Source organism: Arvicanthis niloticus, chromosome X (assembly GCF_011762505.2).
Source record: "Arvicanthis niloticus isolate mArvNil1 chromosome X, mArvNil1.pat.X, whole genome shotgun sequence".
NCBI lineage: Eukaryota > Metazoa > Chordata > Mammalia > Rodentia > Muridae > Arvicanthis > Arvicanthis niloticus.
Window position 1 is genome coordinate 15,714,282 of NC_047679.1, and position 212,310 is coordinate 15,926,591.

At 39.3% G+C, this 212,310-nt stretch overlaps 1 protein-coding gene and 1 pseudogene across 4 annotated transcripts; both read left to right on the forward strand.

Annotated features, from left to right (window-relative positions):
- Positions 1-43,950: 43,950 nt before the first annotated feature.
- LOC117695264 (small ribosomal subunit protein eS12-like) lies at positions 43,951-44,446 on the forward strand (annotated as a pseudogene).
- A 2,736-nt stretch (positions 44,447-47,182) lies between these two features.
- Positions 47,183-188,928, forward strand: Wnk3 (WNK lysine deficient protein kinase 3). 4 transcript variants are annotated; one of them, XM_034486339.2, is made up of 23 exons: positions 47,183-47,404; positions 77,828-78,479; positions 87,431-87,603; positions 89,733-89,953; positions 91,373-91,530; positions 100,137-100,225; positions 110,363-110,582; positions 112,627-112,921; positions 115,565-115,665; positions 115,899-116,048; positions 132,169-132,233; positions 136,316-136,463; positions 138,008-138,124; positions 140,672-140,827; positions 140,909-140,960; positions 142,184-142,321; positions 142,656-143,602; positions 165,047-165,278; positions 165,664-165,794; positions 167,103-167,719; positions 173,429-173,637; positions 179,048-179,253; positions 183,604-188,928. In XM_034486339.2, exons 2-23 carry the CDS (start codon positions 77,946-77,948, stop codon positions 183,931-183,933), a joined length of 5,289 nt encoding a protein of 1,762 aa, XP_034342230.1. In that variant the 5' UTR covers positions 47,183-47,404; positions 77,828-77,945; the 3' UTR covers positions 183,934-188,928. The 4 variants fall into 4 exon arrangements, with proteins under 4 accessions (XP_034342230.1, XP_034342231.1, XP_076775169.1 ...); XM_034486340.2 differs by having other exon boundaries at positions 165,047-165,137; XM_076919054.1 differs by having other exon boundaries at positions 47,183-47,322.
- The last annotated feature ends 23,382 nt before the right edge of the window (positions 188,929-212,310 follow it).

Consider the following 212,310-nt stretch of genomic DNA (forward strand, 5'->3'; position numbering starts at 1 on the left):
TCAATTTAATTTTGTGTGTGTTATAAGTGTTTTGCCTGCATGAATCCCAGATTGGCCTGGAACCGGTGGCAATCTTCCTGCTGAGATTATAGGCACGAGCCACCACCAATTCAAACAAATGTGTGTGAAATAAATGTGATAGGAACTTCAATATTCAAAAAAGAAGTAAGCTTTGGCAATCTAACAAATCCAAAAGTAGTCTTTACTGCAGTAGCAGTTCTTTTCCACCGGGGGCTTCCCTGAGCTGTCACCAACAGTGGCCAGGGCTGTCCAATACTGTTTTCTTTTTTCTGTAATACCATTTTCCTAACCCCTTCACTTCCTATCATTATCATCGTCATTCCTAATGATTCCTTATCAGATCCAGCGATCCTTAAATCCTTTCTGCAAAGGGAAGTTCCTCCCAAAGTGACCTCTATTTTCCTTTTAATTCCTTTCAATCTTTATTATACTGTGCAAGAGTCTATTTAAGGTTTTCCCTTCATTTTAGAAAGGCAGAATCACATAGCTCAGGCTACCCTAGAATTCTCCATGTAGCCCAGGCTGGCCTCAAACTCCTGCTACTCTGGCCTCTGACTCCCCAGTGCTGGGGTTAAAGGTGTGTGCCACTACCATACCTGGCAAGGATTTATTTTTTGCAGAGTACTGCTGGATCCCCCATACCTACAGGTATAACAACCAAAAATTTAATCAACCACCTATCAAGAAAATACTTACTTTGATGAGAGTGGAGAGATGAGAAAGGGGAGGGTGTGGAGGCATAGAGGAATGGGAGGATATGTTCAAAGGGGAGTTTGTCTCAAAAAAAAAGTCAGAACCAAACAAAAGAAAAGAAAAATCTGTCGGGCAGTGGTGGTGCACGCCTTTAATCCCAGCACTTGGGAGGCAGAGGCAGGCAGATTTCTGAGTTCGAGGCCAGCCTGGTCTACAGAGTGAGTTCTAGGACAGCCAGGGCTACACAGAGAAACCCTGTCTCAAAAAAAAAAAAAAAAAACAAAAGAAAAAAAAAAAGAAAGAAAGAAAGAAAACAAAAATCACCGGTTGCAGATACATACGATGTAGTAAGAGCTTGGGTAGCTGCATTTATACCGAGCTCACAATTTTTCCTGAAAGAATACAACTTTACTCCAGTGTGGAAAGCAGATAGGCTAACTTCAGGTGTCCATCTCTCCCTCTGCTCTTCCAAATTCAACCCCTCAGTCTCATCTCCAGCTCTGCAACACAACACCCACTGCAGCCTAATCCTCATCTTCATTAGCTCACATAATCTTCCCTTTGAAGCCTCCCTCCTGCAACTCATTGCTTTGTCCAAGCCTCCAACTCCAGTGGGTACTTCCTGGGAACCCACAGGCCCCTCTGATTTGGAAAGCAAGTTGGCTAACTGCAGATTTTTACCTCTCCCTCCATTCCTCCAAGACAAATCACAGCTCATCTCCAACTCTGAAGCAGACTTTCATTTACAATAGATGCAAATAGTCAAAGAACAACCAAGGCAATAAACAAAGTCCCATGACCATTCCAGTCAACTCTGTTTCTAAGGGCTTATCAGGATGATCGATATCTGAGCCTACTTCCCGGTCCTAGCCCAAAATCTTTTTCATGCCTGAAGCCTATTTCTTTGTTCTAGCCTAAGATTTAGATTCTTGCCTCAAATTCCTTCTTTGTTCTAGTCTAATGTCAGATTCCTGCCTGAAGCCCACTTCCTTGTCCTTGGCCAATGTCAGATTCCTGCTAAGTAGCCCATTTCCTTGTCCTTGGCCAGTGTCAAATTCCTGCCAAGCAGCTCCAAAAGCTCTTCACAGATCTTGAAATGATAATCCCAAGCTTCACTTGGAAATGTTCATGCACACTCTCAGACACACACACACCCCAATACAAAACAAAAACAAACAAACAAACAAAAACAGGGTAGTGAAAACAATCTTGAACAATAAAAAAAAAAAAAAAAAACTGCTGGAGGTTCCACTCTCCCCAATTTCAAGTTTAACTACAAAGCTATAGAAATAAAAACAGCACGGTATTCAGAAATAAATCCACACACCTAAGGACACATGATTTTTGATAAAGGAGCCAGAAACACACATTGGAAAACATACAGCATCTCCAGTAAATGTTGCTAGTCACACTGGATGTCTGCATGTAGAAGAATGTAAATACATCCCCACTTAATGCCCTGCACAAAACTCAACTCCAAATGATCAAAGACCTCAAAGTAGAGCAGATACACGAACCTAACAGAAGAGAAAGTGCTTGAGTAGCCTTGAACTCATTGGCACAGGGGGCTTTCTGTAGAGAACACCATCGGCACAGACATTAACATCAACCATCAGTAAATGGAACCCCATGGAACAAAAAAAAAAGCTTCTTCCAGGCAAAAAGATCACTGTCATTTAGACAAAGCAGCAACCAACAGAATTGGAAAAGAATTTTATGAACTACACACCCAATAGAAGGCTAATACTCGAAATAAATAAAGAACTCAAGAAACTAGATATCACCAAAACAAATAACCCAATTAAAAAATGAAATACACACCTAAACAGAAAATTCTCAGTAGAAATAAAGAAACATTCAATTTTCTTAGCCATCAGGAAAATTGTTATGGTTTGTATATGCTTGGCCCAGGGAATGGCACTATAAGAAGGTGTGGCCTTGTTGGAGTAGGTGTGGGCTTTAATACCCCACTCCTTGCGGCCTAGAAGTCAGTATTCTGCTAGCAGCCTTCAGATGAAGATGTAGAACTCTCAGCTCCTCCTGCACCATGCCTGCCTGGATACTGCCATGTTCCTGCCTGGATGATAATGGACTGAACCTCTGAACCTGTAAGCCAGCCCCAATTAAATGTTGTCCTTTATAAGAGTTGCCTTGGTCATGGTGTCTGTTCACAGCAGTAAAACCCTGACTAAGACAGAAGTTGGTACCAGGGACTGGGGGTATTACTGTGCTAGGCCTGACCATGCTTTTGTTTTGAAGAATGTGGATTTGGGGATTTTAAATTTGGAAAGCGGTGGAATGCTTTAAGTTGGGGCTTAATGGGCCATCCTAGTAGGAATATGGAAGGAAGACTTTGTTGCTGAGAGTAGACCTGGCTCAAGAGGTTTCAGAGGAAAAGAATTTCAGTATGTGGCCTAGAGACTGTTTTTGTGATATTTTGGTGAAGAATGTGGCTGCTTTTTGCCCTTGTCTGAAGAGTCTGCCTGAGGGTAAGGTGAAGAGACTCAGATTAATTGCAATGACAAAGGAAGTCTCAAAGAACCCCAGCAGAAACTTTATTCTCTGGTCAAGTCTCTTGTAGAGCATTTTGAACAAGTGTAGCAAGTTTTGAAAGGAAAAATATAAAATATATGGTTTGCATATTAGAGGGGCACCAGGAAGTGAAATAGAGCCGAATCCTGTGTTCTAGGAGATAACAGATTAAGGGAGTCGGACTTTGGGGCAAGATTCTACATTTAGATCCAGGAATGGTGGTGCACATCTTTAATCCAGCATTCAGGAGATGAGCCATGCAGATCTCTGAGTTCAGGTCAATCTACAGAACAAGTTACAGAAAAGCCAAGTTTAGGCAGAGAGGGAGTCAGAAAACAGAAAGCTGGTACTAGAATAAGGGGTGGGGGTGTTCCAGCCCCAGCAAGCTGCAGAACACTGCAGTTTTGACCATGTGGCTCTGGCTTTAGAGTGAAAAATAGAAGGGACTACTGGGACATTGATGCTGGTTAGCTGGAACTAAGAAGTTAGTGGTGATTAAGAGGAGACCAGCATCACTGAGGTGAAATCTTCTGGGAAGTTTTTTGTGATAGCACAAAGAAGCTGTGTTCCAGAGACAGTCAAGGTTGTACCTCATGCTGCAGCTATACTTAGTAGTGTGTAAGAGTCACCCAGGTGGTACTGGTTTTGAAGGAATGAAGGCATCATGAATAGCATCTGAGGCTTGGCACTGTGAGAAGCTATGAAAGACTATTGGTGAAGGTGCAGCCTCAGTTGCAGTTGATGGCCCAGGACTGAAGGGGTCATGCAAAGGAGTTGAGGCTTGGGACCATGAAGAGAGCCTGTGAGCAGCTATTGGTGAAGCCTAGTTGCAGTGAAAGACCCCAGAGTATTGGAGATGCCAGTGCCATGGGATGATCACCAAGAACAGCAGCAGCAGTGGAGTGGATCAATCAGAGCTTAGAGTGCTACAGAGGGTAGAGCTGAAGAAGTGACGTCAGCCCTTTGGAGGAGCCCAAAAGATCATGTGTGGATCCCAGACACTGAAACAAGAAGATGTAACATTGAAGCTGCCTTGGAGACCCCAAGATTTTCCAGATGCCAGAGCTCTGAGGAAAGCTGCCAACAGGGAGTAGAACCAGTCCAGGAGAAAGAAGTTTGTTGCACTCAACAAAGATGAAAAAGTAGTTGGGAGATCTGAAGACTGCTTTGACATCAGACATGGACATGGAGAGTTTGGAATTTCCCCAGCTGGTTTCCTTGTCTTGCTTTGGGGACTACACTTAAGTGATTGGATAAATGTCAGAAGAGACTGAACTTTGGACTTTGAACATCGTTGAGACTACTATAAACTATTGGCACCTTTGAAGTTGGACTAAATGTAGTTTGCATTATGCTATGTTTAGGTAAGGCCCCTGTAAGACCCCCGCAAGGGGACCCTCACCCAAGTCCGGAACTACACGAACCCAAGGACACACGAGAGACCTTGATGCAATTGCAGAGGCGGTTTAATGACGAGGGCCCTCGGGCCAGACCATATCTCACGCAGGAGATAGAGGTTCCGACTCAGAACCCAGGAAATTTGGGATATTTATGGGTAGGGGTTGGGGAGAGCGGGAAAATTTGGCGTGCTTACATATGATTGGATATTTCAAACATCAGCAACTTGCAGAAGTGGCTACGTGCGAGCTGGCAGATGACTAGTTACTTTTGACCATGAAACCTTGGACTTCTCAGAAAGGGGGAGAGAAAAGTAAACACCAGATGGCCCATTACTCACTTGGGCTTATCTGGGCACATCTTAGCATACCTTTTCATTTGGGTCACCCTGCCCCTGTCGGGGCTTAATATTTTTATTATGACTATATTTAACAAATTGTTGGTGGTTTTGCTGACCATGAATTTTTGTTATTGTTACAATGCTGCTTTCAAATTTTGTTCTCACAGCCCCATAGACGCATATATTTGAGCAAGCCTATGGGGGCCAGAGAGTGGAATGTTATGGTTTGAGTATGTTCAGCCCAGGGAGTGGCACTATTAGAAGGTGTGGTCCTGTTGGAGTAGGTGTGGCCTTGTTGGAGTAGGTGTGTCATTGTGGGTGTGGGCTTTAAGGCCCTTGTTCTAGCTGCTTGGAAGCCAGTATTCTGCTAGCAGCCTTCAAATGGAGATGTAGAACTCTCAGCTCCTCCTGTACTATGCTGCCTGGACACTACCATGTTTCCACCCTGGTAATAATGGACTGAACCTCTGAAGCTGTAAACCAGCCCCAATTAAATGGTATCCTTATAAGAGTTGCCTTGGTTGTGGTGCCTGTTCACAGCAGTAAAACCCTAAGACAGAAGTGCAAATCAAATTGACTCTGAGATTCCATCTTACACCAAACAGAATGACTAAAATCAAAAGCAAAAGTGACAGTTTATGCTGGTGAGGATGTGGAGAAAGAACACTCCTCCATTGCTGGTGGGAGGAGTGCAAACTGGTACAGTCACTAGGAAGTCAGTGTGATGGTTCCTCAGGAGGATGGGAATTGATCTACTTTAAGACCCAGCTATCCCATTCTTGGACTATACCCAAGGATCACTTTATATTACCACAAGGACACTTGCTCAACCATGTTCATTGGTGTTTTCTCCATAATAACCAGACATTGGAGAAAACCTAAATGTCCTTCAACAGAAGAATGGATAAAGAAAATGTGGGCCGGGCAGTGGTGGTGCACGCCTTTAATCCCAGCACTTGGGAGGCAGAGGCAGGCAGATTTCTGAGTTTGAGGCCAGCCTGGTCTACAGAGTGAGTTCCAGGACAGCCAGGGCTACACAGAGAAACCCTGTCTTAAAAAAACAAACAAACAAAAAAGAAAATGTGGTACATTCACACAATGAAGTATTACTCAGCTTTTAAAAAATGGCATTATGACATTCACAGGTATGTGGATGTAACTAGAAAAAAAATTATACTGAGTAAGGTATCTCAGACCCAGAAAGATGAATATAGGTAGTTATGGATAGGTAGGGGAGCAGGAATGGGAAGGACCAAGTGGGGAGGGGAAGGGAAGGGAGGGAAGAAGGGGACAAAGGAGGGAATACAGGGAGAGACAGCTAAAATTAAGCATCATTTGAGGGGTAGTATGGAAACAATACAGTAAAAGCATCCTAAAATATATACATATATGAGGGTGATCTAAATTAAATCACTAAAAATGGGGAGACAAAGTCCCAGCTGCTCATCTCTTGTCACCAAATGAAGCTTCCAGTACCAAGATTGAGTTATATCTATTTTGTTGGCCAAAGTGGCTCCATGAGAATCGCTAAACAACCCAGGCTGCTGAAAAGACACAAACTGATAGCAAGGCCCTTATTGCTCAAGGCAACACCTACACACCCCATTGAACATGGAGAAGATGCACTGGTGCCTGTGTAGAGCCATCATCTCTACATTCTAGAATTTTGGGTATAGGAAGCTACTCAGCATGCAACCAAAAGAGAAATGTAAACACCAAGCCAGCCATAGCCCCTTTAATCATCTTCAATAGTGGTATGCCTGCAAGATACACTAGACCAATGGTGGCACAAAGCTTGTGAGAGTAACCAACCAATATCTTACTCACAAGATGGAACCCATACTTTACACTGCTTGGGTGACCAAGAACTAAAGACTAGATATTCCAAGGACCTAGAGTAAAACCAAATAACTTTTTTTTTCTGGAAAAAAATTAATACTAAAATGACATTTAATGATATCCTACTATATTCATAGATCAGTGCCTTATTCAGCCATCATTAGAGAAGCTTCCTCCTGCAGCAGATGGAAACAAACACAGAAACCCACAGCCAGATATTACACAGGAGTGAACGACCTTGGAACACTCAGTCCAAATGAGATGTCTCTGTCAGATCCCTTTCCTTAGGGCTCAGGAGAACCTGTGGAAAAGAACATGGCAAGAGTATAAGAGCCAGAGGGGATGGAGAATGCCAAGAAGACAAGACCCTCTAAATCAACTGAGTAAAGCTCATATGAACAAAGCTCACAGAGACTGAAGCAGCACACACAAGGCACCTCTGAAAGTATATATTAAGCTTTTCAGCCTCAGAGTAGCCCATGTATGCTCTAGAAGCCCCCAGTTTAGTATTTTAATAAGATTCCTAAGTTTGATTCTTTTGTTTTGTTTGGTTTGGTTTTTTGAGACAGGGTTTCTCTATGTAGTGCCTGGTGGATGACTTGATTCTTGTGTCTTCACTTGGCTTCTTTTCCCTCTGTTAGTTTTTCTTGTCCAATTCTGATGTGATAAGTGTGTTTTATCTATCTATCTATCTATCTATCTATCCATTTTCTATGTGATAATTACATATATATATATATAAATTATGTGTAATCATAACTTACACATACATAATGCATACATAATTATGTATACAATCATATATAAATTATATTTTATGTATGTAATGTTCAATTACATAATACATAAAATATTTATTAAAATATACTTATTCATTTATTTATATACAACACAAATGCTGCTTCTCCCAGGCCCCCTCAATTCCTGTCCCCTTAGCCTCTGAGAGGGTGTCCTCCAACCCTGGTAGCCCCAAAACCTGGTGCATCAAGTCTCTGCAGGATTAGATGCATCCTCTGCCACTGAGGCCAGACAAGGCAGTCCTCTGCTACATATGTGTCAGGGCCTCTGATTAGCCTTTGTATGATCTTTGGTTATTGGCTTAGCCTCTGGGAGCTTCCATGGATCCAGGTTAGTTGACACCATTGGTCTTCCTAAGGGTTACCATCCCATTCAGCTCCTTTAATCCTTCCCCTAACTCTTCCATAGGGGTCCCCAACCTCAGTCCAATGTTTGGCTGTATCTGCATCTGTCTCAGTCAGCTGCTGGTAGAGCCTCTCAGAGGACAGCCATGCTAGGCTCTTGTCTGCAAGCATAACATGGCATCAGTAATACTGTCAGGGATTGGTGCCCACCCATGGAATGGATTCCAAGTTGGGCCTGTCACTGATTGGCCATTCCTTCAGTCTCTTCACCATCTTTGTTCCTGCATTTCTGTTAGACAGAACCAATTTGGGGTTGAAAGTTTTGTGGGTGGGTTGTTTTTCTTATCCCTCCACTAGGGGTTCTGTGGTTCCACATCTCCACTCTTGGGCATTTCAACTAGGGTCATCTCTCTCCATTGACTCCTGGGAGCCTCCTTCATCACAGGTCTCTGGGACTTCCTAGAGAATCCCCTCACCCCACACCCCGGCAGCTGTAAATTTCCATTCATTTTCCTGGCACTCTGGGCCTCTCCCCATGCTTGATTCCCTATTCCTTTTGACCTCCCCTCTCCCACCCAGGTCCTTCCCTCCCTCTGCCTCCAATGATTATTTTGTTCCCCCTTCTAAATGGAATTCAAACATCCTCACTTGGGCCTTCTTTCTTGTTCACCTTCCGTTGTCTGTGAGTTATATCATGGGTATTCTGAACATTCTGGTTACAAGCAGTGGTAGTGTATGCCTTTAATCCCAGCACTTGGGAGGCAGAGGCAGGCAGATTTCTGAGTTCGAGGCCAGCCTGGTCTACAGAGACAGCCAGTGCTACACGGAGAAACCCTGTCTCAAAACATTCTGGCTAATATCCATTTATCAGTGAGTACATACCATACATATCCTTTTGGGCCCGGGTTACCTCACTCAAGACGATATTTTCTAGTGCTTTCCATTTCCCTGAGAGATTCATGATGTCCTTGTTTTTAATAGATGAATAGTATTTCATTGTGTAAATATACCATATTTTCTATTTCCCCCTTTCGGTTGTTTCCAGTTTCTGGCTATTATAAATAAGGCTGCTATGAACATGTCCTTGTGGTAGAGCATCTTCTGGGTATATGTTCAGGTGCAATATAGCTGGGTCTTCAGATAGAATTATTTCCGATTTTCTTTTCTTTCTTTCTTTTTTCTTTTTTTCTTTTTGTTTTTTGTTTGTTTGTTTGTTTTGTTTTTCAAGACAGGGTTTCTCTGTGTAGCCCTGGCTGTCCTGGAACTCTCTCTGTAGACCAGGCTGGCCTCAAACTCAGAAATCTGCCTGCCTTTACCTCCCAAGTGCTGGGATTAAAGGCGTGTGCCATCACTGCCCGGCTCTTGTCGAGGTTTTTTTTTGTGTTTGTTTTTTTGTTTTTTTGTTTTTTTTTTTTTGGTGTATGTGTGCTTTGCTTTTATTTTTACTTTTTTGATTTTCCTTGGTTTTAATTTTTTTAAGATTTATTTTTGGTAAATGAGTGCTCCATCTGCATATATACTTGTACGCCAGAAGAGGGCATCAGATCCCAGTATAGATGGTTGTTAGCCACCACATAGTTATTGGGAATTGATCTCAGGACCTCTGGAAAAACAGACAGTGCTTTTAACTGCTGAGCCACCTCTCTAACCCAATTTTATGTTTTAAAGAAAGAGAATAAAAAAGAGAGAATGAATATGAAGTGGATGGGTACAGGAGGATCTGTGAGAAGTTGGAGGGGGGAAATTCGACCAAAATTTATTGCATGAAAATGTTTTTAATTGGAAAATAAGATAAAAAATTGACACATACGATTTTTAAAAATAAAATTAATTGCCAGGCAGTGGTGGCACACGCCTTTAATCCCAGCACTTGGGAGGCAGAGGCAGGCGGATTTCTGAGTTCGAGGCCAGCCTGGTCTACAGAGTGAGTTCCAGGACAGCCAGGGCTACACAGAGAAACCCTGTCTCAAAAAACCGAAAAAAAAAAAAAGAAAGAAAGAAAAAAGAAAAAGAAGGAAAAGAAAAGAAGAGTGTCTGTCTATATGTAGAAAGTAGACTGGAAAGCTAGACACCAAAATTGTACCTGGGTTGGTTTGTAGTAGTGCTTCATACTCCTTTTCCTCTCTTGTATGTCTGTCAAATCTTCTATAATAAAAACATACTTATTTTTTAAATATAAAGTAAAAATAGCTTAACAACACAGCATTTGCATTGTATTAGCACTCTAGAATTGACTGATTGCGAGTTTTTAAACAAGGTTTCACACTGGTCTGGAGCTCACTATGTAGCCAGTATGATCTCAAACTCTGGCAGTTCGTCTGCCTCAGTTTCCTGAATGCCGGGATGTCAACCATGATCTAATACACTTGGTTCATCTGGATTCTTTAAAGTGCAGGATATGAGCTCAGCGGTAAAGCTTTAAGTCAGCAGACTTAAGGTCCTGGGTTTAATCCCCAGTCCTACAAACCAGGCAAATTTTATGTTATGTGTATCTTGTCACATTGAAAAATGTGTTTAAAAGCAGGGCTGGTCTACAGAGCTGCTTAATGGTCTCTGCCATATGGGACCTCATTTGCTCCTCTCTCCCTTTTTTTTCTGTTAGCATATCACCCCCGGAGCTTGATAAGATAGTGTTTTTTTTTTCCTGCCTGGAATGTTCTTCCCACCATTTCTCTAATGTTCAATGTACCTTTCACAGGGCCAACCTTCCTGACACTAAAGAGCCGTTTGGAAGCAACTGTCCATTCTCAAGCTTACCTTGCACTTTTTCTTTCCAATGTTTGTCCCAGTTAAATACTTGTGGAATCGATTACTGCTCCTATCTCTTAGAACGTCAGCTGTACAAAGACAGAACTCCTGTGCTCTGTTTACTACTGCAGCCTTATCCTAAAGCAGTTAGATAATAAATATTTGTTCATTGTCTGAATGGGTGATCTGCTTTGCTGACTCAAGAGTTTCAGATTCCGGGGCTGAATCTGTAGCTCAGTTAATGGAGTGTTTATCTAGTATGAGCAAAGCTTTGGGTTCCATCTCTAGCTCTGGAGTGAAAAGGGTTCTCACAGCTAAGACCTATTAGTCTCAGCCTGGAAACCTGACGTTGACAGCATGGTGGTACATGCTTGTAATCCCAGCACTCCTGGGGCTGGGGTAGGATTGCAAATTGAAAGTCAGACTGAGATACATGCTGAGATTGTCTCATATTTAAACAAAATAATAACGCACAGCTGATCTACCTCAGAGCTAGGTGATAAGCAAACTGTAAACTCAAGTATGCCACCAAACCAAGAAGTGCCGTTGAATTAATTTAGAGTGGCTATGTGGTTGATTAGAGCAACAGCCAAGATTGATGGAACATTTCAAGTGATGTTTGCTGATAAAATAAACCATGGAACTTTTCTCCTTCCCTCCTTTTCTCTCTCCTTTCCCCTCCTCTCTTATTTCTTTTCTTTTTTTTCCAGAAAGACTAACTGCAGAGTGCAAGCTGCTGTTAGACTCATGTTCCTCCTCCCTCAGCCTTCTGAGTGCTCAGATTAGTCCTGTGTGATTTCTCCAGGCCACGGAGAACACTGCTTAGTAATCTGAATATTCCTGACTCTGCCCCTGCATCTGTTAATGTTCTTAGTTCCAAACAGCAGAAACCTACTCTGGCTACATAGTCACTGAAGTGCTAGCAAGCGCTTGTAGCAGCCGTGTGTGAGATCCTGCAGAGGAAATAAGAGAAGGGTGGGAACAGAGTGGTCAACTTAAAACTCTCTCCTCTGGCCTTGTAGTCTCTTTGTTGGTTTGTTTGCTTTGAAGACAGGGTCTCACTATGTAGCCCTGCCTGGCCTGGTGCTAGATATGTAGACCAGGCTGGTCTCAATCTCACAGAGATCTGCTATCTCTGCTCCCAGAGTGTTGGGATTAAAGGTGTTGGCCATCATGTCTGGCCCGGTTCTTATATTCTTCGCTCCTGATTCAAAGATACCTTCAGATCATAAAGTGGTTTCTCTTAGCACACCGGAGAGAAAACAGGTAGTATCTTGTCTCACACCTATGATTTCATTACTTGGGAGGCTGAGGAATGGACTAAAAGACAAGATTCTTTCTCGATAAGTAAGTTAATAAATAAATAAATAAATGAAGTAGAAATCCATACAGGTATGGTGATGTACACTTTTAATCCATGGGCTACATTTAGAGGAAAACAACAACAAAATAACCCGCCCCCCCCCCCCCAAAAAAAGGGGTGGTGGCCCAGGATTTTAATCCTAGCATTCTGGAGGTGAAAGCAGGCAGATCTGTGAGTTCAAGAACAGCTTGGAGCCGGCGGTGGTGGCGCACGCCTTTAATCCCAGCACTTGGGAGGCAGAGGCAGGTGGATTTCTGAGTTCGAGGCCAGCCTGGTCTACAGAGTGAGTTCCAGGACAGCCAGGGCTATACAGAGAAACCCTGTCTCAACCCCCCCCCCCAAAAAAAAAAAAGAACAGCTTGGTGTCAACAAAGTGAATTCTAGGACAGATACCCAGGGTTACACAGAGAAACCTTCCTCAAAAACCCAAAAACCAACCACCCAAACAGACAAAAAAGGAAAAGAAAGTGAAGCTGGAGAGATGGCTACAGTTAAGAGCATTTTTTTTTAAATTTTGTTTGTTTGTTTTGTTTTTCAGAGGACTTGGGTTCAGTTTGCAGCACCAGAGTGTGGCTCACAATCATCTGACTCCAGTTGTAGAGAATTGGATGTCTTCTTCTGACCTCTGCAGGCCTAGGAGTAGACAGGGTGGACATATTCATGTGCAGGCAAAACATTCATACAAATAAAATAGCTGTCCCCTGAGAGGCTCTGCCAGAGCCTTACATATACAGAGGCGGATGCTCACAGTCAACCATTGGACTAAGCATCCCCCAATGGAGGAGTTAGGGGAAGGACTGAAGGAGCTGAAGGGGTTTGCAACCCCACAGGAAGAACAACAATATCAACCAAGCAGACCCCCCAGAGCTCCCAGGGACTAAACCACCAACCAAAGAGTAAACATGGAGGGACCCATGGCTCCAGCTACATATGTAGCAGAGGATGGCCTTATCTGGCATCAGTGGGAGAAGAGGCCCTTGGTCCTGTGGAGACTCGGTGTCCCAGTGTAGGGGAATGCCAGGGTGGTGAGGTGGGAGTGGGTGGGTGGGGAAGCACCCTCTTAGAGGCAAAGAGGAGGGGGGTTTGTGGAGGGGAAACCAGGAAGCAGGATAACGTTTGAAATGTAAATAAATAAAACAACCAATAAAATAAAATTAAAAAAAGAAAAGGGAGAAAGAAAGAACAGAAAGGGGGAAAGGCATGTTTTGCAATACAGGAGGTTTTTTTTTTAACATTTCAAAAATGAAAAAAAGATTTCAACATCATTAGCCATCAAAGAAATGCAGGTTAAGACTACGTTGAGATTCCATTTTACCCTAGTCAGGATAGCTACCATCAACAAAACAATGAATGCTGGTGAGGCTGTAGAGAAACCGAAACCCCTATGGACTGTTGGTAGAAATGTAAACTGATACAGCTACCACAGATCTCAGTTTGGGGGTTCCTCAAAAAGTTGCAACTAGAGCTATCTTATGACGTAGCTACACAATTACTGAGAATACCCGTGAAAAAGCTGAGTCATTAGCCCATGAAGAGACTCACACTCCCATGCTTTCACAACAGCCAGTATACGGAAACAGATGCCTCTCAGCAGATAAAGGAAATGAGGGCCGGGAGCTGTCCCGGCAGGTAGAAGCCCTGTCATCAAGATTAATGACCCGAGATAGCATAGCGCACCTGGAGCCACAGGGTACAAAAAGAGGAGTAACTCCCACAAGGTGTCCTCTGACCTATACATCTGTGCTGTGGGCACGTGTGTGAGTGCACACACAAGGTCACAAGAGAAACAATTTAAAAATGAGCTCTCTCTATTTATCTAGCTGTGAGTTTTAGTTATCTATAGAGAAGAATGAAAGTATAATATTAGCAAGAAATGGGTGGTATTGGAAGTCATTACATAAGCTAAATAAGACAGGGTCAGAAAGATAAGTACTACATATTTCTCTCCTATGCAGAGTCTGGATTCATATGCATATACATGCATACATACATGATGTGAAAATAGAAAAGGAACAATGAGAGGGTGAAAGAGCTCTAAACAGAAAGGTAAGAACATAATGGAAGGAAGAAAGAAAAGCATTCTATTTCCTTACAGACGAAGAATCTAGATTTAAATGTACATACACATGTGTTCATGTATATGACATAAAGGCAGCAGCAGGACTATTTGGGGGAAGATGGGGAGCAGTGAGAGGCAGGGAGGGGTATATAAGAGGCTAATGGGAGTGGGTGTGAGCAACATGTGCTGATACATATGTGTGAGGATGCCATAACGAAACCCATTATTGTATGACCCCCTGTCTTAGTTAGAGCTTTACTGCTGTGAACAGACACCATGACCAAGGCAACTCTTATAAGGACAACATTTAACTGGGGCTGGCTTACAGGTTCAGAGGTTCAGTCCATTATCATCAAGGCAGGAGAATGGTAGCATCTAGGCAGAGCTGAGAGAAGGCTGCTACTGGAAGACTCACTTCCAGGCAGCTAGGGTAAGGGTCTTAAGACCACTCTCATAGTGACACACCTACTCCAACAAGGCCACATCTTTTTTTGCTTCTTTTTTTTATTTTGTTTTTTTATTGGATATTTTATTTACATTTCAGATGCCATCCTCTTTCCCCATTTCCCCTCCTTAGAAAACCCCTATCCCATACCCCCTTCTCCTTTTTGCTTTTATACAATTTTTAAATTAAATTTAACCAAAGGCTTATAATGTTAACCAAAGGCTTTATAAATTTAACCAAATGTTAACCAAAGGCTTTATAAATTTGGTAATGCTCAATATCAATCAGAAGTGTAACCTAATACCCAACCTAGATATATCAACTATCTTTGACTGGCGGAGACATGTGAACATCTGCCTCCATGTCTGACCCCCCTCTCTCTCTCTCATCACCTAGCTCCTCCTCTCCTTCTCCTCCTCCTCTCCTTATTCCTCCTCTCCTTACTCCTCCCACCTTAGCTCCTCCTACATATCACCCTTCCTGTTAAAATAAAACTTTTCTCTCAAAATACAGTTAGAGCATAACTATACCAATTTGTGTCAGTAAGGTACAAGATAGTCCTAATACCCAGTCCATCATTTTGTTGACTAACAAGAACCTCTGTCATCTCTCCTAAGTAAAACACTTAGTTCTGAACCTGGCTTTTTTCTTGGCTTTAGAATGAATGTCAGCTGAAAACCATCCACTCAAATCTTTTCTCTCAAGGTAAATAGCCAGGATTGGCTATGAGACTATAAGTTTTCAACCCCATCAGAAATCCAGAATGACTGGGTTAACTATAATTGTGGACAGCACAAAGCATAGCTTCTAAAACTTAGCCAATTTATAGAGACCGTTGAACACCTGGACAGTCCCTATACTACAGAACGTTGGAGCATCAAATCTTCAGCCTTCTGGCCCAGGATCATCTGACAGACCTAGTGATGCAGAATTATTAAGGGCTGATTTACTCTGTCTTGAAGGCCACCTCTTCTAATAGTGCCACTTCCTGGGCAGAGCATATACAAACCATCACACCAACTAAAAACTTAATTTGAACAAAGGAGAGAAAAGTCTTTGGAAAAATGAGATAAAATTGTGTGTGTGCATGTATGTGTTGCATGTGTGGGAGTGCATGTAGAGGCCCAAGATCAATGTTAGGAATCATCCTTCAATGTCCTTCCACCTTAACCATTTACTGAGTCTTCCAGTCCAACCCAGAGCTCACCAATATGGCTAGTCTCTAGGAAACTTACTTTGGGAAGTCGCTGTCTCCATCTTCCAAGGTTGGCATCACAGGTGGCCCACATGGTATTTATGTGGGTTTCTGGAGATCTGAAATTTCAGTCTTCTTGTTTATTTAGCAAGCAGTTTAACTACCAAGTCATCTCTGTAGCCCATCTACATATATTTAAATTTTTAAAATTTATTTTATTATATCATGTGTGTAAGTGTTTGCCTGCCTGTGTTTATGTGTACCATGTGTATACCTGGAACTCAGAGGCCAGAAGAGAGCATCAGATCTCCTGGAGATGAAGTTACAGAGGGCTCTGAGCTGCCATGTAGGTGCTCAGAATCAAATTTAGTTCTTTTGGAAGAGCATCTAGTGCTCCTAACTGCTGATCCATCCCTTGGGCCCCTCCATATACTTCTAAAAGGATGAGAGAGTGAAGACAAATAACAGGTTAAACAGACTTTAGATTTTATGGGTCCAAAGTGTTTGGGGGTGTCCCTAGGATTTCTAGACTACATACAGAGACCTAACTGGCTATAACCAATTAAGGCTTAGTTCTAAGACACATAGTCAGCCCTGAGAACCAAAAGTCCAACAGTGTCAGAAAAAAGGGAGGGGAACTGATAAGGGCTGCTACTACAGTGTGGCTAGAGAAAATTTCCCAGAAGCAGCCAGGAGGATATGGTTACGGGGAGAAATGAGTCTGGAGAAGCAAAAACCAACAGGCAACAGTCTCACTCCCCAGGTTCTGTCCTGCCTTTCAGGGCTGAACACGCTAGTCCCTTGGCACTGTTCTTCCTTCAGAGTTGTTCTAGCCGTGATGAATCTGCAGGCATTTGGCCCCTCCCCATTATATATTGGTCTTATTCCATCAGTGTTTTCTTTATAGCAGCCACCAGAGAAACATCACTGATTATTTGTGAAGATCAAGTGCCACTTTGGGCTTTTATTTACTTTCATCTTTAAATCAGTTTGATTTATTTCTGAAAGAATTTTTTTAGTCTACCCATTCCACTGATTGAAAGTCTTTTTAGGCTTCTCCAAGGAGTCATAGGGGAAATGATCCACTAGTATATTGATTATTCATTAGAAGTAGATTTGTATTTGGGGTAGATTGGTTTTAAAAGCCTTTTCGGTTTTCATTTTCTTATCAGATGCTCAGATCAAGGAAACCAAGTGCTTAAATTATGTGGTTTCTTAGAACAGTTTTATTTCCTAGAGAGGCAAACCAAGCTCTCAGATGACCACTAATTGCTTGTGGAGCAAGGGAAAAGAGCAAGTCTGGAGCCAATGACATGGCTCAGTGGTTAAATGTGCTTGTTGTCAAGCCTGGTGATCTGAGTTTCATTCCAGGAACAATCTTGGTAGAAGGAGAGAACCAATCCCACAAGGTACCCTCTGACTTCCACTCACTTTCCATGACTTATTCATGCCCCTCCTCATCCCACCCCTGCTTTATCCTCCTTTCCCTTTATCCTTCCCTGCCCCCATATAATAAAAAACAGGACTTAAAATCTGATTGTGGTTGTTTGACTATAATCCTACTATTTGAGAGGAAGAGGCATGAAGATTGTTATAAGTTTAAGGATAGCCTGGGCTACAGAGTGAGACTCTGTCTTAAAAATATAATAATAAATAATACTTCAAAGCAGAAAGGGAAGCACTTGGGAGGAAGAAGGAGGCTAGTAGAAAGAGCAGCAGAGACAGAAGAAAATAAAGAGGAGGGTAGATAAGCTTAAGGTACACCTACATGTTTATGAGACTGTCAGAATGAAAGCCAATATGTTTTACAAAGACTATTCACTAACAACAAAAAGTGTAGTGTTACCTCTTAGCCCTGCCTGAGAGCCAAGGTGGCCTTCTGTCAGGTCTAGAGGTGTGAGGTCTCAGCATCCACTACATATCTGTGTGGAAGGATACAACACTAGAGAGTTTGGGGTAGAGAGGTAGTACGGTGGTTTGAATGAGAATGTTCCCCATAGGCTCATAGATTTGAATACATGGTCACCAGGGAGAGGCACTATTTAAAGGGGTTTAGGAGGTTTGGCTTTGTTGGAAGAAGCTGTCATTTGGTTTGGCTTTTGAGGTTTCAAAAAGTCCATTCCAAGCCCAGAGTCTGTCTCTTCCTGCTGGCATTGCATCCAGATGTGGAACCCTCAGCTACTTCTTCAGCACCATGTCTCCCTGAGTGTAGCCATGCTTCCTGCCATGCTTCCTGTTACGATGATAATGGACTAAATCTCATAGTGTTTCTTCACTGCAATAGAGCACTGGCTAAGACAGGTAGATACACTCACAGACCCAAGACTGAAGCAAAGAAAAGTAGAGAAAACCTGGAAATCAGAAATCCGAATTACCAAAAACTACAAAGGAAGCAACACAGGAAGGCCAAAAAGGAGAAAAAGAAGAAGATATAGAGGAAACCTCTAGAAAAATAGGAAAGAACAAAGAAAAGTAGAAAGGTCGGAAAATTGGAGGAACCATCTCCTTTAAACTTCTAGAGGAAAATTATCTAAGTACCACTCAACCAAATTCTTTGAGACAATGTTTCCCAACCTAGCCTATGCTGACTTGCCATCCTCTTGTCTCCACTTCCTGAATTCTGGAATTACAAGTGTGTTGTGCTATCCCCGGCAGCTAGCAAAAAAAAAAAAAAAAAAAAAAAAAAAAAAAAAAAAAACCTAATATACTGTCATGTTCCTTTTATATGAGATGGGGTTTCAATTTGCAGCTTAGGCTAGCCTGGAGCCTACCATGTAGCCTAGGCCAGCCTTGAACTATGACTCTCCTCTCAGCCTGAGTGCTACCATGCCTGGGTTTTATTATTTAAGGATTTGTTTATTTTGTTTTATGTGTCTGAGTGTTCTGCCTGTATGTATGTCTGTGTACCATGTGTGTGCCTGGTGCCTGGTGCCATATCCCCATAGAACTGGAATTACAAATGATTGTGAGCCACCATATGGGTGCTGGGAATCAAACCAGGGTCCTCTGGAAGGACAACAAGTGCTTTTAATCTCTGAACCATATTTCTAGTCCCCATATCTTTGGTTTTTTTATTAGTGTATATATTTTGTGTGGGTTTCTTTGTATATGTGTTTTTGTGTGTGTGCATGTTTAGGTGTGCACTTAATGTATGCGTGTGCATGTGGAGTCCAGAAGACAGTTTTGGGTGTCATTACTCAGTCACTGTCCAGTTGTTTTTGAGACAATGTCCCTCAGTGTCCCCCAGTAAGCCTTAAGTTTATCAAGTAGGGCTGGACTGGCTGGCCAAGGAGCTTCAGAGATCTGCCTTGTTTGCCTTCCCAGTATTGAGATTAACGCACATGCTACCACACTCAGCTTTAAACAAATGAAATTTTAGAAATCCGATTCAGTTTCTCATGCTTGCAAGATAAGCATTTTGCTGAGTCATTTTTCCCAGGGGTTCCTTTACACCCAAGGCTATGAAGGGAAGTGCCTCCCACTCTCTCTTCAGGGTCTCACTCTGTGGTCCACACTAACCTATAAACTCACACAGACTTCAAATGTATGGCAAATGTCCTGCTTAGGCATCCCAAGAGCTAGGATTACAGGCATGAGTCACCACAGACAGACAGACAGACAGACATGCAGACAGGCAGAGAGGTAGATGATGGATGGATGGATGATGTTTCTTTCTTTTTGTTTTTCAGTGCTGGAGATTGAACAGAGGACTTGCCCACACTAGGCAAATGTTCTACTCCTGAGGGACTCCTTCACCTCTATTTACAGAAAAATTTACTCTGGATACATGAACAATCTCACAAAGGGCAAGTGACCCATCTAAGATCCTTCAGTGAACACACGGAAGAACTATGGTTAGAGTTGGAGGGCTGCTGAGGGCCCACTGAGTGCTAGGCCCACTCTAGAGATTAGTATCTTCACATTTCGCAATTCACACAGAGCCACAGCTGCTCCTGTAATCCCTCTGGAGGACAGCTCATTAGCTGTCATCCTTCTTGGGAGTCAAGGGTCCTAGCTTCTCTCTGTGAGGAGAGGGGCCTCATCCTTTGAATTCCAGAGTAATGTGCCCAACCCCTCTCTTTGGTAGTTGTTTAGGGTTGGAATGAATTGGAGTCCATGTATTTGGTGGGCATTGGAGCTGATATTCAACAAGCCTTAATACTTCAGCCTTCCTGCTTCCCAGTGCAAAAGATCTCAACTTTCCCCTTCCGGCATAACCTTTACTCTAGTCTGCTGGCACCCTGCTGCTGCAAGGGACACCTGCGTTTGATCAAAACTGTAGATAGTTCTGTAATTTGCACAGTAGTTAAGTACCTCTGGCTAGAGGGCTAGTAGGTGTTGGAGCCAGTAAGGCTTCAATCCATCTTGCTCTCTGCTCCCATGCTAGGAGCCTTGGTGTGGGCCTGGAGAAAGAGGACATCTTACACTTCAGGGAATGGAACTTTTCCCATGATACCTGTGTGAGGCATGATACCTGTGTTCACATGGGAGAGGTTTCATGGTTTTTACTTCTATTTATTTTATTATTTTTGTTGAGTCAGGGTCTCACTACACAGTCCTGGCTGCTTAGAACTCACTAGGTAGATCACACTGGTCCTGAACTCACAGAGATCTGCCTGCTTCCAGGAAGTTCTGGGATTAAAGGTGTACACCACCAGGCCTGGCCTCCTTTTCAAGGCTGCACAGTAGCAGGGAAAGAACAAGGAAGCAGCAATCTTCTTTCTGTTCATGTTTCAACCCTTGCCATTTGTCTATTTTTGAAGTCACCAAAAGAATCCACCAAACTAATTTCAATCACATCCCACCTTTTAAGATGGGCATGGTGGTACACACCTATCATCCCAACATTCTGAAGGCTATGACAAGAGAACAGTAAATTGGAAGCTAGGACAAAGTCAGCCAAGGCTACATCATGAGATCCTGACTCAAAAACAGTCCTGTTCCAGGTGTGGTGGCACATGCCTGTAACTTCAGAACTTGAAGTATAGGGAAGGCTTTGGAGTGTTTAAGGGCAACGTGGGATGCCAGAGAGCATGAGCCCAAAAAAGAACCCTACTGTCAGTTAGGCTGGTATTGGTCTTACTTAGGGTTTTACTGCTGTGAACAGACACCATGACCAAGGCAAGTTCTATACAAGACAATATTTAATTGGGGTTGGCTTACAAGTTCAGAGGTTCAGTCCTGTATCATCAAGGCAGGAACATGGAAACATCCAGGCAGGCATGGTGCAGGAGGAGCTGCTTCATCTGAAGGCTGCTAGTGGAAGATTAACTTTCAGACAGCTAGGATGAGGGTCTTAGAGCCCACACATGCAGTGACACAGCTACTCCAACAAGGCCACACCTAATAGTGCCACTTCCTGGACTGAACGTATACAAACCATGACATTCCAATCTATGGCCCCTATAGACTTGTTCAAACACAATATATGAGTCTATGGGGGTCCACACCTACACATAGCATAATGCAAAATATGTTTAGTCCAACTTCCAGAGTCCCCATAGTCTATAGAAGTCTCAACAATGTTACAAGTCCAAAGTTCAGGTCTCTTCTGAGATCCATCTGATCACTTTACTGTAATCCCCAGAGCAAGACAGAAACTCCAAACTCTCCATCTCCATGTCTGATATCATAGCAGTCTTCAGATCTCCAACTCCCTTTTCATCTTTCTTGAGTGCAACATATTTTTTTCTTCTGGGCTGGTTGGAACCTCCACTTACTGTTAGCAGCTTTCCTCAAAAGATCCTTCAAAGCTCTGGCATCTGGAAAATCTTGGGGTCTCCAAGGCAACTTCAATGTTACAGCTTCTTGTTCCAATGTCTGGGATCCACACATGATCTTCTGGGTTCCTCCAAGGGCTGGCATCACTTCTCCAGCTCTGCCCTCTGTAGCACTGTAAGCTTAGGTTGATACACTCCACTGCTGCTGCTGTCTTTGGTGATCATCCCATGGTACAGGCATCTCCAATACACAGGGGTCTTCTGCTGCAACTAGGCTTCACCAATAGCCTCTCATAGGTTCTCTTCATAGTGTTCAGTCCTGGGCCATCAACTGCAACTGAGGCTGCACCTTCACCAATGGCCTTCCATGGCCTCTCACAGTGCCAAGGCTCAGCTGCTCTCCATGATCCTTTCATGCCTTCAAAACCAGTACCACCTGGGTGACTCTTACCCATTACTAAGTATAGCTGCAGCATGAGGTACAACCTTGGCTATCTCTGGAACACAGCTTCTTTGTGCTGCCACAAAACACTTCCCAGAAGATTTCACCTCAGTGATGCTGGTCTCCTCTTAATCACCACTAATTTCTTAGTTCCAGCTAACCAGCATCAATGTCCCAGTAGTCCCTTCTATTTTTCACTCTAAAGCCAGAGCCACATGGCCAAAACTGCAGTGTTCTGCTGCTTGCTGGGGCTGGAACATACACACACACAGACACACACACACACACACACACACACACACACACACACACACACACACACACACCTTTATTCTAGTACCAGCTTTCTGTTTTCTGACTCCCTCTCTGCCTAAGCTTGACTTTCCTGGAACTTGTTCTGTAGATTGACCTTGAACTCAGAGATCTGCATGCCTGTCTCCTAAGCACTGATATTAAAGGTATGGTCCACCAAGCCTGGATTTAAGTTTTTATTCAACCAGAACTTGTTCTGTTCTAGTTGAACTCAGAGATCTGTTTGGCTTTGTCGCATGGGACTAAAGGTGTGTTCCACCTTGCCTGGATCTAAACTTAGCAGGGTAGGATTTTACCCCCAAATCCCTTAATCTGTTATCTCCTAGAACACAGGACACAGATCCATTTGACTTCCTGGTGCCCTTTTAATACTTGAACCAAATATTTTATGTTTTTCCTTTCTAAGTTTGCTATGCTTGGTCAACACTCTTCACAAGACTTAACCAGAGAACAAAGTCTCTGTTGGGTGTTTCTGAGACTTGCTTTGTCAATGCAATTAATATAAATCTCTTTCTCTTTTTTTTGGTTTTTTGAGACAGGGTTTCTCTGTGTAGCCCTGGCTGTCCTGGAACTCACTCTGTAGACCAGGCTGGCCTCGAACTCAGAAATCCGCCTGTCTCTGTCTCCCAAGTGCTGGGATTAAAGGTGAGTGCCACCACTGCCCGGCCTAATATAAATCTCTTTACCTTAGCTTTAGGTAGACAAGGGCAAAAAGTAGCCGCATTCTTTACCAAAATACCACAAAAACAATCTCTAGGTCACATTCTAAAATTCTTCTCCACTGAAACCTTGAAACCTCTTGGGCCAGGTCTGCACAGTTCAAATCACTCTCAGCAACCAAGTCTTTCATATTCCTACTAGGATGGCCCATTAAGCCCAACCTTAATCACTCCACTGCTTTTCAAAGTCCCCAAATCTGTATTCCTCCAAACCAAAGCATGGTCAGGCCTATCAAAGCAAAACCCCAATCTCTGGTACCAACTTCTGTTTTAGTTAGGGTTTTACTTCTGTGAATGGACAACATGACCAAGACAACTCTTTTTTTGGCTTTTGTTTGTTTGTTTGTTTTTGTTTTTCGAGACAGGGTTTCTCTATGTAGCCCTGGCTGTCCTGGAACTCACTCTGTAGATCAGGCTGGCCTCGAACTCAGAAATCCACCTGCCTCTGCCTCCCAAGTGCTGGGATTAAAGGCGTGTGCCACCACCGCCCGGCATAAGGACAACTTTTAATTGGGGCTGGCTTACAGGTTGACAGGTTCAGTCCATTATCATCAAGGTGGAAACATGGCAGCATGTAGGCAGGCATGGTGCAGACAGAGCTGAGAGTTCTACATCTTCATCTGAAGGCTGCTAGCAGAATACTGACTTCCAGGGTGAGGGTCTTAGAGCCCACACCCACAGTGACACACCTACTCCAACATGGCCACACCTCCTATTAGTGCTGCTCCTTGAACCGAGCATATAGAAACCATAACAGTAGCCTAGTGGCAGTGTGTTTGGATGGATCAGTTAGATACACCAAAACACACAAAATAGTCCCATGTCTCCGCATTCACTTAAGAGTCAAAACCAAAGCACTGGCTGTGGCTGTAGATGGGTGTACAAGTGTACAGTTAACATGGGTGAGGACCTGAGCTTAATCCCTACCCCAAGAAAAGGTCCTTTTTCGGCTTACCAGGCCTTCCCTGGTTGTGGTCTCCTAATAGCTAGTATATCTCATCTTCTACTTTTCATCTGTTCTACCTTAGCCACTCCGGCCTTTCTGGTTTTGTGTTTGCTTGTTTGGTTGGTTGGTTTTGGTTTAGTTGTGACACTGGGGATAGAATTGCTTTAGCTGCCTCCTCAGCTCCAGATTGTTTCTTTCTGACTCAAATACACCAAAGCCCATTTCACCTCTAACTAGTTGTACTTGTCTTTCCTTCTGCCTCGACTTGCTTTCCTCCAAATATCCACATATCTTTCAGATCTGAGCTTAATTACCACATCTTTAAAGTTTTGCCCAACTACTGTATTTAATGTTGTGCTCCACATTCCATCCCAAGTCCTGCTCCGCTGCGTTCTCAGGTTTGATTTTCTTCATATAACTTTTTGCTATCTGAACTTGCTTATAGTATCTGTCTTGCCAAATGGAATGGAAACTAACGAAAGCCAAAACAATATGTATCATTACAACATTGTAACATCAGCACTTAAAATACTGCCTGCTCCAAAGATGAATAAACTTTTGTGAATTAATATTTCAGAAGGATTGGTTCTATGACGTTCCCCTGGAAACTACAAGTGCAGTACCAGTTAGAAGATACCAAACAATGGAATCACATCCCTTATAAAACAAAGTTGGTTTTAGGAATATTCCCCCCCCTGCCCCCCTCCCGCCGGGCGATGGTGGCGCATGCCTTTAATCCCAGCACTTGGGAGGCAGAGACAGGCGGATTTCTGAGTTCGAGTCCAGCCTGGTCTACAGAGTGATTTCCAGGACAGCCAGGGCTACACAGAGAAACCCTGTCTCAACCCCGCCCCCAAAAAAGGAATATCCCCCCAATAACACACTTCTATGACACTCACATAAGAGTCCAGAGAACAAGCTTCTTTTAGTAACTTTTAAAAATGATTTTTTTTTCTTTATGTGCATGCATGTTTTGCCCTCGTGTATATATGTGCACCATTGTGCTTGTACCTGCTGGATCCCTTGGAAATGGAGTTATGAATGGCCATGAGCCACCATGTGAATGCTGGGAATTGAACCAGGGCCCTTTGCAAGAGCAAAAAGTACTCTTAAGCCAGGCAGTGGTGGCGGACGCCTTTAATCTCAGCACTTGGGAGGCAGAGGCAGGCGGATTTCTGAGTTCGAGGCCAGCCTGGTCTACAGAGTGAGTTCCAGGACAGCCAGGGCTATACAGAGAAACCCTGTCTCGAAAAAAAAAAAAAGTACTCTTAACTGCTCAGCCATCTCCCCAGCCCTGATTTTTGAATGTGAAGGATTAGAAAAGGAAAACAAAAATATGTGATGCCATGGTAATTGCAGAAATGAGTGCAGTCTTGCTCTTAAAGCGTCCTCCACCGTTGCATCACTCAGTTGGGATTCAAGGTCCTAAATTGAGTCAAATACCACACAATGTTTGTAAAGGCAGGTGAAGAAAAGTCCAGCTCTTTCAGCTTTTGCAATGGGATTCAGTAGTAGAAAACTGGTATTAGGAATTCTCTCTCGCCAAGACTGCACACAGTGCAAAGTGTGACTGCAAAGCATAGAAAACGACTGTAGTGTTTTTGGGTTATGGGGAGAGAGCTTTAGCCTGAAGCACTCCGTCTTAGTCATGGTTTCTATTCCTGCACAAACATCATGACCAAGAGGCAAGTTAGGGAGGAAAGGGTTTATTCAGGTTACACTTCCACATTGCATTCATCACCAAAGGAAGTCAGGACTGGAACTCAAGCAGGTCAGGAAGCAGGAGCTGATGCAGAGGCCATGAAGGGATGTTACTTACTGGCTTGCTTCCCCTGGCTTGCTCAGCTTGCTTTCTTATAGAATTCAAGACTACCAGCCCAGGGATAGCACCACTCACAATGGGCCCTTTCACCCTTGATCACTAATTGAGACTATGCCTTACAGCTGGATCTCATGGAGGCATTTCCCAAGGAAAGCTCCTTTCTCTGATAACTCCAGCTTGTGTCAAGTTGACACACGAAACCAGCCAGTACAATTGACCCTTGTCAACTTGACAAACACATAACTATTAAGCCTTAGCCCTCCTTTCTTATTCATCCCCAAGATCTAAAGAACTTTAAAAGTCCGACAGTCTTTATGTATTAAAAGTTCAATCCCTTTAAAATATCCAATATCTTTTACATTTTAAAGTCTTTTTACAATTCAAAGTCTTTTAACTTTGAAATCCTTCAAACCTGATGCCACCACCTAATCAAACACCATCCCCAGATGAGCCAGTTACATTGTCTGCCTCAAGAGAGGAGTCATCAATTCCGAGAGCTGACTCTGAGAAAACGTGGGTTTACCCTTCTGAACAGATGTTCTGGAATGCCATGTTACAGAAAGGGTGGAAGTGGGCTCCACTAAAATACTTTCTTACTTCAAGAGAAAAAAATATCAGGCCACAGTCAGAAGCAAAAGCAAAAGCAAACTCTAACTGTCCAATATCTGGGATCCACTCATAATCTTCTGGGCTCCTCCAAGGGAGGTTCCTTTCTCTGTGATAACTCCAGCTTGTGTCAAGTTGACGCATAAAACCAGCTAGTATACAGTCACTGAAATTTTTCATGAGGAACTGAAATGAGAATGTGATGCTTAAAGCTAGTAGTTAGTATAATCATGTTCCCAGAAAATTCAAAGCCACAGCCAGATCAAGTGTTAAAAGCCAGTTAAGAAATGTTTATGGTGAGCAGAGAGTGGTACCTCATGCTTTTAATTGGAACCCTTGGAAGACAGAGGCCAGTGGGTCTCTGTAAGTTCAAGGCTAGCTTATTCCACATAGTGAGTTTCAAGCCAGCCAGGGTTACCTGAGACACCTTACCTCAAAAACAAAGAAAAGGAAAGGAAAGGAAAGGAAAGGAAAGGAAAGGAAAGGAAAGAAAAGAAAAAAAAGAAAAGAAGCATGTCCTTTCATGGGAAGCAAGAAGTATACAATGCATGCAAAGGCCACTTGTTAGCAGGTTGAAAAAGAGTCACTTTCGTAGATTTTTTTTATTGGATATTCTATTTATTTACATTTCAGATGTTATCCCCTTTCCCCATTCCTCCCACATGTAGATGTTTTAAAAATTATTATTTTTTTTCATTTTATGCCAGGTGTGGTGGGAGGATTATTTGAGTTCACCAATTCTAAACAAGCCCAGGGAAAAATAATAAGACCCTTATCTCACTTTTTTAATTTAAAAACTTATTTACAATTCTGCATCTTAGCCCTGCAGTGGTGTTGCTTGCCTTTCATTTCAGCACTTGGGAGGCAGAGGCAGGTGGATCTCTGAGTTTGAGGCCAGCCTGGTCTACAGAGCGAGTTTCAGGACAGCCAGGGACAGAGAAAACCTGTCTCAAAAAATTGGTTTTTAAGCTCCAAAGAGAAACCCTGACTTTTAAAAAACGATGATGATGATGATGATGATACTGTCTCTCAGGGTGAAGCTTACTGGTAGACCATTTGTGTGGCATACATACAGCCCTAGCTTCCAGTCCCAATACCAAACTGAAAAAGGGAATAATAAGTATATTACATATTATACCAACCAAAATAGAGAACTGTCCTTGTTACACTCCTTGGTAACCAAACTCCTTCCCTTAAATTTCATAAAAGGCAGCCCAGAGCAGTAATTTGGACCCTTGACTACTAACGCTCACGCGGCCCACTGTCAGTCTTGACACACTGTATCTACCCTTCTCCAATCTGTAGTACCACTTGCTTGGAATAGAAAGTGACCTTGCTTCTTTTGCAAATCTGTGTGAGTACTTATTTCTAACTCTTGGGATAAGAGACCAAGAACCTGGAAATACCAAGCCCAGACCACTAGTAACACCAAGTAGACTGATGTTCTTCCTCTCTTCCTCCTTCCGTCTTCTCTCTCTCCTTCCCCTCTACCTCCTTCTGATTTTGTCTTCTCTGATGGGGATGGGATTCAGTACTAAGCCAGTACCATAGGGCTGTAATTCCAGATTTTTCCTAAGTAAAATAATTATTCAGTGTGTATGTGCATGTGTGTGTGTGTGTGTGTGAGAGAGAGAGAGAGAGAGAGAGAGAGAGAGAGAGAGACAGAGACAGAGAGAGAGAGAGAAGCAAACTGTGCTTGGTATGCACGTGGAGGTCAAAGGGCAACCCTGTGTCTCTGTTTCTCCAGTTCATTTTTGTTTGCATTCTGGGGATTGAACTCAGGCTGCTAGGCTTTTTGTGAGAAGTGTCTTTACCCACTGAGGTATCTTGTTGCCCCTTCCCCAAGATTTCTCAGTGTAGTAGGTAGTGAGAATGGTCTATTTTGCTGAGAGAACTAATGGGTTGAGAAGATTTGGTGACAGATTTGATGTACAATGTAAAGAAAAGAGAGATGCTCTCATGGTTTAAATATGATACATACCCTTTTAGGCTTGTAGATTAAGAGTTTGTTTGCTGGTTAATGGTTTTGGGGGAATTGATTTGTTACTTGGGGTTAATAAAATAGTTAATTGATGGTGTTATGGGGGATGAGGAGAAGTAGGAGGTAGAGCCTTGTTGGAGGAAGTAGGTCATTGGGGTTGTACCCTGTTCTCTTCTCCTTCATCTGCCATGTTCCTGTCACCATAAAGTTCTGTCTCATGATGGGTCCAGAAGCATCTTGGTCAAGGACTGTGAACTTGAAAATTTGAATTTTAAAGCACATGTTTCTTACCTGGACATGATAGCTTACATCTGTAATCTCATTATGTAGGAGCCTGAGACAAGAGGATGCTCAAGAATTCAAAGGTAGCCTGAGCTACATAATGAGTTCCAGGCCAGCCTGGGCTATAGAGTGAGGCCCTACCTCAAAGATAAATAATGAATATTAATTAAATAATAAATTGATCAGTTTTCCTCTTAAATTGTTCATATCAGATATTTTGTCACAGAAATACAAAGTCTATATAATGTAGGTATTAAGGATAAAACTTAGGCTTTAAGTCTGAATAACTGGAAGGATAGAGTAGCCAATAGTTTATATTGGTAAATCTGCAGGTATATTATGGCCATGGGAAGACCCAGCATTCTGTTTAGACATGATAGACTAGGGAAACTTTTTTGATGCCCAATTATAAAGTTCATGTCGACAGTTGAATAGTCAATCATGGCATTTGTCAAATGTGTCTATTTAGGAATAATAATGATATGGATGTTATTTACAGTTCTAAAACTGGATGGTATTATCAGGATAAATGTCTGAAGATTGCTCCCAACAACTCCAGTATAAAGAGGATGAGTAAAGGAACTGAAGTCAGTATAAAACAGGGTGAAGAGCCGGGCGGTGGTGGCGCACGCCTTTAATCCCAGCACTTGGGAGGCAGAGGCAGGCAGATTTCTGAGTTCGAGGCCAGCTTGGTCTACAGAGTGAGTTCCAGGACAGCCAGGGCCCTGTCTCGAAAAAACAAAACAACAACAACAACAACAAAAAACCCCAAACAAACAAAAAAAACAGGGTGAAGAAGCAGGCTATGAGATAAGATCAACACTATGAACTTTTTTGTTTGTTTATTTGTTTTGGTTTTTTCAAGACAGAGTTTCTCTGTGTAGCCCTGGCTGTCCTGGAACTCACTCTGTAGACCAGGCTGGCCTCAAACTCAGAAATCCACCTGCCTCTGCCTCCCAAGTGCTGGGATTAAAGGCATGCGCCACCACCGCCCGGCAACACTATGAACTTTCAATGTCATCTACACTAAAAAATGAAAAAAACAACTTTGTTAAATGCTGCTAAGTAACCTAGTAAAATTAAGATAGAGAAATATGGAAGAGGCCAGGCAAGGAGTGACGAATACCTTTAATTTCAGCTATTGGACTAGAGAATGGAATTTTGCAAATTTGAGGCCAGACTGGGTGATTTAGTGAGATCAAAAACCAAAACAATCAGGAGTGGCGATATCCCCCAGTGGTAGAACAACACTTTCTTAGCAAGCTTGAGACTTTAGGTTCAACTCCCTGTACTACAAGGAATAAATGAATGATTAAGCAAACAAGAAAAACGGTAAAGCTGGGCATGCAGTGAATACCTGTAATTCCAGGCAGAGGCAGGAAGCTGTAAAGTTCCAGGTCAGCTTGAGCTACAGAGTGAGTTTGAGAGGCAAGCCTAGACTAGGAAGTGAGACTTGGACTCCAAACAAAACCTGCGGGGGAGGGGACTGGCATGTAACTTCAGAGCACTTTTTTAGCATGTTCATTTACCAGCACTAAAGAAAAGAAAGAGAGGAATAAATATACGAATAAACAGAGAGAGAGAGAGAGAGAGAGAGAGAGAGAGAGAGAGAGAGAGAGAGAGAGAGTTAAATAGAGGGTAGAAACAAACTTTGGAGATAAAACTATAGGGTTATGGCATAGACTGTGATGACCTTTTGATGGATAGATACCTATCTCCTAACTCAGCAAGTTGCACACCTTTTGGTGTGTCCATATTTACATGACTTAGTTTAGGCCAGCCCTGAAAATATACATCTGAACAACACTATACAGACTGACCATGTTATATTTAGGCATGTGTATACACACACACACATACACACACACACACTAGCAATTAGTGAAAACAGAGGCCATGAATTTGAAAGAGAGAAAGGAGGAGCATATGGACAGAGTTGGGAGAGAGGAAAGGAAAGGGAGAAGTCATATTATAGTGAATGATATTATATTTCAATTATATTATATATAATAATATATTTATAATATAATATATATATTATATATATAATATAATTGTAACAATATTATATTATTTCAAAAATAAAACACTCCTAAAAAATGAGGCTTGGTGGCACAAACTTTGTAATTCCTGCACTAGAGAGGTGGAGGCAGGAGAATCAGGAGTTTGTGGTCAGGTTTGGCTACATAGAAAGTTGAGGGCTGGCTCGGGACACAGGAGACCTTGTCTTAAAAAAGAAAGAAAGAAAGAAAGAAAAGCAAAAACCCCAAAGGATCACATTCCCAGAAATTCAAGGACTGAAACTAAATTTTAACCTATCTGAATGTTAGTCAGCAAATTCTGAATGGGTAAACCCATGAAATGTTATGTATCCACAGAGCAGAGACCACTGTAATTTAAAGGGCCAGACACAAGGCAACATTAGCTGCTAATATGTTTCCCCTTTGCTTTTCAGGTTGTTTGTGTTTCCAGCTGGTTACCTTGAACGTGATACCATGTAGGCGGCAGCGGTTCACTGAAAGACGAATTTATTTGGGATACAGAAGAAGAAACAATTAGAAACATTCTGATTCAAGAGGGGCCCAGAAGGTCATGTAAGTTTTGTTGTTGTTTTGAGACAGAGTCTCCTGCAGTTTAGACTGACCTTGAACTTTCCCAGTAGCCCAGCATCGATGACGTTAAATTCCTGATTTTCCTGCCTCTACCTTCCAGGTGTCAGGATTAGATATGTACCACCACACGGGGTTCAGCCATGCATTTTCATAGCAAAGCTTCAAGATCCTTTCAGAGACAAGTGTTGAACTGATGTCAAATAATTGACTTAAGCAGCATAACTAGTAAACAGGAGGACCAGAATTTGAATTCTATTCTGATTCAACACCTCTGTACTTTTCTCCCATTGAGAAAGCCACAGAGCTCTGTAATTAAGGGGTTTGCAGGGAGGGTGCCTAGATTCTACACCTTGGACCAACTTGCTAACAGACTTTGGACAAAGTTCTCCATCTCTCTGAACCTTTCTTCTTGAGTAGATTAATGTTAACAACAGAGTATCTAATTTCCATAGGACTGCTATAGAAATCAAATACAGTAGTATAAGGAAAATACTTTGTACCTGGTGATCCAACATAGCAGCTCATAATAACCTAATATCATAATATGGTCTGGGTTTAGCAACATCAACAACTGTGCCAAGGACAAGTTACCATATCTATTCCCTAGACTCTACTTTTCACATCTTTAAGGTCTATCTCAAGTTTTTACTTACACCCACTAGCCTTTGTTTAGCTTTAAACTTTACTCAGTTTTTAAACATTTCGGGTGAACACTGATTTCCTATAGGCTGATTGAGGTCACAAAGAGTTTCCTTTGAATTGACCCACATCTGTCTAAAGCTACTCTTTTCTTATGTTCCTGAGCTTTAGTCTCAGCTTTTGTTTTTGCATTTTATTTTGATACAGATCATGCTAAACTGTTCAAGTTGTCCTGAATTCACTCTGTAGCCTAGGCAGGCCTTGAACTCGTCATCTTCTTGCCTCCACATTCTAAATAGTGGCATCAGGCTGGGCTTAGCAGCTGTCTGTCTGTCTGTCTGTCTGTCTGTCTGCCTTCTTGCTTGCCTATCTATCTATCTATCTATCTATCTATCTATCTATCTATCTATCTGTAATGGCTATTCCTGGTTGTCAACTTGACTATATCTGGGATGAACTACAATCCAGAATTGGAGGGCACACCAGATCCAAATCTTGAGACTGGAAAACACAGGTTTCTGACCTGGATTTTGGCATGGAGATCTTAAGGCATAGTGGCTATGAAAAGCTTAGGCCCAGGCAAGGTAGAGCACATCTTTAATCCCAGGAGACTAAGGCAAGGAGATCTCTGAGTCCCAGAGATCCCCAAACAAGTCCCCAGATCCAGGCATGGTGGTACATACCTTTAATCTGGGCCACACCTTCTGCTGGAGACCTATATAAGGACATTGGAAGAAGGAAAATTTGCTCTTCTTTGCCGTTTGCATTTACTTGCTAGCATGTCTGTTAGAATCCACTTCTACAGAAGACCAGCTGAAACAACTAGCCTTGTGGAACTGAGCAACTACTAGATTCTTGGACTTACAATTCACAACTGACCATTGTTGAGGAATTGGACTACAGACTGTAAGTCATCATGATACATTCCCTCATTATAGAAGGACATTCCATACATACTGTAACTCTAGAGAACCCTAATACACTATCTATCCATCGTTTCTTGATACATTGTTTCATTCTGTAGTCGACATTGGCCTAGAATTGGCTGTGTAGGCCAGACTAGCTTTTAAAATATCACATAACCAGGTGTGGTGAGCCACAGTTGTAATCCTCACTCAGGAGCCTGAAGCAGAATGATCACAGTTGTTACAATGAATTTTTTTTAAAAAAAAAAAAAACCCCACTAACTTCTTTAGTCATAGATGTTTCAGGTAGTCTTTGGCTAGAAGGTCTTGGCAACCTGAAAACCTTCAAGAACATACAGGGGCTAGTTGTGATAGTAAATGTAGAGGCAGAGGGGCAGAGGGGCAGAGGGGCAGAGGGGCAGAGGGGCAGAGGGGCAGAGGGGCAGAGGGGCAGAGGGGCAGAGGGGCAGAGGCAGGCTGATTTCTGAGTTTGAGGCCAGCCTGGTCTATAGAGTGAGTTCTAGGGTTTGTAATTTCACCCTGGGAATCTTTTTGTTGTGGAAATTAGGAGTATTTTTTGCATGTGATTTGTTGTGGAAATTAGGAGTATTTTTTGTATGTGAAAAAAGCAATACAATTCGTTTTCTTTTAATAGGAAGGAAAAATACAGGAAGAAGAAAAGTTTGATGTGCTCCTAAGAGGATCAAGACAAGGACTATGATTCAAGGAAAAAGGGGAGGGGACCCTCCATCTCAAACTATGTTTTTATTTTAATCCTGGATCACTCAGGAAGCCTTGCTGGTTAAAACTGGAATTGATTAAGAAGATTATATTGCATCTGCAGTTCACATCAAGTAATTTCCATCTTTTTGTGTCTATATACTTAATTAGTTTCTAATGTTCTCTTTTCTAATTCAGTCTGAAATCTCACGAACTTCTGCACAAAATAAATACAGTGGTAGTGGTGGGAGGGGTTGGTGGTGAGTCTGCGTGGTTCCAGCACTCAGGAGGCAGACAGAGAAAGGAGGATTGCTGGGAGTTGAGTCCAGCTTAGGCTATATTGCAAGGTCTTGTCGAAAGAACTATTTAATTAATTTACATGTACTTCTGCAGGGTCCAAAGTGAGGGCCAAACTCAGTTCTTATTCTTGGGAGTCTTCGTTTGTTCTGGGATCTTATGCCATGCCAAACCTTGGAAGATGTTGAAGACAATCTGCCTCCATGTTATTACTGAGGACTATTGTTCATCTGGCGTTTTTAGAATTGGCTTGCCGTGGCTTCCGTGGTGCCCTTTGTACACAGAAATCTTTCTCAATATCTGCAGCCTCAGGCCTTGCATTCTGGTCTGGCAGATGGATTAAGCAATGGTTCCTCTCTAGGGCCTCACCTGGAGGCTAAGGGAAGCAGGACTCAGGTCCCAGCTGCCGTCTCACCCACTTCTTCAACCCAAAGGACAGTTATTTTTTAATCTTAGGGATTAAAAAATTCCATCAATTCCATAATTCCTTCAAGCCCAGTTCTCCACAATGTGTTTGGAAAGGAGATTAAAACATTTATAGGCTAATTTGTTTTTGTCTTGGCCACCTATTTCCTAGAAGGCTATGAAGCTAAATTGCTGCAAAGAAAAAAAACTCTAATATTTTATCATTATTCCATTTATTATTGCTATTTAAAATAATATCTTGAGGTAGGTAAAGATTTTCAAAAGAGGGCATAAAAATGCCAAGAAGGAAAAATGAATAAACTGGACTTTATTTAAATAAGAAACTTTTTAAAATAAAAAAAAACATGATTAAGAGATTGAGAAGGCCTGTGAGATGGTTCAGTGGATGAAGGTATCTGCCACCAAGCCTAACCTACTGAGTCTGATTCTAATGACTCATATGGCAAAAGGAAGGAACTGACTCTCATAAGTTGCCCTGTGGCCTCCACTTGAATCGACTCATACACATGCACACAAATTTTAGTCAGTAAAAATGTCCTTTTAAAAACAGAATATAGGGCCGGGCGGTGGTGGAGCACACCTTTAATCCCAGCACTTGGGAGGCAGAGGCAGGCGGATTTCTGAGTTCGAGGCCAGCCTGGTCTACAGAGTGAGTTCCAGGACAGCCAGGGCTACACAGAGAAACCCTGTCTCAAAAAAAAAAACAACAACAACAACAAAAAAACAGAATATGGGGGGCTAGAGAGATGGCTCAATGGTTAAGAGCACTGACTGTTTTTCCGGAGGATCCAAGTTCGATTCCTGCCACCCACATGGCAGCTCAGGCTGTCTGTAACTCCAAGATCTGACAAACTTACACAGCATGCAGGCAAAACACCAATGCACATAAAAATAATTATTTAAAAAAGAGAGAATAGCCGGGCAGTGGTGGCGCACGCCTTTAATCCCAGCACTTGGGAGGCAGAGGCAGGCAGATTTCTGAGTTCGAGGCCAGCCTGGTCTACAGACTGAGTTCCAGGACAGCCAGGACTACCCAGAGAAACCCTGTCTCGAAAAACCAAAAAAAATAAAATAAAATAAAATAAAATAAAAAATAAAAAAGAGAGAATAAAAAAGCCAGACACAACACTTCATACTTGGAGTCGCTGCACCCACAAGGCAGACACATGAGGATCTCAAGTCCAGGTCAGCTTGGGTTATGTCACGAGTTTGAGGGACATCTGCCTGGGTTATATAGCAAGAAGTTATCTCAAAAGAAAAAAAAATCTGTTTTATTCTCTTTATGTATGCAATGCTTCAATAAAAAATACTCCTAGGAGTTGGACTCAGTGGATATAATGCTTGCTTTGTAAGCAAGGGGGCAGGATTTCACACCCCTAGCACTGACGTCATGTGCTGGATGGGCACGTCAATCTACTTGTGATTCCAGCAGAGAGAGGCAGGGGACCTCCAGAGCAAGCTGGCTAGCTAGGTTAGCCCATGGCTTTGGGTTCAACTGAGAGACCTTGGCTCAGTATATAAAATGGAGAGAATTTAAAGAGTCTAGCCAATGTCAACTTCAGCTTCTGAATGTGGGCACATGAGCATTGGTGCCAGCATACACTTGGACACCTAGAAATATATAAACAAACAAAACATTTTCTTTTCTGAAAAGGGGTCTGGGGAGATAGCTCAATCTGACCTGAGTTCAATCTGTAGAATCCACATTTAAAAAGCTAGTCATGGAGGCACACACTTATAATCACAGTGTGAAAGTGGATAGATGGATCCCTGGGGTCCGCTGGCTAGCCTTCTTGACCAGTTCAAGCCGATGAGAGAGCTTGTTTCAAATAGAAAATAAACAGTGCCTAAGGAATGTTACCCAATGTTTCCTTTGGCCTCCTTATATACACTACACACACACACACACACACACACACACACACACACACTTTTCTAAGTCAGGCAGGGTAGTGGCACAAACCTGTATTCCTAGTACTTGAGAGATAGAAGCAGGAGGATCAGGAGTTCAACATCATTCTTGGTTATATAGCAAATTTGAGGGCATCCTGGGAAGCATGGATCCCTGCATCAGAAACACCCAAATCGCCAGGCGGTGGTGGCGCACGCCTTTCTTCCCAGCACTTGGGAGGTAGAGACAGGCGGATTTCTGAGTTCAAGGCCAGCCTGGTCTACAGAGTGAGTTCCAGGACTACACAGAGAAACCCTGTCTCGAAAAACCAAAAAAAAAAAAACAAAAAAAAAAACAAAAAAAAAAAAACAAACAAACAAAAAAAACAAAACAAACAAAAAACAACAACAACAACAAAAAAACACCCAAATTATTTTCATAGCAGCTGGAAGTGTAGTTCAGTGGTAGAGTATTTGTCTACTATATAGCTCAGAGTTTGATCCCTAGAAACTCAACAAAACAAAACTCATCTGTAACTTAAAATATCAAATATTTATTACAGTCAATATTTGGATGATCCAAACATGTTTTTGTTGTTGTTAGTTTTTTTGTTTGCTTGTTTGGTTAGTTGGGTTTTTTTAGTTTTTCAAGACAGAGTTTCTCTGTGCAACAGAGCCCTGACTGTCCTGGACTCCTTTTGTAGACCAGGGTACCCTTGAACTCACAGACATCTCCCTACCTCTGCCTCCTGAGTGCTGGGATTAGTTTGCACCACCACGGTTTGGCTGAATGTTTCTGTGTCAGGATACATCACGGGACTACAATCAAGGCATCAGTGGGAGGGTATGGACTTATCTGAAATCTCTATGGAAGAGAGCACAATGCATACTGGGAGACAGTGATGCCTTGGGAACATTTTAGAAGTTGGGCCAGAGACAGTGATGCCTTGGGAACATTTTAGAAGTTGGGCCACCATAGCAAGGTTACTTCATAACAACTCCAAATGGGAAACAGCTTAGATGTCTTTCAATGGTGGGATAAACAAACTGAAGTATGTTCACACAGTGAAATACTATGTAAGAAACGGGTTGAGTAAAGGAAATTTGATGCCAAGGACCCTGTATGCTTCAATTTCATTAAGCTCTGGAACAGACAAAAAACTGTTACTCTATGATGAAAAATTCAGAACAGTGGTCACTTGTAATAGCAGTAAAAGACAATTGACTTGAAAGAAGTTTGAAGGAACTTTCTGTAATTTTCTTATGTTTTGTCCACGTGTATGTTTATGTAGCACGTGCATCCCTGCTCCTTTTAGAGGTCCGAAGAGGACATCTGATCCCCTGGAATCAGAGACATCCTCGGTTATCAGTCATCATGTGGTTGCTCGGAACAGAACTCAGGATCTCAAGAGAACCCAGTGTTCTTAGCCATAGAGCTGTATCTGTGGACTTGGGATTAGTTTCGAGACAGTGTGTCTATCTATGTAGCTCAGACTGACCTTGAATTGCTAGAGTGATAACTACTTCAGAGGAAGAATGCAGGGAAAACAGACATGGGAATAGGGTTGTGAAGCTGTATTTTTTTTACTACCCCCTTGCTTTTTCTTCTTTCTTTTGTCTTGTTTGTTTTTTTATTATTTTTAGAGACGTCTTGCTATGTAGTTCTGGTCAGCCTGACCCTCACTGTATAGTCCAAGCTGGCCTCAAAATCAAGACAATTTTCTCACTGTGACCTCTCTATTCTTCTTTTCTTTCCTCCCTTTTTCTTCTTCTTTTCAGTGCTAGAGATTGAACCCACCAGGGCTTTGAGCATGCCAGACATTACCTGTAGCCTTGAGTTATACTCTCAACTCCATATTTTCATTAAAACACACACACACACACACACGTTAACAAAGAAAAAATAAACAAGAACAAAATAAATTTAAAAGCAATTATTTGGGCTGGGAATTTTAGCTCAGTGGTAGAATGCTTACATACCTTATGTGAGTCCCTAGATTTGATCCACAAGACTAAAATAAATAAATAAAAATAATAAGTAAAACAGTAAAAGCACATAGCAATTACAGAAATATAGTAACATGCTATATTTACTATATAGTAAATATAGTAACCCATCTCAGTGATGGGTTAGTAGTCTTTTAAAAAGGTTTTTATTGCTTATATTTATTATGCATAATAATGGGATTAATAACATTTCCATACATGTGTATAATGTATTTTCATCATACTCAGTCTCTCCTGTCCCTGATGATTCCCTTCTGCTTCCCAACTTTCATGTCTTTCTTTTCTTTTTTTTGTTGTTGTTTTGCTTTGTTGTTGTTTTTGTGTTTGGTGACCCACTGGGTTTCTTACATGAGCACGAGTAAGAAATGATTTACAGGACTATGGCTACCTTTACAACAGGCTACACTACTGAAAGAAAATGTCTTCCCCAAACCAGTAACCATCAACTGTCTATATAGATTCTTACAGAAGGGTTGGACATCAAGGCCCTGCCCACCTCCAACAACTATTAATTGCCTACATGGCCCATTGAATGGTAAGAATGTAGCTAAATGTTCTAGAAATTATAGAAATATGGTAACATGCTTAATCTCAGAGGTGGACTCATGATCTTTTTAAAAAGTTTTTATTGCATATGTTAATAAATAGGTTTCATGAGGATACATACAGATATATATTCACTCTCCACTCCTCTCTCCCACTCCTGCTAATAAATGTTCTATATGCTTTTTTTTTTTTTTTTTTTTTTTTTTTTGGTTTTTTCGAGACAGGGTTTCTCTGTGTAGCCCTGGCTATCCTGGAACTCAGTCTGTAGACCAGGCTGGCCTCGAACTCAGAAATCTGCCTGCCTCTGCCTCCCAAGTCCTGGGATTAAAGGCATGAGCCACCACCGCCCGGCTTTATATCTCATTTAATTTTCAAATTAAACGGATGTGATTTATGGTCCTTTTCTTCTTCCATTTATTTTATTTATAGTTGTTCCTGGAGATAATTCAGAACATTGAACATGCTGTTAATCAAGTCAATCATGTTAACATGCTGCTAATCTACCACTGACCCATGTTTCCAGCATAACGCTTTGTGGGGCTAAGCCTTAAAATGTTAAATAATTTAGCCATCACCCATGGTAGTTGATAAACCTAACAGCAGAGACCATATTTTTATTGTTGTTATTTTGTTCTTTTGAGACACAGTTTCTCTGTGTAGTCCTGGCTATCCTGGAACTCAAACTGTAGACCAGGCTGGTCTTGAACTCAGAGATCCACTTGCCTCTGCTTCCTGAGTGCTGGGACTAAAGGCTGGGGCTAAAGGTCTCAAAGACCACATTCTTGATTGCTATCTCTATTGTCTATTTCTTGAAAAAAAATATTTATTTATATTTTATGTGTACAAGTGTTTTGCCTGCATATATGTGTGTAGACTATATGTGTTTCTGGTTCCTGTGGAGGCTATAAGAGGCTATAAAATCCCCCTTGGAATAGGTTGTGAGCTACCATGTGGGTGCTGGAACTCCAACCCAGTGCTCTTCACCTCCGAGCCATCTTTCCAGTCCCTGAATTGTCTGTTTTTGATGAGCTCCATGAACTAGTGCCTAAACCTTGTAAAGTAAGTTGTTTTCAGGCAGATACGAAGAGCTAAACTTTATAAGGTATCCTAAAAGACAGAGGAACCAAAGATTAACTCTCTAGGGTATAGGAGAGAGAGTGTATATCTATCTATGGATATAGAGAGGGCATAGTATAACTTTAGCATCTTAAAGATTGAAAGAAGAGGGCTGGAGTGATGGCACAGTTGTTAAAGACGAGGCTCACAATGAAAAAGACTAGAAAAAGAGATTTTAGCCCTAACACACATGTTGATTATTGACCTCTGTTCTCAGTTAAATTGTATTCCCATAAGGAAAGATTATTCTGGAACCATTTTGAGTAACTGAAGGCCCAGGAACACAGATTTAGGTTATCCAAAATTCTGTGTTCCAATGTGGAAGCATTTTTATGGAGTTCTATAGTTTTAAAGTCCAAAGACAGTCATAAATCAAGGCAAGCTTAAAATCCATTGACTGGTACATCTGAGAAGCAGTTACAGCAACATAGGGGAAGCTTCTCTATGGCCCGAGATTCTGTCTGATATTTTTTTTTAGCGTTTGGGTTTGTGGGAGCTGGTGGTCTACTAAGGAAATAGGTTCCAAAAGATTTTTTGTCATTTAGTCACAGGATGTTAGTTCCAACACAGAACTGAGGCAAGCAATGGCTGTTCTGGGGCCTAAAGCTAGCCCCCGAGATAAGGTAATTAACCTCTGGAGCTGCAGCTTTCCCATTCTAATCTCTCCACAGTCCTCTGCAGTTCTAATCAGTCAATCAATCAGGCTCTGCAGTTACAGCTGCTTCTTTCACGAGTTTCTGCTCACATTACCATATTTAGGTATAAGGTCTGGGCAGATGGACTCACGTTAAGATAGTCCTCACAATATGTTATTAAAGCAATTTAGGGACAGTCAGTATCCCGATGACCCAAATACTTTTGTTTGTTTGTTTGTTTGTTCTTTGACATCTTACGTCATGCCTAGTAGAGTGGAATTTTAAAAGTCTTAATGACTTTGAAGTCTAGAAATGAAGATTGTGACTCACTGTAGACTTTTGATTCAGAAAAATAATGTAGCCAGTTCCCTTAGTTATGTAGAGGACAGAAAGACTGTCTTGGCCAAAAATTGCAGGATCTCTCTTCTCCTCTCCCCTCTTGTGTTTATATTTTTATTTATGGTACTGTTGGGAAAGTAGTAGATGAATTTGCCTGAGATGGCAAGGGACTGTTTCGAATTAAGTGGCAAAGAACACCACCTCTTCTATAGATGTAATGTTTTGGAAATCTGTTGGAATAAAGGAAAGGACACTGGTATCCCCCTCCCCCCAAAGAGAAACTACCCCAGAGACAGCAAGAATCTGGAATACTTTTATAATAGGCTCAACCCTGGAGCCTAAAAGATGGCTCTAAGGCTTAACAACCAAAGACTGAGCTTACCAGGCACAGTGTTGTTTTGAGAATCTACAGCAGATGATAACTCTTCATTTAAGTAATCCAAGCTATTTTATTATGCAGGACCAGTGGCAGAAGGCAAAAGAAGCAGCTGTGTTACTAGACTCAGTAGATTTTCTCACCAGTTTTTAAAATAAACACTGCCTAGAGTTTATAGCTTATAAATAAGACTCACTAACTTGGAATGAATAAGTACCTAGAGTTTACCTTATGTAGAAAAGAAACCTCCAAAGAGAAACTGACCTCCCATTACTAAAATCTGATTCAAGGCTGGGATGTACTTTAGTTAATTGGCTGTGATTATTTGTTTAAATCCTTGTTTTAAAAAGCAGCTGAGGCATGGGAGTGTAGCTCAGTGCTACAGTTATCTGTCCTCCACATTCTTTCCCATATGAATTCTTAGGAATAAGAAACTAATTAACACAGCTATCTACTCTGGTCCAATTGGTGATGGCTTGAGAATACAGCCCGTTTCCCAATGAGTGGGAATTATTGAGAAGCCTGTGCGAGAGGTGAACATAGGGGAAGGAGATTGGAAACAATGGATTGTCTATCCAATGCGGCTTTACATATTGGATTTCACAATGTAATATACCACAATATAATAAATATTTAATGAAATTTACAATATCAAGTTTTTACTATTAATAAATGAGTCTTTTCCCCCCATGGGAAAATTAAGGCCCTGAATATATCCAAGCATCATCTATCTTTCTCAATTATCATCCAGAGGGCCTAGTGGATAGTCTGCATTTCCAAATCTGTTGCTGTTGGAAAGATGTCTTCCATCACTGACATTTTGGTTTTTCCTTGGGAAGCAATTCTCAGGAAGCAGAGAGACTTAGCTTCTTCCCCCATACTCCTGGGGATAGGATCTGAGTTTAGGGCCTCAAACATGCTAGGCTCGTTCTCTACCACAGAGATGAAGTAGAAGGTTACCCCAATAGTTACATCTCCACCCCAAGATGTGTCAAATGGCAAGATCTACAAACTGGTAGATAATTCACTAACTAGAAGAGATCTAATTGGGTCCCTTTTCATCATCTTTGCCCACTTCCAGACCTTCATGGAGTTTCAAGAGGCATCCACTACTGGCCCCAGATAGTAAATGGAGGTACTGGTTTCCATCATATTGTGTGTGCGTGGACTTATGACAGGCCACCGGATGACATTAAGTGACGGTTGTAATCTCTGAGAAAAATACAGCAATGGAGGAACAGTAAAATCTCCAGATCTTATCCCAGTACAAGGAGTTAGAGTATATTTGAGCCACAATGAGTCTAAAATGAATGGTTCTATCCAGTTTAAAGTCTAAACTGGCAAGTAGAAAGATGTGTTTCTTGATTCTTTTTTGTTTTTCGAGACAGGGTTTCTCTGTGTAGTCCTGTCTGTCCTAGGACTCACTCTGTAGACCAGGCTGGCCTTGAACTCAGAAATCCACCTACCTCTGCCTCCCAAGTGCTGGGATTAAAGGCATGCGCCACCAGTGCTTCTTGATTCTTACCTTTGGCCTCATAGCTTGTGTTCTGTCTCCTTAAACACATCTTACTATACAGTTTATGAGTGGTATGAAGCATAGAAAACCAACCTAAAGAAAAATGGTGATCAGCTGGAACAAAGAGCTCGTTCATTGATGGCGTATTTGTCTGTGGGGCCCTGGGTTTGCCCCCAGAATCACAACAGCAAAACAACAATCAAAGTCCCAGTGATTTCTCAACCATGACATATTTTCTCACCACCAGCCCATGCCTCGGAGATATTTAGAAATACCTGCATTTTTTGATTGTCATGTGTGTGCACGTGTGCAAGAGTATGTGAGTGCTGCTAGCATCTTCTTGCAAAGATTGGAGATGTTATTGAACAAACTATTACATAGGAGTCTCCCACAGCAAAAAGACAACGATGTGAACAATGTGACTGAGGTGGATTAGAGGGTTTAGAGCAGAATCAATCTTTCTCTCTCTCTCTCTCTCTCTCTCTCTCTCTCTCTCTCTCTGTCTCTCTCTGTCTCTCTCTGTCTCTCTCTCTCTGTGTCTCTCTCTCTCTCTGTCACTGTCTCTCTGTCTCTCGATGTCTGTCTGTCTCTTATTCTATACATCTAGAATGAAGTATAGAAGTGTGCATTTCTATTCTATCTGCAGGTGAGAAAAGGTTAAGTAGAGAAAAATATTCCAAACAACGGGCTGAAGATTGCCCACAGAGCCAGGTGTGGAGGCATATGCCTGGTAATCTCAGCACTTGGAGGTGGTGGCAGGAGAATCAGAGTTCAAGACCACATTTGGCTATATAGAGAGTTCAGGGCCAGCCTGAGAATCTGCCTCAAAAAAAAAAAAAAAACAAACAAAAAAAAACAAAACAAAACAAAAAAAACCCCCAGCAAACCAAATAACAACCCTCAAAGCAAATAGAGATATACCAGAAGCGTTCTCCCACTGAAATAGAAGGTCCAGGTTCCGTGCTCAGTATAAAAACATATGCATTGTAGAGGGGCTAAATGATACCATGTAACATGCAGATCACCTCATACAAAGTTTCACAGAGTGCCTTCTAGACCAGCCTGGACTACATGAGACTGTTTCACCTATCACTCCCCTCAAAAGGAACAAAATATCTAAAAGCACAGGTTCAAATTCTAGCCCTGCTACTTACTTGATGAGTTTTCTTGGGCAAGGTATTTAACATCTGTGTGCTGTGGTTTACAAATGTGAAAAATGATATTAAGAATGATACTTATACTTTTCCCCTGCTACTGCCGAGTTGTGCAAAGGCGAGGCTCAGGTTTATTCAAGATTCATCATGACTCATAATCCACTGCCATGGCTGAGGAAGGCATAGTTGTTGGAGGTGTAATGACTGTCAACACTGCTCTATCCCATCTCTGTGTGCTTGCGTCCAACTGTGATAAGCCTGTGTATGCCATGCTGATGAAGACACTTTGTGAAGAGCACCAAATCAACCTGATTAAGATAGATGACAACAGCCGGGCGGTGGTGATGCATGCCTTTAATCCAGCACTTGGGAGGCAGAGACAGGCGGATTTCTGAGTTCGAGGCCAGCCTGTTCTACAGAGTGAGTTCTAGGACAGCCAGGGCTATACAGAGAAACCCTGTCTCGAAAAACCAAAAAAAAAAAAAAAAAAAAAAAAGATTGATGACAACAAGAAATTAGGGGCAAGGGGTAGGCCTTTGTAGAATTGATTGAGAGGGCAGGCCACGGAAAGTGGTTGGTTGCAGTTGTGTAGTAGTTAAGGACTGTGGCAAAGAATCTCAGGCCAAGGATGCCATTGGAGAGTACTTCAAATTCGAGAGATGAATACATAAAATTTTGGTTCAAAAAAGAAAGACTGATGCTTATGATTCAGTGGATTCAAATAAAGCACACAGGAAACACTATTTAATTGCTAGTTGTTATTATTATACACCTGAGTGGGTAGACTGTGATTTATATCTGCTACATGAGAGATTTTCCCTAAGAATGAGTTGCTTATGTGGTGATGTGGATGAAAATAGACCCCAGAGCCTGATTTATTGAAGAGAATGGGCAGTTGTTTCAGCAACCACCGTTCTGGCTTTGGGGTTCTGCTCCTTGTATACTTTCTAGAGGAGTTTAGCTTTGTGACACTTCACAGTTACAGAGAAGCAAGGTGGGCTTATTTACATTTATACTGTCCAGGAGTCAGATGCCAAAACAATTTGCCCCCTGACATTTGCCTTGGGCACATGTGGAAACACTGTATCTTTGAAGAAAAGAACAGATATATATAGCAAGAGTAGGGGCACTGCACGGTTACATGTTTCTAAGTAAGTCACTAAGCCAAAGGGAGCTGCCATTTTGCACTGGGAGGAAGGTGGGCATTAATATAGTCCCTAGACGATCTTGGTGAGAGTCTTCCCAATTTTAAGGCTTGTTTAGAGAAAATGTCATCCAGAAATTCATGCCCTTAGATTTGCTGCCTTGAGTAGTGGGTGACTGGATAAGAAATACATTTCATACTCTTTATCAGGATAGTAACATTAAATAGAAAGCATATGTGGCTCAATATTATTTTGAGATATATTCCATATATTTTTCTCTACCTCTCCCATAGTCTATTTTGTGATATCTCAAGAGAGAATGTGGCCAAGCAGGAGAACTAATAATAATAGGAATTGCTTTGGGATGTTGGCATCTAAAACTGATTCAGGTAGGTGTGGTGGTACATTTTGTAATCTCAGCCTTGGGATCAGGAACTTGATGAAGGTTATTCATGGATACATAGTGAGCGCAAGGTCAGCCTGCGCTACACAAGACTTTTGTTTCAAACACTCTCTCTCCCCGCCCCCGGTGTGTGTGGGGGAACACCAAAAAGGATTCCAGTGAAAACTTTGTGGTTTCTCGGCAGTAGTGCTTCCAAACATAACTAGGTTAGTGGATATTTTTATGGGATATTATAAAGTTAAATTAGAAGTGGCTAGTAATGACTCAGATTTTCTGGTGGATGAAGTGGTTAATAATGATTCAAATTTTCTGGTGGATGAAGTGGTTAATAATGACTCAAATTTTCTGGTGGATGAAGTGGTTAATAATGACTCAAATTTTCTGGTGGACGAAGTAGTTAATAATGACTCAAATTTTCTGGTAGATAAAAGGGAATATCACAATTGGCACTTGACAGTGGAAACCAGTGGCTAGGAAGGGAATGCTTTAACATATAGTGGTGATAGCTATAATTGCTTACTCTCATTTCTGCCTATGATGGCATTTGTGCTTACTTCTGGATAGCACATATCAATCCTAAGTCTACTTAGGAAGAGATGGCTCAGCAGTGAAGAGCCCTTGTGCTCTTGCGGAGGACCTGGGTTTGGGTTCCAGTACGCACACAGCAGCTTACAACTATTTGTAACTCCAGTTTCAGGTAACTCAGTACCCTCTTCTGACCTCTGTGAGCACCAGACATACACGCGGTACACATACATACATTCAAGTAAAACACTCACACACATAAAAAAAAAATCTTCGAAATAACTTGTAAAAAGGAACTGAATAAAAATTTTTTTACAAAACTTTAAAAATATTTTTCTACTGAGAAAGATCTATACTTGGATGAGAACAGATTCATCTGATTTTCAGATTTCTAAAGCTGTATGCGTTTGTGTGATGCACTGCTTAATAATTACCGAACAAGTATTTGGTAGTCGAAGGGAGCCTACCTAGAATTGTTTGCATCAGAGTGGGTTGAAGGGCTAACGTTCCTAAGTATTGTTCTGTGTTGATTGTATCCTCGGGCTCAGAGAAGGTGCAGAGGCAGAGCCCCAAGTGAGCCAGGTCTTTGAAGACAGGTGTGTGGTAGTAGTAGAAACAGTCAACATGGAGAACTTCAAGAGGTGGCCACAGTTTCTACTTATCATCTCATAGGAGTAATGGACAGAATAAGGCTTGAAATAACTTGCTAATCTTTGAAACTATTGACTGGTGTTTGGCCATCCTTCAGCAAGTCATGTCTGTTTTCTCCTCCTTGAGCCTCAGTTTCCTCCTTTGTTACATACTAAAAAAAAAAAAAAAACAGTTCCTCACCATGCCTCATACAGCATATGAAGCAGTTCTTAAAGCCACTGAGCTGAGGCTCGTATGTAGTGAAAGCTTGAAGAAGGCAGCATTTATTAATTTGAGGAACTAGGAGTTTTCAGAGAGTTGGGTAATGGGTGATTGGGCTAGCCTCCGGGAGAAAGTGGCATTTTTCCCTTGCTAGCAGTCCAGAAGCCCGGCAGAGTAGCAAGGGGGCGGGGCCAGGCTTCTGAAGGGGTTGCTATGATACCGAGGGGCCAGTGGAGGTTAACTGAACCCTTAAACCATTACGCCCTCCCCCACCCATTCTCACTGGGGCCATTGGCCATTGTTCCCCACAAAATGGCGTCGATAATCCCCCCTTTCTGTGTCTGAGGCCTATGTATAGTTGGGGGGGGGTGGTGAGTGGAAGAGAGGTGGGAACAAAAACTACAATTCCCAGGGTACACTGCACCCGCTTGCGAGGCACAGGCCACGTGCCTAGGCCTAGCGGTTACAGGCCGTCAAAAATCGGTTAGCTCCCTCTCCCATCCCTTCTTTGGTTGTTGCCCCCCCCTCCCCCGCGCGCATTGAGGTCCTGGGGGCGGGGGGGCGGCGGTGGTATATGCCATGGCCATCGCCCTCTCAACATAACCCGGAGACAGGTATTTGTAAATCTGTGCTTCGACTTCTAATCCCAAAGCCGGCAGGTATGGGTCTCGCGAGATAAACCGGGACCTAGCAAAAGTGAGTAAGGGGTGGTGGGCGAAGGGTACCGCTGGGTACCACATAGCCACAGAGCTGGGTCATTTAACGGTTTACGATGAGGTGAAAGTGGCAAGGAAGTGGCGTGTGTGCTTGGACCTCTTTTTATTTATTTACTTCTTTGTTTTTGAGGGGGGAAAAAGGTAAAGCAGCCGCGAGGAGGACGAGTGCTTCAGAACACACAAGCAGTGTCTTGCGGGGCTCCTCGCTGAGATTGGTTCTTTTTTTTTTTTTTTTTTTTTCTTTCTCTGTGCTAGGGAGAGAAGTCTCTCCTCGACGCGCATCCACCTCACTGCGCTGAGTTCGGGGAAGGTGTGCGCAGGCGCAAGCTGGCCAGTCTCTGGGCACCTCGCTCTGCTAGGGGGCTGTTCCGAGTTTGGGCTGCTCAGTTGGCTTTCTCCGCCCCTCCCCCTCTCGCCCTCCCTTCCCCTCCCTTCCCCGCCCCTCTCCAGTCCATCAGAATCCTCTGGCTTCAGTACGCGTGCGCTCAGTCAGCTGCGGGGCGAGCGCGAGCTTGAGCTCGCACCCTGCTCCCCCTAACCCCGCCCGCTCTTCCCCGAACCGCGGTTGCTGGCTCGGTGGGCTCGCGGGGAGACGCGCGCACGCGCACAGGACTCGGAGACGAGCTCCAGACACTGAGGAGGGGAGTAAGAAGCATCGGAGGAGGCGTTAGAGGAGGAGGTATATGTGTATGTGTCTAGTCTACGCTGTAGCCGATCGGGGGGCTGGAGAAGGCTTGCGAGACAGCGAGGGAGAACTGAATAGAGTCGTTCCCTAGCGGTCAGAGTCTCAAGTGAGGTGAGGGTCCCGGCCAGCCCGGGACCCTGCGAGAGGGAGGAGGCCGGGGGGCGTGTCCAGGATCGGGCTGAGCGATGAATGGGCCCAGGATGAATGGAAAGAGGCAGCGGCGGCCAACAGTCTGTTCAGAGTAAGCGCCCCAGTGTGTGTGTGTGTGTGTGTGTGTGTGTGTGTGTGTGTTTTGAGGGGGAGCTGCTTGACCAAGGCATGGTGCGTGCGGGCACCCAAAGGTACTGGACGAGGCCGGACTCAGGTCTTGGGGTTGTAAGAGCTGGAGTCGAAGTGACGGAATACGGAGAGAGATATTAAGGGGGGGGAGGGAAGTGGGGAAGGACAGATCGGAGGTTAAGGTGCGTTTCTCCTTTTTTGTTTCTGTTGGGGAGGGTGGCAACTTTGGCAGTTGATGGAAGACCAAGAGACAGGGAAGGTGAGGATACAGGAGATGGTTGACAAAGGGACCTGGAGATCATTTAAGTGAGATTGGTGCTACTAAAAGAATCGCTTTGGGTGTGGGATGTTCAACAAGGTTTGGATGTGTTATATTGATGGGAATGGAGTGGGGGAAAAGAATAGGCTTAATTTAGAGGTTCATTTGATGTAGGAGGGTCGATAGGACTGAAATCTGGGTGAGGGATATAGCAGACTGATTGTGTAAATTGTGTTAGGTGCAAAGGAATTGAGAGGTGTGGTGTGTGCTCTGTGACTGACTTGCTGGGAATGGGGAGGGGAGGGGATGATAGGGGTAGGAGAAAAGTCACGAGGTGGTTTCGCTATATTCAAAGAGATTTTGTTTAGTTAAGAGCCGTGTATATATATATAGGGATGTGTATGGGAAACCCCCAGTGTGTCTTTCTATATCTTGCCAATCGATATACTGTAAAAATGAGGTTCGAGTTTGCTCTTCTGTCTGTTTTCCTTTTCTTTCTCTTTTTGAGACAGGGTTTCGTCCTGTAACCAAGGGTGGCCTGAAATTCACTATGTAGCCAAGGTTGGTCTTGATTTTCCTTCCATCCTTCTGCCTCAGCCTTCAGGTGTGATTCCTTAAGGGTTACTGCTGAGACAGTTGCATGGATCAATCAATAGTCTTGAGTTGTGAAAATCTGTGCAGTAGTTATTGCACCCAGTATTTGGAGGCTTTGTATCCATTTTTCATGGGTACTGTTTTGTTTTGGCTTTTTTTTTTTTTTTTTTTTTTTTTTTGAGGCATGGTATCACTATGCAGCCCTGGCTGACTTGAAACTTGCTATGTAGACCAGGGTGGCCTGTAACTCAGAGAAATCTGCGTGCCTCTGCCTCTAAATTTTAATATAAAGAGAACTTTTTAAACAGACCTTAGTGTATGGCTGGAGGTGTTTTAGACAGTCTGTAACTCTTTGGGTTGTTGAATTTAAAATTTATTTAAACTGAACAGCCCAAGGGAAAGATACTTTGTATTAAATGTTAGCTAAAATGTACAAAATCAGATTTTGAGTGTTTAATAGTGATAACCTGGTGTTTTTAGTTATTTTGGAGTTTATTTTCTGTGAAAAGTGGCACTTGCTTTTAATGTATTTGTTTCTTTGTTTGATAAGGGCTCAACTCAGGGCCTTGAACATGCTAGGCAAGCTATCCCTTTACCTTTGAGCTGCATCTGAAGCTGGTGGAACTTTAAATTACAATAGATTACTTGGACATTTTGTTCTCTGAATATGTTACTTAGCTTCTGGTAAAGAGGTCTTGTGATGTTTTCATTCTGTTCTGGGTCAAGATTAATGATTATGGATTTTTAACTTTTCATGATTATTTTTACAGGTTTCGCTGACATACATCTGAGTTCGTGGAAATGTAAATTTAAGAACATTTCATTCTGCTTTGAAATTGAAAAGAGTATAATCTTTTATCTTGTTGTTGTCTTCTCCACTGTGCCCCTCATTAGATTGTCTACATACTTTACACATACTTTTACACCGTCCTCATGTGTCTTCATATTTTAAAGGGATTATAAAGGTCAAAGATAAGTCTGATGTGGTGGTATAATAACTTTCATCTCAGCACTTGGGAGTCAGAGGCAGGCAGATGTTTGTGAGTTCAAGGCCAGTCTGGTCTACATCTAGGGGTTATTTAGTGAGACCCATGTCTCAAAAGTAACAAAGCAAACTAACAAGAACAACAAAACAAAATGCTTGATCTAGTCAATGCTTATATCACAAGTCTACATTCACTACTGTAATTATTTCTTAGTGTTTTGGGCATTAGATATTTGTAAAATTGGTTTAAGATGTTCTTCATAAAGCAGAAGTTTCTGTTTTCACTAAGTTGTCCATTGCTTAGACAGTAATTAAAAAGACCAAAGTCTGCCAAGAAACAATAGGTAGGGATACAGCAAACAAAAAATAATCTAGTAGTAATAAATTTCTAGTTCTTATGTAACTGAACTAAAAGTAGTTAGGGTTGGGCATGGTGGCCTTTAATCCCAGCACTCAGAAGGTGGAGACAGATGAAGCTCTGTGAGTTCAAGGCCCGCCTGGTCTACATAGTGAGTTCCAGGACAGTCAGGGATTCATAATGAGGCCCTTTCTCAAAAGGAAAACCTAAGGGCTGGAGAGATGGCTCAGCAATTAAGAACACTGTCTCTTTCAGAGGTCCTGAGTTCAATTTCCAGCAACCACATGGTGGCTCACAGCCATCTATGAGATCTGGAGCCCTCTTCTGGCCAGCAAGCATATATGCAGGCAGAATGCTATATACACAATAAATAAATCTTAGAAAAAAACCCTTAAACTTTTTGTGTACATGTTTTTGTGTGAGGATGAATTGCGTGCTAGAAAAAAAATTCTGTTTTTATTTAGTATTAAGTGCCCAGCTCTATTTGTAGAGATCCTTAGGTCCCCTGGCTGAACGGGAGGGTTCTTTCACAAGGGAGTGTCTTGCCCATTTTTAGTCAAGATATAAAATTTGTGATATTGTTAGGCAACAACTAACTTTGATAGCTGTAAAGGACACATATAAAGGCATTTGATTTGAAATTAGAATTGATGTTAATTTTAATTTAATTTTTATTTTTGGGTTTCATATATGAGTACTATATTCATAGTTGTTCTGTAACTATCATGAGATATTACTTTTGTAAACTGTTGAAGCTGTTGAGAGAGACTTATTGTAGAAATGAGCCTTTAATGCTCTTCCTTTCAGGGATATATATTCCTTCTGAAACATTTTTTCCTCTTCCCTTCCTTCCATATAAACTGTTCTCTTCTGGTTGCCTTTCTCATTTTTTTTTTGTTGTTTTTTTGTTTTTGTTTGTTTTTTGAGACAGGGTTTCTCTGTGTAGCTCTGGCTGTCCTGGAACTCACTCTGTAGACCAGGCTGGCCTCGAACTCAGAAATCCGCCTGTCTCTGCCTCCCAGGTGCTGGGGTTAAAGGCATGCGCCACCACTGCCCAGCACCTTTCTCATTTTTAAAAAGAAGCTCTGTGAGTTCAAGGCCAGCCTGGTCTACATAGTGAGTTTTATTTATTATATATGTATATGAGTACACTGCAGCTGTCTTCAGACACACCAGAAGAGGACATCAGATCCCATTACAGATGGTTGTGAGCCACCATGTGGTTGCTGGGAATTGAATTCAGGACCTGTGGGAAAGCAGTCAGTGCTCTTAACCACTGAGCCATCTCTTCAGCCCCTCCTTTTCACCTTCTCCTGCCAGCTACTTAAACATTCGGTGTAGGGAAACCTATATATCCTCACTCCATCTCCTTTAAAAAGTCTTAGAAGAAATGAAATACATCTTTGTCATGTTTTAGCATGGGTTTTTTGTGATAAAACCCAGTAACAAATTTACGATTTTAATAATTTTATTTTGTGTGGTACTTGGGATTGAACTATTGGTTCTACAGATGACCTGAAAGCAGTCTGCCACTGACCAATATCCTCAGCTCTCTTTTCTTTTTGAGAGAGGTCTCAATAAGTTGCCTAGGCTGTCCTTGAACTAACTTTGTAGCCAAGGAAGACCTTGAATTTGTGATCCTCCTACTGCAGTCTTCTGAATTGCTGGGACTATAGGTATGAGCCACTAAGCCTGGTTTTAAACCATTTTTAAAGTATATGCCTTTGGCATTAAGGAACTTTCCTATATGTGGGGTGAGGATCTAATTCCAAAATGTTTTCATCATCTTGAAAGGAAACTCTGTACTTACTCATTAAGTGTTTGCTTCCTATTCTCCTACCTCTAACACCCAGTGACTCTTATTTGCCAGTGTCAATGGCTTTGCTCAGTCTCTAATCACAAGACAAACCCTAAACCTCTTACGTTAGACATTTTTCTGGTAAATATTTCCATGATACCCCCCCCCCCCGTGTGTGTGTGTGTGTGTGTGTGTGTGCATGCATATATTTTTTGCGAGTGTTGGTGCCATACATACAAAAGTTAGAAGACAACCTAAGGTAACTAAACTAGTCTTTGCCTTTGATCTTGTTTGAGACAGGGTATTTCATTTGGGATTTCTCCTGTCTTCACTTCCCAACTTGATGTAGGGATATTGGAATTACATCATCTGGCTTTACCTGGGTTTTGGGGATCCACATTCAGGCCCTCACAAGCCATATCCTCAGCCTTAATGCCTAGCTTCTTTTACTTAATGTGTTTTTGAGATTCACCCTCTATGCATCTCTCATTTTGTTCTATGGTTGAGTAATATACTATTGTATGGGTATATCCATTCACAAATTCATGAATATCTGGAATGTTCCCACCTTTAAACTTTTGAGGGTAGTGCTGCTGTAAATATTCATGAGTAAGATTTTGTTTAAACACCCATTTTAACTTATTTTGGGTATGTAAGTAGAAAAGAAATTACTAGATCAGATACCAACTGTTTTCTACAGAAGCACCACTATTATACATTATCATTATACATTATCGTACCCAATATATATGAATTCCAATTTCTGTACCTCCTCCCAAAACTTGTTGCTTTTTTTTTTTTTATAATGGCCTCATGGTGGCTGTGAAGTGGTATCATTGTTGTTTTGATTTGCATTTTCCTAATGACTAATGATGTGGGGCATCTTCTCTTCTGCTTTGTCTATTTATATTTCTTCTTTGAAGAAATATTTTGAACTGTCTGTTTAAATTTGCTTGTCTTTTAAAATGAATTATTGGAGGTTTTTTGATGATTTTAGAACTTTATTTTAATTTATGGTAAAACATCAGTCTTGTATGGTGTGGTGGCACATGCCTTTAATCTGAGCAGAGCTATTGAGACAGGCGATGAGAAGGTAGAGGAAGATAGTTTACTGCAAGTTTAAGACCAGCTTAGTCTACATAGAATTCTAGATCTTAAAAGACCTTCACTCATTTTAAAATTTGGCTCTTTTTTTTATTGAGTTATAAGATTTTTAAGAACTGCATTCTAGATACTATATCCTGATAGTTGATATCCTTTGCAAATGCATTCTTCCATTCTGTGAGTGATTTTCTTTTTCATGGTGCAAGATTTCCTATATGCTAGATAACTAGTTTACTGAGTTACATTACAGCCCAGTCTTTGGACTTTGGTTGATTAAGGGTTTTTGATTTTTTATTTTATTTTATTTTATTTTATTTATTTATTTATTTATTTATTTATTTATTTATTTTTTGGTTTTTCAAGACAGGGTTTCTCTGTGTAGTCACTCTGTAGACCAGGCTGTCCTCGAACTCAGAAATCCGCCTGCCTCTGCCTCCCAACTGCTGGGATTAAAGGCGTGTGCCACCACTGCCCGGCTAGGGTTTTTTATTTTTATTTTATTTTATTTTATTTTTTTGACACTCTTGCTGTGTAGCCCAGGGCAGGTTTTGAATTTCTGATCCCCTTGGCTCAGCCTGCCTGCTCTTTTAATGGTGTGGTTTTTTGGCACTAATGTCTTGAAGCATCATGAAGTCTAGCTATATAGCTTTTCTTTTATGCTGATGCCATTTGCTCTTTCATTCATTCGTCGTCCCCCCCCCAGGCTGCCCTCAAAGTTATGTAACCAAGGATGACCTTTAATAGTTTTTTAAAAATTTATTTATTTTTATGTACATTAGTGTTTTGCCTGCAAAAATGTCTGTGTGAGGGCGTCAGCTCCTCTGGAACTGAAGTTATAGACAGTTGTAAGCTGTCATGTGGTTGCTTGGAATTGAACTCCGTGCCTCTGGACGAGCAGCCGGTACTCTTTTAACTCCTGAGCCATCTATCCAGCCCTCCTTGAACATTTTTTTAAAAAACTTATAAATTTTATCTGTATGAATATTTTTCTTGCATAAATATATGTGTACTCTCTGCATGCCTGGTGCCTGTGGAGGCCAGAAGAGGGTGTTTGTTACTCTAGAATTGTGAGCTGCCATATGGATGCTGGGAACCAAATCTTGGCCCTCTACAAGAACAGTTAGTGCTCTTAACTCTTAAAAAGCTCTGAACCTTTTAAAAATGATAATTTAAAAAATTCTTACATGGAATTCTCTGATGTCTTTCTACCCCCTCCCCACTCCTCACATCCACTTTCACCCCTCTCCCCATCCAGAGTTTTCTTTCTTTTCCCCATGGAGTTCATTCTGTGTTGCCCTACTTCTGTTGGGAGTGTGGCTTGCCCTGGAGTGTGGTCAGCTTACCAGATGTCACACCATTAAAAAAAAAAAAAAGCTGACACTTCCTATCCTAGCAGCTATCAAATGTCAAGAGATTCTCAACTTGTGGTAAAATTTTATGTCCACCTCCTCCCTTCTTTTACATGTGAATTGCTTGAAAGTTTTTAAACTTTACATCTGTGAAGATTGTGCATTAGACTTTGTGTCTGTGTATGCCAAAGCTCTGTACGAGTCATAGAGACTTTTATATTTATATTTATTAGTCTCTCTCTCTCTCCCCCTCCCCCCCTCTCTCTGTGTGTGTGTGTGTGTGTCTGTGTGTGTGTGTGCCTGTGTGTCTGTGTGTCTCTCTGTGTGTGTTTAAGTCAGAGGACAAGTTTAAGAAGTTTGTTCCCTGCTTCTTTACGTCAGTTTTCTAGGATTGAACTCAGGTCATTATTAGGCTTGTATAGCAAATACCTTTACTCATTGAGCTATCACATCTATCCCATAAAGACTTTTATATGATTAAACCTCATATGATGTGCCAAAAAATTCTTATGTTGAAACTATAGGGATGCTTTTTTGCCTACTTATTTATTTATATATCTCTGTGGGCTATTCATGTATGTGCAGATGAGTTCATGCATGCCACTGTGTCTGGAGGTTAGATGTTAGCAGCAGGTGGCTTCCTCTGTAGTGCTCCATCTTAGTTTTTGAAACAGGATCTCTTGCTAAACATGAAACCCACCAAATTGCTGAGCAGTGAGCACTTGGGATCTACCTGTCTCTGACTCCTGACTCCTGTTGCTGGGAATACAGGTAAGCACCATGCCCAGCTTTTACATGGATGCTGGCTAATCTGAATTCAGTCCTGACACTTGTAAAATAATTATTTTACTATTGAGCCATTTCTCCAGTGTTATTTTGAACTAATATTATGTGTCACACTCAGTGGTACATTCCTGTAATCCTAGCACTCAGAAGTGAGGCAGGAGTACTTTAATGTCAAGTTCAGCCTGGTCTACATTGTGTAAGGTGAAATATTTTTTAAAACTAGAGAAAAACAGTTGGGCACAGTGGAGCATACCTATAACTCTAGCACTGTGGAAACAGAGATTTGGAGATCTAGTTTGTGTCCCAGGGCAGCCTCAGTCACATGGGTCATTCTAGGCTAGTCTGGGCTTAAATAGCAAGATGTTGTCTAAAACCAATCAACCAACCAACCAGCCAACCTCACAAACACCTAAAACAACCACTGCCACCACCACCAACAACAAAAAGAATCAAAGAAGTTGGCTCAAATTATTTGGATAGATAGATTTCTAATATTAACAATTATAAAGCCAGGTGGTGGTGGTCCATGCCTTTAATCCCAGCACTTGGGAGGCAGAGGCAGGCGGATTTCTGAGTTCAAGGCCAGCCTGGTCTACAGAGTGAGTTCCAGGACAGCCAGGGCTACACAGAGTAACCCTGTCTCGAAAAACCAAAAAAAAAAAAAAAAAAAAAAAAAAAAAAAAAAAAAAAAATATATATATATATATATATATATATATATATATATATATATATAAACTATATAGCAGATATAATTGCTTTTTTAGACGTATGCAATTCCAATTTTGGGGTAAATGATAGATGACTATGGATTAAGTCTATTTTCACTGAGTTTGTTTTTTCCTTTTTTAAAAATTTTAACATAGCCCCTGTAGCCTAAAAGTTATAATCCTCAGCTTCCTATTGTGCTGGGATTGTAGGGGTGATGTCAATATGCTTGGCTTTCAGTTGACTTCTTTACTAATGTATATGCAAGCAATCCCTGGCATGACTTTATTTCCAAAGAATGTGATGTAGTTTTGTAGCATATATATGCAATATAGAGTTATATGAGTGTGTATAACAAGGGGCCCCTTATTAGGAGTAACTCTGGCTTTTTTGTGGGGCTAGAGATAGAATTCAGGATCTGGCATATTCTGAGCATGTTCTCTGGTACTGATCTGTCCCTTTCTCCTACCTCCTGGCTTTTCCCCCTAGCTGTGCAATTTTAGTTTCAATTTACTTGATATCTGTTTACTTTTAAATCTTTTGGCCTTTTGAAATAATCTTGTGTAGCCCAGGCTGATCTCAGATTTGCTATGTAGCTAACTATAATTTTGAATTTCTGATCCTCTGGTCTTCCATCTCCTGAGTTCTGAGATTATGGGTGTGCATCACCACATTGGGCTTTATGAGGTGCTGATGATCCAACCCAGGGCTCAACAAGCATTCTGAATTACATTCCTTGTGATTTTTTTTAAGAAAGATTTTTTAAGCGTCTCTCTCTCCCTCCCTCCCTCCCCTCCCCCCCCCCCTCTCTCTCTCTCTGTGTGTGTGTGTGTGTGTGTGTGTGTGTGTGTGTGTGTGTTAGTATGTGAACACAGGTACAACAAGAGGTCAGTGGCATCAGATTCCCCCTACCTGGAGATACAGGCAATTGTGAACTGCTGAGTGTGGGTTTTGGGAACCAAAGTTAGATCCTTTATAAGAGCAGTATTCATACACTCTTATTTTAGCTACTGGGCCATCTCACAAGCCCAACCTTCCCCTTCAGCCATCTTTTAATAAAAGAGACTAGGAGCCTAGGCCAGCCCCGAGTCTGGTACTCAAAGGATCCTCTTGTATCAGCTGTCAGAGTAGCTTGAGCACCCACATTTTTTTCTGACAGGATCTCATTATAGTCAGCCCAGGCAGGCAAGTGCTGAGATTGCAAGCATGGGCCATGTTCACCACATGTCACTTAATTTTTTTGAGCCTCTTTTTTCTTTTAAATTTGTAAGAGAATAATAACAGTTTTACTTATCTCAGGATTCTTGTGATGATTGAATGGAAACATGTGTAAGAGGATTTAGAAACACATGGTGAGTTTCTAAAACACTCTCAATAAGTTGTAACTGATAAAATTTATTTGCATATGTACCTTATTGTTATGTATTTCTTCAGCCGTTTTTCTTGTTTCTTGCTTACTTACTTACTTTTTTTTTGAGACAGGGTTTCAATGTGTAACCCTGGCTGGCCTAGAACTCTGTAGACTGACCTGACCTCAAATTTAGAGCTTCATCTTCCTCTGCCTCATACCTTTAATCCCAGAACTCTGGATGAGGAGAAGCCAGAACTATATTATAGAGAGACCTTGTTACAAACAAACAAACAAACAAAAAAACAAAAAGGAAGCCTTTCTTTAGTTTTTAAAGAAATCCTTTCTTCCCATTGTGCCAGAGTTTCTTTTAGTTTCTTTTAGTAATTGATGTAGCTTTGCTTTTATATTTAGCTCTATAATCCACATTAAATTTACTTTGGGTAAATCTTTAACTCTCCTCCCACAGTAGATAGCCATTTATCCTGACACAATATATTATACTGTCTGTTCTCCATAAATTTGAAATTCTTACAGTGGAGTATATTCCCAAGTGTGCTGGTTTCTTAGTTTTCTTTTAAAAATGTATGTCTGTTTCTGTGCTGAAACCATATTGTTTAGGTAATTATAGCTATTTTGTATGTTGATATTTGATAAAAAAAATTTTCATTGTCTTATTTCAAAATTTTAAGGGTGAGGGAATTTGGTGCTGCCTTATTGTAGCCCAAGGTGGCCAGGAACACATGGCAGTTTGTTTGCCTTAGCCTCCTAGAAATGAGCTAACATGTCCTCTGCTTCAAGATATTTTTCATTTTCCTTGTGTGCCCTGTGAGAATCAACCTGTTTGTTTGGGATTTTGATTGGTTTCACTCTGACTTTTTGATAAACTGGTGGTAGGGAAGGTGGTTGTGAAAGTGTGGTCGTGCATTCCTGTAATCCTGGCACTTGGGGAGACTGAGACAGGAAGGTTGCTGTGCGTTCAAGAACAGACTGGGTTGAATAACAAGACCCTGTATCACAAAATAGAAAAAACAATAATGAAAACATTGAGTTGGGTGTGGTGTTACATACCTATAATCCGAGCGCTTGGAGAAGGAGCTGGAAGGTTCAGGAATTCAAGGTTATCCTTGGTTCTATAATGAACCTGGGTTGCATGAGATTCTGTCTCAAAAACCCAAAACAAAACAAGATATCAGTAGTGGGTCTTTCCTCTGAGCAATGTTGATGTTATTTATGTGTTTCAGTAGAATTTCAGTTTTCTTTACATAGGTGCTGCATATTTCTTCTTAAGCTTGTTTTTCATAAAGCATTGGTTTTTTTTTTTTGTTTGTTTGTTTTTTTTGTTTTTTCGAGACAGGGTTTCTCTGTGTAGCCCTGGCTGTTCTGGAACTCACTCTGTAGACCAGGCTGGCCTTGAACTCAGAAATCCGCCTGCCTCTGCCTCCCAAGTGCTGGGATTAAAGGCATGCGCCACCACCATCCGGCGGCCCTGGTATATTCTTAAATGAGTATTTTATAGCTTTGTTGCTCTTATGAATGTGATGGGTGTTTTCTGTTTCTTTGTGGGGAAGCAGGATTGAGATTCTATCTCACGATGTAGCTGAAGCCGAGCTTGAACTCATTATCATCTTGTCTCACTCAGCCTTCTGAATGTTGAGATTACAGGTATGCACCACCATACCAGCTCCAGCTAGTTGTTTTAAAATTATGTTTTCTTTTTAAAGTTATTTTTATTTGTGTGAGTATTTCATCTGCATGTACATCTGTGCACCATGTGTATGCTTGGTAGCAGCAGAGGACAGAAGAGGTCATTAGATTTACTGCAACTGGGTTTACAGATAGTTGTAAACCACTATGTGGGTGAGCCATCTCTCCAGCCCCTTAAATTATAATTTTTAATGATTATTACTGATGTATATGTCAGAATATTAATTTTGACCTTGGCATTTCTATTGAGTTCCTTGTTTCCTCTTATTTTTTTTAGTAATTCTGCTGGCTCTTCTAAATAATCATGTAGTCTAGTTTGTAATTTTTGCTTTTATCTCCTTGAGATTTTTTCTGCCTGTACCTTTTGAGTACTGAGATTACAGCTGTAGGTCCTGTGCCTGGTTTGTGAGATGCTATGGATCAAACCTAGGGCTTTCTGTCTGCTAGGCAAGCACTCCATCAGTTGAGCTACAGCCCTAGACCTGGCTTATTCTTGGCTTGTTAATCATTATTTATATGGAAGATGGCTTAACCTCACTTGTAAGTTAAATGTTAACTGAAAACATACTGAGGGCTGAAGCTGTAGCTTTGTGAGTATTTGCTAATGTGCAAGGCTCTGGGTTTGATCCTCTGTACTTTATAAAAAGAAAACAAACTAAGACCCTTTAAAATCCCATTGGAGTATTAAAAATTGGAATATTTGATAAGACTTTTTGTTGTCAGGAGTGTAAGTCAAAAGATACATATTGTATGGGGAAGTTTAAATTGGTATAATGGTCATAAGAAGCAATTTGGCAACATTGTATAAAAATTATATTTATTCATTTTATATATTAGAATACTTCAATGAAAGTTTAAAATGTATATACATATATGTATGCCTGCTACAAATGTATGTATATATATGTATATATACACATGTAATGAAATATTTACAGCAAAAATATTTGAATGCTACAGAGTAAGAGTCTATGAGCTGACAAGCTGCCAGGCAGTGGTGGTGCACGCCTTTAATCCCAGGACTTGGGAGGCAGAGGCAGGTGGATTTCTGAGTTCGAGGCCAGCCTGGTCTACAGAGTGAGTTCCAGGACAGCCAGGGCTATACAGAGAAACTCTGTCTTGGAAAACAAAACAAAACAAAAACAAAAACAAAACAAAACAACCAAAAGCTAATAGAATAAAAAATGTGGCAAATAATACTACTAATTATATTGCAAGTTTGAGAACAAGGACTGAGTTTTGTACTTTTATTCTTAGATGTTGACTTAGTGACTGTGCATTGGTACTTGATGGTTATTGTTATGAAAACATATTAGAAAGACATAAAATTGTAGGTCAATTAGCAGTTTCATTAATCAGATATTTTTAAAAAGAAAAAAATGTGTTAACCATATTTGCTGAGTGAAGCAAATAGCTATTATCTTTGTCATTCAAGGGCTCCAGCTCCCATGTAAAGGTTTAGACCAGTGGGTCTCAACCAGTGCTTTGCAACCTTTCCGGGTCTTCTACGATCCAGAAAACATAGATATAATATTGTTAATGGACAATTTTTACTGTTTAAATATGACTTCTTCCAGTTATTATAAAGGTTAAAGAAATCCTTTGATCCATTGATTGATAAAGTACTACTTTTTATCTTGTTTTGAGGTGAGAGTCATATTAAATTTCTTTCTTTTTTTTAAAAGATTTTATTTATTTATTTTACATATATGAGTACACTGTAGTTGTCTTCAGGCAAACCAGAAGAGGGCATCAGATCTAATTGCAGATGGTTGTGAGCCACCATGTGGTTGTTGGGAATTGAACTCAGAACCTCTGGAAGAGCAGTCAGTGCTCTTAACCACTGAGCCATCTCTCCAGCCCTAAATTTATTTCTTAACTCCAGGGCTTAAATTATCTTTCTCTGGAGTATTTGGGATTACTGATGTGCAACAATGTACCAGATTCAGGTTGGACTTTTTCCCCCATGGATAGAACTAAGTAAGGTAAACTACCTAGGAAAGTTTTTTTGAAATTTTAAATCAAGCCCTTCAAGCTTATATAATATATGTGATGAGGGAATAGAGGTGGGATACAAATTCATGAATCCCTGTCTATAATTTGGGTCTTCATAGAAGTGTTTTGTAGTTGCCTTTATATATATCCCTAGGCTTAGATTACTATGTTAACATTTTTTTTTGTTTTTTTTTGAGACAGGGTTTCTCTGTATAGTTATGGATGTCCTGGAACTCACTATGTAGACCAGGCTGGCCTGGAACTCAGAAATCCGCCTGTCTCTGCCTCCCAAGTGCTGGGATTAAAGGCGTGCGCCACCACCGCCGGCCTATGTTAACATTTTATGAAAGAAAATTTCTTTTATGAAAGAAAATTGTTACATTTAGGCTATACAATATAGCTGTGAATTTATAGGCCTGAGGAAACTCCAGATTTGAAGGCTGATTTGTGTGTGTGTGCATGTATGTATGTGTGTGTCTGTGTGTGTAAATGTTTTTGCTGTGCCACATTTCTATATTGCTAAATATAGAAGAGATAGCTTGTTCACTGCAGCATATCTTTTCAGCAATGCCAACATGGCATTTATTTATTGCTGGAAAGTACTACTTTTTATCTTGTTTTGAGCTAGAGTCATATTGACTTTATTATACTTAATATTTATTTATTGCTGGAAAATCTTTTAAAAATACACTATACACTATATTTCTGCCTTCCTGAATTGAATCTCCTTGAGAAACCATTTAATGTTTCATCAGTATTGTTGAATAGTGCTTTTAAAAATTGTTATTTTCATTAATGATTTTTACATTTATTTGCTTATCTATTTGTATATGGAGATAGGTATGCATTTATCATGAGGTCAGAGGACAGTTTACATCAGTCAGTTCTTTTCTTACCTAGGTTCTGGGGATTGAACTCAGGTTGTCAGACTTGGCAGCAGGCACTTTTACTGAAAAGCCGCCTCAATGGCTTTGAATAGTACTTTAATGAAATGCTGCCCTAAGGGATATTAAGAAGTGGAAAATAAAAGCTTTTATCTATTGATTGTTGTATTGTGCCAGGCACTGTGGGAAGTACTTTATATGCATTTTCATATTAGTCCTGTGAGATTCACAAATGAAATTATAAAAATGAGTGTGGTTAAGTTATTGGCTGAAAGGGACTCGATTCCAGATTTCTCTGACTCCAAACTCTGCCTCTGTTTTGTTTTATGGTCAAGAAGGTATTAGAAAGCTAGGCCTAGTTGTATAGGTGTTATGGTTTGTATATGCTCTGCCCAGGGAGTGGCACTATTATAAGGTATGGCCCTGTAGGGGTAGGTGTGGCCTTGTTGGAATAGGTGTGTCACTGTGGGTGTGGGCTTTAAGACCCTCATCCTAGCTGTCTGGAAGTGAGTATTCTGCTGGAAGCCTTCAGATGAAGATGTAGAACTCTGAGCTCCTCCTGTCCTATGCCTGCCTGGATGCTGTCATGTTCCAGACTTGACAATAATGGACTGAGCCTCTGAACCTGTAAGCTAGCCCAAATTAAGTATTGTCCTTATAAGAGTTGCCTTGGTCATGGTGCCTGTTCACAGCAGTAAAACCCTAAGACAACAGACCTATAACTTCAGCTCCTTGGGAAGTTGAGGGCCTCTCTGTGTACTACACAGTGGATTAGAGGCAAGCCTGGGCAACTGACTTGAGATCCTTTCTTGAAAATAAAAAGAAAGCACAGCCATTTAGTGTTGGGGTCCACACTAGCCCCATGTTGGGGCGGCCAAAAACGTCGCAGCCCAGGCAAAATGTTGAGGCCCGGGCTGACCCACATTTGGGCGGCCACTGTATCCCGGCCCAAGATGCCGCTCTGGTCCACGGGTCGGGGTTCAGCAAGAGCGAGGGTGAGGGCAGACTCGAAGAATGGAGACCAGACAGGGTGTGATTCAATCCCGTTTATTCTTCAGTCTCTCTTCCTCTAAGTGTCTCCTTCTCTGTCTCCTCTGTCTGCTGTTTCTGATTCTGTCTGGAGCCAAGTGTCTTCTACCTAATGTCTGATATGTCTGATTCTCTCTCTATAGTCTGAATTCTGATCTGTTCTGTCTCTGCCTTTTATATGTCTCACTTCTAAGCCACGCCTCTAAGTTACACCTTTAATCATGCCCTTAGGTCTTGTCTCTAACTCTGATCTCTATACTAAGTCATACTCTTAAGTCACACACCTTTAATCTCATGTACCTTTAATCTCAAGGTATCTAAACCAAGATTATCGGAGTGTGCTCAGCTGTTGTAGGCTACTGTAATCCAAGTCTCATGTCAGGGTATATGGCTCAAGATGGCTGCAAAGCTGATAGCCGCTTTCTGCTAAAAGTCGGCCCCCAACAATTTAGGTCTTCACTAAAGTTCTTATGTAGCACACATAGGATCCTAAGTTCAGTCCCCAGTAATGAATGTGTGAGGAGGAAGTGAGGAGCAGCAGCAGCAGCAGCTGCTGCTATTGGATCCATGAAGAAGAGATCAGAAAATGGATGCTTAGTGATGTTCTTTGCCTGCTTTAAAGAGATTTATTATTATCAGGAGGAGGGGGAGTATTTTGTGCCATTGGGAACCAAATCTAGAGTCTTCTGTATGTTAAGAATGTGATCCCAACACTTGTCCTAGAACTCATTTTTCTTATTCATTATTTGTCCTTAAGTTATAGTTATTACTCTTGTTATTGTTGGGCCTTTTTCCTCTCAGTGGTTCTCAACCTTCCTAATGCTGTGACCCTTTTTTACAGTTTCTCATGTTTCGGCAACCGTCAAGTATAGAACTGTTTTGTTGTTACTTTGCAACTGTAATTTTGCTACTCTTATCTTAATGTATATGATATGTAGGTTATCTGATACGTGACCCCTGTGAAAGGGTTGTTGGACCCCCTCAAATGGGTCTTGACCCATAGGCTGGGAACCACTGTTATAAAACAAGAATTTTTAAAGTAAAGGAATATTTTGTTATAGACAGACATAGAAAGATTGGAGTGAGAGGGTAGTATAGTTTTTAAAAACATATTTGATATTATAATGGCTTTAAGTTTAGTAAAAAAAATGTAAAGACTTCTTGTTTGCTTTGAGACATGAAGCCTAGGCTGGCCTTGAAAGTCTGATCTCCCTGCTTCTACCTACCAAGTGTTGGGATTACAGGTGTGTATCATTGCACTAAGCTCTAAATGTATGAGCCAACCTTCCCCTCCCTCCCTCTCTTCCTCTCCCCTTCCCTCCTTCTTTCAGTCTCCTTTCTCTTCCTTTTCTTTCTTTCTTTTGAGAAAAGGTTTTACTATGAGGCCCTAGCTATCCTTGAACTTACTATGTATATTAGACTGCTCTCAAACTCAAGACTCTCCTGCCTCTGTGTCCCAAGTGCTAGGATCACAGGTGTGTCCCCAGTATACTCAGTTTAAGATAAAATTTGCACAAAAGATTCACCATTGGAAAGTCAGGCTTGGAGAAACCAGAGTGCAACGTTTTTCAGGTATTTGAGCCCAGGCCCAGCAAGATAGTGAGATTCCATCTCAAAGAGGGAAAAGATTCCCATTGTAAATGTTCATAGTTCATTATTTTAGTGAATTTATAAGGTTCTATAGGCTTAATTATAATCCATTTTTACTATGATTGCTTTTTTTTTTTTGTCATACTGGGGGTTGAATCACATCCTATTACTGAGCCATTTCTCTATTTTTTTTTGTTTTTTTTTCTGTTTGTTTTTTTTTTTGTTTGTTTTTTTTTGTTTGTTTTTTCGAGACAGGGTTTCTCTGTGTAGTCCTGGCTGTCCTGGAACTCACTCTGTAGACCAGGCTGGCCTCGAAGTCAGAAATCCACCTGCCTCTGCCTCCTGAGTGCTGGGATTAAAGGCGTGCGCCACCACCGCCCGGCTTCTATTTTGTTTTGAGATAGGATTTTTAAGTTCCCCAGGTGGACTTGAAGTCACTCTGGTAGACTTTGTTTGGATTTGTGCTCTTCATTCTTGAGCCTACCAAGTGACTGCTATTATAGGCCTGTATCTTGGGGCCCAGACCTGCTTTTGTCTTTTGAGAGTAGGTGTTTTATGTATCCCAGGTTGGCCTTCAATTTGAGATCTTCCTGCCTTAGTCTCAGTGCTAGGATTACAACAAGCATTTCTACAACGCTGGGCTCATTTTTATTTAAACATTAAAAACTGATTTTTCATGATACTGAACACCAAGCTTTTGCTAATGGTAAACATATATTCTACCTCTGAGCTTTTCCTTTAGCTCTACAATCTAGTTTTAAATAGTTACTAGGTGAGAGATAATCTGATCGTCAACCTGATTGGATTGAAAAGCACATCCAAGATCAGTGAAGCACATTGAGGGCATTCATTTCCAGAGAGGATTAACTAAGTGGACAATCTCATCACATATGCTGGGAGCCTACATGGAATAAAAGGGGGGAATCTTAGAGCACAACCATTCTCTGTAGAGGTTTTTTTCTTTTTGATACAGATTCTCACTATATATCCTTCCATATTCTGAAACTAACTTTGTAGACCAGGCTGGTGTCAGACTCACAGAGATCCTCTTGCCTCAGCCCCCTGAGTGCTGGAATTAAAGCATATGTCACCATACCCAGCTCTTAGAAGGTTTTAGCTGCTGTACTGTGAACTGTACCATGGCCTTCTGCCATGACAGATTGAGCCACAGTAAAGCTTTTCCCCTTAAGTTGTAAGTATTTTATCACAGCAAGTTGAAGCCTGACTAAAGTATACCATTGCCTCCAAAGATCATACATCGTCATTTACCTTATTGCTCTAGCCCTAGTTAACCACTAATTATTTTCTGTTCCTAAAGATTTTCAGTTCTGAACAATTCACATAAACAAAATTTTGAAGTATGTGGCATTTTCTTCTGGCTGATTCCACTTAGTGTAATATTGTCAAGTCTTTCGTAAGCATGCATGACATTCCTTTGTATTGTGAAGAGGTCAGAGGACAACTTTGTAGAATCTGGAGTCTGTTCTATCTTTATGTGGTTTCCAGGAATTGAACTCAGGTTTCCAAGCTTGAGTATTAAGTGCCTTTACGCATTGAATCATTCCCTTCTTTCTTTTGAGACAGAGTTGTATGTAACCTATATTGGCTTCAACTTGATATATGGTAGAGTATGACTTTAGACTCTGTTCTTGCTTCCCAAATACTGAGATTACAATTGTATACTACTATATCTTTTTACATATGTGCATATACACATACATATACTGTAATAAAAAACTTAAAGCTATTTTATGTATATGGGTGTTTTTTACCAGCATGTATATTTGTACAACACTTGTGTGTCTGGTGCCAATGGAGGCCAGAAGGGAGCATTGGTCCTCTGGAAAAGCAGCCAGTTCTCTTAATCACTGAGCCATCTCTCCAGCTCTGTCTTTTAAAATTAGTAAACATTTATTTGTTTATGTATTTATTTATTTATTGTGTGTGTGCATGTGTGTACTTGGGCCACAGCACTCATGCAGAGGTCAGAAGATAACTTGCAGGAGTTGATTCTCCACTTCCTCTATGTAAGTCCCAGAGATTTAATTCAGGTTTGTCAAACGAGCCATTTTGTTGGTCTACCATGTCTGGTTTTATATGCACTTATATCAAACCCAGGGCTTCCTCAGTTTTACAGACAAGTTTTGGTGGTATGGGATAGCTCTGTTTAACTTTTTGGAGAACAACCACACAATGTTACATATTTAGCTGAACCATTTTACATTTCTACCAACAATGAATGAGGGAATATGTTTTCTCTCCATCTTTGTTAATGCCAGTTACAGTTTTTTTTTTTTTTTTTTTTTTTGGTTTTTCGAGACAGGGTTTCTCTGTATAGCCCTGGCTGTCCTGGAACTCACTCTGTAGACCAGGCTGGCCTCGAACTCAGAAATCCACCTGCCTCTGCCTCCCAAGTGCTGGGATTAAAGGTGTGTGCCACCACCGCCCGGCTTCTTTTTTTTTTTTTTTTTTTTTTTTATTGTAGGTGTCCTCTTGGATATGAAGTAGTATTTCATTTTAGCTTGATTTGCATTCCCAAATGAGTAATTTTGTGTTTATTGTGCAGTAATCTCTTATCTGTACAGGACCTAAGTTCCTAGTACATGGCTAAAACCATATTACTGAATCTTATAAAAGTGCAAGTTTTCCTATGTACATAGGATAAAGTTTAAGTTGTAAGGTAGACCAATAATAAGATTATAATTACAAGTATAACAAAATGGTTTAATTCAACTGTACCATTATATCTAAAGCTGATTGCCGCTGGAAAGATAGATCAATGGAGAAAGGTACTTGCTATCCAAGTCTGGTGGCCTGAGTTTGATCCCCCGAATCTATGTAAAATTGGAAGTAAAGAACTCTACAAAACCCACTAAACTTTTAATTGTGAGGGAAGATACCTGAATTATTGAAGATCTAAGTTTTGATTTGAATTCTGTGACAGTTTTATGAGGGTGAAATATTACCACTACTTTTTTTTTTTTGTTTGTTTGTTCTTATGTTTGTTTTGAGATAGGGTCTATGTAGCCCAGAGTACCCAAAACTTCAGTCCTTCTATCTCAGCTTCTCAGACACTGAGATTATAGTTTAATACCTTTATATCTGAGTTATTACTATTACTATAAAAATATGCTTATGGTGGTTCAAATGAGACATTCCCTTATAAGTCTTAGACATTTGAATACTTGGACCAGTTGGTGACTATTTGGGGACAATTAGGAGGCCTTGCTGGAGGAAGTATGCCATTGGGGGTGGGCTTGGAGGCTTCAGGAGCTTTGCACTATTTCGAGTTTGTTCTCTGTGCTTCCTGTTTGAGATGTAAGCCCTCAGCTGCTGCTCTAGCCAACATGCCTGCTACTTGCTGCCATGCTGCCTCGCCTTGATGGAATCTTAGGCTTCTGGAACAGTAAGCCCAAAATAAATGCTTTCTTTTTTAAAGTTGCCTTGGTCATGATCTCTTATCATAGCGATAGAAAAGAAACTAAGACAGAAGTTGGTGTCAGGGACTGTATTATTGCTGTGATAGACCTGACCATGTAATTTGTTTGTTTGTTTGTTTGTTTTTGAAGAATGTGGAAGACTTTGGACCTTTGGACTATAAAATTGGTTGAATGCTATAAGCAGAGCTTAATGCTCAATCCTAGTAGGACCTTCGAAGCCAGTAGTGCTGAGAGCTGTCCTGACCTCAAAGGCCCAGCTCAAAAAGTTTCAAAGGGGGAACAATAATAGGAACTGGATAGAGATCATTCTTGTAGTATCTCTTGCAGAGAGAGATCTGGGTTCAGTTCCCAGCATCCACATGGCAGTTTATAGCTTTCTATAACTCCCGTTAAAGGGGATCCAGAACCCTCTTCTGGTCTTTGTAGTCTCTAGGCACACATGTAATATGCATACATAGATGCAGACAAAACATTCATACACATAAAATAAAAATCAACAAATATTAAAAAACATAATAGACTAATTTCTTTGATGGAAGACATTTCAAGATAACCTGTTGTGGTTCTTAGTAATAATTCTTATGGAAGCCTATAGTGAAAGAGAGCAAGTGGGGCAGAAATAAACACAAAATGTACAGTTTGAAGAGAGCACCACAGCCAAGGCTTGTGCTGGAAGAGCTATGGTGATTAAGGCAAGGCCTGATCTACATTGGGGAAAAGGCAGTGTAGTGTCCTCAGAGTAAGACCTCATGCAGCTAAGCTTTCACCTTGTAAGAAGAAAAGACCTAAGGAATTTTCTGCTCCTGAAAAGAACAAGTCAAAGCAGCTAGGAATGTGATTGAAGGGCACCAGAGTTCACCCCTAGTGACTATATGGTTCTGGCTTCAGGTTCATGAAGGACGTGGGAGTAAAGGTGTTACGGAATCTTCTGTAGTCTTTCTGTGTCCTAAGGGTCTGCATGAGGCTAAAATAAAAAAGATGGAGAGATGGCTCAGCAGTTAAGAGTACTTGCTGCTCTTGCAGAGAACAGGGTTTGGAAAGCCACTGAGACCAGGAATGTGGCAGGGGTGTCCCTGAACAGAGAGGGCATTATGTGAAGCTGTCAGGGTGAAGTCTGGATTGTCTTGGAGACCCTAGGATGTTGGAGATGCCAGAGTCCCAAGATATCCTCTAAGAAGAGCTGCATGTTGCATGCAGGGAATCTAAGAAATCTGAGAGAGGTGGGAAGAGGTGTGCTGCAGTTAGTAAAGCTAGAAGGTAAAAAAAAAGTTAAAAAAAAAAAAAGTAAAGCTAGGTAGGGTCATCTAAGCCCTTTGACAGCATACATAGAGCTGTAGGACTTGGAATTTGCCCTGCTGCGTTTGGGTTTGCTTTGGTCCAATATTTTCTTAATATACTTTCTTTCCTCCGTTTTGGAATGGTAATGTATATTCTGTAGCATTGTATGTTGGAAGTATGTAATTTGCTTTTTGATTTTACAGGGATTACAATTAAGAGATTGCCTTGAGTGGCAGAAGAAACTTTGGACTTTTAAACTGTGTTGAGACTGTGAAAGACCATGGGGACTTTTGAAATAGGACTAAATACATTTTTCTCCACAAAAGTCCAGGGAGTGAGATATGGTGACCTGAATGAACTGTCCCCCTAAGTCTTGAACATTTGAATATTTGATCCCCAGATGGTGGCTATTTGGTGGAGGAAGTATGCCACTGGAGTGGACTTTGAGGGTTCAAAAGACTCCTCCATATCTAGTTTGTTTTCTCTGCTTCCTGTTTGAGATGTGATCTCAAGGTCTGCTGTCTCCTGCTGCACTGCCTCACCATAATAGATTCTTGTCTTTGGAAAGATAAGCCCAAAGAAACCCTTTTCCACATAAGTTGTCTTGGTCATGGCACTTTATCACAGCAGTAGAAAAGTAAAACAATGCTATAATAAATGTATACAAATGTAGTATTTTTGCTTCTTCCTCCAATTTTTCTTTTAACTTTTATTACATCATTTACATGTGTGTGCACTAGCACATGCTATGGAGGCCAGAGGACAACTTTGGAAGTCAGTTTTCTCCTTCTACCAGGTGGGTCCTGGAGATTAAACTTAGATTGTAAGGATTGGTGGCAAGTATCTTTACCACTCACCCATCTCACCCAGGCCCCACCCCCTTTTGTTTGTTTGTGGATTTTTTTCTGAGGTATCCTGTAGCCCAGGCTAGACTTGCAGTCCTCCTGCCTTAGCTTTCCAATTACTGGGATGTAAGTGTGTGCTACTATGTCTGGCTTTACTCCCAGCTCTTTCTATTACTTTTGGACTATAGGTTCCTGAATGTGACTGAACCTGTGAAAGTGAAACTACAGAGAAGAAAGAATTTGCTGCATGTTTTTTTAGAAAATAGTCAAACCTTTAACCATTTTGAGGGTGTAGAGTGCTGATGACTGACCCCAGGGTCTTGAACATGCTAAGCTGTATATTTTAAACATCGGTTTGCCTTTTCATGTATTATTTGTCTGCTTGTTTTATCTTAAAACAGGGTCTCACTAAGTAGCTCTGGCTGGCCTAGAGCTCACTATGTATGTATACCAGGCTGGTCTTAAACTTACGGAGATCTGTTGCATCTTTTTTTTTTTAATTTAAATTTTAATGTTTTTGATCTGTTGCATCTTATTTGCATATATTTTCTTCTACTTTATGGGTTGTCCTTCTTACTTCTTTAATGATATTCTTTGAAATACAAAGGTTTAACATTTATATTAGATAGTTCCTGCCCCCTTACTGACTTGTAGGCATGTTCTGTTGTTTTTAAAAATCATGTGTATGGGTATTTGATCTGCATGTCTGTCTGTACCATGTACATGCCTGATGTCTGAGGAGGCCAAAGAGGGAACTGGATTCCCAGGACCTGGGCTTTCAGACTCCAGTGAGCTGCCATGTGGATGCTGGAAGTTGAGCCTGTGTCCTCTGGAATAGTAGCCAGTGCTTTTAACCAGTGAGCCATCTTTCCAGCTCCCTGGTTTCTTTTTCAAGATACATTCCCACTGTGTAACTCAGACTGGTCTTTATTTAGTTTTGGCTGATTGTCAACTCGTGGTTGGGCTGCTGGAGCCTCTTGTCAGTTTTTTCTTTGGTTGACACTATGTTTGGTTGTTACAGCTGGGAAAGTTTGCTGGCCCAGAATAACCAAGATTTATTCTGGTGTTTGTTTTTCTAAGAGCTTTATAGTTTTAGTTCTTATCTTAGGTCTGTGGTCCACTCTGAAGTAATTTCTGTGCATGATATGGGATAGGGATCCAGTTTTACTCTTACACATATTATTTGAGTTGCCAAGTACCTATAGCTGAAAATACTGCTGTTTATGCATTGAATAGTCTGTTTCTTTGTTGAAAATCACCTGACAAGAAATACCAAGGCTTATTTTTAGCCTTTCATTAATTTTTCATTGATCTGTTTCCATTGTTATTCTGTTGCTAATTTCTAATTTAATTATTTTCCTTAGCAGGCCTGCCTTCCTTCTTTTCTTCTTCCTTCTGCTCATGTAGCCCAGGCTAGGAGTCTTCAACTCTTTATGTAGAGAGCTAACCTTGAACACCTGATCTTGTCTCCATGTCTCAAGTCCTGAGATTACAGGCATGTATCACCCTGCCTGGTTAATGTGCGGGGGCTCAAACCCAGGGCTGCCTTCATGCTAGCTAAGCACTCTACCAACTGAGCTACATCCCCTAATTGAATTGTTTTGTTGTAGAAGAGAACATTTTATTGATACTTGTCTAATTGCACAGCATATGATGTGTTCTATATATGCCTCATGTGTGCTTGAAACAAATTCATATTTGTTCTTCTTAAAGAGAATGTTTTACAGATGTCAGCTAGGTTAGGTTATTTGATACTGTTGTCCAAATATTATGTTATCGAAGGGTCTGGTCCGCTCTTTAGTTTGTTAGGTTTTATTTCATGTATTTGGGGGGGGATATGATTGTTAAATATATGTGTCTATAGGCTTATAATTGTTCCCTCATAAATATCCCTTTGTCTCTAGTATTTGATATTAGCAAATTGGGCTTTTAAAAATCTATTAGAACCGGAATAAGATTTTAGGGTTTGGGGGCTTGGACAGATGCCTAAATGGTTGAGAACTGGCTGCTTTTGCAGAGGACCTGCTTCAGCCACATGGCAACTTATAATCATCTGTAACTGCAGTTTCAGAGAGAGGATATGATACTTCTTCTGGCCTCTGGGCACAAAGCATACCCATTGTATACAGATATATATAGAGAGACAAAGCAATTATACACATAAAATATTTTTTTAAATCATGATTTCAGAGTTTTGGGGCTAGAGAGCTGGCTCAGTGTTAAGAGCACTTGTTGCTCTTGCAGAGGACCTGGATTCAGTTCCTAGTGCCCACATGGTACTCACAACCATTCACAACTTTGCTTACAGGGTATCTGATACTATCTTTTGTCCTCTACTGGCACCAGGCAAAAATACTCATATAATTTATAAAGTCAATTTCTTAAGAGTATTGAAAAGATTTCCGAGGGCTGTGCTGAGAACTGAGGGTTGAATTCAGGGCCTCTCACATGCTAGACCATTGCCCTATTTCAGAATTACAACCTTGGTCCTTTTCAACTTTATTTTAGGACAGAGTCTTGCTATATTGTCCTGGCTGGTCTTACAGTTTTGATCCTTTTGCTTCAGCCTCTGGGTAGCTAGGATTATAAGAAATGGACCAGGGATTTAATTTAGAATGGTTGACAAAACAGGGTTCTGTCTGTATCAGGGTTATTTAGCAGTATCTTTCTGTACATGGGCATGAAGGCATGTGCCACCATGTCCAGCAGAATATGAGGGTTCTTTCTTTTTATTTGCTTGCTTTTATAGTCTCATGTAGCTGAAGGTGGCTTGAACTTTTGATTCCTGCTGTCTTCACCTCGGAGTGCTGGCTCTACCATATTTTTTATTCCTTTGAGACAGGGTTTCTATAGCCTTGGCTGTCCTGGAATTAGCTCTGTAGACCAGACTGGTCTCTGTCTCCAAGTCCTGGGATTAACAGTGTGCACCACCACTGTCCAGATAGAATTTCAGTTTTTAAAAGAAATGCTTCACTCCAAAAAAATGTGAAGGTTTTTGTTAAGAATCAAATAACTGCCTATCTCTGGCTGCTTAGGAGTCTGTCTTCTAGATTTCTGGCCTGGAGGTTTCTGCATAAATGACCTTTGGTTAGGTGAAGTGAATAAGTATCATTATTCTTAATTTAAAAATACTGCACTCAAAATGTTAGCATTTGGGGAATGTGGGTGAAAGTTGTACTATATTCTTTCAAGTTATTTCCCCAAGTTAAAATTATTTCAAAATAAGTAGTTAAGGGAAAAAGGTCTCAGGCCACTGAGATGGCTTCCTGGGTAAAGGTGCTTGCTACCAAATCTGATAACCTGAGTCTGATCCTAGAACCCACATGGTAAAAAGGAGAGAACTCTTGAAAGTTGTCTCTGAGTGCCACATAAGCCCCATTGTGGCACAGAATAAGTAAATAAATATAAAAAAGAAAAAACTCTACCTTTTTTCACTTGCAGCAAATAGCAATCTTATTAAATGACATTGGAACTGAATTGCTCTGGCAATGTAACCTGAAAAAAACAACTTTATAAACTCTTAGTTTCATTCTTAGCTCTAATATGAAACATAGATATATCTTTAATAGCTCACTCTTGTTGGTCAATTCTGAATGTTTTCATTGGACTCTTAATTATCCATCAAATGAAAGTAGTAAATGTTGGATTTATACTTCCATAATGTTTGGAGATGGCAATAATCTCCTGCCCCATAGAAAATCATGAATGTAGTCCTTTTGTAACTTTGTTTTTGAAATATCCCAACTTCATATTTTGCCTATGAATATTCAATTGTCTTAGCATCAGTTGTTGTAAAGACTATTCTCTCCTTGTTAAGTTTCTTTAAAATTATCTGACCATCAATATAAGGGTTTACTTTTAGACTTTTTATTTCATTTTTTTGTGTATCTTCCCTTATGGCAGTACCATACTGTTCTGTTTTTGTTTAAGTTTGTTTTATTATACTGGAAATACTGCCTTAATAATAGTAGTTTTTATTTTTTGAGACAAGGTCTCATGTAGCTCAGGCTGGCCTCAAACTCAATGTGTAGCCTAAGATGACCTTTAAGCTTGTTCCTCCTGTCTCCACCTTCAGAGTGCTGAGATTACAGATATGTGCTTCCAAGCCTGGTTTATGTAATGCCATGGATTTTATACATGGCTTTGTCATGCTACAACAGCATTGAACCTTTCGAACTACATTCTCAACCCAATAAATTAGCAGTGGCATTGACCTCTGGTCTTTACATGTTAACTCAAGGTTGACATGAACACATGCATGCACACACACATACACATAAACACATATACCCTACATTATCAAAATAAAAAAATTAAATATTTACCAAAGCTAGTGAAGGATTCTGACAACATAATATGTAGAATGTGCCAAGTTTACATTCCTACCCACATTGTATAAGGGTTCACTTTTCTCTACATTCTTGGCAGCATTTTCTTTTCTTTTTTGTTTTACTATATTATTTTTTGCTTGTTTGTTTTGTTTCACAAGACAGGGTTTTTTTGTATATCCTTGACTGTCCTCAAACTCTTTCTGTAGACCAGGCTGGCCTCAAACTCACAGAGATCTGCTTGCCTCTGCCTCCTGAGTGCTGGGGTTAAATGCCTATGCCCCCACTGACCAACAATTTTTATTTTACTTTATTTTTTTTTGACTAGTCTCAGTATGTGATTTTGCCTGCTGTGAAATGTGCTGTGTAGACAAGGATAGCCTTGAACTTCTAGAGATCCATCTGTCTCTGCCTCCCAAGTGGTGAGATTAAAGACATGGGATACCATTTAGTTTCTGGATAACATTCTAACTGGAGTGAGATGGTGTAGTTTTAATTGATATTTCATTGATTGCTGAGGATATCAAACTTTCTTCTTTTGGTTTTTTAGAGACAAGGTTTCTCTGTGTAGCCCTGGCTGTCCTGGAACTCACTCTGTAGACCAGGCTGGCCTCAAACTCAGAAATCCACCTGCCTCTGCCTCCTAAGTGCTGGGATTAAAGGTGTGCGCCACCACTGCCTGGCAAAACTTTTTTTGTGTATTTGCCATTTGTATTCTTTTGAAAAATGTCCACACTAGCCCATTTGTTAATTGGATGATTTGGGGGTATAAATTTTGTAGTTCTTTATATATTCTAGGTATTACTCTACTGTATGGTGTATTATTGTCAAAGATTTCTTTTTCTATTTTTGTAGGTTGTCTCTTCTACCTGGTAATTGTTTTCTTTGCTGAGCAGAGCTTTCTTAATTTCATGCAATGTCATTTATAAATTCTTGGATTATTTCTTGTGTTATTGAGCTCCTTTTCAGAAAGTACATGCCTATGCCTGCGCCTATATCTTAACCTGTCTTCTTTATTATTATTATTTTTGTTTTGTTTTTTTTTCAAGACAGGGTTTCTCTGTGTAGTCCTGGCTGTCCTGGAACTCACTCAGTAGACCAGGCTGGCCTCCAACTCAGAAATCTGCCTGCCTCTGCCTCCCAAGTGCTGGGATTAAAGGCGTGCGCCACTACCGCCGGCTTAACCTGTCTTCTTCAATTGCTCACTACCTTTTTTGAGACAGGGTCTTACTATGCAGTCCTGGTTGCCTAGAACTATGTAGACAAGGCAGAGATCTGCCTGCCTCACTACCTTCAAAGCTCTGGAATTAAAGCCATGGGCCACCACACCCAGCCTTCCACCTTATATTTTGAGACATTGAACCCGAAGCTTACAGATTTGGCTAGGTTTGCTAGCCAGCTCATCCAAAGGCTTCTCCCTTCTCTGGCTCCTCAGCACTGGAATTTCAAGAATACATTATTGCACCTGGCTTCTGCAAGGGTGCTGAGGAGCTAAATGTAGGTGTTCATGCTTTCCAACTAAGCATTTTACTAGCAGGCCCATTTCCCTAGCCTTCTGAAATATTTTTATTTTGAAAAATCTCAAATATGTAAAGAAAAAGTAGTGAAGTACTACACTGAAGCTTTGTACGCTGTTCACCTGTATTCCTAATTAGTGGTGTTGCATCTGCTTTCTTTCTATCTCAGAAGATGGCAATATAGTATGTTGCTAGCCAGCCTGGTCTACATATTTCTAGGCAGCCAGGACTAAATAGTAAGACCTTGTCTCAAAAAAATATGATGTGCAATTAAAGAAGACAGTGAATACCAACATCTATTTTCCATATGTACATGAATAAAACAGGTATATTTTGTTTGTGATTCTTAGGTGATTCTCTACCCTCAGCTTCTGAGTAACTAGGACTATAGGTACATTCCATAGCACTCAGCTGGATAGGACATTTTTTCTATAATGAATACAAACTTTCAGCTTAAAATGATGAAATTGTTTTGGAATGTATTGAAGTGATGATAGGGCCAGCAAGATGGTTCAGTGTATAAAGTGCTTGCCAGGCAGACAGTTCAAGATTAGTCTCAGGAACTCATATGAAGGTAGAGGGAGAGCACTAACTCACACAAATAATAAAACATTGTAAGAAGCCGGGCGGTGGTGGCGCACGCCTTTAATCCCAGCACTTGGGAGGCAGAGGCAGGAAGATTTCTGAGTTCGAGGCCAGCCTGGTCTACAGAGTGAGTTCCAGGACAGCCAGGGCTACACAGAGAAACCCTGTCTTGAAAAAAAACAAAACAAAACAAAAAAAAAACAAAAACAAAAAACATTGTAAGAAGTAAAGATAGCACAACATTGTGAATAATGCATTAATGCTATGGGATTCTACATGTAAAATAGTTAAAATAGTAAACCTGATTCTACATATATTTTACCACAAATTAAAGAAACTAGTATCAGGTGAATTCAGACTCTTATGCAAAATTCTTCTGGAAAACATGTGGTATTTTTACTCAACTTATGTATGGCTAAGTGAATTCAGGATCTGGGCACCTGTATTGAATTTGGGGGATTGAGATGAGCTGAGAACTAGGTTTCTGCATATGAAGACATAGTGAACTGTATGCATGGCTCCAGCTGCATATGTAGCAGAGGATGGCCTTATCTGGCATCTATGGGAGGAGAGTCTCTTGGTCCTGTGAAGGCTTGATGCCCCAGTGTAGGGGAATACCAAGGCGGTGAGAGAGGAGAGGGTGGGTGGGTGGAGGAGCACCCTCATAGAAGCAGGGGGAGGGGGAGGAAACAGGGGGGTTCCAGAGGGAAAACCAGGACAGAGGATAACATTAGAAATGTAAATAAATAAAATAACAATATGCAAAGTGCTTTACTAGTCACTGTAGCTATATTAAAAATGATAATGCATAGTCCCTGAAGTCTTAGTTGCTAAGTTGTACTGTAACAAGAATAAACTTTTTATTAAGAAAGTTTAAGTCAGGTGACTTGTTTTTTCCTGAATGATTTCTTTTGTAAGATGATTTTAAAACTATCTCTTTTCCATCCTCCAGATTGCTATGGGAATATATGACCATATAAAAGGAACTGCGTTCTGATAATTCTGATACCTGAGATGTAAGTAGACTGAAGAGTGAAACAGGAAAAAGTTTAGTGCCAACCTTAGTTACAATGGCCACTGATTCTGGGGAGCCAGCTAGCACAGAAGAATCTGAGAAGCCTGATGGAGTTTCCTTTGAAAACAGGGTTTCCCGGGCTGTTGCACCTCTGACTGTAGAAGCTAGAATAAAGGAAAAATACAGTACCCTTTCTGCTTCTGGGGAAAACATCGAAAGAAAGAGATTCTTCCGAAAGAGTGTTGAGATGACAGAAGATGACAAAGTTGCCAAATCTTCCCCCAGAGATGAAAGAAAAGCTGCAACAAATATTTCAAGAGTAGATAAAGCTTCTACAAATGTGCTAAGAGGTGGGCAAGAAGTTAAACATGAGCAATGTTCAAAGGCAACCTCAGAATCCTCAAAAGATTGCTTCAAGGAGAAAACAGAAAAGGAAATGGAAGAAGAAGCAGAGATGAAGGCTGTCGCAACTTCCCCTAGTGGCAGGTTCCTGAAATTCGATATAGAGCTGGGAAGAGGAGCATTTAAAACAGTGTATAAAGGATTGGACACTGAAACATGGGTTGAAGTTGCTTGGTGTGAGCTACAGGTGCGTATATAATTTTCTTGGCTTTATTAATTCCAAATTTAGCTGCTGGGACTGCCAGAATGATCCAGGGTGAAGAAGTGAAGAGCCCTTATGCTCTTATCCTGTTAGGAATACATGCCAAGCTTTTTAAAAATTATCTTCCCCTCATTGTTCTATTTTTCTTCTTCTTCCTCCTCCTCTTTTGTGGCAACACCGAGGATGGAATCAGGAGCCTTTTCAAGCTAGGCAGAGATATTCTACCATTGAGATATATTTCCACCGGTCGGTGGTGGTGCAAGCTTTTAATCACAGCACTTGGGAGGCAGAGGCAGGCGGATTTCTGAGTTCGAGGCCAGTCTGGTCTACAGAGTGAGCTCCAGGACAGCCAGGGCTAAACAGAGAAACTCTGTCTCGAAAAACCAAGAGAGAGAGAGAGAGAGAGAGAGATTTCCAGGCCAGTTTTGCTTTTATCTTAATTTTACAGTGCTGGGAATAAACTCAGAGCCTTATACAAGTATTCTGCCAATGAGTTAGATACCTTTTCCTCTCCTCTATTCATTCATTCATGTATTTATATTCTGATGCTAGTGATCAAATTTTGAGTCTTGTATGTGCTAGGCAAGTAGTCTACAACTGAGCTATAAAAATACTCAGCCTTTGGAAATACAACTGATTTTTGCTTTCCATTTATCATTTTGATACAGGATATGTAGCCCAATCTGGCTCTGAATTCTCTCTGTAGCCTAGGCTGGGTTTAAACTGATGTTCTTCCTGTCTCAGTCTCTCTAGTGCTAGGGTCATAGGCATATGCCAACCACGCTTGCTTTCCTTTCCTGTTTTAAGAACAAAAAGTCTGTATTGTGACATTCTTTGGAAAAAAATTTATTAGCTTTAGGAAATTCCCCAAATTCTCACTAGCATCTCATTTTAAGAATTGGGTGTATATATCTATTGTTGGATTGTTACACTACATAATTAAGTGTATGATATTCAGTATGATATCCACCTTTATTTTTGTCTTACAAAAATATGAAGTTCATATGATATTTTTACAAACAGGAAAGATATTTTTTGACTCTTTGAAAACTTCTTTTGATATTCTAACCTCATACCTTTGAAATTACAGCAAACTGAAATCACCAGAATCTATAGAGTTTAGTCAGCTCGAGTAGATATTTTTATGTAGTACTATTAACAAATTAGGGATAGAACAGCATATAAAGTATTATAACAACAATAGTTTCAGGTAGATATAGGTCAAATATAAGGAGACCAAGCCTTGATAATCCCAGTCAACTCATGAAAAAAGTATCAGCTTTAAATTAAGATTGGGAATATGGCTTAGTTTGGTACAATACTTGCCCTAGCATGCATGAGCAAAGTTTTGGTTTCAATCATAGCACTACATATACTGGGCATGGTGGTACATGTCTGTAATTCTAGTACTTGGGAGGTGATAACAGGAAGATCCGAAGTTGAAAGTCCTCCTTGACTATATGTAGCCTGGGCTACATGAGACACTTTCTCAAAACTACAACAAATCACAAAATTAAGATTGACTAAAGATAGCCATTACAGATAGGTTTTTGTTGTTTAAATTCTAACAGTGTCTATAAAATACCCAGATTCCACCCATTATAAAGTGATATTGTAAAGTGATATTGTAGTCCGGGCAGTGGTGGCGGACGCCTTTAATCCCAGCACTTGGGAGGCAGAGGCAGGCGGATTTCTGAGTTCGAGGCCAGCCTGGTCTACCGAGTGAGTTCCAGGACAGCCAGGGGTACACAGAGAAGCCCTGTCTCAAAAAAACCAAAAAACAACAACAACAAAAAAAAAAAAAAAAAAAACAAAAAAAGATATTAAGTGTAGACCCATGGTTAAAGAGATTCTCTTGAATCTAGGAATGATGAAGCTTTCTCTAATATGTGTGTTCTAGTTTCTTTGCTTAACAAATTATATAACTTGATTAAATCTAAACTAAAGACAAATGCTTTTGCAATGGCAAAGGATAACGGTGGAAGAGGACAAGTCTGGTCTGGGAAATATTAATTTCTAAATAGTTTTGTGAGTTATTTTTAGTTATTTGTAGAATTGACTTCAAAAAGAAAGAGAAAGAAATTGATATGTGTAGTAGGCTGAATAATGACATCTCAAAGATGCCATGGCTTTAACCTTACATGGTTAAAACTAGCTTTGCTGATGAGGTTAAGTTTGAGATAGAAAGAGTGAATTTAACTTGGTTTATCTAATCACCAGTCTTTGTAAGGAGGAAAGCAGCTCGGCAGTCATTTGAGAAAGATCTATGAATAAAAGCAGAGTTTGGAATGATGCTGTTGCAGGATTTGGTCACCAAGCCAAAGGATGCAGATACCCTTGAGAAAGTTGGAAGAGATATGGAAATAATAGTTGCCTAGGGTCCCCAGAAGAAACGGGGCTGCTGTCTGAATTCCAGTTTAATGTGACTCACTGTAGAGTTCTGATTCCCATTTCTGGAACATAATACATCTGTGTTTTAATCCACTAAGTTTATGCTAATTCGTTACTGTGGCAATAGTATATGAATGTGACCTATTACAGTTGTCATTTTTTTTGGTTAGTCAACAAACACTCCTTGCAATGTGCCAGACCTATACTAAATGCTGTGGACACAAAAAGGGAGAAAAAGCAGACACAGCTAGTTTTCATAAAGCCTAGAGTAGAATGAGTATAGTTAGTTTTTGAGTAAGCCTTGGAGATTGGAGTTAGCGAATAGATGAAAGGGCTGTTAACTATGGGTTTGTTTAAAGGAAATGAGAGGGTTAGAAGCAGAAGGAAACAGAGGTGCTATTCCTTCACTACCTTGGTTTCTTCTTGAACTTATTTTCAGGTGATATTCTACTTACAAAAGGGTTACAAAGATACACTAGTAACTAAAATCAGAATATATTAGTTTGCCTGCAAATACTCCTCTTTTCAGTTCTTTGATCACATCCATGTTTCTATACTGTCTGTACTCCTTCTTCTTTAACAGTTTTTTCCAGTGTTTTCTTGAACTTTTAAAGGGTTATTAGCAGTTTCTCCCTCTCCTCTCTCTCTTCTGAGATGAGGTCTTACTATATAGCCTACAAACACCAAGAACTCATTTTAAAATCCTTCTGCTGTGATTCTTAAATACTATTATTACAACATGCACTGCCATGGTTGGCTAGCTAAGCTCTGCAGTTTTTGTCAAGAATACCACAAAAGTGATGCCCCTCTACTTAGTCTGTGATAGCAAGGATACATGATGTTGATATATGTAATATGAGATATGTAATATGATATAAGGTAATCTTGACCACTTGACTGTTGTCAGATTATTCCTACTATCTACTTGTTAGATTAGTAAATATCTCAGGAGTGTATACTTTAACACTGTGAAATACATCTCAAATAGGTTTTGGTACTCTTTGGTGTCTTTATACAGGTAATTTACATTGTGATTATGATGTTCTGTTTGTAAGATGTATCTAGAACTAGATGGCCAAAGCTGGTCTTGAACTTGTGATCCTTCAGCCTGAAATGGCAACTTTCAATTTTCTACTTTCTGCATTTATCAGTTGACACCACCTCTTAGCTTTGTGTAGTCTTTCACCAATATATTCATTAAATTCCTAAAAATGTATGTGTGTATGTATGTATGTATGTATGTATGTATATGTATGTATACGTATAAGTGTTCTTTCTGCTTGTATACCTCCATGCCAGAAGAGGGCAAGAGATCCCTTTAGAGATGGTTGTGAGTCACCTTGTGGTTGCTGGGAATTGAACTCAGTACCTTTGGCAGAGCAACCAGTCTTCTTAAATGCTGAGTCAGCCTGCCTATTTATTTTTATTTTATATGCTTCTGTGTTTTGGCTGACTGTCTGTGTGAGGGCATTGGGTCCCCTGGAACTGGAGTTAAACACAGCCGTGAGCTGCAGCGTGCATGCCTGGTATACACAGAGTCCAGAAGAAGGCACCAATTGGATTTTCTGCAACTCGAGTTACTTATGGTTGTAAACTGTCATGTGGGTGCTGGAAATTGAACTCCAGTCCTCTGGAAGCAATGTGTATAATGTTTGAACCATCTTTCTAACCCTCATATATGTGTATGTTTGTTGCTTGTTTTTTTTTTTTCAGACAGGGTTTCTTTGTGTAGCCCTGGCTGTCCTGGAACTAGCTCTGTAGACCAGGCTGGCCTTGAACTCACAGAAGTCAGCCTGCCTCGGCCTCCTAAGTGCTACTGTTACCACCTAGCTTATACATGTATATATTTTTTAGAGATGACCACATGGTGTTGGATAACTATAGTAATAAATCTGGAATTTTGGTTTCTTTAAAAACACAGAAATATTATAAGAATGTGTTTTTGTTTTAGTTTCAGAAGCTGTTGTTCAGGGGCTCAGTAGTTTGCACAAGGCCCTAGGTTCTATCTCCAGCACTACAAAAAGTACTACATGAAGACTATGTAGCTAAAAGAGAACATATTCCAAGGGAAACATAACAATTTATTACTTTTAGTTCTAGAGCAGTTTAATAAAACTGAAGTGTTGGAGAAATGATAGTAGTGTGATAGCGGATAGTGTGGGGTTGATGTGTCTCATTGATATTTTTAATTATTTACCTTAGTGACTGGTGGGGTCAGGTACAGTGGGGTAAACAAATGGCTACCTTACTTTTCCTTTTGTTTTAAAAAGATGCATTTATTTTCATTTTGTGTGTATGGGTGTTTTGCCTGTATGAATGTCTGTGTACCATGTGTGCTTGGTGCCCATGGAGGCCAGAGGTGGGTGTTAGATCCTCTGGAAATGAAGTTATAGATGATTGTGTGCTTCCTTGTGGGTGCTGGGAATTGAACTCGGGTCCTCTGGAAAAGCATCCAGTGCTCTTCACATTAGACATGAAATCATAGTGAAATTTAAATGACACGACATTTCAGTGTTAAACTGTTAAACCTAGTTCATGAAGCCTGAACTGGATGTGGCGATAGGTGGTACATTACCTATAATCCTAACACTTAGGAAGCAGAGGCAGGGGTACTTTGAGTTTCAGGCCAACTTGGACTGTATAAAGAGACTCTGTCTAAAAAAACCCAACAATAATCACAATAATTTTATAACCCTATATAATCTTAATATTAAGTCCTTATATTGCATAAGAAACAGAAAGATGTTGTCATATATGAATACAGCAGTTACAGTAGTTAAATTCTTTGGTAAAATTTTAACAAATACAATTCACGAGTACATCAAACATAGTTTTCTGCTGTTTTAGGAATTAAAAATAAAATGGGGAGTATAGCTTAGTGATAGTATACAACCTAAGCATGGATGAGACCATATGTTTAATATCTCCAGCAACATAAGAGTAGGAGAAAAAAAGGAAGCTAAGAATAATTCCGTACCAGGAAACTTATCAATAAGCTATGATTGTATTAGTAGGTGCTGAGAAGATATTAGATAGAATTCTGTAGATACTCTTAATTAAAAAGCAAAACTAGTGTATGTGTGTAGAAATCACTTAATTTAAAACAATCTATTTAAAACAGAGTAATCTTTTAAGCTCTAGGATGATAAAGCTGTTTAATGAAAATCTCATATGAGATAGTTATGAGTGTTAACACCTTTTACATATTGTTTCTATTTTAGCAAAATCAATAACGGTAGAAAACAGAACAGTCCAAATATAAGAAAGAGATCTACTTATCATTTCCCGTTGGTAATAAGTAACTTCCTGGAGAATTTGAGTCTCTGATTCTTCTTTTATATAGGATGGCTAGAGGCATAAACCTATACTGAGATTTCCAGAGAATTGATTGTCTCAAGCCAGCAAAGCAAAAAGCAAATCAGAGTCCAACTTGTGATGCCAAAAGCAGATAAAGACTTTGTAAGAAAATTAATATTTGAGATATGGCTTATAGGTGAAAGGTGTTTGTTGCTAAGCCTGATGATCTGATTTTGATGCCCAGGACACCAGGTGATGGAAGGAAAGACCAGACTGCAGAGGGTTGTCCTCTAATCTTTACATGAATGTTGTGGCATCCCTCTGCTACACATTCAAACACAAATAGATACATGTAAAAATTAAAAAAAAAACTATAGACCAACGGTTCAAACAAATATACATGAAAAAATATCCAGTTTAACATTATAATATTAAACCCTGTGACTTCTGCATGTACTGTGACACATACAAGTATTAAGACACAAATAAATATAACTAAAAGGAAGATTCTGTTATTGTGATTAAAACAAAGCAAAAATACTTCTAAGCAAACTCAAAGCAGGATACTTTAACTTAGTAAAGTATGTATTTGCTGGCTGCGATGGTGCATGCATTTAATCCTAGTGCTCCTGAAGAAGAGGGCAGGTGGATCGCTGAATTTTAGGCCAGTCCAGTCTACAGAGTGAGTTCCAGGGCAACAAGAGCTACACAGAGAAACCCTCTCAAGAAAAACAAAGGAAAAAAAGGCAAAAGCACACACACACACACACACACACACACACACACACACACAAAAGTAGGTATCTATTTAAAAATAAACCTGTTAAGTATCTATGAACGACCTGTAATCTTAGCTACTTGGAAGGCTGAGGTAAATAGGACCATGAATTTGAGGCTGACCTGGGCAAGAGAGAGAACCCCATTTAAAAGGGCAAAAAACAAAGCATAGTATGGCAGTGTTTGGTTGTAATCTTAGCATGTTAGGGCATGGAGGCAGGAGCTCAGTTGTTCAATGTCATCCTGGTTACATGAGACCTCATCTCAGGGGAAAACAAAATGAACAACACACCCTTTTCTTTTCTTTTTTTTTTTAAAAAAAGATTTATTTACTTTTTATTTACATGAGTACACTGCAGCTGTCTTCAGACACACACTAGAAGAGGGCATCAGATCCCATTACAGATGGTTGTGAGCCACCATGTGGTTGCTGGGAATTGAACTTTAGAACCTCTGGCAGAGCAACCAGTGATCTTAACCATTGAGCCATTTCTCCAGCCCAACACACCTTTTTCTAACAGTGATAAAATTTAAGAATGATGTCATCAGACATAGTAATAAATACCTTTACTTCCAGTACTCAGATACTGAGACAGGCAGATCTCTGTGGGTTCCAGACCAGCCTGGCTTTTTTTTTTTTTTTTAAACTTTTTTTTTCTTTTTTTTTTTTTTTAAAGATTTATTTATTTTATTTATATGAGTACACTGTAGCTGTATTCAGATGCACCAGAAGAGGGTATCAGATCCCATTACAGATGGTTGTGAACCACCATGTGGTTGCTGGGAATTGAACTCAGGACCTCTAGAAGAACAATCAGTGCTCTTAACCACTGAGCTATCTCTCCAGCCCCAGGCCAGCCTGGCTTATGTAATGGGACCATGTCTCAAAAGACAAACAAAACTAATCAGTAGTGTTGATCCATACACACAAATTATTTAGGGAAACGTGTTCATTTGTTTTTGTTAATTCCAGTGATCAAACCCATGACCTCATTTCATCATTTCTTGCTTGGGAAATGCTTAATACCTGAGCTATATCATCTAAATTTCCCTCCAAATCATTATTTTAATTGGGTGATTGATTGTTAATTAAAATTAAAACCATAATCTGATATCTTCAATATATATACTGAGATAGCTTAAGATACCCACTGTACTAACTGCTGCTGTCAATGGCTCATATGGAGAAATTGATATATATTGACATTTTTATTACTTTCTATTTTTGTTGAGCTACTAGTAGTTCAATTTTATATTTATTTTTGTTCTTTCATAGATTATTCATGGGAATACAAATAATAGAATCATTTTATTTATTTGTCAATAAAGTTGCCAGAAGTTCCTCGGCTATGGGTGGAATTTTGTCTGGCTTAAGCTCTACAGGTGTTGTGAATCCGTATATGCAGCTTCCCTGTTGTAGTTTAGAAACACTGTTGTACTCACCAACCACATCTTATAACCTTTCTGGCCATCTTCTGCAATGATCCCTGAGCCATAAGAGGAACAGGGTGTGATGTAGATGTACGTACCATTTAGGGCTTAACATTATGTAGTCTCTTGTTGTTTGCATGTTTATCATTGTGGGTCTCTGTGTTAATCACCATCTACTGCTAAAAGATGTTCCTCTGATGAGGGTTGAGAGATGCACTAATCTATGGGTATAACAGTAAGTCTTTAGGAGTTGGTTCCTACTATGTTCACTTAGTAGGTTATCTTCTAGTACCAGTGACCTCTCTAGTCATAGGTTCTTGGCTGTGATAACAGTTTGGACCATTTTTTATAGAAAGCCTTTGAGTAATATTTTCAGAAAAATTGTGTGGGATGGATGTTTTCTCTGTTTTCATTTCTAGAAATATAGGCAGTTTTCTTAATTGACAGTTTGTCTGACTTCAGAATTTTAGGATCATAGTCCTTTAGAATATTATAAACATTGTGCCTATGACTTTTAGCATTATAATGTAGCAGATTAGAGGTTCGGTGCCTATTTGAAGGTCCTTCATTAGTAGCCCAATATTTCTACCTGGAAGCTTAGGCCAGTTTTGACAATTCAGAAATTAAACTGGAAAAAGTTCTAAGTCTTACTACCTTTTGATTATTCTTGTTCTGAATTTTAGAGATTTCCAAACATGAAAACTTCACGATTTCTTAGGGAAATATTGCAATTATTTATTTTATTCCTTTTTTGTAAATTCATTTTGAGATAATGTAAGCACTCTACCACCAAACTATACCCCAAAGCCCTTTAGACATTGATGTTTTATAGCTATGTTCATAGCATAGCTGTGAAATGTAACAATAGTTGCATTACCAAATTAGTTAAGAAAGAATATCAGTAATTCTATAGATATTGAGAAAAAATTGATAGGTATAAGACATATATGCATACAGTAAAAACAGTCAGTTGAGCTATTATTAGATATGTGCATGGAAATTAGTGTGGTCTTAACTTGGAACTTGTTCTTCTACTTTAGGACCGAAAATTAACTAAAGCTGAGCAGCAACGGTTCAAAGAAGAAGCAGAGATGTTGAAAGGCCTCCAGCATCCCAATATAGTTCGATTTTATGATTCATGGGAGTCCATATTGAAAGGAAAGAAATGTATTGTGTTAGTGACTGAACTAATGACATCAGGAACCTTAAAGACGTAAGTTGACTCTGATAGCACCATTTGAGATGAAAATCATTTTAATGAGTCATAAAATTTATTTATAAACTTTGGCTTAAGTGTATGTAGAAGGGTTGGGACTATATAGCTCAGTGAAATAGCACTTACTTAGTATGTACAAGGATTTGGCTTCCATTCCTAGTAATTACAACAACAAAAGATTGATTGAAATATCAGCATATTTATGAAGTTTGTTAGAATATGTAGTGCTGAACAGTTAATGTTTGGGGACTTGGAGATCAAGCTCAGTTGGTCAAATGTTTGCCTAGCATGCATGAAGCTATGGGTTCAATCTCCAGTACTACATAATGTGGGGCAGTGGGCTGTGAAAGGCAGCTGGGTACCTGGTGGAGCAGGCTTTGAACTCGAATTTGGCCTTGCTCCTGGGCCCCTGGCTCCTTTCACTTAGCTACAGTCCTCCACAGCCCTTCCCACAGAGAGGTCTGTGGCTACTAGTCAAATAGGAACAGTGCCCCAGGCCCTCTCACTTGTAGACAAGGTATCTCGAAGCTCTCAGACCAAGCCAATAGGAAGTACCTGCTGCAAGACCCTGACCCGCCCCAAAACTGTATATAAGAAGGAATAAAGGTGTGTGAGAATTAGTCATCTGAGAGCTTCTGTCATAAGAGCTGTAACACTACCACTTGAGAAGAAGTCTGCTCTCCAGAAACACCTTCAGGAGCCTCTCCACACTCCTTGCTGGCTCAGCCCTGCCCAGCCTAGCCCGGCCCCACTCAGCACAGAGAGATGGGTGCAACACCTTGGAGCAACTGGGTGGTGACAGTGGAAACGGAGGCAATTTCGCCTCCCTGCTCTCACTCTATCCCCTTTGCCTGAACCCTTGCACCTGTCCGGGCCAGAGATCTTCGTGAAGGTACCGAGGCCAACAACATAAAACTAGGAACAGTAGAACCCACCTTTAATCTCAGCACTGGATGGTGGAGTAGAGATAGGAGGATCCAGACTTCAGGGTCATTCTTGGCTACATTGTGAGTTTGGGGTCAGCCTGAGCTATAAAACATCATGCCTCAAAAACACACAAAAAAGAGGGTTATAGAGCTGGCTCAGAAATGAAAGAGCACTTGTTGCTCTTTCAGAGGCTACTAGCACCAATGTGATGGTTTACAACCATCAATAACTCTAGTTCCAAGGGAATCCAATGCCCTCTTCTGACATTGGTGAGTACATGGCACTCATTTAGCACATATATATGCATGCACATAAAAATAACTCTAAAAACACCCCATAAAAGGTAATGTTTTAGAGATGTAGAATTTGTGAGTTGAAAATTATTATAGAGAGAATATGATTGCATTTTAAAAGATAATCACTTGCTAAGGGTTCTGCTAAGCGTACACATCTAGTAAGGAATAACTACCATATAATTACACTCTTTTGTTTGTAATCAATTTTTATTGGTATAAATTGACTGTATAATCAGTTGTAAATAATTAAATGTGAAATGTATATTTTTCCTGGCATATTACACTCAAATTTTATGTAGCCAAGTTCTCCAGTGGCTGAGTAATTATTTAGAAGCAGAGAAGGACTTTCTTTTGAAAATGGTGCTTTTATTCCAGAAAAGTCATTCTAGTATGATTCTTCTTTTGAATTAAAAGTGCTGAACTTTGTAGAACATCTTTCAGAGTAGGTCAAACCATTTCTTTGAGGGACTATGTGCCAGAATGGTAAACTTAAGTGACCTGTAAGTCACTGAAAGATTAGATTGGAATGAGGCTTTTGATAGATGTTTATTTTGCTACAGCAGACAATAGAAAATAAATCCAGGGCTAGAGAGATGACTCAGTAGTTAAGAGCATCTGCTGCTCTTACAGAGGACCAGAGTTCAAGTCACCGTGTCCACAATGGGTAGTTTACAACTGTCTGTAACTCTAGCTCCAGGGATCTAGTGCCCCCTTCTAGCCCCCACAGACATTTGCACATGTGTGCACGTTAACATACATAAATGAAAATAAAAAATAAACCTTAAAAATTATTCAGGGGTAGCAATCATAGTAAATAAGTAATCAGAACATCTCACTCATATTGATATTTGTAGAATAATCTGGCAATGTTTGTTTACATATGAACTTTGTTTCTTTGTATAGGTACTTAAAACGATTTAAAGTCATGAAACCAAAGGTCTTAAGAAGCTGGTGCAGGCAAATTTTAAAAGGATTGCAGTTCTTACACACAAGAACACCTCCTATAATTCACCGGGATCTGAAATGTGACAACATTTTCATCACAGGACCCACTGGATCTGTGAAGATTGGTGATCTGGGACTTGCAACCTTAATGCGCACATCATTTGCTAAGAGTGTCATTGGTGACTAGTATTTTACAATTTACTTGCTGTGTATTTGATTTGTCACTTGTATAGGACTAGAACAGAAATAATACGTCATCTGCTTTTTTGAGCAAAATTTTGGCCACTGCCTGTTTTTTAAGGTTTTATTTATGTCATACATATGCACATATTCACTAGCATGCTAATTTTATTGAGATGGAGTCTTGTGTAACTTGAAACATCCTCAAATTCACTATGTGGTAAAAGATGACCTTGAGTTCTTAATCCTCCCTTGTCTGGCTCCTCTTTATTTGGATTTTAAGACCCAGCCAGCACACTCAACTGTTAATTTGCTTTAAAAAAGAGCAATTTTATGAAAACTGACCTATTTCTAATATATCCTAGTATGTATATTTTGTAGAATAGGTTAAGAACTATTATTTTTTACATTTATCTTTATTTTATATGTATGAGTGTTTTACCTGTGTGCATGTCTTTGTGGTACCTCCATGCCGTGCCCACAGAGGCCAGAAGATGGTGTTGGAGACCTTAGAGCTGGAGTTGCAGTCAGTTGTGAGCCATCGTGTAGGTACTAGGAACTGAACTCAGGTCTTCCACAAGAGCAGAAAGTGCTCTTAACCACTGAACTATCTCTTCAGTCCCATATATTAAGAATTGTTGAAAGATTCTGAGGACTTCAGAAGCAAAGTTTACTAAATTAATTTAACCAAATTTGAACTAAAAGTTATAAATAAAATCAGATTTTATCTGTATCTAGCTATCTTTGTTTTTTTTTTTTTTTTTTTTTGTTTTTTTTTTTTTTTTGAGACAGGGCCTATCTATTATGTAATTCTGGTTGACCTGGAACTTGCTATGCACACTAGGCTGGCCTCAAACTCGGAAATCCTCCTGCCTCTGTCTCATAAGTGCTGGCATCAAAGGCTTACATCATAGTGCCTGGCCTTTTCTTGAGACAGGATTTCAATATAGACCAGGCTGACCTTGAGCATTCTGTATAGCTGAGAATGACCCTAAAATTCTGACCTTCCTCCTGGTTATCCTTAAGTACTAGGATTACAATTATGAGCTACCATGCTTATCTGAAGTTGGATTTTAAACGTCTTAACCTAACATTGAATGTTTTAAATTGTACTTCATTAGTACAGATTGTTAATTTTTTTTTTTTTTTTTTTTTTTTTTTTTAGAAAGGTTCTCTCTACACGGCGCAGGCTGTCCTGTAACTCAGTCTGTAAACCAGGCTGGCCTCCAACTCAAAAGAGATTTACCTACCTCTGCTTCCCAAGTGCTGGAAGTAAAAGTGTACACCACTACACCTGGCCTAACTTACAGATTTGCTTTGAGGGGGCAGAAATTGACTGATAGTTTTTATGGGAAAGAAAGATTTGATAAATGTATTTTTCTTTTTAATAAAAATATGATTGTGGTGTTATTTTGCAGGCACTCCTGAATTTATGGCTCCAGAGATGTATGAAGAACACTATGATGAATCTGTAGATGTTTATGCTTTTGGGATGTGTATGTTGGAAATGGCTACTTCGGAGTATCCGTATTCTGAGTGCCAAAATGCAGCACAAATATACCGTAAAGTAACCAGTGTAGGTATAATTGTATTGTGTGTATAATATTACTTGACACTTTATATTGAGATTGATAAAATTAACTTAGGGGACAAAGGGTATGGTTTAGTGGTAGACTGCTTGACCAATATAAACAAGAATCTAGTGGGAAAGATAACTATACCCATTATGGTTTAGTTTTAGTTTTATATAACAATGTTAGTTTAACAGTTGCATTTAGAAAAGCTTTAGATTTATAAAGGTTTCTATTTATGTACTTGAATTCTATTGGGGTCATATAAAATGTTCTACATTATTTTGTAGAAAACATACAAAGTATATCTTTATTATTGTAAAATTTTAGATGGTAGATTGGTCTTAATTTTGTTTTTGTTTTTTTGTTGAGATAGGGTCTCACTACGTCACTATGAACCTCTCCCTGGATGTTTGGGAACTTACTATGTAGACTCAGCTAGACTCTAACTCAGAGATCTGTCTGCCTCTGCCTCTCAAGTTATAGGCGTGCACCACTATGTCTGGATTGATTGGTCTTTATTTTTAAAGGTGGATAATAAAGACTGATTAGAAGAATTTGAAGGCCTATAATACTTCTAAGTGTCCAATTATGAAAAAGCTTTCACTATGTAGTTTTACAGGTAAAACATTTGAATCCACAGTTATGAATAATTTTATATGTTAGAAATTGCAAGGACTACAGTGACAAGAAGTGTTTGCTACTCTCTGAGAGCTTACATTTCTAGGAGGAGAATAATATAAATTAAGATATAACTAGCAAGATATGGTGGTGCACACTTGTAATCCTAGCACTTGGGAGGCTCAGGAAAACAGGTTGTAAGTTTGAGGCTAGCCTGGGCTACATTACGAAACTCAATTCTGAAACTAAGAAAAAAGAAGTATAAGTATAGAAGTTAGTCCTGGTTCTTTCTTCCAGCCCCATGCTCCCAGAAATAAGACTCATACTCAAAATAATGTTTATAAATACCTTATAGCTAGGCTCTTCTCTGACTAGAATTATAATTAAAATAACTAAATTATTTTAATCTACATTCTGTAACATGTATCCATTTTGTTACATCTTCCCAGGCAGATCTCCCTCACCTGGCTCTATCCCAGAATCCTTTCTCCTCCCAATGTCCAACCTCCTATTGCCTGTCTAAGCCATAGGTTATAGGCTTTTTAATTTACAAGAGATGCATCTATACAATATATAAGATATTCTCTCTACAATTCCCCTTTTTAGTCCAATAAGAGGTTCTTTTCCTTTCAAATATAAGATGAATATAATTATAAAAATAATGAAACAATTATGAAAACTATTAGGTAAGGTTTACATTCATAATTTCCAGTCCATTTATATTTGGCAACTTAGATAAAGTATTCTACCATCTATCCCATTTTAGCGAGTTTAGAGTTCTGTTTCTAAATCATTTTCTATCCTAACTTGTATTACCATCTGAAAAACATCTCCTTAGATCTATAATATCATCTTAAATCCTGAACAATTTAAGCTTATACTAAGACTATCACTATCTAGTCTTCAATCCCATTAGAGACCTGAGAAAGAATAAATATTACCTGAGTATACAGGAAGTGAAGGGACACAGCTTCCAAAACTTATAGAAATGACAGAGACAGCTGACTGCCTGGACAGTCCCCAATTTAATTATCCATCTTTAGCCTACTGGCCTAGACTATCTGACAGACTTTTTGCGAAGCAGGAATTATAAAAGACTTGTTTACTCTGTCTTGGCAGAGCTTGGTAGTAGACTTTCCTACGTCTGTTTGTCCTTTCTGGTCAGATTTGTCTGTAGTTGAAGCATAGGCATTTTCTTTGCCCAGTGGTTAGTTTTTCACAATTGAAGCAATTCCATATGGAGGTTCTTGATGATGATGATGATCATCTTTGAAGTGGAATGGGGATACTGCCTGGAGCAGACCTGTCTTATAGTCAAAAGATCTTTTAATAATGAAAAAATTTTAATGCCATAGTCTGTGGATCTCTGAGGTTTTTGAACAACTATAGTATATCTAAATTGCAAACATTGTTTATTCTTAGCTATTTACTATCTGAACATTGAAAACATTTTATTATAACTAACTAAACTAGTATCTAATATGACCATGGGATCTATAACCACCATCTCCATTGGGGGAGCACTTGGAGGTGGAGGCACATAGGGAGGGGGCATTTCAGCGTCATAAAATTTGACTTCCTCTTCCTCTTGGTCAGCACAATCTGGCTCTGACAAATTGTCAACAACCTTTGGTTGTATTTTGGATTCTAACTTACGCTTCCTTTTATTTTGAACAAAAAAGACAGCATTCAAGAACAAAAGCAGAAAATTAACACATGTGAGCAGCAAACAACAAAACCAAAACAGAGAGTTGAATTCAGGCTGACTAATTTCTTGTCCCATTTTTATTACCTTTCTCGAAGCAATCAATAAGGTTTCCACTTTTTCCACATACTTGCCAGCATTTGTTTTCATTTCTTTTGTTTTACTTAGTTTTAGTTACTTCTTTGAGAATATCATGCAGTGTATTTTTGATCATATTCATCTTCCCTCCCTCAACTCTTCTTGGATCTATCCTCCTTTCCTTTCTCAATATTGTGTTCATCCATCTATGTCGTGTTTGCCCTGACCCTAAGGCCTATTTGTGCTGCCTGAGTATTCTTGGATGGTGGACTTATCAGAGGCTACATACAGTGTTAGAGAAAACTAACCGATCTATCAGCTACTAAGAATTTCTATTAGTTCCTTGTCTGGTGTGAAACTTTATGTCCAAATCCCCTCTCCATTGCTGAGATTTAATCTGGCTTAGGCTTGCACAGATCTCATGCATGCTGTCAAAACTACTGTGAACTTGTATGAGTAGCTTCCTTGCTGTGTCCAGAAGACACTGTTTTCTTTTAGTCATCTGATGCCTTTGGCCTTTTTGTCTCCTCTTTCTCAAGGATCCTTGAGCCTCATGAGGAGGGACTATGGTATATAGAAGTCCCATTTAGGGCTGAACATTCCACAATCTCTTAGTCTCTTGTACTCTACACCTAGGCAAGTTGTGGGTCTCTGCGTTGATCATCATCTACTGTAAACAGGCTTCTCTGATGAGGGTTGAGAGATGCCTTAATCTATGGCTAACTTTAGGAAATTGTTGTTTATTGTTTGTTTTACTTTAATCTTATTTTATTTTTAAATTAACTTACAAAAGAATAAGTTCCTTTGTGGCATTCTCATGCATACTTCATTTTGGTTGATTTCCCTCCCCTACTCTCCCATTCTCCCTAACCCTTTCTAGATTTCGCCACTGTACCTTTCTTTTCCCAATATTCCCACTTCTGCTTTCATAGCTCATGTATTTATTGGGCATTTGTGCTTCTTCTCTTCTAAAATTTTATTTGTTGATTTATAATTCCATACCTATATTCTTTCATAGTGCTGTACTTATATTAGTGTATTTTGGTCTTATCTACCCAATTATTCTCCCATATCCCCCTTTACTGCAGACTAAACCTCTTTCTGAATTCCCTCCTGCTTTCATGTCTTTTTCTTTTGCACATCACCAAATTTAACTTGGGTTCCTTGTATGACCATGGGTGGAGTGTTATTTACTTGAGCAAGGGCAACTTTACAGTGGCTACACCACTGAGGAATATGACTCCCTCATCCCCCAGCAACCATTAACTGCTTATAGTTTCTCAGGGAAGGGTATAGCATTTTTGAACTCTGTCTCTATCCATGTTAAAATGTTGATGTCCCCCAAAATTTATTTTTTAGGTTACAATGTAATATAATGGGTTTCATCATGGCTTCATTTACATATATACCAGTCAACTTCATTCTCATGTGTTTTTCCTTTATCCCTGACCATCCTCCATGTCTCCCTGCCCTGTGTAGCCTGTTTCCTTTGTTCCACCAATTAGTCCTTTTCTGTTTTCCTATTATATGTGTTTGCTTATTTTGAAACAAGGTCTCATCTTACTCCGTAGCCCTGTCTATTGTGGAACACTCTATGTAGACCACACTTCCACACAGAAATACTGTTTGTTACTCTCTTCATTTTTTTCTGATCAAGGCTCAAAGCTTTAATGTTCAGCTCTCAATTTAAAGGGGAAGACCCAACCCACAACCCCTCCTGGTTTCAGATGGGTGGGATAATCCTTAATCCGTTCCAGGTCACAGCCGGAGATGTCTCAAGGCAACCCCAGGGGCAGTTCTGCTTCTGTGTTCTGGGCAGCCAAGGTGGGTAACTCCACCTAGATCCTGTCACTTGGTCTGTTGTGGTAAACAAGGTCTCAGGCCTGTTCAAGGCTGGGGGGAAGGGCACAGTTCCCCTTTTTTAGTTTATAAAAATGAGCAGTGCCAGCAGCTGGATGGGGTACAAGATTTCATCCCATCTGGGGTACAGAGTGGTGGTGCTTATTGAGAGAGATCTTGTGTGAAGGCAACCTATCTGCTTGAGACACAAGTTTCAAAAGTTAACAGTAACATGATTATCTAAGCCATGTAGGAAATAAGGTTGAAAGTGGAAATGTTTTAGTATCTAATCCAACTGCTGGTTGACAGGGATCAGATACAAGGTCTATGACTACTCAGGCTGGTAGATTTCAACAAAAGCTGTCTGTTTACTCTCTTCAATTTTTAAAAAGATACTTTCATATCTCATGATCCTCTTTCTAATTTTGTCATCTATAAACACACCTATATACATACCTACACATACATATATAATCTTAAATCTAGGTTCCACATATGAGCAAACCCATGTAGTATTTTCTTACCAAGCCTGTATTATTTTGTTTAAATGGTGGTTTCCATTTATAGCCATTCTTTGAAAATGTCACGATCTCATTTTATTTTAGGGCTGCCCAAAATTCCATTGTATATGTGTGTGCCACATTTTCTTTATTCATTCATCTGTTGATGAACATTGTGAATAGTGTGGCAATAAACAAAGTTGTATAGTTACTTCTGTGGTATGTTGATGTAGAGTCCTTTTAGTGGTTGGAGCCAAATTTGAATTTTCTGAAAGAATTGCAAGTTCTCTTCTGGACTCTCTCTCTCCAGCTTTTATTTTTATTTTTTATTTTTTATTTTTTATTTTTTATTTTTTATTTTTTGCATATATCTGTGTAGTTTTATGCAAAGGAGTGTAGGTTACTGTGGAAGCCAGTAGAAGGAATTGTATCCCTTGAAGCTGGAGTTATAGATAGTTGTGAGCTGCACCCAGCATCAGTGCTGGGAACTGAACTTGAGTTCTCTGCAAGAGTAGTATACACTCTTAACTGCTGACTTATCTGGAGTTACAGATGGTTGTAAGCCACGATGTTACAGATGGTTGTGAGGGATGAAAATTGAAACCATGCCCTCTAGAGAACAGCAAATGCTCTTAACAGTGGAGCCATATCTTCAGTTTCTTTGTCTTTCTACTTTTGAGAACTATCTATTCAGATCATTTGCTAATCTTTTGATTTAAAGGTCTTTTGATAGTGTTTAGTTTGTGGACTTCTTCATATATCTTAGATATACTATTTGTGATGTTTTGCTGTCAAAATGTGTACAGGTGAAAGACCTTTCTTTATACTTTCCAAACTTTTTAAATATTAATCATCCTTCTGGGGGGATGAGACCATGGATTTCAAGTATTACAGTAGAGGCTCTGAGGTTTTTAAATCTGTGGAAATGAATAGCAGATAGATGGCTGTGGAGATTGATCTGCCTTTTGACCTAAGGCTCAAGGCTATCAGATTCTAGGGTTATTCTCAGTTGATGAAGTCTGCTACTTTAACTGAGAGCAGGGTTACTTTTTCTATGCATTTCTCTTCGTTAGCCAAGCCTCCTGCCACCTGCCCTTTTTGGCTTGTTGGTCATGGCCTTCAGCTCTCTACAAGTGCTTCCTAGGACTTTCTCTTGCCCTGTGGCTCTGGTAAATTAAATTCTGACTCCCGCTCTTAAATTTTGTTTCCCTATTTTGGGGCCCTTAGTGTAGGTCAGTTTCTAATAACTGTTCCCCACAAGATGAAGCCCAACCCCTGCCCTCCAAGATAGTGTGACAGGAATGAAATTTGTCACCATTGTCCCTTCCACTGAAGGAATCACTGTCTCCTCTGAATTGGTTCCTGAGACTTGGGAAGGCTGTGGACTTATTTTAAGAGTAGGGCTTCCAGTGTCTTTTCTCCAGGACCCATGACTCACTTTCTGGAGCCTTCAGATTCTTTTCCTTTTGTCAGAGATCAGCATTCCTGGAATTGTGAGGAGTTTGGCTTTTCTGTATATTTTCCAGTTTTTCCTCTGCACTTTTCAAGTAGTATACCTTGTGACTTTCTAAAGTTCCTCGTTTCCTTTTCTCTTTAGGATAGAGTCTATTTTATTCTGACTTTTACCCGTTAGTGGTTCACACAGGAGCAGCTGATCTGCTGCCATCTTAACTACAGCTTTTTTTGTTGTTGTTTTAACTTTCCAGATTTTGTTTGTTTCTTATTAGAATCCTATACCTAATAATTAGCCTGAGAAGAAATTATTTCAGTATATTAGTATTGCTTAAATAGAAAAAAGGCTTTACATATTTATTTAAATATTTTTACACTTTATCATATACAATTGTATCTATGTACACACACGTACTTTGTTTATGGCTTCTAGCCATTTTAAAAGACTGAAATATATTAAATTCAGACTACTAGAAATAGAGAATCTATTATTTTAGTTTTCTTTGACTCTGTTTAAGTACCCCAGATGACTTTGGACTTCTGATCCTTCTGCCTTCACTTCTCCAGTAGTATAATTGCAGGCTTAGGCCATTATGCTGGGCTCCAAGAGTTTCTTAAACCACATTTATTTTGCTTGGCCTGGTAAAGCATGCCTGTGGTTCCAGCTTTTTGGGAATTTGAAACAGAAGATCATGAAATTGAGCCCATCTTTCGCACATAAGTGAGATGCTGCCTTAAATCATGCTAGCTGATAAACCTACTTTTTCCTCTGATTCAAAAATAGTTACTATATTTGCTTTAAAAAAAAAGCTTATAAAAGCTTTTTAAAGCTTTTTTTCATTTTACTTTTTAAAATGTGTTTCGTTCATCTTATGTGTTCCAGTACAAGTGTGCACAAACATACGTGTGTGTGTGTGTGTGTGTGTGTGTGTGTGTGCGCGCGTGTGCGCGTGTGTGCGTGTGTGTGCGTGTGCGTGTGTGTGTGTGCGCGTGCATGCTTCTCACAGTCACATTCTTGAGTATGGGGATTAAAAGATAGCTCTTAAGAGTCAGTTTTCTCTTGACACATTGACTGGAACTCAGATCAAGCCTTCTCACTGCCCCTCCCCCCCATTTTATTTATTACCTGTTGGGTGTTGCATATTTGTCATAATGTGAATGTGGAAGTCACATGACAGCATGTGGGAGTCAGTTATCTTCCTTCTACCATTTTGTGGGTTCTAGAGGTTGAAGTCAGATCATCAGGTATGGTGGCAAGCACCTTTAATCTGCTGAGTAATCTTACAGGTCCATTATTAAATTTCCTTCTTTAAAAATATTTATATGTATATGTTTATAAATGAATGATTGCATACGTGTTGATGAATATCCCTGGAGGTTGGAAGAGGATATCAGTTCCCCTGGAGCTGGAGTAACATGTTGTTGTGATTTACTCAGTATGGATTCTAATAATTGAACTTGGGTCCTCTAGAAGAGTAGCAAATGCTCTTAACCACTGAACCATCTCTGTAGGTCCTATTATTTTTTCTTAATTAGGACTATGATAGACACACACACACATATACACACACATGGTCGGCATCTTGTTCCCCCCCCATTATTTCATATTAAATTGTGAGAATTCCTCATATCATTAATTACAATAGTATTTTTATCCTATATGTACCTCAGTTATTAATATAGATTACTTAAAATGTTCAGTTATTTATGGAGTTGTCATAAAAATTCTTTTTAAAAAGTTAAACCTGGACTAGTGAGATGGCTCAGTTGGTAAAGGTGCTTTCCATCAAGCCTGACAACCTGAGTTCAGTCCCTGGAAAATACATGATGGAAAGTGATTATCTTTCTACTGCAAGTTATTCTCTGACGTCCACATGTGTGCTAGGATCCTCCCTCCGCCACCAGTAATGAAATGTAATTTTAAACAATTGAAATTGGGTAGGTGTGGTGGCCCCAGCCTGTATTCTCAGCACTTGGAAGGCAGAGGCAAGTAGATTTCTATGAGTTTTCAGCCAGCTTGGTCTACATAGAGCAGTGGTTCTCAATCTTCCTAATGCCGTGACCCTTTAATACAGTTCTTCATGTTGTGGTGACCCCCTTAACCATAAGATTATTTTAGTTACTACTTCATAACTGTAATTTTGCTACTGTTAGGTCATAATGTAAATATCTGATATGCAGGATATCTGATATGCAACCCCCAAAGGAGTTGAGACCCATATGTTGAGAACTGAGGACATAAAGACTTCAAAGCTAGCTAGGGCTATGTAGTAAGACCCTGCTTAAAAATTTATAAGTTAAATTTATATGTATAATGACCTCATAGAATAGTTTGCTATTTTATGGTAAAAAATGTTTAATGAATGTCATGTTGATTTGTGCTTTCAGTTGTTTAATTTGTAACATTTTTCCCCAGGGCATAAAACCAGCCAGCTTCAATAAAGTCACAGACCCTGAAGTGAAAGAAATAATTGAAGGATGTATTCGACAAAACAAATCTGAAAGGTTGGTGGAATTATAACATTATATAAATGATGGATACTGTAATGTATATTACTGCATGCTATTTGAAATTTTAAACCTTGCTATCATGTGCTGAATTCGAACTGATATTTGTGTTTGTTGGGACAGACTTTCATCACCATCAACTTAATAGTAAGGTGAAATAAATTTTTAAAATTAAAATGTAAAGCAGGTAACAAATTGCTTGTATAAGTACTTTAGAGTAAGCAGGTAGATTATATTTGGTTTTATCTTTGTGCCAACAATAATGGTATAAGTAATATGGATATTTTTATTCAAGGAGTATTTTTATATAGATAACTCTTTTAGTATTGGCTTTTACTTTTATTTTTATCTATGTATAATTAATTACTGATTTAACTTGGCAATTTCATCTTTTGAATGCTTTTTAAATATTTTTATGTGTATGTGTTTGTATGTCTGGCTATATGTATATGTACCATGTGTATGTAGGTATGTGCAAAAGTCAGAAGAGCTATCACATCCCCTATATCTGGAGACATATGCAGTTGGGAGGTGCCTACTGTGGGTGTTGGGAACTAAACCTGGGTCCTCTAGAATAGCAGCAAATATTCTTAACTACTGAACCATCTCCCAAGCCCCATTTTAGCCATTTTTGTATGCATCTTTCAGAAACATATTTTAAATATATTCATTTTGCTATACATCCGTTGCCACTGTCAGCCCCCCAAAATATTTCTTAATTTGAAACTATAGCTCTGTAACCACTAATAATTCAGAATTCTTCCTTCCAGACCCTGATAATCTCTATTCTATTCTCTTTTTTAAACAAATAATTTTTGAGATCATACTATATCATTTTCCCTTTCCCTTTTCCCAAATCCTCTCATTCATGGCCTCTTTTTTTAAAAAAAAAATATTGTTACATGTTAATACACACACACACACACACACACACACACGAACACACACACGTCTAAATGCATCACTACAACCTGCTCAGTCTGTATAATGTTACTTATATGTATATATTTTTAAAGCCAATCATTTGATATTGAATGACCAATTGGAGGGCTTTTCCTCTGGGATGAGTACTTCTCCAACTCTCAGTGTTTCTTAGTGGCATGTAGTTCTTTGTCTAAAGTTGAGTCTCTGGGAATTTCCCCCTTCTGTATTTGCATGTTTGTTGATGTCATCCTTGTTCAGGTTATGTTTAGCTAACTTGAGTCCTTGTCAGTATTTCTCTCTCTCTTTTTTTTTTTGTATTTTTCTTTATTGAATTTTGTTTTCAAATCCTTGATTGTTTTTGTCATTTCTGTCAGCCTTATGTTTTTGTTTTCTTGAGCATCATTCCAATCTCCTTAATTTCATTGAGCGTGTGCGTGCGCACACGTGTATGTGTGTGTCTGTGTGTGTGTGTATGTCTTTAACTCCTATAATCCTTTAATGAAATCTATGATTATCATTTTGAATTCTGTATCCTGGTGTTTATTTAGGTAATTTCATTGGCAGACATTTTTATAGAATTGGTGAGGTTGGGGGTGTGTGAATGTTGCCTTGATCTTTTATATTGTCTGTATTTCCTTTTGTTCTGTGTCTTGCTAGACCCAGGAGAAGGATGTGGAGGATATGGCTAGGTGGACAGGTTGGATGTGGCATGGGTAGTGCCTGTGGATCAGTGCTGGCAGGGTGGTACCTAACTAGACACCCTGTAGAAGGATGTCTTTCTATATGACTTTTTATTCTACTTTCTATTTCCGTGAATATGCTTATTCTAGGTGCCTCATATAAGTGGAATGTTTATTATTTCATGTTTGGCTTATTACATCTAGTTTGGATTTTCTTTTTGTTTCTTCTGAGACAGAGTTTCCCTGGCTATCCTGGAACTTACTCTGTATACCAGACTGGCTTCAAACTCACAGAACTCTACCTGCCTTTGCCTCCCCAGTGTTTGGATTAAATGCATTAGCTATTTACCCCTCTCCCCACCTCACTCCACCCCACCCGACCCCACCCTGTCTGCCTTTAGTATGGCTTTTCAAAGTTTTTTTTTATTGTAGACTTTTTTTTTTTGTGTCAGAATTTTGTTTCTTTTAAAATGAGTAATCCATTGTACATTTACACCACATTTTCATTATACATTCATGTGTTAATAAATATTTAATTTCACCTATTGGGTATTCTTTTTCTTTTCTGTCCCAGAAATAAAACCCAAGGCCTTATACATTTTAGGCAGGCACTCTGCCATTGAGGTATAGCCTTAGTTCCTTTTGATTACTATGAGTTATATGAATATTGGAGTATGACATATGCTTAACTCTGTTCTCCTAAACTTTTTGACTATATACCTATACTTAGATAGTTGGATCTTATGATAAGTATTGTTTTTAAGGCCTCATACTTGCTCGACAAGTGCTGTACCACTGAGCTACATTGCCAAACATGCCCTAGACATGTTTTCATTTGTTCTGAGGTAGGTTCTTAGTATTAGCTCTAGCTATCCTGGAACTTGCTCTGTACACCATGCTGGTCTCAAACTCAGATCCACCTGCCTCTATCTCCAAGTGCTGGGATTAAAGGTGTATGCCCAGTCCTAAACATGTTGTTTAAAATAAAGTTTAAAATATTGTATAGCACCAGTGAGGTGGCTCAGTGGATAAAGCTACTTGCTGCCAGGCCTGGGAACCTGGGTTTGATATCAGGACCCTGTAATACAATCACTTTAAGATTACCCCTGACTAGCTTACAAATAAATGAGACTCAGACTATGGTTATTTTATTTGCCTTTGACAATTACTGGGGCCTAACTCCTAATCTACCTTTCTAACTGCTGGCCTGGCTACCGTCCTAGAGGTGTTCCCCAGATATTTGCTGTTTCTCCTGTCCATGTGCTCATCATCAATCTTCTTTCATGGTGGCGTCCTCTCTCTAGTAGTTTAGTATTTAATAGGTCTAAGAAGATAATTTTAGGAGTGTAATACAAGTTAGGATAGAAATTGGCTTAGATAGAGAATTCTGAACTCACCAGGATAGGCTAGATAATGGAATACTTTCTCCTGAGTTACCAAATATGAACATACTAGATTTTTTAATGTAACCTTTACTTAATAATTTTCATAATAATTTAATAATTGTTTCTAGGGTATATTGTTTACTATTATAAGAGAAAGAGCCTTTTTATTTAGGCTAAAAAGGGGAATTGTTAAGGTTTGGTCTGTTACTATGTATTGTAATGCTAAATTTTATACCAGAAGGTCTATGCCTGCAAGTCTCTTATGTTTACAAGCTTTTGTTGTGCAAACCTTGATCCTTGACTTTAAAATATTGGTTAAATAAAATTGGCTACAGCCAATTACTGGAGGGATTAGAGGTAGGTGGGTTTGGAGTGACCTAGTTAGAGAAGAAGGTGAGGAGGAAGAGGAAGAAGAAGAGGAGGAGAAGAAGAAAGAAAGACTTCATGGGTCAGGAGACAAGAAAATGTGGCCCTGGGAGCTGGTCAGTTGGAGTTAAGAGCAGCCCAGATGAAACATAGTAAGTAATAACTTGATGTTATCAATAGGAAAGTAGATTCTAATAGCATAGAGAGTAGTATTTGCCCAGCTCTAATGCTGATTAAGGCTTATTGTATAATAAAAGTTGTGTGTCTTTTATCTGGGAACTAAATGGTTAAAGCAAGGTAGAAACCAGAGATTGGGATTAAAATTTCTACAACAGGGCCCGCATGGTAGAAAGAGAGAACCAACTCTTATAAGTTCTCCTCTGACCTCTACATAAAGTGTAATAAATAACACTAAATATTTTGTGTTGAATTCATAGTTTTATTTTAGATTCTGATTCTTACTTGTAAGTACAATCGGATTAAAGAATAGTAAAATACTCAAAAGTAATCTTTACTGCACTAGAAAAAGCACAGACTACAAAATCATACTAAGATTAAAACCTAGACCCACATTTAATGTCATCTTGAATTTATTCACTCATTCCTCAAAATAGGTAATATTTTAATGATTCAGATGATCAAGTCTGTACATAAAATACTTAATTGGTATTTTCTTCTGCTGCTATTGTTCAGTAAAAATACTTTAAGTAGAACCTCCAAGAACCCAGAGGAAGCAGGGATCCCAGGCGCTCTAACTCAGGCAGTATCTTAGGTAAGCAGACAGCAGGGCCCGCCCTAAACAGGGAGTAACTGGGACCCACAAGGACCCAGGAAGTCACTCCCGGCTCTGAACACTGGTTCCTTCCAGGTCTGGGCCAGAGCACTGAGCAGATCTTGGGTGGCAGCTCTGCCCCCAACCTCCAAGAACCCAGAGGAAGCGGGGATCCCAGGTGCTCGAACTCAGGCAGTATCTTAGGTAAGCAGACAGCAGGGCCTGCCCTAAACAGGGAGTAACTGGAACCCACAAGGACCTGGGAAGTCACTCCTCGCCCTGAACACTGGTCCCTTCCGGTCTGGGCCAGAGCACTGAGCAGATCTTGGGTGGCAGCTCTGCCCCCAAACTCCAAGAACCCAGAGGAAGCAGGGATCCCAGGCGCTCTAACTTGGACAGTGTCTTAGAAACTAGTTCTCAGATCTGAGGCCTGGATCAGACCTCTGCCAGGTCTGCTGTTGTGTGGACCCCGGATTCCACCTGAGACATACTGGAAGGTCCACTCAACCCAGAGCCACAGAGGAACAACTGAACTCAGAGCGTCAGACAACATATCCTGAGATATTCTAGAGGAGACACTGCACCCAGAACAGCAGACACCTAGCTGGACTACTACCTTGGAGGCACCATATCCTGAGGCATCCTCGAGGTACCACTGTAATCAGTGCAGCTGGAAAAGATCACAGAGACATCTGGACCCCTAGGAGATCAGACACAAGCTAGATAACTGGAAAGACAGGCTTCAGTCACAGACAGCAAGTACAGGCAGCACTAGAGTTAACCAGATGGCAAAAGGCAAGAGCAAGAATGTAAGGAACAGAAACCAAAGTTACATGGCATCATCAGAACCCAGCTCCCCCATCAGAGCAAGCCCTGAACACCCCATCACAGCAGAAAAGCAGGAATTAGAATTAAAATCACTTCTCATGATGATGATAGAGGGCTTTAAGAAGGACATAAATAACACTCTCAAAGAACTTAAGGAGAGCACTGGTAGACAGATAGAAACCCTTAAAGAGGAAACACAAAAATCCCTTAAAGAACTGCAAGAAAATTAAACCAAATGGGAAAAGGAATTAAACAGAACCATGCAGGATCTAAAAATGGAAATAGAAACAATAAAGAAATCACAAAGGGACAATACCCTGGAGATAGAAAACCTAAAAAAAAGATCAGGAGTCATAGACACAAGTATCACCAACAGAATACAAGAGATGGAAGAGAGAATCTCATGTGCAGAAGATACCATGGAAAACATTGACACAACTGTCAAAGAAAATGCAAAATACAAAAAGCTACTAACCCAAAATATATAAGAAATCCAAGACACAATGAGAAGGCCAAACCTAAGGATAATAGGTATAGATGAGGGGGAAGACTCCCAACTTAAAGGACCAGTAAATATCCTCAACAAAATTATAGAGGAAAACTTCCCTAACCTAAAGAAAGAGATGTCCATAAATATACAAGAAGCCTACAGAACTCCAAATAGTTTAGACCAGAAAAGAAATACTTCCCGCCATATAATAGTCAAAACATCAAATGTACAAAACAAAGAAAAAATACTAAAAGCAGTAAGGGAAAAAGGCAAAGTAACATATAAAGGCAGACCTATAAGAATTACACCAGACTTCTCACCAGAGACCATAAAAGCCAGAAGATCCTGGACCGATATCATACAGACCCTAAGAGAACACAAATGCCAGCCCAGACTACTATACCCAGCAAAACTCTCAATCATTATTGATGGAGAAACCAAAATATTCCATGACAAATCCAAATTTACACAGTATCTCAACACAAATCCAGCACTTCAAAGAATAATTGGTGGAAAACTCCAACACAAGGAGGGAAACTACAACCTAGAAAAAGAAAGAAAGTAATCTTCCAAAAACCCCAAAAGAAGATAGTTACACAAACATATCTCCATGGATGTTAGCCCAAAAGCTTGGATTAGCGAAGACTCAACCCACAGACCACATGAAGCTCATGAAGAAGGAAGACCAAGAGGGGATGCCTCAGTTCTACTTAGAATGAGAAACAAAAATGCTCAAGGGAGCAAATAGGGAAACAAAACATGGAACAGAAACTGAAGGAGGGACCATCAGGAGACCATTCCACCTGGGTATTCACCCCATGTATAGCCACCTAAGCTAAACACTGTTGTGGATGGCTGGAAGTGCATAATGTGAGGAACATGATATAGCTGTCTCCTTAGAGGTCTGCCAAAGACTAACACACTCAGAGGACGATGCTCACAGTTAACCACTGATATGATCAGGGGTTTCCCAATGGAGAACTTAGTGAGAGGACTGAAGGAGCAGAAAGGGTTAGTGACCCCAGGTGGAAAGCAACAATACCAAACAACCAGAGCCCCCCAGGGTCTAAACCACCAGCCTGGGAACACATAGGGAGGGACACAAGACTCTAGAGGTATATGTAGGGGAAGATGGCCTTGTCGGACATGGGTGGGATAGGAGATTCTTGGTCCCATAAAAAAAATGAACACAGAGTGTGGGGGGGGAATGTGAGGGCCGGGAGGGGATAGTGAGGGGGGGGAGGTGCGGTCACTGCCTCATAGAAGCATGAGGAGGGGGATGGGATAGGAGGTTTCTGGGTGGTGGGAGGAAGTAGGGTAAGGGGATAAAATCTGAAACGTAAATACTACAACCAATTTTAACAAGCGGAAAAAAAAAAGTCGTCAGAACCAACATCTTTAAAAAAAAAAGTCAGCCCCCTGGGGGTGGGAATTTTTTTTTCTTGATACTAAAACTTGTTCTGAGAATTGTATATTGCAGAATACACAGCCTTGATGTATCTACTCATCAAGCATACTGAGCAAACCTGCCCAAACCTCTGATGTCCTGGAATTCCATCTGGATTCAGTGAAGACACAGCATCAGAGGCTTATCAACTTACTCTTCCCCCCACCCCTCTTCTACAATCTCAATGCCCTTAATCAGCTTGAAGAAGTTAAAGAAGAGTCAGTGCCCCTATTCCCTGAGCTTGGGGACTAATATGGTTAATAATGGTCTGTCTTTCTAGGGAAAAGTAGTGGTTTTGTTGGCACAGGGGGGATTAGCTAGGACTTATTGCATAGCCATAACCTATTGGTAGAAATCTGTATAATTATTATCAAGATGAAGTTATAATTTCTTAAATGGTACATCAGAAGTCCATAGAACTGACGCTACAAATATTTATATATTTATATATTTATATATTAACGTTCATTTTGATTAGAGACCTGTCTGCTCCTGACAGCTTCCTGTTGTGGATTCTAAGAAGAATTTGAGCATCCTTGGAGATACTCCAGTTGTGCGGTGACAGCCACTAGGCAAGAATTGCCTCTCTCCATCTACAGACAAATTACTGTCCAGAAAAGGACACACATGCAGAATAGTCGACTGATTATATCTGCCTAGACAGAGTAATCAGCCCTTAATAATCCTGCATCACTAAGGTCTGTCAGATGATTCTGGGCCAGAAGGCTGAAGATTTGATGCTCCAACGTTTGGTAGTATAGGGGCTTTTCAGGTGTTCAGTGGTCTCTATAAATTGGCTAAGTCTTAGAAGCTATGCTTAGTGCTTCCCATAACTTCAGTTAACTCAGTCATTCTGGATTTCTGATGGGGTTGAAGACCTATAGTCTCATAACCAATCCTGGCTATTTACTTTGAGAGAAAAGATCTGAGTAGATGGTTTTCAGCTGACATTCATTCTAAAGCCAAAAAGCCAGGATCAAAAGTAAGTGTTTTAGTTAGAAGAGATGACAGAGGTACTGGTTCATCAACAGAATGATGGACTGGGTATTAGGACTATCTTGTACCTCACTGGTACAATTAGGAATAAGTATGCTCTAATTGTATTTTGAGAGAAAAGTTCTACTTTAACAGGAAGAGTGATATGTAAGAGGAGCTAAGTGGGAAGGAGTACTGAGAGGAAGAGATGGAGCAAGGAGAGAAGATGAAGAAGAGGAGAAGCTAGGTGATGAGAGAAAGAGAGAGGGGGCATGGAGGCAGATGTTCACATGTCTCCACCAGTCAAAGATAGTTTTTATATCTAGGTTGGGTATTGGGTTATGCTTCTGATTGAGCATTACCAAACTTATAAATCCTTTGATTAACATTTTAAAAAAATCGTATAAAAGCAAAAAGGAAAGGGGGGGGGGCATGGGACAGGGGTGTTCTAGAGAGGGGAAATGTGGAAAGCGGATGGCATCTTAAATGTAAATAAAATATAAAAAAATAAAAAAATACTTTAAGTTAACAAACTTAGTAAAAATTGTTATCTCACTTTAGTTTTAAAACTAATAAGTAAGTCGTGTTTTATCATACTGCCTTAGTTAAGTATTTTTATCTTTTTTTTAAGCTAAAAATAAAGAGCTTTCAAAATCCTTCACTTTACAAACACTGTGCTATCCATATGTATTTTACAGCAGGGGCTCTCTACGTAGACATGATAAACACAGATTAATTACAAAGTTCATTTCTTAAATGTTCATGAAAGAAAAATTACTTTCCCCAGCTTGCAAGAGTCATTTGAAGCCATATTCTCTTGCCTCTCTTCAGAGATGGTTAGTCTTTGATATTAAGCTAGGGTTGTATCCATTATGTGTATAGTATAGCCTAAAATTGGAGTTCAGTACTTCTAGTAAACCCCTGGAGCTGAGTATGCCTGGGCATGCTTGTAATCCTAGCACATAGGAGGCCATGGCAGAAGAGTTGACATTTGGAGGCTATCTTGAGCTATATGATGAGACTCTGTTTTGAATTTTTTTTTAAAAAAAAAAAAAAGAAGAAGAAAAGAAAGAGAAGAAAGTGAGAGTAAGAACATGGTAGGACACCCCCTTGAATTCCCACACTTGCGATGCAGAGGCAGGCTAATCTATTTGTGTTCACGGCCAGCCTGGTCGATAATGCAAGCTCAGTGTCAGCCAAGGTTACCTACATAGGGAGACAGAAACTACTGTCCTTTATTAAACCACATTAGCTTCACCTATGACATTCTTCTAAAGAGTGAAGTAGACCCTGATTAAATAGCCTTTAAAAAAAAAAGTCTTTTGAAACAGAGTCTCATTCTATAGCCAAGAATGTCTTGAAACTCACTATGTAACACAAGCTGGAAACTGCTGTGATATAGGAATGAGCTATTACATACACATTCTGACTGGATAATTGTTGAGTAATGTCTATTTAAGACAACTGATCATGGGGTTCCCAATGGAGGAGTGAGAGAAAAGACTGAAGGAGCTGAAAGGGTTTGCAGTCCTATGAGGAGAGCAACAATACCAACCAACCAGAGCTCCCAGGGTCTAAACCACCAGCCTGGGAGCACATAGGGAGGGACCCATGACTCCAGCTATATATGTAGGGGAGGATGGCCTTGTTGGGCATAGGTGGGAGAGGAGGTCTTTGGTCCTGTGAAGGCTGGATGCCCAGTGTGGGGGAATTTGAGGGTGGGGAGGTGGGAGTGGGAGGGTGGGTGGGGGCACATCCTCATAGAAGCAGGAGGAGGGGGGATGGGATAGGAGGTTCCTGGGTGGGGGAGAAATGGAGAAAGGGGATAACATCTGAAATGTAAATAAAATATCCAATAAAAAAGAGTGTGCATTTTCAATTCACCTTAGACTTTATATATCTGGGAAATGTTTTTAGTTTCCTTTGTTGAAAATATATTACTTTAGTCTTAATAATATAAGCCAGTGGCTTAAGGGAAGCTAATAAATCTAACCTAACAATTCTCTCTAGGTATATTTTCATGTGTGTTAGACTTTTTTATCAAGATATGTTACTGGTTAATAACCTAATTAAGATCATTCTGTATTCATATAAGTTGACATTTTTGTGTTCCTAGTAATAAAGGTGTAGTTTTTTAATAATAAAACCATTAATAGATTAATAGAACATGTGAGATTCTTACTTTGATACAGTTAACTTTTACTGTTTAAAGGATTGCATCTTATGACTGGGAGAATTGGTAATGAGAAATATATTTTGTTTACTAGGTTGTCTATCAAGGACCTACTAAACCATGCATTCTTTGCTGAGGATACTGGACTGAGGGTGGAGTTAGCAGAGGAGGATGGTTGCTCAAACTCATCCCTGGCTCTAAGACTTTGGGTTGAAGATCCTAAGAAGTTAAAAGGCAAACATAAAGACAATGAAGCTATTGAATTCAGTTTCAACTTAGAAGCAGATACACCTGAGGAAGTAGCGTATGAAATGGTAAATAAATCTTAGTAATGTTTTCCTTACACATTATAGTATCCTGACTGATTAATTCTTTTCTACTGCTCATTGCTTTCTTCCCTTTCATGTTCTTCTGTGCATGCTCTTTCTCACTGTATGTTTGTACAGGTATGCTTGCACATGCATATATTTTTACTTCCCCAGTGCAGGGATTATAGGTATGTGCTTTTGCTCTGCTTTTAATATAGGTGCTGGGGTTCTAAACCCAAGTGCCAATGCTTGCATGTCAAGCCCTTTGCTGACTTAGCTGTCTCCCAGATTCTGCTTCTGTTTTCCTTATTTATATTGTTATGCCATTGTAAAGTATTTTTATTAGCAAGATAGGTTAAATTTATACACACACTATAAACAATAGTACAACATAATTGGGGGTTGAGGAAATAGTTCTGCTGATAAATTACCTGTTGTGCAAACAAGAGGACCTAAGTTTTTCCTTTGCTTCTGTGTAAGATAGTGTGGTGTAGCTCTGTAACCCTAGCTCTGTGTGGGTGAAGACAGTAGGAGGTGCCCACCGAGAGAACCTGTCCCAAAAAATATGATGAAGAGCAATCGAGGAAGAATTCTGATATCGGCCTCTGGCCTTCATGTGCACATGCACATATACACAAGAAATCTTAGCCCTAAGAAGGTACAGGAAGAAGGATCAGATGATTTGCTGTTTCTTATTTCTGGAACTTCTATTATTTTGATGTTGGGCCTCTTGGACTGGTTCTCAAGTATTAGTATTAGTATTATTAATCCATTCCTTTGCATTTTTGTTTGATTTTGGGTTTTTTTGGAGACTGAGTTTTTTTATAACCCAAACTGGCCTAGAACTTATTTATGTAGCTGAAGATGGCCTTGGAGTCCTCATGCTCCTTCCTTTGCCTCCCACTGCTGGAATTTCAGGTGTGTGCCACCATGGCTAACCTTGTTTTTATTGATCTGCAACTTTAAATTTTATTTACTACGAGGTGAGTTTATTGAGAACTTTAAGGTGGGTAAAGTTGGATATGTGTGCTTCATCTGTTTTCTGTCATTTTGGTTTGGTTTTAGACAGGATTGTGCTGTATAGCTTTGATTGAACCAGTAATCAAAATGTAGCCCAGGCTGACCCTCAAACCCATGGCAAGCCTCCTGGTTCCACCTTCCAAGTGATGAGATTACCATTCTCATTAACATTTTAATTATCTTCCAACTACCATGAAATTTCTGATCTATAGATCCTTAAGTTTTAAGAAGCAGACTATAGGCTGGACTTGGAGGTACATGCCAGTAATCCTAGCACTTAGAAGGTAGGGGTAAAAGATTAAGGAGTTCAGAAATCACTCTGAACTACTTATATAGTGAATTTAAGCTCAACTTGTGTTGTATGAAATACTATCTCAAAAATAAAAATTAAAAAAGCAAGCCAGAAGACTATAGGACTAAATATGGTATGCTATGGTACTTTTTCAAATTATGCTTTCTGCTGCTTGTCCCTGTTCGTTTCCTGTTTTCTCAGTATTCTAATACAAGTGCCTTGCTGTGAGCACTTTGCTTACAATATTGATCTCTGCTCCAAACTTCATCCATATTTTTTTTAATAGACAGTATTTTTATTTGGGAGATGTCAGTCCACTTCCAAATTTCCTTTCCTCTATGCCTTTTCTATTTCCTCCACATATATTTTTAACATTTTTTCCCAGCATCTCATTTCTCACTAAGCTTGTTTCATCTTACAGCATCAGATAATGTGCTCATACAAAATACCACTTCAGTTGGCTGTATTTCTCAGGTGTCAATAATAGGCATGCTGTTACTGGTTTTTAAGACAGGCTTTGTAACTGGCATTACAAGATCCTCTTGCCTTATACCTTGAAGTATTATTCTTGCACCAGTAAAGCCTCTCATATATGTATATGTCCAATTTAAAAATCATATAGAGACTAACTACTAATTATCAGTTATTTACTAGAATCTTGGATTTGGGGTACAAAATATGATTTAAATAAAGGAAGCTAAAAATTTAAAGAAGGAGTTTATTATGTTTTCTTTGTAGGTCAAGTCTGGATTCTTCCATGAAAGTGATTCCAAAGCTGTTGCTAAGTCTATTAGGGACCGAGTGACGCTGATTAAAAAAATAAGGGAAAAAAAGCCTGCTGGATGCTTGGAGAAACGCAGGGATTCCCAATGCAAGTATGTGAGGAATGTATTTCCTCAGCAGCAGACTGCAACTCTACAACCTGCTCCTGGTCCACACACTGTGTCTGAGTGTGAAGAAACAGAAGTTGATCAGCATGTTCGACAGCAGCTTCTCCAGGGCAAACCACAGCAGCAGTCCTCCTCTGTTAGGGGTAAGACAGCTGTAAAAACAGAGAAATGTACTTTCTTAAATAGCAGTTTTGTACTTTTCAGAGTATTCTACTGTCTATTATTTTATCAAGCCTTTAAAAAAATTGAAATAGACCAGATAGTTTCCTTATATTAAAATCAAGAAAGTTGGGCTAGGAATTTGTTCCAGTTGAGAGTGCTGCCTAGTATGCAGGAAGCCCTGGCTTCATCCTCCACACCATATAAACTGTGCATGGTAGTACTTAACCTGTAATTCCAGCATTTGGAAAATGGAGGCAGGAGGATTAGAAGTTCATGGTCATACTCAGATAGTTTAAGGCCAGTCTGGAATACATGATAGTCATCTCAAAATAAATTTAAGGAATTCTTTATGTGACTTGCCCAATGTACTAGTTGCAGAAATATTATATTATAGCAACTACTATAGTTCAGAGAAATGATATTAATAATATTTATGATTCTAGCATAAGCCCATGAAGAAATTTAGAACTAAAGATCTAGTTTGTTTCTTTTTTTTTTTTTTTTTTTTTTTTGGTTTTTCGAGACAGGGTTTCTCTGTGTAGCCCTGGCTGTCCTGGAACTAACTCTGTAGACCAGGCTGGCCTCGAACTCAGAAATCCACCTGCCTCTGCCTCCCAATAGTTTGTTTCTTAAGAAGGAGTTTTCTAGACATTAAAAGCCTTAGTATTTTAGACTGGAATGAAAACATAAGTCCTCTAGGGTTTTGTTTCATTTTTTTGTTTTTGTTTTTATATAATTCATTGTCTTTTTAAAGAACACAGAGTAGTGCAGTGTCGTGCCACAGGCCTTTAGTTTCAACACTCTGAATTCAGAGGCAGGCAGATCTCTATGAGTTAGAGGCCAGTTTGGTTTACATAGTGAATCCCAGGTCAGCCAGGACTACATAGGGAGACTGTCAAAACAATAACAGCAACAGCAAATAATTAATTAAATAAAATATAAATAAGTAAAAAGTAAAACCACAGTATTTGCAGCATTATAGGCAGTTCTACAAAGGGAGTACATTTTCATACCCACTTTGCAGGAGTTATGGACCATGAGACTTTTATTTAAATCTTAACAGCAAGTGTATATTAGTTGCGATGTACATGAAATGACTGGCAAATGGATTCAGCTGATTTTTCTTCCTTATTCTCTTTGTTGTTCTTTGTTTGTTCTGGAGATGATTTTGCTATATAGTCCAGGCTGTGCCCTCAAACTCATGATCCTTTTGCCTATGCCTTCTAAGTGCTGGTATTATGGTTATATGCCACTGTGCCTAGCTGCAGCTTCTTCCCCTCTTCCCTCTTCCCCTTTCCTTGCCTTCTCTTTCTCTTCCTATTCTCCTTTCCTACCACCTTACCTCTTGTTCCCTATCTCACCCTCCCCCACCAGTTGCTTAGAGTAGAGCCCAAGGCCTTTCACATTATAGGCAAGTAATCTACCACGAAACTATATAGTAATATAGGCGAGTAATATAACTATATAGTAATATAGGCGAGTAATCTACCACAAAACTAATATTTCCTGGAACTATTTTTATGTGATTTTGTTTTTCAAGACAGGGTCTCAACTATGTGGTTTTGGGTGTCCTGGAACTTGCTCTGTAGACCAGGCTGTCCTTGAACTTACAGAAATCTTCCTGCCTCTCCCTCTTAAGTGTTGGGATTAAAGACATGTACCATTATGTCTGGGTTTTGTGATTATTTTAAGTTTCCTTTATAAAGAAAAATGTAAGGCTTTGGAAGGTGGACAGGGTAACATCTGCCTATAACGTCAGCACTCTGAAGGCTGAGGTAAGGAGGATCAAGAGTTTGATATCAGGCTGGGGAGATGATTCAGTCCCTGCCCAGGACATGAATTCCATATCCAGAATACACCTAAAAAACAAAAACAGGCTTGATGCTTTATTCCAGTGCTGGAGAAGTAGAGACAGGCAAGTCCCCAAGGTTTGATGGCCAGCCTATTTGGTAAGTTTCAGGCCAGTGAGAGATCCTGCCTCAAAAAAAAAAAAAAAAAAAAAAAAAGAAAGAAAGAAAGAAAGAAAGAAAAAAGGAAGAAAAGAAAAGAAAACTAGGTGGTACCTAAAACCCAATATCCTGAGTTGTATACCTGTACACACACATATGAGCACATTCTCCATCTCCTTCCCTCCTACTCCTCTACCTTCTCTTTCCTCTATAGTTTGAGTCTACTTATACAAAACAGAAGAAACAAAACAGAAAATTGTAGAGATGGAAACATACTCAAGAGAAGAATGTGAATTCATTATACCCAAGGCTGTGTTTGAATCTTAGCATTCTAAGAAAAAGAAACAGTTGCTTATATCCCAATGTTAACATTTTGTTGACCCATGAAGCGTATTATTTGTTGGGTACTTGTTTGATTTTGAGACAGGCCTTGCTTTGTAGCCTACACTGTCTTTGAACTCACTTATAGACCAGGCTGGCCTCTGACTTGTGATCTTTTAGCTTTTATATCCCCAATGCTGATATTAGTTCTTTTGAAAAATATTAATTATGTATATATATTTTATTTGAAACTATGATTATCATAGTAGAAAAAAATTAAAGAAACATTTTATTGTTATTTATATGATTTGAATATTGTGCTTCTACCTTTTTTGCTCATTTCCATTGTTAAAGGTGACACTTCATCTGAGCCAGCAGCTGGACCAGTTCTACATTCAGATACTTCAAGTCATCCCACTGCAGCCTATTCTTCAAGCCACACAACTAGCTCTCAGGTACTTTCTAGTATCCTACAAGCTGACATAGTGTTCCAGGGGAAATACATTTTTCTCACCAACTAGTAGGACATTGCTACCAAATTTCAGCGGTGAAAGAATTGCTAGTATATTTTAATATATAATTATATTTGTTGTACATACTGTATATATACTGATGTTTTATATATAAATATATGTGTGTGTATTATATTGTAAATTGGAGGATTGATCTGTTTTCTTCTATTTACCAGTTGCAAGAGCAGCCAAAGCTGACTCAGTCCCCAGTTTTGCCTGTGGCTCAAGGTCAGTCCTGTGCTATGCCCATATATGCTGCTGGACTTGGAGTTGTTTCACAGTCCCAGATGTCTCCATTAACTATCCAGAAGGTCTCACAGATAAAGGCAAGACACATTTCTTTGTCTATCTGTTTGTTTGTTTATTTGTTTGTTTTCAGATACAATATTTCTCTGTGTCTCTGCCTGACCTGAAATTTGCTCTGTAATTCAGGCTGACCTCGAATTTAGAGATTGGCCTGCCTCAGTGCTAGGATTAAAGGTGTGTGCCAACACTGCCCGGCAAGTTAGACACATTTTTTTTTAAGTCTTTTTAATTTTAGGTTTAAATTTTAATTTAATTTGATTTGTATGAGTATTTTGCCTACGTGTTTGTAGGCAATTCCATTCCTGGTAACTGTAGACCAGAAGAAGGTGTCATATCTCCTGGATCTGGACTTAAAGTTGGTTGTGAGCTACCATGTGGGTGCTAGGAATTAACCTAGGCCTTCTGGAAGAGTAGCTAGTGCTCTGAACCATGTCCAGCCTCCATAAGGCCCGTATTTTAGAGGGAGGCTGTTTTATTATTTTAAACATATTTCCCCTTGTCTATGTTTTTCTGACAAATAACAATTCCCTTTCATCAATTAATCATAGATTAGGTAAAGGACACTCAAAGTCCAAAGTTATTTATGTTTCCTCATACCCAGTACATTTCTCTTGAGGATCTATCTAATATTGTGCAAGAAGACTTTAGAAATACTACATCTATAATTGGAGAATAGAGAACTTAGTGCAACTAAAGGGTTATTTGGGACCCTTTTCTCGTTTTCTTGGTAAACCTGTCTTTTCTTTGAGTTGAATTTTTCAGGTTGGTTAGATGACAGAGAAATATCTGTTGTAGTTAATTAAAAAAAACTATTTCATAGACTTTCCTAATTTTTAACACATTTACCTAAATTCTTGGATTGTTTTTAGATTTTTTTTCTATTGGAGAAATTTTGACTTTGAAATGCACAAAACCAGTGTTATTCATGTCTGACAATGAGTAAACCATCTTTGTGTTTATTTATGTATTCACACTGTATTCAGGTTGCTTGTGTCATGGACTCTGGAAAATAGTTGTATTTTCATCTAGCATTATCCATTATTTTGCTCCACTCTCCACTGCATGCATGTGCTTTCCCTCTCTGGGAGTAAGATGCTCTGAACTTTTACATATTCTTTAGTTAAATGTGGTGCATTTGTGTCTTTTAAGAAATTGGCCTATAGTTTATTAATAGACTTTTAATGATTACTACCTTCTGAGAAAATAAAGTAAGATAAGATCTTATTCTTACCCCTGAAGAGCTCATAATCTTTGTAAAAGAAAACAGATATATACTTGAAAAATAACAGAAGCATTTAAAATATGCTGGGATAAGCTTTGTCTATAGATACAGTTGAGTGGACAATATTTATAAATGATATGCAAAAATACACATTTGCAATTGGGCTCACATTCATTTCTTTCTAAGCCTGTCCTATAGGCTGAATATATGCTTACCCTTAACCTAGGTTCAAATGCTTAAATATAGTATGTGTATTTTTTAAAAGTTTTTAAAAGTTTTATTTGCATATTTAAAATGAATACTTAAGCTGAATATAGTAGGACATGCAGGTCTAAAGTCATGGGTTGGGCTGAAGTTTGTCTATCTGTTCTAAGGACCAGCTATAGTTCCTGGTGCTAGTATAAGGAAAATTCACATTGTAAATGCATATACCATGCCCATTTTATTGGGACTGTTCCAAACAGACTCAAAAAATGCTATATGGTAAAATTTTCACTAAGTAATCTAAAAGGTATTAGGTACAAGCATTAGGTATTCATTCTACCAAACTCCTCGCACAATGAATAAATGCTATTTGAATGATTGAAAGAGCTAGAACAGTCCTAGCAATATAATGTTCACAGCTTCTCATCTATTGCAATTACAAATAAATAATTTAATTGTGCTAAAGGCTTCTGAGCAGCTGTCCTATGTGATACAACCCCAGGAAGAAACTGCTTTCTTAGCACAACTAACCTACACAATCCAGGCTTTAACACAGCCTTTTTATTCACTGCCAACCTTGAGCATCTACTTTATATTGTACAACCATTGGGTTCATTGCATATTCCATGCAAACTTCTTATCCAATCATATATGAGCCTATAGGGGTCATTCTCATTCAAACCACCACAGTATGTATGTGTATATTCCTAAACATATAAATAGAACCTGCTTCATCCATATGATGTTACATGTATGTATATGTTTTCAAGGCTGACCATTAGTATTGGGAGTGCTTATCTTGAGGACAATTTTGCCCATTCTCTGCATTCGGTGGTTGCCTGTGGTTCTTTGTCTAGGATTGAAGCCTCATGAACTTTTTCCCTGTCCACTTTGGCATGTATGTCTGTTGTTGTTGTCCTTGTTCAAGTTGAAATCTGAACATCTTACATCTAAAATGTAAATAAAATATCCAATTAAAAAATTAATTAAAAAAAAGAAAATCATGTTGGTGAGCCTTTATGACATTACTAGGAGATACAATCTCATAGTAAACTCTCAGATCCTCTTGCTGATACAGTCTTTCTGTACCTCTTCCACTATGACCCCTGAACCCAGGTATTTATTGTGTTTGGGCTCCACAACTCTGTGTTTTGATAGGTAGTTGGCTAGGCTTCAGCACCAATCATGATTTTCCTTTGGTTGAGTAAGCCTTAAGTCCAATTAGAGAGCTGTTGCTTATCACCAAATATGTATGTCACTATTGTACCCTTAAAATATCATGCCTTGCTGGTTCTTGTAGTTCAAAGGTGTTATCATAGCCAGGTGGAACTTTTGGTTGCTTCCCTCCTTTGGAAACTTGCATGGTACTTTCTAGTACCATAACGACTAGTCCTCAGGAAGGAGGATTTTATATCAGTTCCAACTCAGGGGCCTCTGGGCTCTGTGTCTGAGGTGTAAGGTGTCTTCAGCAATAGAGACTTTCCACCCATGGGAGCATCCAAGGGCAACAGCAGTAGCCTGTAATACTTTAGGAGTCGCTTGGACAGCCCTTACCAACAACTCAAAAGAGGGTTTTTCATGTGGTCTTGCTTTTTTTTTTTTTAATTAGTTTGTGTTTCTTGCAGGGGAGCTTTGTCAGTGTGGATGAGAACATCTCATTTAAACTATGTATGTACATGTATATACACACTTAAGGTTATTATAGGTATTTTTAGGTAGATAATTTATAGTATAATCCTAATGACATTTTCCATACATCCTCACTCTTATTTACCTCCCTCCGTCCTTCCCATATTTATCTTTATCCTGTTCACTAATGAAAGGCTCCCACATTTTTTCCATTTACCTCTTCAGATCACTTGTATCCTTTTAGTCCCTTCTCTTATTGCTCCTAATCCTGCCCCTTGCACAGTGCTCTCTTTTTACTTTCCTGGTTTCTGCAGTTACCCTAGGTTATATTCTTCCATCTAAGGATTTGGAGCTGGGGACCTCAGATGAGAGGAGTGCATGTGATGTTTGTCTTTCTGGGTCTGAGTTACCTTACCCTTTTCTAGTTCTATCCATTTACATGCAAACTCATGACTTCATGTTTCTTTACAACTGAATAGTGTGCTATAGTGTACATGCAACACTTGCATTATCTCTGCATCAGGTGAAGAATATCTAGTCTGTTTCCATTTTCTAGTTATCCTGATTAGAGCATCAGTGAACATGACTGAAAAGTGCCTATGGAGTAGCAACATTGAGTCCTTTGACCATATGCCAAGGAGTGGTAGAGCTGGATCATATCGTAAATTTATTTTTAGCTTTTTGAGGATTCTCCACATTAACTTCCATTGTGGTTGAACAAGTATGCAATCCCACCAACAATGAATAAGTATACCTTTGGCCCCACATCTTCTCCAACATTTGTTGTTGGTTATTTTATTGACCTTTGTCATTCTAACTGGAATTAAGATGAAACCTCAAAGTTGTTTTAGTTTTGCATTTTTCTAATTGCTAGGATCCATAAGCATTTTTAAAAAGATATTTCTTAGCCATTTTTATTTCTTTTGAGGATTCAGAACCCAAACCCATTTTTTGAATGGGTCAGTTTTGCTTCTTCCTTAGTGTGGTGTTGGGGACTGAACACAGGGCCTCACACATAGCAGATGAGTGCTCTACCACTGAGCTACCTCCCCAGCTCCCCAGCACGATTCTAAAAGGCTTATGTGTGTTTCCCTCATATCAGTCATAGGAGTCCTATTATCTTATTTTATAAGTTATGAACATAAAAATCAGAGAGGCCAAGTAATGCCCCTTATACTAGAAAGTTCTCTCATGCCTCTTTTTAGTAAGTCTTCTATTCTCTACATCAATGTCAACCACCAATGATTTTTTTTAACCATAGGTGAGTGTAGTCTGTTTTAGTCTGTATTGAATAGTACAATATATACTTGGTAAGGCTTCCTTCATTCAACATATTTTTGAGATTGAGCCATTTTGTGAATTGAGAAGTAGCTAACTGTTTTACTGCAAAATAGTTCTTGTTATAAATATACTAAATGTGTTGATCTATTGAGTTTTTTTAGCACTTGAATGTTTTCTGAAGTTTTTGGCTAGTATGAATAAAACTGCTCTGAACATTCTTATATAAGCCTTTTTATGAGCATATTTTTATTTGTCATGAATAATAGCTAGAAATATCTTATATCAGAGCATAGAGTAAGTGATTATGTTATTTTGTTACTGTACTTTTCAAGAAATCTGCCAAGCATGGTAGTACATGCCTTTAAACATAGCACTCTGGAGACAGGAGCAGGTAGATAGATCACTCTGGAGACAGGAGCAGGTAGATAGATCACTAAGTTTGAGGCCAGCATGGTCTACATAGTGAGTTCCAGGCTAGCCAGGACTGCATAGTGAGACCCTGTTGGGGTGGAAGAGAAATAAAGGAGGGAGGGAGGAGAGGAAGGGAAAAAGGGAAAGGAAGGGGGAGGAAGAGAAAGAGGGAGGGAAAGAAATGAACAGTATTCCAAGATGTCTGTACTATTTCAAACTCTCAGAGCAATGTATTGAGAGTTCCTCACTCTGACCAACATGTGGTATCTTAAAAAACAAATTTTGAGACAGAGTCTTCAATTTGTTGAATAGCTTTGACTAGCGTTGGATTTGTGATTCTCCTGCCTCCACTTCCCAAGTTTCGGGTTTGCAAACTTGTGCCACGATTACAAGCTTGGTGTTTTTAGTTTTAGTGACTCTGGTGGACATTAGACATTAGTAGAGTCTTATTGTGGTTTTTAATGGTATTTATTTTAAATTATGTGTACATATGTGTGCATGTGCAAGTGTATGCAGATAACCTTAGAGGCCAGAGGCATCAAATTGTCTGGAGCTGGAGTCACAAGTGGTTATAAGATGCCTTATGTGAATGCTGATAACTGACGCTCAATGAGAGCAGCATATGCTCTTAACAGCTAAGCAGTCTCTCCAACCCCTCAGTGTGGTTTTATGTTCCTGATGTCTGAGTATCTTTTCATGTATTTGTCATTCTATACATTTTTGTTAGAATACCCATTTTATTTTGCTCTTGTCTTTTGTTATTGACTTGTAGGAGTTCTTTACACATTCATCATGATACTATCCCTGTGTTAGATTTTATATTTTTTTACAAATATATTTTACACATTATTTTCCAATCTGTGGTTTGCCCATTCATTTTTATAATGTTCTCAGTTATGAGACAAAATGTTTAATTTGAGGAATGTAATTGTGGAAAACTACTTCTTGTGGTTATTGCTTTGTGTGACCCAAGAAACCTTTGTACCTAAGTTCCAAAGATGCTTTGCCATGTTTTATAGTTTTTTCCCCAGGGGAGGGGGATGTCTTATGTTAATGTCCTACATTTTTTAATTAGTTTTTATGAATGATGTGTAGAGGGTGAATACTCTTTTTCATATCCCATAATTTCAACACATAATTTCAATGTGTTGAAAACACATTGCTGTCTCCACATGGTTTAACAGATCTTTCCGATTATGGCCCTCTTTATAGGTCTGAAAAGCTGACCCCATGTGGTTTTGATTTGTATATCTTTGAACACTGCTGGTAGTGAACATCTTTTCATATAATTTTAGGGCCTTTTTATATCCTATCTTCTTTCAGCAAATAATGACTGAAATATTTTGCCCATCTGCTAATTTTTTCATTTTTACAGTTTAATTTTAAGAATTTTTACATTTTCTTTTCTTTGGATATTATTTTTCAAGATGGGGTTTCTCTGTGTATCCCTGGCTGCCCTTGAACTCACAGAGATCTGCCTGTCTCTGTTCCCTTACCCCCTGCAATCCTCCCCCCTCGTGCCGGGGTTAAAGGCATGTGTCACCACCACCCAGCTTATATATTCTTTTTTTATGATTGATTTATTTATTGTATGTATATGAGTACATTGTAGTTCTCTTCAGACACACCAGAAGAGGGCATCAGATCCCATTACAGATAGTTGTGAGCCATCATGTGGTTGCTGGGAATTGAACTCAGGACCTCTGGAAGAACAGTCAAGTGCTCTTAACCACTGAGCCATTTCTCCAGCCCCTTTATATATTCTTAATACTAGACTTTCAATATATATATTTTTATACATAGTTTTCCTAGTCTCTATCTTTTGTCTTTCTTGATGATGTCTTTTATGGCATAATTCAATTTATTTTCTTTTGATGACTTTGTGCATCTTATGTCATACCTAAGAAGCTATTACCTAATTCAAAGTTATGAATATTTCCCTCTAAATTTTCTTTTAGGAGTTTTGAATTTTGATTCTTAATTATAGGTCTTTGATTTACTCTGAATTAAGTTTGTGTATATTTGGAGGTTGGGATTCCATTTCATTCTCTTTGTGTAAATATCCAGTTTTCCAAGGACCAGTTATTCAGTCTACTTTTGGCAGTAGCTTACTGGGCCCAGCCTTGCAGCTTCATAAGCCTGTTTTTGCTTTCTGAATTATTCAGAAAAGTGTAATTTCTCCATTTCTTCTCTTTCTAAGCATGTTTTTCCTAACACTTAGGGTTTCCTTGCTTCTTTCTTTGAAGCTTCCCTCCCTGCCTTCCAGCTGCTTGTCTGCCATGTGTCTAGCCTCCATGCCAACTTAAATTGCATAGCTTTTCTTCCCTCCCCTGTTCTCCTAAGGGTGGCTGTTGAGATTTACAGCTTACACAACCTGGATGGTTTTTTTAAATTCTAATAAAATTGTTCTTGACTTTAAAAAAGAATATTCTTTATCCATTAAGTAAGCTTGGCACCCATTTGAAAATCAATTAATCATAAACTTCAATTTTTTTTCATTTTTTCAAAATTATTTTGATTTATCTGGGACTGTTACTTTTGTATGTGAATTTTAGGATCAACTTGTCATATTTTACAAAATATACATTTGGCAGTTTTATAGGAATTACAACTATAAACGTTTCATATTGCTTTACTCTCTTAATAATATTAAGCCTTCTAGTTTACACATATGAATTTCATGTTCATAAAATTGAAGCAAAAGTCAGCTATGTTGTCACATGCCTTTATTTCCAACATTTAGGAGGCTGAAACAGAAGCATTATTGAATTTGAGACCAACCTACACCACATAGTGAGATCCCATATCAAATAAAAAGTGAACAATACTTTAATAAACATTTCTCCAAAGATGACATAAAAATGATAAAATGGTACATGAAAACTGTACTGAATACCAGAAATCACCAGGAAAATGTAAATAAAAATGAACTATAGCTTCATACCTATTGGATAGCTATTACGTTATAAGCAATAACAATTATTGGTAATAGTGTGGAAAAAATAAAACTCTTGTACACTTGATAGGAATATAATATAACCATTGTGGGGAAACAGCATGGTGATTCCCCACCCCCAAATTTGAACTACCATGTAATCTAATTATCTCAATTCTGGGCATATATCTAAAGACATATGAATAATACAGTCACACTCACTGTAACATCATTTATAATAGCTAAAACAAAATCTATTTGAATAACTGTCAATAAATGAATGGATAAAGAGAATGTATGTGTGATGTGTATGTTTGCACAGTGAAATTCAGCCATTGAAAAGAAAGTCCTGTTATTTGTGGCAACATGACTGATTATGGAATATACATTAGTAAAATAAACTGAGCTAGAGAGATGGCTCAGAGATTAAGAGTACTTGCTGCTCTTACAGAGGACCTGTGTTTGGTTCCCACCACCCTTATGGAAGATTGTAATCATTTATAACTTTAGTTCCAGGGGTTCTGATGCCATTTTCTGGCTGCCATAGGCACCAGGCACACATGAAGCACACAGACATACATGCAGGAATAGCACTTTTATACCTAAAATAAAAATAACTAAGTCTTTTTTATTTTTAGTTTCTATACATGTAGGTGTTTTTCTTTAATGTATGTTTGAACACTACATGCATGCCTTGTGTTCATCAAGGCCAGAAGAAGGCATTATATTGCCCCAGGCCTGGATCTATGGACATTTGTGAGCTGCCATGTGGGTACAGGGAATTGAACTGAGGTTTTCTGGAAGACTTACCAGTGGTTTTAACCGCAGAACAATTGTTCCAGCTCCATAAATAAATAATACTAAAACAGATGCAGGCAAATACTGTGTTATATCATTTACATGTAGAATCTAAAAATGTCAGAGGAATCTCAAATGGCTAAAAACCACTTAAAGAAGTGTTCAACATCTTTAGCCATCAGGGAAATGCAAATTCAACCTACTTTGAGACTCCATCTTACACCTGTCAGAATGGCTAAGATTAACAACACAAGTGACAGCTCATGCTGGAGAGAATGTAGTACAAGAACAGTCCTTCACTGCATCAAAATATGCAGCATGTTTTACGTGTTGAATATATATAATTTTATGAGTCAACTGTATTTCAGTAAATCTAGGAAATTTGGTGTTTATGAATTTCAACAGTATTTTATAATTTTTATAGTTCCTAGGATACAGATTGTAAATTTCCTTAACATTTTAAATACATTATTGTTTCATTTTTTATTTGTGTATGTTTGAGAGAGAGAAAGAATGAATATGAGTATATACATGTGCAACAGTGGGGCGTGGGGTGTGTGTGAGTATGTAGGTGTTGTCAGAGTATGCCACAGTGTATGTATGTGTAGGTGAGAGCATAGCTTTATAGACTTGGCTCTGTTTCAACCTTCATGTGCTCCAGGGATAAAAAGAAGTCAGATTGTTAGGCTTCTGCAAAAGCACTCTTACTTGCTGACTCATCTTCCCGTACCCTTTTACACTCCTTTCTTTTATCACTTCATCACTATCCTGTCTCTCCTTACTCCCTCTCCCGTTCCTCTCTGGTATTTAACTCAGGGCTTCGGCATGCTAGACAAGCACTCTACTACTGAGCCACATGACTCAGTCCTTTTAAAATTATTTATTTATTACTCATTAATTTATTGTAATAGGGATTAAATCTAGGTAGGACTACATGCATTAATAGGCTAGCACTTTATCACTGAACTACATCCGCAGCCAAAAAAAACCCATTTTGTCTGTTTAGTGTGGGCAGGCATGTGCCATGATGTACATATGAAATTCAAGGACAAACTTAGGTTTTGACCCTCACCTTTGACTTTGAGATGGGATCTCTTTCCTGTCGTTAGCTGCTATGTAAGCCACACTCACTGGCCCAGGAGTTTCTGGAGAGTCTCCTGTTTATATCTACCATCTTGCCATAGGAACACTGGGATTACAGTCACAATCATATTGCTATACCCACTTTTATGTGGGTTCTATGGATTTGAACTCAGTTCAACTCATGTGGCAAGTGCTTTACCCACTGAGCCATGTTTTCAACCCCATGTTTTTATTTTTTGAGACAGGAGTTCACTAAGTTGTCCAGGCTGGCTTTGAACTCACTCTTTAACTGAATCCAGCCTTGAACTCATGATCCTCTTACCTTAGCCTCCTGAATACCTAATATTACAAGCCCTTTCCAACATGCCTGGACTTTATTTTATTTTGAGACAGTATCTCACTTGGTTTCTCAGGCTAGCCTTTTTCTTTTAACCTTTTTTTTGAGACAGGTTTTCTCTATTTAGTAACCCTGGCTTCACTTTGTTGAACATGCAGGCTCCAAATTTACAGATTGCTGCCTGCCTTTGCCTCCCAAGTGCTGGGATTAAAGACGTGCCACTACCTAACCCAGCATGGCCTTAAATTTTTGATCTTCTACGTCCATCTTCCAAGAAGCTAGTATTACACAGAACATGCCAATTGGAATAATTTTCTTAATTTCTGTTTGAAATTCTATATTGCTTACATATACAGGGACAACTGATTTTTCTTACATGGGTATTACAGGCAGTTGTGAACTGCCTGGTGTGGGTTCTGGGAATTGGACTCAGGTCTTCTGGAAGAGGAGTACATGCTCTTGTACACTGAACCAATTGTCAGTGGAGCCCACTGACAATTATTTTAAATGGGGTTTCATACTCTAGTTCACTGAGGTGCTCAAACCATACTTACTCAGCCTCCTGAGTACTAGGATTATAGACAAAAGCCACCATACTTTGCCATTAATTTCAAGTATTGAAAATAGCATTATACCCTTGGCATAAACTTATTTGGACATAATATGCCATTTAAAATACTTTATTGGATTTGATTTACTAACATTTTGTTGAGAATTTTTGAACCTTAAGTTCATGAGGGATAATAGTCTGTAATTCTGTTCTTCTACCTTCTTAGTAATTTCCTATCTACAGGATCTATCAATTGCTGAGAATAAAGTATTGAAATTCCCATGTAAAGTAGATTCCTATATTTCTTCTTCTAGTCCAGTTATTATTTGTTTTAAAGGGAAGAAAACAGATTTATTGAAAATGTTGCAGGGCATCACAATGGGCAGTAACAAGAATACCACTGCAGCCTTTCCATCTATCTTGAAGCTTTCTTGCTTGGTACATCCACAGAATAGTAGATTGGTCTTTTTATCATTATGTCCCCTTTCATGCATAGTAATTTTCTTTCTTGAAGAGTGTAGATATTCACTTTCTTTTGATAACATCAGTGTGATACATTTTCTCATCCTTTAAACTTGCTTGTCTTGTGTTTGAAGTAAAATTTTTGCAGAAAACAGAGAGTTGGTTTTTAAATTAATATTCTTCAAATCTGTTCTGCCATAGTTTCTTAGTTTATATGTTTAGATCATTTGCATTTAGTTATTGATATGTTAGTATTTAAGTCTTCCATTTTAAGCATTTGATTTTGTTTTATTCTGTTCCTGTCCTGTTTCCTTTTCTTATCTGTCTGTGGATTACTTGTAGGATTGTTTATACTGTTTTGAGTAAAATTATACCATATAATTGGTTATTTTTGAGATTGTATTTTAATTACGTTTCTCCTTTCCTTTTACTCCCTCCAAAATGTCATATCTACGTCTCTCTCCTTCAAATTCATGGACTTTTTAATTAACTGTTATCACATGCATATATACATTATTATATATAATCTAATTACATCCTACTGATACTGATATTTTAATATTTCAAGTAGAACATTAAAAATTTATATCTAAGTCAATTATTTTATTTTTAAAAACTGGATATGAATGTGTGTTTTGAACTCTGGCATGTGTGTAGAGGTTAGAGAACAACCTCAGGTGTCCACCCTCACTTCCCATTTTGTTTGAGACACTCTCTGTTTTTTGTTGCTGCCTGTATAAGTTTGGGGTTTATTGCTGTGAACAGACCCCATGAGCAAGGCAGCTCTTATAAGGACAGCATTTAATTGGGCCTGGCTTATAGGTTCAGAGGTTCACTCTATTATTATCATGGTAGGAAGCATTGCAGCATCCAGATAGACAGGGATCTGGAGGACCTGAGAGTTCTACATTTTGATCCTACTACAGTCAGGAGAGATTGACTTTTTCACTCGGGGTGGAGCTTCAAAGCCCACCCCCAAAGTGATGCATTTCCTCCAACAAGTCCATACCTGCTCCAACAAGGCCACACCTAAATAGTTCAGCATCCTATGGGCCAAGCATATTCAGATGACAAATTTACAGAAATTTCTTTCTATATATTTTGTTCTTTTGTCTTTTGGTTGATGCATCAGAAGTTTGGGCCAGGTGTGAGGCAAGGTGTATGCCTTTATTACCAGCACTTGGAAAGCAGAGATGTTCCTCCTAACTGAAGAGTTTAGTATGAATGTTTTGTACAGCTTTATTCTTTTCTCACATGAAACTAACTTTTTAAGACTATTGTTTCTTCCTCTAAATGTTTCTTTAAAATGAAGTATAAGAAGAGTTAAAGTTATCTGTTTCTCAAAAAATAAAATCTATATAGTTCTTCAGGCCAATTTTTCTCATTAAACCATGGATAGAATAATAATTTTTAGTTGTTTTTTTATCATAAATAGATCATATCAGCTTTTTAAAAAAATCCTTATATATTAAGTGTTATATATTTATATTTATTTGTGCTAATAAAAATGTGTGGCTTAATCAATTTTGTATATATGTATATACCAAGATGAAATGAGAAAATAACTTTCTAATCTTCTATAAGCTTAACAAAGATTCATGTACATTTTTGTATATATCAATAGTTTATTTTGTGAATAGTTCTATTGTAAACAATATCAAACTTCAATTCTCTATTTTCTTGTGCTTTTCTAATTTTGTGGTCTTTTGGATACTTAGGATTAGTTCTGTTAAACATTCTGTGTATTTTCTGGTAGACAAATGTACTAATTTCTCTTACATTTGTAGCTAGATGTGGGATTACTGGTCATAGGATAAGTGTATATTTAGCTACATTAGATTATGTTGGAAAGTGTTCTAAAGTATTTATATAAAAAAGAAACCATTTGTATCAGCAGTATATGAGACTTCTGTTGCTCTGTATCCCTATAAACACTATTTACTGCCATTCTCCTAAATTCCAGCTGTTTTCATAGGTGTGTTGTGGTAATATTTATTTGGTTGAGGGAATGCATATCACAGTGGAAACCTGTGGAAATCAGAGGACAACTTATTGGGGTGTTGCTTCTTTTCCTCTACCATGCGAGTTCTGGTGATCAAACTTAGTTCAGCTGGCATATGTATAGTTGCTATGTTTTGCTTGTAATTAAAAAGTAGTCTGCAAGGACACATTTTGAATACACATACACATCACATATGTAATTAGGGCATTTTCATACATGTGTATAATGCATTTTCATTATTCCTCCACCCACAACCCTTTCTTATCCCATGTTCATTCCTGAAAGTGCAAGACTGCAATAGCTGTAGCTATCTGGAAGAAAACATTCTGTAACTCTTCAGTTCTTATTTCTTGCCTTTGTATTCTTTCTGCCCTTCTTCTACAATATTCCCTGAGCCTTGAGGGGAGTAATATAGATGTCTTATGTAGTGCTTAGCTCTCAGCAGTTTGTCATTATCAGCACTTTCACCAGTTATGAGTCTTTGTAGCAACTACCACCCACTGCAAAAACAAGTCTGTCTGACCACAGCTGACTGCAGCTGATGTCTGTGGATATAAACAAATATCTAGAAGACAATTTGACAGGCACATCATGTCCAGTGAGCAAAACAACAGCACTAGCTTTCCTACTATGACTTCCCCAGACATGGGCCTTTGACCAGGTTTCAATACCAAATGTAATTTCCTTTATGTGGCCCAGTCCTCAAGTCCACAATCAGACAGCTGTTGGTTACACCCCATAATAGACCTGTCACTCTTGTACCAGTTGCCATGGCTTATACGGCTATTCTACAGGGTGACACACAGGTTCAAACTGAAGGATATTCTACAAAATACGACTATTAATGACAATTCTACCACAGCAGCTGTTTAGTTCCTTGAAGCTCTATAAAAGATAACCAGCACAGTGGGAACTTCCAGTTCAGTTACAACTTGATTTCCCTACCAGAGAATGTGGAATCTTCAGCAGCTTACCTCTGATTTCAGGGCTTGGTATTGAAGACAGGATCCCTGGGGCAAGCTGCCTAGCCAGATTAGCCAAATCTGCAAGTTCTGGGTTCAGTTGAGAACCTGACTCAATACATAATAAGGTGGAGAGCAATGAAGGAAGATGGATGACATTGACCTTTGGTTTCCATACCTACACCCACATGCGTGCTCACACAGATGAACATGCATGCACATACACACCACATCCATATAAGTAAAATTTCAATTATTATTGAGATGATGTATTTAATGACAAGTTCTCCCACCTTGATTCGTGATCTAGTTTAAAAGCATACTTTGCCTTTAATTGCCTCATCTGTTTTGTCTTCTTTAATCTATACTGGTTCTTTAAGCCTCATCTCTTATTACTTTGATCTCTCTGAAGAAAGAAGGCTTACTATTTTGTAAAATATCCTTCAGTTTGATTCTGTCTGAATCATTCTCCTCTTTAGTACAAGTTATAATTTTTTTAAGCTGGGAATACAATGTAAGTGGTTGGGTTGTTCTTTCTATATCATATTGGTTTGTCTCAACATTAGGGGCTTAAATTTGATTATGTGTTTAAGTTGGGGCTTTCTATGATCTTGCCACTGTAAAGTTACCTTTATAATTTAAAAGTAATATTATGGGGACACTCTTTGAAACTATGTAATTATACTGTTTTTCATCTAACTTTTACTAGTTTTAGCATCCATTTATGATTTTTTCCATACCCCTTCTTGTATTTATTAGTTGCCTTTTATAGTTACAGTTGTCTTTTCCTTATCTGTTTGTTCATATCAGTGTGAACTCACTTATTATCTTATTGAATAGACTAATTTTCTTCATACTTATTTTGTGTCTAATGTTTGGGCATTAGTAGTCCTTTAATCTATTTTCTTGATATGTCCCTATCATTCGTTGAGGAATTCTATTATTTTTGCCACAGTAAAGTTTATCATGTATGACCACTGTTGGAAACAACAATTTCTCCCAAGTATTTCTGTTCTTCCTAAGATGAACAGTTTTACTGGTTTGTTTCTGGAATCCACTGTGAGATATATATGTGTGTGTGTGTGTATATATATATATATATATATATATATACACACACATACATATTACACACATACATACACACATACATATACACATATATACACATACACACATATATACACATACACACATATATACATGTATACATATACATGTATAATGTATAGTATACCATAATATAGTTTGATATTTTGAATATGTTTTTCTATAGAAAATTTGTCCAATTATTTTATAAGTGGATAAGACTAAGGAGAGATTGAAAATAGGGTAGGAAAGTAGAAGAACATAAGTGGAATCATAGTGTATGGAAAAACCCAACTCATGAAAAGGAGCTCCAGTCTAGTGTGGCCTAAAGAAGAGATGCAAAAGTAGAGAGCCAGGAATGGACCAGTTTCACTGAGGATTTTACCCTCTGAAGGAACTAAATCTTTTAGAACATGAGGAGTCATCATAGAAAGTTTAATTGGGCCGGGCAGTGGTGGCGCACCCCTTTAATCCCAGCACTTGGGAGGCAAGGCAGGTGGATTTCTGAGTTCGAGGCCAGCCTGGTCTACAGAGTGAGTTCCAGGACAGCCAGGACACAGAGAAACCCTGTCTCGACCCCCCACCTACCCCCCCCCAAAAAAAAAAGAAAGAAAAAAGAAAAAGAAAGTTTAATTGGGTAAGGAATAATTATTTTGTTAGATTTACATTTTAGTATTCTTCTGTTGTTCATGGCAATTAATAGATTCATTGATTTATTTTCTTGTGGAATTGCAGTAACTCAGGATTCATGAGTACTGTTCTCTGTGTAAGATAGCACAAACAAGAATTAAAACCTTAAAAACAATGTTAAGTTCTATTTATTAATTTATTATTTTTTAAGACAGGCTCTCATTGTGTAGCTCTGACTGGCCTACAATTCACGTTGTACATCAGGCTGGTCTCCAACTCACAGAGACCCACCTCTAGTTGCTGAGATTAAAGGAGTGCATCACCACACCTGCCGAAATACTATTAACATTTAGTTAAAAAGGCTTGAGTAAAATATACTTGTAATAATGTCAGTAATAGGGTTGATCTAGGCATTGGATAATAAAGATATTCTACCTGGTTTACAGAGTAGAAAAAGTTTAACAGTGATGTTTGAAATAATAAATTGTATCTTAGCATGAATTTTGCTGTTATAATAATAGGTATTATTACTGTACTCTTTGCAGCCTGTATCCCAACCAATTGGAGCTGAACAACAAACAACTCTTCAAAATCCAGATCTTGTTCGAAGGTAAGTATCATAACCTTAGTACCAGGAAATCAGTGTTGGCATGATGATGCATGTCTGTATATGCTTAGAGTACCTTGAATAAAGTGATTTTTTAAAAATTCTTGTATTTGTGCAAGACTAATAAAATTGGGATGAATTCACTTTATTTTAATATTTATAGTGCTCATGTCGATTGTGAAGTTACTGACATTTTAGTATTTTATTTATAATATGTTGTTGTACAAAGTAAATGAAAAATTATGTAAAGCAGAATTTCAGCTAATCTCAAAAAATAAATTATAGCAAGATATGTAGTTGTTGGTGATTTAAAAATAGTCTTCTATATTATTCAGGTTGGGTAAATCTATTAGTTTTCCAAATTCATTCTTTCTTTCTTGTGTCCTCTTTATTTCACCATTTTCCCCTTCAATGAGATTTTATTTCTGTGATTCCATGTTTAGTTCTGTAATTTCCATTTGATTCTTTTTTAATCTTTTATTTCTCATTGCCTTTTTTTCTCATTTGCTTCAAATACAGTTGCAATTGCCTGTTGAAATTTTTATTTGTTTTGTTCTTTTCATTACTGGGAATGGAGCCCATTTTCTTGACATGCTAGGCATGCACTTTACCACTAAGTCCATCTTAGTTAGGGTTTTATTGCTGTGAACAGACACAATGACCAAGGTAACTCTTATAAAGGACAACATTTAAGTAGATCTAGTCCATTAGCATCATGGCAGGAAGCATGACAGTATTCAGGTAGACATAATGCTGGAGGAGGTGAGAGTTCTACATCTTGATCTAAAGTTACCCAGGAGAAGACTGGCATTAAGGCTACACATCCTAATATTGCTACTATCCATAGGCCAGGCATTTAAACACATGAGTCTGTGAGAGCCAACCCTATTTAAAACGCTGCACAGTTCTTTGCTGGACTTTGCTTCCCATTCCCTTTTTTCTTTTTTTTTTTAATTTCTTCCTCCTTTGTGCTGAGGACCAAGCCCAGGGTTATGTGCATACTAGATATGTGCTCTATCACTGAGCTACACCCTAGCCTACTAAAACATTTTGATTAGGACTTGCCTTATAATTACAATATCTGATTTATCTTGGATGTTTATACCTGTTGTCTTTCTGCACTCAAGTTGTGACTTTCCTTGGTTTTTTTGTTTGTTTTGTCTGTTACTTGCTTTTTATTTTTGTTTTGTTATGACAAGTATTTTCATTTATATATTTTATATATTATACAATGATATTTTGGATTATGATTAAATCTTCTGTTTTAGTAGACATTCCCTGTGTTCAGGTGCACATGTTCTGGCCCATTCTTACAGGCTAGAATTTTCTAATGAAAATTTAGTTTTAGAGTCCCTACACTATACTGGTCTGCTTTGTTCACCTTGCACCATTGGATACCACCATGGTTCCAAAGGCTAGAGTTTTCCTCTAGGCCAGCTTTCTAATCCATACTCTATTGATGAGGCTTCTCACTGATTCCACAGTAGAAGAGTCTATCTTTGGCTAATGGGCTACAGTCAGGAGATTCTAGGTTTGAGTTGCTTATATGTCTATACTGGGATATACAAGAGTGAGCCTGATAGCCTTCGGTTACTGAGTACCCAGTTGGGAGATGTTAAGCTGCTATGATTTTTTTCAAGTCTTTGGGGTTGTTGGCCAGTCTAACTTAACATTCATCTTTTCAGTCTTGGTTGTCCTCCTTTTTATTGCCTAGTTTATTATTTTCAGAATTTTTTTTAAGTTGTACTTAAGGAAAATGAGCAAGAAAAGTTGAGTGTCTGTCATCTTGTTCCAAAAACTAATATAATCTCTTAGGTTTATTTATTTTATTTTATTTTATTTTATTTTATTTTATTTTATTATGTACTTAAATGTTCTGCATGTATGTATTTATACCATATGTGTGCCTGGTAGCGATAGGGATCAGAAGAAATAATTGGATCCACTGAAAATAGAATTAAAGATAGTTGTGAACTGTGTCTTCACATATGAATACTTGGAATTGAAAACAGGTCCTCTGCAAGAGTAATAAGTGCTTTTAACCATCTCTCAAGCCTTAAGCTAGTATTTTAAGGAAACTTTTGAATGTGTATAGTATTATGTCATGAACTAAAATTGTATCTCCTTTTATCCTCTAATGGTTATTATTCACTTCTTTTTGTTGTTGTTGTTTTGTTTGTTTTTGTTTTTCAAGACAGGGTTTCTCTGTGTAGCCCTGGCTATCCTGGAACTCACTCTGTAGACCAGGCTGGCCTTGAACTCAGAAATCCGCCTGCCTCTGCCTCCTAAGTACTGGGACTAAAGGCGTGCACCACCACTGCCCAGCTCTAATGGTTATTATTTATTACTGTCATTTCTCTATATTTTAAGAACTCCAGGAGAAGGGGTTATTGGGAGGCTGTACTAGGAATGGAACCCAACCCTTGTACATGCTGCATAAGACTGGACCACTGAGCTATATCCTTAGCCCTTGAAAGCATTAATGTGTTGTCATTTTATCACTTGGACTTACGTATATTCTTTTATATGCAAACAGAAATAATTTAGTTTTGGGTTTTTATCTCTTTTTGTACATTTCTACAGAGATGATTCACTGGGAGTTTTTAGAAGAAAGGACTCACCAAACAATAATTTAAAAGATACATTTTTAAAAAGGTCTATTGGTATTTATATTTGAAATTAGGTATTAAATAAAATGATATGCTTTTCCCTAAAGACTATTTCTCCCACTCTCAGCATTTGTTAGTTACCTATAGTTCTTTGACAGTGGTTGAGGCATCTTGAGCAGTGCCCTACCCTACTCCATCCCCTATCCATCCACTTTGTCATGTCTATTGTTTGGTTGTCCTTGTTCAGCTCATGTTTAGACAATCATATTAGTGGACTTTATGGGTGTACCTTCAGGCATTACTAAGAAGCACCATCTTACTGCAGATTCCCTGGTCCTCTGCCTCTTAGAATCTTTTCTTCTCTACTCCACAATGTCCCCTGAGCCTTAGGTATGGGCATCTGTTGAAGATGTAGCCATTGGGAGTGTGCTCCACAACTCTGTATTTTGATTGCTTGTGGTTTTCTGTAATGGGCTCTGTCTGTTGCAGAGAGAAATTTTCCCTGATGAGGAGTGAAGACTACACTTCTCTGTGGGCATAAAGACAATGTTTATGATTGTTATTAGTGATTATGCTGGTTTAGGAAATTAGTGGTTGTAGTTTGTCTTCTTAAGATCCATGACTTCATTAGCACTGTCTTTTTTATAGTTTTGATTTGAACTTATAAAATAGCTATAACTAACCACAGTTAATCATATTAAACCATTTTTTATATCATTCATTTTCATCACTCGCTTTACCTTCTGCATTATTCCTGTCTCCTATACTTAGTCTGCTTATTCTTTGCTGAGGTAAATCTCCTTTTTGAAATAAGAATGTATATTCATTTTAGAAGCTTCATTTGAATATATTAGTAAAGTAATCTCCTAATAAGAAAAAATTGATCAAGATTGTCTTCTAAATTTAAATAAGAGTATTCCTTAATAAAAGATTTCATAGTAGCCTATGACTGACAGTGTTTTTATTCATATTCCTCTGATAAAAATGTGTAGCAAGTATAAATGATATGTCATTTTTATAACTTCCAAAACCACCTTCATTGAAATATAATTTGTGGGACTGGAGAGATGGTTCAGCAGTTATGAGCACTAACTTCTCTTTCAAAGGACAAGGGTTCAATTCCTGGCACCTAATTGGTAGTCACAACCATGTGTTACTCCAGTCTCAGAGGATCAGACAACTCTTTCTGGCCTCTATGGACACTACATACTCATGATACACAGACATGTGTGCAGGCTCAACATTCACACATATAAAATAAAAAATAAATGTTTAGGAAAACCAATTTATTTATAATACAATTCCACCATTTAACTTGTACAATTCAGTGGTATTAAGTGTATGCACAGTTATATAACTATAACATTTATAAAGATATTACATGGATTGATTTTTAAGTGTACAATTTTATAATCTTAAGTTTTCTTTAGCTTTTATGATTGAGATTGGAATGAGTTCCTTTTTTTAAATCAATAGCTTGAATCAAGATGTGACATCTGTGAAAGAAAACACCAATAACCCTGATACCCCAAGTGGAAATGGCAAACAGGATCGGATCAAACAAAGAAGAGCCTCATGTCCCCGACCAGAGAAGGGGACTAAATTCCAGCTTACTGTCCTTCAGGTCAGTGTGTATATATGACTGGATTAGAGTTTATGTAGAAGTCTTGGGGACATGGAGAGGAACAATGCTGTGGAAGTAAATGCAGAATATTGCAAAGCGCTCTGTAAACTAATCTCTTCTTAATTCAGAATTTCTGACTCGAAAATTAGTTATTAAACTTGGAAATTGTAAGAGAAATGAAAGAAAGAACATAAAATTCCTATAATCACTAATCAGAGCTTATTTCTTCTATCTTTTTTCTATGTGTATGTACAATATTCACATTTTAACATTGTAATAGTACAAATAATGTTAGAAAAAATATATTGACTTATTTTGTGATAGGTGTCCCAAATTTTTTGTATTCATTTATTTACTTACTTGATATCCCAATCATGGACCCCAGCCCGATTCTTCCTCTCCTTCCAGTCCCACCCTTACAAATCCCTTCCACCATCACCCTCTCATTTTCTCAGAGAAGGGGAAGTCCCCCTTTATGTACCACCCCACCCTGGGACATTCCTCTCCCCTGGGGCCCAACTTGGTAGTCCAGTTAGGGGAAGGGGACCTAACGGCAGGCAACTGAGTCAGGGACAACCTCTGCTTCAATTGTTAGGAGACCCATATAAAGACTAAGCTGCCCATCTGCTACATGTGTGCAGAGAGGCCTAGTCTAGCCCCTGCATGGTCTTTGGTTGGTGGTTCATTCTTTGTGAGCCCCCATGGGCCCAGGTTAGTTGACTCTGCAAGTCTTTCTTGTGGTGTCCCTGACACCTCCAGCTCATTCAGTTGTACCCCCCACCACACACCCTAACACCACTAAAATCAAAATAACAGGAATTAAAAATCATTGGTTATTAATATCTGAGTTTCATCAAGGCCTTCCAAAAATCCTATATAATAGTATACTCATCTTTACAAATAAAGATGCTCAAGACCAGAGAAATAATTTGCATTAAATCATTCAACTACCAAATGCTAGAGTCAGATCTGAAGCCAGATCAGACTTTAAAGCCTATATCTCTAACCAATATGATACATGTTTTAGATACATTTAAAAACCTATATACAATTTTATATTCTTTCTTTTTGAAAGCGCAATATATTATGTATGTTTCTAATACCAGTAAATAATTTGAATAATATATTTTAAATGTCTGCAAGACATAGTCCCTTGTACAGAGATATAATTTAATCATCCCTTTTCCTGTTCTTCTTTGGGTTCCTTCTGTAACTGTTGCTGAATATGTTGTTATGTGAGCTCATCTAGTTACTCCCTGTAAAATGTTGTGATTTTATTTTTGTTATTATTATTTTTAGACAGGGTCTGATAATAGCCAAGGCTTGCCTCAAACTTATTATATAGCCAAGGTTAACCTTAAATTTCTAATCCTCCTGTCTTTACTTCCCAAGTACTGAAGTTACAGGTGTGAGTCTCATAATTGTTTTATGTGGTGCTAAGGATGGTACTAGGGCTTTGTGCATGCTAGGAAAGCACTCTAGCAGCTGTGTTCCATCCTCAGCCAAGACAGCTTCTCTTAGACTGACTAAATGTGTGTACTTAGGTCTCAGTCTCTGGAGACAACATGGTGGAGTGTCAGCTGGAAACACATAACAACAAGATGGTTACGTTCAAGTTTGATGTTGATGGTGATGCACCTGAGGATATTGCCGACTATATGGTGTGTATAGTAAGATAGTACTATTTTTCCCTTAGTGTATTCATTCTCTCTCTCCCCCCTCTCCTTTCTTCTTTCCCTCTATTTTCTCTTCATTTATTCAATTTACACTCATCTCTAGATAGAATGTGTGGAGGATATTTTTTAATTTGCATAGAGCCAAATTGTTCATAATCAGGGGTGTTACTTCATTTTTTCTGGTTTTACTGTATTTATCTGAGCAAATATGATGGTTTTTTAAAGATTGGTATGTTTTAATCTCTATATGTTAAAATGATATTATGACTTTAAATAATAATCTCATCGTATAGGTACCTGACTAAATCAGATTCAAGCCACCTAGGTAATTTTAAATGTGTCTAACCTTCTGTAGAAAAGTATTCAAGTTATGCTTCTCAGTACATTAGGTTTTTTTTAATGTGTGACTGTGCTGTTGTATGTGTATGTACATGTTTGTGTGAGTATGTGCATGGAGTACAGAGGACATTGGGTACTGTCCTCAATTGCTCTCTATTTTATTTGTTTATATGTGTGCATGTGGTGTTTGTGTATGTCGTGTATATGCAAGTGTTCAGGTACATGCACCCATACCTACACATGCAGAGGCTAGAGGAGGACTTTAGGTGTCCTTTTCTATCATTCTCTGACTTACTCTTTTGGAATAAAATATCTTCCTAATCCTGATGCTTCAGTGTTTCAGGTAGACTGGCAGCCAGCAAGCCCCAGAAATCTTCCTGCATTCCCACAGTGCTGGGTTACAGGCTTGTTTTGAGTCCATGCCAAGCTTGTTATATGGATGCTGGGACCTGAACTCAGGCTCTCATGGTTGCTTAGCAAGCATTCTTAACTACTGAGCAATCTACCTTTTTTGAGACATGGTCTCTCACTGAATCTGTAGCTCATTGATTTGACTAGACTGACTAACCAGTGGGTTTTAGAAATCTTCCTCTTTCCGCCACCTATAACCCCATCCTCAGCACTGGGATTACATATACAAAACACCATGCCTGGGTTTTTACATGGGTGCTGGAAAGTCTAACTCAGGTCCCTATTCTTATACATCAGGCATTTTACCAACTGAGTTGTTTATTCAGGCCCACATTTAGTTTTATTAAATTCTTTTGAATACTTTGACTTAGGTTAGCATTTCTCTCCTCCTCTTCCTCTTCTTTCTCCTGTTCTTCCTTCTCCCCCTTCTTCCTTTGTACAGATGGAGATAGAGGCCATACAAAATGCATAATGCTTTATCTTTTGTATTACTGACTTAATAAATTAAGTTTTGTTCGTTGTACATCTATCTTTTTTTCTTTGTTTTTTTGAGACAGGGTTTCTCTGTGTGGCCCTGGCTGTCCTGGAACTCACTCTGTAGACCAGGCTGGCCTTGAACTCAGAAATCCACCTGCCTCTGCCTCCCAAGTGCTGGGATTAAAGGTGTGTGCCACCACTGCCCGGCTTCATTGTACATCTATCTTAACATAGAATTTTATGTCATGTCTTTTGTTTCCTATTCCTCATTCATATTAGTATAATGGACAGTCAGGAGTTTTTATTCATCATGTTTGGTGTTGTTTTCATGTTCTGATTTAGAAAGCCCTGAGGTTCGAACATCCTAATTTTAAACATTATCTCAGTTATATTCTTTTGTGTTGTCAAATTACATAGGCTCTGAGTGATATGTAGTCTTGACTGATCTTGAGCTGTTATCCTTCCTCAGCCTTCCTAAGTGCTGACATATAGGTGTATATCATGATCCCTGCTGTCTTACATATAATACATTCTTTAAATAACAGCTAACTGTTATACTTCTTTTTACTAAAAGTAATTTTTCCATACAGTAAATATTTCTGATGCCTTCAGATACTCCCCACCTTCTCATACATCCAACTCCATGCCTTCTCTCTCTTTAGAAAGCTGGGTGTGGGGCCTACTCTTAATTGTGGTTTATATACCCAATGTGACTTTGTTGGAGAAAACAAATCTTTCCTTTGTAAGTGATGCCAATTGGAGATAGCTTCCTGGTTAGAATGTGGGGTTATATCCATTTTTCTCTCTCGGTTCTGGGACTCTTTGGCTTGGTCCTGTGCAAGTCTTATGCATGTTTTTACTCTCTCTGTTAGTTCATGTGTGTGTCAGTCCTATTGTGTATGGAAAATACTTTTTCCTTGGTGTCATCTATCCCTTCTGGGATTTACAGCCATTCTACTTCCTCTTCTGCATAGCTGCTTGAGCTCTGAGTGGAGGGATTTGATGGAGACATTACATTTAAGACTGAGTGACTCAAGGTCTCCCATTCTCTCCACATTGTTCAGTTGAAATTACAGCCAATTTATAAAATTCAAGATATTTTGAAGCATAATGGCCTTTTCTGACAAATATCAGTGATCTCAGAATAATTAAATGCATTATGAAATATTTTATAACTGATCTTAATTATTTTTGTGGCACATACTTATTTTTGTTGTTTTCTTATGGAAATCACCATTAAAATATTATAATTTTGAACAAAATGAATTTATTTTTATGAAGACATTGGCTTTTACTCGATGACAGGTTGAAGATAACTTTGTGCTGGAAAATGAGAAAGAAAAATTTGTAGAGGAATTGAGGGCTATCGTAGGTCAAGCCCAGGAGATCCTTCATGTCCACTCAGCTGTAGAAAAATCTATTGGTGTTGACTCTGTTGCCTTGGAATCTAACAGTAACCAAGTAAGAGCAATTTTGTAGTAAAAAGGTCATTTGGGGACTTTGTCAGGAACACCATCATTTACCCGTTCATTTTTATTTCAGACAGGATCATCTGAACAAGTACTGATAAATTCTGCTTCCACTCAAACTAGCAGTAAGTATACTTAATAAAATGTACCATTTGGCTTTTGAAACAAGGCATATTGGAATCTTGATATATATTCATTAAGAAAGATATTAACCAATAAATTAATTTGATGATAAATTGATGTTTTTCCACACTTGAAAGAAGTTTATAGCCCAGAGATTTAAAAAACCCAGTTGTTGATTTTTTTTTGAATCTGAGTAACTTACTTTTGAGTCATTACATGGTATGTCACCAGGAAAGGTAGTCCGAGTGCTGATGACCTTTGATGGCCTATTGAATCTTAACTAGTAATTTGTTTACTTTGACATGAGATGAACAAAGAATTTTAACTGAAATCACTATCTTCTAAGTTTGCCTCAATGTTTTAACAGTCATTCAGAATTTGACAGTTTCACTGATGATAATACTTTTACCAGCTCTGCTCACTAATAACTTTGTAAATCAGACACCAGATAAACTTCTAGAAACTAAAATTGGGGTTCTTCTGTTTTCCTTCCTGATAACTTTATCTCTTCATTCTTCTTAGCCCTGGTTATGGGTATATTAAGAATGCCTGGGAGGGGGAGAAGAACCATAGCATCATGAATATCTCTGAAGGAATTAACACAACGTGAAGAAGCAAAAGATGGTGTGGGAATAATGGAAGCAGATACCATTATCTTGAACTTTAGTTCACCTCTATCGGGATGTCAGAGTACATCTGTACCTTACTTTGTTGGTTAGCAGAAATCTGAGCGAGTTTCTGACAGACAATGTAAGATAATATTTCAAAGAAAATTACTTGAGAAAGTTTACAGATGTAGGGATTTGCTTACTTTACTTTTATATTGCCATGAGCTAGATTTATTTCTCTTTCTTCTGATTCTGTAATTCTGGTTCTTCTTAGTTCTGTATATTTTAATGCTTGTATAGATGTATACCACCATGATACCACTTCAGCACAATCATAATCAGGCTGCAGAACAACAGCTATAGATTTGAATGGAGAAACTATTCCCCAGTCATTTAAATGGAGTGCCTCCCTTCTGCTTCCTATTAATACATACCTTATATTTGGTTCTCAAGACTATATGTCAATGTTAGGATGTTATTCTTATGGTTGGTAATTATCCTTGCACTATTGGGAATGGAGATAACACAAGCTAATTTTTAACTTGATTTCTTTATTTAATAACATGAACAAATTGACAGTTGCTTAGTGTATAATTTGTTAATAATTCTTTCTACAGATGAATCTGCTCCTCAGTCATCCCCAGTTGGTCGCTGGCGGTTTTGTATCAACCAAACAATAAAAAATCGTGAGGCTCAGTCTCCTCCTTCCCTTCAGCCTTCCATGGCCATGGCGCCTGGGTTACATCCATTTCCTAGTAAGCTTTTTTATCTTCCAGCTTTATATGGACTTGGATGCTATGGTTACAAATTGCTGATTGTGGCATTAGTTTGTTTTCATGAATATTTTATGCTTATGACAATTTCCATGAGCATTTGGAAGACATTAATATTGTTATATAACAGGTCATTTTATTCAATATTTTTTTAAAAGCAAGAAGTCATTTTTTCTTGAGTGTTGAATTCTGTGATATTTTAAGTCTTACAAGTATACTCTTAAATAGGTTCTCATTTGCTTTTTTGTCTCTTTTGACTTTTGTATTTGCACTTTTTACTCATTATAACTTAGTTATTCTTTTGTTATTGTTCCAGGTTCAAGAAACACAAGTAATCAGGAAATATCACAGAACACACTGTTCACTATAGCGAATAATCCAGGCCATTGTGAACTTTTCACCTCCAAATTAGAACACAAGGATGTGGTTGACGGTAAGATTGGTGAACGTGCTAGTGTAGAAACTGAGCAGCCGAGTATTCTCTATCAAGTGGAAGATGACAGACAGATCATGGCACCAGCTACTGGTAATTCCAATTATTCTGCTTCTTTGGTGTGTCCAGTTTCAGTTGAATGTGAGGCACTCACCAGCCAAGCAGGCATGTTCATACCTACATATCCAAGTCAGCAAGCTGCTGTTCTGGCTGATGTGCTTATGGCCCATCCTGGTGAATCAGTTCAGATTGGTGGTAATGCTGCTCTAACATCAGTACTTGTATCTTCTGATCAAAAGCCTCAATCCTTACCAGTACAGCAGCCAAATATAGATGCAGAGTTTATTTCCCAAGAAGGAGAAACTACAGTAAAAACTGAAACAAGTTCTCCTAAGGCAGTTGTTGCCACTCAGACTCCTGGCTTTGAACCAGCTGTGCTTCTCCCTGCGACTATCCTGGAATCAGATGGGGAACGACCTCCAAAAATGGAATTTGTAGACAACCGAATTAAAACACTGGATGAAAAATTAAGAAACCTGCTCTATCAGGAGCACAGCATTTCTAGCATCTGTCCTGAGAGTCAGAAGGATACTCAAAGCATAGACTCTCCATTTTCTTCCTCTGCTGAAGATATACTATCCTACTCAATGCCAGAAGTCATAGCCATCAATCACTGTGGGATTCAAGATAGCCCTGCACAATCTCCGAATTCCCAACAGACAGGCTCTAAGACTCTGGCCAATGTGGCTGCAAGTCAGCCTGCTCATATATCAGTGTTCAAAAGAGACCTGAATGTGATAACTTCTGTACCCAGCGAGTTATGTTTACATGTAAGTATCTTTCTAATTCTTATTCTTTGCTTATGAATTCAAAGAAATTCCTTCTCTCCTAAAAAGTTCAAAAGTAACTGTCATTTAAAACTATGACTTAGTCATAGTCACAAGACTATGACTTAGGCTGCAGCTACTCAGAACTTAGTAGAAATGGCAGATCTATTTTGGGTTCATCTAAGAGAGCCTTCTGGTAAGTTAACTTGGAATTCGCAAGCACTGTGTATATTTACAGATTATTTTTTAATTAATTAATTAGTTAATTAATTAATTTTTTTGAGACAGGGTTTCTCTGTGTAGTCCTGGCTGCCCTGGAACTCACTCTGTAGACCAGTAATTTATTTTTTATTGGATATTTTATTTACATTTCAGATGCCATTCCCTTTCTCCATTTCCCCTCCCTAGAAAACCCCTATCCCATGCCCTCTTCTCCTTTTTGATTTTATGCAATTTTTAAATGTTAATCAAAGGCTTTATAAGTTTGGTAATGCTCAATATCAATCAGAAGTGTAACCCAATACCCAACCTAGATATATCAACTATCTTTGACTGGTGGAGACACGTGAACATCTGCCTCCATGTTCCCCGCCCCCTCACTCTCTCTTTCTCTCTCTCTCATCACCTAGCTCCTTCTCTCCTTCTCCACCTCTTCTCCTTACTCCTCCCCTTCCTCTCCGTACTCCTCCCACCATAGATCCTCCTACATATCACCCTTCCTGTTAAAATAAAACTTTTCTCTCAAAATACAATTAGAGCATAACTATAGCAATTTATGTCAGTAAGGTACAAGATAGACCTAATACCCAGTCCATCATTTTGTTGACTAACCAGAACCTCTGTCATCTCTCCTAACTAAAACACTTAGTTCTGAACCTGGCTTTTTTCTTGGCTTTAGAATGAATATCAGCTGAAAACCATCCTCTCAAATCTTTTCTCTCAAAGTAAATAGCCAGGATTGGCAATGAGACTATAAGTCTTCAACCCCATCAGAAATCCAGAATGACTGAGTTAACTGAAATTATGGGAAGCACAAAGCATAGCTTCTAAAACTTAGCCAATTTATAGAGACCGCTGAACACCTGGACAGTCCCTATACTACCGAACGTTGGAGCATCTGATCTTCAGCCTTCTGGCCCAGGATCATCTGACAGACCTAGTGATGCAGAATTATTAAGGGCTGATTACTCTGTCTTGGCAGATATAATCAGTCGATTATTCTGCAAGTGTGTCCTTTCCTGGACAGTAATTTGTCTGTAGATGGAACGAGCCAATTCTTGCTCTGTGGCTGTCTCACCACAACTGGAGTAACTCCAAAGATGCTCAATTTCTTCTTAGAATCCACAACAGGAAGCTGTCAGGAGCAGACAGGTCTCTAATCAGAATGGACATTAATATATAAATATTTGTAACATCAATTCTATGGACTTCTGATGTTTTGAAAACCAACTATCCATGTAAGGTAACCTGGACTGTTGTCTGTTAACTCCTCTCAGCTATTTCTAAATAAAACATAGAAAACACCCTAACAATAAAATCAAAGCCATGGATTTGTTATGGGCCCTTAACTCACAGGCTAACCATCTCAAATCAGTTTAAAAAGTTAAAGAAGGACTGGGTCTAAGCCTTGTATTCCTAAATGTGTTATACAGGCACATTGCCCATGAGAGGATCAGTATTCATCTCACTTTTATATCAATAAGAAGCTCATACCAATGAAAACCTTAAATTTGAAATCAAAGTAAATTTTGTACCATTTAAGAAATTAAAACTTCATCTTAGTAACAATTATACATATTTCTACCAATAGGTTATGGCTATGCAATAAATCCTAGCTAATCCTCCTTGTTCCAACAAAACCACTACCTTTCCCTAGAAAGACAGCCCAATATCAACCATCTCAGTCCTCAAGCCCAGGGAATAGGGGCACTGACTATTAACTTCTTCAAGCTGATTGCGGGCGTTGAGATATTAGAAGAGGGGCAGGGGGAAGAGTAAATTGATAAGTTTCTGATGCTGTGTCTTGACTGCATCTGGCTGGAATTCCAGGAGATCAGAAGTTCGAGCAGGTCTGCTCACTTTGCTTGATGAGTAGATACACCAAGGCTTTGTATTCTGCAATATACAATTCTCAAAACAAATTTTATTATCAAGACAATTTTTTGTTTGAATTCTGGAATCTAGTCTTCTGGCAGCCTGTCTGTCATGTCTAATCCATATAATTCTGGGAGTTTCTATGAGGGTGTGCTCCCACCATCCTCCCATTTTTGCCTTCCTACTCTCAAATTCCCCAATACTTGGGAATCCAAACTTTCAGGCACCAAGGCTCTTGACTTCCACTGATGCCTGGCAAGGCCACCCTCAACTACCTACCTATACAGGTGGAGCCATGAGTCCCTCCCTTTGTGTTTTTGGGATGGAGATTTTAGAATGGCTACTCCAGCTTGTTTCTTAGGACCATTTGCTTGAAAAATTGTTTTCCAGCCTTTTACTCTAAGGTAGTGTCTGTCTTTGTCACTGAGGTGGGTTTTCTGTATGCAGCAAAATGCTGGTTCCTGTTTATGTATCCAGTCCATTAGCCTGTGTCTTTTAATTGGGGAATTGAGTCCATTGATGATAAGACATATTAAGGAACAGTGATTGTTGCTTCCTGTTATTTTTGTTATTAACAGTGGCATTGTTTGTGTGGCTATTTTCTTTTGGATTTATTGGAAGAGGATTACTTTCTTGCTCTTTCTAGGGTATAATTTCCCTCCTTGTATTGGAGCTTTTCCGCTAGTATCCTTTGTAGTGCTGGGTCTGTGGAAAGATATTGTGTAAATTTGGTTTTGTTATGGAATATTTTGGTTTCTCCATCTATGGTAATTGAGAGTTTTGCTGGGTATAATAGCCTGGGCTGGCATTTGTGTTCTCTTAGGGTCTGTATGACATCTGTCCAGCATCTTCTAGCTTTTATAGTAGTATCTGGTGAGAAGTCTGGTGTAATTCTGATAGGTCTGTCTTTATATGTTACTTGGCCTTTTTCCCTTACTGCATTTAATAGTCTTTCTTTGTTTTGTGCACTTGATGTTTTGATTATTATGTGACAGGAGGTATTTCTTTTCTGGTCTAGTCTATTTGGTGTTCTGTAGGATTCTTGTATGTTTATTATGGGCATCTCATTCTTTAGGTTAGGGAAGTTTTCTTCCATAATTTTGTTGAAGATATTTATTGGCCCTTTAAGTTGGGAATCTTCACTCTCATCTATACCTATTATCCTTAGGTTTGGTCTCCTCATTGTGTCCTGAATGTCCTGGATATTTTGTGTTAATAACTTTTTGCATTTTGCGTTCTCTGTGACAGTTGTGTCAATATTTTCTATAGTATCTTTTGCACTTGAGATTCTCTCTTCTATCTCTTGTATTCTGTTGGTGATGCTTGCTTGTGTCTATGACTCCTGATTTATTTCCTAGGTTTTCTATTTCCAGGGTAGTCTCCCTTTGTGATTTCTTTATTATTTCTACTTCCATTTTTATGTCTTGGATGGCTTTGTTCAATTCCTTCACCTGTTTGGTTGTGTTCTCTTGTAATTGTTTAAGGGATTTTTGTGTTTCCTCTTTAGGGGCTTCTACCTGTTTACCTGTGTTCTCCTCAGATTCCTTAAGAGTCTTATTTCCTTCTTAAAGTCCTCTATCATCATCATTAGAAGTGATTATAAATCTGAATCTTGCTTTCCTAGTGATATGGGGAATTCAGGACTTTTTTTTGTGGGAGAACTAGGTTCTAATGATGCCAAGTACCCTGGGTTGCTGATGCTTATGTTCTTGCACTTGCCCTTCGTCATCTGGATCTCCTTAGTGCTACCTACCCTGTCTCTGACTGGAGCCTGTCTTTCCTATTATCTTGGTTGTGTCAGAATTGTGTGGAGTGGGTGTTACAACTGGGGTTAGAGCTGGGACCCAAAATCTGCTCAGTGCTCAGGCACAGACAGGAAAGAACCAGAGCTCCGGGCCAGGAGTGACTTCCTGGGTCCTAGTGGGTCCCAGTTACTCCCTGTTTGGGGCGGGCCTTGCTGTCTGCTTACCTAAGATTCTGCCTGGGTTAGAGCTCCTGGGAGGCCTGCTTCCTCTGGGTTCTGTGAGATTGGTGGTAGAGCTGCCTCCAGGGATCTGCTCAGTATTTGGGTCCAGACCAGAAGGCTTTATAGATTATTTTGTGTATAGGAGGAACATACTTTTTTTTTAATTTCAACTTAAGTGGAAACTGCAAAAATAAAACTTAAAAACTGTTAATCAATTTTCTTACAATTTTATATTATTGATTTAATGTTTCAAAAAGTTTAATTTATTATTAAAGCAAAATCATCCATAATCCTATCAGTTTTTTCTTAACCTCTAAAAAAATCAGAAATATAGCTCAGTGGTAGAGTATCTCAAAACAGTAGAACATTTAAGTAAGCATGATAACCCATACCTTATTAGTCCTAGCACTAAGGAGGTGGGGGTGGTGGGGTCTAAAGTCCAAAATCATCTTCAACTACATACTGAGTTTGAGGCAAGTCTGGACTACATGAGACCTTGTTGCAAAACAACAACATGTAAGAGAGGCTCATAATTTCCAGCCACTCCCTGCTTAACTATTGGCTACTAATAAATTCTAGGAAAGAGACAGTCATTGTTTTCAGTTGTGTAATCAATGGTCAGCCCACCAGGCTCCAGTAAAAAGTCCCAAACATAGATTCATACACATGGTCCTGATTATACTCAATAGTTCACAAAAATAAATGTGAAGACATGGATGTGGGAAAAGAACTTGTTGGGAGGAAAGTAATTGATGAAGATGGGAGGGAGATAAGAGTTGGCGGAAGAGTAATAAGAATTCATTACAAACACATATTAAAATTAATCAAAGAATAAATTCAATTAACAAAAAAAATAGAAACAATTTTTTAAAAGAGAGGGAACAGGAGGAAAAAGTTTTCTCTAGAAGGATTGGGATTAAAAGATAATAAGTTTCCCAGATTTTAGAGTCTCTGAATTGTAGAATACTCATATGCAAAATGCGATATCTTGGGGATATTCTCAAATCTAAATACAGAACTCATTTATGTTTTTAATTATTTATGCATGGAGAATGTGAACAATTTTATATAGTATTATTGATGTACCTTCATTTTAATTGGAACACATAAGATAAGGTTGGTCAGATGTAGAATTTTCCACTAGTGACATCATGTTGGTATTGAGAAAGTTTCAGACTCTGGATTTTAGAATTTTATTTAAATTGCTCACTTATATAATATAGCAACTTTAATATTCCTCTTCTTTTTCTTTCCATGTGTTTTTTTTTTCTAGTATTGGCTATTACGTTCAGGGACCAAACACTTACTATACAAGTGCTCTATCACTGAGCCATACCCTTACCCCTGTTTCCCTTTTCTACTTGTTCAATTACAGAAGTTACCACTAAGAATTTGCCACTTGTCCTTGAATTTTCTTAAGACTACATAGATCTATTTACATGCGTATCATATATTTTGTCTAAAATAATATTGTGTTATAAACACATTTGTCAACATACTGAAATTTTTTATTTTTACCTATGTCATGAATTTTTTTCTAAATGTTTACCATTGTAATTTCTGTCATGGCTACTATACAAATAACATATACTTGTATATAAAATAAAATCTATCACTTTCCAAAACCTGCAAACATAGCTGTTATCTTTTCTGGATACAGTTTTGGTTAATGTGTGAATATTTATACCAATATAATTCTGCATATATATTATGTTTTTAGACATAAATGTTATATTTATCTATATATACTTCTTTTATGTGTATGTACTAATTTGCATTTAAAATTTTTTGTAAACTATTTTGAGTTATAGAATCAATATGTAAGCACAAAAGCATTTCACAAGAATGATAAATCAAAACAATACTTCCTAAACAAGTTTCTTATTGTAGTTTTTGGTCATTATCATTAATAACTTGTAAATAATACATGTATTGGTCCCTCTCTTGATTTATTAATTTTGTATGTTTCTTTTAAAGACTGGGTTTCACTATGTAGCTTGAAGTGGGCATGTAACTCATTACCTTGCCATTCAATAGAATGTGCTCCTTATAACTCAGTTACCTCTTAAAGTTTCAACTTCCCAACACAGTGGCTATTAAATTTTAACATGATTTTGATGGGGACATTCAAACCATAACCATAGTGAATTCCTTTTTGGATTCTTTATTGTTTACTATGTAGAAATACAATTGAATTTTTTCTTTTTCTCTTCTCTTTTCTCTCCTCTTCCTCTTCTTCCTCCTCCTCCTCCTTCCCCACCCCCCAAGGTATCTGCTCTATAGTCCAGATTAGCTTCAAACTCATGGCAGTCTTCCTATCTCAACTTCCATAGTGCTGGAATTATAGATGTGAGCCACTCCTAGCTAGAACTGACTTTTATTAGCTCTAATAATAGCTTTTGGTGTTCTTCTGGATTTTCCTTTAATCTTTCTTGTGTCTGTATGTGTGGAGATCTTGCCCCAAGATCCCACTTTCTTAATCTGTTAACTCCTAGAACATAGGATTCAGCTTCATTCTACTTCCTTGTGCCCCTTTAATACTTGAGCCATATATTTTGTATTTTTCCTTTCTTGGTTTGCTCCTTTTCGTTAAAACACTCTTCATAAAAGCAAACGTTAGTAACCACATAACCAAATTTATACCAGACTGTTTTGAGACTTTCTTTTTCAAATCAAGTGATCTAAATCTCTTATCAATCTGAATCTCAATTAATCTAAAGCTTTACTTTAGCCTCCGACAGACTCTTCAGACAAGGGCAGAAAGCAGGCACATACTTCACCAAAATATCACAACAGTCTCTGGGCTACATACTAACATTCTTCTCCACTGAAACCTCTTGGGCCAGGTCTGCACAGTTCAAGTTACTCTCAGCAACAAAGTCTTCCATATTCCTACTAGAATGGCCCATTAAGCCCCACTTAAAGCATTCCACCGATTTCCAAATCCAAAGTCCCCAAATCCACATTCTTCCAAACAAAAGCATTGTCAGGCCTATCACAGTAATGCCCCAGTCCCTGGTACCAACTTCTGTCTTAGTTAGGGTTTTACTGTTGTGAACAGACACCATGGCCAAGGCAACTCTTATAAGGATGACATTTAGTTGGGACTGGCTTACAAGTTCAGAGGTTCAGTCCATTATCATCAAGGTGGGTGCATGGCAGCATCCAGGCGGGCTGAGTGTTCTACATCTTCGTCTAAAGGCAAATAGGAGAAGACTAGTTTCCAGGCAGCTAGGATGAGGGTCTTAAAGCCCACAGTGACACACCTACTCCAAGGCTGTACCTCCAAAGAGTGCCACTTCCTGGACCAAACATACTCAAGACACTAGTGTCCTTGTTCACTCTTCATTGTGTTCTATTGTGGCTGGATCACTGATTTGAATTGTATAGCTAGGCATTTCTCTCAGAGGATCTCAGTTCCTTGTGCTTTCCTAGTGTTTTACCCACTAACCCATCTCCTAACCCTCATTTTCTTTTTTTTCTTTGAGACAGGGTCTCACTATGTAGATCATGCTGACCTTGAACTCACAGATCCACCTGCCAACATTAAAAGCATATACCACAATACCACAATGTCCAGCTTTAGGGTTTCTATGTATACAATTTTATCATCTATAAATGAAGATAATCTTACTTATTTCCTATTTTTCTCCTATATTAACCTTTCATATCATGCTTTTCTCTCTTTGTCCCTGTGCATTTTGTAATGATATCATTTCTTTATTTTTAAGAAGATTATATTGTCCTATTAGTCATTTTTACAATGAGGATTGCATTTTTGAATGTCTAGTAATTGTAATCCATTCTTTGTTAATGTTATTTATATATATGTATGCCTGATGTTTATGTATATGCACCATGTGCATGCAGGAGCCCATGGAGATCAGAAGCCTTGTTTGATTCCTAGATTTACAAGTTGCTCTGAGCCACCATGTACGTTTTGAGAACCATACCTGGTTCCCTTTAATTACTCATGGAACCCTCCCTCCAGCACTGATTTTAATGCTGCCTCCAGGATATCTGTAGTAGCTAGTCTACAAAGCCAGCTGGGCTTACTCTTCCTGTTGGATGTTGTCTTTGCCCCTCACTGACTTGTCTCTTGGCCCCAATCTATTTCTTCTTTATGCTCTATTTTGGGAGCAGATGCTCTGATGTTGTTTTGCTTGGTGTGGAGAGAAGGGATGTATAATGGCTGTTCTTTCTTTGGTACCTCAACCAGTATACTCTTCCATGCAGTAAATGTCTTTTGAGCAGTAAGTCAAACCCTCTTTTTCTGAAGTTCACATTCTAGTATTTAACACTCTGTAGAGCCTCCCGGTCTGGCCCCGGGCACAGAGCAGATCCCGGGGCGGCAGCTCTGCCCCTCAATCTCACAAAACCCAGAGGAAGCAGGCCTCCCAGGAGCTCTAACCCAGGCAGAATCTTAGGTAAGGAGACAGCAACACCTGCCCCAAACAGGGAGTAACTGGGACCCACTAGGACCCAGGAAGTCACTCCTGGCCTGGAGCACTGGTTCCTTCCAGTCTGTACCTGAGCACTGAGCAGATCTTGGGCCCCAGCTCTAACTCCAGTAGTAACACCCACCCCACACAGTTCTGATACAACCAAGATAATAGGAAGAACAGGCTCCAGTCAGAGACAGGGCAGGTAGCACTAAGATTCAGATGGCGAAAGGCAAGCACAAGAACATAAGCATCAGCAACCCGGGGTACTTGGCATCATTGGAACCTAGTTTTCCCACACAAGAAAGTCCTGAATTCCCCACATCATTAGGAAAGCATGATTCAGATTTAAAATCACTTCTAATGATGATGATAGAGGACTTTAAGAAGGACATAAATAACTCTTTCAAAGAATTTGAGGAGAACACAGGTAAACAGGTAGAAGCCCTTAAAGAGAAAACACAAAAATTCCTTAACATATTACAAGAGAACACAACTCCACCTGTATAGGTAGTTGAGGGTGGCCTTGTCAGGCATCAGTGGAAGTAGAGGGCCTTGGTGCCTGAAAGTTTGGATTCCCTAGTGTTGGGGAATTTCAAGAGCAGGGAAGCAGGAATGAGAGGATGGTCGGAGCACACCCTCATAGTAATAGGAGGAGGGGGTGGGGTAAGGGGTTTTGGGGGGGAATGGGAGAGGAGATAACATTGAAAGGTAAATAAATAAAATGTCCATTTAAAAAACAGATAATGGGTCTGGCAATTGTAGTTGAGCAGTTGAGACTTTTTGTCAACAATTTATTATGGGGTTTTGCATAATCCTCAAGGACAAGGTATTGTGGAAGGGGCCCATGAAACTTTAAAAAGTTTGGTGAGACATACTGTTGCTGAGACAAAGAATGATGCCGATCTGTGAGCTTGCTGAGTGCCCTGACAAGGGTGACTGGGAAGCTGTATTGGACATATGTTCCTGACCCACCTTTGCTTGACTATATCCCAGATGGGACAAGCTGCCTTGCCTCAAGTTTTTAGACCTTGTGAGATAGAGAATCGAAAAGAGAAACTATGTCTCTTATATTCTTCTTAAAGGTGCCCAGCTATTAGGACTCAATCATGTACTGGTCTAGAAATCAATCCAATATGAGAAATAACAGTCTACTTTTAGAAGACTGGATCTGGACTTTGTCCGGAACATATTTGGAAGTTAGCTGTAGCTGGCTATAATGTTAGGATAGCAAGAGATAATGTTGGGACAGGATCTGGATTTCAAACAAGGGTCAGTGCATGTTTTAAAGCTCTTTTGATTGTCAAGCTAAAATTGGTTTTGTCTCTTCTACAGCATTTATTGTAAGTTGCATTGACTGCATGGTTTCCAATTGTGTCAATGTGTTGAAACCTGGCATGTCTGTTACGGGGTCTGTCAACCAGCTTTTGTCTCACTGCCCTGAGTATTAGAAAACCTTGATTCTCTGAAAAAAAGCTTGAAAGTGCTGGAAGAAGTGAGTTAGGCTTTAAGCAGAAGCAACAGGGTAGCAGGCTTGATTATTGCTGGTATAACAGCTTTAATTCCATTAATTGCTAGCACCACTGCTTCTGCATTGACACAAGGAGTTAAGAGAACTATTTTTGTTAACCATGTAGCAAAAAATGTTACTAATGTATTGAGTATACAAAAGGATTTATATAGGTATCTGGAACAACGAATGATGCTCTATAACCCATTCAAATTATCTGAAGGAGGTTCAGGGTTGAAGAGTTAGGAGCCATCCCAAGTGTCATGACAAATATCATTGGAGTAGTGTTACTTTTGAAATTCACAATGATTGTCATTATAATTAGAAAAAAGTTTAAAGACACTTGTAGGATGTGTGGCATAATCCTAACACCTCTCTGGGTGTGTTAACTTTGTATAGTGAGATTATAAATTTAAAGAATGCTGCTCTGTTGACCTTTGATGCTGCAGATAATGCCAATAAAATTATCCATGGCCTGAGCTCAGTATTTTCATTTTAGTCAAACCTCAGGAATAGCACATATAGCTTGATCAGGCTAGCCCTTCTTGTCCTGGGAATACTTTTATTCCTGCCCATCGTGTTAAAGCTTATCTTTAACAACATCAACATGTTGGCAGCCAAAGTACATGGCTTAAACCTGAAAATGGACCCCCAGACAGAGTTATTAAATTAACAGGCTGGCAAGCCAAGGATGGGTAAGATTCTGCACAGAGCCTTACCAACCTAAGACAGAAGTACATTGACTTTGATAATGCATATTCCATGACAGATAATAAGGAAGGCATTCTTGTCAGAATGACTCAAGACAGGCTCAGTCTTGTTAACAAAATAAAAAACGGGGAGAGGTGGAGAGCCTTTGGGGCTGCTTAGCAAGAAGCTGTCATGGGCCAAGGACAAGGAAAGGGGCTGCTTGGCAGGAATATGACATTGGCCAAGGACAAGGAAGTAGGCTTCAAGCAGGAATCTGACATTAGACTAGAACAAAGAAGTAATTTCAGGTAGGAGTCTAAATTGTAGGCTATAACAAAGAAGTAATCTCAAACAGGAATCTAAATATTAGGCCAGAACAAAGAAGTAATTTCAGACAGGATTCTAAATTTTAGGCTAGAACAAGGAAATGGGCTTCAGACATGAAAATGACCTTGGGCTAGGATAGGGAAGTGGGCTTAGATACTTTGGTTATCCTGATAAGCCTTTAGAAACAGTGATCATGGGAGTGTTCACATAACTGGGTTTAATGCCTTGCTTTTTCTTTGACTACTTGTGTTTATTGTATTGCCTGTTCCTCGACTATTTGCATCTATTGCATTGCTAGACCCTCAACCTACAACTGACCTTATTACATGCATGTAATCAAAATGGTATAAAAGCATAAAGGAAGAGTGGATAAGGGTTTCTAGGGAGGGGAAATGGGGAAAGGGGATGACATCTGTATTGTAAATAAATAAAATAGCCAATAAAAAAAGAAAAAGAATAAAAATAAGTCTGTCAATAACATAACTAAAGGGCTATATTAAATTAGAATATTATCCATATTGAGTGATCAGGGAAAGACTTATACATAGTAGTTACATTTGCAGGTAGAAATTTGTTCAAGGAATCAAAGAAGGCTGGTTAAGTAGAAGGATCTTTAAAACTATACTACATTGAAAAGACAGGACAAAGATTGAGTGGAATTTTGTAAGCATCCTTTTTGTTAACCAGGTTTTTCTGTTGCTGCTCCTATATACTACCTGAGTGTATAGTCTCTTGAGACATTTCCTATATATGTTATGGTCTACCTTTTCTTGCTGCAGTCATAAATTCTTGTGTCTATATTAGGTTTTTTATTGTTGTATCTAAGTATTTCACTTGCTCATGAAAACTAAATTTATATTAAATATCCTATCTTGTTTTATTCAATACATATAAATATATCTCATGTATAATTACAATGGGTTCAGTGTAGTACTTTCTGAAATGTATTTTTACAAGATTTTTTTTCTCTCTTAAGTAAAATAGTAGTGTTGCTAACACAAAATGGGACTTCAGAAACTTGCTTAGTGATTGATCAAAATTTTACTTTTTTTCAGACAACCTCTTTTTTTGTTGTTTTTTTTGAGACAAAGTTTCTCTGTATAGCCCTTGGCTGTCCTGGAACTCACTCTGTAGACCAGTCTGGCCTCAGAAATCCGCCTGCCTCTGCCTCCCAAGTGCTGGGATTAAAGGCGTGTGCCACCACTGCCCGGCTTCAGACAACCTCTTATGCATCCTAAACTGGCCTCAATCTTTCTACATAACCAAAGATGACTTGCCTCCACCTAATAATCCTGCTTCTACCTTCTGAGTGCTATAACTTTGATTATATCCACATGGACACTTCATGTGGTTCTGGGAATCAGTCCTAGGACCTTGTGCTTGCTAGGCAATCCCTCTGTCAACTGAACAACATTTCTAATCCAAAATTTTCCCTTTGATAACTTCTGGTTTGTTCTAAGTGTTAATAATGCTTATTATCATGTAGGATTGCTGTCTCCGTTTAGATGAATGTTATATCTATATCCTATCATATGATTTTATATTTACTTTTAATCTATTATTACTAACCATTCTTATATCCCCAAAGTGTCTGTGGTTCTGTAAGTTTTTTTATTAATTGCCATGGATAATTTATTTTTAATGTACTCAGGCACAGGAAGTAATTATGGATATTTAGGAGTAGTAGGAAGACAAGAAGATACTGATTTTATAGCAATCATGATTTAATATAAAAAAATTTTAGAACATGAATTCACAATAATTTCCTCATATTTCTTTGTCACTCAAACAGTGACATTAAATATCTTGTTTGAAATATCTACATCTTAAACTCTTAAATAAATAGGAGAGCAAACTAACATTTCATTTAATAGCATTTATATCCAGGCATGGTGCTGCATACCCTTAGGAGGTAAAGACAGGGGGAGTTGGATCAAGGACAGCCTGGCTTACATGATACCTTGTCTCTACTGAATCAAAAAATAGTATTTTCAGTTATTTGGCACATGTAAAATACTTATTTCTAATTTTAGTTTTCAAAGTTAATATAATGATAAATATTTTGGCTTAGAAAATTAATATTCTGTTTGATTTTACTTTTTTTTATTAGATATTTTACTTACACTTCAGATGGCATCCCCTATCCCCATTCCCACCCACCCCCCTTAGGAAACCCCTATCCCGTGCCCCCTTTTCCAAGCATTTATACATTTTTTTTTAAAAAAATGTTAATCATAGGCTTTATAAGTTTGGAATTGTTCAATCAGAGGTGTAACCCACTGACCGACCTAGATATAACAACTATCTTTGACTGGTGGAGATACATGAATATCTGCCTCCCTGTCTCCCCCCTCTTTCTCTCTTTCATCACCTAGCTTCTCCTCTCCTTCTTCTTCTCCTCTTCTTACACCTTTTCTTCCTCTCAGTACTCCTCCTACCTTAGCTCCTCCTACACATCACCCTTCCTGTTAAAATGAAACTTTTCTCTCAAAATACAATTAGAGCATAATTATGCCAATTTGTACCAGTGAGGTACAGGATAGTCCTAATACCCAGTCCATCCTTTTGTTGACTAACCAGCTCCTCTGTCATCTATTCTAACTAGAACATTTAGTTCTGAACCTGGCTTTAGGATGAATGTCAGCTGACGACCATCCACTCAAATCTTTTCTCTTAAGGTCAATAGCTATATGTTTTCAACCCCAACAGAAATCCAGAATGACTGAGTTAACTATAATTGTGGGAAGCACAAATCGTAGTTTCTAAAACTTAGCCAATTTATAGAGACCTCTGACCACCTGGACACTCGCTCTACTTCAAAACGTTGGAGCATTTCTTCTTCTGCCTTCTGGCCCAGGATCTTCTGACAGACCTTAGTGCTGCATAATTATTAAGGGCTGATTACTCTGTCTAGGCAGATATAATCAGTCGACTATTCTGCAAGTGTGTCCTTTTCTGGACAGTAATTTGTCTGTAGAAGGAAAGTGGCAATTCTTGCCTAGTGGCTGTCTCACCACAACTGGAGTAACTCCAAGGATGCTCAATTTCTTCTTAGAATTCAATATAGGAAGCTGTCCGGAGCAGACAGGTCTCTAATGAAAATGAACATTAATACTGAAATGTTTGTCATGTCAATTCTAAGGATTTCTGATGTTTTGAAAACCAGCTATCCATGTAAGGTAATCTGGACTGTTGCCTGTTAACTCCACTCAGCTATTTCTAAATAAAACATAAACACCCTTATAATAAACTCCAAGTCATGAATTTGCTATAGTCCCTTAACTCACAGGCTGACCATCTCAAATCAGTTTAAAAAAAGATAAAGAAGGACTGGGTCTAAGCTTTGTATTCCTAAATGTGTTATACTGGTACAATGCCTATGAGAGTAACAATATTCGTCTCACTCTTATATCACTAAGAAGTTCGTGCCAATGAAAACCTTAAAATTTGTAAACAAAGTAAATTGGTGCCATTTAAGAATTTATATCTTCATCTTGATATTAATTATACAGATTTCTACTAATAGGTTATGGCTATGCAATAAACCCTAGCTAATCCTCTCTATTCCGACAAAACCACTACTTTTCCCTAGAGAGACAGCCCAACATATACCACCTTAGTCCCCAAGCCCAGGGAATAGGGGCGCTGACTCTTCATTAGCTTCTTCAAGCTGATTATGGGCGTTGAGATATTAGAAGAGGAGTGGGGGGAAGAGCAAATTGACAATCCTCTGATGCTGTGTCTTCACTGCCTCCAGATGGAGTTCCCAGACCTCAGAGGTTTGAGCAGGTCTGCCCAGCTTGCTTGTTGAGTAGATACACCAAGGCTGATCATTCTGCAATATACAATTCTCAAAACAAATTTTAGTATCAAGATAGTTTTTTTTTAAAGAGGGCTGACATTTTATTAAGAATGTTGGTTCTACCCGCTTTTCTATTTTTTCCCCTCTTTTATTGGATATAATATTTACATTTCAAATTTTATCCCCTTACCATGTTTCCCCCACCACCCAGGAACCCCTTATCTCATCCCCCCTTCTCCTGCTTCTATGAAGGTGTTTATCCACCTACCCCCAGCCCCCCTCCCCACCCTCAGATCCCCCCCCCCTCAGTGCTCAGCCTTCAGGGTACCATTGACCTTGTCTCCCACCTATGCCCAACAAGGCCATCCTCCCCTACATATACTGCTGGAGTCATGTGTCTCTCTATATGTGCTCCTAGGCTGGTGGTTTAGACCCTGGGGAGCTCTGGCTGGTTGGTATTGTTGCTCTCCTCACGGGGCCACCAACCCTTAAGGTTCCTTCAATTTACTTTCTAACTCCTCCATTGGGAACCTTTGATCAGATTAATGGATAGCTGTGGGTATCTGTCTCTGGGTATGTCCGACTCTGGGAGACCTCTAAGGAGACAGCCTTATCAGGCTGCTGTCAGCTTTTCCATCCTGACATCCCTATCAGCGTCTATTTTTGGTGACTGCCCATGGAATGAACACCCAGATGGAATGGTCTCCCTACAACCCCCCCTTCAGATTCTGACCCACACTTTGTGTCCATATTTGCTCCCTTGGGTATTTAGTTACTCCTTCTAAGAAAGACCTAGGCATCCTCACTTGTTCTTTCTTCTTCATGAGCTTCATGTTGTCTGGTAGTTGAATCTTTGTTGTTTCAAATTTTTGGGCTAATCTCCGCTTATCAGTGAGTAAATACCATGTGTGTTCTTTTGTGATTGGGTTACCTCACTCAGGATGATATTTTCTAGTTCCATCCATTTACCTAAGAATTTCTCAAATTCATTATTTTTAATAGCTGAGTAATATTCCATTGTGTAAATGTACCACATTTTTTGTATCCATTCCTCTGTTGAAGGGCATCTGGGTTCTTTCCAGCTTCTGGCTATTATAAATAAGGCTGCTATGAACATAGTGGAGCATATGTCTTTGTTATTTGTTGGGGCATTTTCTGGGTATATGCCCAGGAGTGGTATAGATGGGTCCTCAGGTAGTGTTATATCCAATTTGCCATTCTGACTGGTGTGAGGTAGTATCTTAGTGTTGTTTTGATTTGCATTTCCCTGATGACTAAGGATGTTGAGTATTTCTTAAGGTGCTTCTCGGCCATTCGAGTTTCCTCAGTTGAGAATTCTTTGTTTAGCTCTGTACCCCATTTTTAATGGGGTTATTTTGTTGTTTGGCGTCTAATTTCTTGAGTTCTTTGTAAATATTCGATATTAGCCCCCTATAGGATGTAGGATTGGTAATGATCTTTTCCCAATCTGTTGGTTGCCATTTTGTCTTGTTGATAGTGTCCTTTGCCTTACAGAAGCTTTGCAATTTGATGAGGTCCCATTTGTCGGTTCTTGATCTTAGAGCATAAGCCATTGGTGTTCTGTTCAGGAACTTTTCCCCTGTGCCTAGGTATTCAAGGGTCTTCCCCAACTTCTCTTCTAATAGTTTCAGTGTACGTGGCTTTATGTGAAGGTCCTTTATCCACTTGGAGTTGAGCTTTGTACAAGGGGATAAGAATGGATTAATTTGCATTCTTCTACATGTTGACCTCCAGTTGAGCCAGCACCACTTGTTGAAAATGCTGTCCTTTTTCCACTGGATGGATTTAGCTCCCTTGTCAAAGATCAAGTGACCATAGGTGTACGGGTTCATTTCTGGGTCTTCAATTCTATTCCATTGATCGTCCTGTCTGTCTCTGTACCAATACCAAGCAGTTTTTATCACTACTGCTCTGTAATACAGTTTGAGGTCCGGAATGGTGATTCCCCCAGAGGTTCTTTTATTGTTGAGAGTAGTTCTCGCTATCCTAGGTTTTTTGTTATTCCAAATGAATTTGTAAATTGCTCTTTCTATCTCTATGAAGAATTGATTTGGAATTTTGATGGGTATTGCATTGAATCTGTAGATTGCTTTTGGCAGGATAGCCATTTTTACTAAGTTAATCCTGCCAATCCAGGAGCATGGGAGATCTTTCCATCTTCTGAGATCTTCTTCTATTTCTTTCTTCAGAGACTTGAAGTTCTTGTCATACAGATCTTTCACTTGCTTGGTTAGATTCACTCCAAGATATTTTATTTTATTTGTGGCTATTGTAAAGGGTGTCATTTCCTAATTTCTTTCTCTGCCTGTTTATCCTTTGAATAGAGGAAGGCTACTGATTTGTTTGAGTTGATTTTATATCCAGCCACATTGCTAAAGTTGTTTATCAGGTTTAGGAGTTCTCTGGTGGAAGTTTTAGGTTCACTTAAGTATACTATCATATCATCTGCAAATAGTGAAATTTTGACTTCTTCCTTTCCTATCTGTATCCCTTTGACTTCCTTTTGTTGTCTAATTGCTCTAGCTAAGACTTCCAGTACTATATTGAATAGGTAAGGTGAGAGTGGGCAGCCTTGCCTAGTCCCTGATCTTAGTGGGATTGCTTCAAGTTTCTCTCCATTTAGTTTGATATTGGCTACTGGCTTGCTGTATATATTGCTTTTACTCTGTTTAGATATGGGCCTTTAATTCCTGATCTTTCCAAGACTTTTAACATGAAGGGATGTTGAATTTTGTCAAATGCTTTCTCAGCGTCTAGTGAGATGACCATGTGGTTTTTCTCTTTGAGTTTATTTATGTAGTGGATTACATTGATGGATTTCCGAATATTGAACCATCCCTGCATTCCTGGGATAAAGCCTACTTGATCTTGATGGATAATTGTTTTGATGTGTTGTTGGATTTGGTTTGCGAGAATTTTATTGAGTATTTTTGCATCCATATTCATAAGAGAGATTGGTCTGTAGTTCTCTTTCTTTCTTGGGTCTTTCTGTGGTTTAGATATGAGTGCAATGGTAGCTTCATAGAATCGATTGGGTAGTGTTCCTTCTGTTTCTATTCGATGGAATAGCTTGAAGAGGGTTGGTATTAGTTCTTCCTTGAAGGTCTGAAAGAATTCTGCACTGAAACCATCTGGCCCCGGACATTTTTTGGTGGGAAGATTTTTAATGACTGTGTCTATTTCTTTAGGCGTTATGGGACTGTTTAGATGGTTTATCTGCTCCTCATTTAACTTTGGTACCTGGTATCTATCTAGAAAATTGTCCATTTCCTCCAGATTTTCCAATTTTGTTGAGTATAGGCCTTTGTAGTAGGATCTGATAATTTTTTTAATTTCCTCTGTTTCTGTTGTTATGTCTTCCTTTTCAGTTCTGATTTTATTAATTTGAATGCTGTCTCTGCGCCCTTTGGTTAGTCTGGCTAAGGGTTTGTCTATCTTGTTGATTTTCTCAAAGAACCAGCCCCTGGTTTTGTTGATATTTTGTATAGTTCTTTTTGTTTCGACTTGGTTGATTTCAGCCCTGAGTTTGATTATTTCCTGCCGTCTACTCCTCTTGGGTATACTAGCTTCATTTTGTTCTAATGCTTTCAGGTTTGCTGTCAAGTTGTTAATGTATGCTCTTTCCACTTTCTTTTTGTGAGCACTTAGAGCTATGATTTTTCCTCTTAGTGCTGCTTTCAATGAGTCCCACATGTTTTGATATGATGTGTCCTCATTTTCATTTAAATCTAAAAAGTCTTTAATTTCTTTCTTAATTTCTTCCTTGACCAAGTTATCATTGAGTAGAGCATTGTTCAGTTTCCAAGTGTATGTCGGCTTTCTGTTGTTTTTGTCCATGTCAAAGACAAGTCTTAGTCCATGGTGGTCTGATAAGGTACTAGGGATTATTTCAATCTTTTTGTATCTGTTGAGGCCTGTTTTGTGGCCAATTATATAGTCTATTTTCGAGAAGGTACCATGAGGTGCTGAGAAGAAGGTATATTCTTTTGTTTTAGGATGAAATGTTCTATAGATGTCAGTTAAGTCCAATTGGTTCATAACTTCTGTTAGTTTCATTGTGTCTCGATTTAGTTTCTGTTTCCATGATCTGTCCATAGCTGAGAGTGGGGTGTTGAAATCTCCCACTATTATTGTGTAGGGTGCAATGTATGCTTTAAGTTTTAGTAAAGTGTCTTTTATGTATGTGGGTGCCTTTACATTTGGGGCATAGATGTTGAGAATTGCAAGTCCCTCTTGGTACATTTTTCCTTTGATGAATATGAAGTGTCCTTCTTTATCTTTTTTGATTACTTCTGGTTGAAAACTGATTTTATTTGATATTAGAATCGCTACTCCAGCTTGTTTCTTTGAACCATTTGCTTGGAAGATTGTTTTCCAACCTTTTACTCTAAGGTAGTGTCTGTCCTTTCCACAGAGGTGCGTTTCCTGAATGCAGCAAAATGTTGGGTCCTGTTTATGTATCCAGTCTAATAGTCTATGTCTTTTTACTGGAGAATTGAGTCCATTGATATTAAGAGATATTAAGGAAAAATGAGTGTTGTTTCCTGTTATTTTTGTTATTGGCAGTGGAGATATGTTTGTGTAGCTACCTTCTTTTACGGTTTTTGGAAGATTACTTTCCTGCTTTTTCTAGGTTGTAGTTTCCCTCCTTGTGATGGAGTTTTCCACCAATTATCCTTTGAAGTGCTGGGTTTGTGTTGAGATACTGTATGAATTTGGATTTGTCATGGAATATTTTGGTTTCTCCATCAATAATGATTGACAGTTTTGCTGGGTATAGTAGTCTGGGCTGACATTTATGTTCTCTTAGGGTCTGTATGATATCAGTCCAGGATCTTCTGGCTTTTATGGTCTCTGGTGAGAAGTCAGGTGTAATTCTTATAGGTCTGCCTTTATATGTTACTTTGCCTTTTTCCCTTACTGCTTTTAGTATTTTTTCTTTGTTTTGTACATTTGATGTTTTGACTATTATATGGCGGGAAGTATTTCTTTTCTGGTCTAAACTATTTGGAGTTCTGTAGGCTTCTTGTATATTTATGGACAGCTCTTTCTTTAGGTTAGGGAAGTTTTCCTCTATAATTTTGTTGAGGATATTTACTGGTCCTTTAAGTTGGGTGTCTTCCCCCTCATCTATTCCTATTATCCTTAGGTTTGGCCTTCTCAATGTGTCTTAGATTTCTTGTATATTTTGGGTTAGTAGCTTTTTGTATTTTGCATTTTCTTTGACAGTTGTGTCAATGTTTTCCATGGTATCTTCTGCACATGAGATTCTCTCTTCCATCTTTTGTATTCTGTTGGTAATACTTGTATCTATGACTCCTGATCGTTTTTTTAAGTTTTCTATCTCCAAGGTATTGTCCCTTTGTGATTTCTTTATTGTTTCTACTTCCATTTTTAGATCCTGCATGGTTTTGTTTAATTCCTTCTCCCGTTTGGTTGCATTTTCTTGCAATTCCTTAAGGGATTTTTGTGTTTCCTCTCTAAGGGTTTCTATCTGTTCTTTGAGAGTGTTATTTATGTCTTTCTTAAAGTCCTCTATCATCATCATGAGAAGTGATTTTAATTCTGAATCCTGCTTTTCTGGTGTGATGTGGTGTTCAGGGCTTGCTATGATGTGGGAACTGGGTTCTGATGATGCCATGTAACTTTGGTTTCTGTAGCTTACATTCTTGTGCCTGCCTTTTGCCATCTGGTTAAATCTAGTGCTACCTGTACTTCTGTCTCTGATTGAAGCCTGTCTTTCCAGTTGTCTCGCTTGTATTTGGTCTTCTAGGAGTCCAGATATCTCTGTGATTTTTTTTTCCAGCTGCTCTGATTACAGTGGTACCTCTAGGATGCTTCAGGATATGGTGCCTCCAAGGTAGCAGTCCAGCTAGATGTCTGCTGTTCTGGGTGCAGTGTCTCCTCTTGGATATCTCAGGATATGTTGTCTGACACTCTGAGTTCAGTTGTTCCTCTGTGGCTCTGGGTTGAGTGGACCTTCCAGTATGTCTCAGGCGGTATCCGGGGTCTACACAACTGCAGACCTGGTAGAGGTCTGGTCCAGGCCTCAGATCCGGGAGATGGGCAGAAGGGGGGTGCTAGCCCGCAGGGGCGCGCGGGGGGGGGGGGTGTATCTGCTGGATTCTGAGCACTCAGGGTACCCAGCTATGAGCTCAGGGTAGTATGTGGGTTTTACTACCTAAAGCTGGTTGTGGGATCTGTGGATCCCCCAGAATGTGTCTGGCGGTATCCGGGGTGCACTCACCCGCAGGCCTCAGACTGGAGGAGGGGCGAGCGGCGGAAGGGGAGTGCTAGCGCTGGCTATGGATTCTATGGATCCCCCAGAATGTGTCTGGCGGAATCCGGGGTGCACTCACCCGCAGGCCTCAGACCGGAGTAGGGGCCCTGTTTGATTTTACTTAAAGACATAATATTTCCAAAGAAATGCCCAGGCTTCAGTTTCAGTCTGATATGGTAATATTACTGCAACAGTTCACAGTATACTATTTTTGGTTAGTTATTAATCCATACAAGAAACTCTAGTATACCAAAAACTTATTTGCCTTACCTAAATTATTACCATCTTGTTTTTCTTTGGTTTTGTCTCCATTAGGAGATGTCCCCAGATGCTTCACTTCCAGGGGATCCAGAGGCCTATCCTGCTGCTGTGTCAAGCGATGGAACCATTCATCTGCAGACAGGAGGTGGATATTTTGGCCTAAGCTTTACTTGTCCTAGTCTCAAAAATCCTATTAGCAGGAAATCCTGGACTCGAAAATTAAAAAGCTGGGCATACAGGCTACGGCAGTCAACCAGCTTTTTCAAGAGATCAAAAGTCCGTCAAGGTAGTGTGCTTACAGTCAGGGACATAGACTAGGTAACATCATTTTTCATCTACTTTTTTTTTTGTTGTTCATACTCAAATTGTGCCATGTTTTTTCATGTACCTCATGTATGTTAAATATCCCATTAATGTTGTTGCCATTTTTTTCCTTTTGTAACTAATTTGGTTTATCAGTTATTCATTTCATATAGATACTAAGTATTGGGATAAATCTTGCAATGTCTGATTTAGAGTTAGGGATTTAAATAATGTTGCTTATACATTAACACCTTTTAATTATTAGCAAGGGTTAAACTTTCTGCTTTTCTTCATTTTTTGGTAATGTAAACAAATTTGTCTTAAAAATGATTTTCTCTTTTCTGCTTATAATTTGACAAACCTTACAGTGGAAACAGAAGATAAAAGATCAGCAATTGCTTCTGATCCCCTTCCGCTGACACGGGAGCTCTCATCTGATACTAGGGCTTTGAGTAGATGTAAAGCGATGAGTGGATCATTTCAACGGGGTCGATTCCAGGTTTGTGTCTTTAGTTTATCATTGGGTGCCTAATAAGAGGAAACTAGACTGGTGAGAGAGCTTCATGGTAGAGTTTGCCTACCATCTGTCATCCTGGGTTCTATCCCTAACACTATAAAAAAGTGACAGCATTTGAAATTGATCTGTGGGTGATCTTTAACTGTAAATCATTATGTAGCTAATTTCTCTATATATTTATATAAGATGTAATATATATACATATATATATATATATATATTGGTTTTTTTTTGGTTTTTCGAGACAGGGTTTCTCTGTATAGCCCGGGCTGTCCTGGAACTCACTCTGTAGACCAGGCTGGCCTCGAACTCAGAAATCCGCCTGCCTCTGCCTCCCAAGTGCTGGGATTAAAGGCGTGCGCCACCACCGCCCGGCTTGCGTAATATATTTATATTATACAGAAAGATATAAAATTTCTTTACCTTTTCACCTTATATCATTAAAGATGAATCTAAAGAATATAAGGATTTTTTAAAAATTCCTTAAGTAATCACATTTGTGATTTATTTATTTTACATGAGTGCTCTGTCTGCACGTATACCTGCCCACCAGAAGAGGGCATCAGAACTCTTTACAGATGGTTGTGAGCCACCATGTGGTTGCTGGGAATTGAACTCAGGACCTCTGGAAGAACAAGCCAGTGCTCTTAACCACTGAGCCATCTCTCCAGCCCAAGGATTTTTTTTAGTACTTGTAAAACAGCACAGAAATAATCATTTTAGGGGGTCATCATTTTTATCAATTTAATCAGCCCTTTTTAGATTTATTGTTTTTATTTGTGTGTGTGTGTGTCTGTGTGTGTGTGTGTGTGTGTGTCTGTGTCTGTGTCTGTGTCTGTGTCTGTGTCTGAGTCTGTGTCTGTGTGTATGTGCATTGAGAGTTCCTACAGAGGCCAGGAGAGGGTATCAGATCCCTGTGAACTGGAGTTACAGATAATTGTGAGCCATCATATGGGTGATGGAAACCAAACCCTGGTCCTCTGCAAAAGTAGAGAATATTCTTAACTAACTGCTGATCCATCTCTCCTGCCTCTTTAATTTAATTTCATGTCATTTAGGATCTCAGCAAATTTTATAGTGGGATTTTATTTAAGTAACATGAAGCTAATCTGTACAAGGGCCCCAACGGAAAGACTGACTACAGACAGTATAAGTTTTGCTATTATGAAGTTTTATATATGTCAAATCAGCCCTTTCACTCGTCTATGCTGTCCTTTGATGGTGAATTTCCTCATGAGGTTTACTGTATAATTAGGTAGAACCAGACAAGTTTACCTTTTTATGTTTCAGGTGATTACAGTTCCTCAGCAGCAGCCAGTAAAAATGATGTCTTTTGGAAAAGAACACAAACCACCCTTCAAGAAAACAACAATCCAGTCTAGTGAGCAAGCACTAACCTTTGCTGAAGCTGCAGTGTCGCAGTTGATCGAAGTGGAACCTGCCATGCCCACTCATAAAGCTTCAGTTTCTTCACACAAATTACGAACTCTTTATGAAACCTTTAAAGAAGATAAAGGAGATCCTGAACAAGGTGACATCTTATCTTCCAGCACAGCTTGTGAGACTAGTGTGTCTTCGGTCACTACAGAAAAGAATGTGGAAGAAACTTCAACCACAGGAATTAGTGTGCAGCCTGGGTCTGAACTGGTAGATAAAGAAAAAGATGAATCACCTCCTGGGAAACAGACATGTACGAATGAATTTTCAGCCACTCTTGCTGGTAATGGAAAGTCAGTAGCAAAAACTGGTCCAGATGGTGATCAGTATTTACCACTCCGTGAAGAGCAAGCCTATGCTCAAACACAGAGTTCACTCTTCTATTCTCCATCTTCCCCAATGAGCAGTGATAATGAATCAGAAATTGAAGATGAGGACTTGAAAGTGGAGCTTCAGAGATTACGAGAAAAGTAAGGATGCTCTCTCTTCTGTAACAAATATCATTGTTTAGGGGTTTAGAGAACTTAGTTTTTGCTGTGTAGCTAATTGAGGATTGGTGGCATTTAATGATTAAAACTTTTCTATGGTAAAACTATAATGAATTCTATTGTAAAATAATTGTGTATAAAAATTTTATTTTAGTTTTAAAAATTGTTTTGTGTGTTTGGGTGTTTTGACTGCATGCATGTGTGTGCAGTGTCCATGAAGGTCAGAAGAGGTTGTTGGATATCCCCCTAGAATTGGAGTTACAGTTGTTAGCTGCCATGTGGGTGCTGGGAATTAAACCTAGGTCTTGTGGAAGAGTATGTGGTACTCTTAACTGTGAGCCATCTCTCCAGTTCTTTTTGGGGAGTATTAATAATTTATTTTAATTTTATATATGTTGGTGTTTTGAAGGAGTCAGATCCCCTGGAACAGGAGTTACAGACAGCTAGTTGTGAGCTACCATGTGGTTGCTAGGAATTGAACCTGAGTCCTCTGGAAGAACAGTTAGTGCTCTTGACCAGTGAGCGGCTTTACTATGTAGTTCTGCCTGGCCTGGAATATACTATGGAGATAATCCTTGTTGACTTCAAATTTGTGGAGATTCACCCTGCTTCTGCCTCCTTTGTGCTGGTATTACAGGCATGTGCCAAGATATACTGACCTCTTGCTTTTTAAGTCTTTGTCCTTTAGGACTCTTGGAGTAAGAATTCACAACTATTCTTACCTTTTAGTAGTAGATAGTTAATTTATATAGTCAAAGAGACTAGATTATCTTTAGGAAAATATAGGATCCTTCTAAGATCAAGCTTGTTATTTAGCAAAGGAGATCAAAACATTTTAGTAATGATACTATGGCAATATGTTTTGTCATGTAGAGTGCTGTTTAATGTTTGGTTTGGTGTTTGGTTTCATATACCAGACTAACCTTAGACTTGCTAAATTAAGCTAGGAATGATCTTGAACTCCTGACCCTGTTGCCTCCACCTCCCAAGGGCTGAAATTACAGGCATATGATGATGCCTGTAATGATATCATAGCAACAACAGTATTACCACCACCACCACCAAAAAAAAAAAGTTAGCACTATTACAAAATTCACCATCTACTTTGAAAAGTGCCATGCAAGCCTGGCAGCCAGAGTTTAATTCCTAGAATCCACAGTGGAAGAAGAGACTCAACTTACTGAAAATTTTCTTTCGACCTTCACAAAACCACATATCATACATATAAATAATAATACAGCAAAAAAGTTAACTAAAATACACACATATATATGTTTGATATTACATTACATATATTTCAATTTTTCTGTATATACAGTACTATGAAGTTTAGGTATACTGATATTTTTATGGTACAATACTTATTTTTAAAGTGCTTTTTATTTCTGATGTTAATATTCTATTTATGTTTTATGGGGTATTGTTACGGTTTGAAGTATGGTCTTGCCATGTAGCCCAGGCTGGCCTCAAATTTGCCAGCCCCAGCCTCCTGATTACAGGAATTTAATAAATCATTTAAATCATTCTGAAAAAACTGTTGGCTTTTATAGCTACCTATGTTGGTTATGAGTACTTGATTTTGCTTGGGAAATACAAATTCTCATAGAGGGCCTTTTATTCTTGGATTTAAGAGATGACTCAGTGGTTAAGAGCACTTCCTGATCTTCAGTTCCCAGCACTTATATCTGGTGGCCTACAACTCCAGGAGTTCTGATGGCCTCCACAGATACACACAAACTTGTGCCATATAGTCACACACACACACACACACACACACCCATAAACACACACATGTTTTATGGTGTATTATTATGGTTTGAAATATGGTCTTGCCGTGTAGCCCAGACTGACCTCAAATTTGCCAAGTTCCTACTGCCCCAGCCTCCTGATAATAGGAAACAAAAATCTTTTTTAAAAAAATCAACCCAAAATAGGACCAGGTGTGGTGGCAGATGCCTTTAATCCCTGCACTTGGGAGGCAGGTGGATCCCCTGTTCTACATAGCAAATTCCAGGCCAGTTGGGGCTATATATTGAAACACCAGCTCAAAAAATCAAAACAATGAATAAAACAAACAACATGTATTCTTTCATGATTTTTTAAAAGACATGATCTTACTATGCAGCTTTTCCCCCTAATACTAAGGGTTGGACACAGACTTGAGCAATGCTGGACAAGGGCCCTGCTGTCACCAATTAACTGTCTGTGGTCCCTTTGTTCTACTCTGATAGAAACTGTGGATAAGAAAAAATTGAGGTCTTCAAATACTGTTTCTTGACATCTTTTGTATCCCTTGGTGTTTGGTAATAGTGAGCTGAAGGAGGAGATAGGGGTGCTCTTTAGTCTTTCAGGTCTGGTGCAGGCCTAGTAGCAAGACACTTAGCTCTGAAAATGCTAGAGTTATTACACAGGGCCAGGAAGTTGGGATTCCTTAGCCCTTGGCAGCAGGTGGCATTGCATCTGATAGGCAGCCTTAGGTATCAGGATTCCTCAGCCCTTGGCAATGGCCAGTATTTAGAGCTCCCAGGGTAGGGTTTCTGAGACCCTCCATGCTTAAGTCTTGACAGCTCTCTGGAATTCTTCCAATCACCAGGACTAGCAGTTTCTTTTCTCTGACTTTTTAATAGCTTTCAATCCTTTTCAGCCTCAGCTCCCTTTCCTTTCAACTTCCACCATCCCCCTAGTTCCTGATTGGCCTCTCAGTTTAAGTATTGAACTACCTCTTCTTCAACTGCCAACCACTTGAACCTTACTTATTTTGAAGCTCAGCCCGCTGACAACCAAACTCTGTCTCTTCTTCAGCTGTCAGGCAGCCAACTGCCTTGCCACTTTCAATAGCTCAGGCCCGCACACTGATCTGCTCTCATTGCCTCTGCTCGCTCTGCTGTTTCTTTCTTTGTGTTTTCAGCCCAGCCCATAGTTCTGAAAATAAGCAATGCAAGACCACCCAGGAGAGAAGCTTTATACTGGGCCTAATGTTACACCAGAGAAGCTAGCACAGGATTCAACAACAGAGTCTTAACAGTCTGCTTATATAGCCAGAGGAATATTTGGGCAAAACACAGCATCCTTCCACTGCATTGTCCTATTAGCAACAGCCACAGCAGTCCCTCTGGTTATTCCTCTCTGGCCTTGTAGCAGAGATGGAAATGTTTGCAGCGTCTTCTGAGTTCTGCAATGCTTTTGACAGCAAAAAGCTGAGAACACACTATTAACAGTCCTAGTTAAGGCTGCACCTCTAACTCCAGGAACTAGAGCAATCAGGTGAATTTGTTGTGTAATTTTCTCAAACCATCAGTTGGGTGTTTTAAAACTGCTGGTGCTAGCATAAGAATGGTCCAGCTGGCTGGCTGACAGTCTTTGTACTCAAAGCAACCATGAAAGCAAGGAAGAGTCCAAGAGCTACTAGTTAGAGAGTCAAATTGCATAGTCCCCTAGTAACTGGGCTTTTTGTTTTTAAAATAGGAAAGCAAACATCAGGAGTGCTTAGAATAGGAACGAAAAAGAATTTATCATTAACACTTTAAACAGATTTTAATAGTGTTTAAAACCTGCCCAGTGGCTATGAGAATGAATGCCCACCCCCCTCTTCTGTCTCACCACCCCTGAACTACATCCCTAGCCCTTTAGCATTCTTTTGTCAGTATGGTTTGTCCATAGTAATTTATTAGACAATACTAGACACTATACACCCACAATTGTAAGCTGAGATTTTTTTACCTGTTAGTTTAAACAATCTATCGTTTTACAGTTTTGTATTTAAAAATTCAATTTCAAAAATTGAGGCCAGATCTGTGGCATACACCTTTAATCCCAATACTCAAGAGGCAAAAACAGGCAAATTCTATGAGCTCAAGGCTGGTCTGATCCACATAGTAAGTCCCAGGCCAGCAAGGTTAGTAGTAAGAACATAAGTAACATAATGTAAAAGCAAGCCAAAAAAAAAACCCCTTGTACTTCTTATACTATACCTTACTACTCGGAGGCACTCACTTCGAACTGTTTGGAATGTATATTGCTGCTTCTTTTTCTGTGCCTATCTTTTTTTTGTCCTTTACAGTAGCAAAATAAATAACAAACATGCTATTCTATGTTTTTTGCTTTAAAATGTTGTCTATAAATGTTCACATCTGCATAAATCTACCTTTAAAAATCACTGCATGCAATTCCAATTAATGAGTGTATCCAAGTTTATTTAACCCTTTCTCGAGAGATATTTCAGTCTTCCCCATGTTCTGCTTATATAAATGATACTTATCTTTTTACACACCGATATTTCTGTGGGATACAGTTAAAGGTCTGTACTCTTAAAGCTTATAGAAAGTTGTTGAAATTGTGTTTGGTATCAGTTTGGTTACTCAGGCCTGTAATCCCAGTCCTTGGGAGGTAAAGGCAAAAGTAATGCTATGAGGCTAAGCGGTGAATCACAGGCCAGCCAGTGTTACATAGTAAGTGGTGAGTTACAGGCCAGCCAGTGTTACATAGTAAGTGGTGAGTTACAGGCCAGCCAGTGTTACATAGTAAGTGGTGAGTTACAGGCCAGCCAGTGTTACATAGTAAGTGGTGAGTTACAGGCCAGCCAGTGTTACATAGTAAGTGGTGAGTTACAGGCCAGCCAGTGTTACATAGTAAGTGGTGAGTTACAGGCCAGCCAGTGTTACATAGTAAGGTCTTGTGTCAAAAAAATCTGAAAAAAAAATTTATATTCTGGGAAAACCAGACCATTTTATATTCCAAAATACACAATGTGCTTGTTTCTTTATATCCTAACAACACGGATTGGATACAAAACTTAGATTAATTAAAACATTTTTTAAGCTAGGCATGGCGACATATGCCTGTTTCCTAGCCACTTTAAAGGCTGAGTCATGAGCCTGAGTACAAAGCAAGACCCATCCCTAATTTTTTACATTGCTATTTATAGCCCTTCTTGTTTCAAATAACTCTTTTCCTTTTTAAAGATTTCTTTTATTTTTAATTAGAGGTACATGTTTTCAGGTGTGTGTGGTATGGTCTCATGACTCCTGATACCCACAGAAGCCAGAGGAGTTAGATCTTCTGGAGCTGGGCTTACAGGTGCTTGTGAGCTACCTGATGTGGGTGCTGGGAATTGAACTCTAGTCCTGGAAAAATAGTATGTGCCCTTAATCACTGAGCTATCTCTCCAGCCCCCATTTTGTACTCTTTACCCTTTAAAAATTGAGTTTTTTTTTTCAGTACTAATTTTAGGAGTTATTTAAATATTCTGAATAATAGTCTGTAATAAGGAGAAAGTTAATATTATTTAACTATTTGGCTTTAAATTTCATTTGATTATCTGTCCCCTTCTCTATTGAGACTAACGATATGTCCTCATCAGTTTGTCAATCCTTTTCTTTGTAATAGATTAGTATTATTATTTAGGAAATTATTTTCCATCTTAAAATTGTAAACATTCTTCATTATACCATTTTTAATACTAATGCTTTGTAGACAGAGGCAGGTGGATCTCTGTTAGTTCAAGGCTAGCCTGGTCTACAGAGCTAGTTCCAGGATAGATAGCCAGGGCTGTTACACAAAGAAACCCTGTCTCAACAAACAAACAAAAATTACTAATGCTTTTTAAAGCTTTATTTGTAACATCATAAAGTTTTTTAATTTGTCTGTATAGCAACAAAGTTATTAAAATATTTTTGCATAATTTCTATTCAGACATATTCAAGAGGTGGTCAGTCTTCAAACGCAGCAGAATAAAGAGTTACAGGAGCTCTATGAACGCCTTCGAGCAACTAAAGACAGCAAAGCGCAATCTTCAGAGGTTCCTTTGTCACCTGCCTCGCCACGCAGGCCAAGATCTTTCAAAAGCAAACTTCGAAGCCGCCCCCAATCCTTGACACAGTCGGACAATCTTGTTGTAAAAGGTAAACCAATCTTACATGTAATTGTTTAAATCCGAATCAATTTGGGCATGGTATGGCATACCTGTGTTGAAGGACTCGGGAGACTAAGGCAAGAAGATTGTCATTTCAAATCTAGTCTGGGCTAAGTAATGAGAACCTGTCTCATGAAAAATAAGATCCAGTCTTAGAACAGCAAAATTAGTACAGCAGTGATAATATAAGGTGTTTTTTAGGCTAAAATAATTATAAATAAATATAAAACAATGATGTACAAACTGATCTAAAAATACCCCTATCTTTTGGTACTGAATATTCTTTAATGAAATAATGGTGAATATTATCAATGATAGATATTTTAAAAATAACTAAGTTTGTTTGTCTTGTGTTATAATTTGGAAAACAGACAGAATGCTGATATCTTCCCCTGGCATAGTTTCTGAAATGTCCCAATTGGTGAGAATTACTAGTCTCACATTTAGAGTTGGTTTAGAAGTTTGTTGGTTGAAATACTCTCATGTTGTTCTGAATCAAGAAGTCTCTATATATTAGTTTAAGATTTATTTTATTTTCATTTATGTGTATGCCTGTGGTCTATGTGGGTACATGTGTACGGGTGCCTATGGAGGCTAGAAGAGGACATTGGATTTCCTGGAGTTGGAGTAACAGGCAGGTGTAAGGCACCTGAGAACCAAACTCTACTCTTCTATAGCAGCAGTGTGTGTGTGTGTGTGTGTGTGTGTGTATGTGTGTGTGTTTGTGTGCTTTTTTCCTTGCTACTTTCTACCTATTCCTCTGAGACACAGTCCTTCAATGAGCCTCAGACTCTTGGTTTCTTTTTTAATTAATTTATTTATTTATATAAAATGCTGCTACCCTACTGGTCCCCCACCTCACAGAGACCCTCCTCCCACTCTACTCCCCTTGAGGGAGGAGGCTCTTGGTTTCTTAAATAGGCTGGAAGCCAGCAAGCCTCACTGATGCTGCTCTCTTGCCTCCCCTAACAGCTGGAATTACAGATGTTTGGATGCTTGGCATATTATGTGGGTGCTGGGATGTGAACTCCAATCTTCATGACTGTACAATAAGTGCTGAGCCATCTTCCCAAGCCCTAAGTAGACATTTTTTGTAATATTTAAATCCTCTTGTTTCCTTTATTATGTTTTTTAGTTATTTTCCTGTGGTGGCCATGAGAATTACAATTACCTTTTTAATTCAAGGCCATATAGTTCAGAATAACACTATCTTAATTTCAATGGTATATGCATTTCTACTGTGTATGTGCCTTCCTTTCTTTGTACTATTATTATTATACACATTACATTTAATGTGTTATATAAGCCAATCATTTGTATAATTATTGAATTTTTAATCATCTTTGTAATCAGATGAGAGAATAAGAATTATAAGCACAAAGTACAATGTTATATTTACTAATATAATTCTTTTTGTCTCTTCAAATACACTTTTACCACATTGTTTATTTCATAATAAACTTCATCTGTTATATTTTTTACAAGGCAACTGTGGTAGCAATTTATTTTAAGATTTTTTAAGGAAATTCTATTTTATATTTTCAATTTATAAGATTTGTTTTGCAAAGCAGATTATAGAAAAATGTTTTGAACTCAAAGGCTATTAAAAGAACCAATTATAATTCAACTTATAATTGCCTTTTTCTTTGCAACAAAATATAAAAAAATAAAACCATGTTTGCGTTTTGCTTGGGCAATCAAAAGGAAACTTTTGGATTTCCAATTTAAGTGTATCACTGCATTGACAGCCTCCAGCTCCTTGAAACAGCTGTAACTCTTTATATTTTGTCTTTTCGTCCAGAGTTAAATGCCCTTAATTATTTACAACATGTAGAACACTATTATAACCAGATTGTAAATTAATTAGTTATTTAAAGTTCATCTGTACTGAAAATAGAGAAAAATTGATAGAAAAACTAAATGAAACATACTGAAATTGAAATAAAAATATTTCATCCTATAAATGTCTACTAATAAATTACTAAATAATATTATGATGTAAGTATCCCCATAATACAAAAAGACAGATCATTTTTGTGAAAGAGATTCTATCATTTGGACTCAAATTTTCAAGGACTTTGGTAATAATGCCAAACAATAGACTCCATTCTTAGTAAGAGCATAAATCAAAATCATAATGTGCACTTATACCACACCCTCTACATCTCAGGGAATGTTGTGGAAGAGGGTCTGGAAGTATGTAAGAGCCAAAGATGGGGTAAATGTCTACAAAACACTATTCCCTAGACTTGATACAATCATTGTATCAACCATTTGCTCATACAAACTGTATTATTAATTTTTCTTGATACCTTGAATATGTGGGTTATTCAGATTAATAGCTACCTATCTTCACTTTTAGGGACATGAAGCACACTTTTGCTGAAAGGGCTAATACTTGGGTCTGCAAAGTTCATTAGTTAATAGTTTTGTCTGTCATCTTTACTACTTTAATTTAACCTTTGGGTCAGATTTCTGTTAGTCATTTAAGGAAAGTCTGTGCCAGACTGGTAGTACAAGGTTAATTTTTCCCCAAACTTACTTAGTAGCTTTCCTGCCCTTTCAAGGCTGAAGGCATTAAGATAAGAGTAACTAAAAGATAAAAGGGGCATCTGGACTGGACCTTGCGATTATATGCATAACAGCCACCAAGTTTCACATCCCACCCCAGAACACTAGTGTTCAGTCTTTTTCTAAACCAATCTGACTTCCCTTGTCCCTCTTGCTTAAGGACAAAAAGAGCTTAAAACTTTTATTGACTGTACCTCAGGCTGTCTCTGAACTTGGAATGTTCCTGCCTCAGCTTCTCCAGTGCTGAAAGTAGAAGTATCTATTACAATGCCCGATTCTTCCTAAAAATTTACTCATAAACATTAAATATTAGTAAAAATGTAAACAAAATGTGGTTCTATGTCTTTGAACTCTGTTGAAAATCGTTGGCATTCCAGACCTGCCTCTAGAAGAAAAGAAACATGATCAAATTACTTTTTCTGAGTCTGGTTTCTCCATTTTAAAAAAGTACTTTTACTATACACATAAAATTGTTTCTGTTTTTATCATTCTGTGATGCTACTTGTCTTGCATGGCTTGAACCTATGACTTGCATGCTGTATACAAGCAGTGTACTAATAAGGCTCATCCTTAGCCCTGCGGGCATTTTTAAATTGTTATTGTTTTGTTTAATTTATTTTTTATTTATTCACTTTACGTCCTGCTTACTGCCCCTCCAGTCACCCTTCTCATTCTCTGAGCCAGTGAGGTTTCCCTAGGTATCCCCTTCCTGGGCACTTCAAGTCTCTGTGAGGTTAGGTGTTTTCTCTCCCACTGAGGCCAGATAAGGCAGCCCAGCTAGAACATATCCCATGGTCAGACAACAGCATTTGGAATAGCCCCTGCTCCAGTTGTTCAGGACCCACATGAAGACCAAGCTCCACATTGGCTACATATGTTGGGGAGGCCTAAGTCCAGTGCATGTTCTTTGGTTGGTAGTTCAGACTCTGAGAGCCCCAAGGGTCCAGGTTAGTTGACCCTGTTGGTCTTCCTGTGGAGTTCCTATCCCCTTCGGGGCCTGTAATCCTTCCTCCTATTCTTCCATAAGAGTCTCCAAGCTCCATTCACTGTTTGGCTGTGGGTGTCTGCATCTGTCTGAGTCAGCTGCTGGGTGGAGCCTCTCAAAGGGCAACATGATCTTGATGTATAACAGGCTATCATTAACAGTATTAGGGATTAGTGCTTGTACATGGGATGGGTCTCAAGTTGGGCCAGTTATTGGTTGGCCATTCCCTCAGTCTCTGCTCCATTCCCCCATGCCTTCATTTCTTGTAGGCAGGATAAATTTTGGGCTAAAAGGTTTGTGGGTATGTTGGTGTCTCTATCACTCCACTGGGGTTCCTGACTGACTATAGGAGGTGGCCTCTTCATGCCACTAGTCTACTTGCTAGGACAATCATTATACCTTACAGGGATCACTCTTAATGACTTTTATCCCTTAGCAACCTGCTGTCTTAGTTAAGGTTTCCATTGTTGTGAACAGACCCCATGACCAAGGCAACTCTTATAAAGGCCAACATTTAATTGGGGTGGCTTACAGTTCAGAGATTTAGTCCATTGTCATCATGGTGGGGACACATGGTGGCATGCAGGCAGACACAGTGCTGGAAAAGGAACTGAGTGTTGTGCTTCTTGATCCAACTGCAGCCAGGGGAGCCTATCTTCCAGGCAGCTAGAGTGAGGGTCTCAAAGCCCACCCCTACAGTAACACACCTACTCCAACAGGGCTACACCTACTCTAACAAGACCACACCTCCTAATAGTGCCACTCCCTGGCCAAGCATATTCAAATCACAACTGTTGTACTATGAATACTAGCCAGCAGGAATAAGCTTCCCAAGTCAGTACCAACTTGTTTTCTCCAAGTCTTGTGACCAAAGTGTGTGGTGTCTTCTGAAATAAGGTATTACAATGACATTCTATTGGGCAATTGAGGGCAATGGTAATAGGTTGTATTGATTTGAGTGTCTCTGGGACCTCTGTGACCAAAAACTTGAGGGGAAGTATTCCATACCTTTCATTGAGCTTTTTTATTTGATGGCCTATGACTTCTAAGGGGAGCTTTAGCCCCTATGTAGGATAACTCCATTTAAACTCTTAAATGTGTAGATGTATATGGAAGCTTATAACAGTAGTATCCATATAGCTTTGTCAAACATCCTTAGGGTAGTTACTCCCTCCCCCAGCCCTCTCACTTTTCATTTTCTCTCACCCCCTCATTTTTCCCTACTACCTTCTTCTTTCATTTAGGTCTTTCTTCCCCTCTGTGACCTGCTTTCAATTTCCTTGCTTCTATAGGTACATGTGACTTTTTATTTTTAACTCCTCCAAATATGTACTCAAGGAAGCTAATAAAAAGATTAAAGTTATACTCACATTTTGGAGAGCCTGCTTATCACATATGGTTTATACTTATGGTAACCATTTAATTTGATGTCCAAGCTATGAGAAACTTGAATATTAAAGGGTTATTTGGTAATTACACCAGGATAACAGCTTTAAATTAGCAATCTCATGTCAACTATAATTTATGGTTAGCCCCATTTTATATATGTTGTTCAAAGAAGTGTTACCTTAGGTTAGGGAAATGGCTTAGCAGACACAGGAGCTTGCCTCCAACCTGATAACCTGAGTTTGACTCCTGAGAGTCCACATGGTAGAAGGAGATAGCTCACTTTTGCAAGTTGTCCTTTCATACATACATACACACACACACACACACACACACACACACACACACAAATATACATGTTAAAAATTCTAAAGAAAACAAGAAACACAGGAGAGTTATCTGATTATCAGTTGCAATTCCTTCACATGGTTTTGTTTTGGGTTCTTTTTTCTCATAGATCCAGTGTCTGTGGAGAGTAATACCACTGTGTCATGCCAGCAGTCTCCAGCCAGTAAGAAGGGGATGTTCACAGATGATTTACACAAGCTGGTGGATGACTGGACAAGAGAAACAGTAGGACATTTTCCTAGTAAGCCAAGTTTAAACCAACTCAAACAGAACCAACAAAAATCAGAGGCAGAAAACTGGAACAAGTTATGTGAAGTAAGTTGCTTATTGTCCATCCTCTTTATAAAAATTTAAAACTATAAATATTTATTTGGGTCTATAATTATAGTTATTGTGCAAAAATGTTATGACAATGACATTGAGACGTTGATCTTTATCTAGATTTAGCATATCCTTGAGCAAATTATCTTTCAGACCAAGAGTTGCCAAATTTTTATGAAAGGGGGGCATCAGTAAACATTTTAGGCTTTCTAAGCCACAGGGTTACAAGAACTTATTTGATTTTAATACAAAAATCAGTCTGAGAAAATGTGTAAGCAAATGGTTGTGGCTCTGTTCTCACATGATTTCTGGACTGTTCCTCCAGTGAAGCCCTTCCCGTTTATAGAAGTTCTAGTTTAATTTTCCTTAGCAAATCAGTTTGCTGTGCTTAAAAGAACAAACATGCTTTATAAAAACAGGTGATGGGCCAATTTGATGGCTCTAGTTTTATGTTATTCTCTATCTAAAAATATAAAATATTCCAAAAGAATTCATCTAGAGAGAGGGTTAATCTGATGGTACAAAAAGAATTAAGTGTTGAGAAAAAGATGGCCTGCATATCAATGTCCTTAAACCCAAAAATGTATCTGAACTATCTTTATTTAGCATAAAAACAATCTTAAGGCTGTAGAAGTTGAAATATTATCAGGTCTATTCAGTTTTTAGAAAAAAAATGCTAGTTATTCCACATGGCCATACAAAGTACATGTAAGAGGTAGATGGGAAGATGTTCACAGTGTATTTTAAAGTGGGAAGATGATTTATCTAACAGAATGTGTAAAATAATATTATTTAGGCAAAATTATATGTTAGGCATATGATTTTAAATATATAAACACTATGCTAGGTAGTAGAATTTGGACCCTATTTTATTTTGTACTTTTTGTGTTCAAGTTTTTAAAGTAATCTATATTTTTTTTCAAAGTAAGCAAACCTGTTAAAATGTGAAATATAAGAATTTCAGCCCTTATAATTGGAAGATATCTCTGATTATATTATTCTTCTGTGTATACTTGGTAATAGGTATAGTCATTGAACATAATTAAATAAAGAACATATGAAAATACTTTCATGGGGCTGAGGTTGTAGCTTAGTGGTAGAGTACTTGGCTGGCAATTAAGAAGCCTTGGATTTGATATCATGCACTGTGAGAAAAAAAGAAAAATGAGTAGTCTTCTTTCAACAGGACATGATGATGCACATCTATTGTCCCAGCACTTGGGAGGCTGAGACAAGAGCATCTTCAGTTAGTGCCTTAGCCACATAGGATGATGTTAAACAAAAAATAAAAATCTTTTGTTAATATTAAATAAAACTATTCAAAACTTAGATTCCTTAACTAGTAAGAAATATATCTGCTTGGGAGATGTATGTATTTGTCTTATTCCTGGCACCAGGTGATGCTCAGATAGTATCATTACTGTTAAAATCTGAACCCCTTCAGAGGCATTTCAAAGCATAAATGCATTTGTTCTGCCAATGAGAGACTTTGAGTATGGTATGAAGGAAGGCTGTGTCAACTAGTTGGATAGTGGTTTATTGAGTATAAAGTAGGATGTTCACAAGAAGGGTAAGGAGAAAATTAGGTGTAAATAAAGGTGGTGAAGTTCTTTTAATAGATTTGTGTCCCAGTTTCAGTCATTTATGAGTTGTATGACTTCATGTCTCTTTGCCTCAGAGTTCGTGTATTTCAAATGTGAATAATACTTGCATGGTTGCTGTGAAGATTAAGTTAGATAGCACCTACAGAGTTAGACCATCACATCACAGGGGTTACTTATATGTGGTAACTATTTTGTACTTTAGATTTGGTTGGTTATATATTTGTGTAGAGGATCAACTAGTGTTCTTGCATGGTACTGTTCGGTAGCCCTCCTTGGCCACTTTTGTTTGCATACTCATGTATCAAGCCTTTATTGTATGCCAAGTGCTCTGCTAGACACAACTAAAAGCAAATAGAGCCATTAAATCACCATTATAATAAGAACTACAAGGAGAGGTATAAGGGAATATCATATATTTAGGGAAATTTGATCTACTAAAATGTGGTCAATGAGGGCCAGCCAGATGGCCCGGTATGTAAAGACACTTGTCGCCAATCCCAAATTCAATTCCAAGAACCCACATGGTAGAAAGAAAGAATTGAGTCCCACAAATTGTCATCTGACCTCCACATGCAATTGTAAGTTAAGGAAAGCTTCTCTGATAAAGTGATAATTGGCCTGGGATCTAAGGGAAGAGTAGGAGTTAACTAGTTCTTCATTCCTGCCTAAGCAGGAAAAAAAATAGTATGTGTAAAAACCTGATGTGAAGAAAGAAACATGAAGGATGCAAAGTAAGCCACTCTGGCTGAAGTGAAGAGAGCAAGGAGTGAACAATGAATCTAAGGAGTAGAATGGGCTCTCAAATGTGGTTGTGGGAAGGAATCCTGTTTTAAGAAAGATGGATTGCTATAGCGCCCCATGTCATTAATAGGATGAGGCTTGAATCACTGTTCATTTGTTTTGAGAAGAGCGCTGACTGAAGCAAGAAGACAGGTGGGATCAGGGTCAGTGTTCTCTGGCCAATCAGAAGTTAGTCACAGTAGGCTAGCTGATATTTAAGAGAGAAGAGACAAGATTTGGTAATTGAATGACTATATGTCTTGGTTAGTGGTGGCTGCTGTCTGTGTATTATTCCTGGATGCTGATCACTGAAATTGTGCATATGAGCAGATATGGTAGTGTAGGAGACGATTGCCTGTTTGGGCATTTGTATCAGAGATATCTTAGGAATATTCAAGAGTAGACTTACAACATCTCTAATTCGGTCTTTTAAAAACATACTGTTGTTTTTAAAACAATAATATTCATTACATATCTTAACCAATGGAAAAAAGTACAGTTTTTAAGATACCACTTTCAAATCTCACCACCCCAAAATGGTAAATGTTAGATCTCAGATAATTTTCTATAAGTATACATGAATGCATAGAAATACCTTATTCAAATGTGATCACACTATATTACCATTTTGGATCATAGGCATTAAATTTAATTTTACCTTTCCAGAAAGAAAATACTGATACAAGATTGCTCAACTTTAAACAAACTGTTTTGTAACTAAACATATATTGTCATTCATTTTAAGTAAAACGTTAAAAACAACTTTTATCCTAACTTATATTAAAAGTTTCTAACAAAAGTTGTCTTGTAGTTTTAAGTTTAATTTAGAAGAACGGAGGGCTGGGAAGGCAGCTTAATCAGCAAAGTACTTACCATGCAAGTGCAAGGACTTGAGTTCAGGCCTTAGGACCCATAGGAAAAAGCTGGGTGTGTGTGGTGCATGCATAACTACCAGCACTCTTCCTAGAGACAGCTGAATTCTTGGAGATCACTAACTAGCCAGCCTTGCCTATTTAGTGAACTTCAGGCCAATGAGCAACTCTGCCTCAAAAAACAACTTAGATAGCACCTGAGGAATGGCATCCAAAGGGGACTTCTTACCTCCATATGCACATAAGTTCACACGCATGTACACACCACACACACAAGAATTAAAGTAAATGTGTAAGAATATAACTGAAGGGCTAGAGACATGGATGATTCAGGCATTAAAAACATTCGCTGCTCTTTCAGAAGACTTGGATTTGATTCCAACACCCACATGTTCTCTCTGTAACTCCAGTCCCAGATGATCTAGCTCCTACTTCTGGTCTCCATGATGGGTAATACATATACATGTTACATATATACATGCATATGTACATACACACATGCAGGAAAAATGCTCATACAAGCAAAATAAGATAAAAAGATTATAACAGAAGTGTCAGGCTTTAAGATAGTGAAAAGAGAACAGAGGAGATGTTTATTGAACATCTACTATGTTAGGTCCCCTTGTTACACTAATTATGTTAGTCTGTCTGGAGGATTGTACAAGTAAGATGGTCTATTTTCATCTATGCATACAGTCTAAAAGAACATTCATGGCTGGCAGAATGAAGTAAAAGCAAAATAACAGTGTTAGCATGAGTAAAGGAGAGGCTAAAGTGTGAACAGGGAGTTAATATGGGCCTTGGAGTTATCTGGAAAAGGTTGAGATCCTTGTCTCACTTGCTTGGTGACATTGGGTTACTTAACAGTTTTAGTTTCTGCTTTATTATCTGAATAATGCCTATACTGAGAGGCACGGCAGTTAGGAAGGTGGGCTGAAGGAAAGAATGTTACTCATGCATAACTCACAGAAAGGTGTTCAATGTAATAGACGAAGGCGTGAGGCATAAAGAATAAGCATAGAGACTGAGAAAAGAATGCGCCACATGAACTGATGTTTTGTTTTTATGTTTGTTTTTGTTTTTATTAGAATACTTCATCTACTGTGGGATACACATCAACCTGGATTTCTTCTCTCCCCCAAATTCGTGGAGCTGCCCCAACTTCCTTGCCACAAGGACTCCCACTCCCTTCATTTCCTGGGCCATTAGCATCATACGGAATGCCTCATGTTTGTCAGTACAATGCTGTAGGTGCCGCAGGCTATCCAGTACAGTGGGTAGGAATTTCAGGAACAGCACAGCAGTCTGTAGTGCTTCCTACCCAATCTGGGGGACTCTTCCAGCCCGGGATGAATTTGCAGTCATTTCCAGCTCCACCTGTGCAGAATCCAGCTTCAATCCCTCCTGGTCCTAAATGAATCCAAGTCCATGCTGAAGGAAGGGGAGAGAACTTTCAGAACACCTGTGATGCTACACTTTCTTCTTGAGTTCTGCCATATTTCCTCTCATTTGTGTCTACTTTAAACTGTTTTTGTTGTTCCGATGTGATATTTGATACAGCTCATCATTCTGTAGTTAATGTGCAATTTGCACAAAGAATACTACACACAGAAATGTTTTTTCACTTCAACTCCTATCCTCTTTGATACTTGATTTTTAAAAAATACTATTCCGAATGCTTTACTAGCTCAGCTTAAGTGTTACCATTTCCAAGACACCGTCCATGTGTTGCAGCCCACCTGCCCTCTTTTTTTACGCTGCTACCAGCAGTTGTATGAGACATCTCTTTAACATGTGTAAAAAAAAAAAGTACGTGGATGACGTAAGACCCTCCAATAGCCAGTCTTGTGGGATTCATCATGTCTGTCTTGGGTTTACTTTTCACAGAAGGCAGTAACTGGCTGCAGGATATGTTTTGATGTATAAATGTAGTAGACTTTTGTCAAGCAGTACAAAACCTGAGTGTTTTTAATGTGATTTTCTCCCCGTCATCACAGCAGGAGGAGTGAGGGCTTGTTTGGAGTGAGGCGGAGAGAAAGGCAAAAGCAGAACTGTAACAGTTCCTTGAACCTACAGCTACTAGAGCTGCTTCTGGGTTTCGTAATAACCCAAAGTGGCCACCTTTTCTCATGTGCACACCGCTTTGGTTTTGAGCATCCAAGAGGTACTGGTTTGGCTTGCATTCTTTTGCTAGGCATTGCAGCTGAATCTCATGGGGGGGGGGTAATCCTTGTAATCCTAACCACAGAGATTCAGGTTAACACTTCTGTTAATCCACTCTTCTAAAGTGAAATGTACTTGACACACTAGGGTTTGTAGCTTTTGAGACTTTTGCATAAACACTGGCTTTACAGGGTTCTAAGAGATGTAGGATACACACTGTCCTGCAGTGAAATAGTACACCCTAGGATGATATTATTTAAATTGCCTTTAACCTTTTTTGATGACAATGTTTGGGTTGTTATCATTTCTTACTAGTGTCTATAGAGTTAGAACATTTTAGATCTTAGATGCGTTTGTCAGCCTCTTGAGAATTTGAGAGACTTCACTGTCAAGTTGCACTTTACTGGGTTTTATCCAGTTTTAGGAGGAAGGGAGGCAGTGTCAAAATATACACCTTTGATTTTCAGGAAGGTTAACTTTAGTAATCTTAAGTGCTAGTCACAGGGTTACCTAATTTTCAGTCTGTGAAACACAAATAGAATTTTTACTTGGTTTATATCAACTCCTCTGTATACATGTTCGAATGACTTACCATTCATTGAAACTTTGAAAGTCCTTTCGAATACATGTTTTCCTATTTAGGAATTCTCTTGGTAACCATTCCAAATTGTGGTCTTTGTTTCTGTTAACTGATTTTCCTCCATATTCCTCTAAAACTTTACCCCCATGGGCTTGCCGGGAAATGAGAAAACTTAATGGGTGTGCTTTTTTTTCTTCATACAGTTTCATACTTTGTGACATTCAGTACCCTTTTTAAAAGTTGTCTAACATTGCTTACCTGAAAACCACACCCATCATCACACTTTTGTCACAGTTCCTGGGGGCATTCTGTAGATTGCTATTGGTAAGAGCCATAGTTTCTTTTCCGAAGACATCATGTTTTGGATGAATCCAGATCATATGCATGGATTCCTCAAAGTCCATCCATGGTATTGCTTTCATTTGAAGTTATTTTTAGGCTATTCATGTAGTGCTGTCACTTGCATTGTAGTGTTTTCCACAATGCCCCTAAACCCCATAGTTCTTTAAAACCATTTCATTATCAGTTAGTTTTGTATAATTATCTTGGGCTAAATAACCTATAACATGAAATATTACAGGTTTTGAGACTGGATCTCCTCTAGTTGCAATCCTTTTAAACAGTGTGCCCCACGGTGAAAACAAATTCCAAGGATGACATGTACAATTCCATTTACTAATGGCTGCTCTACATAGTATGTCCTGTGTTTTGTTACACATCTCAGTTTTACATATAATTCATTGTTCTTGTTTGCCTGCAGATGTTTGCAGTGCCTTGTAATATTTAGAATCTTTTCAGGTTTTGCTGGAAAGAAAAGTCATCTTCTAAAGTTTGAAGATGGGATTAGTGTACTGCTGTCTCCATGCTGACTGCAGTATCTGGGTTAACATATATGTTACATATACATTATGCATATGTAATGTGTAGAAATTAAAGCTTATGAAAAAGGGAGTGTGCAGAAATGAAAACAATGCTATTCACTTTGCTGTGGGGTTTTCTTTACTTTCCCTCATTACTTTTTGATTTGATTCAGATTATAGTCACTTTGATTGTAAATATTGATTAGTTTTCTAGGTGGGAATTTTGTATTATTTCATAATTTTGATAAGTCTTATAATCATGCTGTTTCCATCCTTGCCTGAGGTACTTTTCCTCCCCCATGAATAATGAATTTCAGATAACACTCAGAAGTACCCTTTTGCTTTAACAAAGAGCCTAGTACATATAATAAGCCTTCTGTTCATTTCTAGAAAGCTCGCAAACCTATCCCTTTTGCTTTCTTTCTTGTAATCAACACAAAGGTTGCACTTAGCCACCATCTTGTAAAGTTTCCTTGCGAGATAGTCTGTATGTCCACCCATTCTGTTTCCCTCTCCAAGCGCACATCTGAAGAGCAGTGTTGTGTCCTCATGTGTGGCAACATGAGCACATCTCCATGAAGCACTGCTCTTGGGCCTGTGGAGTTGGGTATAGACTGGAACTAGTACTGCTGTATTCAGTGCAGAACCCTTCATATACCTGGAGCAGTCTTGAATCTAAGCAATTTGCTGTAGTTTCACAAATATCCCTGCAGTTTTTCATCTCTTCCTTGCTTATACCAGGCAGAAGTTCTAATAGATTGACAGGAAACCTAACTGTGAAAGTTTAAAAGGCATTTCCGCTGTGATTTTTGGGTTGAGTGTAGAGTGTTTTCTAAGGCCTGATTCGATGTTATCATCTGAAAACCCCAGATTCACTTGCAGTCCAGTTACTTTTGTTTATCTACCTCGTTTTTCAGTACTGTTTTAGGTGCACAAGTAAATGTTGCCTGTGAAACTTGCTTTTTTGCCTTGATTCTTTGTGTTAGTGTAGATTCTCAATCTGGCTTGCCTTTTTTGTCCTAGCACTCACCATGCATGTGGGATGAGAGGAACCATCGTTCTGCCACCAATCTGTGTTTAAGTGATGACAGCCATGCACCTGTGTGTAATAAAGCTAGGGGATTGGGGGATGGAAAGCAAAGAGAGAAATTTAATTGGTGGCAATACAGGACTTAGTGGTGGGAGTTAGTTTTCAAATGTACTGAGGTGAGATAGCCCCAGTGTCCCCAACTTCATATGTACTGGTGATGCTTTCTCACTCAGTGCCTAAAGGGCTATGGGTTGTAATTGCTTTAACTACCACAGTGAAATACTTGACCTCTTAGGGCAGTGACCCATCAAAATGTTAGCAGACTGCCTGGTATTTACAGTGACAGTTTGTTATCTTAAAATGGCAGAATGCATTTCATTTGAATCATAGTTGGTAGTAAGCCTTTAGATAATTGCTTATCTAATCTCTGTAGTTTATGGAGTTGACTCTCTTTGCTGTATTTTCTAAGCATTGAAAATTCTCTTTCCCCCTTAAAAAAAAACTCAGCAAATGTTTGTAACTGGATATTCCTTGTTTCACATGTTTACTGTGTAACACTACATTTTTAATATTAGTAAATACTATATTTTAGTTGTTGTTTATAAGTACATTCCTGAGGTATATTTGCCATCAATTTGTGATCCAGTTACCTCATGTTTTGTTTGATTAAGAAAAACCTGAGCCTTCTGAGGTGGTATGCAAGCCATTTTCTAGAATAGATTGTTTTTTTTTTTTAATCTGTAGTTAATCAGGGATTTATTTTCCCTCCTTTTATTTAGAAGATATAATAGAAAGGTATGTATATATAGAAAAGACTTTTGATTTGGTAAATAAAATTCTAGGGCTAACATTTAAAAATCTAACCCAAATTATGAAAACACTCAAACATAGTACCAGTTCCTTTTAAGTAAAATTAGTGTGCAATTAGTATGGAGCCATACTTTCAGGCCACCCTGGAAAGAGTCTCTTTTTTATGTGTATGAAGGATGAATTCAAACATTGATCAGGGACCTTGACAACTATAATATGAATGGGCCCACAGTAGTAACCAGGTTAAAGTTATTTTCCACTGAGGTGGTTGAAAGAGTGTACAAATCAACAGCTCTGATTCTGGGAGGTTCTCTGTGAAGTAAAACAACACAGACTGTTAAAAAGCTAAAGGTCAGGTGAGAAGGCAAGGGGGAGACTACGCTCTGAAGGGACAGTGTGTGCAAATGCACACTTGGCACCCTTCTAGCTTTTCTACATTGTGTTTCTTTCCGCTATAATTTAAGATTTAAAGATGAAATTTGTAGTCTAGACCCCTCAGCAGATAGAGTGGATATGTGACTGACTGGTCAGAAAGTGCAGTTGAAGGTCTGTCATGCTCAATCACTTAAAGCTCTAATGTGTTTACTGCGAATATTAAGCATGTAGACCTAGTGCAGCATGGGAGCCACTCAGGAAGTTTATGCAATTAAACTTTCATGCAGAATTTACCATGAAATATGTAGATTTCAGCCAATTCTCAATACTTAACATTTAGTTATATATATGAACTCTCCTTTCTTAATTCGAGAATGTAGCATTATATAGAATGCTGTTAAACTTAATTTTAACCCTTTTCAACATTAACTTTTTTTTTTTTTTGGTAAGCCAAGTGATCTACCTTTCAGCAGTTGTCTGGTTTTGATTTGTCGAAACTGTGATTTTTATTTTAATTACTACCCAACTGTTGTTAAGTATTTTGTTTCCTGGAATTTTCTTTTGAAATAAAAATAAAGGCTGTATTAAATGAGTATGTCACCTTATTAAAATTCTGTCGTACTTACTGCAGTCATCTGGCTTAAATGGTTTTTAAATCAAATATATATAATTGAACAGATTTAAGAAACTTAGTCTTACAGGTTGTGCTGGCCTTGGGGTAGCGGGTACCTGCCTCAGCCATGTCTTCCCTGTTGATTTACATGCAATTCTAACACTTTTCCAGTGGGCCTGCCTTCTCCACATTTGCAAATGAGATAGAGTTGGAACCTACTGTGTTAACTAAGGTTTCTACTGTGCATTGATTCACACAACAGTCCTATCATAGGCCTCCACTTCTTATGGCAAATTTGGGGGTGGGGAAATAAGAGTTTTCTAAGGATCACATGGCTAGTAAGTGGTAAAATCTAGAGTCAAATCCAAGTCTGTCTGACTGCATAGCACACATATAGAATAATCAAAGTATATTGCGTACCTATATACATAATACTCCAAGTAGACTGAGAGCACATTATAATTCTTTGGATTCATATGCACGTTCTTTACATGTCTGCCATGAAACTGTCCTGTGCTTGTTTCTTACGAAAGACTATTTTCTTCCCTTCCAATGTTGAGCCACCTTTAGAACAATAGATTTGGGGACCTGAGAGATGGCTTGATGGTTAAGAGTACTGACTGCTCTTCCAGAGGATCCAAGTTCAATTCCCAGCACCCACATATCAGCTTACAGCTGTCTGTAACTCCAGTTCCAGAGGATCTGGCACCCTTGCACAAATACTCAGGCAGAACACCAGTGCACATAAAAACAAATAAATCTTTTTTTAAAAAAAGACAGAAACCTCCATCCTATCACTTCTCACTCATCAGTGTACTTTAGGAATTGTAAAACCTTCGTCAGATCAATCACTTGTTCACTTGGCTGTTGATGGAGAAGAAACATGCAAAGAGCTCTATAGGAAGAGTAATAAGACCTATTGGAAATGGTGTGTGAAGCATGGTTGCATGTACCTAGAGTCCTGGGTGATTTGAAAGCTGAAGCAGGAAAATTGCTAGATCCGTGGACTTATAGGCTAGCCTGGGGAAGAGAGCAAAATCCTTTTCTAAAAGAAAGAAAAGAGAAGAGGGGCAGAGAGGAGAAAATGAAGTGAATCAAGATTAGATGAATCCTTTAAAGCTTTTAAAAGATACATATTTTAGCCACTTGTACACACCTGTAATCTCAGCACTTGAAACCTGAGGCAGGCGGATGGTGATTTCAATGCCAGTCCTAGACTATGTAGTAAGACCTTTTATCAAATAAAAGTCTCACTTTGATTTAGTGCCTTAGATGGACAGTAGAACAAGCATAGGCAATTTGATTTTCTAAAATGACCTGGTTCCATTGACAGGTAAAGAGAGTTACCCTTATTTCTCATTTCCTGAATGTGCTTATTAGATATTGCTAGTGTCTTGTACACTCAATTTGCACGTGAGAAATCAAACTGGTTGGAATAGACCTGATTCTTCACAGATACCTCTTGGAGTCCCTCAGACCTGGTTTTGTGTTCTGGTTTTATAACATTGAGGGCTTAACTTTCACAGCTTCAGTGAGAGTGGTTAGCATTGTGCTTACTACATAGGTTTCTCAACTAACAGTAACTACTATTTAAATAATCAAATAACAATTACCTTAAGAACTATTTTAACTCCACAAATCTGTCTTTTAAAAGAAAAATATAACTAACGATTACCCAATTGTGTTTTTCCATTCCATTTTGTATTGGTATTATAAAATTACTAGCACTAGATAGTTTGTAGACAAAACAGAGATATTTAGCTAACAGTTTTGGAAACTCAAAATCTGAGATTAGGCAGCTACATCCATTCGGCTCTCTGAAAAACAACACACACACATACACACACACACACAACCTCTGCATCACAGCATGGCAGGGAAGTGGAAATGGCTGGGTGAAGAAGGGGCCAATTGTGTGTAGCAGCCTAGTTCTGCAAGAGCAAGTATGTACAGCCATAAGAAAAGCATTAATCCTTTCATGAGGGCATTGTCCCATCTAATTTCAATGAGGCCTCACTACTGCTATATTGGGAACAAGCTTCCAATAAAGATGCATGCCAGTAATCCCAGCATTCAGGGGGCAGAAACGAAAAGGGCACTGCCAGTTCAAGACCAACCTAAGCTATATAGTGGAACCTTGATTCAAAGCAAAACAAGCTGCCTTTGAGGGCTGGGCATGGTGGCATACCCCTTTAATCCCAGCACTTGGAAGGCAGAGTTAAGCAGACCTCTGAATTCCAGACCAGCCATCACTATGTAGTAAAACCCTGTCTGTCAAAAAAAAAAAAATCCTTTGAGGAATACAAACCATGTAGTATAAACCATCAAATTCTACTTTTGAACCCCAAGATTCATGTCCTTGACAATGCAAAATGTATTCTGTGCAAATGCTTCCTATGTTTTAACTCTTTTTAGTACAAATTGAAAGCTCTAAGTCTCATCTAAGACTCAAGGCAATCCCTCACTGTGAACATATAAAATCAAAAGCAAGTTATCAGACTTGGTATATTGTTAATTGCCTGCTATGCTCATGGTACTGATTCAGGATCCTCACTGGGAAAAAAACAAATTTCGTATTACATCAGCTTTCAAGATACAAGAGAAGAGGAGGAATAAACATTTCCATTCTAAAAAGAAATAGATATATAGAAATGAGAAATGGGTCCCAAACAAGGCTGAAACCCAGAAGTGTCAACTTGAAGTTCTGTATCCGATAGCCTGTACCCACTACAGCAAGAAGAGGTCCTGAGCCTTTGCTAGTTGCGACCCATGTAGCTACAGTACAGCTGATACATATGGCTTTGTGTGCTGCCACTGATACTGCCTCTCTAGGGCTTAAGTGGCAGTCTCACAGATCTACATATTCTTGTTGAGAACATCTACAGTGGCACCCTAGGCTTTCCTTGGCACACTTGGTAGAATGGGTCTGCGTTTACCATATGTGTATCAGCACAGTCTTTGGAGCAATGGCACAAGCTGTGTTCTGGGACCACTTGAACCACAGCTGGAGGAGCCATAGAGAACTTCACTATACAGGAGAAGCAGCAATGCCAGGAAAGCCCTGAGCAGCGAGGCTGAAGAAGCTCTTCCCCTCCCTAAAAGCTCTTTGTCTTTCTAGGCTTCTGGGCCTGAGTTGGAAGGGGCAGTTTCAAGGATTTCTGAAATGTCCTCCAGGCCTTTCTCCATTCTCTTTACCACTAGCATCTTTTTCTTTTCTACTAGATCTCCTTGAGATCTGCTCCTTGAGGTCTGAACTTATCTTCACTGTTTGTTTTGGGCTTCTTTGCCACAAGGTCTCACCAGATATCCCAGGCTGACCTCAGCCTCCTGATGAGCCGCCTGGTCTCAGCCTCAAAGGTATTGGGATTCAAAGGAGGAGTCTGGCTTTGTTTTGTTGTTTTGCTTTGCTTCCACAGGGTCTCATATAGTCTAGGCCAGGGTCAAGTGGGACCTTGGATTCCTGATCTTTCTGCTTTCACCTCCTCAGTTCTAGAATTACAGGCGTGCGTCAAGTTTTGCTTGTCAAACACAGAGCTCACTGATATAGCTAGTTGAGCTAGCCAGCCAGCTCTGGGAATCCTCTGTCTCTGCCTTCCACAACTGGAATCCACGAGGCCTGCTTGGCATTTATTTGAGATCTGGGAATTTTAACTCTAGACCTTTCTTTGTTTTTTGTTTTTGTTTTTTGTTTTGTTTTTTTAAAGGTAGGTGAGTTAGTTACTTTTATACTACTGTAACAAAGCTCCATAATCAAAGCAACTTACCTATAGTTCAAAGTTTTTGGGGGGATTGTCTTAGTTTCAGAGAGCTACTCCATGATCATCATGGCTCCAAGCGTGGCAGCAAGCAGGCCTGGTGAAGAGATACTACAACCACAGCAACTCTTATAAAGGAAAACACTTAATTAGGGGTTGGCTTACAGTTTCAGAGGTTTAGTCCATTATGATGGCAGGACATGGCAGTGTGCAGGCAGACATGGTGCTGGAAAAGGAGCTGAGAACTCTACATCTTGATCTGAAGGCCACCCCCACAGGGACACACTTCCTCCAACAAGGCCACACCTCCTAATAGTGCCACTCCCTGGGCCAAGCATTCAAACACATGAATCTATGGGGGCCATTCCTATTCAAACCACCACAATGGCCAAGAATGGTTCCCGAGTTTCCGATAGAATAGATCTCATTTTTGTCAGCATCCTGATCACAACTGCTTATCCAATCTCTAAAATATGTTAGCATCTTGCCTGGTCTCATCACTTGAGCCCTCTCCAGAATCACCCATAATACTCTGCTTACAGCTTTCTCTAGTAAGTCACTTAAACTCTTTCAGCCCACAGCTATGAATGACCCAGCTCCAATTCTGCGTCCATATTTCCAGGTATTGTTATAGCCACCTCCTTACTCTTTGGATTCTGAATTTGTTTCTTTAGTGTTGCCATGACAAGGGATCTGATGTTTTGTATTGTGAAAAGGTGTTCAGTGAGGTACATAAAAAAGAGAATATGAAGTTGGGAAGGGAATGTGGTGGTGGGGGACTCGGAGGAATTGGGCAGGAGGAGTGGGGGTGGATGTAATCAAAATACATTGCATGCATGTATGAAATTTTCAAAGAATAAGTACTATTTATTCTTTTAAAAAAGGATATATTGCCAGGCAGTGGTGGCGCACACCTTTAGTCCCAGCACTTGGAAGGCAGAGACAACTGGATCTCTGAGTTTGAGGCCAGCCTGGTCTACAGAGCAAGTTCCAGGACAGCTGGGACTACACAGAGAAACCCTATATCGAAAAACCTAAATAATAATAATAACAATAATAATAGCAATAATAATAATAAAGTATGTTTCAAACTGCATAAGAAAATGAGGTAATAGGCACACTGTAGTCTCCTTCTTAAACAATTTTTCTCCTTAGACAGTCTTCCTCATCTGTACCAAAGACAGGAAAAGCCTGATATGTTTACAAAATAAGATTGGTCTCATTAACCTCACCCTAATTAATTATATAAAGCCAGGAGAACTATGATGGTTCTTTAAATTTACTTTGCTGAAACTTTTTGTAAGACATCTCAGGGCTAGGGAGCTGGAGAGATGGCTCAACGGTTAAGAGCACTGGCTGCCTTCCAGAGGTCCTGAGTTCAATTCCCAGCACCTGCATGGTAGTTCACAATCTGATGCCCTCTTTGGTCTGCAGGCATATATGCAGACAAAATACCTGTATACATAAAAATTAATTTAAAATAAGCAATATATCTTGTAAAGGGGAGAAAGAGGGAGAGAGAAAGGGAGAGACAGGGAGAAAGAAAGGGAGAGAGAGGGGGAGAGAGAGAGAGAAAGAGAGAATATCTCAGAGCTGGACATAGTGGCTCGTGCCTTTAATCTCAGCACTGGCAAGGCAGGGGCAGAAGGATCTGAGTTTGAGGTCAGCCTGGCCTACGTAGTAAGTGCTAGGACTGCATAGTACCCTGCTTCCCAAGGGCTGGGACCAAAGTTTTGCGTCACCACGCCCAGCTAACTTTTATTTATTGTTTTTACTTAATCAGTTTGTTTGATTTTTAGCTACTCTCCCTTTGCAGCCCAGGCTGGCTTGACATTGAATCCTCCTGCCTCCCTGCATCTATCTCCTAGGACTACAGGTTTCTGCCACGACACTCAAGGACTTACAAAAACTTCCTGAGGTTAGAACATCAAGCTAAGTACTCACCATAAAATTTCCTTCTTAGAGCTGGGTGGTGGTGGCACATGCCTTTAATCCCAGCTCTAGGAAGGCAGTGGCAGGCAGGTGCATCTCCAAGTTTGAGGCCAGCCTGGTCTACAGAATAAGTTTTCGGACAGCCAGGGCTACACAGAGAAACCCTGTCTTGAAAAACTTCAAACATTTCCTCCTTAGGACCTGCAGATTTGAGTGATGTTCTCCCTCTAAGGACTCCCCAAAATATTTTGAGGTTCCTGGACCTGCTCTTTCCCCCCTATAAGACAACTATATAGAAAGCAAAACAGCCATCCTTTTGTCCTTTTGGTTGTGAGTCTAGCCTTTAATGGCTGAGCCATCTCTCCAGCCACACATCAGGCTTCTAAGTAGAGCTTTATTGACTCGTATCTGACAGATTTTTACTGAACTACCTAAAATAACCACAAAATAGAAGTACTAATTTCTGAATTCTGGAGGATAGAGAAAAAGATAAAGACTTCTATCTTTTCTTGGCAAAAGTGTACCCTACCCAATTGCTATAAGGTATATAGAGAGGAAGAAACATTTTCTAACTCTGGGAGATAAAACATTTAACAAAAACAAAAAGCCATTAAACGTATGCTCGCTCATGAATGAATTCTTGATGGGTTTGGATGGTTAGGAAGCTCACATGCCATCAGTGTCTTGAGCACAGTTATAGCAGTTCTTACAGAATGAATTTAAAGTTATCAGAAAGGCGGAAGCCAGTTGGAGTCTGCTCAGTGAATCAATCTCCTTGCAGAAATAATTCTGGCCAGGAGCTGGTTGTCAGTGTTTTTTGAAAAGAAGGAAAATAATAATGGAGTGTGCTCTGCAGGTAGTGATTGAAAAGGAAGTTGGGCTACTTCTAAAGTACACAACAGTTTAGCAAAATAACCACAGCTACAACAGAGAGCCTGTTGGGATTCCAAGCACGTCCTGTCCCAGGAACTCATCAGTAGCTTCCACATAAATGAGGCTTAATCTCAATTATAATTTTACAATGTTTTGTGTATGATTTAACACAGAGGAAGCCAAATCTGTTTAATATCTTTCTTTTACAAGGTAATAGACACACACTTGTACTGGGAATATAATTCAGTTGCTAGAATTCTTGCCCAGCAAGTATAAAGCACTGGGTTTATTCCCAACCCCGCATATGCCTGGCATGGTAGCACATACCTAGGATCTTACTGTCCAGGTGGATATAGAAGAATCAAAGGTGTTTTAGCTCATCCTTGACTACATAACAGGTTCAAGGTCAGCATATCCCATTGAAAAGCAGAGGAAGAGATGAGCAGACTTTGGACTTTGCAGGGGCCCAACTAGAAAATCCCAAATTTAATCTGTGGTTCAAGAGTCTGAAAGTGATATTGAACCAGGCCAGGTAGCTCATGGTAGTAATCCCAGCACTTGGGAGACTGGGGCAGAAAAAAAAAAAATCACCAACAAGTTTGAGACCAGCCTAGGCTACATAATGTTCCAGGCCAACCTGAGCTACAGAAAAAGACAATATCTTAGTTAAGGTTTGTATTGCTGTGAAGAGATACCACGATCATGGCGGCACACAGGCAGATATGGTGCTGGAGAAGTTGAGGTTCTACAACTAGATCCACAGGCAGCAGGGAGAAAGCAAGACTCTGGGTCCAGTTTGGGCTTTTGAAACCTCAAAGCCCACCCCCCAGTGGCATACAAAGCCATACCTACTCCAAGAAGGCCATACCTCCCTCAAGTAGTGCCATTTCCTGATGACCAAGTGTTCAAATACATTCTTATTCAAACCCCCACAGACTCTCTGTCTCAAAAACAAACCAGAAGAAAGGGCTGTTTCACTAGTTTATATCTGCAATCCTAGCCCTTGAGAAGGAGAGGCAGCAGGATCAGGAGCTTAAGGTCTTCCTCAGTTAGGTAGGAGATTCCAGGCCAGCCTGTCTCTACATTGATTAATTAAAAATAAATAAAGCAAAACCTGAGTTTGAAGAATTTGTCAGACATGTCAATTTGTAGGGCTGGATATGGTGGCTCAAACCCATAATCCCAGTAGGTTGGTAGGTTGCAGTAGAAGGATCCTGAGTTTGAAGCTAGTCTGGACGGTAGTCTGTAGTCTGGAGACCTTGTCTCAAACAACAGCAAAGGGGGGGGGGGGTGGCTGGAGAGATGGCTCAGCATTTAAACTGTGCTCTCGCAGAGAACCCAGGTTCAATTCTTAGCACCCACATGGCAACTCCCAAGCAACTACTAACTTTAGTTTAGGAGAATCTGATAGCTTCCTTTGTCCTCCAAAGGCACTGAGCATGCAAGCTTTGCATAGACATATATGCAGGCAAACCACTCATACACAAAAAAATATTTTTAAAGGTTAAAAACATTTAATTAGACCTTACTTGTCTATTTAATCAAAATAGCAATAAAATATTTTAGGGCTGTGCAGATACCTCAGTGGGTAGAGTGCTTGTACAGGGTTCAGGAAGCCTTAGCAGTGCACACACTGGCTGTGGTGGTGCACACCTGTAATCCTAGCACTTGGGAGGCAGAGGCAGGAGGAACAGTTCTAAGACATCCTTAGCTGTGTAGTGAGCTTGAAGTTAGCTTGGGATACATGAGACCCTGTCTCAAAAAACCCCCACATTTTAAAGCTTATTTTCTAATGTCTTTCTTTAGAATTTTCAACAATAAACAGAATGCAGCCCTCACCTCAAAAGGAATAGGTGATACTTTCTTCTGAGGTAAATATGAGTGACCTAGGAATATGAGTGACAACGGATTCATGCTGCCTCCAATAAAATGTTCAGCTCCCAAATCAATGAATTTTCCAAATACAGGAGTGAGGTGGGGGTAGGGGCGAGGGTAAGGCTCCCAGCAAAGCCTGAAGTCATGGCTATGGAATTTTAGATTCTCTCAGATGCCCTTAATTTTTTTTTATTTTGAGAAAGGCTCTCATTATGTAGCTCATGCTGTCCTGAAGTCCATCTCCAACCCATGACATCATCCCACTTCAACCTGCTTTGTGCTGGGACCATAGGCAAGCAATGAATGGCTCTCTGTTAACGTTTCTAGTTTCAGGAACAGTGGAAGTTAGTAGTCTGTTAAAAAGTCTATTTAGAAAGGTTTGATTTTGGTTTTATGTTTTTTCAGAAAGGGATTTTTGTTGTTGTTTTTTGTTTTTTGTCACAGTAGTAAACAATGAATGACCATTATGGGGACAAAAGATAGCCCAGGATTCTTTGGCTCTGGATCTGTGATATTCCAATTCTCCACCATCACGAAGCCCCGAGAGTTAGTCCTGGGGTCACCCTTTGGGTAGATCTTTAGTTTACAGTTCCCAATAAACTTTATTATTATGAGAAGCAACTAAATTGGGCCTGGGGAAAGGCAATCTTGCTATGCATTCCTGAGGACCTGAGTTCAGATCTCCAGAGCCCCTAGACAAGCATTACTAAGTAGGCCATGGCTGTAAACCCCCCAATGCTCCCTACTGGAAGATGGGAAGCTCCTGTCAGGTTACATGGAGTATTCAAAAGTAAAGAAACCTTGTCTGAAGGAGGAACAGTGAGGACACACACTTGATGGTTGTCCTCTAAAGTGTGTGTGTATCCACACCCCCACACTAGAACTTTCACATACATACGCTCTCATAGTACATATGTTGCAGACTATTAATACTAAAATTTTTATAATGCTCATTTTAATAAAACATTATAAAACTACACTATTAATAGTAAAATGAATCCTTTTTTATAATGATTTTAATAAAACACGTAAAACTACATCTAACTATTAATAGTAATGTGGATCCTTTAAATAATGTTGATTTTAATAAAACATATAAAACCACATCTAATCTCAGCCATCTTGGACCACACAACATAATTCCCACAGCCCTTTTTAAAGTACCCTCAGTTTTTCTTTTTTCTTGTTGATGAAATGCATCTTTATAACTTTTGTTTTGGTTTTTCAAGACAGGGTTTCTCGCTGTAGCTCTGGCTGACCTGGGACTCGCTTTGAACTCCAGGCTAGCCTCAAACTCACAAAGATCTGCCTGGCTCCAGAGTGCTGGGATTAAAGGTGTGTGCCAACACAGCCTGGCTATATACCTTTTCTTATAAAGTAGCCTATTTCTCCTGCACCGAGTCCTATCTTTTATAATTTCCAGTAGTTTAATTCCATGTTAATTATTTTTGACACTACATAACCTTAAATCCTAATGAAAACTAGAAAACAGTAGGAATTGTTTTTTATCTGTATTTACCATTTCATAACTTCTAGAAATGATTTTTCAAACTTATGAACATGCCTACCTGTTTAGTTTCACTGTACTTTATAAACATGCCAGGGCCCAGAGAGATGGCTCAATGGTTAAGAGCATTGGCTGCTCTTCCAGAGGACCCAAGTTCAATTCCCAGTAGTGGCACGGTGGCTCAAAACCAGCCATATCGCCAGTTCCAGGGAATTAGATACCTTCACACAGACATGCATGCAGGAAAAACAATAATGCATATAAAAATCTTAAACTATACAGAGAAGAAAGGGAGGGGGATGCAGGGAGAAGCTTCAAGGGATCCCTGGATTTGGGATGTGAAGTGAATACATAAATAAAATTTTAAAAATAAGTAAATAGGACACATACACCCCAAAGCTTTTAATCCCCAATACTTGGGAGGCAGAGGTAGGTGGCTCTTTGGGTTCGAGGCCAGTCTGGTCTACAGATTAAATTCCAGGATAGCCAAGGCTGTACGGAGGAACCCTGTCTTGGCCCCCTCAACCTTCAAAATTATAATCTCAACAATAAAATAAAAAAGAACAACATCCCAAAGTGTAAAAACTAAAATTAAAGCTTATTAAGTATTTAGGCAGTCTAGCTCATACACACACTTAAAGTTTTGCCACATAATTTCTCTTTAAAATTTTCCAACTCAAATTATCAAAAGATTTTTGAAACTGTGTTCAAGTAGATATAGACTGTAAAACACAAATATTATTGAAATATTCATCTATAAATATCCCATTTCTGTCTCATTCTGTTTTATTATACTTTTTAGACAAGGTCTCCAGACTGGTCTTAATCAAACTATGTAGCTGCAGATAACCTTGGATGTCTGATCCTCTGGCCTCCACCACCCAAGCACAGAGATTACAGGTGCACACAGCCACCACCCTCTGTTTATGAGATATGGGGGATGGAACCCAGACCTTCATGCACGCTAGGCAAGCACTTTACCGAGTGGGCTACAACCCCAGCCCCTGTTTTCTTAGTTATACTTGAATTGTTTGTGAATTTTATGAGACATTAAACAATGCTACCCATAATTTTTACTTGTTTTGTTGCTTTGGTTTGGTTGTTGTTGGCAAGTCAGACAAGTATGAAAAACATCACAGAAACAAAGAAATTAATTTCTTTTTAATAATATTTTATTTACAAAAGAAAATAAACAATGGGTTCTACTATGCAGGAACTAAAATGTTAAACTTGGTTTTATCTCTTCTGTCCTCCTTTTTATCTGAATTTTTTTTTCCTCCCTGAAGTTTGTATTTTCAAAAGACAAGCATCATATTTTGGAGGAGTCCTGGTAGAAAATATGTCTGAAAGGTTTCAAAAATAAAAATACTGCAAGATTTTTCCAAGAAAGAATCTAAGGTGCTACCTATCCAAGAAGGAGTTAGAATGGCTAAGAGGACAACATGACATCATTGGGATTCGCTCCACTGTTACATAGATGGCCATAAGGTTCAAATTTGACAATAGAAGCTGGACTTTTCCCTTGATGTTTGGTCTCTGCTTTTCCATTCCTTGACTACAAAGCAGAGGGGCTAGGAACTTGAAGTGGAACATAATCAGAGATTCAAGGGAAGTGGATGGAAAAGCAAAGATGGTGAAGAATGGAAGAGGAGCGGGAGAGGAGCAGCAGTACATTGAAAGAGAGCAGAGAGAGAGACGAAGTTAAGCTTGCCAAAAGGCTAGTGAAGCTCCACGTTATCCAAGAGGGAAGGAATCAGATACAGAGAATATGTCAGTCAGTTTATTCATTAGGAATACAATTTAAACTAGTACACCATGGCTATTCTCAAAGTGGGCAAGGAAGAGCCAGCCAGTCTTGAGCCCAGTAGTTTTCTCTCAAACAAAGGCTATAGCATAACCTAAGCACTTGAGAGAACAAGGTTAGGATTTTGAACTTGCCCTGAGCTATGTAATGAGTTCCTAACCATTCTGGGCTAGAGATAAGACCCTATCTTACAAAGCCCACCAGACAAACGTCAAAACCCTCTGACCTCTTCTTTGCTGTCTTTTGGTTGCTTGTCTTAGAATCTTATCAGCAAGTTTTGGAGTACATCCCAGGTAATGGATGCAAGGCACTGGAGAGGTAGAAAAGAGTGATATGTCGAATCACAATGAACACTCCTGGAACTAAAGATAGGTAGCACCTATGGCCATGTCACTTGGAAGTGTCCTAAGTCATCTCATCTTGTAGAGGCATGTACCGCTGTGGATGTAGCTCCAGGACAGAGCTCTCATGCTCCAGGCTCCAAGCTCCACCCTGAGCACTGCATAAATAGATAGATAGATAGATAGATAGATAGATAGATAGATAGATAGATAGATAGATAGATAGAAAAGAGGGAGGGGAGGAGAGGAAGATTAACAAAGGTGTAACAGGTCAATTTCACCAATGTTGTATTTGTTTATGTATTTACAAGGGCTCACTCTGTAGCTCTGCTTGACCTGAAGCTCACTGTCGACCAGGTTGGCCTCAAATTCATCCTGCCTCAGCTTCCCAAGTGCTAGGATTAAAGGCATGTGCTGCCACACTCAGCTCGATGAAGTTTTATGTAATAAAAGAGCCTTCAAAGCTGAAGATCCAAATTAAAAAAATACTTCTTTAATGTGTCTGTCAGATCCTCTGGAACAGGAGTTACAGACAGTTGTGAGCTGCCATGTGACTGCTGGGAATTAAACCTGGGTCTTCTGGAAGAGCAGCCAGTGCTCTTAACCACTGAGTTGTCTCTCATTCCTTTCTTCAGAATACAGAGCCGGACCCTGTTGCGTGTATTGTGCAGTTTTAAAACACAACAGGACCCTTGAGAATGAAGGTCCTTAACAAGATCCTTGAGAATGAAGGTCCTTATAGAAGAGGGGAGAAAAGAAGGGGTGGTCTTTCTGGATTTAATGACTTGCTTTGGGACAGAGGAGCTTCTGTGTTTTAATTGGTTTCTACAGCTCCTTTCAGGGGCACAAAGAGGACTGGGGTGAAGGGAAGGTCAAAATCAAGGGCGTATTTCACCCCCGAGGCTGCCTCTTATGCTTTTCATTTAGTTCAAAGTATTCAGAACACCAAAGTGTCATAATTTGGTGTACAATTTTCTGAGCCTCAAAGGGTGTCAAGTAATATAATAAAAATGTCGGTCAGATGGAAAAGCAATTAAGTTGGGAGGTAAGACCAACACATAATCCATTTGAAACACATCAGCATTAATGAACACCACCAGGTAAAATAATGAGCTGACAGAATCGGATCTGTAGCTAAAGAGTTTAATGCTGAAGTAGTTGAAGGGAGGATAGGATCTTGGATAGGATCTCAAGACAGGGATACAGGAAAATAGCAGAGATGACGATAGGAGCCTGGCTTGGTTGGAGGGAGGGAAGGTTTACAGCAAAGTTAGCATTAGGTGGGGGTGGTACCTATTCTGTGTTTCAGATGAAGAACTGTGCTCAGGAGTTTAATATCAACAAACACCTCCATTCAGTGTAGCTTTCTGCCTCTCAACCCTGAGTGCATGAGAACCACTTGGGGAGTGCTTTGTATATTTTAAAAACAGTATTTTGGACACCACAAAACAGTGTCCTTAGCAGCATTGAACCATATATCTAACAATGGTTGAATTGTATGTGGTTCTTCATGCCAGTAATCCCAACATATGAGAGGCTAAGGCTGCAGGAGGATTGCATGGAGTTTGAGGCCAACATGAGTTTCGGGCCACGCTGAGGTACAGTGTGCTACCTTGTCTCAAAAAGAAAGAAAAAAAAAAAGAAAAGAAAGGAGAAAGAAGGTTAGTATTTTTGCTATGTATATCTTACACAGTTAAAAATAAGAATTTAGGAGCCTAGCTCAGTAGTTAAGAGCATGTGCTCTGTAGTCACAGGAACCAGAATTCAGATATCAGCTCCCATGTGACAAGCCAGGAATCCTCACAAATGCCTATAACCCCACCTCTGAGGGGGCTAAGACAAGAAAGAGCACTGTTGGAACTTGCTAGTATCAAACCAAGCCAAGAGGCCTCTGCACATAGACACACCTACACTTATGAACACATGCACACTCACACACATGCACACACTCACATACATGGACACACAGAGACCCATGCACACAGGTGCATATACTCTCACACACACATTGACACACATACGCTCATGCGCACTTGTGCATACATTCACACACACATACACCTATGCACACATGCCCATAGACTCATACATACACATGGATATGCAGAAATCAATCTTTTAAAAGAAAATTTAAAACAATGGTCTTTACCTCACCTGTCTAATTAGTATTTAAGAAAAATCTCACTAAATTTCCCAGACTGGTCTCCATTTCCCGGGTGCCTGCCCATTTCTGTGCCCTGAACCACTGCTCACACACGGTGCCCCCTTTCAGCCACTTATATCTGACTTTGTCTGCCCTGTGCAGCCTGCCCAGCTCCCTGTTATCATAGTAGCCATCTATACATGAATTTCCTTCTACCGGCATAGGCAAGTGCAGCCTATGACCAAGCATGCCAGGTGCCACCCCTGCTAAGAAGAGATCCTCTTAACCTAATCAAGACAGTTGTCATTATCCTAGGAATAAATGTGTTATGATATGCCAGGCTAAGTTGGTGCTGCTCCTGATATTCTGGACTATAAGTCTGTAAAGAAATAAGTTCCTGCACCTAGCCAATGTCAGCTCACTGGTCAATGCTATGGTATAGTCCTTGAAGAGACGTTGAGGTGTGTGGTATCTTCCACAACACCTTTGCTGAGTGTGCCTCCACTAATAAGCGTGCTCACAATACTGCTCACTAGACATCCACTGCTAGGATGGTTGCCAACATGTGGGTCACACGTTCTGAGAGTATCCACTTACTGATTCTACCTTGGACTAGAGCAGGAGGCAGCAGGTACCATACTACCAGTAGGGTGCACATAGGCAGTGGGGGCACACACTGGTTTGTTGTGGTCCTGCACTGATTCCAAGGCCCATAGTTCTGTATACTTTGGGACACAGATTTGGGGGTTAATTCCAAGCACTTAGGAGCACATTGGATGGATCATGAGAATCTGGCTTTTCAGTCATCACAAACTGGTTTTAGAGGTTTTTAAGTAGAAATGTACATTTTTACTGCACTCCTCTGTATATCCTATGGACTCTTACACGATGCTATAGATACTCAGGGTGGAAGAGATAAGAGCTGTCCTGTGCTATGTCCCCCAATGAGACAGGACAACAAGGATGGAGCATGGCTGATTCTTTTTTTGTTTCCTGAGATAGTCTCTTATAGCTCAGGCTGGTCTTGAACCACACTATATAGCTGAAGATGACCTTGAATTCAAGAAGCTTCTGCCTTTCAAGTGCTGGGACCGGGGCTGATATCTTAGGCATTCTGAGCAGCCTTTGAAGGTTGGCCTGTCTCCATTAGCAAGCAGGGGTATCCACAAGGTCAGCAGAGGAAATTACAGAGGAAAGCCTCTCCACTGTAAGGTCACCAAGCACCTTTGTCATCGAATCAGACCATTTGACCCTGTGTTTTGGAGTAATCCATCATGATTGAGGCTAGTAGGAACTCTTCCGAATTGCATCCCCCCTTTCCCACAATGTTCTCATTCCTCTTCAGTTTCTGCCTTTCATTTTTGTTTTCTTAAGAAAGGGCCGGTGTAGTTCAGATGGGCCTTGGGCTTGTTATATAGGCTGGCTTTGAACTCCTGATTCTTCTTCCTCCACCAGCTACCTACTAGGATTACAGGTGTGTGCCACCACAGTGAGCTTCTACCTTTTTTGTTTGAGTCTTGCATCTGTTTCCTTTTGCCTTCATCTTCTTCTCCAGCTGTCTCTTCATTTGTCTTCTTCCTGTAGAACCTGGGGGTGGGGGTGGTTTCTGGTATGTGTGAGCTTCTTCCTCCCATAGGCCTTCTTTTGGGATTTGTGTTTAAAGATTTACTATCTATCTATCTATCCATCTATCTAAAGGTTTACTATTTATTTTTATTTGTATGTAGTAGGTGTGTGTGTGTGTGTGTCCTCGAGCATGTGTGCATGCAGTACCCATGGGAGCTAGAAGAAGGTATCAGAAGCTGGAGTTACATGCAGTTGTGAGCTGCTGTTGTGAGTACTGAGAAGTGAACACTGGTTCTCTACAAAAGCAGCAATAACAATAGCTGAGCCATTTCTCCAGCCCTATCTTGGTTTGGTTTTTGAGACTGAGTTTCACACTGTACATAGCTCAGGGTATCCTGGAACTCACTGTGTAGCCCGGCCTAGACTCAAACTCTCAGATATCTTCCTGTCTCAGCTTCCCTGAGTGTTAGTATGTCAGGCCTGAATCATCACCTGGAGATGTGGCCCATGGAGAGGACACAAATATGCATGAATAATTAGAAGGACATTTTGGGAGGGAGTCTCAGCATCCCTCAAAGTCTGGAAATAAGTCACAAGCTCAAGTGAACTTTCTCCTTTGGGATGGTTTGAATGAAAATGGCCCCCATAGGCTCATAGGGAGTGGCACTATTAGGAGATGTCCCCATGTTGAAATAGGTGTGGCCTTGTTGGAAGAAGTATGCCACTGGGAGCAGGCTCTGAGGTTTCAAAAGCCCAGTGTCACTGTTTCTTCCTGCTGCCCAGGGATCCAAATGTAGTTCTCAGCTTCTTCTCCAGCACCACGCCTGCCTGGATGCTGCCATGTTCCTGCCATGATGATAATGGACTAAACCTCTGAAACTGTAAGCCAGTCCCAATTACATGTTTTCCTGATAAAAGTCACCATGGTCATGGTGTTTTTTTCACAGAAATACAAACTCTAAGACATCCATCCTTCTCAGTTCCCCAAGTCCTTAGATGATCCAGGCTCATGTTAAGGACACTTTCTACCCAGAGAGACCCCCTGGCAGGCATTGCTTGCCATGAATTGGATTCTCTGCTCCTACGTCACCAGAAAGGAGTAAAGGTTATATCTTCACTTAAATTCATATGCCAAGTGTCAGCAGGAACTTGAATCTCTGTCTTATTAAAAGCCAATGTTTTAAACATTCATTTGTAATGTGCACATGCACTTTCAAATGTGTGCCACAATGCATGTGTGGATGTCAAAGGACAACTCACAGGGGTCAGTTCTCTCCTTCTAACATGTGGGTTCCTGGGAGTTGAACACAGGCTTGGGAGCAAATGCCATTCCCAGCTGAAACATCTCACCAGTCCCTGAGGCCAAATTCTTAAGCCATTAATACACCCATTTTTATGAACTGAAAATGCCTGGATCCTTTCTGCTTATATGTTGCTGGTGACTGAACCCTGGGCCTTGTGTGTATTGTATAAGTGACTTACCACTGAGCTATATCTAAGCCCATCTTCTATGTTAAATGGACCCACCCTTGCAAGGAGACAACACTTGCCCCCCCTTTCTGTGGGGAAGCAAGACTGAACTGAGGTGCTGTGCACTTTTCAAGGGTCAAATAGGACATCAGGGCTTCTAGATCCCAAGTTGCTGGAGGGCACCAAACCAGAAACTCTCCCAAGCCCATGAAAAAGCCATTATCATGGAGCTCCAGACTTCATGAACACAAGTCATTTTGGGTACCAAGGGAGCCAACCAAACAATCAATTGGGATTCCCTATCCTATCAATTTTAAGTGGCAGCTCTTATATCAGGTCCTCTAGGTTCTGCTTTGGGATTTGTCTCATCAGCTTGTCTGTCTTAAGTCTGGTTTTGTTTTAGTTTTTGGTCTGTCTTCTGTCAGACATAAGCTTTTTGGGGGGAGAGGGGGATCTCTGCTGGCCTGGGAAGTTTTAAGCAAGTCCCCACACCAAGCTCTCTGAGGGTTGCTGCTTCTCAGGCCTTCTGTGTAGTACTGCACAAGTGGCTGACCTTTTGTAGGAAGCACCATTCTTGGTAGCCTCCGTGTGTCCTATTCCTGTCATTGGCGCCAAGCCCAGGGTTTCCTTCAGCAGAGGGCTTTCCCTGTTCTAGTGCACAAGGCTAATGTCACTCATTTCTATTTATTGCTGTCCTCTAGGAAGTCTTCTCATCTCTGCAATCCAGCCACACCATGGAGAGTTTAAGCTTCCTCTCCAGCGATGGAAGATGGACTGTCTAAGCAGGCTGTGGACCATCACTGAGCCTCTGGAGAGCAAGCTGTCTGGAATCAAACATATGGTGGGAGGTTTTCTAACTTGGGAGAAGGGGTTGGTTCACACTCCATTCCCTTTCTTCCACTTGAACATCGTTTTGTAATGTTGTAAGTCCTAAACATTAGAGACTAAAGGCCTGTGAGGATTCTCTCTGATTTTGAGAATACGCCCCCCCCCCACCAGGTAGAAACACAAATGGTAGCCATGTGCCAGCATTTTCTAGGCCTAGGCTTATGTAAAAGAAGAAAATTAAACAAATGGATGAGGTCACTTTTAAGCTGGATCTTGAAAAAGGGATGAAAGGGGTACAGAATGCTCCAAGGGAAGGGAGCTCCTGGTGACCCACGTGAAGGGGCTGTAGTTGAAGGATGCAGTAAGAAACTCCATAGTTATCAGGAGCTCAGAGATTCTGGAAATGAATTCATTGGTAACACTGGGACTGTTTCCTCCAGGCTGGACATGATGGTTGCCATCATCAATTAGAGTATGTCATAAAGAGTAGGGAGGCATACAAGGCTGGGGCCCTTCTCAAGGATACAGAAGCTTGTAACAATGGCTGCAAGGAGGAAGATACTTCATTGACACAGCTGCATGCGAGTCACCCATGTAAGTAAAGCTGGATAAATTAATTGGTCCAATGACCACCACAAAAACACCTGCTTTCTTCCAGTGCCCAGTTCTATTCTAGTAGTGGTATTAAACTCATTGAATACATTATTGAATCTCTATTTCATAGATGCAGTGAGAGTCCAAGAGGTTATGCAACTTGTTAAAGTTGTCTCCCTAATAAGGAGCTAACCTGGTATTGAAAGCCAGGTTACTTACTTACTTCCAGAACACACCTCCTCCTGGTTCCAGGGCTTTGGCATCTGCCATCTCTACATTCTCTATGGCCTATAACCACTGTAGTTTCTTCTGGATTGCATATGCATGTTAAGACTCTTATGTTCAAGTAAAGAAAGCAAATTTGACAAGTTTTAGCAAGAAGGCAATTCATAAAGATGGAGGCTTCACAAAACCCAGGAATAACACAAATGGGCCTTAGTAACAAATGAAGCAGGTATTTCAATATGCCTGGGATTTTCACATCTCATCCTCTAAATCTATTCCAAATTCTCTGGGAAAGAACATGAAAGGTGGTCTCTACAGCCAAAACAACCAAGTAGAGAAGATGGTAGGAAAGGACGGCACAGAGACAATCCAATAGGTCCATACATCTATAAACATGTATGCTATTGCCTCATGCATACCTCAACATGCATACTTCAACAAAATCCATGGAGAACTGCAAGTCATAAGCAACTACTAATCCAGATATAATGGTGCTACCATGGACACATCCCTTCTTCCTTTAGTTCAGTTACAATAAAATGTGGCTTCTTGTAATCTAGAAATCTCTGGTAAATGTGCTTTCCACCAACAGATTAATAGTAACAGTTTACAAATAAACACCATCAAAATTCCCTTTTAGGGATGGAGAAGTCACACATTGATCCATCACTAGATCTGAGGATGTATCTACTCTTTTCACCTGGATGGGTATAATGGAAATAAACCCACGGGAGTCCTCTTCTTATGTCCTTGCTTAACCAGTCTGTACTTAGGACAGGGTTATCCTCAAAGTGAGGTTCTTAGATTTGAAAATGTGTTCAGATTTCCCAGATGGCTAGAAGGGTCAGCAAAATGCACCATTACACTCCTTTCATACCCCTGCATTAGGAGATTTGACCTACTTAACAAGGCTGCAAGCAACCTAAGGTCAAATCACTAGAGAATGCAGGGTGCCATTCAGGAAAAATGGGGCTATCAAAATAATTCAGCTCATTGTACCCCATAACTGGTCCACTGTAGAACATTTACTAAAAGGGGCTTATACTTGTCGATTTTTCTGTTCCTTAGAAACCTGTGTATCTTTCCTCCAACTGAGAAATGTCTCTCCAAAGGACCCGTGAGACATTCCTTGGAAACTTAATTGCCAGGAACAATAGGGCCTCTGTTTCTGTCTCTGTGTTGATAGGATAGAAATCTAATTGTCAGTCAGCATGCACATTTGGCCTAATCATATTTATATTGATCAGTTCTCTGTAATTCTTTTTACTACCTTGATGCTATTCTGTCCCCACCCTGTTTCCTCTCGTATTTCCCCATTCTCCCACTCGTGTGTGCGAGTGAGACCATAGCTCATCTCTCTCCCTTACCATCAGTAGTTAGTGAATACACTGTTTATAGTACTTTAACACACGTCTGGCTTTATCTTCAACACTACTGAAATCATGGATTTCTGGTCGTACACTCAGTGTTTCCAATGTTGAAAATACAGGGTGAGGCTTGAAATGATCCTGTTCAGAACAGGTGCTCCAGAATTGCTACTCTGGATGGTCCATTACGATCATGAGTCACTAGACATGATTTTCTACTGACGAAATTTTTCTAAATTGTCAATTGAAGCCCTATTGGTTTCATGTTGGGAGATCTGCCAGCAACAAGTATTAATAACAGGTAGTAAAAATCTTGTTGTTGGTCTCCTTTCTCTTCCTTTTTTTCCAGTGCCAAGGATGGAACTCCCTTATCCTGCACATGCAAAGCAAGTGTGCCAACACTGTTGCAGCTTCTGTATCTTAGCACTCTAAGTATCTGGCTCATTCTGCTCAAGATCCTCTGGATCAGAGATCCAGAAGGAGATAGTAAGCTGAGCTGAGTTTAATACCGTGAACTCTTTCCCACCCCCACCCCCACCCCCATCTGCCTTGGGGATGTTCACTTCTTTCCCAAACTCCAGTTTGATTCGTTTATGGGAAATCAGCACTTTTGGCAGAGTTGGTGCATGAGGAGTGACTACTCCTTATACATGCATAGATAATTTGCTGGTGCCAGTTTCTTAATTAGTGAAATCCTTGAAGTGGGTCTGCCACTTCTGCTTCAGGTCAGCAGGGCCCAGGGATTTCTGCCTGCAGCAATCAAGAGCTTAGTTTGTTTTTATTTGTTTGTGGTGATGAGGAATGGAAGCTGGATAAAAACTCTACCAATTAACTTCATGCCCAGCTCCAGGGCTTTTGCATCCGAGGAACCATAATTAACTGGTTCACTGCCATATCTTACAAAATGTGTCAACTCCCTTCCCATCAATGGATTCGAGAAGATTCCATCTATATCAGTCTCACATGCTTTGGGCTTGTAATTTGCCACACCTCACTTCTGGATTGATTATTGTCTTTGTAACCAAATGTAATGAGCTCACATTTTAGTGCAAAAGGCTAAACAGCACAGCCAAGCCATGAAAGAGTGAAGAAAGATTTATTACTCAAAGCAGATAAGAAATCCATGAGTGTCTCAACCAGCCCAGCTTTGGGATTGCCTTGACTAGGACAATGGAGAATGAAGAAATGATAGACAGATGTACTGAGAAGCTGGGATTGGATAGGCCTTGTGCAGTCCCAAGTATGCTGTTTATAAGGTCATCGTGTAAGAGGGAAGGATATAAATTCTAGACATACTTAGCTCAAGTTCACAGGGCGTTAAAACTGTTAAAATGGGGAAGAAGAGTACATTTGAGAATTCCCAGCTTGTATCATAGCTGAAAATGAGAGAAAGGACATTCTGTGTGTGTGTGCACAGGTTCACTTGTGTCTTGGTGTGCATTCTTATGTATGTCTATGAATGCCAGAGGACAAAACTTGTATATCATTGTACCCTTTCCTCCAACCTTGAGCAGGCCTAAGTTGTGTACCACTATAGACCACAATAGGACCCAGGAGGCATTACCTGCCTTGGTGGCCTGCAGTCTGCTACAGGAGCTGGAGTTGAATAGACTGCCTGCTGAGCTTGCCTTGAAACACCTCCAGCCCTAATTAAAGATGGATTCCCCTCACCCACACCGCTGGGCTGAAGAGAGAAGAGACTCTGGTGGTGGGGTTTCCCCTTTTTATTTTAAAGTCATACATTAAACTTTGAGCCTCGATCAGAGAACTTTGTCCTGGTTTCATCTCTTCCTGCCCTCCTTTCCCTTCTTCCATTCCCAGCCTCTCTTTCAACCTGGTTGACTGTGGCTGCTGGCAGCTACATACCATTCTTCAGGGGTCTTCCACCTCAGTTTTTGAGATAGTGTCTCTTATTGTCCTGGAACTCACCAATTAGACTAGGCTGCTTGGCCACTGGGTCCCAGAATCCATTTGGCTCTACTTCTCTAGCACTGGGATTACAAATGCACTGCATTGAGCCTGGCTTTTTGATGTGGTCTCTAAGGATTGAACCCAGGTCCTCATGCTTGCAAAGCAAGCATTTTAACCCAAAAGCCATCTCACCAGCCCAGAAAGAATGCTTGAAGGTAGATTAATATAAGAGTTTCCATCTAAAAGTATCTCACTTGTGGCTAACAATTTCATAAGTGGCTTATGATCCAATTATTTTTTATGTTGTTGGGGTTTAAGTTTTTTCTTTACTGTTTGTTTTGTTCTTATCCCAGGCTGACCTGGGAAACACTAATTTCAAAGTTGTGGCAATCCTCCTGCCTTGACCTTCAGAATGCTGGGTTTAGAGATGTAAGCCAACACACCCAGTTAAAATTATAAGCATGCCGGGCGGTGGTGGCACACACCTTTAATCCCAGCACTTGGGAGGCAGAGACAGGCAGATTTCTGAGTTCGAGGCCATCCTGGTCTACAGAGTGAGTTCCAGGACAGCCAGGGCTACAAAGAGAAACCCTGTCTCAAAAAAAAAAATTATAAGCATATGTGAACATGATAGGATTTATTTACTTCCCTGGTTCTTTGAAATCACTGGGTAGCCTAGGCTGGCCTGGAACTTAAGGTGATTGTCCTACTTCAATCTCCTGAGTACTGCATGGTGGTACTGCAGGCACATACCACCATGACTAAGACAATAGTTTTGACAGTAATCGTATCAAGTTAACAAGAGGGCTAATTTTTAGGAAAGGGATGCTGGACAAACTGTCTAGTAAGCACATTTTACTAAAACATCTATTCTCTCCATCTTCTATCCCTTCAAGCTACTGCCTTTCCTTTCATGTTGTCTCCCATCCCTGCCATTCAGGATCTAGTACTCTTGTGAATCCCTTTTTAGAATTTGCAACCTGTTTGCATTTTCATCCTAATGGACTATTCTGATGTCATTCCTGGGGTTTTGCACTTTCGTGTTCTGTAAATTCCAAGCCAGATACAACTACTCTGCACTTCAGATCTTGTTTCTGCTGTGGCTGAAGGAATGGGTCCTAAAAGCTTGACAGAAGACAGACTCTACGTGGATGTCATTGGAGAAGCATACTG

Bases quoted from the DNA above. Each gene is read 5' to 3' on its own strand.
- Wnk3 (XM_034486339.2), top strand. From the start codon at position 77,946: ATGGCCACTGATTCTGGGGAGCCAGCTAGCACAGAAGAATCTGAGAAG. The intron at 78,480-87,430 runs GTGCGTATATAA...CTTCTACTTTAG, and splicing joins TTGCTTGGTGTGAGCTACAG to GACCGAAAATTAACTAAAGC. The intron at 142,322-142,655 runs GTAAGCTTTTTT...TTATTGTTCCAG, and splicing joins TGGGTTACATCCATTTCCTA to GTTCAAGAAACACAAGTAAT.